The sequence below is a fragment of the Zootoca vivipara genome, chromosome 10, assembly GCF_963506605.1.
Source record: "Zootoca vivipara chromosome 10, rZooViv1.1, whole genome shotgun sequence".
Classification (NCBI taxonomy): domain Eukaryota; kingdom Metazoa; phylum Chordata; class Lepidosauria; order Squamata; family Lacertidae; genus Zootoca; species Zootoca vivipara.
The window spans coordinates 48982154-49270511 of NC_083285.1; the positions used below are offsets into that span (position 1 = coordinate 48982154).

General features: G+C 42.8%; 2 protein-coding genes and 1 long non-coding RNA gene across 5 annotated transcripts; 2 read left to right on the top strand and 1 right to left on the bottom strand.

Moving 5' to 3' along the window:
* Positions 1 to 6035: 6035 nt before the first annotated feature.
* On the top strand, positions 6036 to 49823 carry NT5DC3 (5'-nucleotidase domain containing 3). 3 transcript variants are annotated; one of them, XM_035127551.2, is made up of 15 exons: positions 6036 to 6453; positions 19006 to 19190; positions 22072 to 22146; positions 22637 to 22692; positions 24920 to 25010; positions 26106 to 26243; positions 27396 to 27456; positions 29359 to 29461; positions 29602 to 29703; positions 31072 to 31153; positions 31843 to 31929; positions 37021 to 37161; positions 37835 to 37899; positions 39798 to 40012; positions 41131 to 42767. In XM_035127551.2, the coding sequence occupies exons 1-15, from the start codon at positions 6189 to 6191 to the stop codon at positions 41163 to 41165; spliced, it is 1701 nt and encodes a 566-aa protein (XP_034983442.1). In that variant the 5' UTR covers positions 6036 to 6188; the 3' UTR covers positions 41166 to 42767. The 3 variants fall into 3 exon arrangements, with proteins under 3 accessions (XP_034983442.1, XP_060135885.1, XP_034983441.1); XM_060279902.1 differs by lacking the exons at positions 39798 to 40012; positions 41131 to 42767 and adding an exon at positions 49764 to 49823 and having other exon boundaries at positions 6037 to 6453; XM_035127550.2 differs by having other exon boundaries at positions 6037 to 6453; positions 39798 to 42767.
* On the bottom strand, positions 44759 to 132102 carry STAB2 (stabilin 2). The gene is made up of 69 exons (XM_060279901.1): positions 131804 to 132102; positions 130294 to 130427; positions 127501 to 127616; positions 125867 to 125952; positions 124969 to 125038; positions 123058 to 123153; positions 121990 to 122115; positions 121042 to 121238; positions 120027 to 120160; positions 118809 to 118942; positions 117667 to 117749; positions 116321 to 116470; positions 113633 to 113776; positions 111615 to 111677; positions 111385 to 111504; positions 109950 to 110003; positions 109118 to 109198; positions 107089 to 107241; positions 106648 to 106710; positions 106322 to 106405; positions 105261 to 105347; positions 104797 to 104908; positions 103437 to 103617; positions 102376 to 102469; positions 102085 to 102243; positions 100317 to 100412; positions 98153 to 98248; positions 97211 to 97258; positions 95979 to 96115; positions 94945 to 95059; positions 94103 to 94180; positions 93542 to 93640; positions 93319 to 93426; positions 89432 to 89563; positions 87911 to 88039; positions 86388 to 86444; positions 85512 to 85601; positions 84226 to 84421; positions 83603 to 83698; positions 83076 to 83121; positions 82294 to 82370; positions 79886 to 80011; positions 78870 to 78943; positions 76338 to 76409; positions 74799 to 74918; positions 74549 to 74596; positions 74050 to 74133; positions 72261 to 72407; positions 70864 to 71004; positions 69084 to 69143; positions 68308 to 68484; positions 68099 to 68191; positions 66400 to 66546; positions 63916 to 63972; positions 63302 to 63425; positions 61022 to 61171; positions 60437 to 60541; positions 58763 to 58870; positions 57458 to 57651; positions 56020 to 56161; positions 55160 to 55293; positions 53735 to 53900; positions 52662 to 52768; positions 51694 to 51813; positions 49695 to 49844; positions 47778 to 47888; positions 46882 to 47004; positions 45868 to 45984; positions 44759 to 45229 (listed from the first exon to the last, which is right to left on the bottom strand). The coding sequence occupies exons 1-69, from the start codon at positions 131882 to 131884 to the stop codon at positions 45179 to 45181; spliced, it is 7650 nt and encodes a 2549-aa protein (XP_060135884.1). The 5' UTR covers positions 131885 to 132102; the 3' UTR covers positions 44759 to 45178.
* A 20213-nt stretch (positions 132103 to 152315) lies between these two features.
* On the top strand, positions 152316 to 216558 carry LOC132592769 (uncharacterized). Its single transcript, XR_009558283.1, has 3 exons — positions 152316 to 152420; positions 166323 to 166546; positions 214006 to 216558. It is a non-coding gene; the product is annotated as an uncharacterized LOC132592769 (long non-coding RNA).
* Positions 216559 to 288358: the final 71800 nt, after the last annotated feature.

Consider the following 288358-nt stretch of genomic DNA (forward strand, 5'->3'; position numbering starts at 1 on the left):
TTCACTGGGTCACAGCACCCCCTAGTGGAATACACATTTGTTTTTCCCTGGGGGGAAAATGAAGTATTTTTGAGTACCTATGGCACTGTGAGTTAAACCACAGAGCCTAGGGCTTGCCGATCAGAAGCTCTGTGGTTCGAATCCCCATGACGGGGTGAGCTCCCGTTGCTTGGTCCCTGCTCCTGCCAACCTAGCTCTTTGAAAGCACGCAGTGAAAGTAGATAAATAGGTACCGCTCCGGCAGGAAGGTAAACAGTGTTTCCGTGTGCTCGCTTCGGCAGCACATATACTAAACAGTGTTTCCGTGCGCTGCTCTGGTTCACCAGAAGCGGCTTAGTCATGCTGGCCACATCACCTGGAAGCCGGCTCGCTCGTAAAGCGAGATGGGCGCCGCAACCCCAGAGTCGTCCGCGAATGGACTTAACAGTCAGGGGTCCCTTTACCTTTACTATATGACTATAAAATCATTTGGAAAATATGCAAAATAATAGTTGCTAATGTAGCTTTTACTGCATAACACTCTTACACAATTGTTAAGAAATCTTGCTTTAGGAACACACCCATGATTTTTGACATAAACAATTGGATTTTATTATTTCCATTTTTACCCCACCTTTCCCCACAAACTATACCGATGGCTGTTTAACACAAGAATGAAATAAACAATATAAAGCACATAGCATTAAGAGGAGTGATTGGAACAGTAGCCACAGCAGAATCATCAGAAAAAATGAGAAGCTGTTACGGTGGTGAAGACTGCAATCTAGAAATACACTAAGCTGGGAGGAACACTTAATAAATGCGCAGAGGATGGCACTGCCTGTTTGGTAACCAGTAGCTGAACCGCCATTATGTCACAGAAGGGTCTCTGGCTGCCATTAACAGAGTGGAGCCAATTTTAATAAGTGCCATCACAGACACTTCAGATATTACACTAAATCATAGCTTAGCATTATTAGTGAGAGATTTCACTTTCTTGGGCTGCAGATGGTGACAGCAGTCAGGAAATTAAAAGACGCCTGCTTCTTGGGAGAAAAGCAATGACAAACCTAGACAGCATCTTAAAAAGCAGAGACATCACCTTGCCGACAAAGGTACGTATAGTTAAAGCTATGGTTTTCCCAGTAGTGATGTATGGAAGTGAGAGCTGGACCATAAAGAAGGCTGATCGCCGAAGAATTGATGCTTTTGAATTATGGTGCTGGAGGAGACTCTTGAGAGTCCCATGGACTGCAAGAAGATCAAACCTATCCATTCTGAAGGAAATCAGCCCTGAGTGCTCACTGGAAGCACAGATCCTGAAGCTGAGGCTCCAATACTTTGGCCACCTCATGAGAAGAGAATAATCCTTGGAAAAGACCCTGATGTTGGGAAAGATGGAGGGCACAAGGAGAAGGGGACGACAGAGGACGAGATGGTTGGACAGTGTTCTCGAAGCTACGAACATGAGTTTGACCAAACTGCGGGAGGCAGTGGAAGACAGGAGTGCCTGGCGTGCTATGGTCCATGGGGTCACGAAGAGTCGGACACGACTAAACGACTAAACAACAACAAAAGCATTATTGGAGCAAGTCTGCATGAGCCCAAGGCTCATAGACGCCCCACATCTTTTTGCTTTTCATTTGTGCATGCAAAAAGATTGAAGGTTTCCACTTTCAAACAAACCACAGTTCCATTTGGCATGCCACATGACCACTCTCATATATATACCGGTACCCTTGGATTAGCCTTTGGGATCACTGATCACAAAGGGTGTGGTAAGGTTCATTGCTTTTCAGGGCAAGAAATGTTTTGCAGCCTAAGGACTGCATTACCTTCTGGGTAGCTTTCTCAGGTATGATTGAGAAGTCTAGAGGGTTGCTTTTGGCCCCTGGACCTGAGCCAACCCCCCACCCCCAATAAGATCATGTACTTTGATATTGTATTCAGTACAAAGTAAAGAGGAAGATCTGTATTCTGAAACTTCAAGAGCCCGACGTCACATATTTTTCCTTGAAGGAAAGCAGGAGAAATAGAGGCAGATTTATGTTGAAAAACAAACAAACACACACACACCCCTAGTGTATAGCATTTATAGAAGATTCTGATTGCTGTATTAGTTCCTTATCCAGCAGGTGGCAACTATACATTCTGTTTAGCTCTGCTATGCCTGTGTAAGCAGGGGGTTCAGAGTTTGCAAAATATGTAGACTGTGAGAAGGTCGCTGGAAATAATAAAGCCCTTCTCTGCTCTCTACTGTTTCTCTTGACCCCTAGGTGTTTTCACCCTTCAGAACTCCACTGCTATAGGCAAAGTAATGAATTGGGTTGCCAGGCGCAATAGAGGACAGGACCTCTGTGCCTTTCATTGCCCTGCTCTCTTCTGAGTCTGGAAACCTTAAAGAGAAACCAGCAGACCCTTTGCTTGGAAATTAAACAAAGGGTCTGCTGGTTTCTCTTTAAGGTTTCCAGACTCAAAAGAGAGCAGGGCAATTAAAGGCACAGAAGTCCTGTCCTCTATTGAGTCTGGCAACCCTAGTAATGAGCTAGGGAGACAGGAGCTTGCTAAATGTATTTGCCCCATTTAATTCAGGAGTTGGGGAACAGAACACAAAACGAGCCTATTGTGCAACCTACACTTTCTGGAGTATCTAGGCTGACCACTATCCTTCCTTTCCTTTCTACTTTACATTTATTTACTTATTACAATTTATATCCCAACTTTTCTCAAGCAGCTCAATCCTGTGAGATAGATGAGGTAGAGACAATAACTGGCACAAAGTTACCAAATGAACTCCGTGACCGAGTGAAGATTTGGATCCTGGTCTCCCAAGCAGCAGCGCACACACACCCCAGCTATGCCTCTACTCCCAAGTCATAGTCCAATACTCTTTAAGTATTGCACCACACGGGTTCTCACATCCCTTCTGTGCAATCCCTTCTCCTTTCTGTCCTTCTGTTGTGGGAAACTGCACCCCTCTTGACATATTGTATCCAGAACTCTGCTGTACAGTACCTCCAAGATTCCTCCAGACAGTCAGCATTTTGTAGGAGGCATTCAAGAACATACTGGGAATTTAGGTTTGCTTAGTTAAAGAGGGTAAAACTGCTCTGTCGTTTTAGCACAACAAATGTACAGTACAAATAGCACTTGTACTGTTCCTGCATTTTTTGATGCTCTGGCACAAATGGTGACTAATGTACTCTGTGAGGGTAGAAGGAGCGCTTAGGCCTTATCTTTCTTAATCTGTATCCTCCTTTCTCTGAGGAACGGATCTGAGCAGGTAGGTTTACATAGGCTTTTGTGTATCTTCCACTTTGCTGTCTGAAGCTACATTGAATAACCATGATCAGGTTGTTCGGAATGTGTACATCTATTTAGAGCTCACGCAATGTCCCAGAGCCATTTACTTTGTGCAGTGGAAAGACAATGGACAATTTACATGCTTGTTGCTAATGACGTTAAAAGAGAACTTGAGACAGCTTTAAGAAAAAGGAGAAAGAGACAAATTTGCTTCTCTTCTGAAGTTTTGAAAACTTTCACCCACTCCTGATTGCATCCTTAAAGAAAAACTGCACAGAACTATAATGTAATATGTAGTTTGGGCATCAGACCCTTAAAGATTACAGTTCTTTTGTTGGCATCTGTCTGTCTTAAGAGATAATTGAGTGCGCCTCCGGGTGTGAAGTTCCCTGGGGGTGTCTAGTTTATATTAAAATACAGAAAGAATCACAGTGCAATAGATCAGTGCATCTTGCTTTTAACCAGAAGGTTGGTGGTTTGAGCCCAGCCAGGGATGGCTATGAGCAGGATTCCTGCATTGCAGGACAGGAAGTTGGACTAGATGACCCTTGTGGTCTCTTCCAACTCTGCAATGTTTTGATTCTATAATAACGAACAATAAAACTATAATAGTATAGAAATAGCCAGCAGCAGGACAAATGCATAGTTGCCCAGCAAAAAATTATCATATTATGATCACATTATACACAAGGTAATGGTTTTGTACTTCCAGAAGCACATAGAGCATAAAAGTCCTACTGGGTAATTAATGAGTATTTGTAAAATTGATCCAAGTACATTATTTGCCTTGCAGTGGAGTTTAATCATTTAATGTGTGTAAGGTATTCTTAGAAGCTTGGAGACCTGCAAATTTGTTGGCACGGCACTTTTTGTGACTAAAATAGACTTCAGCTAGTACATGGCTCCATAGGAGGTCTTTCAGCAACGAAAGTGAGGGATTGTCTCACATTATGGCCCTCTACTTCCCACGCTCTTTTCCACTGAACTTTTATAAATGATTCTAGGCAAAGAATGAAGACTCCAACAGCTCAGTTGAAGGCAGAAATCTTGCACATATTTACCTGGAAGACCCCCTGAACACAGTGGGACATCACCTTTTAGTGAGCCTGCATCAGATAACTCTCTCCCTGCCAGTCTAATTTCATAAGGCAGGGATGGAATAAATATCTGATGTCCACCAGATATTGTTGGTCCACAGCTTCCACCATCCCTGACCTTTGGCCATGCTGGCTGGGGCTGATGGGAGGTGGGAGTTCCATAGCACCTGGAGGTTCCCCATCTCTGCCATAGGACTAGCTACCGGTAGCCTTAAAAGGAGGTGAGTTAAAGTATTATGTGGGTCACACTGTAAAGCAAAGTTGGGCAACCTTTTTTTTTTCCTGGTGAGGACTATTCTATGACATGCATGGATTGTCCCACACATTATGAAATTGCTTTGAGATGTTTTATAGGAAGCAATTCCTAAATGGAAGTAAGTAAGTAAGTAAATAACACAAGGGTTTCTGGAACTGTTTTCTTTTGCCATATATGGAGCAGCCCTCTGGGCGAGACCTTTGCCAAGCCGCCCATTCGCGTTGATGGTCAACACCTGTACCAAAAAGCTAAAAAAACTTTATACAAAATTGCTAGATATCGACCGAATGACAACCCAGCTTTTACCTTGGGTTTTAATACAGTAGGTTTAATAGGTTTTATTGGTAACCAAATTTGTAATGTATTTTTGTTGGTGTTTGATGGCCCGTCGGCTGTGCAAATAAAGTTTGATTTGATTTGAAAATTGCTAGATGGTTTTGTCCTATAGTGATGGGAATTCCCTACGCTGCAAAAAAGGGAACAGTCCATGCACAAGAGGATGGAAAAGACTCCAAGGGTTGGAGAAGAAATGAATGAATGAAAGAAGTCTCTAACAGCAAAAGGACCACAACTCAATGGCAAGTCATTTTGAAACAAAAAAACTGTGTCCCCTCCCTCCCCACCACCACCAGGGAAGAAGTGGGGAGTGGAAATCGTCAACAGGAACAGGCGGTGGCGGGGGGGGGGGGGAATCTACAAAGTGGTGGCATCAGAGGGCGACTGCATTCTTTGGAGGCTGGCTCTGCTGCCCCTGTGGATCCTGCCACCCTCACCTTGCCTCATGCAAATTGGCAGAACACATGTTTTGTATGCAGAAAGGTATTGGGTCCAATCCCCAACATGCACAGTGACTCTGGGAAAAGCCTCTTGTCCCCGGCCAGCTGCTGCTGAGCTAGGCCAGATGGAACTGACTCAATAAAAGGAGCAGCAGGGTTGCTGCAGCGTGCCCTCTTTCCTCAGTCGCCTGCCTTAACCATGAGGTAAGGTGAGGCAAGATCCACAGGGGATCCACAGATCCCAGTGCAGATATTTACCCTCCCTCCCTCCCTTGTTCCCGAGGCAGCTCTTCCTTCACCCCTTCTTCCCTGGCGGGGAGGGAGGTGCCATTGCCAAAATGCCTTGGCCCCACCCTAGCCCGACCAAGGCAAGTTCGCAATAGTGGCACGAAGGCGGTACCGGCAAGCAGGGGCCTGCAATGGGTTTGGCAGAGAGAGAGAAAGGAGCCAATGGGTTCGGCTCTGACATTTTCCTTGAGCTCTGCCTGCCACCCACCCTCACTCTGCCCCAAAGGGAGAAGGAGGCGGGCGGGTCTTCCCGCCAAGCCACGTGCCGCGGGCACCTTGCCCGCCCCTTCGCCGCCTGCCTCCGGAGCCTCCCGGAGAGGGAGCTTGAGGCGGGGCTTGAGGAAGTGACTTCAGCTGTCGGCGGCCGCCAGTGGAGCGCAGAGCCAGCGGAGGCAGGCGAGGCTGTGGCTGGCGCGTGTTTCTTTTCCTGAACGGGTTCTGGGGAGTCCGCTAGAAGCTGCTACTTCTGCTTCTGCTTCTGCGCCGGCCATGGCAGCCACGGCCGCTTCTACCGCGAGGGTCTTGCTGGGGTCAGTGGGGAAGGGCGGCGCGAAGCGGGCAAGTGCTGCTGGTGCTGCCGCCGCCTCTCCTGCCTCCTTAGCCGGGCTCTGCTGCTCCTTCGGCGGCGGCGGCTTAAAGGCAAATCCCTATTGCACGCTGGCCCCTCGGCAGCAGCAGCAGCCCTCCGCCCCGTCCCCGGACATGAAGAACTACCTGTGGAAGCGCTATAACGAAGCCAAGAAAGTGACGAAAGGTGAGAGTTTTTTTTAAATGAGGGGTGCATTGGGGAGGGGGGTTGGGTTGTGCGTGTGTCTCAGCAGTTTTGGGGCTGGAGGGAGAAGGCGCCCCACAGCCTCGCCGCGCGGGTCCTCTAGGCTTGCAGAAAGCGGTTGCTGACATTCCTCTCTCTCTCTCTCATCTCCCGCCCTTTTCATTCTCATTTTGGGTTTTTTTTGCCCCCCCTCCCGTTTCTCAAGCGGACTCCAGGTGTCTTTAAAGCGCACGAGGTGGGTGGAGAGGGGAGGGGAGGGGGACTCTCCTACTTTAAGCGTGGGGTACGAGCCCTCCTTGGCCAAGGTCACCAACGTGAGCTTCGCAGCCACGCGGAGGTTTGAACCCAGAGCCAGCGCGTGGGGACGGGTGGAAAGCGTTTTGGGTTGGCAAGCTCTGGGTTCGAATCGCCGGAGTTCTCCCAGGTGACCTTGGCTGAGACGCAGTTTCTCATCCTAACGGATCTGCATGGAGGGCCGCTCCGAGAACTAAATAGGATAGTAGCCAGGCAGGTGGGAGCTTCCTGGTGGGGCAGTAGGGTGCAGAAGTGGAAGAGGGGTGGCTTCGGCTTGCCAGCCCAGATTTTGGCTTCCAGTGTGGGGCATATGTTGGCTCCTAGTCTGTGGTGCATCTCTATCTCTGTGTGCTTGGACACTGATGAATGCGGTGGTTTGCCAAAATCTAGTTCCTGTACTGAGTGTCAACTAATCTCTCCCTGCTCCCTTGAAAAGACAATATGGAAATTTGTATACACCATTGGTGTATACACCAATTTGTATACCATTGGTGTATACAAATTTCCATATTGTTTTTTCAAGGGAGCAGGGAGAGATTAGTTGGCACTCAGTACAGGAACTAGATTTTGGCAAACCACCGCATGATTGTCTGAATAGGTTCTCTGATTGAAGGCCAAAACAGATGTGATGTGGGAGATCTGTGATGACATCGCCTCCTTGACGTTTGTAGAGCTAATACCATAGCTTTTTGTGTGATAGACAATGAAAACTGTGTTTATGAGAGTGGTGTGCTGCTGTTCTGGTAAAAGTCAGGGCTCTAGTGGCTGCTTTATAGTTTCGTTAAAAATAATAATATTGGTATATGCAAATTGTTTCTTGTTTTGGTACTCCTAACACAGGTGTGGGGAAGCTTTGGCCCTCCAGATGTTGCTGAACTACATCTCCCTCATCCATAGCTAAGTTTTCCCTTTTCTCGCGAGGAAGCCTATTCAGCATAAGGGAAAATCCCTGTAAAAAAGGGATAACTTGGCAGCTATGCCCTCATCCCCAGTTATTGGCCATGGTTACTACGGCAGATGGAAGTAGCAGTTCAGCAACATCTAGATCAGTGTTCCTCAACCTTGGGCCTCCAGCTGTTTTGGGACTACAACTCCCATCATCCCCAGCCACTGGTCCTGCTAGCTCAGGATGATGGGAGTTGTAGTCCCAAAACAGCTGGAGGCCCAAGGTTGAGGAACACTGATCTAGATGATTAAAGCTTCCCCAGTCCTGTCAGAAGATATCATAAGGTGTTTTGTTGCGGGGGGGGGCAGCATAATGGTTTCTGTTAAGCATTAGGCATGGCTGCAGTCACTTCCAGCCAAATAAAATAGGGGCTCTGTTGAAGGGTCCACTCCAGACTCAAATTTGAGGGATCATGAGTGAGTAGTGCTTGGAGTCATATAATCAACAGGAAAGAAATGACACATGGGGTGTCCTTTTTTATTTCTTCTTTTTATTTCAGAGAAAGTTGCAAGACATGAAGATTATTTTGTTTTAGTGTAATAAATGCAGTCGAGACTGGGAAATTGGGGTGGCTTCCAGCCAAGCACCTCAAGAAAACAAGGACTGAATTAAGCAAATAATATCAACCAGCTTGTCAGGGTAGTGGGATTTGTTTTTACTTCTGTTGAAAGTCCACTTGAGGGCAAACCTGGGTTTGTTGCAGTTTCATCTGTCAAATGGTGCTCATTATGCAAGTAGATAAATAGGAACCGCTACAGCGGGAAGGTAAACGGAGTTTCCATGTGCTGCTCTGGTTTGCCAGAAGCGGCTTTGTCATGCTGGCCACATGACCTGGAAGCTATACGCCGGCTCCCTCGGCCAATAATGTGAGATGAGCGTGCAACCCCAGAGTCGGTCACGACTGGACCTAATGGTCAGGGGTCCCTTTACCCTTTACCTTTATGTGTCATCTAAACTAGGTACATGAGACCACCACTTTGCTGAAACTAAGCAGGCCTGGGTTTAGACATACACTGTATACTGCCTTGGGTTCCATGATGGAAAAAGGTGGGAAATAATTGTGAGAAGTAATGAGTAATGTATTACTTTAGATTAAATGGGCAACCAATTTCCTTTTTGAATATGCAGTAACTATTTTCCCCTTCCAGGTCTGAGTTGAGGTGCTAGCAAAATGTCAGATAACAAGTTATGTGTGCTTATCTGTAGGGCACTATTTCTACACAACTAGTTTGGTAAAGGTAAAGGGACCCCTGGCCATTAGGTCCAGTTGTGACCGACTCTGGGGTTGCGGCGCTCATCTCGCATTATTGGCCGAGGGAGCCGGCGTACAGCTTCCAGGTCATGTGGCCAGCATGACAAAGCCGTTTCTGGCGAACCAGAGCAGTGCACGGAAACACCGTTTACCTTCCCGCTTGGAGCGGTACCCATTTATCTACTTGCACTTTGATGTGCTTTCGAACTGCTAGGTTGGCAGGAGCTGGGACCGAGCAACGGGAGCTCACCCCGTTGCAGGGATTCAAACAGCCAACCTTCTGATCAGCAAGCCCTAGGCTCTGTGGTTTAACCCACAGCACAAATTGTCAGCCTCTGCTGTGTGGACTGTTGAGGTCAGTATTTGCCAAGTACCATGGTCTTAAGGGGCTCTGAGTGGTTGGATCAACTGCAGGAAAGTCTTCTGTGGTAGCCCATCCATTCTATTAAATCTGCTTTCTCTGGATGTTAGAGAGAGCCCTAGACCTTGACTGGTTTTAGGCACTTGGTGAAGGCCTATTTATTTACTCAAACATTGGCTATTGTTGCTACCTAGCTTTTAGTATTTGTGTTATCTACTGTGACATTGTATATTTTCTGGTTTGATTGTACTTTTGTAAACAGCCCTTCAATTTCTAATGAATGGTGGGTTGCAAATGTTACAAAAAGTCCTCTACATACATGCTTCTAGAGCAGGGATGAGTCCCAGCCAGCATAAGCAGTGGTTAGATACAATGGGAGTTGTTGTGCAACATCATCAGAACATAACAGCCTGCAGGATTCTAGGCCAGCATGCTGTCCTCACAGTGTCCAACCAGATGTCTTGCATTGAATGACGTAGGCCCTAGACACTGAATAAAACGGGGGGGGGGACTATTCTGTTTGGGCTGGTCCTCTGAACCGTGTGATCCAAATGGCAGATTCCTTGGAGGCTTTTTAATGTTAAATGAAATTAATGGAATAGTGTGGTAATCGGTGAGCTCTCATTTGGAAATATGGAGGGGAAGCTCAATTTAAGAAACTAACAGGCTTTGAAAAACTTCATTACGAGAGATGTAAATAAGTCTAAATTGTATTGGGAAATGATGAATTTCCATCTCTTTGATAATTTGCATCTGTGCTTATTCCCGTCCTGTTGAGTAACCAACAAATGTTTACTGTAGATATAGTCTCCCATTGACCATTTCACACATCAGTGTGCAACACTTGTGCTTGACACTTGATTTTTCTTTTGAATGTGTGAATTGATTCCTTTTGAGAAGCATTGTAGTGAGTAAGGGAGACATGAGAGAGGTTTATAAAATTCATGGTGTGGAGAAAGTGGCACAAGACTGGCTGCCTCTGCCCCACCTTATAATGCAAGAACCTGGGATCATCCAATGAAATTGAATGAGGGGAGAGTCAGGGCAGGCAGAAGGAACAACAACACATACCCGGTTAAACTTTGGAATTTGCTGCAAATAGTTGGTTGCACCAACCAACTTAAAAGGTCACTAAGCAAATGCATGGAAAATAAGATTGTCAGTTGCTACTGGTCATGATGACAATACGCTGTCTCCAGTATCAGAGGCACTGTACGTCTTTATATTGGTCCCTGTGGACAGAGTGCTGCTGTGCTCATGTGCTGCTTCTGGGCTTTCCATGTGCAACTGGTTGGCCACGGTGCAAAACAGGGCACTGGGCTATATATCCCTTAGGTCTGATCCAGCAGGGCTCTGCTTATGGTTATGTAGAAATTATATAAAAAGCTAAGTGATGCAGCAGTCACATGATTTTCATGCATGGATTTCCAGGGGCAGAACATGGAGGATTGAAAGTTTTTTGTTTTTCCAGAAACAGGTGCCGGAACTTACCATGCATGCCTCCCTTGTTATCTTATTCATTTGGCAATGGCACCCACCTGAGAGGTGCTGGAACTGAGTTCCAGTGAGTTCTGGCTGAAAAAAACACAACCCTGGTTATTTTTCAGTCTTGCTGGTTCATATATAAAAATCCTAATCCAATAAACCATGGGCAATGGTTTATTTGGCTGATAAGTCATGTGCATACACATTGTCTCCTCCCCCTTCCCTTTGGGACTTAATGCAATACTTTGTTTGTAGTTGGCAAGCCAGGATTATAGTCACAGCTTCCTGGGTGTAATGGAAAACTGCAGTTTAATTGCATTAAAGTGCATAAGAGAAGGGAGGAGGAATGTACACATAGTGCTTATTCTCAGACTGGTAAACTGAGATTGTTTATGTCTGAACCAAATCTCTGTCTCCATTCTCACTGTTTCCCCTCCCCAGGCATCCTTGATTTTCCTAAACTGCTTTTAGGCTTCTTTTAAAATACCCATCTTTATACCCCTAAAATGTTTAAAGTATAGTTTAGTAGCTATTCAAAAAGATACTTAATTTTGTGCTTTCATAGCATCAGAATTTGAAGGCACCTGAAAAGTCCTCTGTTGTAGTTGCCTTCTGGTACAGGAAATCTGCTTCTAATCTACAGCATCCTTGATAGGTGGTTATCCAGCTTCTGCTTAAAAGCCTCTAGGGAGAATTCACCACCTTCCAAGATACTCTGTTTCACTGTTGGAACAGCTCCTAACACCAGAGAGTTCTTCCTAATTTTGACTTAATATTTCTTTTTATGTAATCAGAACCGGTTGGTGGTTTGAAGGTGTGAAATAGAAGAGTTGGTTGCAACTTATTTAGCGCCAGTCATTAAAACTAATGAAATGGAAAGGATAGTCCTGCAGTTGAATCGGTTTTCCTCCATGCTGCAAATTGTTCAATGGTACACATAGTACTTCCCAGCAGATCTGTAATAAATCTATTCGGAAAACGTTATGCATGAATTTATCTAGTGGCAAATATACAAGGTGAAAAGTGAAAGCATCACTTCAGCGGGGCGCCATGGCCAGAGTAATAACGAAATTGAAATGTGTCAAATACTGTACGTTGCTTCTGAGCTCAAAACCAAGGCTAACAATTTATAGGAGGAGCAGTGGTTTCTCAGTTTTGGATCAAGCTGGTTTTCACAGACATATGAAGTGTGGGTTGCTTGAAACATGCCAGCAAGACAGATCAACCCTTATTATAGAAAGTAAAATATGGTAAGCTGATACTGCATGTAGCCGTGCATATAGTGGTGGCAGCGAACTTCCATGAATTACTCGTTGCAATTTTACCTAGTTTGTTAACTAGTTTGTTAAGCAATGTTTGTTAAGATGTTGTTTCTAGCAATCTTGGCTGTTTCAGGGTTTACTATTTTCTATGAAATAGAAACCAATAAGCATGTGCCTGTAGTTCTTGTTCGTTCTTCTTGGTTGCTCTGAACCAGCTAGTCTACTATGTGCTCCAGAAAGGGTGGTAGCTCTGTGGCGAAGCAGCTGCTTGGTCGCACAAGGTCCTAGGTTCAAATACTGGCACCTCTACGTAGGGCTGGGAATGTTCCCAGTCAGAAACCCTGAAGAATTGCTGCTAGTCTGTGTAGACAGTACTGCACCGGGTCAGGTTTAAGGTGCTGGTTTTGACTTTTAAAGCTCTATGCAGCCTAGGACCCTCGTACTTACGGGACCGCCTCTGGGGTCGTGGGAGGCCTATGTAGGGAATGTGTGCCTTGGGTTAAGAACGCTTCGGGTTAAGAAAGGAACTTCGTAATGAATTAAGTTCATAACCCGAGGTACCACTGTAATTTGATGCTGTAGGGGAAAAAAATCTGTGGCATTCACTTTTACAAGATGCTGTGATCAGCAAAATGTTTCGATTTCCCACTCCCAGTGAGTTCTAACCAGAGTGCAACATTCATTTTCATTGTCTTATTTTGAAGATGTCTGAAAATTTTACTCCCCTCACAGAGATATACTTTCCAGAGTACCCTGGGGTGAATGATTCTTAAAGTGCTCTGGGTATTATAGTTCTGGGAGCAGAATAGACATCTCTAACAATTTTCAGTACCCTAAACCAACTGAAGTTCCCAGGATTCTTTGGGGGAATGTTTAAAGTGGTACAATACTGCTTTAATTGTATAGTGCAGATGAGGCCAATAGCTTCAAGCAAGCTTATCTCAAGTAGTGGTTCTTAATTTGAATAACTTTTGATATGGATTATTTCATCTTCAGACAAACATCAGCATTTTGCTTTTATTATCATTTCCTTTGATGCTGTTATCCATTTGCATGTTAAAAAACCCCCTAATAAACTCCTAAAATAGAGCAGGGCTCCTGGAAACCAATTTCCTAGGCATCAGCCCTTTAATTTGCGTTCAGGTAATTTAATCACTCTTTGGTTTAAGTAGAACACAGTTTTAATTAAAACAGCATTTGAAGGATATTATCTTAAAACAGTGCTGTTCACTCAGGAAATAAAATTATTTTATTGTTTTGGGTGTGGATCACCTTCACAGAAAATTTAAACAGTTGCTTTCTCCTGTTGCATTCCCTCCCCCAAATGCTTTGTGTGTGTGCTGTAGCTATAAATGCATCCTTAAGAGTTTGACAAATTTCTACTCTGTAACCTTGAGAATACCGTATGTCACTGGAGTTTCTTTCCTTCTTCCTAGTAAAATAGCCTTGGGGTACTTGAGTAAGAGAACGAAAGGTGCATTCAGTAACTTTTTTATTGCATAACAACTGAAACATTAAAGCAACCGAGAGTCTGAAGGTTATTCTACTGCAATTGATTTTATAGTACTGTATAGCTTGTGACTGGCAACTACTGTTTTATCTTTTCAGTGACATGATTTGTGGAAAATTATTCTGCTGTCACCAAGGCATTTCATGTAACACTTGCAGATGCCTGGCCCGAAAGGACAGTTGTGTATTAGCCCCCTTATGTCTCTTTGCCTATTTTTGTTATACAGATGACGAAGGGAGAAAGGTCCCCCTCCCACAAGTTAAATTATTCATCAGCACAGAGTTGTGATAAGACGAATACAGCTGCTCTTTCAATTTAATGCAATGAACAACATCGTGCTCTGAGATTTTTTATTTTAAGAAAACTTCCTGCAACTTGGGACCAGTCTCTCAATTACAATGGGAAGCAGAATCCCCCCCAATATAGCTTAATCCAGGGGTGGGCAAGGTTTACCTCGCCTGGGCCAGTTCACTCCAGCTGCGATCCCTTTGTGGGTCAGATTGCACACATGCATTAATAATAATAATAAATTTTTATTTATACCCCGCCCTCCCCAGTCAAAACCGGGCTCAGGGAGGCTAATACCAATAAAATTACAATAAGACATAAAAGAAAAGAAAACAATTAATTAAAATGCAGACTAAAATACAATATTAAAATTTAAAATGTAGCCTCATTTTAAGTAGTCCATAAATCCAAACCACGAGGGAGGAAAACACAGGGGTCAGACTGAATCCAACCCAAAGGCCAGGCGGAACAGCTCTGTCTTGCAGGCCCTGCGGAAAGATGACAAATCCTGCAGGGCCCTGGTCTCCTGTGAAAGAGCGTTCCACCAAGTCGGGGCCAGTACTGAAAAGGCCCTGGCCCTAGTCAAGACCAATCTAACCACCTTATGGCTTGGAATCTCCAGAATGTTGTTATTTATGGACCTTAAGGTCCTCCGTGGGCCATACCAGGAGAGGCGGTCCCATGGTACGAGGGTCCTAAGCCGCATAGGGCTTTAAAGGTCAAAACCACCACCTTAAACCTGATCCTGTACTCCACCGGGAGCCAGTGCAGCTGGTAAAGTGCTGGATGAATGTGTTCCCACGGCAAGGACCCCGTGAGGAGCCTCACTGCGGCATTCTGCACCCGCTGGAGTTTCTGGGGCAGCTTCAGGGGCAGCCCCGCGTAGAGCGAGTTACAATAATCAAGCCTGGGGGGGGGGACCATCACCTGGAATTTCTAGCATCTGCATCTGCGCAGACAAGATTTCTGGCACCTGCGTCTGTGCAGACACAATTTTCGGTATCTGCATGTGCCGGTTTAGCACAGCACGTGGGGACTCACGGAGCGGGCGGCTCTGTTCGGGGGCAGCTCCTGGGCCGGTTAAACAACCCCCGTGGGCTGCTTGTGGCTCATGGGCCTTAGGTTGCCTACCCCTGCCTTAATCTGTTACTGTTTTTTAAAGGCGCCCACAAATCACTGTTCCAATTTGGCCCATTTTGTTTGAAGTTGGCCCAGATTCAGTTAGCTTCACACATCCTTCTATGCTTCTCCTGTCTTGTTCACCACTGCTAACTTTATTTTGTACTCTAGTTGAGTCAGGGCTCTGGGGAATGTGTTGCTTTATGTTGTCATTCCAAGCCTCTATCCAAGAAATCCACACAAAGCACAAGGTTAAAAGGACCTGAAAGGGCTTCCCTTGCTCCTCAGTTCCCACTACAGTGGTACCTTGGTTCTCGAACTTAATCCATTCCGGCAGTCCATTCAACTCCCAAAACTGTTCGAAAACTAAGGCATAGCTTCCAATTGGCTGCAGGAGCTTCCTGCACTCAAGCGGAAGCTGCGTGAACATTCAGCTTCCGAAAAACGTTAGCAAACTGGAACACTTACTTCAGGGTTTGTGGCGTTTGGGAGCCAAATCATACAAGTACTGTACAAAGGTTGTTCGAGAACCAAGGTACGTCTGTACCACAGACTTGAAAAAGCAAGTCCAATGGACTGGTCCCAGAGAATAGCCTTCTGACCCACATATTTCTTGGCTCTTTTTTTCTGAAGAAGAAACCATTTTTCTTTCCTGCATTGGGTAGGTATCATTCTGCATTTTGGGTTCTCTTCTTTTTCTAATTCTTTTTTTAACAATTGCTTTCATTAAAGATCTCTCTCTCTCCCCCCTCTCTCTCAACTTTCAAGCAAGTTACCCATGCTGTCCCCTAACAAAGTGTTGTTTACCACCAAGAATCTCCTCCTAACCCAATTGAGCTTCTCCCATGCCTGTCTTTTGGAAATACATACATTCATTTACTTTATAACTAATCTTCCATACATTTAACCAAATAGTTGCTGGACTGGTCTGAATGCTGCCTTGTTGTCACCTATTCTTTCGGTCTCTGTAATAAAACATCTGTTTGATTATTCCAGTATTGGCTCTCCATCTGTTCAGTAACTCCCCATGCTAGAAAGGTCCAGAGGTTCTTGTGCCATGAGTCTTAGTGCACCACAAGACCAAGAAACGTAACTTTCCTGAACGTGTGTAATCGCTGTGAATACACGCAGTAATGTGCCTGTTCAACATACAGTCCCATATGTATTAGGATGGGTGAAAACTTTTTCACGCAGATTGTCTAAGCAGGATTTTCAGGCTGGCTGCAGTTTGGTTACAGCTTTTAAGATTAGTGGAGCCTTCTGTCGTGGCTCTGTGCTTTATTTGCAGCCAGAAGTACACAAATTGTTCTTGCTTTGTCTAAGTGAGGTAGATGCATAATGTTCCTGGGCGAAGTTATGGTTGTTTCAAAACGCTGCTTTTCTGGTATGCATTTTTTTTTATTGCCGATTGCGTCATGCAGTTCCAGGTTTGGGGTGCTACTTTAAAATATATTCTCCCATCTGCCTAATTAGGTAAGGATTTCCAAGCAATTATTTTGTTTGACCTAGATCGTTGCTAGTCTCTCTCAAACAGTTTGAAGAAAAGGATTTAAGGGCTGACATAGCGGTTAAGACTGAGCAATAAACCAGAAAGCATCCTATTAAAACTCAACATTTTCCATGGACATGCAAGGTTGTCTTAGGCAAGCCTTTCTTTCTCAACCTCATTCCCCCCCCTTTTTTTTTGCAATGGAGGAGATAACAATTCTGATTTTGCATTGTTGTAAGGATTGCATGCCAAAGCATTTGGAAGGCATTCTGCAAATATTAACTACCCTATGCACAAATAGCAAATTCTGCCTCTTGAGTGAGGATCAATGGCAAACGTTTGCAGAAGTACAAAATACGGGTTTTTTGGGGGGGGACTCAGAGAGGCGGGCACCCCAAAAACAGATCAGGGAGGACTTGGTGGACTCAGAAGCCACAGGATGCTGAGTGATTAGAGGGAGAATGGAAGAAAACCTGGGAGGGCAGAGTGGGAAATGCAGTGGAAGAGAGCAAAGGGGAAATGACTGCAACATTTTTTGCTTTCCTTTTTAAAAGTCCCACATTGCGATGATTCTAACTCAGGGATGGGGGATGAGTAGCCCTCTGGATGCATTTATTTTTAATAAAAAATATATCAACTCCCATCATGTCAGTCCATTAGCTATGTGAGTTTTATTCCAACAACATCTTAAGGGTGACACTGTTCCCTATCCCAGTTCTAGGTGATAGTAGGAGGGTCCTTTTAACTGAAATTCAGTTTCATTGAACCTCTCTGGCTTGTGTCTGAGATTGGATCAGAATATTTTCTGTTGCGTTAATTGATTCAAAGCTACCATAGATTCTTTTCTAAACAATTTTTGGTGTTTATATAACAAGCAAGCATATATAAACTTTGTATCTTACTAATAAATACCAGTTTACATTATTCTGAAAGTAGAATGGACCGCAAGCCTAAATTCATTAACTGCTGCTCTGTTCACTATCTGTATTGTATTTACAGCTTTATTGTGATGTAAACCCATCCTGGGATTTCTTTGTGAAGGGCAGAGGGCTAAGAAATAGATAAATATAGATGAGTTCAATGGATTTACTCTCAGGTAAGTGAGTGATGAAGTGCTGCCTTTGTTATCCTCAGAGTTAGTACGAGGGGATTTTTCTTTTTAAAAAGCAATTGAACAAAAATGAGGATGAGAGGTAGGAAAGGAAACATACAGGTAAGTGAAAATATCCAATGGGTTAGCATAAAGGGAATACTTTGTGAAGTTCCTCTAAGACAGCTTTGGTTATCTGTAAGAATTGCCATCTTACTGCATTCTTTTAGGGTCTGTGGGAGCCCTGATCCGCGGCTGTGTGCGGTGTAGTGTGCCTCTAATTCACATATGACTGGTTCTGTAGCAGTCCCTGGATGATGCCCCTTTTGAAATACATGGTTTATGGACTGCAAGTCCATTGCCTTATCCTTTTGAGCTGGGTGTTCATCAATATGCAGATGATACCCAGCTCTACCTCTCTTTTAAATTAGAACCAGTGAGGGCAGTGAAGGTCCTGTGTGAGTGTCTGGAGGCAATTAGAGGATGGATGGCGACTAACAGATTGAGGTTGAATCCTGACAAGACAGAAGTACTGTTCTTGGGGGACAGGGGGTGGGCTGGTGTGGAGGACGCCCTGGTCCTGAATGGGGTAACTGTGCCCCTGAAGGACCAGGTGTGCAGCCTGGGAGTCATTTTGGACTCTTAGCTGTCCAGGGCAGCTGCCTACCAGCTCTATCTGGTACGCAGGCTGAGACCCTACCTGCCCGTGGACTGTCTCACCAGAGTGGTACATGCTCTAGTTATCTCCCACTTGGACTACTGCAATGCGCTCTAGGTGGGACTACCTTTGAAGGTGACTGGGAAACTGCAATTAATCCAGAATGCAGCAGCTAAACTGGTGACTGGGAGTGGCTGCTGAGACCATATAACACCGGTCTCATTGGCTCCCAGTGCGTTTCCAAGCACAATTCAAAGTGTTGGCCCTGTATATCTGAAGGTGCGTCTCCACCCCCACCATTCCGCCCAAACACTGAGGTCCAGTGCCGAGGGCGTTCTGGCAGTTCCCTCACTGCGAGAAGTGAGGTTACAGGGAACCAGGCAGAGGGCCTTCTTGGTAGTGGTGCCTGGCCTGTGGAATGCCCTCCCACCAGATGTCAAATAGAAAAACAACTACCAGACTTTTATAAGACATCTGAAGGCAGCCCTATTTAGGGACTTTTTAATGTTTAGTGCTGTATCATGTTTATAATATTCAGATAGGAGATGCCCAGAGTGGTTGGGGAAACCAGCCAGATGGGCGGGATATAAATAAATAATAATAATAATAATTTTTATTTTATTTTATTAAGTGCATTGTTAATGAAGACTATTGCAGTAATGTGTGTATCTTGCAAGATCCCTCCCTTTTCGGATTACATTTTTGTTGTCATTTTGCTGTGACGTCTTATTTCTGAAAAATCTAGAAAATCTCTCTGTGTTTGTCTCTCTCTTACCACAGACCTGGTTCCTTCCATTATGAGTAACTTGCTGAATCCAGATGCTATCTTTTCAAACAATGAAATGAGTCTATCGGACATAGAAATCTATGGCTTTGATTATGACTACACACTTGTCTTCTATTCCAAGCATTTGCACACTTTGATCTTCAATGCTGCTCGGGATCTTTTGATAAATGAACACCGGGTAAGATATTTCGGGGGTGGGTGGAAGTACATGTTTAAATGCATGCAGTATGAATACCTGTAAAAGTAGTGTGCAGGAATGTTACCCCAGGGGCTTGATCTTCTTCTGTCTTCCTTTCCTAGTGCTTATTTGTCAGTGTGGATTGACTTAAAATAATAGAATTGTAGAGTTGGAAGGGACCACGAGGGTCATCTAGTCCAACCCCCTGCAGTACAAGAATCTTTTGGGGCTCAAACACACCACCTTGCGATTAAGGGTCTCATGCTCTACCAACTGAGCTATCCCTCACCCAGGTGTGGGCCAGGGAAGAACATGACTACAAAGGAAGATCACCAGAAGTTTAAAGTGAACTCTTGGTTGTAATTGCTTCTTTGCAAGTAGGGCTTGCTGAGAGTGAACCCTGCTGTGATTGGCTGCAAGGTGGCACTCCCCATCAGGAACCCCCGAGTGCAGGCAAGGGTGCTTGTTGTTGAAGCTGCTGTCGGCAACCCCCACTTTGTGAGTTACGTGTGTGGTTTGCTTCCAAACCTCGCCTGTTAATGGTTTGCCCGTGGGCACAAGATCCAGTTGTAAATCAGGTTGCCCATTTCTGAAATGCATATATTTCATGAACAGGCTTGGATACTAGTTGGTTGCTATTGCAATTAAAACGATATCCATCTACAGCTAAAATAGAGTCTTCATGCAAACCTCGCAACTCAGTCCGAAATGTTTGGTAATACAACTCCCTTGAATTTCAGCACTACTGAATTATGTATACATAGGTAGGAATAAGATCTCTACTTAGCTTTCTCAGTATCAGTTCATGTGTGTAATCCTCTGCTTCAGGAGTGGGGAACCTAAGTCTCCGGGGCCAAATGACTCATTGTATCTGGCCCTCAGGACTCTCCCCAGTCCGTACACCCTCTTGAACTGCACTCCTTGCTGGTTATGCCTCCTTGAGGGTTTTTGCCTGACTAGAAGATATTATTGAATGAAGATGAGACGAGGAAATTGGTTTTTAACACTATCTCAATTAACATACTTTTTGCGACAAAGCACAAAATTATCTTTGAAGGTAGAAGCCCTGCTGTTTATAACGCCCTCTGAGTCAAAGTTGCTTTATTGCGCTGGAAGAAATGCCCATGCTTAACCCTCTCTGTGCTGCTGCATCTGGAGTATTCCTTTCCACTGTCTGAATTGAGCTCCCAAATGAATACGTTAGAGTGACACTTCCAATTCTGCATTTCAGTCCAAAGGTCATTGGCTAAATATATACATCTATAAATATCCCTGCAGAAGTAACTAAGAAATTTGATCACTATATATCTATATCTATGGTATACAGTGTTGCGATTCTGCAAAATATTGGTGGCAATGTTTCGTTCAGGTGTAGAACAAAGCTAGTCCTATTCTCGAACATGAAGGGTGGTATTCAACTACGTTTTACGTGGAGTTGATCAATTGAAATGAATGAACATGACAAAGTTAGGCCCATTAATTGCAGCAGGTTGAGTAAAACCTAGTTGACTACCACCTGGAATATCTGTGTGCACTCCATTTTAGGACATAGAACCCCCCCAAGGCCTATGGTTTCTCACACCTGGAACAAAGAGTTTCCCCTATTTCATCAGGTGCAGGGCAGGGGGAGAGAAAAGAAGCTTGGACATTCCATTTGCTCTGCTAAGAGACCAGCTGCTTTTGGTTTTTCTTCTCTCTGAACTGTTTCCTGAGTATGATTCCTTCCTCTTTCCTTTCCTTTCCTTTCCTTTCTCTTCCCTTCCCTTCCCATCCCATCGCATCCCATTTTCCTTTTGTGTTGCATCCTTTGGATCATAAACCTGAGGACTAGGAGACTTTTCAGCTGCAGAGAAGGATTGAAATAAAGGTTGCTATGTTGCAGTGTAATGGGAAGTTCAAATTTCCTAAATTCTGAAGGGTGAACTCTGAGCAAAAGGGTTGGATGCCATTCTGTTTGCACCCCAGTCTTAATGACTAGAGGAAAGTTAAGTAGAACATTTCAGCGTGGGTGATAGTGGATCTGAGTGAAAAGGTGTGAGGAAGGCAAGTCTGAATTCATAATGAACTTTTCTATGAACTTAACCTGAGCTTCCACTCTTGCAATAAAGAACGTTTTACAATATTATTTAAATCAAGTGTGGGGAAACTTTGGTCCTCCAGATGTTGTTGAACTACAGCTCCTGTCAGCCTCAGCAAGCGTGCCCAGGTATGATGGAAGTTGCAGTTCAGCATACCTGGAGGGCCAAAGTTTTACTTGATGTAAATGAAGCATGTTAGACATGCTACTTCCTACATCTCTTGCTTTCAAATTTCTGAGGGCAATATCATTGCCTCCTGTTGTGGGTAGGTGTTAGTTTAAGCCAATAGTTTTCTGTAAAAATGCCATGGTTGCTTTCAGTTGGAGACTATAATTTGGCAACAGATGATCCTGACTAAGAAGTACATTCGGGTAAAATGACACGCACACACCTCTCCAAATACATGAGAAATGCTTGAATACTGTAAATTAAACTTCCCTAGCAAAATAAAAATATTAAGCAGATCAATTTCCCTGAGAGTTCTGTCACTGTTGTAGTGTTTTGAAAAAAGTGTGGAAAAGATATTTGCGGGGTTCATGTGCTGCTCAAAGAGAAAACCTTTTGTATTAAATTATGCAGAATATATAGAAGTGTTGCTTTTAATTAACATGTACGATTTTCAGTTGTAGGGAAACAAAGCTAGAAATTGAAGAGGTAGCCAGGCTGAGGACAGAAGCTGTTTTCTGAACACATAGTCACACTGTTTGCCCTTATCAGTGTTGAACCTTCCATTGGCCATGATAGATCACATTGTTTAAATAGGTTGTGGTAATATAGTTTCCCCCCCTCCCTTATCCTGCTAGTATCCTGCAGAAATCCGGAAGTATGACTACGATCCAAATTTTGCAATAAGAGGTCTTCATTATGATGTACATCGGGTAGGTATACATTATTCTTTGATATCATTGTTCTGTGAGATGTATTCCCTAGCGCTTGATCAAATGTTATCAGATATTGTATTATTGGGGAAACTTGAGTCCTGCTTCTCTCTAGCTTGTGCGACGCCCCTTTTGGACTCAGCTGGAAGTAAACGAAGTTTTGGCCACAGTGGCTATATCTTGCACAATGCACATCTATGTAGGTCCCACTTTGTTGCTCTCCTAATAAAACCTTTGTTTGGGATATTTAACTGGAGATGCTCATTCATTGGGAAATGTGCTCTGTTTCTGCTTGTGGGCTAGTCATTGTTAGAACAGAGTTCTGAACTTGATGAGCCTTCAGCCAGATCCAGCAGGATTCTTCTTAAGTTCTAATATAACTCTAAATCTTGTAGTAATCATGGACAACTGTATTTGCCTGTAACTTCATCAAAATACTGCTGTGAAGACTTGATAGGTTTCACGTAAAACCTTTCTCTTTTTTTAAAAGGCGTTATTGATGAAGATTGATGCTTTTCATTATATTCAGTTGGGAACAGTGTACAGGTAAGTCTTAACCTGCATAGTTCACAGCAAAATGTTGCTTTGAGGTTGTTGTTTTTTCCAGGGGACTCTAAACATTCAAAAGTCTAAACATTCCGATACAGCAAGCGGGACATTGCAGCAGGTGGTGCTTCTGTTTAGCCAGCCAGCCAATCGTGACAGCTTTCAGGATACTCCATCCTATTTCCCTCAATCCATTCAGAGATTCATGGCCAGGGAGCATACTGTGCTCAGTCCTCATTGCGCTGTTTTGTGGACCAAACTCCCTTCACATTCTTTTAAAAATGATTATTTCTGCAAATATTTGGGGTCCCCACAATCTGGCTGAGATCTCCCTCATATGCCTCATTAATGTTGTTTTGGCTACTTAAGAATTGTCTCGTGAAGAATGAGTTCGCTATTACAGTGGAACCTCGGTTTATGAACACCTCGGTTTACGAATTTTCGGTTTATGAACTCCGCGGACCCATCTGGAACGGATTAATTCACTTTCCATTACTTTCAATGGGAAAGTTCGCTTCAGTTTATGAACGCTTCAGTTTATGAACAGACTTTCGGAACCAATTACACCCATGCTTCGGGTTAAGTATGCTTCAGGTTGAGTACTCCGCGGACCCGTCTGGAATGGATTAATCCACTTTCCATTACTTTCAATGGGAAAGTTTGCTTCAGTTTATGAACGCTTCAGTTCATGAACAGACTTCCAGAACCAATTGTGTTCATAAACCTAGGTACCACTGTACTATACTGTATAGCAGGGATGTCCAACCAGTCGACTGCAATCAACTGGTCAATCCCCAGGAGGTTTCAGTCGATCGTGGTTGATCACGGGCTCTTTTTCCTTTGCGGGAGAAAAAAGAGCATCCAGCCCCGCCCCCTCACCCCATCCTACAGTCGTGCATGATCGCAAGAATGGAAGGCGGAGTTTTCGCTGTGAGGCTGATTGTTTCCCGAGTGACATTTTCCTTTCCCCCTTATAGACCTGAACCCCAAAAAGGTCAACAACTTTGACTTTCCTCCCTAAAAAAACTCAGCAACTTTGACCTGAAACCCCTGAGTAGATTTCAGTCTCTTGGTGGGGTTGGACGTCCCTACTATATAGGATGAAATGAGCTCCCGTGTTGTGGTGTTCTCTGCTTGAAGAAATGGTTGAGTGAAATAGTCTGTTCTTTAGCTTGTGTGGTCTGGGGAGGGTTGGCCAACCACCTGCTGCTGACTAATGTCCTTGCTTTCAGCTGCCAAATGGTGCTAGAAGACTGCAGGATTGCATGGTATTTAGGCTTCTGCTAATGACTCATCTTCTCTAGCAAGGATTTGAATATAAGGAATCATTAAAACAGAATGCAGAGGAGTGTGTGTGTGTAATCACCCTTTGCTTTGCATCCTGCAGGTTGCAATATTCTTGGGAAAGTTCATTTTGTCCATTGTGATTCTAATTGAAACCCATCCTTTCTAACTGAACTCATCTGGAAAAAGCTGCACAGATAGTACCTGCTTTGCTTGAAACATGGCAGCCTTTGATTGTAACACGCACTTCTGCTGTACTTTGAAAGTCATTGAGGCTGAGCCGCGTTAAGATTAGAAATGAATTGGCTATAATCTTTTTTTTAAATACCATCTTCTAATCTGTGCTTCATGTAATGTTTAAAAGAGGGGGGCTATGCCTTCTTTTAACTTTACCCTTAGGGCCTTAAATAATTAGAGTCTAATTAACTTTTAGGAAAGAAATGAGAGCCTAAGATCCACAATGTGTCAGTGTGGTAAAACTTGGCTTCCTTCGTTGACTTAAGAAGACTGTCGGTCTGTCTCAGTTGGCAGTGCATGGTGTTCCTTGTAGAATCTGTGACATCAAATAAGGGAAGAAGTATTCATAATAGTTAAGGCTGACCCATTGCTTACGTGAGACTAGAGAAGATGTGGGTTTTAGAATATCGATACAGTGGTACCTTGGTTTAAGAACAGCTTAGTTTATGAACAACTTGGATTAAGAACGCTGCAAACCCAGAAGTAGGTGTTTTGGTTTGTGAACTTTGCCTTGGAAGCAGAACATGTTCCACTTCCTGTTGAGTGTGTTCCATTTGTAAATTGAGTCCCCTGCTGCTATGGGAAAGCACACCTTGGTTTAAGAACGGATTTCCGGAACAGATTAAGTTCATAAACCAAGGTACCACTGTACTGCCATATGAAACCTGGTTGGCTTTGGCACTAAAGCTATTCTTGCTGTTTCCAGAGGTTTGAGTGTCGTCCCGGATGAGGAAGTCATTGCCATGTACGATGGGTCCCATGTCCCCTTGGAACAAATGAGCGACTTCTATGGGAAGGTAAAAGTACAAGCCACTACATCTCTTAACTAAAAATTCCATATGATGGCATAATAGAATTACGTGTTCTTATTACCATGGCATATATAATGATGCCTCAGTAACTTTATTATAACTAACAGATTGTTTCTTGTCAGCCAAGAGTTCATAACTTGGGTCATGAAGTTATGGAAGCCGATGGAAAGAGTGGCCTGCCTCTTTCGAACTAGCATTTTTCTTTATTGAGAGATGGCTGCTGCTTTTTATTATTGTTCACGCAGAAATCGAGAGTGGAGAAACAATATTTTTTAAAACCCGTTGCATCGCAAGGAAGTGCATGTAGTTGAATGCTCATTCTGAAATGTGTTGCTTATCAAATTGGATGGTGCTTTCGAAATACAATCTTATTACATCCTCCTTAACATATAGATGGTTCGTGGGAATGCCAATGTAAAATAGAAACATAGAAGATTACTTGAAATGTAGCCAATTTAGGATAGCTTGTTTTGTTTTGTTTTTGTTTAGGGCTCACCACTCACTATGTCGTGGGTAGGTAACCGGTGATTAGGACACCTTCCCCCCCCCTTCCATTTTTTTCTGGCTACATCTTTAGAGGGTAGTTCAGTGGAGTATCATCAAGCTAATGGGGCAATAACTAAATGGTAGTGGAGATAATATTCTGACTGGCCTAGAAATTCTAAAAATTGCCATGCATTTCAAGACTTCCAAAGTTTATTTTTGTACTAAACTTAAATGCTTGTGGATATCTAGATTCCATGTATGTATAAGGATTTTGTTTGCTAATGTACCGGTAGTGCCGGATGGTGTTCTGTCTATAAACTGATGTGAAAAAGGATATGTTATTGTATCCTCACCAGTGTTTTGTCATGAAGCTGAAATTGTATAAGAATTGTTTATTTTCTAGCACAGAACCTGTTTTCACAAGACACTTAAAACGCACATGTTGCGTGTTGCAAAACCATTCTCTGATGTTCTCATGTGACTCATTCCAAGCTAAGAGGCAGGCTTGTCATGTCTGTTTCCTGTAGACTTAATGCAAGTAGCATAAACTAAAGCTTTACCAAACTGGTTTATGACATGTTTGCTTGTTTGCAGAGTTCACAAGGTAATGCCATGAAGCAGTTCATGGATATCTTCTCCTTGCCTGAAATGACACTCCTGTGTTGTGTGAATGAGTATTTTCTGAAAAACAATATAGACTACGAGCCAGTTCATCTCTACAAAGATGTAAAGGTATTGAGTTTGTCCCCTTTTAACAGTCACCCGTGTGACTTTTGCACTTCTGTTTGAGAATATTTCCTCATGCTGCCAGATGCAAATGCCGATTTCCTTCTTTGCCAACTACCACATTCCTTCAGTTCCGAAACAGTAAATTCATTATAATAAGGACTGCACACTATGCTAAACTATACGGTCCACAGAACAATTTATAGTCTTCTATAAATGTTCTTCTGGCTATTGGATCTAATTGACAATAAGGTCATACTCAGCGTAGACTCATTGAAAAAAAAACAGGCTTATATGGGTCTAACTTTAGATATTGCCCAATATGTATGAGAAGCTACTTTTTAAAAAAGTGTGGATTGAAGTGCAAAATTCAACTTTTCTTTTTCCTGTTGGAAACACCTGAAATCTTAAAAACTGAGGAGTGGTGGAAAGGTAGCGAGTAGGATTTCTAAGTATCAATGGCCAGAGTCCCCCCAGCACCCCCACATTCCATGCCTTGACTGCTCCATGTGATTAGGAGAGTGATTCTGGAGAGAGAGCCAGCTATACAGCTATATGCTGTTGTGAAATTACTCTGAGATATTTTACGAGAAGCGATTCATAAATGGAATTAAATAAATTGCGCAATTTATACAGTTTGCTGTATACTACATAATCCAGCTTCCCTTTTATGCAAAATTTGGCTTGTCTTAGACAAAATTAGGAGTTCTACCTGATGACACCAGTGTCAAAGTGTGTAGCTTTACTATTTGAGGAAATGTTCGAGTGGGATCCTATATCAAGTGGGTTTTTTTGGGGGGGGCGCTACTGGATTGTTGTTTTTATTTTGATTATGTAGTTTGTGTATTTTGATTTTATTCTGTGAACTGTCCTGAGATATAGGGCAGTATATAGGGTATAGGGCGGTATATAAATTCAATAAAAAAAATATTTCCTTAGTCTTGTTTTTCCTTCTACCCCCATTCCTAGTGTCTGGATATATTGCACTTCCTGACACCTGCTTTTGGTAGTCTAGCAGCCAGCCAAAATACTTATTAAAGGCTGTGCTCTAAGTTGGGGGGGGAAGGTGTCCCACTCACTAATATTCCATTTTCAATTGAATAAATTTAAATTCGGAGAAAGGTCTCACTGTGCATTTACATTACATTTCCTTGACAGGACTCGATCAGAGATGTCCACATCAAAGGAATAATGTACAGTGCAATTGAAGCAGATATTGGTAAGTGTTAAGAGAGCTTTTATGAAGGAACAACTTGTTTTCCTCTTACTGTTAATGTTTTACAGTTCTTTGTTCTAACAGATGGTGTCCTTCGTGCTTTTGCACACACATGGTGCGGTGTGAATTGTTGAAGTAATGTAGGGCAGCGGTGGCAAAGCCATTGGTCCCCTCCAGGTGTTGTTGGGACGCAAGTTCCATCAGCTCTGGCCAACATGGCTTAATGTCAGGGAGGTCCAGCAACATCTGGAGGGCTACAGGTTCCACATCCATCACGTAAGGACATCTCCTCCCAAACACACATTGCTCATTCCTGTATTAGTCAGGGGTAATGGCAACTCCCTTTATCTGGGCATGAACTGCAACAGGTGTTGTGGGCACCATAACTTCAGTGAGGCAAGGTGGCTGTATGTGCAAGGATGTGGGCATCGTAATGGTGTGTGGCTTCTAAGAGCTTGCCTGGATGTTCCAGAAAGCCTCAAAAAAGTCATTTCAGTCACTTGTACAACATCTTTTCACACTTTTGCTGCAGAGCTTGCCTTTTAGTAATTTACACCTGCCTCACGAGGAAAAGTGCAAGTTTCTGAAGGACTCGTGCATCTTTCCTCGAAGGTGCTCCCCAGCAAGAGATGTGAAACTCTGGCTGCGGTTGTCTTTTATTTATTTATTTTACAGATCCTGTAAGCCACCAGAGAACAGGTTTCTTGAGAGACAAGAAAATGGGGTTAAAGTACAGATGTTGCCACTTTGAATATTGCACTGAGATTTTGAATTGGAAGTATAGAATAAGGATACACAACTTGCCCTTGCACCAGCTTTTTGCTACTTCTGTCATTTTCTGCCTCTTCCTTCTCCAAATCTAAGAGAAATAGGGTTCAGTAAAATTTTGTAGGGATTCTATGCCTACTGCTGTTCTAAGCAAGCTAGATTGTGCTGTTTCTCCAGAGCATGCTGGCCGTAAGACCTCTTGCACCCAGAGTCGTGAGTCGCACTTGATTTCTGCAAGACTCTGTATTTTCCTCATGATGTAGGCAGGAACTGGAACAAATTGCTAACTCTCGAGATGCAAATGTGGCAAACCTTGCACGGTAGCTAGATTTATTTAATGAGGAATATTCTTTTAGATGCTTTAGAGTTTTAAAGTCTTGGTGCACGAGGCGTTCCTAAAAATGTTTAGACAATTCAGAAATGTTATGTGCCTTTTAAAGGCTTCAAAATGCCAGGGTGTTTGGGAGTCTGGATTTACAGTCTGGTGTAACTATAAACCTTTGGTTTCCAGGGATAACACCTCTTCACAAATTTAGGAGCTTAGGGTTTGAGTGAAGGCTTTTTCTTAGAAGTAGTTTTTTATGCCAGGTCAAATCCTTGGAACTTTCGGCGGGTCCCCAGAAACACTTTGATGTGAACAACATTTTCCAGCAACCGTTGGCCACAGCATATACACTACTCTGGGATTGTGGGAAGTGCATTCAAATTACAGGGCATGGATTCCAGATGATTAGCTCAAGCTGCATTTTCTCTTCTTAAGAATTTTAACCTTTGCCTTTTTATTTTATTTTAAACAGAACAGAACAGGACATTCACAGGAGTAGAGACACAAATCATGTTGCCTTCTGTGTGAAATGGGGGCACCTTCCAAAGATAGGTTTCTATCCTTATGTCTGAGTTCATATGGGGCATGTGTGTATGGCCAAAGGTTCCACATCCCCAATTTACCCTGTGGATTCTTGTTGCTCTTTACATTGCGAATCTTTTTACATTGCATTTCTCAGACGGCTTGAACATGAGTAGGCTTAGAATTTACACAAGCTTGAAGGCATTCCTTTGATATATACATAATATAATCTGGGGTTCTGTAACTTGTGTCTTTCTCCCCCTTCTCTCCCCACCCCTTTCTCTCTGTAGAGAAATACATTTGTTATGCTGAGCAAACGCGTGCAGTGCTTGCAAAGCTTGCGGATCAAGGCAAGAAGATGTTCCTTGTCACAAACAGCCCTAGCAGTTTCGTGTAGGTGGATTTCTTCATAAGTACAAAACCAAAAGTGTTTATCTAAAACAATGGGTGCCGGTAGTTGCTTAAAAACAACAACAACAACAACAACAGGCTCGTAATATTTGTGTCAGTAAAAGTTGGTTTGCTCTTTTCAGGGACAGAGGCATGAAGTACATTGTTGGGAAAGACTGGAGGGAACTTTTCGATGTTGTCATTGTCCAGGCTGACAAGCCAAACTTTTTCAATGACAAGAGAAGGTGAGTGCATCCTCTCCTTTTACATTCACTTATTTAACAAATCCCTCACCCCAGTGTTCCTCAGTTATGATGATGATGATGATGATGATTAAAACCATTAACCATTTAACCTCTTTCTCACGGTTTCCTAATACCTTTGCTTGTTCTTTCCCCTCAGTGGAGGGAGCCCTTTCTTTCCCCTTCCACCCCTGCAGACACATAGCTGGCTCTTCAGTTCCTGCTGCCTGAGGCCAGATTTGTGGTTCTGAGGCAGAGCAGGTGGGCATCACTGTAGAATTAGCCAAGAGAGCCTTTCTGGCTTGACAGGAACTCTGGTGGAGTGGGGATATGAGTGTACATGCATGTGTGAAGCAAAGGCGACAGAGGATGCAAAAGTGATCTTGGACACTTCTTCTCCTTTTCCTCTCAGACCACCACTTTTGCCTCTTCCCCGCTCCCCCCTTTCTCTTTCTCACACTCAGCCAGTCCCTATGTCCACCCATCATGTTTTCCTGTCTTTATCCTCCCTCACCTTCCAACCTTGTGAGCCTCTAACCATCTCCTGCATGTTCCTACACAATATGCATGGCAAGGAGCAGTGGTTGATGACATTGGTCAAACCAAAAGGCCATGGAAGGGCCAAGGGGCAGGGTAAGCAAGTGAGAAGGCCCCTGGTGGGCTGTAGCACTGAGGCCCACCTGAAAGTGAATGGAGGTCCATGGCTGGTTACTGTCCCACCATTTGAGAAAAGTTGCACTAGAATGTGCATTAATCTCATGCTTTGGACTTCTGGTTGAAGAAGAAGTTAAAAACAAACAAACAAACAAACAAACAGAACTGTGCTGATGCAGGAGGCCAGGTAAATGTAATGGGTGGTTAATATCCAAAAAGGGTTGAGAGTTTATCTTAAAGACTCAGGTAATAAAAGCTGATGGCATCTGATTAAGAGCTGACCTCTTTGCAAATTAGGCTGCTTTATAATTTACTATGGTCACACTGTGTGACTTAAAGATCTATGGTGAGCAGCCAGGGTTTCAGTGAAGAGGCTTTCTGAAGTCCTTCACCAGGGCTACTGCTGGTTTTTACCAAAAGGGTTGGTCACCCAGTTCCCTCAGTGATGATCAATATTTACAACTGGAAGGGACTTCCAGGATCATCCAAATGTAAGTTGTTGTGCCTCAACAGGATTTACTGAATGAAGACTATTCCTACTCTTCTGAAGCTGGTTTTTTTGGGGGGGGGCAGGGCGGCGGCAGGGATACTCTGCAGGAGTATCTTCTAATTTCTTCTTCTAATATTCTGGTCGTATCTGTTTCAATTGAGTGGTGATGGCAGTAGTACTATTGGGTCATTGATCTTTGTGCACTCCCTCTCTCGTTTTTTAAATAGACCTTTCCGTAAGGTGAATGAGAGAGGTGTTTTGCTATGGGACAAAATCCATCAACTGCAGAAAGGCCAGATATACAAACAGGTATGTTTTTGTTTGTTTAAATATTTATACCCCTCACCTTTTCCCATTCAAACTGGACCTTCCTGACAATCATGGTGAACATACACAAAATCCAGAGCAACCGTAGTCAGCAGCATTGAAAAGTGTGTGTGTGTGTGTGTGTGTGTGTGTGCGCGCGCGTGCATGCTCATTGTCTGTATCAGCTGATCATCAGCCCTGTGGGGACTGACCCCTCTAGGGAGTTCCCTAGTGGGCAGCCATTTTTCCCCTGTAGATTTTGGTAATTTATTTAGAAAGAGGTGAGCAAGACGGTATTCAGCATAGGCAACGGTTGAGAGCATAAACCTCCTAGCTTGTCACGGGGCTGCTATGTGAGAGCAAAAATGCATTTTATTCTAGGGAAAGGACCATAGCCTGGTGGGAAGATGCTTGCTTTGCATATAGAGCATTCCAGGTTCCATCCCTGGCATCTTCCAAGGAAGGCTCAGAAAACTGCTGCCAGTCATTCTAAATAATACAGATTCAGACCATTGCTCTATCTAACTCAGTATCAGGCCACCTGTGTGTTTCTCCTTGACAATATTAGCATCTGCTTTTCATGTGAAAAGCAAAGATTTTACTCTTCCTCGGAGAGGGCAAGCTGCCCAGCATGACAGTCGGCAGGTTCTGTTTATGACCCATAACTTTGTCTTTCCTTCCTTCTCTCGTAGGGCAACTTATATGAGTTTCTAAAGCTGACTGGCTGGAGAGGTTCCAAAGTCTTGTATTTCGGCGATCACATTTATAGCGATTTAGCAGTAAGTAACTTGCCCCCCTACCTGTTTGTTTGATAAAAGCTGGTCATGTCTACAGAAATGACCTGCGTACTGTGAAAATAATTTGTAAAACAGGGAGACTTATGAAAAAAGTAGACCAAAGCGCCAAGTTTCTGCCACAAAAGTGAGTAAAGCACTGATGGGATTACTTGTTTCTGTTCGGGGAAACATAAGCTTCTTATTGCACCTTCTACGTAGTTCTGAGTTTTATTTAATGGTTGGAAGCAAGGCTGCAGGGTGCTTGGCTAAGTTTTTGGGCTGTATGAAAAGGCTAGATATGAACGACAGACAGCTAGGCTCTTAATAAATGGTAACCTAACAGACAGAATTACAATAAATAAAGGAACAAGGCAAGGATGCCATCTCTCGCCGTTATTATTCATTCTGGCGTTAGAACCACTTCTCCACCATATTAGAAATGAGGAGAAAGTAAAAGGAATCAAACTGGGGAAAAATACATATAAGGTCAGAGCCTACGCAGATGACCTAATTATAACCACTCAAGAGCCAGAAATTGGAGTACCAGTAGCCTTAGACATAATCAAAAAATTCGGCGGATCGATGGGGCTTAAAATAAATTTTTCCAAGACCAAATTGTTAACCAAAAATTTAACCAAAGAAGAAAAAGATAAACTTCGGAATGAAACAAAATTGGAAATAAAAAAGAAGGTAAAGTATCTAGGAATTTGGATCTTGAACAATAATCTAAATTTGATCGAGGACAACTACAATAAGGTCTGGAAAGAAATTAGAAAAAATATGGAAATCTGGAATAAGCTCCATCTATCCCTGTGGGGCCGGATCTCGGTTGTGAAAATGAACATCCTTTCAAAGATGATGTTCCTGTTCCAGACAATGCCCATATTAGGGGGCAAAAACTGCTTTAAAGACTGGAAAAAAGATATTTCTAGATTTGTCTGGAACGGAAAAAAACCGAGGATCAAACATCAGCTACTGATTGACAGGAAGGAGAGAGGAGGTTTCGCCCTCCCTGATTTAGAACTGTATCATACAGTGGCGGGGTTACTATGGATGAGAGAATGGATCACACTACAGGATAAAGAAATGTTGGATTTAGAGGGCCACAATTCAAGATTTGGATGGCACGCTTATCTGCTATATGGTAAAATAAAATCCCACAGAGGATCCTTAGACCACATTGTTAGATCACTGTACAACATCTGGAACAAACACAAAGGAATACTGGAGCCCAAAGTCCCACTTTGGACTTGCCCAACCGAGGCTTTTGCAGTTAAAAGAAGAAATATGGAAGGGAGCTGGCCCACATACAGAGCAGTCATAGATATCGAAAATGGAGAGATAAAATTAAAGAAATATGAAGACATAAAAGGATTATTAACTGACTGGCTGCAATATTTTCAGCTACGTCAAAAACTAAATATAGACATAAAAAATGGGTTATCCACAGAAACATCAAGGTTTGAAAAGGAATTATTAACAAAGAAGAAAAAATATATAGCAGGATTATATGACTATTTGTTAGAGTGGGAAACCAAAGAAGAGCTAACCAAAACTGTAATGATTAAGTGGGCACAGGATTGTGGGCATAATATCACCATGGAGCAGTGGGAACAACTCTGGATGAGGGATATAAAATTTACGGCGTGCTACACCCTAAGTGAACATAACATGAAAATGTTTTATAGGTGGCACCTCTCCCCACAAAAGTTAGCTAAAATGTACAAAGGGAGGAATCCAACATGCTGGAGATGTAAAAAAGAGTCAGGATCCTATTTCCACATGTGGTGGACTTGTGATGCAATAAAGACATACTGGAATAACATCTATAACGAAATCAAAAAACTATTTAGGAAAACATTAAAAAAAAGCCAGAATTATTCCTACTGAGTATCTTACCACCTGAATTTAAGAAGGAATCCAGAACACTTCTGATGTACTGCCTGACGGCTGCCAGAGTTCTCGTAGCTAGGAAGTGGAAAGGTGAAATAACCCCAACAGTCACCGAATGGCAGGTTTTAATGATTGAATACTTACAGCTAGCGAAAATGACGGGATGGGTGCGAGGAACAGGTATTCAAAAGATATCAAAAGAGTGGACCAGTTTCAGAGAATATTTAATAACACATAGTAATAACAACTCAATATTGACAGACATAGAACGGTATTTGTAATGTAGAGACAAACAGAGAGATAAAAAGTATAAAATAAAAAAGAGAAGATAGAAGAAGAAAACCAAATAACATCAAACCTGTGAGAAAGATCAGTTTGGAAATTAGGTATAATGGAAAGGATTGGAAGCATTGACAAATGTTGAAATAAGAATTTATTTTAGATCACATTTGGTACATTGAAATTTTAGAGAAATTTTGAGTTTATTCATTTGTACAATCGCGTGTGAATCGCAGGATATTTCTGTTGTGTTATGTAACTTATATTTTAATTTCTACACTTTATATAGATACATATAATCTTTCTTTTTGGTTCTGAAAATTGGATGTATCTCTTATTTTTTTTCTTTTCTCTCAATAAAGTTTTTCTAAAATAAAAATGAAAATGAAAAGGCTAGATATGGATGGCTGTCATTTCCTGTGGGTTCAAATACAGACCGGGGCGAAGGATTGACTGATGTTCTGAAAGACGCAGTGGCAGGGATCCCAAAGGAAGATGAACAAAACCCCAGAGTGATCAGTTCTAGTGCTTTATCATAGAGATATATCAGGAGACTTAGATACAGCAGTGCAATGCAGGATTCCTCGCCGCTACACCTCGGGACACATGCCGAAGTGGCAAGCATAATGGCTTTGTCTGTGAGGGGCTAATAGTGTATGGGTTACTTCATCAAAAAGCAAGCTACGTAAGCTGGCAGCAATAACCCAGTTATAACCACCCCTGGGATAGAAGTCCATTCCTGACTCCCATCCATCGCTTGGATAAGGGTTAGGGTTAGCCTCTCCTTTCCCAACTAGCTAAATATAAAAACTAAGGCTTCCAAGCTTCAGTGCAAGCAGATAAGCACATATGAGTTCATTCTCACAGTACATACCAATTAGTTCTGGGGTTATTATGACTACTAAGAGGGCATTTACAGGTCTTCTGGGACATTCATACCGTTTGGCTCTGCACAGTGGCCTAAAACAGGAATAATTGCAGTTCAAAACGAGTTACTGTTATATTTAAGTGGAGAATTGTACTTTGCCTTTTTGAGTATTTCAGATCTCTTACACTTTGCAGTGGACTCTTGTATGTGCTCTCTCTCACACACACACACACTCTAACTTCAAAACTTAACAGGACAACATCTTTTCCATGTCTATAAATGTAAGCTGGGTAAAATATTACTTAATGTATCTCAATAATGAGGCTGAGGAAGAGATAAGGACAGCTTTGCAGACTAATGCTCAGGCCAAAAATAGCAATAAATAAGATGATGGGTTAGGAATTACAAAGCAGTTTGTGCAATAGAAATTGGATTTAGGTTTGGGGATGTTCCCAGCTTTGAGAACTCCACATTTTAGCAGCTGACCATGTGTGGTGGGCCTCTATAAGAACCTCAGCACCAGACTGTTTGATATTTTTATGGGTGCTCATTTTAACTCAGTTATCCACTAGGTAGCCAAGGTGATATACAGAGTGGTAGCTTTGCAGCTGCAATTGGTAAAGTCCTTGAGTGTGCCTGTTATTGACACATGGATGGAGGGCTGTGCCTGTTGCAAAGAGACCTGTCATAGTTTGTGCTAAAACAGGGATTAATTGAAACACCTTGTGACTACTACATCACAGTCGTTGGGCTGACATTCAGCAGTTAAGTTATCCTTCCACCTGCCAATCACATGGAAGGTGCAGAAGGGGAAAGAAGAACCACTTTTCTTGGTAGTTGTAACATATGAAATCTGCTCTAATGCCCAGAAGGGCCTGATTGCATAGGAAATCTCCCTGCCAGCCCCAGCAGTTCCCAGGAATGTGACCAATGACTTGTCTGGAGGGCCCATGCGATGTGTTTCATCAGGCTACAGCTAAACTACGCATTGAGAAGCTTTTACATCCATTGATAGTACATCCATTGATAGTAGAAGTGGAGCCCAGTGATCTGAGTACTTCCTTCTAATGATGGAAGCTGCAGCACAGAAGCTAGTAAGGGACTTGCGGTTGCAAGTGCTGTTTTAGCACTGAGTTTTTAATTTCCGAAGCCTCCTTTTTTCTGTCTGGGAAGGATGCTTATCACATCAGGGCTAGCCCAAAATTGACTCTGTATACAGAGGGCTAGGAGAATTAAATGTATTTCAGAGTAACTTTAAAGTAAAGCAAGCTATTCTATTTTTTTTGTTAGAGATTGTTTTGTAATAGCAAAGTATAAAAATGCCAGTCTTTCGCTGGGTTTATTTTTTAAGACAGGCTTTCCCCCCTGCAGTGACAGTGAAAGGGTCTGTGTGGTCCCTTGGATATCATGTGTGTAAAAATGCAATGATGGAGTGCTGCTCATCTCACTTTTATCCTGCAAGGCAGCACTAGCAGATTCCAGGGTGTGTTGTGCATAATATATAGGATAAAACATCAACATTAGAACTGAGAATAACCCTGGAGAACCACTTCCAGTCATTTTTGGCAATACTGAGCTAGATCCTTTGCATGCTTGCTCTTTGGGGATTACTTCCAAGTTTGCAGAGGAATGCAGTGGGCCTTTTTTCTTCTTTTGGCCCCAGGCTCCTTATTACAACAGGAGGATAAATTTTCTTATCCCGTTTAAGCAGCTTAACGCAGGTTCGGTTAATATTTCACATGTTACAATACTTCCCCCCAATTAGTTTGCCTCCCTGTTCTCCTGACAGAAATGTTCTTCCTGGTCAGCTGTGTCTTGTTTACTCCCTGGGCTCTCCAGCCTGGCTACCTGGTATCAGATGGATTCCCACTTGGTTTGTTCCTCTTAATTATTTGTACAGTGGCCCAGCTGATCCACTTAGCTTGTAACTGCTGCTTATGTATAAGCAAGAATTATCTTACAAATGGCCTTTAGGGTGAAAGAGTAGAAAGTACACATTGAATTGTTTTTAACACTAACACTTTTGTGTCTTGTAATCCTGGCTGGCAAAATAGGATTTGACCTTAAAGCACGGCTGGCGAACAGGTGCAATTATTCCGGAGTTACGGACAGAGATTAAGATCATGAACACAGAGCAATACATTCAGACCATGACCTGGCTTCAGACTCTCACTGGATTACTGGAACACATGCAGGTTTGTTGTGCTCATTCTAGCTGCCTTCAGCCCTTTCTACAAATTCCTCTAGGGTTTCCGGTATTGCCAATGTAATTTAAAAATGGGCAGAAATATGGGCCATCAGAAGTTAAGCATGAAAACAGCTTTTCATCAGGAATTATATTTAAGTCTGTTTCTCCTGCCGTCTCTTGTAGACACATGGACCTCTTCATGCAAATATTCTTGCACCCAAAGCAATTGTATTCTTCCCCTACACCCATGTAAAAATTCTGTGGCATTGTTAAAAGCCACAGTAATGGGTTTTATCAGTTGGTGTCACACAGCTGACAGCAAGGCTTCTAACAGTCGGATAAGGGAAACAATTTCTGGCAATTCTTCCCCCCACCCCCAGGGATGGGGGACCTTGCAGAGCTGGTTTAGGGGGGAGGCATGGGGTGCTGTCAGGTTAGGGGGTGGTGGTTGAAAACAGCTTTCCTCCCTGTTCCACTGGCGGATACAATCCCCTGCTCCTACACAGTACATTAGCTTAGTGCTGACAAGTTAAAAAGCCACAGCTCTTATCTTGTTCACGTTTATCCGTGTCAAATTTCTTAATGGTGTGCAGACATGATTACACTACAATATACTCATGTCCTTTTCCTGTTAAGGAGTCTGTGTTAAGAACATACAAGGTTGCCTGTTATCATTTCAGGTTCACAAGGATCCAGACTCTCAGCTGATTTTACACGAGTGGAAAAAGGAAAGAAAGGAAATGAGGTAAGCATTAACATTGGGAGTGTGTTTCAAGATTTGAAAATGCAAATCCAGATACGAGCTTTTAGCAATGTACGACAGTGCCCAGTTTGCTGTGTTTTCCCATTACTTTTCTTAATAGTAGTAGATACAGTAGAGTATTCAACACCATTGGATACCAAATCTGGCTGTTGGGGAAACAATTTAATTGGCTGAAGGTTTCCTTTTTTGTACTGTCTTGCAAAATACAGTATAACCAGGAGCATCATTTTGTGATCAAGGTTATGAAGCAATAGGTGACATGGGGAGATGGGACTCCTCTAATTAGCTGAATATGTCCAGGATGTGGTTGGTAGCCATTTTGAACCAGTGGGCATACCGAATTTTGAGAGAGTGCTATAGGTACCAATCACAGAATGGCTGCCATGGGGTGTGACATAACACAAAACTAGAGAATGCACCTATTGCTGCTTCTCTCCTCCCCAAAATAATCACATGCTTGCTCTGGGAAGTCACAGGAGCCCTGACGCAATATTGTAGCGCACACTTTGAGTTCTTTGTTGTCTTTTCACAAACTATTTCCACCAAATACTTCCCTTTTCTCCTCCAACCACTTGAGGTGAAAAACTGGTCTAAACTTTTGCCTTGGATGTTCTTTATATGTGAAAGGATTATTCGTCATTCCAGGCCATCAGAACTTTAAGCATAATGGAAATGATTATTTCTCAGAACACAGACCTTGAAACTTAATACCTTTTTTTAAAAAAAACTGGCAGTACTTAAAACTGACACTAACTTAAACCCCAGCATTGACTGACACTGTCAGCAGGGGTGTAACTAGGAGTGGGATAAGCAGAAGGAATGACCAAATTAATATGGGTTACAAGAGAAGTATGTGGGTCAGAGGTACAATATCAGGACACTGCATATGTCTTCGAAGTCTTGCTGTGAATCGATGAACTTAAGCTTTTGATGTTTCTTCTTACCCCTGTGACTGTGATTCCAGGGGCCAAACTATATATGACATTGAGCCATTTGTAGTTTTCCCTGATCTTCCCACCTCCTATTTTACTTTCCTTTTCACTACGATGGGTGCTTTTAGATACTTGCACCAAATTATCTCCCTATTGGTTTCAGATAGTTTTACTAGCTATGCCTGTGTTGGTTTAGTTTTTTTTTAGCTGTTTGCATTATTTATAGTTGGCTTAATTGTTTGAATGTTCTTTTATTATTGGAAATGGGTTTGCAAACCATCTTGAGAGCTGTACTGAATGGGCAGTACATAAGTTGAACTATCAAATAAATGCAACGTATATCTACGCTGTCTGCAATCTTTGTCAGGAGCACATTTTAAAGACATTGCAAAACGCAGAGGGGAAAGAGTTGGCGAAGTTTCCACCTCTGGATTTTCTGTCTTAGAAGTCAGCTCAGTTGGTTAGAGCAGTGGTCCTCAACCTTGGGCCTCCAGATGTTTTGAGACTACAATTCCCATCATCCCTGACCACTGGTCCTGCTAGCTAGAGATCATGGGAGTTGTAGGCCAAAAACATCTGGAGGCCCAAGGTTGAGGACCACTGGGTTCGAGTATGGTGTTGATAATGCCAAGGTTGCAGGTTCGACCCCCATATGGGACAGCTGCATATTCCTCCTGCATTGCAGGGGGTTGGACAAGATTGACCCCCCAGGATCCCTTCCAACTCTGTGATTCTTTGATATCTGTGAAGCAAGATGAAACTGATGCTTTCTGAAGGTGACTTTCAATTAACAAAATAGTGTGGTACCTTGTTTAAATATATAAATAAACTGGTTTTAACTGGGGAAAGAAAGTATCTTTGGTTTAACTGTTAAGCACAATGTAAGGCTTGGTTTCCCTTAAGTGGTTGACAATTCTAAGAATGTGTATCTTTTTTTACCACTCCCAGAGAAACAACGAGGAACTTCTTCAATTCTCAGTTTGGAAGCTTATTCAGGACTGACCAGAACCCAACCTATTTTTTAAGACGCTTGTCTCGCTTTGCTGATATTTACATGGCATCATTGAGTTGCCTTTTGAACTATGACCATGACTACACATTTTATCCAAGGAGGACTCCTTTGCAGCATGAACTCCCGACATGGTCAGACCAACTGTGCACTGGTACATTCAGAATACCATTTCTGCAAGAGATGATTCAAATCAAATAAGTTTTCTTTTCTCCCCCTTGGTTTTTATAATGACAAACATTGACCACCTTCCTCCCCTCTTCCACTGACTCAGTAGAGCAAAGTATATTTATCGTGACATGAATGTATCTTTAAAAGCAATGATCTCTTCTATAATAGCTGTAGTAACTATTAGTGCAAATATTTCTATTTAGGTCTCTTTTCTCGGTTTTAGTGAGAGCTGATAGGTCATGTTGCACTAATAGAAAATAGATCCCTTCCCCCAGCTGAATATTTGCTGGAAAAGAAAATTATTTGCACATAAAACAACAATTTAAGATATTTCTAGTTGTATGACATGCAGCCCGATATATCACTCTGGTGTGGTTTAACCAGATGAGCATCACTTTGGATTCTGGACGTGTTTTGAATCTGGATTTATCTTAAATTACAGCTAGTTTTCTTCTAGTTGGAGAAAGAAATAGAACATTTCAATAAGTTTTGAAGCTATGAGGCGGTAATAAATCTTGTGTTCTCCCCACAGCTGCTTCCAAGCAGGGGGAAAGTTTAAACGTGTGCCATACTTACAAACCTAAATTTAATTTACAACTTTCAGAATGTGTTTGCAGAGATCATCTGCATGCAGAATTAGGTTTCTGTATGCAGATGTGCATCTGAATGCTCATCTGAGTCCTACTGGACTTGGCTGGGCTGATTCAGATGGAGGACAAACCCTCTCTACCTGGAGCCAGTAGTTGCTATGTAACAAATTGTGTGCAAGCTAGATTGGAGTCCAAATGTACAACTTAGGTTCCCTTCCAAAGTGCTATCGTTGGAATGCAACTCCCATCATCCTTGACCATTGGCCATGCTGGCAGCTTAAAACAGCCTTTCCCAACCTGGTACCAGACATTGTTTTACTCCCAACTCCCATTAGCAGAGCCGGTAGTTAAGTATGATAGGAGTTTGAGGTCCATCACCATCTGGATTCTAGAGCACCAGGTTGTGGAAGGGTGCCTTGAAACAATTCCCTTTTTTAAATTTTTAGAAGTCATGTATTTTGTTTGCTGAAGTTCTTCAAAATTCAGAAAGAATTGTTCTCTTTATTTTTAGGAAATAATTCGGTCCCCCCAATGCTGGTCAGGTAAAGTTTGTGTGTTACTAGTTTGTATACATTTTGTATGTACCGTACGTGAGAGGCTTTTAATTGCATTGTTCTAATTCTCTGTGTTGCTTAAGAACTGCCTGCTTGCATGACTCAATATGGTCCGGCATTTCAGTTCATTGAAATAGACTTCTAAGCAATGCCAAGCTGAAGTTTTTAATTTTCCTCTTTGCCTTGAAAGCTATGGCTTTGGGGTGGGGTGTGGAGCTCTTCTCCTCCCTTTATTGCTTTGGCATCATTTCCCCCTGTTTTCAGTTGCACTGACATGATCCCTGAATGGCTGGATCACGTGAATGCAGTGCAATGCGAATTAAACCAATTGGCTTGGATGATGTGCTGGCATCTTGAAGGGAGATTGGAAGCCCATTTTGTCTGAGAGCTATGTTCACATGGACGATCAGATATCAAACTTTGTTTTTGGTGTCCCTTTGCAGTGATCCCCTAAAGCACCAAGGAGCTCCCTTTCTGGCATTAAGTATTTCCCCTACTTTTTATAATTGCTTTTGCATTGAGAGACTTACCGTACTTAGTTTTCTGAGGAGTGGAGAGGCGGTGGCTTAGTGGCAGAGCATCTACTTTGTGTGCAGGTGTACAACCCCCAGGTTCAAGCCCTGCCAATCCCAGTTAGGGGTTCGAGAAAGGCCCCTACCTGGGACACTGAAGAGCCACCGCTAGCCACTGCCAACACCACTGATCAGACTTGGTATTGGGCAGTTTCCTATGATGTGCTGGCCATGTAGCCCAATTGCCATCTTATGCAGAGGGGGGGCTTGAGCTTGTCTTTTGGTGATGCTGGTTTGGTGATGTTTTTCTGCCTATAAATGCTATACTTGGTATGCATAACTGCCAATGCTCTGTACTAGAGTGGATGAAACACTGCTGTGTCATTGGTCAAGTTACCTCTGTTTTATTGCTTTTTAAAAAAGAGGGGAAAGCCCTTTAAACAGAAAATCCAAGGGTTTGGACTTGATTGTTAAAGCGTAACCAAGACTTGGTGTCACTTGAAATGCATCTAATATTCTAGGCTTCCAAAGCCCCTTTAAAAGACTGTATTTGGAGAAGATGTTAAAGAATAGAATTAGTTTGTATTCTAGAAAATTATGGCATAAAGTAAAGTGTTTGACAGGTTTATGAGAACACTCCTTCAACACACAGAATTTTTGTACAAAACCGCTTTGTAGAAAACTACCGGTACTTCTATTGCAGATTACTTTTATTTCTTTGTATACAAAGTATATTAACTGGTGCTTATTTGCTGCTACATAATGTCATATATTGTAAAATGTTCTTGCATGTGAAGTGATTGGGGCCTAATCAGCTACAAACTAACATTTGCTCATTTCTGTTACTGCTGTTATTTAAAAGCACTGTAATCACTTATTGTAGCACCCACAACTCCTGATATTGTAGCCATGTGGAATTTTGTCAGTATCTGAATACCAAAAAGGAAGTCAGTAGTTTACTTCTTGACAAACTGACCTCCCAAAAATAGAATCTGCCAGCTAACTTTTCCTTTTTGTATCCCAAAATGTCTCTGGTACAACACCATGCAATAAATGTCTTGTCACATTCATTAAGATTACAATTAGTCTGGAAGTTGTCATTGTTGGTTTTAGAAATTTATCTGAAATAGAAAAGCCTCCAGCAGCATGAAACTGTATTTGAAGAGAAAGGGTGGCAATTACACACAACGCTCTGAATTTTAAACTAGAAGTCTACAAGATGTGATATTACATCCACAGGGAACCTGCTTAAGATCCTTATCCACCCTGTTCAGTACAGGTGTTTGCCCACTTATGTGGGGGGTCCTGTTCCCAGGTACCACATGTATACATGAAATCACATATAGCGAGGAGCACCACCTAAACACCTTCTCGAAACCCTTGGAAAAAACCTTCAAAACACCAGCAGTACTTACCAGACTGCCATGAATGGTGGCAACGGTGGCTCTCTGTTTTTTTCACCACTGGAGGACGATGTGGAAACAAGTGGCTGTAATTCAGAGGTGGACCACTAGCCATTTACCCACTGTTTTCCAGGCTGTTTTTGCCCTTTTTTGAAGTTTAGTTTGAATTATTTCCTGGTGCCGCACATGAGTCAAATGCATGTAAGTGGGGAGACGCCTGTATTCTTTTTATAGCACTGCTTTCCACTAGCAGAAAGTTTCACCTGAATTATTCTCCGAAATCAGAGGCATCAGTCACAATAGCATACGTACATTATTTTACAATTTATTTATTGCAATTATATATCCTACACTTCTTTCAATGAGTACAAGGGTCTTCGTTCCTCTTTTTAAGCTTCCCAACAGCTCTTAAGAGATAGCAGAGTCACAAAATGCCATTCAGTACGCTACATAATTGGGTGGGATCTGAACAAAAGTGGAAGTAGCTCTTGCTAAGCTTTGGATTTACTGTGTGCAGTCTTGCAAATAGAATGCTAACGTTCACATTTACAGTAGCCTTCCTCAATCACTTGTGACTTTAAAAGAGAATCAGTTCTCAGTTCATATAAATGTCCCACTCTCTCTTAACAGCCATAGGTAAGGGCTGGATTTATTCAATCCTTTCATTCGCTTCTGAATGTATTAGGATACTTAGTATGGTTACTTCTACCCTCGTATCGCCTCTCTACAGTTAAAGAGGTTCTGCACTTGCTGTTGCTGTACATTATCCAGCAATTGCTTCAACCATAGGGAAAATCTCTTATGTACATAGGCCACCCATTCATGAAGCCTTTGCAACAATCTTAAGTTTACTCCTAGATTTAGCCTGTATTGCTGCCTCCTGAGCATGGGTTGCAAAGGGAGAAGGCACCACTGTCCTATCTCTGTTACCCCAATGTATGGTCTTAATTGCCAATTTTCTTGCATTCTCTATTTACTTTTTTAACAAAATAGTCCTTCTTAGAAGAAGGAAGCTTAATTAAAGCCCACTTCCATGGAAACAAAAACTGACAGTGGGGCAATAAGACTTAATAATTTCACTGATCCCTACCTTCCAAGTCCCGGACTGCAGAATCCGGGACCAGCAGCCGTGTGACACCGGGAGTTGCGTCGACGTAACTTCCGGTGTCTCTTTGCCCTTCTATGGGCACAAAAAATGGCCGCCACCAGCTTCAAAAGTAGCTTCTACGCATGACTGGAAGTGCGTCGACGCAACTTCTGGTGTCAGGCCACCCATCTATGGGCACCAAAAATGGCCACCGCCGACACTGGAAGTCGTGTCTACGCACTTCCAGTCATGCATAGATGCGACTTTTGAAGCTGCCGGCGGCCATTTTTTGTGCCCATAGAAGGGCAAATCAGAAAAAAAAAGGCCATCGGCAGGAGAAATTAACGGAGAAAAACGGGAGACGAAGTGATACGGGGGACCACCGGGAAAAGGTAAGTAAAAACGGGGGTTTCCCGGGGAAAACGGGGTACTTGGCAGCTATGCTGATCCATCAGGAAGTAATAAAATCACCAGAACCTGCCCCTCCCCCCCAATTATGTTAAATAAAAGGCACATAAGCTCCCAGTAACTCTTTGCCTGGACAGAATGGTACTGAAATGAGAAGCCACTTTTTGCAATGAAATGTATCTGAATAAACTTTTTTAAAAGGAGAAAATTCTTACGAAGGGCCCCCCTACAAGAGCAAATTTCAGTCAAGCAAAGTCAGCAATCCCATGTTCACTATTATGCATTATTTTTGTTTTTTAAATGTATAACTATATCTGTAGCATATAAGGAGCACTCCTTTCCCCATGAAAATTATGAGTTAAAAGCAGAACAGTAGAAAACCCCGAAAAACAACTGGATGTCAGAAAAGGAGGAACTGTACAATATAATAGTAAAACACCATTTAAAGAAACCGAACTGCTTTCAGCAACTTTGCTGAGAATTTACCATAGTCTTCAAACGTCCCTCCCTAAAAGCCAGACAATTCTTGGCATTTCCTTGTATCTTCACATTTATTCAGCTGAAAAGTTGCGTATTTTATCTCCACATTCAGGCATCAGATCTCATCCTGGGGACCACTGCTCACCAGTTGTTGTTCATCAGAAACCTGAAAAAACAACCTACAATTTATATGCTGTAGTTCTATATGAATTTAATTTTAATATACAAAGTAATTCACTATATAAAATACAAAAAAAGAATGGGTTACAATACAGTGTTCATTTTTGGCATAAATTTTGCTACTGACATCCTGTAAAATCAGTACAACAAAGCATTTGTTTATGAATGTCATTTTCATTTTGTGATTTCTCCAAAGAGCTTGTGGTGGCAAACACTGCTCTCCAGCTCACAGCAATCTTGTGAGGTAGGATTAGGCAGAGAGATAGTGTTTGGTTATCCAGTGAGTGGGAGCTGGCTGTGTAGTAGTATCTCATTGATGCAAAATTCAATTCCAGCTGGAAAAAAGCCCTGCTCCTGGAGGGTATCACAATGGTGAAGTCTGTGTCTGGTGTTCCCAGAGAGAAAGTGGAATCCCTGCTTCACATACTCCCTTCGTTCAGCTAAGACTTGCATGCGTGCATACAGAGACACTGATGTAGCAAGAGACATTAAAAATAAATCATGGTAAATTGACACAGCTCCCACCAACTGGTGCTGCAACGTATTACATGCTCTCGCTTTTTCAGAAAAAGCTCAAGCGTATAGTTCTGCTGATATCTTATCAAAATCAAAATGAAAACTTACAGAAAATGGATCATAAGAAGAGTCTGGTGCTGAAGTTGTGGAGCTTTCATAGTTAGGGTTTGAGATGTTTGAAGACGGTGCTCTGTCCAGTGTGGTTACATCAATATCATCCTTTTGCTGTTTTAAATAAGTAAGTAAACAAGTTTATGTTTCATAACTGAGCAATTCAGAAGTCATAGGATATTTTTACAAGTGCTTCTAGCAACATCGTTAATGGACGTTATTAACATCGTTAATGGACATTGGGCTCATCTGCTTTTTTCTTGCCTCCCTCTCTCCTGATACCTCTATTTTGCCATGACTTCTGAAATTTGGCTAGCCATGCTTACCACAAGGCATAGCATTCCTCCAAATTAGAACTGGAAACCTAGTTGATACCATTTCCAGTTCTGGTTTAGAGGCAAATTGCACTTTGGCATTAAGCCTGGTTTCCCCAGTTTGGACAATACAAGTGAAACTCGAAAAATTAGAATATCATCGAAAAGTTCATTTATTTCGGTAATGCAACTTAAAAGGTGAAACCAATATAGGAGATAGACTCATGGCATGCAAAGTGAGCTATGTCAAGCCTTTATTTGCTGTAATTGTGATGATTATGGCATATAGCTGAAGAAAACCTCAAATTCACAATCTCCGAAAATTAGAATATTAAATGAAATCAATAAAACAAGAATTGCAAATAAAACAATATTGGACCTCTGAAAAGTAGAAGCATGCATATGTACCCAGTATATGGTTTGGGCCCCTTTTGCAGTAATTACTGCCTCAATGCGGTGTGGCATGGATGCTATCAGCCTGTGGCACTGCTGAGGTATTATTGGAAGACCAGGATGCTTCAATAGCGGCCTTCAGCTCCCAAACCCCAAAGGCTGTTCATAATGTTCATAACAATGGCTTGCCTATAATGTCTGAACCAGGCCAAGGTGGTAACAAAATGAAGATGCTCAAATTCTGTTCATAATGGGAAAAGGTGGCAGCTATGAAGGTCAACTTACATTTGCATTGGTTTCTTACCTTGAAATATGGGAAACGAATGGTTCCCTGCTTAAATCTGAAGTATGAATATCCGATTAGAGCAATGATTCCTATGACCAGGAGGACTGCAAAGAATATTCCAATTCCAGGATGTAGAGATGCCTAAGTTAAGACAACAAAGGAAAACCAATGCTTTAGGAAGGGAGTTTCCACCTCCCCTCCCCTTGGAAGCCTGATAAGAAGCTGCGACTAAGGTGAAACTCCCTGTTATTGGATGCTACATGTTGTTTAAGTAATCTTGTTACGTCTAAAGTACTGGAATATGGATAATCCTGTTAGTTGTAAAGAACACAACAGCATGTATTACTTCAGAGTTTCCCAAATTTATCGTGGCATAAGCTTTTATGAACTAGAGCCCACTTTGTCAGATTCAATTAGTATCCTCAATTGGTGCGCCTATGCCTTTTGAGGTGGGCAACCTTCCTTACTCCCCCAAGGCCACATGAGGCAATGGGCAGGTACTTGGGGGGCTGCATCATCAGTGGGTACAGTCAACGTGCTTAAGTCTAATTAATGCATGACGGGGTCAAGACCATAGTAAGCTGTCCTGCTTCAAAAAGGAGAGGAATTGCTCTATGAATGATATGACTGCCAGCCAAAGTGCAGTGGAAATCCATATTCTGTTGCAAATTACCCAGGCGAGTTGCAGGGTGCGGGACCATTTTCTCTGAGATACGTCTTGGAGAGAAACCATTACGTGCACCAAATAAAGTGAGTGCACTTCTGCAGCAGGCTCCCTGCTAAGGCTACGGACATCTGTATGCACTCTTCTCAAAGCTCATATCTGTTTCCAAAGAAGACGTGGGACTATTTGTTCAGTTTTCCAGTTGACCAGCAAGTGAAGAAACAAAAGAGACCAGTTGCACAAGACTTACATGGGGCACAGGAGGAGCCTTCAGAGGTGCTGTGATGACATGGATGACCCCATTGGAAGCAACAATGTCCCATTCGAGGATAGCTTGCCCAGCCACATACCTTTTTTCCACCTAAAAAGAAAAAGCAAACAAAACGGCAACTTGACAAATACTTATCTGACCTTTCTAAGTTTCTCCAAAACACAGCTGGAGCTTATTTCTTAGTGCGTACAGCCTTTTCATACAATCCCGCTCATGGCTGAAGAACTCAGCCCCTTATTTTAATATGTTATTGGACATCAGCCCAAGGAAACTTCAATTCTTCTCTGGCGGGAGTTACTGGAAGCAGCTGGCTGGAGGAGGTGGAATCTAGCCTCTCTTAACAGGGAATTTGCTTCAGCTACATTTTAGTTTTAGGCAGATATAATCTGTTGCTGAACTAATGTCACATTCTTTCCATCTCACTGGGTAACTTTACTTGCTCAATCCTGATATGGTATGTTATTACAATATGACAACTATGGTACTTACAAATTACTAGATTGTAATTACCAAGTTTCCTAGGAATATGTGTTAACCTTTGGCTCCCCTTCATGTCTACCCAATACTAGATACAGTCATACCTCGGTTTAAGTATGCTTCTGTTTGAGTACTTTCAGTTTAAGTACTCCACGGACCCGTCTGGAACGGATTAATCCACTTTCCATTACTTTCAATGGGAAAGTTCGCTTCAGGTTAAGTACGCTTCAGGTCAAGTACAGACTTCCGGAACCAATTGTGTACTTAAACCGAGGTACCACTGTACTACTGAAGACTGAAGCCACCACCTTTGGATTGATTTCATATATATTTCCAGGCAAAACAATATTTCTGAAATAATATTCTGATTCTAATTAATGTCTTGCTAAAAGTATGGGTGATATCCAGTACTGTCCATCCACAATCCGCATCTGCTTCTACGCTTACGGCAGGGTCATCCCACTCTTCAAAACCGCTCTCCTAAAATCTGGCCTGGAGGCATTTCAACCCTATGACATGGATTTCATAGTAGCCAAGGACGTATTCTTTTGTTCAACCTACATGTTGTGCATCCATAACCTGGTTCACACATAACAAAGAGGGTCTGGAAATGACCCCTGACCTACAACCCACCTACTTGTGAATCATTAGCCATTCCTGGCCTTTGCAGTTCCCTGTCTATGACAATCAACATTGCTTTATTCATATCCTCCCCACTCAAATCAAAACAGGAAACAGGCTGAGTTATTCATGTAGGAATGAAAAACTCAGCCTGTTTGATTTGAGTGGGGAGGTTGATGTGAATAAAGCACTATATTCCGGGTGGAAGGAAGAGGACTGCAGCACTTCTATACCTCACTGGGGAAAATAATATTAATTGTAAGTTTGGCAGGAATCACCCCTTCCTTCTTTTAGACATTGCCTAGAAACAATGTTATTTAGACAAGGTTTTGAAACCACAACCAAGCAGAATTTATGGATCCCCCCCCCTCGATGTTTTCCTGGAACATTGTATTTTTTAACAAAGTGCAGTTTATTAATATTTTAGAAGACATCTGAAGGCAGCCCGGTTTAGGGAAGCTTTTAATGTTGAATAGGTAATTGTATTTTAATATTCTGTTGGAAGCCGCCCAGAGCGGCTAGGGAAACCCAACCAGATGGGTGGGGTATTTATTATTATTATTATTATTATTATTATTATTATTATTATTATTATATATATATTGCTTACAGTCAAAATAGGCTTCTAGGCAGGTTTACAAGGTATAAAAACCAGTTGTTTAAACATTAAAATATAAACATGCCACAGAACAATTCTATTAAAACAACACGGTAAAGGAAATGTATGAACCAGACACGCTCCTATGAAAACACACACACACACACACACACACACACACTTGTGTACAAAGCACCCACCTTGTTAGCTGCAGAAATCTGGCCTCCTGTGTGTGTAATTAACAATTTTTTCCCTATTCTGGTTTGAAGGGTACTTCCATTGGTCAAATCTTCATAATAGAATGCACCAGCGTTGGATAAATGATATTCAATGTCTCTTCCAGAAAGTGTCTGAAGGCAGCAACCCAACATACAGTAATATCAATGAACAGAAACACTCAATGGATTTTCTAGAACTTCCTCAATTCACATGCCATGACCCAGCTTTTAAACATTAATCTTAAAGCGTTGTTTGATGGCAGGACTTTCCACAGAATACAATTGTGTCAAAATGCAGAAAAATAAAATTAAAATCACATGCTACTATTCTTAAACGAGAACCATCATTGCCTAGTCCACAAATGAAGAAGCTGTCATCCTCTATGTTGTTGGACTCCCATCATCCTGGCTGGGGCTGAGGGGAGTTTGGAGTCCAACTGTGTCTGGAGGGCCACAGGTTTATCATCCCTGCCTAGGCTAAAGAAAATAAAAGCCTACCTTGGAATGCCTATTATTTAAAACTAGGAAAATGGCCACCCTGGAAAATCCTGGCCCATTCCATCATTCTCATGGGTGATGTGTGCAGCAAGGAATGGGTTTTTGTTGACAGAGACATTTTCAATTCAACTTCATTATTTTTATATAAGTACATAGCAGAGCAATTACACAAAGTCTTCAGAGTTATCCAGAGCAACATTCATGCTTTAGATAATTTGCTATTGACTCAGGATAATATATGTAGATACAGATATATCACTCTGTCAGTTTGCTATGTGTTTTAATAATGGCAGCCAAAAACGTAGTTGCTTTTTCTGTAATGTAAGACCTGGTATCTGCTAATAGAAAGCCAACATAAAAACCAAGAGACTTGCATGGGTAAAAATGCAAAAAATGCATTTTAAAAATGGATCAGATTTTCTATTTCCTCAGACCCACACAGATATTTATGTTCTGCAGCAGGAATTCCTGTCCTATGGTCCATCAATAGATCTAGTGCAGGGGTGCACAAACTTTTTTCAAAGAGGGCCAGATTTGATGAAGTGAACATGCATGAGGGCCGACCAAAGTTGCTGAGCTTTTTTTAGTTGTTGAGTTTTTTAAAGGATTTTTCACCAAAGTTGTACAGCTTTCTAAAGGAATTTTCCACAGGAAATAAACTGCCAGAGGGGCCGGACTCTGGACATGGCTAATCTAGTGGAAGGGCATTAAATCTGGTAAGTGAAAAGGCTTGCCTAAATCTTACCACCATGCAGCTTAATAAATAAGGTGCTGGGAATGAGAAATGAAGAATATGGCATTTGTAGTTTGGAGAGCAACATTTCCTAGTGGGGGCCGTGGTATGTAGACAATCTATATCTAAAAATCTTTAGCTCTAAAACAACCTAATGCAGGGGTAAGCCAGAGGTTGCTGGACTCCATCTCCCATCAGTCCCAGCCACCATGGCCAACGATCAGGGATGGTGGGAACTGTAGCCCAAGAGCAGGCTTCCTCAACTTCGGCGCTCCAGATGTTTTGAGACTACAATTCCCATCACCCCTGACCACAGGTCCTGCTAGCTAGGGATCATGGGAGTTGTAGGCCAAAAACACCTGGAGGGCCAGGTTTGAGGAAGCCTGCCCAAGAGCATGGGGAGGGTATCATGTTGGCTCCCCCTCTTCTAAAGTAATGGTTCTTTCATTAGAAATGGTCAGGTCTTGAAGAGAGAGCACACATAAGGACTTATGGGTTAGCCAGGTGAGAGTCTTTATACAGAGAGATGTATTGCACCCCTATGCAAGAGGTCTGACTACTTATGGATAGTTTTGTGTCCTCCATCCCTAAGTGCAGCACAAGTTTTCCCCATAGGAGTGAATGGCAGCCATTCACTTCTAGGTTGTAGGACTTGCTGTCAGTTGAAAGAGGCACTTTCTTGGATCAGCGTATGTTGGCATTTTAACTCCCAGAGCTGGCATATAATAACAGTAGAATTAAGTCATTTACCTCATTTTCCTTCAGCCCGTCATTGCCCGGTACAAACAGTGTTGCGTGAGTGGATAAATTTGTGATGTATTTCAGGAACTCTTGGCCTTGCTTTGATGTGTTTGAGTAAGTCAGTATTCTCTGTGAATGGACAGAATTTATTCTGGTGAGATGAAATCCTCAAATAGAATATAGTTTTATGAAGAATTTTATTGAGATGAAAGAAGAAAGAAAAAGTAATAATCTGAGTAACGTAACTCACAAAGCAAATGGAACATTTTTTTGGTAATATGAGTCTGGCAAACATATGCAAATGATCCTACAATATAACATTTCCTTTATACATACAACTGTCTAAGAGATTAGGCTGAACAATAGTGAATAGTTGACCAAAGTGAACTGCGGGAGGCAGTGGACGACAGGAGTGCCTGGCGTGCTATGGTCCATGGGGTCACGAAGAGTCGGACACGACTAAACGACTAAACAACAAAAACAACTTTGCTATGCCTTCTCAAGAGAAAGCGTTATTTCTGGTGTGATGACATCTTATAGTTGTTCTTAGACAATTTTCATACTTATGAGAACAAAGAAAAACAAACACAAGAAGCCTGGGATTGCAAACAATTGCTTCTTGACCTTAATTGCCAAAGGATCACATCTGATAGCCATAACATGTTACAATTTATTCATTGTCTGCTTATAGCCTATTTATTGTTCCACTTTAAGCTAATATGATTTACTAAAAACAGAAGTGTAACAGGAATAAAGATAGTTACAGGTAGGTAGCCGTGTTGGTCTGAGTCGAAGCAAAATAAGAAAATTCCTTCAGTAGCACCTTAAAGACCAACTAAGTTTATATTTTGGTATGAGCTTTCGTGTGCATGCACACTTCTTCAGATACACAGAAATAAAGATGTTGGTTCATTTTTGAAATTTTGAGGCATATTTTATTTAATTTCACTTTTTGGGGCGAAGTGGTCTGTACTTACTGAGACGAAGTTTGTAAATTTTGACAAAGAAATGAGGACTTGAAGCAGATTCCCACTGCATGTAAATCCATCACCCACATAACCAATTTTACAGGTGCAGTTGACATCTATAAAACACAAAACAACACAATTTTAGACAGCAAGCAGAGATGAAGCTTCCATATCTAGAGAACTATCTACAATTGCAAAAAGATATATATATATGTGTGTGTGTGTGAGAGAGAGAGAGAGAGAGAGAGATATCCTTATCCATCCCACTACACAATACAATATTTGCATGCAATTCTGCCTTATACATTCATGTTGGTAAAAATAATTACTGTATATATATTTGTACATTATTTGGATTAATACATGCACTTTTTTTGCACGTTCCCCTAATATATACATTTTAGTATGTGTTATATGGTTGGAGAGCTGCATCGCAAAATTTGGATAGGTGTGTTTTGGTTCCCGTATGGCTTCAATTAGGTAAATTTGCATTAAAATGTAAACCAAAGGAATCCCCCCCCCAAGCTACTAGTGGCTAGACAATTAGGGAGCCCTTCTTCATGATGCCCCACCCTCAGCAACTGCCTCATTGTCTGTAGACATTATTCAGACCCCAATTTGAATGTCAGAGCAGACAATATGAATGTGTCAAACTGTAGGAAACCACGAGGTCCCCCCCCCCTATTTCCAGTGTTATCAGGGGTCAGCAACCTTTTTCAGCCATGGGCCGGTCCACCATCCCTCAGACCATGTGGGGGGCCGGAGTATATTTTGGAAAAAAAATATGAATGAATTCCTACGCCCCACAAATAACCCAGAGATGCATTTTAAATAATTAAACATTCTACTCATGTAAAAAAACACCGATTCCCAGACCGTCTGCGGGCCGGATTGAGAAGGCAATTGGCCCATGGGCATTAGGTTGCCTACCCCTGGCTAAAAACTCTTCACAGTACCTCAGAAATGGCTTTGCGTCTGCTGCCAAGCTAATATACATTGACAATTCGGTCTTAGTAGTAGTTCTGGAAATGAACTATATTTCTGGCAAATGACACTAGGCAAAGGCACTTTCCCCCCCTTACCTTTGACTCTGTAACAGTAGACATCCCATGTTTCACTCATGTTGACTCTGTACCCGTAGTCAATAATCCCGACAACTCCTCCACCGCATTTGGGGGCAGAGAAGGCAGTCGGATAGGCTACTCTTCCATTTGCCAGCCAGCCAGCAGCACATAGATGATACTTTGCCTGCCGTTAGCACATAATCATGAAACAAAGGAAAATGGGAAATGATGTTAACCTAATGCTACGACTGGCTTTAGGCTGCCAAAGCCCAACGAAGCCTTACTTTGAAGGCTGTGACTTAAGCGCTGGCCTCTTCCCGGTTCTCTCTCTCTCTCATGGCCCAGTCACATGACTGGGCATTCCATTGCCAAGAAGCTTAAGACTGGGTGGGCTTTAAACATTTCCATGCTGGGACAGAACTGCAACTGGTGCCCTTGAGTTAGCATCGGGGAAAACCCTAGCAAAGTAGCCGGCATTGGTCGATGCCCCATGCTCCAGATTTGGCACTGTGATGCTGCATAAGGAAACTTGCCATCTGGGACAGAGATCTCTGGCCTTTCTAGAATCATATGCACGTTCTTTCAGCCTGAGTTGGGAGAGAGAGGTAAAGCGGAGCGCTTCGCATGCAGTCTGAGAGGCGGACTTGCTATACGTTGCCTCATTTGCCAAGCAAAAGGTCCCATGGCAATTAGGATGGCACACACTCGCTACCAGTCTCTGTGCATCAGTACAGGTGCTTGCACACATCCAGCCAAGACTTGCCACATCCCGAAAGGCTCAAGGACCTCATTCACTTACAAGTTCTATCAAAGCAGGCTCGTGCATTCGCTTGCGCAGGATACTACAGTGGTACCTCGGTTCTTGAACGTAATCCGTTCTGGAGGCCTGTTTGACTTCCGAAATGTTCAAAAACCGAGGCTTGGCTTCCCATTGGTTGCAAGAGCTTCTTGTACTCAGCGGAAGCCGCATCGCATGTTCAGGTTCCGAAAAACGTTCGAAAACAGAAGCATTTACTTTCGGTTTTTCGGTGTTTGAGAACAGAAATGTACGACAACAGAGGCGTTTGGGAAACAAGGTACCACTGTACTGACCCAGTTCTGATCTGGATTGGTAAAAGCGCACTGTGTTTATTATAGCACTGACTTGGGAATGCACAGGACTTGTGTTTGTTATTTGAACAAAGAAGCAAAAATACGAAAAGGAGTTTTTTGTGTGAACCAGTCTCTGGTGCTTTTTTTTTTAAAGCAGGTTGCAGCAACAGTCAATATTGTATTTATTTGAAAGTTTTCCTACGTACTTCTTTTTTCTTCAAAACAAAATACATGTATTCCTGATGGCACGTGTCCTTAACAACTTATTCTCCTGGCAGCTAAGTCTCACTGTTCAGTTCAAGCATATGTTAGTTATCTGCTTTGCCTGCAAGTGGAAATAAGCATTGTTACCTGTTGTGAATAGACAAGCTGAGTGTAAGTAGCCATTGTTGCTCCTTCGTTTGCACAGGTCTTATTTGCTGTGTCGTAAGTCATTTTATACTGACCCTTTGGAGAACGTACATGAAAAACTCCAACAGTAGTATCTGAAAGGAAGAATGGAGCAAACCCCAAAATCAACCCTTTCCATTATACAGTTTTATATCCCACATTTCCATTTCACAGTGTATCCTGAATATATAGGGTTTGGTTTTCTAGATGTCTTGTGGATAATTATGTCTTGGATCATGAACTGGCCCCTCATGGTCCTACCAAAAATGACTTCTAGCAGCAATAAGAAGATTCAGTGCTCCAAAGACACACCCCTCTTTTGTCAAGTCAATCTATTGCTAGTTAGGCAAGGAATATTGATTGTATGCAATAAATCAGTCAATACATAAGCAAAACAAAAACATAACATCTAGCTGTTTATATCTAAAATAGGGTGATTTAGTCCTATAACATTTGTGGAACCAAAGCTGGTCTAGAGATGTTCTCTCTTAGCTGGTACCTTCCAGCTGTTATTGGACTGAAACGCTCACTATTGGCAATTCTGCCTGACGGGAGTTGCAGACTAACAGTTGGATGAAGGACCATAGTTCCCTTCCTTTGGTCTAGAGAAAAGCACGTTCACCAAGACTACAGAAAGTGACCATCTATAATGTAGCAAATTTCCCCATTTAAGTTGCTTTGGGTAGCTATGGCAAGATTTAAAAGAATTTTAGGACTATGTAATTCTGAGAAGCCTAGGCCCATGAGAGTCATGGAACAGTCTTACTTTTTTTATATATTCACAATCACTATAATTGTGTGCCTGCTTGTGGTGTACTGACCTTGGAAATGGAGATCGGCACAGTCAGCATCAGCATGGCATTGCCCATTATCTTGCAAACATCTGTCTACCGGTAGCTGTTTCACCTCACAATCAATTCCATCGCCAATGTAGTTATCTTTGCATTGACACTTGCGCTTATCCTGGGAGAGAAATTTGCAATGAAACTGCATAAACATTGGAAGCTGCCTTACAAGAGTCAGACCACTGGGTCCTTCTAAATCAGTATTGCCTACACTGACTGGCTCTCCACGGTTTCCGGCAGAGGAACCCAGCCCTACTTGGAGATGCCACTGGAGACTGAACTTGGGACTGCATGCAAGGCAGATGCTCTACCACTGAGCTATAGCCTTTCCCCCTAGATGGTAAACACTTCAGCACATATCTTATGGCATACTGTTCATTCAAGAAGAAGGGGGAAATGTGTGTGTAAGATCCTTTGTATCTACCACTGTTTATGAGCATCTCGGAAGCTGAACGTTTCAAGATATTTCGTTGCATATTTCCCAATTTTTCTCAATGAAATTTGCAGACCACCCTTTGTGCCTCGGTTTTCGAATGTGTCGAAAGTCAAACGGTCTTCCGGAATGGATTGCGTTGAAGTTCAGGAGGGAAACTGATTAATGTTTTGCAGACTGTATTAAGTTCTCTCAGCAGCTGGAACTGAACATGATATTTTCAGACCAGCCATGCAGTTCTCTTTCAGGGTAAAAATACTTATAGTGCTGCCACCAGAAGGAAGATCTTTGGGGCAGAAGGTCTAGTGCCCCACTCCGCAGAATAGGCAGAAGGGCCCTCAAACACAGGAGGGCAGGCTCACACACATCCGCAGAGTTTTCATTTCATGCACACACTGCTTCCATCTCCCCTTGGCCCAACCTGGAGCACAGGGAAATGCTGGCTGTGGTTTATTACATGTTATGATTATTTTATGATTACATTCTGTAAGCTACTTTGCAGACCCAATGGGCTAAAATGTGGTTTACAATCTGCAGTATGTATGACTGACCGGAATAGCTAGGAGGGTGGGGGGATACATTTAGCTTTTCCTGGGACACTTCCAAAGTTTTGTTAGGGGCTAAGAGTGCACAATTGCAAATGTGGGCAAATGATGCTATCTGAACAGTTCCCTGAATACCAATGAGAGAAACAGCCTCTCGGACAGGGGTTTGGAATCTGCAGCCTTCCAGATGTTGTTTCACTCCCATCATCCCCAGACAGCATGGTCAATGGTGATGGGAGTCCAGCAACGTTTCAAAGGTCATACATTGCCTAGGACAGGCACCCCCAAACTGCGGCCCTCCAGATGTTTTGGCCTACAACTCCCATGATCCCTAGCTAAGAGGACCAGTGGTTAGGAATTGTAGTCCAAAACATCTGGAGGGCCGAAGTTTGGAGATGCCTGGCCTAGGACAAGGTGAAAGACTCTTAACACTTACAGGTCCCGTCGTGGTGCAAGTTGCATGTTCATGGCAACCTCCATTAAACCCATCGGTGCAAGGGTTGATAGCCAGGCAGGTGTGGCCGTCTCCTTTGTATCCTCTCTGACATGTGCAATTGACTTTCACACCAGTTTGTACACATTTTGCATTCTTATGACAGCCACCGTCGGTTTTCTTACAAAGGTCCTCAGCTGCAAAGCAAAAGACATATGTGTATTTATATTGCTTTTGAAAATGGAAGTTCTATGTGTTAGCTATTATTGCAAGTGACTGATAGAGCAGTCCTCCAGGCATTATTCTATTCCTTTATATTGATGAAGTGCGATTTTTTGGCCCCCCAAAGAATGAGAAAATACAGAATATTTCTGGCAGTATCTGAATGTTATGTTACCTTGTGTCTACCATTGTGACACCAAATGCCTGAATTTACCCTAGGGAGAAGCAAGTGTTCAGTCTGTCCTCTACATTGGGATAGATCTATGCCCTTGGTGTGCTCTTCCCCTGCTCTTATTGGACCAGCTTTGGAATGGGAAGAACTTTAGTGATCAGGTTCCTCTCTAAAAGTTAAAGGCTAGGAAGGAAAGGTCAGAGCTAAAACGAACCGCTGAACTTGGCTCAATTTGTTGAGTTAAATAGCACATCAACGCTTGCAGCCATTGCAACAAAGAAACAAACTTAAAAAGAGAGAAATCCCTTCAAATGCTACAAAGCTAGAGAAGTCTGCTAGTCTGAGCTTGTGCTTGAAGATTCTCTCCTTTTCCTTTCCTTTCCACTTGCAAACAGATGATCTGGGCTGCCAGATCTGACAGTCATGATCATCAGGTAGGTGTGCGAGGGAGACTAAACACTCTTCCCTAACAGGTGATAAGTGCTTCAGAGCTAATAATCACCTGACTGGAACACCCAGAAGCACAGAAGTGGGTCCCCCTCCCCTTTAATATTCCAGGAACGGGATCTATAAGTGTAACCTTACCTTTTGGCTGTGGAGACCAGCCTTGGAATATCATGGGCAATTAGGCTAAAGTAAGTAGGCTGTCATTATGAATAATTTGTTGTAAGCACAAAATATTGGCTTGCTTTGTGCAGGGTTAATCCAGGCCCCCTTAATGCCACACTAAAATGCACGTATTGGTGGAGTTTACAGATACTTTCATATTTTATCACATCACATAGGAACTGCATGAGGGCTGGAAAATAGGGGTGGGGGTGGGGTTTAAACATGCTGAAAGATTTCAATTAAAACACATTCTTTCAATTTTATTAGCGGCTGATCTTTCTAGCTGACTCTCAATGTGATTTTACCTGTACAGGTGATTCCATCTCCATTATAGTATGGTTTGCACTGGCAGATGTTTTGCTCTTGGCAAACAGCATTAATGGAACAGTTGGGTGAACACTCAGGAGCTAAGGCTGTGAAGGAAATTAGAATAATAATAGTAATACTGTAATTTATTATTTATGCCCCACCCATCTGGCTGGGTTTCCCCAGCCACTCTGGGCGGCTTCCAACAAAATATTAAAATACAGTAGTCCGTCAAACATTAAAAACTTCCCTAAACAGGGCTGCCTTCAGATGTCTTCTAAAAGTCTGGTAGTTGTTGTTCTCTTTGACATCTGGTGAGAGGGCGTTCCACAGGGCGGGTGCCACTACCAAGTAGGCCCTCTGCTTGGTTCCCTGTAACCTGGCTTCTCACAGTGAGGGAACTGCCAGAAGGCCCTCGGTGCTGGACCTCAGTGTCCGGGCAGAACGATGGGGGTAGAGATGCTCCTTCAGGTATACTGGACTGAGGCCATTTAGGGCTTTAAAGGTCAGCACCAACACTTTGAATTGTGCTCGGAAACGTACTGGGAGCCAAGACCAGTGTTATGTGGTCTTGGCAGTCACTCCCAGTCACCAGTCTAGCTGCCGCATTCTGGATTAGTTGTAGTTTCTGGGTCACCTTCAAAGGTAGTCCCACATAGAGCGCATTGCAGTAGTCCAAGTGAGAGATAACCAGAGCATACACCACTCTGGCGATAGCCCACAGGTAGATAGGGTCTCAGCCTGCGTACAAGATGGAGCTGGTAAACAGCTGCCCTGGACACAGAATTGACTGCGCCTCCATAGACAGCTGCGAGTCTAAAATGACTCCCAAAAAAGACTCTTAAAGAAAGGTAAAGGGACCCCTGACCATTAGGTCCAGTTGTGACTGACTCTGGGGTTGCAATGCTCATCTCATGTTATTGGCCAGCATGACAAAGCCGCTTCTGGCGAACCAGAGCAGCACACGGAAATGCCGTTTACCTTCCCGCTGTAGCGGTACCAATTTATCTACTTGCACTTTGACGTGCTTTCGAATTGCTAGGTTGGCAGGAGCAGGGACCGAGCAACGGGAGCTCACCCCGTCGCAGGGATTCGAACCGCTGACCTTCTGATTGGCAAGCCCTAGGCTCTGTAGTTTAACCCACAGCGCCACCCACATCCTTATCCCTCTTAAACAAATCTACAATTGTTTTGAGGGTTATGATAGAGGAGTGATGATAGCAAATATGTTGCTAACATTGTTTATATTTATATATCAGCTTTAGTTTTTCTATTTGTTTTATAACTTTCATTGTATTTCCCTTGCCTTCACAACAGGCCTATGAGGCAGGTCATTCAACTAATAACCGTTCAAAGGGTAGATGCATCCTAAATGGTTGATGAGGAGTAATTATTTTACTCCATTAAATGTTGGTCATAACATCTCAAGCACATTTACCCGAAACCAAGAGCCACTAAAATGAGGGAATTAATTCTGAGTGGGCTACCTCTCTTATAGAACCACACCATGAATGAGAGTATGCAAAGAATATTGATTTCTTTAAGTTTTATGAATTATTCTTATGGAAAATATGGTGAAGACTATTTTAATTAGCTGACGGCTCTAAAAAGTAATGGCAAGATGAAATCTACTTTGCAGGTTACAACATTCTCCTACTGTTAAAGAGTCAGACCGATTTTGGTTTCACAGAGCTGTCCGGTCCATCCAGTTTCACAGAAGCACTGTCCTGATCCATAAATTCCTTCATCGCACTGTCCATGTGAAGTGCACTCACAGGCTGTAAACAGAAAGTCGTTGGATGATTAGGAGACTGATTATAAGGAGGAGCTTGATGCAACCCCAAAACCTATATTATGAACACTAGCTGGTCCTAGCAAAAGCATTTTCCCACTGTCCCTTATAATTAGAGAAGTTGCAGCCCTTGAAGATGGGGCATGTGAAAGGGGTCCATACCACATTTTTCACTCCTGCCACAAATAAGCAGCCTAGGTTAGGCTGAGCCTAGAAAGTTTGAAGTCAGGTCTCCCAAGTTCAGCTAAGACACACTCTGCAACCACTAACATAGGATGGGAACCTCTGACCCTGCAGATGTTGTTGCACTCCATCTTCTATCAGCTCCAGGCAGCATGGCCAACAGTGAAGGATGATGGGAGTACAAGTTCTCCACCCCTGAAACTAAACCACACTACCCCTTATAGTCCGGCAAAAGGTTACACAAGTAAAGGACTTAATGGAACAACAGCCACGTGAAACCTACATTTGCAATCCAAGCCGTATCTTCCCGGCATACAGAGCTCACAAGAAGTCCCATTGAAGCCAGCATTGCATGTACATTCTCCCGTGCCAGCATATTCTTCATCACATGAGCCACGGTTATTACATGGCGTTTCTGACCCTCCAGGGCAAGCTGGGAAGCAGAAAATGGCAACGAGTCAGTCCTTGTAAGAACTATCCCCAAGGTGGCTATTTTATTACTTATTGGGTTAGGACCCCACTGGTCACAGGGAGCCATACAGAGCTAAGGTGATAATCTTCTCTGAAAGAATATTATGGCTTAGGTTCCAAATATATTAATTAATAAGGGATGCGGGTGGCGCTGTGGTCTAAACCACAGAGCCTAGGGCTTGCCAATCAGAAGGTCGGCAGTTCGAATCCCTGCGATGGTTGTTTGGTCCCAACTCCTGCCAACCTAGCAGTTTGAAAGCACGTCAAAGTGCAAATAGATAAATAGGTACCACTCCGGCGGGAAGGTAAACGGGGTTTCAGTGTGCTGCTCTGGTTCGCCAGAAGCGGCTTAGTCATGACCTGGAAACTATACGCCGGCTCCCTCGGCCAATAAAGCGAGATGAGTGCTGCAACCCTAGAGTCGTCCGCAACTGGACCTAACGGTCAGGGGTCCCTTTACCTTTATATTAATTCATCATTATTACTTGATTTCTTACTACCCTTCATCATAAGGTCCCAGTGTGGGCTGCAGCGATGTAACAATACAAAATTAAAATAAATTATAACAATTTACATTCAAAATAATAGGGTGGATGTTAAGAATACATGGACACGTCCTCTTGTAGTGCTGCTTGCATTTATTTTGGCAAGCTATGAAAGAGCATTCTCAATGCAGGTACTCAAGTTATGGAAATTGTCCTTCCTCTTTATATAAAAATAAAAAATCCTTCCATTAGCACCTTAGAGACCAACTAAGTTTGTCATAGGTATGAGCTTTCGTGTGCATACCTATGACAAACTTAGTTGGTCACTAAGGTGCTACTGGAAGGATTTTTTATTTTATTTTGACTGCGTCAGACCAACACGGCTACCTACCTGTTCCTCTTTATAGTTTATGACAGCAACTTAAAACTTATTTTTCACCCAGGCTTTTGTCTGAAGTTTTGTCTCCTATGCACCTTTGCATCAGTACTGTTTGATGGTTGTGGTGATTTTTATAGACCTGTTATTTAACTGTACAGAAGGCTTTTGGTAACAAAACCCTTTAAAATCTATTTACGAGAGGCAATAATGGGAAAAGTATACCAGCAGCAGGTATTCTAGGCTGCATCAGAAGAAGCTTAGTGCCTCGCTCAAGGTCTGCCTTGGTCAGACCACACTCGGAATATTGTGTCCAGCTCTGGGCACCACAGTTTAAGAAGAATATGGGCAAGCTGGAACATGTGCAGAGCAGGGCAACCAAAATGATCAAGGGTCTGGAAACAAAGCCTTATGAGGAGTGGTTGAGAGAGCTGGTGTATGCTTAGCTTGAATAAGAAGAGGAGACTGAATGGAGATATGACAGTCATCTTTAAATATCTTAAGGGCTTTCATACGGAAGATGGAGCAAACCAATGGGTTCAAGTTACAGGTACAAGAAAGGCCATTGCAACTAAACACCAGGCAAAACTTTTGGACAGTGAATGCTGTTCAACAGTAGAACAGACTCAGAAGGTGGTTGACTTTCCTTCATTGCAGGTGTTTAAGCAGGGTTTGGATGGCCATCTGTCATGGATGCTTTAAGTGAGATTTCTGCATTGCAGGGGGTTGGACAACATGACCCTCAAGATACCTTCCAACTCTGTAATTCTATGATTCTGTGAAAAACGTTTCCACATCACGTTAAACACTCTGGACAGCCCCTCTGCCATATGTTTTTGCCACATGCTGCCTGCTGGTTGCTAAGCCAACTCTCCTGTTCAAGAGTCAGAACAGACGATATGTAGGAAGCCTGTGATCAGGTCTCCCAGTTTTCCTTTTTAGGCAGCCATAAAGGGATCAAGGGATCCAATGTTGACTGTAAAAGTTGTGCTGGGAAAGGGGATGTTTAACCTTTCCCCCCTCATGTTGTTATCGAGATGTTGACTGTAAAAGTTGTGCTGGGAAAGGGGATGTTTAACCTTTCCCCCCTCATGTTGTTATCGAGACCTAAATTGCTCCCTTTCCCACGCTGCTAATGGCATCACTGAGAAAGATATACAGGTATAAGTACAAGCACCTCCAGCAGCCCTTCCCAGAAGCTTCTTAAGTGTTTGATCCCAGGAAATCTTACCTTGGCATTCATTCCCAAAGTAGCCCTTGCAACACTGTGGTATCCTGACCATCATAGAGCAATCCTTCTGACAGCCGTTCAAGATCCTGTGGTTGAGAGTGTAAGTACATCTCTTCACCTCTCCCTTACGGTTTCATATTTAGAAATGGGGAAAAAAAGAGGAATGGACAAAACAAAGAAATCAAGAAATTCAACAAATGCACCATAGGTCAAGGTATTCCCAGCCCCCATGTTCAGAATGGCTTAGAATCATAGTGTTGGAAGGAATCTCAAAGGTCATCTAAATCCAACTCCCTGAAAAAGGAATCCTGGGAACTGTAGTTTACCCCTTATAGAACTACAGTTACCAGCACTCATAACAAACTACAGTTCCCAGGATTCTGTGGTGTGGGGAAATGTGCTTCAAATGTATGTTGAAATCTTATGATTGAGGGAGTGAGGAAAGGAACCACCAAACTATTTTATAATTCATATGTAGGTTACAGAGCTTCCAAGTCCTTTTGATACTTCCTTTGCTGTGTAAGCTTGTTTGTTTAAAATGTAGCTATTTTCCAAAACATTTTATTGCAACTTGTCAGTTTAATTTTGACTCATAAGGGTAGAACTGTAATTACCGTCGCTTTAGTTCCAGCAGGGCACCGAGGAGCTCTGTAACAAGCAGTGCAGTCTCCCTGAAGAGAAAGAGAAATGTATCAGAAGACTAAAAATCCCCAAATCTTGCTAGCATTAAAAATCACACTTAATTATTAAAATAACTATGCAAATGCAGTGTGTGTGTGTTTGTGTGTTTGTGTGTATCACTATGAACTGACATTGTAAACACCGTTTCCTACAATTTTTAACAAGTCTCTTACCAAAGGTTACAAATATATACCTGAGTGAATGAATGAGTGAATCGGTAAGTTCCACAGCTGAAGGGTCCCCATGAATTCAGTTGAACCTCTGTGCAGAGCCTATGCTTATAGAGCTTATATGCCCAAAATTTATATGTGCACAATTGGAACCAAGCAGAAAGCAAGCCCAATAAATCAAACATTAGTGAATAGGTTAAAAAAAAGGTAAAGGACCCCTGGATGATTAAGTCCAGTCAAAGGCGACTGTGGGGTGCGGCACTCGCTTTCAGGCCAAGGGAGCCGACATTTGTCTACTGACAGCTTTCTGGGTTATGTGGCCAGCATGACTAAACTGCTTGTGGCCCACAACGAACACCGTGATGGAAACCAGAGCACAGAGAAACACTGTTTACCTTCCCACCGCAGCAGCACTTATTTATCTACTTGTACTGGCGTGCTTTCAAACTGCTAGGTTGGCAGGAGCTGGGACAGAGCAACAGGAGCTCACCCCATTGTGGGGATTCGAACCACTGACCTGATCAGAAAGCCCAAGAGGCTCAGTGGTTTAGACCACAGTGCCACCCGTGTCCCTATTTGTACAAGTGTTAATATGAAAACTGGTTTACATAACTTATGATCTGTTGGTAAAGGTAAAGGTAAAGGGACCCCGGAGGCCTAAAACACAGCTTCTCAATTCCCATTTTCTCAGTCACTTCGGTAAAAGAAAATACCTTTCTGATTCAACAACAGTCCTCTTCAGGAGCACAAAGAGTGTCTAATGAATGCATGGGGGTGGAGGGAGAGAAGATTGTCATTGCAGTGGTAAGACTTTGCCCACAAGCTGCACACATTAATTTGAATGCCACTGTTGTGGCCCACAACCTGAGGACTTTGCAGTGTGCAATGGAGTACTCGGATGAGGTTCAGGCTACTTCCTTGGTGGTAGAACTGCCAGTACCTCATACAGAGCCAGACTGCAAAAGGACACAATCCTGCCACCATTCTTAAGACTCAGAGGGGTACGTCTGTCTCCTAAGCTTCACAGAATCCAAAGACAACAAAACAAGGTGAAGACACTTTAACCAGCCAACCAGCTCCTTCAGGTTAGAGGAGCATGCTACATTCTAAGCCTGGTCAATCTACATAAAGCTGCAGGGGCTCCACCTTTGGTAGAACTCCATGGAACTGTCCAAGGTCCTGCATGTTTCCTTCCGGCCTGGCATTCATCCTCCCACTGAACTGCACAGAGCTTGTGCATGTACAGTTGAATGCATGTTTGTGTCTGTCTTCAGGCAGCTCAGTGAATAAGATGGTTCAAGACATTTTGTTGGCTGAGGTGGACCAGCAAATAAACCAGATGGACCAAATCAAGGTGCATAGTACTCAGATACCAGTCAAGGTATTTTGGCAACACAGGCAGAGAATCCCACTAGTACCCTTTGCTGTCCACTCACAGACATTCTGGCTTGCGGTGGCTGTATCATTCTGCCTAAGGGTAGGACCTGTGTATAGGTCACTGGGATGGGGGTGCCAAGCAAAAACAATCTTAAACAATCTATGGACTTTTAAACTGTGGGATGGGAGTCTTGTTTTATTTGTTACTTTTTTGTGTATTACACACACACACACTACCCTGTGATCCTCAGCTGGAGTGGTATTGAAATTTAATAAATAAGTTTCAGTGTATTGCCACTTTTCTCCCAGGCACATACATTCCTTGAACACACCTTAAATGACAGAACAGAGAAAAAAATCCCATATGCATCATATCGGGTTCCCCCCAATACTTAAACATTTATAAAATCCTGGAAATATAGAACAGGGAGTAACTGAGAAATGAAATCTAGCCCAGTAGAACTTTTTCATTTGTGCAATAAAATGGAGAAGTAGGCAGAGAAAATTCTTAAAAATCTCTCTATTATTATTCCTAGTCAAGGACAATAACTAAAACGGCAAAACAGCAAATGCATTTCACTATCTAAATTAAGCAACATTCAAAAGCAGGCAATAAGAAGTAGATTAAATCCACTGAGTTTAATTGAACTAAATCCAGTTGAACTGAATAAGACTTCTGAGTAGGCAAATACCGAGCTGCATTATTTAGGCTCTGATCTAGAGCTCCAGTGTACGGCCAAAGGTCCTGCACATGTAGGATTCCTTTGTACACGCAGGAGCTGTGTATACATATTGGAGCACTCACAGATGTAAGGGCACTGGATTAGGTCTGAAATTCAGAAGGCAACAAAAATCCATAGGAGGACTGACCGGAATCTCAGAAGAGATAAAGGTGTCACATCGACCTCCAAGGACAGGGTCTGTTAACATGCAGTCAATACCATAAGCGATGCCACCGTCAAACTCAATATGCCTTTGTACAATCTTACACCTTCTTTCATTGAGGAACAGTTCACCCTGAAGGAGAAAGTTATAATAAAGTCATCACTGCTTTAGCAGGAGGTCTGTTAGATAGTGAAAACAGGAAGAATAAATATAATTACTTGGAGTCAGATTGTCGGTTTGTTTTTTAAAGTAAGAGTATACCGAACATATTTACAAAGAATCCTAAAGCCAACATCTCTTGTGTAATATCTGCTTATCTATTTATATGACAACATGGTTCAATACCAATGCTTTCAGAGATGCTATGTATCTTATTATACCATTTTGTTTGCTGCCACTGACATTTTAATGTTGCTTTTTTATTGTTTTATGGATATTGTATTTTAATGCTTCGTCGCTTTAAGCTGCCCAGAGAACACGGATATTGAGCAGCATAGAATCCTTAAAAAGCACAATTTTTATGCAGTCGAAACAAAAAAATAAAAAAATTCCTTCCAGTAGCACCTTAGAGACCAACTAAGTTTGTCATAGGTGTGAGCTTTCGTGTGCAACTGAAGAAGTGTGCATGCACACGAAAGCTCATACCAATGACAAACTTAGTTGGTCTCTAAGGTGCTACTGGAAGGAATTTTTTTTTCCATTTTTTGTTTCAACTACATCAGACCAACACGGCTACGTACCTGTAACTATTTTTATGCAATTAGTTGTTTCATTAATGCGAAACAACTATGGGTGCTTTTGGAGAAAGTCTAAGATCTAGATCTGGGGTTGTTGTTGTTGTTGTTTAGTCGTTTAGTCGTGTCCGACTCTTCGTGACCCCATGGACCATAGCACGCCAGGCACTCCTGTCTTGCACTGCCTCCTGCAGTTTGGTCAAACTCATGTTCGTAGCTTCGAGAACACTGTCCTCCTGTCCTCTGTTGTCCCCTTCTCCTTGTGCCCTCCATCTTTCCCAACATCAGGGTCTTTTCCAAGGATTCTTCTCTTCTCATGAGGTGGCCAAAGTATTGGAAGATCTGGGGTAGGCAATGCATATGTTGCTGGACTACAGCTCATCACGGAACACTGATCATGCTGGCCAGGGCTGATGGGGGATGGAATCCAACAACATCTGGAAGGCGCCACATTGGATACCCCTGATCCATCTCAATCTGATTTCTGATGGGAGTTTGGTCACCCTCTTGGTCACCTGAGTTGGCAGTCTGTGCTGATGAAGAGATAGGGGCAATGTAGCTCTGTTGATTCTCTGGATATTGATCTTGGTTATTCTTCTGGACTGCCTTCTGGGGGCTGTACAGTGGTTCCATTCCTTTCACCATTCAGTTCCTGTGGAAAGCTTCACTTTTCCACGGTTTGAAGATGGAAGACTATCGTTCCCTCCCTATGGATGTTGCCCTACAGTATTCTGCAGGGCTCTCTCCCACCCCGGTCTACACTGTTTGGGCAAGCCGCCTTCTAAGTTTCAGAATGGAGTCTTTCCCAGCTCCACCTGGAGGGATTGAACCTAGGACTTGTATGTGAAGCCATACGTTCTGCCACAGAGCTATGTCCCTTCCCCCAAAGTATGATGATGGGGTTATAGGGCTGGAGTGGTCAAAACACCATGGATTAGCCAAACACTCACAGTATTGCTGTCATCATTGCCACATATCACACTGAGATCAGAACCTTGAAGAGTCTTCAGTGAAGTAGAACTAGGGAGGGCATAGGCTAAAATCTGTGGAAGAGATCAAGAAAAACAAGAGAAAAAGGAAGAGACTGCATTGGTGTTGTTGTTTTTAAAAAATTATAAATCATCTAAAAATGTTGCACTGAAATGTTGTGCACTCCTACCTTAGCACTTCCAATAATGTGGAATTTCAAATACTGAAGCAGTTTCTCCTTGTTTGACATTTTAAACAATGAATCCTGCTGGTCCTTTGGCAGAGCCCTGATTACTTTGTCAGAGGGCCAAAACAAGGTGACTGGTTGATGAAGAGGATCATTAATGAGACCCATCAGTCCTGAACTCTGAAATAAAGCAAAAGGGAAAATACAGTTGTTGTTTTTTAAAAAATATAAATGATATTTCACTGTGCATGTAAAGAGAGCTCCAGGCAGGTTGTGTTGCCTACTCTGCAGCTCGGAGACAAGAAATGCCCAAAACTTATACAGAAGACTTTTCGGCTCTCTTCCTGTTGAGTCTCAATCCCATTTCTTGGAACGGCTTAAGAGAAAATGGAATTCAACAGGGCAAAAAGTGATAAAATATAGACAAAATAGGAAAACCACCACAAAGAGTGGAAGAAAAAACATCCTGGAAATAAACAAAACCCACAAGGAATAAGAAAAATTGAGCATGTATTATTGTCCCATGCCCCTTGATGCAAATTTAATCATCATAGGAAGCTAGCAGGGTGGGTCTTGGAGCACTCTTTACATCCATAGTGAAATACCATTCATGGTAAGTACAGCTGTTCCTTCACCTGTAAGATGTAAGAGGTCTGCATGTAGGTGGGATTTTCTATGAAACGTGGTATAGCTGCAACACACGGGAGTGCACAAAACATGCTGCAAAACCCTGCATCCAAAGGCCTTACAAAATGGGTTACAAAATCAAGTACTCTTACCTCTAGCAAATTGTAGAACATGATGTACCCATTTTTTGCTGCAATCACTTTGAGGTTTTCCTAGGAAGATAAATTATTTGCCAATCTTATTTGCTCATTTAGTAAATGTAACAGCAGGGTGTTTTCAAGAAGCAATAACATACTGTTGGTTATTTTTACATACAATATATGAAAATGGTTGCTGCTTTCTGCAACATCTCGTAACAGAAGTTTCTGCATAACAGAAGCCTATTAAATCCTTGTAACTATGGTAAGTGTGATCACGAAGGTGCTAAAACCCAACTACTGCTGCTAATGAAGCAATAGTCAGCTCACTAGGTATTTTCAGTGCCGGCATAGCATCAATGTGACACTGGTGTGTGTGGGGGGGGGAATATGAATTTAAGTCAACTAAGTCCTACTCAGAGTAAACCCATTGAAATAAATGAACCTAAGTTAGTAATGTCCTTTATTTATTAAATGTGCATCCTGCCATTCCTCCCAAAGCAGTCCAGGGCAGCAAAACAAGAGATAAACTGTATCTCTCATATATATTCTGAGGCTTTACTCTGAGCATGGCTAGCACTGAATACCTGCCTATGGTCTTTGCAGCCATTCCATTTCACAAGTGCTTTGCTAGTTCCAATTAGCTGTAGTCTAATTCACAAATTACAACCAAAGTAGGCATGATACGAAACATGTCAAGTGCTGTGGTTGTTTTTAAAAACTGCTGTGCCCCCATTTTTGTCTGGGAAATAGTAAGAGAGGAAGGGTTAACCATGCCTCCCCACCTATGGTGGCTATTAACAATCCAAAATAGAACCCTAGGACCCAAGCGGCACATTTAGCAACATTATCTAGTTTGGTCCTAAGAGAAGAGAAGCATTGGGCTAAGCCCCATGTTGCTCTGTAGGGCAGCCTTCATCAACCTGGAACCCTCCAGGTGTTTTGGACTGTTGAGAATTCCATTCCTCCCGTGCTGCAGATGCGTGTGGGATTGTTACATGTCACATGTCTGTTTACATTCCAGCACTGATTATTGGAGTCTTGTGAGTGGAAAGGGAGATACACTGTTTCCGCTCTGTATAGCTTTTGCTTTTATTGTTCTCTCTTGGAGGAGAAGAGACATACCATGGACTACATCCAGTCAGCTGATGGGAGGTCTAGTGCAAAACATTGGGAGGGGCCCAGGTTTTCCAAGGCTGCTCTATAGTGGCAGCAGCTAGAAGAGTTACAGGCTCTCTCTTCTACTTTTCAGCCCTTTAAAAAGTCTTCTTCCACATGTTTTTGAAACATAAGAAAAGCAAGAGACAGTGACATCTAGTGGTTAGAGAGCTGGACTAGGACTTGGGAGACCAAGGTTCAAATCCTCACTCAGCTACCAAGGCCGGCCACAGCCTCTCAGCCTGACCAACCTCACAGGGTTCTGAGGATAAAAATGGGGAGGAGAACCAAATGTGCTTTCCTTGGAGGAAAGGTGGGATAGAAATGTAGCAAATAATTAAATCAATAAAATCATGCCAGAAGTACAGGTTAGCAAAGTGTGGTTACTATTGAAAGTATTGATGCAAATAATCTAATTGAATTACTTAACAAAACAATGCAGTCTTTTTTTGGCATCAATTATGATTTATCTTTGTTTTAGTAAGAACAAACAACTATGACAATTAATTATCACCTAAGTGACACACTGTAATTTTTATTTCAACTAGTTAAGCAACTAATCAGCTAGAAGCAAAGTAGTAAAATGTGACTGAACAACTTTTAATTAGTTGAAAATACCAATATAAATTTTACACACCCTTAGAGTTTTTGGTTGTCCAGGAGGGAACTCTTGAATCCTCTGTGGAAACAATACCTTGTCTATGAGGTGTATTACCCCATTTGTGCTGATTAAATCACTGGTTAAAATCTTAGCGTCTCCATTCAAAAAAACTGAATTCTGAAAACACAAAAAAACAAGGTATGGATTCTACTAGTGTGTGGTCTCACTTATTTTTTAAAATAGAATAAATGAACCAGGAAATTAGGCAATGGGATAAAGCTCCAGGGACTTAAATGCATTTCAGCAGTAGCTGGATCTGTGTGCAGCTTCCCTCTCCGTTGTGCCATCAACCCTCAGGTGGAAGTCTCTTAATGAAGTACCTTCAAACCTGGAATGACTCTGCCCACTCAGACTGGCCATAGCTCAGTGGGAGAGCAAACTACATTACATGCAGAAGGCGCCATCTTCAATCTGTGGCATTTCCAGGTGGGAATCTGAAAGATACTCCCTGCTTAAAACCCTATAGAGTAACTGTCAACACAGGCAATACTGAGTTAGATGGACCAATGATCTAACTCAGTATAATGCAAACTCCTATGAGAGGCCATTGAATCCACATGGCCATAGAGAATTAAAATTACAAAACATGCAGTAAAGTAAAGCATGGAAATATAGGCTGCTACACCTTTAAAACATTCCCTTCTAAGTCCTTTCCAAAGTTTCATCGTAGCATAGAAAGAGACCACATGTTTGGTAAATTAAAAATCATTTATCTACAAACTCTTCAAAGGTCAGGTTCATGTGTTTTTCCATATAGCAGCAACAAAACACAGCCAGTTAAACTTGGGTTATAAATTGATAAGAGTTTCTAAATTATTTGTATAGAAACACAGAGATGGCTTCCTAAAGCCACACGTTCTGAGCTGGGAACAACCAGACTAGATGTCTTTCCTGGTAGGGTTACAGGGTGGAAGAGAGAGAGAACAGAGTTTGGTATCCCTTGCTCCCAATGTGAGGGGGTGTGACCTAGCTAAGCCTGGCAGGACAGCTTACTCTATGGTCTTAACCCCTTCATGCATGAATTAGAGTTAAGCATGTTGGTTATATGCGGCTTATTTATTCCACACCAAGTGGGTTGGCAGAGGAGGAATGGGCTTTCTTTCCTCCATAGCTAGCATGGAAGCCAAGTGTAGTGGGATCTGCCCACCAGTTCACCTACTCACCTGCAAAGCATTCCCTGTCACCTGTGGTGACCCAGCGAGTTGTTAATGCAATGCTGCAGAAGAGCCCATTTGGTGGGTTGCAACCATTGACCCATTAGATTAGCATTGAGTCTCATTGCTGATGCTGATCCATCCCAACACCTGAAGAAGACTGCATCTCTGTTTTCTAAGGAGGTGACATTACACATATGCTGCCCAAGGCTTAGTTACCTGTGAGAATGTGAGCTTGAGCTGATCTCCATGGAGAGTGGTGACAGTTTTATCAGATGTCATATCACTATAGAGCAGCCCTGCGCAGCCTACTATATGATAGCGAAGCATCTGGGGCATCAAGCCTTTGAGATTCCAGTCTTGAACCTTAGATAAGAGTCAGAAAACATAATAGGTAAGGAGGGGGAAGCAAATGGCACTGCTGCAAATGCACCCAAAACACTGCTGCCGTTTTTGATGCCTCATTACTAGGTGGAGTCTGGGATCGGAGGCACATATAAATGGTGCAGCCTACTCTGGTACATGTTTACTTGGAAGCAAGTCAACTGTGTTCAATGGGGTTGACTCCACAGTGTGTCAAGGGCTGGAAATAGTAATATACTGTTATGAGTTGAGGGTGGGGAGGTCTGCATGCTGATACCCATTGAATTCATGGATCCAGCATGGATCCAATTCCTGGAACAGCCAGGCTGGTTTCCCTCCCGGTGAGGTAATGGCCCTAAATATGGGTTAAGGTAACAAAGGAAGTGGTTCTGCGCCAGGGAAAAAATGGCTGGGGAGCTGCCTTCCTCAACTTGCCAGAGCTGGGCTCAGGGTGGCTAACATCATAAAACTAACACAGTATACAAAGAACGTAAGAATATAAAAACAGGCAATCAATTAATTAAAATACATCTTAAAATTAGATCGGAGCAAATTAAAATCTGGACAGATGGCAGTCCACGGGAAAAACTGAGTGTGGTTAATATTCTCCAGGGCCAGCTGTTACCAGTGGTCTTATAAAGGACCTGTGAGCAGGCTAGGAGGCCTCTTTAATGCTTGTTCTTATACAGAAAGAAAAGAATCAGACTGAACCCCGACCAAAGGCCTGGAGGAACAGCTCCATCTTGCAGGCCCTGCGGAAAGATATTGGAGAAGCAAGACCCTTTTGGGGCATTGATGCTGTGAACATGTCCATTGTAAACTCAGGTTGTATATTTGTGTAAGTAACCCATATATGATAAAGACGGCAGTGTATATGCTGTACCACATTCCAAAGGGCAAAAGAGCCTAGGGCTTGCCAATCAGAAGGTCGGCGGTTTGAATCCCTGCGACGGGGTGAGCTCCTGTTGCTCGGCCCCAGCTCCTGCCCACCTAGCAGTTCGAAAGCACATCAAAGTGCAAGTAGATAAATAGGTACCGCTCCGGCGGGAAGGTAAACGGCATTTCTGTGCGCTGCTCTGGTTTGCCAGAAGTGGCTTTGTCATGCTGGCCACATGACCCGGAAGCTGTATGCGCCGCAACCCCAGAGTCATCCGCGACTTGACCTAGTGGCCAGGGGTCCCTTTACTCTTTAAGTGCCTGGAAACGCTGGAATCTGGCACCGTTCTGAGTTTGGGTTGGTGTAACAATGCTTTCCTACAGCACTACCTTGGGAGGGAGGAGTCGCCTCACTGTAGGGATCTATTCCAGGGTAATGGATCTGCTGCCTTGTTAGGACCGTCTGTTTGCTTCTACTGATGCTCTGAAATTAAGCTCAGGAGCCTTGTCCCTAGAACTTCTTGCCACCATGCATGTAAGTTACTAGACTGAATAAATATTTACTGGGGGCTGGGAGAGGTGGACTTCCTGCATTTCTATGCTTGGCACAGAGAAAGAACGGAACACTTTATCCCTCCATCTCCACCCGTCTCACCCATCTGTAAGGAATGTCAGATGCTACCCGGCATATAGTTCATTCTTGGCTATGTCTACCAGGATAGTGCTTAAGTATAAGGCCGATTTGCATTATTAAGTTTGATTTGCTTACTTTTGGTGTGGTTAGATATGCTTGGTTGGTTGGTGCAAAAACAGTGAATGGACCTACTCCGGCAATGTCATTGATGTTAGAGTCCTACAAGAAAGGAAGGCAAAATGTTAAACATTTCAGGCTAAAAATGTATATATTGGGGTAAAGTGTTATAAAGCGCATATATAGGTGCAAATAACATTAAAAAAACATTTTAAAAAATTTGCTTGCATACAAAGTGCATACAAAGGTGTTCGTCAGGAAAAATGTGCGCTAAAGTGCTGGTGAATTTACATGAGGACCTTAAAAAAAGAAAATCACAAACCAATGCAGAAATGTGGCAAGCTGAACTTCAGTCTGGAAAAAAACAAGTAACTTGAGGGCTCATCCAAAATATGGCTGACCATGTTTATCACGTGTGCTTTGCCTATAAATAACAACTTTGGCAAAGCTTTCAAAATGTGTGAGTGAAAGTGATCACTGAAAGAGATCAGGACTTGGGAGGGCAAGTCTATCTTACCGTTAGATATCCCTTAAACCGAGTAGTGTTGTAATCTGCTGCAAGTTCCTATATAAATAGATAAATAGATAGATAGATTACAGGAGGCAGCAATGACAAAATAGAAACTATGTAGGCCGAGTGTGGGGAACCTTTGGCCCTTCAGATGTTGATGAGCTACAACTCCCATCAGCCCCAGCATGAATGCCCAATGGCCAGGGATAATGAAAGCTGTAGCACAACATTCTACAATAAAAAAATGAAGATTTACCACAAATATACTGCTTCTGCAAGTAAATCCATCTCCAACGTAACTGGGTCGACAGGTACAGGTCCTTTCTGAGTATTCAGTATCATTGCAGATGGCATTTAGCGAACAGCCACCATTATTCTGTTAGGAAGGGAACCCAATATTAAACAAAATCTCCTGTGAAGATACATCTCAGTTCTACTTTAAGAAAAAGAATAAATCTATGGATAAATTGAATAACTTTTACACTTCACTCATTTCAATAGGATGTGGCCCTTCCATAGTCAGCAGAGATTCATAATCATAAGGATTTAAGAAGCAGCAAATTTCATATTGAGAACACAACCGAAATGGAAACTGAAAAGCAGAGCAAATGAGTCCAACAGACCACTCTTATATGTGACTCTTCCATGGTCTACATACTACAATTCTTTACATGGAGGCTGTTGTTGTCATGCCATAATTTAAAAAGACCATTTCCTTCCCTTTGCCCTGCAAATCCTAGGTGGGGCAGAGCACTGCTTTAGATGGGGCAGTGCCCCAACTGTCTATCTAGGATCATTGATATGCATTATTTGGAAAACATAACTTTTAAATTGGAAACTATACTAAGCCTCAGAGGGATCAGCTGTGTTACAGAGCTAGATTGCATGCTGAATGACAGTAATACAAGATTAGCTGTAAAAAAATAAATAAATGTTAAAATCCATTTTTAAAAGAGCTTTACAGTTAACTGAAGAAAGCAATAAACTGGGAATACAAAGCCCATTTGTCTTTCACTCGGGATTCAAATGTCAATGCTCTCAATCCTCAGATCAGGCAAAAAATGGGTCAATAAGTCTTTGATTATGTCTGCTCTGCACCACAGCTGCTCTGTAAGAGCTCCGTAAAAATGGTGAAATGCCCTGAATTTTGCTCAAAGGTTCTCTGTTGTTGACGGTGACCTCCCTTTCTCTACCTAAAGCAGTCTGCCCGCACCTTCTGCCATGGCCCTTTCTCCTTTTCTGTTGCTTCCTCCTCTCCTCCATCAACTGACACTCACTCAGTCCCTCCCCAGGGCCATCCATGCTGTGCTCTGAGGAAGGGATACTTTCTCAGAGTGAGGCACTGTGGGAGAGATGGACCCAGAGATTTTGCTGCAGTGGTAACTAAGCATCCTGAGACGGTGAAGCAAGTCTAGAATGTGAATCCTGCGGACTGACTTTTGCACTGAGTCTCAAGTCTTCCTTGAAACTTTTTCTCCCTCATCCTATCTTGCATGGGCTGCAGCAACCCAGTGGCGGAAGAAATGCACCAGGCTGATCCAGGTGAGTTCACTCCTGCCTCAGGTTTAAGTTCAGAGCAAACAAAGCAGGCTGGTTGTACTTTCATGTGTAGCTGAAATACGAGCAAATGGCAGCCGTGTGCAGGGCCAGTAGATGCCAGTTTTTCATCAATCTGCAGGAGATGTTAAAAAGTTCTTGTTTGGGATTCCCGCCTTGAATGGACCTTTGTTTGGTAAGAGACACACCTCAAAGCACAGTCTCAACGAAAAACCAGGCTGATATGAAACCTACTCACAAATGAACAGAGACTGATGTAGGTACATGATCTGCCATTGCCAGAATATCCTTTTAAACAATTACACGCTGCCTGCCAGGAGAAAGGGGGTGGGGGGGGGAGAGAGAGAGAAACCATGTCAAGTTCTGCAAGGAGAGTATAATTAGCTCTGCTTATGTGCATGGAAAATAAATAAGGCACAGAATAATAAACAGTATCCCATTCTGGGCTCACATCTCTTTTCTAACATTCCTTTTTTCATAGGCAAAGCACATAGCCTAAGTTACATTTTCTCATTATTTCTGCCAACGCATTTCATCAGTTGAAAGAGCCCAATACGATAAGCTATTTGAGGCTTAATGTTGTTGTTTTTAAGAAAAGCGGTGTGTGTGTGTGTGTGTTGCAATTAGAGTACAGTATAACAAGTTACCGTATTTTTTGCCCCATAAGACACACTTTTTCCCTCCTAAAAAGGAAGGGGGAAAGTCCATGCGTCCTATGGAGCGAATGTGTGAGCCAGAGCCCATGTAAAAGCCAGAGCCAGAGCCACGCCTAGGACAATTCAAGAAAGCAAAACATTTTTTTCTTGTTTTCCTCCTCTAAAAACCAGGTGTGTCCTATGGTCAGGTGCATCCTATGGAGCGAAAAATATGGTAGGTCTTTGTCATTCCAATTTATCTTACATAGCTCAATGGAATAAACATACAGTCGTACCTTGTTTGGTGGTCAGGATCCGTTCCGGAGCCCCAGCTGCTAGCCGAAAAGGACACAGGGCAAAGCGCTGCGTCTGCACGCGCGTGCGAAGTGGTTTGAGCTTCTGCGCAAGCGGCAAACCCGGAAGTAACCAGTTCCGGTACTTCCAGGTTTGCCACGGATGTTCTCCGGAATGGACGCTAGACAAGGCGGACATTCATGGAGGTATTACTGTAGCCAGAGACTTTGTTATCTAGGCAACTTACTTTTATTTAGTCCATAAAGTTGCTTTCTAGAATCCTCAAAATATGAGCTCTCTTTTAAAAAAACCCCAAACCTAATATTTTAGACTTCATAAGTCTGTTCCTTTTCTTTGTCTTTGGACATCACATTGTGTATAGAAAGTTTCCTCACTGTGTTTGAAGTATAATAAAACAGTGCATGGGGAAAGCACTACATAAATGCCAAGTGCTCAAAGTACTGCACACACATTGGCTGGATCTAGACACATCAAAAATACATTTCAGGAAAACGCGTTGTAAACTTCATTATGGGAAATCACATTGGTGAAAGACAGGGTTCCACAGCGCCACCTGGTGTCACAGTGTTATGACGCATATAAAAAGCTTTTTCTTTACTAATGTAGCTGAGTCCATTATTTCAGTAATCCTTGCAAGGGAGGACCACATTATTATTATTATTACCATCCCCATATTACAGATATGGAGTGAGGTTCAGACTTACTTAAGAGCACTGAGATAACTTGTTGCAGAGCCAAGGTGTGAACTGACATCTACTCCACTAAAATGTTGCAGTTGAAACAGGATATGGGAAAGGACACCCCTCTCCTCCCATTCCCATACCACAGTCAGCAACCGAACAAGAACTTTGGGTGCAAAGAGACCTCAAGTTTCAATCCCTGGCATTTTTAGTTAAAAATGATCTCAGGCAGCACATGGTGGGAAATACTGGTGGGAATCTTTTTCAGCCAGAGGACCACATTCTGCGGGCCACGAGCCAGTGGTAGTGCTGGGAGAGAGCCAAAAGGCGATGGACAGCAGCAATCTTACCATTGTTCAGTAGGCTACATTACAGTCACAACCAAAAACCTGAAGTTTCTACACACTTCAAGGGCATATTCTAGTCAGGCAAAAGCACTCGAGGAAGGCCTGTAAGGGGTGTTACCTGGGGAGAAGGGTGTGTGGCCTGAGGAAAGTCTCAGGGCTGGCCAGAGGGGCCCGGAGGGCCACTTTTGACCTCTGGGCCTGAAGTTCCTCACCCTGCCCAAGATGCCAAAGTACATGGCTAAATGGACCAATGACCTGTCTCAGTTTAAGGCACCTTCATAGGATCATATGTTGCCATTCTATAACCTATGATTCATGGGAGGTGAGCCTGACCCCATCCATAGGTAGGAGAAGAAGCCGGTGCGGGGAATTTCCTTCTTGCTTCCACGCCACAAATATCTCCAGCTGCCAGCTGGACTGCAGAGCTGAAGGGAAGTGTTCTCTGGCCTCTAACACTGGCCAGGGGACTCTGGAGGGCCACAGTCAGATAGTACCTTTTGCCTTCCAGGAAGAACATATTGGCATGGGTAGAGATCAGCTTGGCCCCATCCCCTCAGCCAACTGTTCTGGTACTTGCTTTTCTCTTTCTTCATCATTCCCTATTCATTTGTACCTTGTGTATTAGATTGCGAGCCTGTGGGCAGGAATTGGCTTATCTTCTAATACATGCGCTTAAGTGCCCAGGAAATTTTAGGTGCATTGTAAGTGCTAGTAATCAATCTGTATAACAGCAGCAGCATCAACAAATTAATGCCTGCCATATGCATCAAAATGAGATAGGAGCATTGCTTACCTGATTGGGTCCAGTGTGAGTGCACTCTGCATTTTTATCACACCCACCATTATTCTCCACACAGGGATTGATTTCTTTATGTGACAAACACAACAGAGGAAAAAAATGTGAGTACTATTCTGATTCTGAGGGGCACTGCCAAACGAAAGTTACTAGTTTCCAATAATTCTTTGCTTGCTGTTGCCCGCTAGGATCCCCCTTGGTTTGGCTACAAGTGTAAAATAAGATTATGGTATTTGTAGCAGTTTGTGATGGCAATGCTATACAGGCATACCTCAGTTTAAGTACGCTTCGGTTTGAGTACTTTCAGTTTAACTACTCCGCGGACCCGCCTGGAACGGATTAATCCACTTTCCATTACTTTCAATGGGAAAGTTCGCTTCAGGTTAAGTACGGACTTCCAGAACCAATCACACTCATACCTCGGGTTAAGTACGCTTCAGGTTGAGTACTCCACGGACCGTCTGGAACGGATTAATCCACTTTCCATTACTTTCAATGGGAAAGTTCACTTCAGGTTAAGTATGCTTCAGGTTAAGTACAGACTTCCGAAACCAATTGTGTACTTAAACCGAGGTACCACTGTACTCCTTTCCTTGAAGGAGCTAAAGGACTTGTAGCCAAATCAAAAATCTACAAGTTTTGTCAAATGTGCAAAGATTTTCTTATGCATGGAGATTTTATTTTTATTTTTACCTGGGGCCACTTTGAATCAAACCACCCTGCATGTGAATTATGAAGTGGTTCTGCCCTGTTAACACCTTCACTCTCTGAACACGTGAAACCATGTCTGCATGAATATACAAAAAATATTCCCAAGAGGTAAGGTTGTGACTCGTGACTCCTAGGCCCAGTCCAGAAAATCAGCAATCACCCTAATCTCCAAGCAGCTAACTGTCTTAAAAAACAAAAAACATTTATGGTTTACATGAGAATGTATCAATACTTACATTATGTAGTCATGCTGCCTATTTATCAGTCTCTTAAGATCTATATGTCACAAAACAAGCACTTACCAAAGCAGACTATCCCATCTCCAGTGTAACCTGCATTGCAAACACACACTCTGTTTCCTGGAGTGGTGCGTTTGCATTCTGCTTTGAGAGAACAACCTCCATTGCTGGTTTCACATGCATTGATAGCTGTAAAAGAACAAAAATATAAGGTATGCACCTATCTCTAGCCTTAATTTCTTTGCCTAACATTCCTAATAGAAATATTTCTGGTTCTTTCTTGAAAGAATATTTAACTATTTTTTTTTCAATTCTTTATAAATTTCTTCCTAAGAAATGTATGTGAAGTATGCAATGGTAGCTGGTAGACTCCTTATGGCGAAAAATTGGAAGAGCGACAAAGTACCTAGTAAAGAGGATTGGCTAATCAAATGGATAACACATCAAAATTTAGCAATAAAAGCCGGAGAAATAAAGGGGTTAAATGGGGAGAGAATGGGAAAAGATTGGGAAATGTTAAAACAATATTTAATGAAACAGGTAGAGTCAATCTCATAGCAGATGTGTGAAGGGCCCAAAAAATATCTAAAGGAAAGAAAAACTTAGTAAAGAGTATGCATTGTAACAAAGGTATATAAACAGAAATACAGGGGAGGGCTGGAAGTCACATGAGATGGAGGGGGTGGGGGTAGGGTGGAGGTGTTATTTTTGTATGTGTGTTTCCTTTTTTCTGTTGTTCGCTTTCTGGTTTTCAAACGTGATTATTTTGTATTTGGAGGAAATTCTATTTGTTCCATTTCTTTGCTTTTGATTTCTGCTTGACTTTTGTTTATGTCAGAAAATATGTTCTAAATAATAATAATAATAATAATAATAATAATAATAATAATAATAATTTATTTATACCCCACCCATCTGGCTGGGTTTCCCCAGCCACTCTGGGCGGCTTACAACAGAAAAATGAAATAAAACAATTAAACATTAAAAGCCTCCCTAAACAGGGCTGCCTTCAGATGTCTTCTAAAAATCTGGTAGCTGTTTTTCTCTTTGACATCTGATGGGAGGGCTTTCCACAGGGCAGGCGCCACCACCGAGAAGGCCCTCTGCCTGGTTCCCTGCAACTTGGCTTCTCGCAACGAGGGAACCGCCAGAAGGCCCTCGGTACTGGACCTCAGTGTCCAGGCAGAACGATGGGGGTGGAGATGCTCCTTCAGGTTCTGAGTTGTTTGATTAGTTCTATTTGATTTGTAATTTCAATAAAGTTTTAAAAAAGACTATAAGGTATGCAATCCTCAAGCCACTTTGGCTGCAATCCTCAAGCCACTTTGGGTGACTTCAAATAGCATGCAGTAACACACACGGGTTTGCCAGAAAAATACAACCATACAGTGGTTGATGTATGCTGTGTTTGCAGTTTGGGAAAGATGCTGGGAAAGAGAGCAGCACCGCTGGGTGCAGGCCCCCTCTGTGGGAACCTGATGTTGGATAGAACATTAGCTGCCTTGCTCTTTGCCTCTATTGACGTCCTACTATTTGTCAGGGCATGTGCAGAGTGCCCATTCAACACGGCAGCGGAGTGCTCCAATGGAACCAAAAAGCACCAGACAGTTTTAGGTAGGGCCAGTCTCTTTACTGACAGTTCCCACAGCTTTTAGGTTACGTACTGTTGTAGTAGTACAGACTAGGCTGGCCAAGAGCAAACTTGCTTCCAACACAAGTGGATTTATACTTTAGATTGTGCTGAGTTACTCTCACATGCTTAACTAGTTTCAGGTGCAAGACAAATTAGCCAGCACACCCAACTTAACCCTTTCCTGTCTTTCCCCCCTCTGCATGCATAGACCCTTATATAGCAACACTATTTGCATATTTGCAAATAAAGAAGTTAAACAAAGGGTCTGCTGGTTTCTCTTTAAGGTTTCCAGACTCAAAAGAGAGCAGGGCAATTAAAGGCACAGAAGTCCTGTCCTCTATTGAGTCTGGCAACCCTAGTCACACTTCTTTGAAATCTCTCAGCCCCACCCACCTCACAGGATGTCTGTTGTGGGGGAGGAGGGGAAAGGAGATTGTTAGCTGCTTTGAGACTCCTTCGGGTAGTGATAAAGCGGGATATCAAATCCAAACTCTTCTTCTTCTTCTTCTTCTTCTTCTTCTTCTTCTTCTTCTTCTTCTTCTTCTTCTTCTTCTTCTTCTTCTTCTTCTTCTTCTTAAAAAAAACCATTGTAACCTTCAGTGCTCTCCCCTCTGAAAGGAGTGCCATTCTGCTTCAGAAACTCCTCACCCCTCAAGGGAAAGGGGAGCAGACACCACACATGACCACTTGTGAGTGGAACAGTCCTATTCACTGAAACAAATGGTGGTGGGATCCAGAGGTTCCGGTATTTTCCCAGCCTCCTGCCCCACCAGTTTCTTGTGAATGGGAGGCACAGTGAATATGGTATGTCAAATGGAAAAGGACAAAGTCCACTTGCCTGTACAATATGTCCCGTTCCCTTTAAACCCTGCTGCACACTTGCAGTATGCTCTGCCATAGGAATTGAGAAGGCAGCTAAGATGGAAAAAGGAAAGTAAAACATTGAACCACTTATTTTGCAGCATCACCACTGCTTATTTCACACAATAATTTTTTCCCAAAAGGTTGACAGACCCATGAAAGCAGATGTAAAATCTCTACAACAATCTTTAGAAAGCTGTATTTTCTAAAAACGTAGCACGTGGGGCCAAAAGTCCAACCCTAACTTCATACACATTGTAGAATGTTTAACACAATTTTTGGTACAATATTCTCCAATGCATACCAAGCATATCATTTTATTTCTTTTACTTTGTTCAAAAGCATTTATATACTGCTTAATATTTCAAAAATCTCTAAGTGGCAAGTTAAATTATAAGCAGGCCAGTAGCTTGAAATTTTATGTAATCTAACCTCTTAGAGAACATTAAACTAGGACAATCAATTTCTAGTTGAGTTTTTTTTAAAAGGGTTAGGTATGTCAAATTAGAGTGCCTGAAACTTATATGTTGCAGTGGAATTATGACAATTTCTATGCCAATTGTTGGTAGTCCATATGCATTAACAGCATAAATTTGGATACTGTTCCTGTGAATGACTACTGCAAATCTCCTATGCTGGTTGGTGCCTATTTTTGCCAAGCCCCCACCCTCTGTTTCAATGTTTGTGCTATAGCTGCTGGAGAAAGGTGTTGTCTGAATGCAGCCTAAATATTATTAGATAAATTGCTGTCATACATACTTGGCACTGGTGTGGCAGGTACTGTTGCATTTATCACCTTTGATTTCTGCAGGAGGAAAGTGACTTTGTTAGTCAACAGTATACAATCCCAATTTACCCTGCTCATCAAAGAGGTTGATCTATGCTTGCAGAATGGCTGATGCACAGACCGCAGCAATGGCCTGATGCGCAGATCAATTCAGAACACATGCCATACTCTTTCTCAGAACTGCACTGAGTTCTTAAGGACAGTGTATATTTCATTAAAAAAATAAAAACAAAAATTATCTACCCAACCAGAAGACTAAAGCACTGAGAGACCTGAAACTCTAAACTTGTAGACAGTGTCTTGGAAGGAATTTTGATGAACTGCAGACAATGGGACCAGAAAGAGTGAAGGCCGAATTTCAGGGTCACATTCAGCTGGACCGAAAGAAAAGTGAACCTGAGCAGCTTCAGTGATGGTGCCTTCACTGCCTTGAGTTCTTGAGTTTTAAATTTGCAGCCGCAAATGGTAGCTCAGAGCGATGGAGAGCAATCACACTTACCTTCGTCGCATTTCACACCTCTCCAGCCAACTTCGCATTCGCAAGAGCCATCGCCTTTAATATCATCGTTGCATTTCCCATGGATGCAAGGACACTCTAAGTGCAGAGAGGTGATGTTGTAAGGACTGCCCCAGCAGTAACAACAACTGGACTATGAAGGGAGGTCGGCCTTAACGTATTATTCCGACTTCCTTTCTTGCCTTAACATACTCAAACAGGCATATTTGGCTCATATATTATATTTTGCAGATGCAAGAATCTTTCCCATAAAGCAGAAAACACTACTGTACCAATATAGCATCTCAAGTGTACCACGTTAAGATTTGTGTGATCAAGGGCTGCCTCTTTTCTTCAAAGCCACAGTAAGCTTTGAAGAACCACAGAGGTTCGCATTATGGCCACTTTTTGCATTTCAGTGGCCTCTGATGCAAAGTGACCTGATCTGAAGTCCCCAGGCTAACATGCAGGTTGGAATGTAATGATCACTCGCATTTTATACTACTCTTGAATTTTGTGACATGGTTCTTGGAACAACAACAAAACAGACCTAAATGTGTCTATTCCAAGTCAAAGAGAGCCAAGCAACTTAACTAGTTGTCTCAGTGGTCTGAAACCTGAAATACCTTGATCACAGCCGGTGCCATATTTGCCCTTGATACACTTTTCACAGGCTACTCCCTCGAATCCTGCTTCACACTCACAAGTACCATTGCCATTGAGGCCATCTAAGCAAATCCCATTTCCAAAGCAAGTGTTTCCAGCCAGTCCTGGACAAGGCTCGCACTGAGGGCCATAGAAGCCCGCACAACACTCCCTGAACTGAAAAAGAAACAAACAAGGCAAGGCAAATGCAATTGCATGTAAGAGAATAAAATAGAAGAGGTGCCATAAAGGGACTATGAATTAAGGCTGGAACTCTTGAGCTGCCTTATTTATAGTGTGCTACAGTCTAAAATCAGCCACAGAGGCCCTCCTCACAGACCCACAAGTGGGTACCATATTTTCCGTGTATTGGGCGAGGTTTATTGACTCAAAAATCACGTCAAAAAACTGGGGTTGTCCAATACACGGATAGTGCCATGGGGGCAGGGGGAGAAGCAGGGCACTGCCAGCTGGCCGTTTGGTGGGAGCGCAGCTCCCCCCGATGCCACAGTGAACGGGGAGTGATCTGGGCGGTGTTTCCTGCCTGCAGCTGCATGGGGGGAGAGATTCAACAACTTTGGGCCATCTCCCCTCATTTTCTTAAAATCGAGTCCCTAAAAATGGTGTGTGTGTGTCCTTATACATGGGGGCGTCCAGACCGATAAGTACGGTAATATGAGACAGGTGGGAATATGAGACAGGGCTTCTTCAGTGGTGGCCCCTCACATATGGAACTCTCCAAGGAGATAGGTTTGGTCCATTTTCTTTTAGGCAGGACCTAACAACTGCCCCCCCCTTTGGTTAGGGCAGCCAAACAACCTGCATTCGTATTGTTAATCTGATGACGCAGGCTAGTTTTGATTATGATACATATTTGTTTGTTTTTTGCAGCTCTGGTGGCTTTTAGATTTGGAAAATGTCTGATTTGTATGTGGTTTTAATTATTGGATTGGTGATGTTGTTGCTTTATGGCACAAGCAGCCAATATGATGCCCTGCAGATATTGTTGGATATTGTTTTTTCAACAACCCTTGGAGGGTTTCACATTGGCTACCCTATGGCACTTTGTTTTTGTTTTGTTTTTTCATACCAAGCTTCTTTGAAAGGACCATGCTCCTAAGAAATCACTTTAATAAAACAATTTCTCCCTATAAATACGATAGTCAGTTCTCAATGTTCTGTTTCTCTCCCACACCTCAACCCCCTTACATTCTATCACTGTCGTGATAGTATGACAGATATACTTTGGATGGTAAATAATACCCACAATTGTGCTTTTACTGCATTTTGGCTGGCATCCGTAGCGGAGGGACATTCTAGCGGAATGGAGATACAAGCAGCTCACTTTCTGGTATTTCTGTACAGAAGAAGTGGACAGATTTACACTTAAAACACTGCATCAAATTCAGCTAGTGAATATCCCCTGAAACATTTTTCAATGAAAAATGCTAATTGAACATGCCCAAATCCTATTAAAAACCAATGGTCAATTAGCACAAACGGGCAAAATAACCTGACTTCACAATAAGGCATTAACAAATGAATGTTGGAATTATTTCTCTTGAACTGAATACATATACAAAGTTTAGAAATTTGGGAGAAAATCCAGCTCCTCCTGTAAATTCAGAGGTCACAATGAAGTTTGTTTATTATGTCCTATGGATTCTGCAACCACAGGAGGGGGTGGATTGTGTTCTACAGGTTATATCCTATGCTAGTCATACTAAGGAGTAGACCCCGACCCCCCCCCCCACAGCAGGGGTAGAGAACCTGTACCCTCTATATGCTGCCAGATTCCTGTGAGTCCTAGCATGAACAAATCGACAAGGCCATGTGTGTTGTAGTCAGTAACAGTTCCGTGGGGTGGGGGCACTCAGCTGACGTCCTGTCACTGATTGTGGCTTACTGTGAGGGAGAGGGGTGAGGTGGCAGCAAGGTCAAGGGCCAGATTGGGTTTGCCACTGCGCTTGTGCTGTGCTAACCTCACCGTCACACATCTCTCCCTCCCGGGAAGCCGTAGTGGCAACAGTGATGGGAGGTCAGGCAAGTGCCGTCATCCACTGCTGATTGCAATCCACCAACATCTGGAGGAGCATAAGTTCCTTACTACTTATTTATAGCAATTTAATTCTAAAATATTTACCAGTGGTGTAGTTCCAATAGGACAGCTAGGTATGGCCAAGCACGACAAACACTTTCCCTTGAAAACAAAGCAAACACATTTTTTCTCAGAGGAAGAGACCATGATATATACTTGTGCAGGCCTAGGCACGTCACAAATGCCTTAAGAGTGCAGAGGGTTGGCACCGTCTATTTTTATCCAAATGAACCTTTGGGTGTACATTGACAATTTCCCCCGATTTCATTAGTGCTTCCACAATTGTTCCCTACAGTTACATGTTGCATGTTATAACAATGGTAGCCTGGCACCATTTAATTTATTCATCTCTAATCATCGACCATTTGGGTAAAAACCAGAAGAGGGAAAATGAAGGATATCGAGAGCCCAAATGTGCCATTTCAATCCTTGATCGGCCATGAAACTCACCTGGTGCACTGCCTATAAACCTAATATTCCTCACAGGGTTGTTCTAAGGATAAACTTTGGAGGCAGGAGTTATATAAGCTGCCCTGAGCACCTTGCAAAAAAGGTGGAATAAAAATGGCACAGCAAATATATTTAAACAAAGAGCTGCAAACTTGGGAGTTTACTTGCAATGAAATTGACTCATTGGTTGATTCACTTGCAAGTAGTTTGAAATGGCAAACTAGAGACCCTACTTGCAAGTAACTATACTAGCTTGACTTTTAACTTGCAAACTTGAAGGGGGCAAACGTTTCTTTTGTATGCCATCTTGAGTTTATGTTGGAAGCAGCCTTCTATGTTCAAACCCTGCTGCAGCAGCCACAACTACTAGTAAAAGCAAGTATCTATGCCTAGGCACCATCTCCTACATCCAGTAGAAATAGGGGGAAAGTAGGGAAGATCTTAGGGACTCGGGTGGCACTGTGGTCTAAACCACTGAGCCTCTTGGGCTTGCTGATCAGAAGGTCAGCGGTTTGAATCTCTGCGACAGGTTGAGCTCCTGTTGCTCGGTCCCAACCTAGCAGTTCGAAAGCACACCAAAAAGTGCAAGTAGATAAATAGGTACTGCTCCGGTAGGAAGGTAAACAGAAAAACTGTCTGTGGACCAACGCTGGCCCCCTCGGCCAATAAAGTGAGATGACCGCCGCAACCCCAGAGTCGCCTGCGACTGGACTTAACTGTCAGGGGTGCTTTACCTTTACTTTTTTTTTAGGGAAGATCTTTGTCCGAGACCCTGAACAACACTGGGATGGATTGATCAATGGCCTGATTTAGCAAAAGCCAGCTTCACATAGTACCATATAGATATTTCTACTTGTCAGATCACTAAAGATGTATAAAACCAGATCAAAGGTTGTAGGGTTAAATTAGTCAATGTATGTTAATGGACTGTATTGCATTCTAACAAACTGCCAAGTGAAGACTTATTTTCCTGGAGGACTCGTTGAATAAAGATATGTTCTAGATATTAATTATTCTTCTTTTTTAAAAAAGTGCAAACACATCTAATGTATATAAATGTATCTAATGTCTAATGTACACAAACACATAATATATACCATACACAGAAAGGCACTTACAGGTACTAGCACAGTATTGTTGGTATCACATCTGTTCTTCTGGATTTCCATTACCCTTTCCAGTCCATGAATTATTCCTTTATCAGTTGCAACATTTGGGTAACTTAAGGGCGCCTCATTTATGTAGAGCTGCACACAATAGGTTATCAGTTCAGTACACACCAGGCGGACATACTTAAAGGATAATTTGTTGCATTAACTTTTACACAGCAAATATTATCTTGCTATTCCAGTAACTGTAATAAAAGGCACTGCAGAGGAAAGAATTGAAGTGTGCAGTTGAAAAAGGTCTCACGTTGCACATTAAGGGCTGTAGCTCAGAGAGAGCATGCAGAGGGCCCCAGGACCAGTCTGCAACATCTCCAAATAGGGCTGGAAGAGACCCTTGTCTGAAATCTGGAGAGCCACTGCCAGTCACTGTAGAAAATATTGAGCTAGATGGACCAATTGTCTAACTCGTATAAGGCAGCTTCCTATGTACCCAATTCATCTTGTTTCCCAAAGACCTTCCAACTCTGTTATCTTTAAACATATGACTCTAGTTTCGTGCATATCACTGTACATCAATCTGCACTGGCTGGCTGTGGGTGTGCAACTGTTTGCCGGACTGTCCATACTACTCAGCAGCAGATTGGGGTGCTACTGGTCTCCTGACCTCCAGTTGGTTACATTGCTGCTGCTGCTCATTGGGAAATACAGTGAAGGGGCACTTACCTCCTGGAAAGTGGCAGTGATGTGACTGATTAAAGGTCAGGTGAGTGACAGCAGCTGAACACACCTGCTGCTATTGATTCTACTCTTACCTTTGCCCCTTTCCCATTATTTCTTTCTCAAAACTAAGCAGTGCAATCCTATACCTGCCTACTCAGAAGTAATCCCAATTGTGTTCCCCAGTAAGTTTATACAGAATTGCAGCCTAAGTGGCTAATTCTGATTTGTACAACTGAATAAAGCAAAGGAAAATTGTAAGTAGCTTGAATAAACTGTTCATTTCACTTTAAGAAGGCATTTATCTACCAGAGTTTCCCAAACCTGGGTCTCCTCTAACTAGCAGGATCAGCAGTCAGGCATGATGGGAACTGTAGCCCTCAAATAGCTGGAGACCCAAGTTTGGGAAACCCTGAATACTATCCAGAAAAGTCAGCATCCCAAGAAAAATGCAGCTTCATACTTGCAACAACAGAGACCTTAAAACAGTTGACTCTAGTCAACGCCAGAAGTTAATGTTGATTCATTTGCTCTTAATCCCAATTTCTGAACTTTAACTCAAGTTCTTAGTTCAGCACTTAATGCATATGATTAATGTTTACATATGGTGAAAGGCCTCATTAGCTAGGAATGTAAATACCATTATACCAATGAGTAAGCTTCACTAATGTAAATTTATGATCCAGATCATTGAAAGCAATGGAGCTTCTACATTCAGTTATCCAGATGCAAATCTTTTTCCGGATGAGGTATTCAGATAAGCAGGCAGTACCAAAAGCCATAATAATTATCAACAGGGTTTATACAAAGTACCTGGCCATCATGAATGATGAATCCCACCCTAAAGGACAATCCAAGCATGGTTTCCTTGAACATCCCATTATGCATTTCATTCTTCAGCAGCTTCTCCTCTAAAATAACATGGTATCGGATCTGGTTTTCATCCTGCAGATTAAATTGATAATTTATGTTACAAACTTGAGCAAGGTATGGACTTCCAAGCTTTCTGTGACAAAAACAGAGGCCAGCAGCAACCAGTAGACAAAGGATTTTATTATCAACTAGTATCTTGAAGCCCGTTAAAAATAACGGGTGCTAGAACATATGTGGTGAAACATATGTTGTGGAACATATGTAGGTAGGTATGACTGAACTGGGGAAGTGGGTAGCCTTGAGGCACCACAAAAAAGCCCTTTTGGCATGATGGCTTCACAGCAGGGAAGCACAGGAGCAGTGAAAGGATGACAACTTTTTTTTGCAAGGGAGGAGAGTCATGGGGGGGGGGGGCTGATGCAGCCTGCCAGCTAGCCGTCTTTGAGCTGGAGGCCCTAAACAGGAATGCCTGGGGTTAGGGACCCACAACAATCCCTTGAAGGTAGGGGTGGGGAACCTGACAAATACGTTCTCTGGGGGGAAAGGTGGGCAGGGCCAAACCATTCCCCCTTCTTACACACACACACACACACACACACACACACACACACACACACACACCTCTCTCTTAGCCCTGAGCTCCATAGGTAGAACATGATACTCTTCCTCTCAGGGTTTTGGGTTCGATCCCCACGTTGGACAAAAGATTCCTGCACTGCATGGAAGGGTACTACAGGGCTCTCCAGGTCCCTTCCAGCTCTATAATTCTGATTCTCTCTCTCTCTCTCTCTCTCTCTCTCTCTACACACACACACACAAACACACACACACACACAGCAATCTCACACAGTCTAAAACCTGAGCTAGAGTGCAAGAATATGCTGGGGGTGAAATGGGGGGAATAGAGAGGTGCTTAAGAGCTGTAGATTCTTATCCCTTGGGGCTGAGTGCAGGAAGGGTCGAGTTCATGCCCCAGAGAGTTATAGGTAAGGGCTGGTGTTAGCGCAGGGGAAATGCCATGGGTAGCATGGAGACAGGATTCAAAGAGCGCTGCAGGCAAGAGCTGGAGAGGGTGCTTGCTGGGAGAGCCACCTCAGGCACCGTATTTGCGCCTCAAACAATGCCTACCTATAGTGTGGTGGGGAGGGGGGCCTTCAGGCAAAGCAGGCAAGGCGAGAGAGGGAGAGGAAAGCACCCCTTTCTGCGCAAGGTGGTAGGGGCTTGTGGAAACGCAGGCTTTCTGGAGGAGCTTGTTTCTGCGAAGGGAAGCCGGCGCGCGCGGGAAAGCTCTCCATGGGAGGCTGCAAGGCAAAAAGCAGCGAGCGCCTAGAGCTCTCTCTCTCCCGGTCTCTCTCTCTCATTCTCCAGGGGAGGCTGGGCTGGGGGAGGGGCAGGGGTGGGTAGAAAGCGGAAAAGCCTTTCTATGAGCTGCCTGGTGCAGCCAGGCTGCTGCTGCTGCCGCCACTGCTCCTCCTAACCTCCCTCTCTGCGCTCGGCTGCTGCGTCTGGGAGGAGAAGGGGAGGGCAGCCTTCTGAAGCCCGCTTCCTCCCGAGTAGACCTGCCCGGCGGGGTGCAGAGAGGGCCGAGAGAAAGAGAGAGACTATTGAGTCTTTCCCTGACTGTCAACTGTATTTCTTACATCTGCAGCAGTTGATTTTAATGTATCTTGCTATGTTGCAAACTGTGCTGTGCTGAGCGCCTCACTCCCCCTCACTAAGGTGGGAGCGGAGGCAAGGTGCCGTCAGCGAGCTCCGTGGTGGCTGCTTATGTCCTCCCTCGTGTTCGTTGGCTGTGTGGGCTAAGGGGCTGCGGCTTCTCTAACGGCAATGCGAGAGGCGAGGGCGAGGGCAAGCGGCGGTTGGCGGGGGGGGGGAGCGTGTGTGTGTGTGCGCGCGGGTGCAGTCTCTCCGTCCAATCCCTGTGTCTCTGGGGGACATGCGCAGTGACCCAGGGACACACGGGACAGCTTGGACGCAGGGACAACTTGGACATTATTATATAGGATTAGCTGTAGGTTGGAGCCAGACGATATATGTTTTAGACAGTGGCTGCCGGGACCATATAACACTGGTCCTAAAGGGTCTTCTCTGGCTCCCAGTATGTTTCCTAGCACAATTCAAAGTGTTGGTGCTGACCTTTAAAGCCCTGAATGGCCCCAGTCCCGTATACCTGAAAGAGCATCTCCACCCCCATCATTCAAGCCCGGGCATTGAGGTCCTCCTCTGAGAGTCTTCTGCTGGTTCCCTCACTGAGGTAAGTGAAGTTACAGGGAATCAGGCAGAGAGCTGTCTTGGTAGTGGCGCCCTCCCTGTGGAACGCCCTCCCTTTAGATGTCAAGGAAATAAACAACTATCTGACTTTTAGAAGACATATGAAGTCAGCCCTTTATCTGGAGGTTTTTAATGCTTGATGTTTTTATTATGTTTTTAGATATGTTGAAAGCTGCCGAGAGTGTCTGGGGAAAGCCAGCTAGATGGGCAGGATATATATATGAAAAATTACTATTATTATTAAAATTATTAACAGTGGCATGAAACAGGTATGATTTCGAATGGTATGAACGTGTATCCCATCAGTGTACGGTAAATTTGTAGGGCAGAAAGTGAGGAGGAATTAAAGAACCTTTTAATAAGGGTGAAAGAGGAGAGCGCAAAATATGGTCTGAAGCTCAACATCAAAAAATCTAAGATCATGGCCACTGGTCCCATCGCCTCCTGGCAAATAGAAGGGGAAGAAATGGAGACAGTGAGAGATTTTACTTTCCTGGGTTACATGATCACTGCAGATGGTGACAACAGTCACGGAATTAAAAGACGCCTGCTTCTTGGGAGAAAAGCAATGACAAACCTAGACAGCACCTTAAAAAGCAGAGACATCACCTTCCCGACAAAGGTCCGTATAGTTAAAGCTATCGTTTTCCCAGTACAGTAGTGATGTATGGAAGTGAGCGCTGGACCATAAAGAAGGCTGATCGCCGAAGAATTGATGCTTTTGAATTATGGTGCTGGAGGAGACTCTTGAGAGTCCAATGGACTGCAAGAAGATCAAACCTATCCATTCTTAAGGAAATCAGCCCTGAGTGCTCACTGGAAGAACAGATCCTGAAGCTGAGGCTCCAATACTTTGGCCACCTCATGAGAAGAGAAGACTCCCTGGAAAAGACCCTGATGTTGGGAAAGACTGAGGGCACAAGGAGAAGGGGACGACAGAGGACAAGATGGTTGGACAGTGTTCTCAAAGCCACCAACATGAGTCTGACCAAACTGCGGGAGGCAGTGGAAGACAGGAGTGCCTGGCGTGCTATGGTCCATGGGGTCATGAAGAGTCGGACACGACTAAATGACTAAACAACAAAACAACAAATTCTGCTTCTTAAACCTGCAAACCCCATTTGACTATCTGCACTAGGGGAATGAGTGCGCACACAATGGATAATTAATAATAATAATAATAATAATAATAATAATAATAATAATGGCATAGGCAGGCTCTGCTCACAGCCCCTGTTATGCAGAGATAAAAGTGTAGAAGAATCAGCAAAGGTTCACATAAAATAGGCACCCCCAAACTCCAGGTGTTTGGGACTACAATTCCCATCATCCCTGACTGGTCTTGTTAGCTAGGGATGATGGGAGTTGTAGTCCCAAAACATCTGGAGGGCTGAGTTTGGGGATGCCTGACATAGAAGAATGTATATTACACCACAGCACTTCCTTTAAGTGAGCAGCCTTTTTGCATTTTCAGTTTTTTCTTAAAGCACCAACCACGCAGCAAGAGAAACTGTTGAAGATACGCCCCAATAAAAAGTTTGGAAACCAATACATACCAAGGTGGTTAACTGTTTATTCTTGAGGTAGGTTTCAATGGCACTGTTGCTTGGGGCAAAAATGGTATAAGTGGTAGCAGCTTCTATTTCACTTGCCAGATTATATTGCTGTTGTAAAGAGAGAAATGTGTTGTTACCTATTATGATCTGCATGGCAGTTCAAACAAAAGCATGGATACATACAGCAATGCATGGCACTTCTCAAAAAGGCATGAATACTTACAATAACGTAACCCCTGAAAATGGAGTAATCTGGCATCTGTTCTAAGCGGGCAAGCAGTTTGGGCAATGTGCCACTGACTCCCCGAAGGGGTGTCAGAACCTGCAAACAAAAAACACAAGGCCAATTTTAAACAGCAGGCACAGTAACGCAAAGCATTTAAAACAATATCAACAATATAAAAACAAAATAATTTAGAGAAACTGTATTTCCCCCCCAGTTACAGGTAGGTAGCCGTGTTGGTCTGATGTAGTCGAAACAAAATAAAAAAATACCTTCCAGTAGCACCTTAGAGACCAACTAAGTTTGTCATTGGTATGAGCTTTCTTCAGAGGTATCTGAAGAAGTGTGCATGCACATGAAAGCTCATGCCAATGGCAAACTTAGTTGGTCTCTAAGGTGCTACTGGAAGGAATTTCTTTATTATTGTATTCTTTCCATTTTACGTGATGTTAAGTGGCAAATCTAGAGGGAGGGAGGGAGAAAAACACCAACTCAATATTTAAAAAAATTAATATTTTTTTACCTCAGTTTTCTAACTATTAATAATAAGGAAGCAAATACCTTGTCAATTACATGTATAATCCCATTTGTTGCTGCAATATCACCTGCTACGATGTTGGCTCCATCAACAGAAAAATTCTGGAAAGCAAGGGGGGGAGGGGAAACCATTTAAACAAAACAACCAGCTTTCGAATAAGGGACACGGGTAGCGCTGTGGGTTAAACTTCAGAGCGTAGGGCTTGCCGATCAGAAGGTCGGCGGTTCGAATCCCCGCAACGGGGTGAGCTCCCATTGCTCTTGGAAAACTCCCTGGATTTTACCCCTCCTCCCGCCCACAGAGCCTTTGCCAAGCATTTTCCAAAACGATATGAGACATGAAACACAATTGAAATTCTCACGTCTCCATATTTTGTGATGTAGTTCTCCAATCAGTGTTTACAAACATTCACATATTAGGGGAAATTGTGTATTCAGATGAATACACATACAGTAGTGAAAATACTGTGCAGAAATGCATTCTACTAGGAGAAATTGCCTGCAAAAGTGTGTGACTAGTCAGAATTACATACAAAAATGCATTTATTGAGAAAAATTCACATTGAAATTCTTCAATGAAGATTCTTTTTTATTTTTTATTTTTTTAAAAAAAGCAGATCGCTGCAGAAATGTGGAGAACTGAAATTCAGATTGGAAAAATGAGAAACAGAGAACAGGAACTGACAGCCCCTTCCAAACCTACGACTAGATAAAAATTACACTCCTACTGTTTGAGGCCCATACTAATGAGTTCTTATTCCCTTGCTCATAACTGGTATATTTAAATACAAGATGATATCTGATTAGCATATTTCTCTTGGCACACACAAGAACAGCCTGTGAGTTGAGAGTACCGGTGAACTTACTCCACTTTCTTTGGACAAAGCCAGGAAGTTTCCAAGCAGAGATGTTGCCAGTCCATCGGATGATGACAAGGTTTGGAGGTCAGAGACTGTGTATGCTCCCTGTAATACGTGGTGCCTAACAGAAACGCAAAATAGGTTCAAAAGACATGAAAGTTATGGCTGCTCAGATTTCCTTACAACAGAAACACGAATCTCTTCCAAACACCATTTGAGCCAGGAGCAATTAATATGTTAATAGGTTCAGAGGTGCTTCCCTTTCCTACACAGCTGCTGGCAAGTTGTTTCCTGGAACTATTTGGGAGGGGCCAATTACATAGTTCCCAATCTTTCTCCATGCCACCTGAGAGATGGAGACTCTGCTGGTCCTCCACATGCCGTTGGGAGTTCAGTGACTCTCACCTGCCTATTGGCTACATTGGCTGGGGCTGATGGGAAATGGAGTCCAACTGAATCAGAGGGGCCCCATCTTTGGTATAAACAATGCAGGTGAGCGGCTTCCTTGCCATTGCTGTTAATATATAGATTGCTTTTCAGTCAGGAGGCTAACAAAGCTGAAAGCTGAACAATACTCCTCCAACTTTCATAGTTGTGTAGAAGATAGTTGCTATGTTTATTTCAGCATTGGAAACCAGACTCACTTCTCTGATTGTGGAGAAGATGGAGCAGCTATTGCATAACCAGTGGATATATGGCGGTTGCATTGTCATTATGGATGTAGAAGGAGTTGTGTCCTGGATTCAAATCAAGACACCAGTGAAAACTCATTTGAAGAAGGAGGCCCTTGCCTCAACCACAAAAAAATCACAGGATCCAGGACAGGTATTAGGGGCTGGAAGACTGGTACAGAAGGGGTTGTGGGTATTTTGGGTAGTTTTCTTAGGGGAATTAATATTTTTTTAGCACTAGCTCTGATCATGCCCCTTGGTACAAAAGGCTATCACACAATAATTAAGGAGACAATTCCGGTAAAGGATAAAGTACTTTATAAAAGCATTTAAATGGAATGGCAAGGATGAAAAAAATGTTTGACATACTTTATTAGAGTTTGGATGTTGTTTTTTGACATCCAGAAATTTCTCTCCTCTTGGTCCATGTTTCGAATTGCTTGCTGAGAAGGCACAAGGAGGGTTAGATTTGCTGTGTCTGCCAGTAATGTCTTCACTGCAGCTGCCTAAATCACAAGACAAAACACATTGCCATTAGTTTGTTAATACTGTACGCTCTTCTATAGACCAGCATCAGTCTTTGGCTGTTGCCAACAGTGGAAGGACTTCATCTTCTGAAAAGGAGTCTAGTTATCAGGTTCAGAAAAGGGCATGCAAAATCAACCGTGGGATGGAGTAACTTCCCTATGAGGAATGTTAGATTTTTGTTTTAATTTTGAAAAAGGTAAGAAGGGACATGATTGAGGTGTATAAAATTATGCATGGTGTGTGGAGAAAGCAGAAATACATTTTCCTCCCTCTCTTATGATACTAGGACTCATGGACATCCAGTTAAGCTGAATGTTGGAAGAATCAAGAGGACAGGCAAAAGGAAGAGCTCCTTCACACCCACAAAAAGTAGTGATGGCCACCGACTTGGACGGCTTCTAAAGAGGATTAAACAAGATTCATGGAAAATAAGGCTATCAGTCGCTACTGGGCTAGCCATTGTGGCAATGATCTACCTCCACTGTCTGAGGCAGTAGGCCTCTGAATGCCAGTTGCTAGGAACCACAAGTGGGGAGAGGGCTGTTGTGCTCAGGTCCTGATTTCGGGCTTCCCATTCGTATCTGCTTGGACACTCAGAGAACAGGATGCTGAACTACGTAGATGACCTGATCCATAAGGCTCTTCCATTGTTCATGAGCAAACAAACAGTTGCAACCCAGAGGCTGGCTGAGGGGGCCTTTGAAATGCGCATAATTGCTGTCCCATCGGTGGGACATCACTGAGGAAAGCTCTACTGATGCAGATATACTACGCGTAATGGGAGGACAACATTTGTATCTCTAAGATGCAAAATCTCCTTGTTTCCCTGACATGGCCCTATAGCTGGCATAGTAAATTTCCCCCTCACTGGTGTTAATAGGGGCCAAATGGGGAAATTAATGTTTGCCTGGGGAGGGGTGTGTGTGAAGCGACCCCCTCCTGTCCTGACTGCACCTCGTGCCAGTAGGGTATAGGAAGTGGCAGCAGCTGTGCCACAGATTCTCTCACCGCCCACCCTCCACAGGAATTGCTCTGGTCATGTCTTTCGATATATTTTTAGAAGAGGTACTCACACCAACCCACTCATTAAATCCAGCTGCTTCCGAGAGAGAAGACAATTCCTGAGCAGAGAGAGAAAGAAAGATAAATGACATGTACAGATGGCCCACAGTTTAGTGGATGAGCCCATGCTTTCCAAGCACATAGTCTTACTTTCAAGTCCCTGGCATCTCCTGTTCTGCAACAATGGAATATATTGCATCTCATTTGTATGAAGATGTAAGATGGCAGCTGGTATATTGCTAATGCTTCATCTGCAATATGTTTTTCTATACAGTGGTACCTCTACTTACGAATAACTCTACTTACGAATAACTCTACTTACGAATGGAGCTCCGTCCGCCATCTTGGATGAGGTTTAGATAGGATTTTTTCTACTTAAGAATTTTTCGATAGGGTTGCTTCGACTTATGAATTTTTCCTCCCAATGCATTCCTATGGGATTCGACTTACAATTTTTTTCGACTTACGAATGTGCGTTCGGAATGCATTAAATTCGTAAGTAGAGGTACCACTGTAGTTAATAGTTGCTGTGAATTAACCTGAGCCATACCCTCGTTTCATGTATACAAACATTTTGTGATGGTAGGTGGAACCCTATTGGTACTGTAAATTCGCTTTTGCAGTTCTTCTCCCAGATTTTATATACCGTATATGTGAGTTAACATGGTAGTTATTGAAAATAGCTATACCTGTTGTGGTGCTCGTTGTATTCATTTTTAGGATGTATTGCATGTACTTAAGATCTGATAAAGGCAATTAAATTTAATATTATCACCTTGCTCTTAATTGACATGATACTGTTTCCTGGCAAATAAAGCATAAAAACAGTGAGTATAAACTTCCTCTAAGAAGGGGTATTTGTGCCAGGTGCCTCTGTTACATGGTGGCATTTGCAATGTGGAAGCTGAGATATTGGTCACAATCATTTAGGCAAGTGTTAGGTTCCTACGCACCTCTGCAGCATTTCCATAGCATATGCTGCCGTCCCCCTCATAGCCCTTCGAACACACACATTCCCAGACTCCAGAAGATGTGAGCTGACAAACAGCCTGTTAGAACAGGAAAATAAATAATCAAACACCTAGCCACCTGTGTATTCTTTCCAATGCAATATGGTTTTGCAGCATTAAAGGTGGGGCCCTAATTGCTATAAAATAATAATAATAATAATAATAATAATAATAATAATAATAATAATAATATATTATTTTCCCCAGCCACTCTGGGTGGCTTCCAATAAAACATTAAAATACAGAAATCAAACATTAAAAGCTTCCCTAAACAGGGCTGCCTTGAGATGCCTTCTAAAGGTCTGATAATTGTTGTTCTCTTTGACCTCTGGTGGGAGGGCATTCCAAAGGGTGGGTGCCACTACCGAGAAGGCCCTCTGCCTGGTTCCCTGTAACTTGGCTTCTCGTAGCAAGGGAACCGCCAGAAGACCCTCGGCACTGGACCTCAGTGTCCGGGCAGAATGATGAGGGTGGAGATGCTCCTTCAGGTATACTGGACCGAGGCCGTTTAGGGCTTTAAAGGTCAGCACCAACACTTTGAATTGTGCTCAGAAACGTACTGGGAGCCAATGTAGGTCTTTCAGGACCGGTGTTATGTGGTCTCGGCGGCTGCTCCCAGTCACCAGTCTAGCTGCCGCATTCTGGGTTAGTTGTAGTTCTGAACAAATTTCTTCTGAACAAATACTTCAAGTACACTTTTGGGTGCTTCCAGACTGTTTTGCAGGAAGGATTCAAGTGCATACTGGAACTTTAGTTTTGCATTGTTACAGTGGGCTAAACGATTCTGTCACCCTAGTGCAACAGGCTCACTTTAAAGAAGAACCTGGCATTTTGCAGTTTGGAAAGTGACAAGGAAATGCATTGAAAAGTGTGTGGTAAACAAATTAATACCAGGAAGACCAACACCCAACAAACAAATCAGAATAAATGCAAACTAATGTTCATTGTTGTGTAACTGCCCACAAACAAGTTGGAACAAATGTTCAGTAAACATTATAACCTCTGCATAAGCTTTGTGGAAGAAAATCAAGATGAATACTTTAAAAAAAGAAGATATTTAGAGGTGACCTTTGCTTACGTCATAGCTGCCAAGTTCTCCCTTTTTTTAAGGGAAATTCCCTTATGCTGAATAGGCTTCCTCGCGAGAAAAGGGAAAACTTGGCAGCTATGGCTTACGTGCCAGTGAAATCAACTAATTAACATCTAGTGTACAGTTATCTACATGGGAAGCAAAGCCACTGTAAAGTAAATCCTTTTAATTCAAATACACTAATTAAGGTGTTAGTTGCAAGAATTATTCAGCTAATGCTTAGAGCTCTATTATAAGATTGGGAGGGGAGGAATAATCAGCCTCTGTTGTGAAAGCCACTGTTCTGTTTTGTCTCAACAGAGTCTGCACAGAAGTACTCAGTGAATTATTATTCGTTTGCCCTGCTCTTTGGATAACAGTGGTTAATTTAGGGCTACTGCAAGTGTGGCATTCATCATATATTGGTAATACCTCTGTACAAAGTGCAAGAGAGGGAGGTGACCTGTCAGATAAATTTTAAGTGAGACTTTTCTATTGCCACTTGATAAACAAGAAGGGAAGGTGGTGAGGCTGAGTTCAAGGACTTGTGTGGTTTGCAGAGTTGGCGGGAGGCAATCTAGACCACATCAGGCTCCTGAATGTTTTTGTTTAGAATATAGCTTGCTTTGACCAAGCCCAATTTGATATCAAACCATGGAGAATTTGTTAGTCCTAAATTGATCCCAAGTTCTCCAGGGGTAAAGCGACAGCCACTGGCAGCCTTTCAGGATGGGGGCCTCATTACTGTGATCCCACAGGACACAGTAAGTGTGTTCTTGAGGATACAGCACCATATTACTAATCGGCTGGAGCTGAGAGTGAATTGCTTGGCAATAATTAGCATCCCAAAATCTACTATACCGATACTAAAATAGAAAATTTAATTAAGTTGTAAGGACTAGAGAGCCTCAAAGTTAGACCCATTGAGAGTTAGATGTTAGTGATTCTCTGAAACATAATATGATGTTTATTTTAGTATATCTTTATTATAAAAAACCTTTGCAGAGCTTGGAATATTTTGTAAAGTGAATAACTCACCAGTGGATGGCACTTTCCATTTTGTTCTGAACAAGAGTTTATCAGTTCACATTCATATCCATTTCCTCGAAATCCTTCCTTACATTCACAATCATTCTGTATTGTAGGGGGAATATGAAATAAAATTATTCCCTTGAACTGTTCGCTCCTATGGGTTGCAACCTCTGTCAATAAAAGTTTAAACTGAAGCCATGCTAGGCTCCTTTGGGTGGAAGGGTGGGATATAAATTTAATAAATAACCTAACCTAACATAAAGTGCAATAGTGCCTGTTCAATGGATGATGCTTGGAGTCAACTCTGGGCATCACCTTTAAAATCCTAGACAGTTTAGAACCAGGGTACCTAAACAACCACCACATCCCCCGTGAACCTTTTGTGCACTCAGGCAATCAGGGCAGCTCCTTGTCTCTGTTTGGCCACTGTCAGATGCCAGGTTGGTGAGTATGTGATAATCAGGGCATAGTAACTCACCGATTCTGGAACACCCTTCCCCAAGAGTTCCACCTGGTCCCCTCGATTATGGTGTTTTCAAATTATTTATTGTCAATGAATCTATGGGCTTGGTTGATTTCTGGATTGTGTGTTCAAATACACTTGATGGTTTAAGATTGCTTTTAACAACGAATCTGATGTTAAGGACAGGCTCAGTAAACAATTTGACAACCGGAAGCTTGGGGAATCAATAATAGCCAGGAGTCCCCTATACAGTGGTGCCTTGCTAGACGAATTTAATTCGTTCCACGGGTCTTTTCTTATAATGAAAAATTCGTCTAGCGAATCCCATAGGAATGCATTGAATTTTTTTTGATTTTTTTTTTTTGCCCATAGGAACGCATTAATTGAATTTCAATGCATTCCTATGGGAAACCGCGATTCGCTAGACGAATTTTTCATAAAATGAATTCGTCTAGCGAGGCAACCTCCACTAGAAAAATCCTTTCGTTAAGCGGAAATTTCGTTAAGCAGGGCATTAGTTAAGCGAGGCACCACTGTACAGTCAAACCTTGGTTTTCGAACGTCTCGACTGCAGAACATTTTGGAAGCTGAATGCTGAAAACCCAGAGGTGTTTCTGTTTTTGAATACGCCTCAGAAGTCAAACGGCTTCAGAGGCGCGTTTCTCAATTTTCCCCATCAAACTTGCTGACAGCCCTTTGATCCTTGGTTTTTGAACGTTTCGGAAGTCAAACGGACTTCCAGAATGGATTACGTTTGAAAACCGAGATTCCACTGTAATAAAAATATCAGGGCCAACCCAGCCATTAGGCAGGGCGAGGCCTCTGCCTTAGGTAGCAGAAGCTCCTGAGGCAGCACCCTGCGGGTGCCCCACCTGCTCCACCACTTCCTCTAGTGCTGGAGAAGTAGCACCAACATTGGCCCTGATTTGGGGCAAGATCTGTGCAAGATCTCCCTCCAAATTGGTGCAATCTTGCCTGAAGCTGGTGCCAATAGCGTCACTGCTTCTCCGTCAGCACCAGATGCAGCAGGGGGCATGGCGGCAGCAGCAGAGTGACTAGTGGAGGCAGTGGTGGTGACGGCAGTGGCAGGTGGGGTGGTGGTGGAAGCAGTGGCAGGACGGCATTGAATATATGCGCTAAGGAATGAGCTAATAACTGCATGTCAATGGATTGCATTATTACTGCAAAACTCAAGAACCAGTTTATTAACTATTGAGATCATTGGCTGCTGCTGCTGCTGCTACCACATAGAGAAAGATTACAGAAGATTCGCATAGTGCAGAAGTTAAGGAAGAGGCAGTTTTAACTCACCTGACCAGGACCTATATATAGGCAAGTAGCATTACTATGACACCCTCCAAAATTTGGCAACAGGCAGTTGTTGATTTCTGAACAGTCTTTGCCATTTCCTGTCCATCCTGGCTGGCACACACACTCATGGGTCCCAGGCCCAGTCTTAACACATTCTGCCTGCAGGTATATGGAAAGGGCATACCAGAGTTACAGAGTTATTTAGTTATGAGAGATGTTCTTAATTTGGATAATTAAACTCAGAATTTAAATATGTGTCTATCAAGATATGCCAAGGAATTTTGTACTTACATTAGCATTGCAGCTGTGTGGAATTAAATTAGCACAAGGATCGACTTCGCTGCAAATTATTCCATCTCCTTCGTATCCCGGCTTACAAATGCAGCTAAAATTTGCATCAAAGCATGTGAAATTAATAGTCATGACAGTTGTAAAACAAAGCCAAAATTATGGTCTGTTTATATCACAACGGAAAGCAGATCTGTATGACCACAGTCAGAGATCTTTCCTAACCCTAAAAACATTGGAAGCTGCCTTATATCGAGTCAGAGCAGTGGCCCATCTAGCTCAGTATTGCCTACACTGACAGACAGTGGCTCTCATAATAATAATAATAATAATAATAATAATAATAATAATTTTATTTATACCCTGTCCATCTGACTGGGTTTCCCCAGCCACTCTGGGCGGCTCCCAAAAAAATATTAAAAACATGATAAAACATCAAACATTAAAAACTTCCTTAAACAAGGCTGACTTCAGATGTCTTCTAAAAGTCAGATAGTTGTTTATTTCCTTGACACCTGATGGGAGGGTGTTCCACAGGGAGGGTGCCACTACTGAGAAGGCCCTCTGCCTGGCTCCCTGTAACCTCACTTCTCGCAGGGAGGGAACCACCAGAAGGCCCTCGGAGCTGGACCTCAGAACGATGGGGGTGGAGACGCTCCTTCAGGTATCTCTAAAGTTGGAGATTGGATACACCAGGGATTGAACCTGGTACCTTCTGCATACAAGGCAAATGCTTTGCCACTGCTGCCTAAGATTCTTTAACTGCAGGTTCCAGTTGAATCCTGACCTGTCTGTATGTGCGAAGCACATGCTCTGTCACCAACGACGGCCCTTGCTCAATTCTCCAGGTAAAAATCTTAAGTAGCACAACTGGGAAGGGGCAGGTGGTATTCAAGTTCATTTTACTCAGAACATTGCAAACCAATTGGGACGGTCGAGGCCAGGAAGATGCAGAATGGACCACGTTCACTCACATAGAGGATGACAGGTGGGGAGATGTGTGCTGACACATACTCCTTATAGTTCCCCAAGTGGTATAAAAATGATCAGTATAATGGGCCTACCTCATAGCACCATTGGTAAACTGGCAATCGGCATGTGCATGGCAGAACTGAAGAAAAGTCCCGCATGGAAACACCTGTGTGTCACATAGTTTTCCAGCGTATCCACTTTTGCATGAACCAGCAAGGCAGATCCCATCACTGTCAATTTGGTTGTCACACTTACCATAAACACACATACATTCTGTAGAAGGAGGGGGAAAATAAATGTCAATGAGAGGAATATATATATCTATATATATAGAGAGAGAGGTCATGTACATTTTCAAAAGGTAATATATGTGTTTTTGTTGCAAATAAAATCTCTGCTGGTCTTTCATTTTTTAATTTTTTTAGCAATAAACAATGAAATACAAATTAGAAGAGACTGTTGTTGTTGTTGTTGTTTAGTCATTTAGTCGTGTCCGACTCTTCGTGACCCCATCAACCAGAATTAGAATTAGAATATTCTAATTGTCCCGACCTCAAAATCCAGGAGTGAACAGGACACCAAGTCAGAGGCTGCTGTGTTATCAGTTAAGAAGCTGGACTGGGTACCTGGACCTGGCTCTGACGCTGGTGATCGTGGGCAGCGATGGAGCCAAAATTAGATTGTTAACATTTAAAGGTGAATCTACAAATCCACACTTTCTGAAACCACATGCAAACTGAAACTCAGGTGCCCTTCAAAATCCACATTTCTTTGAACTTCGTGATGCAGTTTTCCAGCCAAGTAATGTGTACAAAAATGCACATAGTGAAGTGTGCATGGAACGCGTATATTAATGAAGATAACAGACAAAAATGTGGTTACAGGTAGGTAGCCGTGTTGGTCTGGATCGAAGTAAAATAAAAAAATTCCTTCAGTAGCACCTTAAAGACCAACTAAGTTTTTATTTTGGTATGAGCTTTCGTGTGCATGCACACTTCTTCAGATATTATATTAAGGAAAACTGTTTTGCAAAAATGTGTACATTAGGCAAAATTGCATTAAAAATTTGTTTATTAACAGAAAATCATGCTAAAATGCTGATGAAATGTCATGAGAATCTTTTTTTTAATGGGACAACTGAATCTAAGATTGGAGAGATGAGAAACTGAGAGAAATGAAAATGACAGATCCATTCATCCCTATCTGTGAACTAGAGGCTGGCAGGCAAGAGCCCACTGAACAAGATCCCACAGCACCTGGCCCATAGAAACTGATGCTTTCCCCTGGGCACAAAGAACTAAGGACCTCCCAGTTCAGCTGCACAGGGAGCACATCAGGCAGGAGTTTATGGAACTCGGGAGAAGTGCTCGTCTTCAGGTCAGAAGCTTTCTTTGCCAGGAAATTTGACTAAGGCTTAAAATATCCAGGGAAGAGAGAAACTGCGGTGCTTACTTTTGTCACAGTGTGGTCCATATTTGTTTGGGTTTGAACAGAACTGGCAATGTGATCCTTCAAATTTCTTATCACAAACACAAGTTCCATTCCCTTTCATGCCATCCATACACTGCAAAGTGGAACAAACATATTTGAAATTATACACTGAAATTCACATGTAAATGGTATTTCTGTTGGGAAAATGCGTCTTACACCTTCCTACAAGACGCCAGTTCCCTCTGTCATTTCCAGAGCCACCTTAAACACCCAGATGGAGTCCAAAGAGAAAAGCAATCTTTACTGATAAAAACAAAACGAAGCAGTGTATCATTTGAGAAGAAAGGAACAGAGATGCTTTGTATTTCTCAGTTCATGCCTTGCACATAGCAGGGAGACAGTCAACCAAACATACAGAGGAGAAACTTCAACAAAGGAAATGGACACTTTTTCAGTTGACACTGAAAATATTTTGTTTCTTTTACCTGTCCATTTCCTGAGCAAGGATTGGAAAAGCCACCAGGGCACTGACTGCAATCTGGGCCAAAGAATCCTTTGCAACACTTTGGCTCCTGCAAAATAAGCAAACCTTTCGTCATGACAAAAGAAAAAAGGAGCAGCATGCAAATTTGTTAAGAGCAGGCCCATGCAGATTGGGGGTGGGTGGCGGCGGGGAGCTGGGTACACTTGCCCCAGGCATTGGAGGGCTCAGCCAGTTGGGGGCCACCACCAGATTCCGCAAGCCAGATTCATGCTGTCATGTCAAGAACGTTCTGTGTCTCCGAGCCACCCTGGGCTCCAGACAAGCTTTGCACAGGCCTGGGCATTCCTTAGGAGTACAAGAAGGTTGTAGCACTGTTTGTAATATCTGCTATACCTTTCTTGTGCTCTGTTAGCTTTCTCTTGCTGTTGCCTACTGCAAAGGAACACAGCCAGCTGCTGTGTCAGGCCAATGGTCCATCTACCTCAGCATTGCCTACACTGGCTGGCAGCAGCTCTCCAAGGTTGAAGATGGGGACAGCCCTACCTGGAGCTGCTGGGGATTGAACCTGGGACATTCTGCATGCAAGCCAGATGTCCTACAACTGAGCAACAGTCTTTGCTATGGTCCTCCCTAATGCTTTTTGCTACTGCTCTTGCGTCTCCTTAATGGCTCCATAATGGCCCCTGGATCAGGGCTGCTGTTGTGATCACTAGATGCATTTGCGAAAATAGATACCATATATACTCATAAAGTTTTTGTATGCATGGTGTCTGGTTTATTTTATGTGCTTTATTACCTAAGTCTTCAAGAAGTAAATACAAAAGAGAAAGAGAGGGAGAAGAAGCTCTATTAGCCATAGCTGCCAAGTTCTCCCTTTTTTTAAGGGAAATTCCATTATGCTGAATAGGCTTCCTCGCGAGAAAAGGGAAAACTTGGCAGCTATGCTATTAGCTGTAGCAAAAGGTCATGTAGACCACCGTTGTAGACAGTAGCAAGTAATTGCTGGTGCTATCAGAAGTTTTATAGGAAGCTAACAACAGAAATGTCATTTGCATCTCTCACCTTTTTTGTTACATTGCAGTATTTAGCACACCCATATCTGAGAAAAGTCTGTTCATGGTAAATGCACCGATTCCTTGTGAAAGCCTAGAGTATTAAAAAAATATCCACACATTAAAACAAACCACCCATAACCAACACTGTTGGAAAGCAAACAATGATGTTAATTTTGCTGGAGAGCAGATTGCATTCATAATATGCTGCTTGTTTTTACTCTTTTTATTATAACACTAATGCTGTTAATACATTTTACCGAAATGCATGTAGAAGGAAATCTCTTGTCGTTTATAAATTGATTTGTTGATTGGACAGATAATAAGTTTACTTACAACAGGTTTTGAATTTTCTGGACAACTATTCCTGTGTAGTGCTGGGCATTTTCCACAGGTACCCTGAAACAAACAGAACAATTATAGTTTATGAAGGTACAGTTTTGCCTCACAAACATAGTGTCAAGCAGAATTAGGTTTCTTGTAAGTTCTAATGATCACAAAGGGCTCCTGTGTTTGCAGAAAGGAACGTGTAGGCCAATTAGCTCCCTCGGTTGGGCTGGCATGGACTGGGAATTAGGTGCAAAGGAATTCTAAACATCAGGGGTTGCCAACATGGTGCCCTCCATATATTGCTGGACTACAACTCCCATCATCCCTCTCCATTGGCTACGCTGGCTGGGGCGGATGGGAGATGGAGTGGAACAACATCTGTTGACTACCTCTGCTAGAGCAGTTATTGGATACTGCCGTTTACTGTTTTGTTATGAAGAGCCTTACCATCTTAATCTCAATTCTCTCTTCATCACATCTGTGTGGCAGAATTGGGATTATGGAAGGTGGTATAAGAACACCAGAAAGTGTGTAAATTCGGCCATTTTTTGCAGCAATGTCTGCTTCTTCTATAGGTTCACCATTTGCCAGGATTTGTCCCTGCATAAATAAGAGTTATTTATTTTGAAATTAGATGCCAGTACTTCAAAATGTTTTCATTGTATTATTTGACAATATCATGCATCCTTGCTTCTGTATTTGTTTGCATTCTTCATAATCAGGACCTTTTAAAATCCAACTAAACAGTTTCTTAGCAGGGGAGCGGGTGGTGCTGTGGTCTAAACCACAGAGCCTAGGGCTTGCTGATCAGAAGGTTGGCGGTTCGAAAACCCGTGACAGGGTGAGCTCCCGTTGTTCGGTCCCAGCTCCTGCCCACCTAGCAGTTCGAAAGCAAATCAAAGTTCAAGTAGATAAATAGGTACAGCTCTGGAGGGAAGGTAAACGGCGTTTCTGTGCGCTGCTCTGGTTCGCCAGAAGCGGCTTAGTCATGCTGGCCACATGACCTGGAAGCTGTCTGCGGACAAACAACGGCTCCCTCAGCTTATAGAGCGAGATGAGCACGCAACCCCAGAATCGTCCGTGACTGGACCTAACGGTCAGGGGTACCTTTACCTTTACTTTTAAACAGTTTATTGGTGTTTCAAAGCAGTTACATGAATAAGTAGAATAAAAAGGCTTAATTTGCAAATCTGTAAATATATGTAAAATTATATGTAAAAAATATGAAAAATAAATGTAAAAACAGATGAAAACTGATGTAGGATAATGACAGGCAAGAAATAGTATTGGCACCAAAAATGGTAACAAGAAAAACAAAACCAAGAGAGAAATAGGAGGAAGTCTAGTTCGAAAGAACAAGTGAACAAGAAGAAATTTAGAGAAAAGAACAGAGAGATAAATAGGATACGACACAAGTTTCGTTTTGCATATTAATTTTATTTCAGATGTGTATACATGTGTATGTTTTTCTTTATTCTTTACAGGTATCAAACATTGTTGCTGTACACATTTGTTTTGATTGCTTAAATGAAAATAAGAAAAAATTAATGATAATTTGCAAATCTGTGTGAAGGTTTAATCTGAGCCACAACTCAGCAGTGCTCCAGTTCAGAATCTTTTTGTGTGTGTGTGTGTGAATTTATCTTCCATATCGAGTATTATCAATAACACATTTTTGCAAATATATTTAATTATCCTTGCAGTATGCCTAGAGAGACATACTGCAGACAGAGTGAGTTTCCTTAGCCAAAGCCACACCAAAGAACAATGTACGTTAATGTACATTTAGCAGCAGTGTGTACCTCGAATATTGTGAGTATTGCTGCCACTGCTCCACATTAACAACAGTTAATGCTTGTACTCACAACACAATGGCTAATATCCACGAGGTATTAAGCATTACAATGGTGATATCAGCAGGGTGTGTGGAAAGTTTGCTTTGATGTTTCAGTTTTATGTAATGGCTGCAAAATCTGTTTCGGCTCATACATGTACACTCATCACTTGATTGCTGCAGTTATCAAGTGATGAGTTGCAAGTGTAAATAAACCATCTGACATCAAACATCACAGACAGAACTTTCATATCACCTCACCTCCTCTTAAACACAACCATTTTCAACAGAATCAGGCAAATGGGTTCAACTCATGAGCTGAAGAAGCAATGTGAAAGGACAGAGAACAGGTCTTGTTCAGAAAGTGACTTGAGGGGTTACTTCTGTTATTGGTTTGAGTGGCAGTAGACTCTGAACGGCTTGAGGTTTTAGTCAGCTGGGAGTTAGTTGTCAGTGAAGAGGACAGTTTAATTTGACAGTTGGAGGCCTGAAATTTGACAGTTGAAGGCTTTAGGACTTAGCTGCTGTTAACTGTGTGTTAAAAAGTCCACACCTTTCAGAATTCAGAAAACAAAATTTGTCTGGATTAAACAGGAAAACAAAATGAATAAATAAATAAGAGCTGGTCTTTCTTGTACTTACACTATTGGTGATGTTAAAATAGATGAACTGTTGAGCCATAGTCTTGATGTGCCCTATTGAGATAAGGCTGGCTACCTCCAGCTATAGGGAAGAATCAATAATTCAATTTGTTTTCAAAGCCAAATATTACAATACGAATCTTTTTTTAAAAACTGAATAGAAAATAATAAGCGAATAGTATTCAAAAAGGAGTCCATGAAAGTATAATGACACTTAAAGGGGTGCACTCACTAGTGCGAGACATTTTGGTGCCTGAGGTGAACCACAAAATGGTGCCTGCCCTCCCCAACGAGGAAGAATGGGTGAGTGAAGATCTAAATCAGGAACAAGGTGGGAAATAAAGAACTACATCGGGATCAGCTACCCCTGTGGATTCTGCCACCTGAGGCAGTCATCTCACCTTGCCTCATGAGTGGGCCGGCCCTGCTCCAAATCATTATAGAACACCCCCCCCCCACACACACACACACTTCTTTTGTGGGTACTGCGGCATAAGGATTTCAGTTAAGTTATGAGAGGCATCGAAGATTTCAGTAGTGAGAAGTAATAAGTGTACAGTGGTACCTCTACTTACGAATGTTTCTACTTACGAACGGAGCTCCATCCGCCATCTTGGATGCAGTTTAGATAGGATTTTTTCTACTTACGAATTTTTAGATAGGGTTGCTTCTACTTACGAATTTTTTCTCCCAGTGCATTCCTATGAGATTCGGCTTACAAATTTTTTCGACTTACAAATGTGCATTCAGAACGCATTAAATTCGTAAGTAGAAGTACCACTGTACTATAATAAGGTAATATCAAATCTAGCACAGACGTCAATTGCACTAACCTGGGTGTGAGGAATAATGTGATACTGAACTAGCTCGCGAAGCTTTCGTGAACCCTGTACAAATAAAGAATGAGCCACATTTATCTGAATAAGCATCCTGCGTGGGCATAGCCAGGACTTTTGTTGGAGGGGGGCATAACCAACATGCTTGGTCAGTTAAGTATTTCTATTGTTTTACTTCAGGCATCCCCAAATTGCGGCCCTCCAGATGTTTTGGCCTACAACTCCCATGATCCCTAGCTAACAGGACCAGTGGTTGGGGAAGATGGGAATTGTAGTCCAAAACATCTGGAGGGCCGAAGTTTGGGGATGCCTGTTTTACTTGATGAAGGGGAGGGGGCAGCTGTCCCCTGCCCACCCCCCCAGGTACACCCATGTCATTGTGCAAGATCTTCTTTTTCATGCCGACCAAAGAAGCAAAATCTAATTTGAGCTGTGAGAAGATGCAAAGCACAATGGCATTCTCAAGCCACTGGGCTTCTTTGCTCATTTGCTCCCCCCCCCTCTGACCCCAGTGGAGGTGCTGCAGCTTCCAGAGAAGAGAAATAGCAGCCACTGTTCACTGGCTCAGTTTGTCAGAGTGTGGTGTGACCCTTGAGGTCACACAAGGCTGCAGGGAGCGCAGAAACAATATTCAAAAACGGAGCCCAAGAGGCAGAGGAGGCCACCAAATCTTAATGCCAAATTTCAGGGTGCCACTGAAATTTGAGAGCCCAAAGCCCACCACTGGTTTGGTTGCTGGGGTAGGTACACTTGTCTGGTGACCCCACAAAGCCTGGCATGGCATCCACCACAGAAATCCAAACCAGTATGTATATTAGGCCAAGACCATTCACATAAGCAAAAGGGTAATTATGAAAAAAGGAAAAAAAATATACATTTTTTTCTGATATTTTGTGGCAAAACAAAGCAACTGACCAGAGAGTAAATTTCCCTCTAAGTAAATATGCTTAGATTCTTCTGAAAATTTGCTTTTATTAAGACAATGCTTTTAATCAAAGCATGATATTCAATAGGTGTTTCATGGCCTCTTGAGTCCTATTCACATCCTTACAGATGTAGCTATTACAACTAAATATAAGGTGTTCTATACAGCTATTGTGGCACCCCCATAAGTTGTTGAACTTCCCACCACTTCCCATCATCCCTTACTATGCAATCCGGAGCTGCTGTGAGTTGGTGTCCAACAACATCTGAAGAGTACTGCATTGGGTATCCTTTTCCTGATTAAATCAACTTGTGGCAGACAAGTTATGCTAGTGGTAAGGAGAGATCCAGAAGCTGATTGAACAATGGCATGCAAATAGCCAGTAAAGTCATTCTGGGTGGGGGATGTATACATTTTCTATATTCAAGCTGACCATTGGTTGTGTCCAAGGGGATACTGTTACTACACAAGAACGAATGCCCGTATGTGTTATTTAAAGACTTATACCTTACTTGACAACAGGTAGTCCAGTTCTCCATCTTCCAAGCTCTTCCAAGCATCGTTGGTTGGAACGAAAATTGTATTAGGTCCTGGATGTATATCTAACATTGGTCCCACAACACTGTTCTATTTTAGAAAGAATGAGCAGAAGGGAGCAGCAGTTTATATGCATTTTTTTTTGCAAAAAGAAAATCTGTAAATTTGTGGTTTTTTTGTTGTTGTTGTTTAAGCCTTACCTCTAGTATGGATCTAAATCTGCTGTATCTCACTTTGCCCTGAAGCAATGCCATTATAGATCTCTAAGAAGACAGAAAAAGATTCATCCTACTTTGAATACCAACGGTAATTGAGTGTATCAATTATTATTGTATATCAGGCATGTCCAACAGGTAGATCGTGATCTACCAGTAGATCACTGGACGTCTGTGGTAGATCACCAGAAGATTAGTGGCTCCCCCCAAAGCTTAAAAACTTTGGCTCCCCTAAAAATAACTCAACATCTTTGCCCTGCACCCCTAAAATGACCTGAACCACCAAAAACAGGGCTTTCCTTCCTTAAAAAAAGCTCAATGTCGCTTTCCTCCTCCCTAAAGAAGCTCAACAACTTTTATGTGAACCCCCAAAAGGGGGTAGATCACTGCCAGTTTCTAACTCTGTGAGTAGATTGCAGTCTCTTGGAAGTTGGCCACCCCTGTTGTATATAATACAAATTATTATTTGTATTAAAAGGAATGTAGAGACCTTTGCAAGGCCAGTGGTGGATGTTGGCACCAAAAATTCCAGTGGTGCCCTGTGCAACACCAAAACCCAGTGCCCCCCACAGCCTTTCACTTTCCATTGGATGTCATATTTCCTGTGCCCCAGCAGCTCAGTGCCCGGTGCAACTGCACTGGTAACGCTCGCCTAGATTTGTCTTTGGCATGGCTTTATATCACTGCACAACAGGGCTCAGCTGGAAGGAGTGGTAGAGGATGTACTCTGCATGCATCAAGTTCCCAATTCAATCCCTGGCTTTTCCAGAGAGGTATGAAAATGATGCATGCCTGGGTGGAGCACGAAATTAATCCCCAATTGTGGTTAATCCACAAAACAGAAGCAGGAGCTTCCAATTTTGCCATGACAACAACAGAGAACAGGGGAAGGGAGTGCAGAAGTCTAAGGACTGCTGCTGCTGAACCACATAATGCTGAACCACAGCTTAGCAAAAGAACCGCCCTGAGACCTTGGGGTATGGGGCGGTATAGGCCTAGTTTTATAGGGTTGTTTCAAAGTTTTATGCATGGAAAAAACCCTCTCAGAGCATTTAAAGTACTATATAAATATAAGTACTATAGAAATATCAACAACCTCAGATATGCAGATGACACAACCTTGATGGCAGAAAGCGAGGAGGAATTAAAGAACCTTTTAATGAGGGTGAAAGAGGAGAGCGCAAAATATGGTCTGAAGCTCAACATCAAAAAAACCAAGATCATGGCCACTGGTCCCATCACCTCCTGGCAAATAGAAGGGGAAGAAATGGAGGCAGTGAGAGATTTTACTTTCTTGGGCTCCTTGATCACTGCAGATGGTAACAGCAGTCACGAAATTAAAAGACGCCTGCTTCTTGGGAGAAAAGCAATGACAAACCTAGACAGCATCTTAAAAAGCAGAGACATCACCTTGCCGACAAAGGTCCGTATAGTTAAAGCTATGGTTTTCCCAGTAGTGATGTATGGAAGTGAGAGCTGGACCATAAAGAAGGCTGATCGTCGAAGAATTGATGCTTTTGAATTATGGTGCTGGAGGAGACTCTTGAGAGTCCCATGGACTGCAAGAAGATCAAACCTATCCATTCTTAAGGAAATCAGCCCTGAGTGCTCACTGGAAGGACAGATCCTGAAGCTGAGGCTCCAATACTTTGGCCACCTCATGAGAAGAGAAGAATCCTTGGAAAAGACCCTGATGTTGGGAAAGATGGAGGGCACTAGGAGAAGGGGACGACAGAGGACGAGATGGTTGGACAGTGTTCTCGAAGCTACGAACATGAGTTTGACCAAACTGCGGGAGGCAGTGCAAGACAGGAGTGCCTGGCGTGCTATGGTCCATGGGGTCACGAAGAGTCGGACACGACTAAACGACTAAACAACAACAACATAAATACTACTATTATTCTCCAGCTTTATTGCACAGTAGGCATCTGTCGCAAGAAATGTTTAAACTCACATGTAAAATCATGGTTCAGAACTCTTATAGTGCCTGTATTTGACCTCACCTCTTTCTCGCTTTCAAAACTCGGTTCCATATTGTCCAGGGCTCTATCAACAATGTGCACAATTCCATTGGAAGCGAAAATATCTGCTTGTAAGATTTTCACTTTCTTCTTCCCTCCCTGTAATCTTATTCTAAGTAGATTGTCCTAGAAAGGCCCAGAAAATAAATATAGGATATTTTATCTAGCAAGGCACACACTGTTTATGTAATAATAGTAGTAGTAGTAAAAAACAGGAGCTGCTATATAAATTGTATGATATTCAGCACTCAAATCTCATTCGACATCAGGCAGGCATCTGAAATAAAATCTAGAATAGGGTAGCCAATATGCTGCTGTCCAGATGCTGGTGGACTGCAAGCCCCATCAGCCCCAACCAGTATGGCCAGTGGTCAACAGTGATGGAAGCTGTAGTCTGCCAACATCTGGAGAGCACCACATTGGCTTGCCAGCATTCTAGAAGAGGTACAAGCACACAGTGTTCAAGAAGAGCTACAGTCAATATACTAGTTGTACAACCCATAGGAACTGGGTTTCAAATGACTTTGGACTAAGATAAGATATCTTTATTGTCATTGTCCCCTTGCGGGAACAACGAAATTACTTGGTTGCTACATCCACTCCGACTACAGTGGAACCTCGGTTTACGAACGCAACCCGTTCCACGGAGGGGTTCGTAAACGGAGGTGTTCGCTCCCCGAAGGCACGCTTTTGCACTTGCGCGAAGCACTTCTGTGCCAGATTGCTGCGGCGCATCCGACTCCGCAGAACCCGGATGTAAACACTTCCGGGTCCGCGGCGTTCGTAAACGGAGGCGTTCATAAACAGAGGTAGTTGTAAACCGAGGTTCCACTGTACTGCATTTCTGCAGGGCTGATGTCAGCACTAGGCATCCATGGGCAGCTGCCAATGGACTAGAAATTGTGAGAAATTAGAAGGGCAGATAGACGCAGCTCCCCAGCACTGCATGGGTCACCGTCACTGCAGCCAGGGAAGCCCACCAGAGGATACTTTGCATGGACAGGCGGAGTCCCCCAAGCCCCCAGGCGGAATAAAGACGCAGGACAACGTGCTATGGGATTCAAATTGGCCACAACTTTGTTAAGATTCAGATGTAGGGAGACCTTGGCTCAGGCATTGGGCGTTATCCTTCCCAGTCCCCAACCGGGGTTCTGGGAGGCTGCGGGGTTATCCACAGGTATGGGGGTTGCGTCTGGCTCTGGAGAACCTATGTTCAAGCAGAGAGAGCCCGCCCCCTGTTCGCCGCCGCTGGAAGGGGGAAGTGATGACGCTTATTGGCATGGTCAAGGCTTCCCCAATACCCCGATCTTGTTGCTGCAAAGGGGGTGAGGTCTCTGCCTCACGCCCCTCCCTCTAGGAAAATCGCCAAAGAATTCCGCCCAAGGCCTGACACTGCCAAAGTTGTGACGTATTGCTATGGGAAAGGCAAAACCTGCCAATGCAGGAAAATTCCTTTCCAACCCTTCAACAGCGGCCTTGACGTAGCAGTGCCTGTGAACCTGTAGAGAAAAGGTTAACCCGCAAAAGAACTTGAATGAGGGTGTGGAGGGTGGGAGGAGCTCTGGAACCGACTGGTGCTTGGAGGCAAGATTCAAATTCTATTGTGTGAGCTGGACAGTCCCTCCCTTTACCTGGCCATCCCCTGGCAACACCTCCCCAGGCAGAATTGGACGCTAGGCTTGGGTAGGCAGAGACCCCTGGCATCCTACCTGGGAAGGCGGTGCCAGCCCCGAACTACCAGGGAGTCACCTCCGGGATCAGGGGGCTGCGCGCGACCCATTGATGTGTGGAGCGGTCATTGCCCAAGGCCCCTTTATGGCAAGGACTGTGGCTCAGCAGAAGAGCATCTGCTTTGCATGTAAAACTTCTGAAACACTGGAGAGCTACTGTCGGTTGGGGTAGACAATACTGAGCTAGCTAGACCATTGGTCTGACTTGGTATAAGGCAACTTCCTATATTATACCTGAAACCTACTCTGCATTTGCCTCATACTGTACTGTGTTATAGCATCAGTTCAACATGCCATGACTTTGAATTGTTGCCATGGTTCTATGCCCACTCTTTTTGATCCTTAAAAAAATCCCCAACAACACCCAGATCTTTGAGAACATTTAATAAACTTACACAATGAGCAAAAGAACCACCTTAAGACCTTTGAGTATGGGGCAGTATAGAAGTAATAATAATAATAATAATAATAATAATAAAACCTCTTGTTGATAAGCCATGTATTGATGCAGAACAGCTAGCACCTCTGGGAGCTGAATAACTAGCTTTAGCTGTCTTATAAAACATTGCTGTATTCTAAATCTGTTGTTTCACCGTTTTAAATGGATTTTTATTTGCATTTGATATTGGTTTTGCTGTTGCTGTATTAAGGCTTGCTGCAAGCCATTGGGGGGGGGCATAGTAGCAGAAAAATGGAGCATAAAATTTATATGTATCAGTTGTATATCCTGTTTTCCACTACAATGTCCACAAAGTACCTTCCAATAACAGCACAGCGAAACTAAAATAAAAGGTTAAAGCACAACTTTAAAAAACAACAGCAATAAGCCAAAGTAGGCCACACACAAAAAAAAACCAGTTAAAACTCTGCCAAACAAACCCAATATCAATTTTGCACTTGCTTGTGAAACAGCGGTAATAAAGTGAAAACCATACCTTACCTTTTCATCATTTAATATGACCCCGGGTTTGCCAGTGAGTGTATAAACTGTACTTGTACTATTCAACCCATTCAGATCCAGCTGACCAGCAAGTATGTGGAGCTTCACAAAATATTGGGCACTCTCTTTATTAGAAAGAATGTCTTTAATCTGGAAGATTAGCAAAATGAAGAGAAATGATATTATACAGTATAGGCTTCTAATACAAAGAATTCTCAATAATGTGGGAAAGGCACCCTAAAAAATTGAAAGGGAGGTAAAAGACTGCATCTAGAGAACATGTGATTTCCAAGTGTTGGAGAGTCCAAACTATGGGTTAGTAACACATAGGCTGATTGAAATCAATGTGAAAAGTTAGTCATGGTGACAGGGTTTCCAAGTCCTACTGATTTCAACAGGACCAAAAGTAACGAATTTAGGCTGCAACCGTAGCTTGCCTGGGAGTAAACCCCATTGAATTCAGTGGGATTTACTTCTGTGACTACACATGATTAGGCTTGCAGTCTTAGTCTGGGCCCAAAGCAGTGAAAACAGATTTTTTTAAAAAAAGGTAACATTTTTTTTTCTAATGACAGAGGCCCAAGGAAGCATTCTTCTACTCCTAGGTTCTTGTACAAAACAGAAAAGCATTCTGTTCTACAGTAGTAAAAAAAATAATCTAAAAGTTTTCAAAATGAGGTTTAGGGTGGGAACAAAGCTGACAGGTTAGCAGGGGATGTCATTGGCACTAACCAATAGGTGAGTATAATACAGAGCACAATAACAAGAGCTACAGCTCAAGCTAGGTAGAAAATTGTGCTGCCCGATCACAAAATAATGTGCTTCACCCAAAAGGATATGCAAGCTGAGCAACAGATTTTGGATTGCAGCCATAATATTAATCATACTCGGAGAAGACCCATGAAAATTAATGGACATGACTAATTTAGGTACATTAATTTCAGCACGCCCATTCCGAATATAACTTAGTTGGGCACGATCCTTTGGCTTGACTACAACTATTAAGTACCACACTGAAGGCTGCATATAATTGCTACCCAATAGGGCCAAGAACAAATTGTATTTTATTGTGGATATGCACAGAACTTGAAATATTATGTCATATAATTTCTTCACCAACCTGGTGCCCTCCAGGCAATTTTGATAACGATGAAAGTTGTTATCCAAAATGCCTGGAGGGCACCAGGTTGGTGAAGAAATGATATGACATAATACTTTAAGTCCTGTGCATATCCACAATAAAATACAATTTGCTGACATGGCAACAGTGGCTGATGAAAGGTGCCATAGAACTCAACAAATATTTTTCATTTTAAAAATATGCCATTTTTGAGCATGGCACTTACGTTTACTCCTTTGAACCCCTTGTTTGTTGGAACAAGAACTGTAAACGGTCCCAAAGTATTTAGCGGCCATTCGTAGGCATTTTCTTAAGAGGAAAATAGAAAAATGGAACAAAAGAATGAATACTGTAAAATGAATGCCGTATAAGTATTTTTTATGGATTTTTTAAAATTGCATAGAATAAACGGAGAAAACTTTAAGTAATGTATCAGAAGAGTACAACCTATTATTAACATTAAAAAAATAGAGACCTATAGCCAGAGTCAGCTCATCCTGTTTTGCCATCTGAGGCAAACTTTGCTCATGGGCCTCCAAGGGGTAATTGTGTTTATTCTGAAACAGCTAAAATGTTCATTTTTGACCATCTGAATTTTGGAAGAGTTGATACTACAACTTTGGAAACTGTGTAAACACAACAGCTAATTATAGAGGATGGATCTCTTGTTATCTCCCATCAGCAGTTTCCTCTACTGTCCTTCTCCATCCTGTTTCCTCCACAAGTTTACAATCTTCTTCCTCCCATTCCGTGTGTGTGTGTGTGTGTGTGTGTGTGTGTGTGTGTGTGTGTGTGTGTGCGCGTGTGTGTCGTTAACAGTCCTTTATGCTAAGATAATGCATGTACTTTCCAGCAGTGGCATGATGCAAGCTCTAAGCATCCCATTCAGGTACTTTATGTTCTGAAACTCAGTGGTAGAATGTATGTTTTGCATTCCCTGGTATTTCCTGGTTCGGAGGGGGAACCCACAGTTCTCAGGACTCTTTGGGAGAAGTAATATGTTTCAAATGTGCACTGGGTGTGCTTTAAATAGATGGTGTGGTTGTATCTCTGGATTTCATAGGTTGAGGGGCTGATGGATAGGCTCACAGAGTAGACGGGCGTTAAAGGATCCACCCCAATTTTATGGATCTGGAGACAAATATAAGGATAAGAGCATATCCTTGTATCACATGAATACTGATCTTGATTTAGAACTGGCGTTCTTTCAAAAGACCAGGAGGGAATAGCTAGGGAGAACTCTTCAAGATCACTTGAGCCCATCTGGGTCTCAAATATTTCTCATCTGTGAGTCTTCGGACAGTTGTAACACACCCCTACTAGCTAAGTTTTGAAATCCAGCCTTCTTGGTTGAATGTATCTACATACCAAAGAGTTCTATAGCAGACAATAGTTTTCCTTGCCACTGTCCTCCAGGTTTGGTGTTCATGTCTCTAATCTGGTCCATGATGTTTCCGTGGCAAATATATCCATCACCTTCATAACCCTTTTTGCATGTACATCTGAGCAAAAAAAGCAACAGGTATTGCCGTTTAGCAGAAGAAGAAAGAAACTTGAGTAATAGTGTTTTTAACTAAACAATATCATACTGAATTATTATTAATTATTATTATTATTATTATTACGGTATTATTATTATTATTATTTACATAGGTAAATGCAAAGAGCTGTTTTGGGCCAGTGTAATAGCTTGTGCAAACACAGGTGGGTTGCTGATTTTTCTAACAGACCCATAAAACACCACAGGCTGCTTATGCACCACACATGTAAAGCATATTGAAAGCAAATGACTTCCCCCAAATAATTCTGGGAACTGTAGTTTCTTATGGATGCTGGAAGCTGTAGGTCTATGAGAGTTAAACAATAGTTCCCAGGATTCTACGGGTGAAGTAATGTGCTTTAAATGTATGGTGCGTACGGAATCACAAACTGCTTTTTCTCCTCTCTTTGGTTTCAAAGGTCTGTTGTCACGCTTTCATTGGAAGAGAAACTCTTGCCAGCAATCTACCTGCTTCAGAAATGCACAGAAAATCATTCAAAGTGGAATCTGGCAACACAAAGCAGCAGACACACAATGCGGTTCAACAGCTGGGTCTCAACAGTCTTCGAAATAAAGGGCACATCAACAACAAAAAGCAGTGAGTCAGTTTGGATGTAACATATCTAGCTCTGTTAACCAAAGTATATGGAATGAACAAGGAACTTAAAGGTGGTTTACCAGCTAGCATATCAGGATCTGATCAGTGTTTGCCCTGAGCAGGCGACAGCCCTGCTAAGAGGTAGGACATCCAAGTACATAATGTAATAATAATAATAATAATAATAATAATAATAATAATAATAATAATAATAATAATAAATGCCGAGCTTTGGCTAGATTTTGTTTGGTATGTAAATAATACAGAGGAAATGCAGACACAGAACGCTTTGCCACATGAAGCATATAAGCATCTTGCTCTCTCATCCATTCCACCTGGAATTTATTTTTGCATAAAACCTCACTTTTGCAGTTTCAACCTTGATAAACAGCCCAATGAGAGAACAGCAGACGTATCTCAGAAAGACACCGGAAGATAAACGACTTACTGAGTTTGTCCTGGTGCAGCCATTGTGCATTCAGCATATTTATGGCAGGGGTTGCGAGTTGCACAGATATCCGTTATACTGCACCCAAGCCCAGGTATGAACTTTCTGAAATGTTCTTTGCATTCGCAGTGGGACTAAATTGGGAGAAACAAAGAATGTTTTACCAGTCTTTTCTTTTTAAAAAGCATTTCTTTTTAATTATCTCTCTTGTTACCACTGCCTTTCCCATTCCTCCTCTTTTGTTCTTTGTTGTATTTCCTCTCCTACATCCATTGTGCTGCCCGTGTTGAAATGTAAACAGCAAGCTTCTCACTGTCTGGACTGCGAGGCTTTGGAGAAAAGTTCTCAGGCAGCAACTATTCCAAGGAGGATTCATTCTCACTTCTCAGTACTTCTGAAGAACAGGTCCCTGCCCTGGATTCTGCAGCCTCTCCACTGACCTGAACTGATGGAAGTTACTGTTACCACCAGATTCAGAGGAACACCAGTTCCAATTTCAGGCAATATCACAAAGATTTTGGGTGAAACGAGTTTCTTAAGATCCGCTTTTCAGGGGCAAAAAATATATACAATATATTTAGACTACGTAGGAAAAACAAGTACTTGGTTTCCATTGATTTGAGAATAAAATGTCATGTGTGCAAAACCTAGATGGCATTGCTGGAATGAACTGTGAAGGTTGTGGCCCAGTCAGAAAACCTGACCCTATGAATATTTTGTGGATGTAAAGTCTTTGCAAGAGAAAGGCTGAAAAGGGAATGTTTAAAGTCCTTTCATGGTGCTTAAAGCCTTTTCATAATGTGCTGCTATGTTTGCCATTTTTCTGGGATCTTATTGTTTTATATTTCATTGTAGTTTTTCATTTTCATCAATACATACGTACACATTGAATTATTCTGTAAACTGCCTGGAGACTGTCTTATAAGCAGTATATAAATATATGGAATACATAAAGCAGAATGATGTGGGCATGAGGTGGTAGAATACTGTGGTGGTAGAATGGAACCTCACTTACCTTTCCAGGGCCATCATATTTGCAGACAGTAGACTCGGTAGGGCAATCCCCAAAGTTTGTCTGGCAAGGATCTATTGGTATGCAAACTTCGCCATCTCCCGTGTAACCATATTGGCATGTACATTTGTGATGATTGGGTCCAAGGTATAGGCAATCGGCATGAGGATCACAAACCTGCTTTGAGCATGGGTTGATGGCTTGGGGGGGTGGGGGAAACAGTGAAGTATATTAAAACCAGAAATGAATAACAAACACGGATTGTTTTCATTTTTCCACATCAACAATGCCTAACCAAGAAGGAAGGATGCCCTCCGTTTTGGGTGGGGAGCAATTGAGGGTGGAGAGCAAAGGCTCCCCCCTTGCCACAGAACAACAGAGGTTGGCCACAGAGCCATCTCATTCAGCACTGTTGCTGACTGGCTAGAAACCCCAAGTCAGGCTTTCTCAAACTCAGCCCTCCAGAAGTTTTTGGCCTACAACTCCCATGATCCCTAGCTAGCAGGACCAGTGGTCAGGGATGATGGGAATTGAAGTTTCAAAACCTCTGGAGGGCCGAGTTTGAGGAAGCCTTCCCCAAGTGATGTAAGCAGTCAATACCCAATTACTTACTCAGGTTTGACTGCGATGCCCCGTACTCCACCACTCTCTCTTAACCATTACCAGTACTGACGGACAAACCAGACGATACACCAGAGAGCCACCTCCCCTTCAGCCACTGCAGGCTACACTCACAACACAAGGAGTTATCATTTGGTAACTGGCCATCATCCATATTCATTCTCTTTCCTCTTAAAATTACGCAGGAGTTGGCCGATTCACCAACACCATGAAACAACGTGCATTACTAAAGTGTATGAAAATGCAGCTTCATATGGGCTGAAATCAAAATGACCTCACCTGCCTGCATTTGCCATGTTTCAAATGTTTCAAACCTGCCCAGTTACTTACGTTCACACTGCTTGCCATCTCCTTCATAGTTGGGAAGGCATTTGCATTCCATTTGGCTTTCATCTGGACTGGAGACAGAGCACCTAGAGTTTTCTGGGCAGCGCAAGGCTTGACATTCAGGGATTGCTGGGACAGGAAGAGGCCCATTAATTATATGGGCTCAAACATCTTCTCAAGTTATATACAGCAGTGTTAATTACGCTGTGGCAAAAACCGGGAAGCGAGACGACGTACAACCGATACAGAGCGCTCTGCACTGTGTCACATCTCTACCTACTCCGTAACTTTCTCACCTGCCGCATGCTGCTGCTACAATTGTCATACTAGTGGCAATAGTGGCGAAAAACTGTTGGCATGTGCAGACCTTTGAGAAGCACAGCCCACCTGCCACAAAAGCTCACGATGCGCTTGCTGTAATCTGATCCTTTGAATGGTTTACCATTCGTTGCCACTATATGTCAGGGGCTAGACTGAAGAGGAATGGTGGGGGCTGCCACCTTCCTCCTACACTTCCCAGAGAACAGGGAGACAGTATGGATTTAGAACAGTTTGCAGAAAGTAACAGTTCAGAGGCTGCAGAGGATGGAAGCTGGGAAATACTGGGGGAGGAGCAGGAGGAAGAAGAAGCACCAGGGGAGAGACAGCTGACAGACTCAGTGTCTTTGGAAAGCATACCAGACCCCCCCTCCCTCCTAGGTCCCGGTGAGCATTGAGAGTAGGAGAACAGAAGGCTCAGAGGCAGAAAGGGCAGATCAGCCGGCACAGGGATGACGTATGATAGGAGAGATGGAGGGGTGGGACTTTACTCAGAGCAACGCCATTATTGAAATGGAGAGACACTTTTCAAAGCTTCTCTCTGTGAATATTGATTAAAGGACTTGGTAAGAACTCTTCTTGTTATCTACATGTAATTCTTGGTTGCCCACGGGGGAAGGGATCAGATTCCCTGAAGCCTGACACTATACAAGTCGAACAGTTCATTAACTTGGGCCACCCCAGCTGCCGTGATTAGACTCCCATCTACGTATGCTCAACTTGTATGCTCAGGAACAGAAGTGTGTCACTTACGTTGGTCACAGCTAGGACCTTTGTATCCAGACAAACATGTGCATTTTCCATCTCCAGTTATCCCACTGTTGCATATTCCGTGAATGCAGCTGCATACTAGGAGTAGGAATGAAGTCTTTAGAGCAGTCGACAATATTTCAGCTACACATTTAGGACTACAGATATTTCAATGCAAAAGGTAATAGGATCATGGGGCTCTGTGTGGAGGACCCAATTTGCATGACCACAGAATACGGCTCGCTACTTCCCACCTCAGCCTCACTGTGATTTGCTCATGGTACACAGGTTGTGTGAAGGCCCGCCATTGTCCAGATACAGTAGTGGTTAAATACGCAACTGCTTGCCCATTGTTAAAATTATTTGGCAATGTCCCTAGAAACCTTCAAGCCCAATGGCAGGAAGCAGAGGCTGCCAGAAAGGAGCATAAAGGCATATCCTGAATGTTCTACTGTTCATTATATACTTTTCAGCGGTGTCAGCAACACTCCTAGATCATTGTTATGAATAATTTTGACATCATTACTTTCCCAGAATGCTTATATAATTTATCCTCAGACGAACTCTGGGAGGTAGGTTACTTTTATACAGGTGAAGGCATGGAAGAATTAAGAGATAGTTGTTTGTCCAAGACCTCTGGGCAGAAGTGGATTTTTCCCCCCATTTCATTTTGTCCCCTGACCTTCAGTGTGTTCCATGTACTTGTTTTCTAGTTAGAAGTGCCTTGCAGAACAACTCAGCTGTGCTGCATAGGAAATATCCATAGGAAATGTCTTCAATACATTCTCAGCATGTCAGCACCTACTAACCTATATCCTGATTGCTGCAGTTTCCCTCTATACTTACAACAGAAGCTATCTACAGGAAACATTCCTGTCTGAGAAAATGCTAGTGTGCAAGACAGCAGTAGCTCAATTCCTGCAAAACCTTCTCATGTGGTTAGATGGGGCTGCATCTCAGTGGTCGAGCACATGCTTTGCATGCAGAAAGTCTCAGGTACACTCCTTGGTCTTTCCAGGTAGCTGGCAGAGAGCCAGTGTGCAATGCAATAGGGGATAAAGCACTGGGCTGGAATTGAGGAGAACCAGCTTAAAATCCCCAACTCAAAGTTCAGTAAAAACTCCCTGGATGCTAATTATTGAAGTGTTGCAATCTCTCACAGATGAAGTTTGAGCTTCCACAGAGTTGCACAAAGGCTTAGGGGGCATTGGCAGTGGAGTTAGGTGGGGTGACAGGGTGCACACACCTGCAATGTATCGTTTCTGCATAGAGTGCTTAGTGCCTGAGAATTATTTCTCATTCTTATTCTTAAGAAGGGTCCCAGGGCTGGTTACATCATTAATCAAATAACAACCTCTTCATCATCACTCTACAAGGAGGATCCTAGCTGATAACAATTTTGCTGCACAAAATAGTAATTTGAACAATCTAATTGTGCATAGAGAATCTATAATCATACACAACTGCTTTAAGCATAGCAACTGCTAAGTGACATGAATAAAAAACCTGGGAACATGGAGAATAACATGGCTACATGACTGCAATTTCACACATGTAGCTGCAGATGAACATGAATTTGGGGGATAATCTGGATGCATAGATATATTTCTCAGGTATATCTTCTGGCAAAAAACAACAACCCATGAACAGCATGGTGGCTTGCCTTACATACCAAGATAAACCCTTTGGATAGCACAGAGGATTTCCCAGATTATTGATGCTCCTCATAAGTGGCATTTAAGAAGCATACTTTGATAGGAACAAAACATTTGCTTTGAGTGAAGGATTATGTTTTCCTAATGCCAAAATAGGACATTATCTCTGCAAACTATTGTGCGGTAATGGAACTTTCATTTATGAGTTAGTACATTCTATTTTTAAAGGAGCCTAACACCTTACCCAAACTAGACATACCTGAGGTACAATTAGGTCCATAGAGATTGTCTTCTGCACATTTTTCGCAGGCAGTTCCACCAAAGCCTTTCTGCAAGAAGCAGCATTTAAAAATAAGGGTGGTTACAAAAGTATAACAGCTGATACAAGACTCAGGCTGCAAACTCATAACATAACTACATTATGACTGCGTTTGCAAGCCATGCTAAACTATGGTTTAGTGTGATGTAAACATGCAGGAACAAGGCACAGCAAGTCTCCAGCTTTGTGTGCTCCCCCCCTTTCTCCTCCTCCTCCTCCTCCTCCTCCAACCTTGTGCTTTGGCTTTTACTTAACCATAGTTTGTCATGCCATCCAGTCCAACAAAGTGTGGAGAACGTTAACTATGATTAGCACCAAACGAGCCAACTTCTATAACTAATGAAGCTGGCTTGTTTAAACAAACCACAGCTAAGATTAATCACAGGTAAACTGGTAAAGTGAACCATCTCATTTATTTGCTTCCATTCTCATATGTGTGTGTGTGTGTGTGTTTACTTAAGAGCCTTCTTTCTTTCTTTCTTTCTTTCTTTCTTTCTTTCTTTCCTTTCTTTCTTTCTTTCTTTCTTTCTTTCTTTTTCTTTCTTTCTTTCTTTCTTTCTTTCTTTCTTTCTTCTTTGCTTTTCCAAGCTGATATAGCAAGCTGTGAATAATCAAAAGCAGCTGTTTCCTAACCCACCTCCCAGCTGTGTGATTTATTGTGATGTGTAAATGTGACCATAGTGTAATTGGGCAGGTCCCCTACTAAGCATATGGCAGAAGTGAGATTTAAACAGAGACTTCAGAATTCAGAACTCAGGTTTTTCCTAAAAATTAAGAAGCCACACTGTAGTCATTAATTCTGTGCCATTTCTCAGCTGTAATAACAAAAAGCACATACCTTGCAGGTGCAGGTCCCGTTTCCGATAACACCTTGAAAACAATGCCCCTTGTTATTACAGGGCAATGTCGCTCCACCAGGACATTCTGAAAACAAGCCATCAACAAAAGTTTAATGGTGACGAGTTTTACAATAGAGCAGAGAGCTTGTTAAAATCTGTTCAGATAGGCATTTTGGGTCAGTACGGGAGTTGTGCTTGCCAGCTGACCATATAAAACACCAGACAGGTTTTTTTCCCAGTTGCCAAAAAGGGAGAGCAAGTGTTAAGGTTAATTCTCCACCCCCATCGCCACCACTGCACACCCTAGATAAGGGGTGGAGAACCTGTGTCCCTCCAGGTGTTGTTCAGCTCCAACTCCCATCCAGCATAGCAGCCAATGGTCAGGAATCATAGCAGCTGCAGTCAGGCAACATCTGGAGGACCACCAGATGTGGAAATGGAAAGGAAGTCAGAAAAAGGTGGAAAAGGACAATAGTTCATAACCTACGCTAAGAACCTGAAGATTGGACTGCTATGATGCGCTCCATGTAGTGCTGCCCTTGAGGCTGACCTGGAATATGAAGCTAATGCAAAATGCAGCGGCTTGACTGCTCACTGGGGTGGCATACTGCCATCATATTACCCCTGCTGCTGCAAGAATTGCACTGCCTGCCAATTAGCCAACGGGCAAAGTTCAAGGGGCTGGTTTTGGTACACCACTTGGGACCAGGACACCCAAAAGATGGCCTCTTGGGAGATCATCCCCTTGGGAGGTCTACTCCACACACTGTTGGAATTGGGCCTTTAGTGTGGTGGCACCTACTCACTGCCTATCTCTAAAATCTTTATTCCACTTGGTATCTCTCTCTGATTTTGAGCAGATTTTGAGTATGTGCTGCTGCTGTTTTTAAAATGTTTTTTTAAATTACTTTTATGTTTGTCACTGTTTTATATATGTCATTGTACACTGGTTTGGGGTGACACATGGGAAGCAATCCTATGCAATAGTAATAAATAACCTTTCACTGCTGGAGAGGCAATATGGAGTGCCATATTGCAGAATGGGCTACAGAAGACCATTGACATTAGTCCAAGAACTCTGTAAGGAGAATGCACCCTATTCAATTCTTGGCGTCTGTAGTTAAAAAGGATCAGATACCGGTAGCAGGCAACGATCTGCCTAAGACAGCAAAATATTTCAGGTTGGCCTGAAGCAATAGGCTACTAACCAAATGGCATCCAGACTCTGAGAGCAAGATCCAGAAAAGTGCTTAGGTTCATGCACTGGACTGCTCTCAATGAAGGAAGTGTGTGCGCACGTAAAGCAGTCACCTGAAAACTGCTGACAACTTTATTCCATTTCCTGGCTGCCTCTCTTGTTTTGAAGCTACAGCAGAGTGCTAGCCAGTCCTCTGTATCAGTTCACAGAACTACCATTATTATCATTATTTTTCTACAGCTGAACCTTGGCAAGAAAAGGGCTTCCTCTTTTTATTTACATTTCATTAAAGTGCAATATCCTCTACCACTAACAACAGGAATGTGGACCTGACCAGTAGCCAGTCTGACTGGGGCTGATGGGAACTGCAGCCGAAGAACATCTGGAGGGCTACAGGTTGGAGAAGGCAGATGTATGCCGATAAGATGTTTTTACCTAGGCATTCGGGCCCCCAATATCCTTGGCAACATTGAGACTGCTGGAATTCCCTCATGCATAAGTGCCGGCATCCAGGGAGAGAGAGAGTAAAACTCCTGATTTCAAGGTAGTACCTGGAAGAAAAGGATTTGGGGTTTTGTTAAAGTTACACAGTTAACAGCTGAATCCCTAAAAAGGCTTCCGCCTTTTAAAAGTGCCTCTCATAGGCCGCTTCTGCTGGTTTCCCACATTCCTGAGGTTTTGTTGGCCTTTACTAGAGACCGAGCCTTTAGCATGGCAGCCCTGCCCTGTGGAACTCCCTGCCTGTAGAGGTTTGGCAGGAATCACCCCTGCCTTCTTTCAAACACCTACTCTGGGTAAAAGTTAGTTGCCTACATGTGACTATTAAGCTGCCACTCAAATCCCTTCACTGGCCTCTTTACACAAACTCTCTGCCCTTATTTTCAAAGTGGTCTAATAATAATAATAATAATAATAATAATAATAATAATAATAATAATAATAATTTATTACTTATACCCCATCTGGCTTGGGTTTTGTTTTTTGTTTTTAAAACATTTAACATGTTTATTTATTAGACCAGCCTTGAAAATGGTCATTGAAATGTTTTCCTTCTTGAAAACAACAACAACAACAACAACAACAACTTATTATTTATACGCCGCCCATCTAGCTGGGTTTCCCCAGCCACTCTGGACGGCTCCCAATGGAATTAAAAGCACAATAAAACATCAAACATTAAAAACTTCCCTAAACAGGGCTGCCTTCAGACATCTTCTAAAAATCAGATAGTTGTTTATTTCCTTGACATCTGGTGGAAGGGTGTTCCACAGGGCAGGTGCCACTACCGAGAAGGCCCTCTGCCTGGTTCCTTGTAACCTTGCAGTGAGGGAAGCGCCAGAAGGCCCTCGGAGCTGGACCTCAGTGTCCAGGCTGAATGAGCCTGGAGATGCTCCTTCAGGTATACAATACTGGGCCAAGGCCATTTAGGGCTTGTCTTAAGTCTTGTCTTAACCTCCTTTCAGCTCTTCTCTCTCGCTAGATTCTTACCAAGGTTCTCACTCCTATACAAGGCGGCCATTGCTGTTGTGTAAGATGCCAGGCCTTTTGGCCATTTAAAATCTGTGACCATGACAGAGTGCAACATTTGGCAGGTGCAATTTTTCCCATCACCTTGATGGGAGAAACTGCACCCCTGGAACTTGCGGTCCTCCCCCTCAAAGCTCTAATGGCCAAGAAAAATATCCCAGGCATGAACGGGACCAGGCGGCAGGGGTGGGCGGTGGAAACACAGTGGGTGGGCAGCGGTCCTGTTCAGAGCCTGCCACCCTGAGGTGACTGCCTCACAATGCCACACAGGCAGACCCTGCTCCCAATAATTTAATAAAGGGCCTGCAGTTCTCATAGAAACATTCTGTCTTTTCCTTAAGGTAAAGGTAAAGGGGCCCCTGACCATTAGGTCCAGTCGTGACCGACTCTGGGGTTGCGCGCTCATCTCGCATTATTGGCCGTGGGAGCCGGCGTATAGCTTCCAGGTCATGTGGCCAGCATGACAAAGCCACTTCTGGCGAACCAGAGCAGCACATGGAAACGCCGTTTACCTTTTCCTTAACATCTCTTAATAGCTTAGTCATCCTTCAGACATTCCATACTTTAGCTAACTACATTTTCAGGGGCTCTTTTAATGTTTTGCATTTACAGTCATACCTCATGATACGTCTGCTTCATGTTGCATCTTTTCAGGTTACGGACACACCGAACCAGGAAGTCCCAGAACAGGTTACCTCCGGGTTCGGCGCATCTATGACCCGCGCGCATGCGCAGAAGCGCTAAATCGTGCTTTGCGCATGTGCAGAAGCGCCGCACTGCGTCATACGCGTGCGCAGATGCAGCGCTTCATGTTGCGGCCTTTTCATGTTGCGAACAGGCCACCGGAACGGATCCCGTTCGCAACATGAGGTACCACTGTATGCAACAACCAAGCAGGGGGGCAGCGTGACTGGCTCAGCTATCAACATAGGTTTTTCCATTATGATATTTAAATGCACGCACACACACACAAACATCCTGCACTCAGCTGCACCTGTGTAGTGGGGCCTCTTCTCTACACCTTCCAGAGCCTTGAAAAGCACATACTAATGTTCCCTATTGCATATTGGAGACCTGGTCTGTGCATGAAGTTGTATGCACGAGGATCTTTCAATCTGTGCAACAAACACATGCAGATCCTGCCACTGTGGTGCCCCAGTCTGTGACACATGTTTGTTGTATATGCAGAAGACACCTGAAGAGAAACAGCTTTAGGGTCTCTCCGGATTTGAAGCTGAGGAGCAGGGCAAGCAGGTGCCATCCCATATAGTAAAGGTAAAAGGTAAAGAACCCCTGGACTGCTAAGTCCAGTGAAAGGCGACTATGGGGCTGCGGCGCTCATCTCGCTTTCAAGCCAAGGGAGCCAGCGTTTGTCCACAGACAGCTTTCTGGGTCATGTGGCCAGCATGACTAAACCACTTCTGGCACAACGGAACACAGTGACGGAAACCAGAGTGCATGGAAACACTGTTTACTTTCTACTTGCACTGATGTGCTTTCAAACTGCTAGATAGGCAGAAGCTGGGACAGAGTTCACTCCGTTGTGGAGATTCGAACTGCCGACCTTCTGATTGGCAAGCCCAAGAGGCTGTGCTTTAGAATACAGTGCCTTTTACATCTCATATAGTATCCATAGATCTACTGTGCGAATGGGGCTTACACTGATTGGCAATATCAATAGGTAGTTAACAAAAGAATTACCTGCAGTCACGTATCCCAGAGTTATTGGTGATTTTGGTATAACCTTCAGGACAATTGATTTCATAGTTGAGGGAACAAGACCTGCATTTGGTTTTTGTGGTAACAAGTGCCTTCTCGTCACATTTGTTCTTTGCCTGAGAGCGAAGTGGGGGGAAACAGAATTAAGGCAATTAGAGCTGCCCACATTCGCACCTATTGTCATAATGGAGCTTTTTAGCAGCAGTTGGGTGTGTTGACCTTAACAGTGGTTCTGGCCTATTCCAGGCAATCATTTAGTAGAGGCTCAGAGTTAGTGGAGAGAGTCAAATAATATGTATGAAGTCATAGAAGTTTAGAGTCAGTGGAGGAGGTAGAATAATAACAATGCCTTAAATGCTGAGCTTAATAGAACAGCAGCATTTTACCTGCCCATTGTGCCCAAAGGCCTCTGAGAGCCAAACTAAGCGGCATGATAAATGCATGTGCCTTTTGATTTTTTCACAAAAAGAATAGCATTGGCTAAAGAATAGACCTCGGACTGGGAATGTGGTGCAGGGGAGGAGAGGTTTTTAACAATCTTTCTGTGCTGCTTTCCTGACCAAATAAAAAATAATAAAGTGTGCCCATGAAGCCACTGGCTCCAGAATTAAAACTAAGAACCTGAGAAAGAGCCCTGTGCTGGATGAGGCCACAGGTCCACTGAGTCCAGCATCTTTTCCTCACGGTGGCCAGCCAGATGCTCATGGGCAGACCGTAAAACTTGCAAAATGTATACTTTATTCAAAACTGCATGCAAAAATTTGTTCGTTAGGAGGAATCTGCTAAGGAATTTTCATGATGATTAATTCTTTTAAAAATGGCAAATTGCTGCAGAGATGTGGAGAGCTGGACTTAAGACAGGAAAAAGAAGAAGATGAGAGAACCCAAATTGACATAGAGCCTTCCACCCCAGTTCCTTGAACACGTTACTTCTCAGCAGTGTTTTTTTTTAAAATACTGCCCCTCAATGAGGCCAAACTTAGATTCACAAAATGTTTAGGGGTATGCATCCCCTGTGTCCCTCCAGAAAAAAAGCACTACTTCTCAGTAAATCCTAGCCCCATTATGTACAACAGCACTTACTTCAAAAGAAGTGTGTAGCCTTAGTTACCCAAATCTCTTTCATGGAGAGAACAACGGATACACCAACATTTCAGAGCTTGATAGCTAAGAGATTCCAAGATTAGCTCTAAAATCTATCTTAAATATCAGGCTCTGCTGTTTTACTCTGCTGTGTTCAAACTTAGTTTCTCACCTGTAGGTGTGTTTATGGGAGATAGTCAAGTAAGCAGAGAAAACCTATTGAAATTAATGGACCTAACTTCATCATGTTCATTCATTTCAGAGAGCCTACTGTGAGTAAAAGTTAGCTGAATACTGTACCAGCCAATAGGTTTATCCATAACTACTCCTCCCTTCTCTATAGGCATTCAGTATGGATCCTTATGCAAATCTCTGGTATCGTCATCTAAAACCAAAGCACACTTCTTACCTGTTCAGCTGTTTTCATTAAAGTGATGGTATTTGCAATTAAAGACAATATGAGAAATAAAAATGCCAAGTGTTTCGCCATGATGAAAAATAGTTGCTCGTAAATGCTGATGTCGTAGCAACACAATTTTACAAAATTCTGCTGTGCTCAGTTCATCCACATTATTAGACAAAAGTAAGTGCCATTCAAAATATATCCTTTTTACCTTCTCCCAAAGCAGGGAATGAATGGAGAGCATGTGAAACCTGACCTTAGATAGCAAAGGCGACCCAAATGCATGCGGTTGCAGAAAGTGCTCACAGCAAACTCGTTTAACACTTCCTAACTGGCATCCTGCCAGACTTTACGGTGCAAATTCTCCTCCCCGGGCCCCCTCCCCAATTTCTGGAGTTGTTGACAGCAGATTTCCAAGGACACTGAGCACTGGTGACAGAAGATAAAGCTCTGAGTCAATGTGTCATCCGCTAACCTGTCTTAAATGAAGTGAGACAGAACTTGGTTTTATTTTATTGCAAAGATGTGAGTGTAACAGAGCTCAATAAAAGGCTTCTCAGAGGTGGGCAAAATAGCACCTCTAAGTTTCCAGTTAACTGTAGCAACTTATCGATTGTTTTAAGAAGGCTAGGATGGGCGACACGTGTTTTTGTAAAGCAGTCCTAGTTACCTGCATGCCCCACAGTGCAAACAAACATTTGAGGCTGCCTCCAGACTGACTGTATTTTGCAGGAGGGATTCATTTGCATACCAGGCATATAAGTTTGCACAATTAAAGTGTATGGAAGTGCTCTGTTGCCTTGGCTGAACAAACCCAGAAGAAAACTTTCATTTTCTAGATAAATTGGGAAATTAAATTGGTCAATCTGTCCTAAAAGAGGAATGGGCTTGGATCCGAAGGAGTATCCTCCCCCCCATTGATGTCAGTAGTATCAAAGGAAGATTTCTATAAAAAAAAGAATTCCAATGACATCTTACAATGCCAAGTCCCAGTTTCAGAATAGTATTTTAAGATATGGCACATTGCTGTTATAACCATAATAACTTTTTTTTTAATGAATCAGAGGGAGACAAAATGCTGAATGGCTTATTTATGGGAAAGCTTAGCGGGTTTCTTCTTGAGCTTTTTGGAATGACACATTTGCACTATTTCTTTATTATGGATAGTTGCATGTAATTAATTAATTTTGTGTAAGCTGGCTTTGCAAGAGTTTTGAGAAACCCAAATGGTAGTGGTGATGAGATACAGCAAGTCCACAACTTCTGCACATTTAGCTTTACACACGTGGAAATTTCAAACAAAAAATTAGAAGCGGGTGGGAAAGGGTCGAGGTTCTGGGGGAAATGACTTTTATAATCTCACCCACCATTTAAAATCACATATAGTTTTAAAATCACATACGTATAGTCTTGACTAGATATTGGCTTTAGGCGTGATTCCCTGGAACGTAACCCCCACAATAAGTTGCAGGCCTACTGTACTGCTGACTTTTCCAGGGCAAAACCAGAGGTGCTCTAATCAGGAATACTGCCAAAGGCCAGATATGGACTGAACCAGCTGTTTCCGGTATGCCCTGAGATATTGGCCCTCTTTCAGGTTTGCTAATTTCAGTTTATACTCACGTTTCCTCGTGGAATGTAGGGAAGCATCCGCTACTGATCAGGTTCCCTCTACTGGCCACGTCTGTGTATTACATCTTATAATCTAGATTCAGAGGGAAACAAGAGGGAGGGATCAGATCTTTCCATATATATATATATATATATATATAGAAAGAAATCCTAAGAAGAGGTTCCTCCTCCTAAAAACCCAGCACAATGTATTCTGAACATGCTCAGTTTGCATGGAATACTGACGGATGGGAGGGGTACAGTAGGCTAGTTTCTACACATACTTTCATGACCCTTTCTAACCTCCATGTAGTAGACAATCAAGGACACGTTCCAGCCAGGCAAAAACGTGTGCGTGTGTGTGCGCGTGTGTGTAGCAGGGCCAGGGGATGAGGTATGACCTGGGCATACTGGATGTGGCCTGGGAAGAGTTCTGAGGACCAGGAAGAGGCCTGGAGGATATCAGTATTATTCTAGACAGAGAAATAGTCTGAACTGATGTGATGCAGCTGTGCATGTTCCTAATTAGTTACCAGGAAATGAATCTTCTTAAATTGCATGTGGTTAAACTAGAATATTTTCTTTCCCATGCATCCCATGTGCAAATTCTTCTTGTTTCCTTTGCATAGAGCCCAGAAGATTTCGTCTGTGTACAAGACTGACCAGTGCTATTCCATTTAAATCTTCCCATGCCACTACTAGATTAGTTCAATCACAGCCTCTCTGAATAGACTTTTATCTCACTGGAAAACATTAATCACAAGCACCAAACAAATAAACCTCCAACCTGTCACTGTGTCCATGTATTGTTCTTTTTGAGAATGTTCTGCTAAAAAGAGAAAGAAAAAAAGATTAAAATTCTAAAAATTATAACATAGGAAAGGACAGGGCAGAGAGATTTCCTGCACAGTCATCAGATCTATTATGTGCAGGGGAAGTCAATCGTTTCTCCAGGGTTTACAATGTATACATTACAGCTGACTGTGTATATACTGAAAGCCTATACAGCCAAGTCATCTTGTGGGCCATTGTTTTCTTTTGACCTTTATTTCAACAGGTCTATCCATGCACTTTGACTTTTGTGGACTGTATGTGATTCATGGGCAGCTGGATCCACTCAAGAAGGATTCATTACCTACTGTATGGAGGTACACATGTGTGCCAGCTGGCAGAAGTCACTGCTTGTTCTGGTGCAGCTTCTGGGATCCTGGGATACAAACTGGTGTTCATAACAATTCCAATGCAGATCCAAGATTCCAAGAGGGACCTACAACAATATGGTGCAGTATAGTCTCTCCTCCTAGCAGGAGTCCTCATCTTAAAGTAACCAGCCATCATGCCCTTCTTTAGCTGCCCATTCTATTTTTGCACCCCTTTCTGGTTCTCCATTCTCCTCCTTGATTGACACTTGACATTCTGTGGCTACTGAGCATGCTCATTCTTTAAGGGACTATGCTTTTATTTTTATTCTAGGGTTGTTCTCTTAAGTTTATTCGAAAAGGGTTTTTCGGGGGGGGGGACAACTTCCCTGAACATGCTGATTCCTCCCTCTTGTTTTTCAGTGGTCCTGTTGGGGTTCCATTCTTCTCAGCCTATACAACCTGAGCCTGCTATTAGTGGGAATGTTACCCTGGTGCAGAGGCTGGTCATTGGAACACAGAGCAGCAGGAGCAGAGACGAAGCCGGATGTTCTATCTTTTTTCGTGTCACTTAGTAGCTTTGTCAAAATGTTTGCCTTTGGACATGAACAAAAGTGGCTTCCCAGGTAAGGCAGAACTGCTATGCTGGCATCCTAGCAGGTAGGTGGCTGTTGTTTACTGGGAGGGGCGCGTGGAGGTCAGCAAGGTGCAAATGCACTGAAAGGAGCACCATGTTGCCTCTGATGATGCTTTCCCACCATGCCACAAGTGGAGAGAAAGCAGGATAGGAGGTTAGCGCGATGAGGGCCAGGGGAGCTGCATAGATCCATTAACATTTGAGAGATTGGAAAATTTGTATGACTGTGATTCCTAGTAGTTCCTGAGTTGCACTACAAAGAAGGAAAGAGAAGAACTCAAGCACGCAGAGAACGAAAACCTAGTAACTCACGTTAAGAATAATTTGTTTGTTTTTCTTGTATCTGTGTTCCTGTTTTGCAACCCACAGGGTCCTGCAGCAACCGGGGGGGTCAATGTGGCTTCTTTCCTGTTATCCTGTGTCAACCAGGGGTCCAGAACAGCTTTCAGAAAGGCTAGAAATCAGACATTTCCCTTTCCTGTGCTATGATCAAGACAAAGCCAAACATTCTTTATCCGTCACCAGGATGGGGGGGGACACACCCACCCTTTCATTCCCATGAGACTTGCTTCTTCCCCAAGACATGCTTGCTCCTGTGTGGATTTTTTTTTTTTAAGGTCTCACTAGGGATGTTTGTGGAATTAGATTTCTGCAACCCGACATGCATTTCCCAGATTATGGGTGGTATTCAATGAAGCATTAGTCATAGGAGACCCACTGAAATTAATGAACACAAGTTAGGTCCATTAATTTCAATGGGCTGACTCTGAGGAAAGCTTAGTGGAAATACGCCCCTTAATATGTGCATCAGAACATATTAGACTCTAGGGGTGAAATTCAATGTCACGCTAAGGAGATTGTGCCAGGATTTCTGCTTCCAGACAGCACAAAATCTCCCCTCTCTGTGTTGTCCTGGGCTTTTCCTGACTCACCCAAACAGATTGAGGGAGGGCACAGGGTGGGAGAGGGTAGGGAGTTGGTTGCGCTAGCAGGGCTCATTGCGCTAGCTTCTGCTAGTGCATTGCTTATTAGGGTGTTATGTACAAATAGTCCCAAACTGTTTTGTGTATATTAAGGAAATGTATACCTTACTTATATGCCTTGTGGCATCTTGCAAGAGGAGTCACAAATGCACTGTGCAATTAACCACAGTAAACTTTCACTGGGCACTTTGAGAACCCGTCTCTATTTTCTTATACCTAGTGTTTTACTTTCTCTACTGAACGCTACTAATAGACTTCAGTGAAGAAGACTGAAGCGTTCTGCATATCTCACAGACTTACGGAGAGCATTCTATGGCTCACCCACACCGCAATGGAAAATCCATTCCCCAAACCTCTGTACTCCTATGCCCATCTGATTTATTAATGATTCACATATCTCAGTGTTTATCAATTAAACGGGTTCACACTTCCTTTGTTTTATATAGTGCATTTTGTTTCACGTGCCGCATTTTGCTTAGCCCTCCCATTGTCTGCCCATAGACGGCCCCTGAATCTACCCTCCCTTGCATATTTTCCGGCGCATGTGCATTAGTGGAAGAGAGGAAGACAGAGCAAGCACCTTCAATCCTTCCTTCAACAATACTCCAGTGCTGCATTTCCAGAAAACCAGAATGCATTTTGGTTCTGCACAGGCTTTTTTCCTTTCCTTACAGGCACTGGGAGGAAGGGAGGGGTTATTGTGGCATCATCATCATCATCACTTTTAATTTGTATACCGCCTTTCTATCATACAATACTCAAGGCGGTTTACAAGCTGAAGAAACAGAATCTAATGAAATACAAAAACAACCTTATAACAATCTAATGCAGTACAAAATGTGATAATAAAACATAGCTTTAAAATAAGCAATCAAATAATGTAACATTCAACAATCATTACAATAGTATAGAATAATATCAGCATATGAAAATTAAACAGAAACCCACTCTTAACATTTACAATAAATAATATCAAACAATAATCAATAAAACAACAGCAAGCCACAGTGCATAAAACAATACAATGCAAATTGAAAAATAGAGACTGGAGGGGGCAAGGCAAGGCAGGTGGAAAGAGGCCTTGCCTGATGGAGTCTCTCCCCTCACCTCACCAGCAAGGGCTGGTAGTTATTGCATGGCATAGGTCAGGGGTCAGCAACCTTTTTCAGCCGTGGGCCGGTCCACCATCCCTCAGACCATGTGGTGGGTTGGACTATCAGACTATATTTTTTTGGGGGGGGGGGAATGAACGAATTCCTATGCCCCACAAATAACCCAGAGATGCATTTTAAATAAAAGCACACATTCTACTCATGTAAAAACACGTCGATTCCCGGACCATCCATGGACCGGATTGAGAAGGCGATTGGGCCGCATCCGACCCACGGGCCTTAGGTTGCCTGCCCCTGGCACAGGTAGTAAAAAGGTTTCTATGGCAGTAGGGGTGCCAACTTAAATAAAATACTGTGGGGGCCCAGGTAAGCCCTGTCCCGCATAATTGATCACATGATGCAGTGCAGAGACACCATTTGAATGGGAATGCCCATCAACTTTGTAGGGGCCCGGTCCCATCAAATATTTTTATTGTGGGCGCTGAAGCCCCCACAGCCCCTAAGAGTTGGCTCCTATGTCTGGCAGCCATATCAGCAGCTGGGAAAAAGAGGCTGTGGAACACCATGGTATGCTGGAACCCAGCACCTATATTTACAGTTGTTCACGTCTACGCTAAAAAATAAAATCATAATAACAGATCTGCAGAGTTACAGAGCTAGGCGAAACAAGCAGCAGAAACTAGCAACACGCCAACACATGAAGGGAAACAGTAACAGCCCGTAAAGTGCTTCAAGAGCTCTCTTCTTGGCAACGGATATGAGCAACACAGAAAAAGAAATGAGGCAGACCAAATCTAGGGTGGATGCAGGTGGGGAGTGTAGGAAGGGGCAAGGGCACGAAGGAGGAGTTCCAGGATGGGGAAAATTGGGATATGCACCCTCCCATCCTTCAGGGAAGCAGTCATCCCTTCGATTTTCAAAAGTTTTCATATTGTTGGTGGGTAGTGAGAATGTGGTTTGTTTGTTTTGTTATGTGAGAAAGTGGATTTGAGAGGAGGAAAACCTGAAATGTCAACCTTTCAATAGAAGCATGGAATGTTTCTTGTGAAATTGATATAGGTTGTTGGCCTCCATTTCATATTCGGTACCATAAACATTGCTTCTGGGAGCCTGTAACATTTCCTACAGCTCCCCTCCCTGGATTGCAGCAAAGGGAAAATACCGGTAATTTCATTTGGAATTAAGAATGAGAAAGCTAAAGTATAGTTGAGCACAGCAATTTATGGGAAACTTCAGCGTCAGGGCACTGCTTCGAAACTCCTTGCAGGAGTTGGTTTATGTCATGATGGCAGCCATCTTTGTATGGGTGTGTGAGAGGCAGAGACTGACAGAACTAATAAATTATGAGAAAGCCCATTGGAAGCCTTCGGCCGGAGCTGCAGATGGTATGCTGAGGAATGCTCTGCGTCTGCTGCAGCCTGTCGCTTTTCATCAGCGCTAATGAGGGAGAAGGCAAAGACAGCTGACTGAAATGAGAAAGCGTTCATGGGGCATACAGCTGAGCTGATGGTGGTGTACGCTGTCAGTCAAGGGGTGGTCTTAGCCACAGATTAGATCTTTCCAGCGGCCTCTGCAGCTTGCTCGCTCCCTTTGTTCCTAAAAGACTCTCTCAGCTGGTGAAATTGCAAACAAAAGGCAGCTCTATCCGAAGCAACAGTGCAGAAGCCTTCGCTGAGGAGGAACATTAAGGGAAGCCGTATCAGTGAGACAAGTGGCGCTCGGACAATGCAGGGGACCACCGACGGCATTGCATGAGACCTCGAGGGAGTCTGGTAATTACTCTTAGAGGCCCCGTTACTTTCCTTCCACCTAAAAGGCTGTAGAGAAAAAGGCCCTGTTCGCACAGTCTCAGCCGTTGCTTGAAGACTGCAACACCCAATGTTGTATATCCCCAATGACACATCATACTTTTCAGTGCCATTACTACAGTAAGCACATTGCTGTCCCACCCGTTTCTAGGAGGAGTACAGGATAGCATGCAAGTCCCCACCACCACCCATTTTTATTTACACAACAATTTTAAATGGACCAAGACCTGAACACTATCAAACTATTATAAAATGATGTGAGATTAAGTAATTCTCTCCACCACCACCACCTAGGGCAGGGGTCAGCAAACTTTTTCCGCAGGGGGCCAGTCCACTGTCCCTCAGACCTTGTGGGGGGCCGGACTATATTTTGGAAAAAAATATGAATGAATTCCTATGCCCCACAAATAACCCAGAGATGCATTTTAAATAAAAGGACACATTTTACTTATGTAAAAACACGCTGATTCCTGGACCGTCCACGGGCCGGATTGAGAAGGCGATTGGGCCACATCCGGCCCCTGGGCCTTAGTTTGGGGATCCCTGACCTAGGGCAGTGTTTTTCAACCACTGTTCCGCGGCACACTAGTGTGCCACGAGATGTTGCCTGGTGTGCCGTGGGAGAATTACTTTATATATAGTCAATATAGGCACAGAGTTAAATTTTTTAACATTTTCTAATGGTGGTGTGCCTCGTTATTTGTTTCATGAATGAAGGGTGCCTTTGCCCAAAAAAGGTTGAAAAACACTGACCTAGGGTGTCAGAGAGCAAACTGGCCAGTAAATCACACAGTTAAAAGTTGGAGTTAACTTTTTAGTAGCAAAAAGATGATCTTCACATACTTGAGTGGGTGCGGGCCTAGTGGAGCAAAGCAGCTCATCCCTGGTAGGTCTTACTCCATGAAATCAGTTGCCAAGACTAAAGGTACCCCCCAAGCCATCTATGTATCCTCCTCTTGAGGGCTTTCCCCAATCATTCAGAGACTGTACCTGTGTACCTCTCTTTGCTCCTCCTGTTTCATACCTCTTCTGGTTCTGGCAGTCAGTGGAGTGGGGAGCTTGTCATAGCAGGAGGGGGAGATGCCCAGGACTCTTCACCAGCCTGACATCTCTGCCTCTTGGCCTCCCTCTTGTTTCAGCTTCTGCCTCTGATTCTGGACTTCTTTCTGCCACACACTCTCCCAGCTCACTAAGCCCTGCTACCTCTTCAGTTTCTGACACCTCCTCTTCCCCGCCTTCTCCCTGTGACCACTCATCATTGCCCCACCACCACTCCCCAGGCTCTGCACCTTCTTCCCCTGGTGGTTCCTCAACTGGTTCCTCCCACCATTCTTCTGCATCCAACCAGCCCATCTGTTATGTACTGAGCTGAATCCTAGAACAGTAGGATCCAGAATGCAGCAGTCTGATTGGTCCGCAGGAGCCACCCAATCCAGCTCCTGGTGGAAGTGAATTAGTGACCTGATTGGCCTGCAGGAGCAGCCAACCAGGCTCCTGGATGAAGTGAATCAGCAACCTGATTGGCCTACAAGAGCAGCCTGGAATTAGCCAATCACGTGGGGCCCATTGTGTAAATAATGTATATATTAGAAGATCAAACCTATCCATTCTTAAGGAAATCAGCCCTGAGTGCTCCCTGGAAGGACAGATCGTGAAGCTGAGGCTCCAATACTTTGGCCACCTCATGAGAAGAGAAGAATCCTTGGAAAAGACCTTGATGTTGGGAAAGATGGAGGGCACTAGGAGAAGGGGACGTCAGAGGACAAGATGGCTGGACAGTGTTCTCGAAGCTACGAACATGAGTTTGACCAAACTGCGGGAGGCAGTGCAAGACAGGAGTGCCTGGTGTGCTATGGTCCATGGGGTCACGAAGAGTCAGACACGACTAAACGACTAAACAACAACAACAGACGTTTTGGGGGAAGTTTCATTCATTGCTACTACGAGCTGAATAAAGAGCATGAAATTCACACTCGACTCTGAGTATATTTCACCATTGCAGATGGATTATAGAGAAGTCATTTGCGAGGTAACCAGAAGCAAAGATGGCCAGGCCTGCTGTGGCCAATAAGAGGCCTTTTCTCAACTAAGGTGCTGCTAGGTACTTAAAAGCAGTGGCAGCTGGTGCGTATAGGGACCGGTAGGGTGGAAAGTGGGGAGCCCAACTGTAGATGGCGCCACAGACAATAGCAGGCAGAGCCCACCAATTCTAGTTTCTCCTCTCTCCTACTTGCTGTTGAGTTCTACTAGCAGTGCACTTTGCAGTGAATCCAACTACGTACCTTGTAAGCCAGTAGTGGGGAATCTGTGGCCCTCCAGATGTTGTTGAACTACAACAACACCTTCAGCCTCAGCCAGCCTGGCTAATGGTCAGGGATTTTGGGAGTCGGAGCCCAACAACATCTAGGGGGCCACTGGATCCTCATCCATATAAGCAAAGTGTTTTTGATGGGGGGGGGGGTTAAGAAAGGGTGGGGAGGAGATCAGGACCCACTATGAAAATCTAGGAGCCCTTGGGCCACCTTTAACAGCACCTTTAGGCACTAGGCGAAAACGTTCCACTCCAACCAGGCCTTTGGCTGATTGACATCTGATGCCCTTTTAAATGTATTGTGGGAGGAAGGATTTTTGTTTTGTTCTTATTTTTATTACGTATTTTATGTTTTTTATATTACAATTTTATGTTGTCAACCACGCTGAGATCTATGGATGTAGGGCGGTATACAAATTTAATAAATCATCATCATCGTGAAGTGCAATGGTTATAAACTGCTATATGGGAGAGACCAGCCTTAAGACCTAAGATCAGTTTCAGGACAACAGTTGTGACCTATGTGACCCAGAATGCCTGGATTCCAGGTATCTGTTGCATGTGCTATTGCTCAAAGCAAAACTAATGTTATTTCCACCAGGTGGCAGCAGAATAAAAGCAATTGCAGTAGATTATAGCCGGTTGAAATACGCAGCTCCCATTTCAACCACCTTTATCCCTCTCCTGACCAGCTTTTAGAAATCTGACTGCTACCGTTCTGGAATTGGTGACTCCTGAACACATTCATATCATGTTTCCTTGCAGAGGTGTAGACTTTTGCTTCCAAGATTACATGCTGACGTTGCATTAGTTAAAAATGTGCGTTAAGAAGAGGCCTGCTGGATCAGGCCAAAGACATATCTAGTGCAGCATGAGAAACCCACAACTCTTGCCTCTTTTTCCCAGCAACTAGAATTCAGAGACATGTTGCATGTGCCTGTGATACTCAAATGTTCACATCTTTATTTTATTTTAATTGCTTCGAGCAATCCTTTGTATAGGATCTCAACAAAAAAAATATGGGAAATCTTTGCAGGGTACCTTCTGCCACCATGGCCTAAAAAGCAAGGAAAGTCTGGGGCAACTTTCTCTTACAATTTCTGTACTACTGCTTAAAGGGCCTGGTATAGCTCAGTTGGTAGAGCATGAGACTCTTGATCTCAGGGTCGTGGGTTTGAGCCCTACATGGGGCAAAAGATTCCTTCATAGCAAGAGGTTGGTCTAGATGACCCTCGTGGCCCCTTTCAACTCTACAAGTCTACTAGAATTATAAGATTCTAGTATATAATGTCTGCCTCCTGCAATAGATGACAGTGGAAAGAACTAACAGGCTCTGTATCAGCACCTTGGCCAGCATGAGCCCACCAGTGCTGAGTCAAGTCACCACAGCATCCTTCCTTTCTTATTTTTTTAAAATGTTTTATAGCAGGCACCCCCAAACTTGGCCCTCCAGCTGTTTTGGGACTACGCTTCCCACCATCCCTGACCACTGGTCCTGTTAGCTAGGGATGATGGGAGTTGTAGTCCCAAAACGTTTTGGAGGGCCAGGTTTGGGGATGCCTGGTTTTATAGTCATCGTGTGGCTGACTGGGCATGAACATGGTTACTGATGCCCATTTTATTATTTGCACATTACAAATGTATTATCCATTTCCTACAGCAAAATGGTGCTTATGTGCCCAAGGAAATATATTCAGCGTCAGGATAGCAGGAGTGAACTGCCATTTTATTGCTGTAGCTAAAATGCAGTGAGTTTAAAATGCAAAACTGCACATGGTTGGCAAACCGGGTTTTGTTTGCATTTTTGCTCAAGCACATCTGTAGTGTGGAAGCAGTAATGTATGGGATGCGGGGGGGGGGGCACAACCTTGCCAGTCACCAGCTGGTTGGTTCCCTCCTCTTTAGCCTCAGTTTTGTCCATGTGGAACTCAGCAGGAAGGAGGATGGGGGGGACAAAACTGGAATTAGGCTGTGTGCACGTTACTGGCTTAAAACAAAGCTAGGTTGTTCTTTTTCTGAATTTGGATTGAAGGTGGTTTTGGAGAAAATACATCACAGAATCACAGAATTTTGGGGATACCAAGGGTCATCTAGTCCAACCCCTTGCAATACAGGGATCACAGCTAAAGAGTCCTTGACAGGTGGCCATCCAGCCTCTGTTTCAAAACCTCCAATGAAGGGGAGTCCATCACCAAATTGCAGCATTTCATAAGAAACATCAGCATAGATACAGATAGATATGCATTGTGGCTAATGCCATGAGTATAGTATACAGCTTCTTGAACCAGCAGCAGGAAGACAGTGGATGCAGGAGTGTGTACATAGCTGGTTAGCTCTGCCTGTCTTTGGCTCTGGCGCCACCTACTGTCGGTCTCCTTGCCCTCCACCCTACCCAACTGAACTGAACAACTGAACATTCCCTGCTCAGTCCAAAAACTGTATTCCAGTCCTGCATAATCCTGCAGGGTGTAATTGTTAAGATGCCACACTAGGAATGGGGAGACCTACGTTCAAAGCTCCAGTCTGCCAAAAAGCTCACTGGGTGAGGGTGACCTTGCGCAGTCACTTTCTCTCTACCTCGCAGGGTTGTTGTGAGGATAAAATGGGAGGTGGAGAATCACAAGACACAACGTTTAGCTGCTCATTGAAGCCCGTCGAAGACAATATTTCTAAGGAACTGCCTGCACTTTGCCAACGCAAATGAACTGAGAGGAGCCATTGCCTGTCAAGCTCGTTGATTGAACTGAGCTATGAACTTTTGTTTGACTGTCATTAGTTCCGGTCCTGGCAGCTGAAACACATTCCCCCTTTGTATGCATGCTACATTTTCACCTTCCCTGTGGGCTGAAATGAGGCTTTTATGTGACCTCTTTGAAGGCCAAAGTATATGTCTCTATACCCCTAGATACACACCCTGTCATAATAGGAAGCCAGAAAATGCTGGCAACTTGAATGACTGCCGCAGTTATGCTGATTGCCTCTCTATTTCTGGCTCATAGCTAGCAGGTCAGGAGATTTTGAGAGTAAGATAATTAGTGCACTGCGCAAAGCTCACCAAGACTGGGCTTAATGTGACACAGTGGTGATAAAAAAAAAGATGAACTGAAAAACCTGGTCAACATATTATGCTATTTATTTATGTTGCTGTTATTTCCATGTATATTGCACCTCACCTTTCCTCCACAAAGCTGAAGGCGGTGGCATATGGTTCTTCTCCCACACATTTTAACCTCGAAATAACTCTGTGAGGTAAGTTAGGCCAAGGGTTAGTGACTGGCCCAAGGTCACCCAGTGACCTTTGTGCCTGAGTGGGGATTTGAATCTCCGCTCGCTCTCCCAGGTCCTCATGTAACACTCTAACCACTGCACCACACTGTACGCCACCAAATGTTTTGTTTTCACAGAGAAAAGAAGGAAGGCAGGTCCTCTTGTCACACGATTAAGGATACCTCCTAGTGAGCATAACTGCTCAAAGGCTGGAGGTAAACTTATCAGCCTCTGCCTCCCATCCATCCTTTTGAACAACTGGAGTCTGGACAGCTTTCTCTCCTGATTTCCATTGACTCCTGCTTCATGTGCTTCCTCTACCATTGGACGGTGAAGGAGGTATGAAAGGTATTCAATTCCTTGGGGCGAAAGAAGAAGAAGAAGAAGAAGAAGAAGAAGAAGAAGAAGAAGAAGAAGAAGAAGAAGAAGAAGAAGAAGAAGAAGAAGAGTTTGGATTTGATATCCCGCTTTATCACTACCTGAAGGAGTCTCAAAGCGGCTAACATTCTCCTTTCCCTTCCTCCCCCACAACAAACACTCTGTGAGGTGAGTGGGGCTGAGAGACTTCAAAGAAGTGTGACTAGCCCAAGGTCACCCAGCAGTTGCATGTGGAGCAGCGGGGAAGCGAACCCGGTTCCCCAGATTACGAGTCTACCACTCTTAACCACTACACCACACTGGCTCTCCAGTGTGAGAGGAAGGACCCTAGGAGGCCCTGGGGCTGTGAGATTCGGGTCAGATGGCCCTTGTCTGCCAGTCTCCAGTTTAACATTCCGCTGATCACCTGCATCATGCTCAGGGCTGGCAGCATGGACCACCTCCCCAGCTGGTGGCAACTTAAACCTGAATCAGTGCCCTGTATCCTCCCAGGGCTTCTTGGTTCATAACAAGGCATCATAACCTCCAATATTTCTCCATTGAAAATAGGGATGTCTTAAGGAAAAGTGGGACGTTCCAGGATCAGCTCAGAAGCTGGGATGGCTTCTGTAAATCCAGGACTGGCCCTGGAAAATAGGGACACTGAAGGGTTTGCGGCATTGCCATGTTCCTGATTATATCATCAGATGCCCCATGAGACATAGAGCTCAGAATGGGCCTCAGCTGAAACCAAGCTAATTATTTTTTTTTTGGTTACAGGTAGGTAGCCGTGTTGGTCTGGGTCGAAGTAAAATAAGAAAATTCAAAAAATTCAAAAAAAAAGGTGCTACTGAAGGAATTTTTTTATTTTTTTAAAAAAAACCTTTATTTGTGAAATTTTAACAGCTTTTATACACACATCGTACAGTATCCACCACTCATCTATTTTCCTAAAACTTCCCAATCCAGCTCTCTGTGGCATTCTAGGGAAATCTTGATCTGCTGCATATCCTGATATTTCACCCATTATCATTTCAAGTCTTCCTTTTTTGATGTTATCTGCTGCTCATATGTTAGGTAAAGGTAAAGAACCCCTGGACGGTTAAGTCCAGTCAAAGGAGACTATGGAGTTGTTCATCTCGCTTTCAGGCCGAGGGAGCCGGCGTTTGTCCATAGACAGTTTTCTGGGTCATGTGGCCAGCATAACTAAACCGCTACTGGCGCACGGATGACTGTGACGAGTGCTAGAGCGCGCAGAAACGCCATTTACCTTCCCGCCACAGTGGTACCTATTTATCTACTTGCATGCTTTTGAACTGCTAGGTTGGCAGGAGCTGGGACAGAGCAACAGGAGCTCACCCCATTGTGGGGATTCGAACTGCCGATCTTCCGATCAGCAAGCCCAAGAGGCTCAGTGGTATAGACCACAGCTCATCCCGTGTCCCTCCTTTGTAGGTTAAATTGCATATTGTACCCTCTAAAATAATCTCCAAAACACCTCCACTCTCCTCTTATCTTTAACTCATGCTTTTCCTTAGTTTTGCGGTCATGTTTACTAATTCTATTCTATTAATTTGTTCTGCCAAATTTCCTTCATGTGTATCTCTTCTTTCCATTTTCCATTCAGACTGGTTCCATATCAAGCTCATTTTGGGCGAGCCCATTCCGAAACTGAACTCATTGAAGCTTGCCCATCTCTAGTTACACCTTTGGACATATGTGATCAGAGCATTCAAAGAAGCCCACAAAAATTTCTGGCCTGCACAATTTTTTGTTACCCCATATGCCTACCCCTGCAAATCTTTTGTTAAGTGCAGAGGGTCTGAAAAGGGGCAGGCATTTCTTACTCAGCAGACTTGTAAAGAGCTACTCATGATATCATGTGTCATCTCAGCTCATACACTGCAGGTCCCTGTTCTTGACAACCCCTCCTAGCCTTTTGTCCTTATGATATGCATTTTAGGTCCCGTGTAACCAATTCCCAAAGCATAGCTTTGCTGACTGCCTTTAGCTTGTTGCAAGGAACAGGCAAACTGAGTTGCTGCCGCTGCTATCAACTTTACATGGAGCAATGGCAAAACTTTAAGGTGTATTTGTGTGTGTGGGAAACTTTTTTTTAAATTTCAGATGATATTTTGGAAGCTTATGGAAGCCTAGTGACAGGAAGAGGGGAAACTCAAAATGTTCCTGGGAGGAATAGGGACACGGAACACATATGTTGTTTATGCTGACACATTTCTGTTGCCCATCTCCACAATAATTAATTAACAGATTCCCCAGCATAGCCCCCCACTTTCCCTTCCTTTCTTTGACTGCTCAGATGCCTTCATCATCTCCATTTGAATAAAAGCAAGTCTTTGCAATGCTGAAAGCAGAGAGGCGAGAGGCGGTGGTGTGTGTGTGTGTGTGTGTGTGTGTGTGTGTGTGTGTGGAAACTTGCTTTCAGATTATGTGGGATAAAAAAATGTATATTGGAAGAGCTATGGAACTTCTTATATAGAAAAGGACCAACTTATTCAGTGGCAGCAAGCTACAAAGAAAATTAGATTAAACCTGAGACTGATTCAGGGAAAAAAATTACAAAAAAATACAACGCATTTGTAGGAAGGCATTGTCTAATTTCAAATTTCAATAACCTTTATTAGGCATAACAGACCCAACAGTTTCAGAACAGACACTATAAATAAAATAGTAATAGGTAAATTGCATATTAATTAAAACAATATAGGCATTGTCTAATACAGGTGCTGAAATGTAATGCTGAAAATGCCTTATTGAGACACATGATACTGACATTTTCTTTCTCATCTGAAGTTACTGTCCGAATGCTTAGGGTTGCTCAGCACAAACATTCTTAGGTTTCCACTGTAAATTAAGGCACGCACCGTATTCTTTCCTCAAAGAATCGATAGAATTGTAGTTTACCCCTCGCAGAGCTACAATTCCCAGCACTCTTAGCAAACCACAGTTCTTAGGATGCTTTGGGAGAAGCCATGTGCTTTAAAGCCATTGCGCATGTGCAACTGAACTTTAGCTGAATCTGAGCCTGTGTATTATCTTTCCCTTTATTTCTTATTCTTATTCAGTTGCTTATGTAGCCAGAGAGGTACCATCCCTTCTCAAGAGGGAGGTGCCAGCATTCTTAGAGGAACCCTGACATTTACAGAGTGTTTAAAAAGCCTCGAGTGCATTGAAAAGAAGCTGCGGCTGCACATGGCGTTTTCCCACTCCTTGCAAGCAATGGCCGCTGGGCACGTTAACCTCTCCTGGGACTCAAGCAGCGACTGGGGTGGGGCAGAGGAGACATTTCAATGGAATAAAAGGCTTGCAGGATTCCAAACTCCTCAGCACAGACAAAACAGTGTCTTTCCTCAATGGAACGAAGGAGTCCCTCATTGAACGTTTTGATACTTTACATCTGCTTGTGGTGTGAGGACAGTTCGCGATGCCAAATCCTTGGCAGACCTGCTTTATGGGTGATCTTGCTTAGCTCAGAACAAAGTGAGAGATTCCAAGGAGTGTTCATCCACAAATATACAGAGGCCATGTCTGCACTATCCTTTTAGAGCAGACAGGGCAAAGAATCCTTGGAATTAGTTTAAGGATGTAGGGAGTTATTAGGAGGCCCCTTCACAGAGCCACAATTTCCAGAGTGGTTAAACAATCAGCCCCTCTCCCCAGGGAACTCTGGAAAGTGTAGTTTTCTAAGGAGGATCTGTGTTTTCTAACAACACTCAGCATATTTAACCAAGTACGGTTTCCAGGATCTTTTGGGTTAAGCCATCCATATTTAAAGTGATACGATACTGCTTTATATGTACAGTGCAGATGGGGCCATATTTTAAAGAGGCCTTGCTGCATGAGCTCTTGCTTCGGAAAAGCTTTTGGGCAAGACACTTCTCTCAGTGAGTCTACCTCCATTTCTGTAGCTCACTCAGTAAAGCATGAGACTCTTAATCTCAGGGTTATGGGTTTGAGTCCCATGTCGGACTAAAGATTCTTGCATTGCAGGGGGTCGGACTGGGTGACCCTTGTGGTTCCTTCCAACTCCATGATTCTACCACCAATTGCTCTTCCTCTTTCCCATCACTGCTACCACCTATTTGCTTGCCAGGCAGAAAGCCAGCAAGCAGGCTGGCATCACCTTCTCTCCACAACTCTCCACATGGGTGATCAAGCAAAAGCAGGCTACAATGGTGAAGAATAAGAGCAGGTCCAGGGGGCTCTTGTCAGTGGCCCCTCTGCCTGCTGGAATGTGGGCCCTTAGCAGTTGCGAGCCCTGAATATTCGTTCCATGCCTTAGGCTACTCATGCGAAAAGAACAGTTCCGAAGCATGCCTTTTTAATGTATAAAAGTACCACTTAAAAATGAGGTTTCTCATATTAAAATGATATCTCCTCCTGGCACTTTACATGTTCTGACAGCCTCTTGGGAAATAAGCAACCATTAACTGGAAGCCATGCTTTGTCTTTCAGTGATGCATGGCAGACGCCACATAAAGTTCGGAGCTCCAGTGTGCTGGAAAGGATAACAACATCCAGCGCTGCCACTTAATTATCCTTGAAAGTGCATTCAGAAGGCCCTTTTCTCCATCTCCAGGTTTGAGCCAGATAATTCTATTTTACCTGTGTTGACAGATTTTCCTGTCTGAAACAAATAATTCTGCAAACTCTTTGCTTGATTCATGGACATTGTTTTAGCTTACAAGACGTATCTTGCATGGAAAACAAGCCAAGCTACTGGGTTCTGAAGCAGAAATGCCTTCACAACAATAACAACAAATAAATAACAACCCATTGTTTACATCCACTTTTTGATGCAGTTTTAGCTTGTCGTTTACCATTTCCACAGCACTGTTACCATTTATTACTGTAATCATGTACATAGCACCTCTGGTATAAGAGGACAATTCTCTGCCCTTCAGGACACAAGCTAACACAAAGAAGGGAACAGGGAGATGGGCATTGATGTACCATCAGTGTACATGCTGCTTTATGGGGGATAATATAAGCAACAAAACATTACTTTCCCTAAAAGCCTACAATCCAAATGTTGACAGAACAGGAGGTAACGGATGAAAGGGTGGGAGGAAAAGAAAAGACCAGAGTAATAAAGGATGGATATATGCAATGGCAGTCACACACATGCTCAAGCTTAGATTTAGATTGGAAAGAGCTGAGCAATAATGCCCCTGTTCAAAACTCAGGGTGCCTTCAGGCAATCTGACTCTATCGATTCCCACTGGTTCTCCCTATTATCTCCAGCAAATACTACAACTCTGTTTGGCCCTACTGCCCCTGGTGGCGAGTTGCTGGGGATGCTGCCCATTGCAGGGAGTGCAGAACTGAGGCCCCCCCAAGTTGGAAGTGAAACATTCAACTTGTGGCCAGCGAGCACATTCAGTCATGTACTGTATTGTCAATATGAAAACTCTGGAATTAGAAGGAAGGAGCAAGATTGACGTGTATGCAAATTCCTGCTCTTACCTCCATAACCACACAGATCTCATTTGAAGACTCATTAAAGGCCCCTTCAAATTTGGGGTGAAATGATTTCTAGCGCTGCCCACTTTTGACATAGGTCCTTGCCTAGCCTGAGTATTCACTGCTGGGCTTAAGTGTTGTAGCTCAAATGAAAGTAATGAGGACACTGTAGTCTGTATATACCTTCAACTAGAACAGTATATGTTTTGCTTCAGAGCAAACAGGAGAGTGTGCCAAGCCATCTTGTCACACGCCTCTGGCTTAAAGAAGAAATCACTGTAACAGTCTAAGCTGATGCCTAATTACTTTTCATATTTTTTTTTACCATTTGAAATATATCTACCATGAAAATATGCATAAAATGAATGATGCCGTGACTAACTGTAGGGCTAGATTACAGCACCTGTGTTTCATTGAATGGGATGAATAGGATGCATGTGTCAGAAAGGGGTGGTTTATTGATGAGTAATAATAATAAATTTACAACGGAGCTGCACTGAGCATCACTACCATAAATTGTGCATGCTCTGGGATTGTTCATAGATGAAGAGCAGAACACACACACACACACACACATGAATAAACTAAAGTTAGTTGTTATTGAGCAGCTCAGTAATAGAGCACAAGATTTGCATCTCTAAGTCCCTAAATTCAACACCAGCATCTACAGCAATGGCTGCAATGTTTTCTTAATACAGCATAAGGCTAGTGCTGAATATGATTTATTGCTGGGATAGGATTGGGTTCTTCACAGTTTACATTACACTTTCCATGTTGATATTATCCAGAGTCTAAGACTGCAACCCTAACTCCACTTACTTGGGAGTAAGCCCAGCTGAATTCAATAGGCCTTACTTCTGAATAGATATAGTTAGGATTGCAGTGGCTCAGTTTCTTAAGGGCTGGATCCCAAAAGTTTGCTTATGTGCCTTGCTTTTTAAATAAACAAATTTACCAAACAAAAAGCAAAACAAGCATATCCTTATCCAATATCTCCCAAACTATAGTTAGCATTTCTTCCATCTTACATTTTTATGTAGAAAAAAAGAAATAAAGGGGTGGCCTTGTGAATTCCTTGGGCTCATATCCTGGCAAGCACATTTACGAGCTCAGGCACAATCCTATGCAGAGGTACTTATTTATTATAACTGGGTAACTATTGCATTTGGTAGTGAACCCCAGTGAAATCAGTGGGGCTCAATTCTGAGTGGGGGGGAGGAATCAGTGTGTCTACATTTGATGAAGCATGCTCAGAATCTGTTTTGATGCATGCTTTCCAATTGCACGGTTTACTGAGGCTGTTGTCTCCTTCCTCCACCCCCCCCCCTTAAACAAGATTTTTTTTAAAAAAAATCAGCATTTTTAAAAAGTGCCTTGTTAAAACGACACACACACACACTTTTGAAGGCAGGAGAGATGCGATCCCCTTTGTCAAACCCCTCCCTCACCACGCCACCCCTCCAAGCGAGGCCCCTGGAGGAGCAAACCCACAATTTTTTTGACTATCGGTTTATTGTGCGGTGGTGCAATATAGTGGGCCCTTTCTTCCACCGACCCCCCCCCCCCGCTCTCCTTTCAGCATTTCAGCAGAAGCAGAAGAAGGGTTTGCGGGGCTGACCCTCGGCATCTCCACCCTGAGAAATGGGCAAAAGCATCCCTGGCGGCGCCCTGCGAGCTTCGCGGCCTTTGACGGCGAGGCAGGAGCAAGGCGAGAGCGCAGCCGGCTTCTGCTTCCAGCCGAGCCCGGCCTTCTCCCCCCCCCCTCCCCGCCCTCCTCGCAGCGCGAGAGGGAAACAAAAAACAGGCCCTTCCCCGGCCGCTCCCGCTTAATCTCCCTCCACCCACCGGTTGCCCGGCCAACAAGCCAGACAAGCAGGTGATCCATTGACAGGGAGCAGATGGTCTCCCGCCGAGGTAAGCGAGGCCCAACAAAGAAACCATATTGATCATATTGCTCCTTTCCTATTCTTCGGATGCAGCGTCAGGGCTCGGGACGTTTTCTCTCACTCGAGCTCCCTCCTTCCCACCGCTGCCGGGCCTGCCTCTGGCACACAGGGCGACGCTGCTCCGCCTCCCCCTTGGGCAAGGCCTTGAAGGGCTGCCTCAAGAGGAGCTGCAAATGGCGCGCTTCCTTCCTTCCCTCCTCTTTGCCTACAGCCCAAGGCCGGCTAATAATAATAATAATAATAATAATAATAATAATAATAATAATAATAATAATAATAAATTTATTATTTATACCCCGCCCACTCTGGGCGGCTTCCAACAGAATATTAAAATACAATAATCTCTTAAACATTAAACATCTGGAGGCAACCAGATGTCTTCTAAAAGTCTTTTAGGCTCCTGAGGCATAAACGCCCCACAAAATACTTACTGTATTCCCCATCCTGACAGGGGAAAACGCCACAACGGTTCAATGGCAAGGCACTGTCCTTTCATGGCTCCCCAAAATCAACTGTCCACACACCATCAGGGCCGGATTTAGGTTTGATGAGGCCCTCAGCTACTGAAGGTAATGGGGCCCTTTATATGTCCAGCTGTCCTTTGTCAACAACAAATCGTGGCAGTTTTTTTTGTGTTGAATATATGCTATATGGTAATTGATGGACCTAATAGGTATCTAAAGCCATTTGCAACATGTTGCCATGCAACCAGTCCATGCAGAATGTAGGCACACTATATATAGAAATGAGCAAACCTGTGATATTTTAGGGAGCAGGCTAGCAGGTGAGGCCCATTACTTGCATCATAGGAGCCTACACAACACCAAACACTGTTGCTGTATGTAGGTTTTATTTTATTTGTTTTTTATCTTATATTTTGGAAATGTACATCCAGTTTTTTCCCCTTTAATTTTTTGGGGGGCGCCCAAGAGAGTGGGGCCCTAAACTATAGCTTGTTTAGCTTATACGTAAATCCGGCACTGCACACCATACATCTAAAGTAGTTTGTTAATGGGGTGCTGGGGTGGTGGCTATGAGAGGGGCAAACTACAGTTCCCAAAATTCTTGGAGAGAGGGGAGAAGGTCATGTGCTTTGGGTGTGCAGTGTGTATGCAGCCTCGGTTTCTGCCTAATGGCGGGGTTGGCTTCACAGTTTAATGCAGGCATAGGCAACCTTGGCTCTCCAGATGTTTTGGAACTACAACTCCCATGATCCCTGACCACTGGCCCTGTTAGCTAGGGATCATGGGAGTTGTAGTTCCAAAACATCTGGAGAGCCAAGGTTACCCATGCCTGGTTTAATGGATGTATTCCTCGCTTCCCACAGCCTAAGGAAATTTCGAAGCAACTGATCAGGGCAACTTCTGTTCCGTTAAGGATTTGATGCCCTTGAGGTAAGGAGAAGAAAGTCAGACACTTGGAGGCACCCTTTCATTCCATCACATAAAACCACACTTGTGAAAAAGTGGGAGGGGAGGCCGTCATACATTTTGCTGCTTGAGATAGAGTAGCAAATAGAAAACCTCACCCCTGTCATGGGTGCAGCTGCTCCCCCTAAATCAATACAAAGCAATACAAATCTGAGATTCTGCCCCCCTAACAAAAATTGTGTCTATTCTCATGACCCCTGTTGATGTCATGGTACTCAGGACTGGCCAAATTATTTCGGCAGCTCTCCTTACTTAATCAAATCCTTAAATCAAATAGCTAACCATTTGCTGCACTTTCATGACACCCCAAGTTAGCTTCCTAAGGTGTCTGTCGTATTCTGGCGTGGTTCATAAAAGCTGAGCCAAAACATGGCTAAGTGTGAAAGGTATATCTGGAGAGGAGATCATGGCCACTTTGTCCTCCCTCCTCTGCTTCTGCAAACTAAGGCATAGTTTGGCTTCACATGTCATCCAAAAACAGTCTCATACTTTATCTCCCCATGCCAAACTTTGGCTCAACCTTGTGCTTTGTTGGATGACACACTGAGGGCTCATCTTTGTCCCACCGCTTTCCCCCATGGTTTAGTGCTGAAGTGGAACAAACAGCAATCACATTTTCTGCGGATTACCGTTTGTTCCAATTTAGTGCTAAAGAGCATGTTTTCCAGGGGAAAATGGCGGAGCAAAGGCAAAACTGCTGAGACACATGCCTAGAAAGAATGGAACAAACATAAAACCATGCTTTCTAAGCACAGGACAAGCAGAAGTGTGCATAAGCCCCAAGTCCCCCAACCTTTTTTTTGCCATAGACTGCTTGGAAATTGCTGAGGGCTTTGGCTCTTAAGGATTTTTCTGCCTGTTTTACCAACTATAATGTGCTGCAAAAGGTGCTATACAATTTTAAATTTTATTTTTACAGACAGGCCATGGACCACCTGAATGAAACACTCTTAGACCACAGTTCGGGTCTTTAAGCACTAAGCTCATAGCAGCACAACAGTAAGAGGTCTAGGAGGGGAGCAAAGCAGCCACATATCTCTAGGAACCCACATGCTTGTTTCTGACGAACCATTGTTTGGCTTAACAGCACACATGATTCAGGTCTGTGTCTAATAATAAGGCTGACCCAGCTTTTTCCTCATCTGGTGTTAGCTTTTCTTTCATCCCATATTGCTTTTTAATGCTGCTGCTTTGGCAATCTATAAACCCTCTTTCTCATGACTGGCTCAAGACATTTTGCCACCATGAGTGGCATCATGGCAAAATTTGAGTGCGGTGTCTCATGATCCTTTGCAGTGTCTCAGAGAGTGGCACAGGGTTCCTAGGGACACAAGATCGGGAGCAAAACTGGCATAGCTCTGTGTATTTTATTTATTATGGGAATTCATATTCAACTGTTCAAGGCAACTTCCTGTGTAGACTTTCCTGAGTTATTCCAGGTAGTTTGATTCCAATGGAAGGTTGTGTGCCTGTGTGCCGGCAAATTGCAAGTCTTCAAATTGCTGCAAATCGCAGCCTTGGGTGGGGGCATGATGGTAGGAGGGCTATTCCTTTTCCTCTGTTGCATTTTCTTGTTATTTGCCCTGTTATACTTATTGAGTTTTCATAACACTAGATTGTGTGTATGTTTGGGATTTTCATTGGGAAAATGGCACGGGGAATGTGTTAAGACCTCTCTATGTGCACCATAATCCCAATCCAAATGGGAACCCCACATTGCTTCAGTTTGCAAAAGGCTAAAGAGCGAGATGCATTCACACACATCTGTCTCATCTATTTTGGCCCTCAGACCCAATCCATTGAACCAAATATTTCTTTGTTAAAACATGCCCTCCTTGAGATAGAAGAAAGGAAAGGAAAATGGCCCTATAGATTATCTCCCTGCCCCCAATCACTTTATTCAAGTCTGGATGCTTATGAGGGATATCTGGAGGCGCTCCGACTGTACAGTCTTTCCCTCCTTCTCAGCCATTTATCAGGACTGACTCAGTATTCACTGCTGTGTAGCAAATTGTGGTGATACCAACAAGGAAAGCTTGAAAAATGGTTAGCTCTTGTTCACAATTTTGCGTCCTACTTTCATAGCTGTCACATAAATTCACCGCAAGCCTTGCGCTAAGACAAGAGAGAAGAATTTTTTTTTAAAGAAATAGTCTGAAAACAACAGTGACAAAACCCAAGGGCACAGTTTGCTACGGTGTCTGCACTTGTTTGCAGGTGGTTCTGGAAACTGTAACTACAGTAGCTGCTTCTAGTGTTTTCACAAGTAGTTGCTGTATAGCTTTTAAGATAAATTTACTCTCCCTTCCCCCAGTCCATTTTACAGTAAATAAAAATGCCCCAAAGGCCTTTTATTCCCCCCAAAGGGTGAAATGTGTGTGTGTGTGTGCACCCCCTCCCCATACACACATGCAAGAAAGAAATGAAAAGAAACAGGTTCTGTGAATAAAGGCCAGACAATGCAGGGTCACAAAGCTGTCTCAACTAATGTCATAGTGGAGCTGCTGGGCCAGCTTACAGAGGACTGCTTGTTCCTTGATGTTTATTGTGACCGGTATAACACATGTAACACTTTGCGAGTAGTTTTAGGAGAAGTGGAAAAGAAAAGGTCTTTCACAATAACCTCTTTTCTGATGCATTTGGAGCATTATGCACTCCTAAACACCTGTGGTTGACAAAGAAGGATCTGGGCGAGACAAACATAAATAAATAAATAAATAAATAAATAAATAGAGGGTCAGTGTATGCAGCCTCTCTCTTCTGAGCACAACAGAGCTTTTAGCTTTAAAATGCTCCTTAAGTTAGTCTTTTATGAACTTCAGTAATGGACAGCAGTACAAGAAGCAGAGGGTAATTTAAAGTGATGGCAAAAGTTTTGTTCTGCAAAGGTATTTCAAAAGATAGGATGCTTTCATGCCATTTGAAAACATTTTCTCTGTGTTGTGCTTTGTTTTATTATTTACAACTAGGCCTAGCCACAAGTGCCTAGCAGTCTTTGTAGACTGAAGAATTTTGCAGCATAAACCACAAACACTACTAGACTATTGCATGGAAAAGACTGGTTTTTAAAAGAAATACATATACAGAGGCACCCTTACTAGGAAGGAAATTTCATTGATCTCAGTGGTGCTTCTGAATAAACATGCATAGCATTGCACTGTTTGGGTGTAATAAACATATTTGTCAATAAGTTCAGTGGTGCTTACTTCTGAGTAGATGTATAAGGGACTGCACTGCTAGGCATCAGTTCCGATGTATTCATATCTAGAAGTATATTCACTTGAAAAAATGAGTGAGACGCACCTCAAAGTAAGCAGGGAGAACAGAGCATATATTTCTGCAATTTTTTTTAAAAAAAGGACTTATTGCTATAATAAGTTCTTTTTGGACAGATAAAATTAGGAATACAGAAAATCCAGATTCAGATAGATTTGATGTAGTTGCATAACTAATATGCAAAGTTAGAGCAGTATCACATCTTTACTTTTGTAAAGTATCACCGACTTAATTCTTGTGTCCACCCAGTGCCGAATCTGTACAGCTACCCATTTTCCGCCGCCCAGTGCTGGTGGTGGTAGGGAATGAAGGGGAGAAACATATGGGAGAGAGATGTTTTGCTGCAGCTGGGTCAGAGGAATGTGTCTGGTTGTGCTGTTGCAGGTGCACCATGGTGTTTCTTCTCTCTGAGCTCCTCACAGCAGTCGTTCCTCCTCTGGTCACTGCCATGGATGCATGGCCTGATTATTGGTCTCCACGCACTGCTGTAATCTGCAAGGGATTCCTTTGTTCTAATGCCAGGGTGGGAAAACTATGACCCTCCACATAGTGTTGGACTCCAGCTCCCATCAGCCCCAGCCAGTATGACCAGTACTAGCAACCAAGCTTTATGGGTATGTTTAGCCTGGAAAAGAGAAGCCTGTCACATGGAAGATGGAGCAAGCTTGTTTTCTCCTGCTCTGGAGGGTAGGACTTGAACCAATGGCTGCAAGTTACAAGAAAGGAGAGTCCAAATAAACATCAGGAAGAACTTTCTGATAGTAAGAACTGTTCAACAGTGGAACAGACTCCCTTCATTGGAGGTTTTTAAGCAGAGGTTGGGTGGCCATCTGTCATGGATGCTTTGGTTGAGATTCCTGCATTGCAGGGGGTTGGACTAGATGACCCTTGGGATCCCTTTCAACTCTACAATTCTATGATTCTGTGATCCAAAAGTCAGGGGTGATGGGAGTTGCAGTCCAGCCAGCAGCATTTGGAGTGTCACAGTTTTCCCACCCCTATCTAGACCAAAAATGGGTTGAACTACTATTGTTTCAGAAGGTAGATACATAAGGATAAATATCAGGTTTCCATGTAATAATTTCAAACAAATTTCTTTCAAACATGTTATTAGATTGTGAGAAATGGTTAAATAATTGTAATAAAGAAATATGATTTGATGCTGCTTCATATATTCATGAAAGCACACATAATCTTCTTTACCATTTGCACAGCTAGAATGCTTTCTATTGAGATCAGGTTTATTTTCACTCTTCTGGGGCAGGGTAAGGTTTTATATCATGTCACTGAGGTTGGTAGCATTAGAAATAAAGGGGAAATAAAGGGAAATTTAGCATGGAAACAGATGTTGTAATTTAGCATGGTATGGGGTCCGGTTTGGACTATTATATGGATTTTAAAAGCTGTGATTCAGGGCACTGGTTCCCAGAGTAAAATCATGCTGTTTAGGATTGTCTTGAAGGAGAATCCTCAATTTATGAAGGTCATAAAGGAAGGGATTATACAGATAGGTTTTCACAAAATATCTGATCTGAAGCTCATTGAAATCAGCAGGAGTTTTTAACTCCAGCTTTAAACAAATAATGAATTGAACCCCCAATGCATTATTTATATTAAAGTATAGTGTTCTGAATCAGACTGTTAGCAAATCAAATGTTTTAACCAGGGGCCATCTCAAGCTCTTTCAAGATTGCAGGAAACGTAAAATATGTTTACTTGAGAAGCTGAAGTAGAATTCAATGATGTCCAAACAAGAGATGGAAAGATACTTATTATATACAGCATACATCTGTCACAATCCCCAACTAAATGCAATAAATAATAATAAAATAAATTGAAGCAAAGCCTAAGTGAGAGACCTTGTGGGGTAGTGGTTAGTGTGTGGGACATAAGCTAATGAGCCCTGGGTTCAAATCCCCACAAAGTATACTTGGTGATATTGGTCTAGGCATTCTCAGCCTACCATACTTCACAGGGTTAGGTAAAGGGACCCCTGACCATTAGGTCCAGTCGTGACCGACTCGGGGGTTGTGGCGCTCATCTCGCATTATTGGCCGAGGGAGCCGGCGTACAGCTTCCAGGTCATGTGGCCAGCATGACAAAGCCGCTTCTGGTGAACCAGAGCAGCACACGGAAACGCCGTTTACCTTCCCGCTGTAGCAGTACCTATTTATCTACTTGCACTTTGACGTGCTATGAGCATAAAAGGAGAGGTGTCTTGCATACCACCCTGAATTCTTAAGGAGAGTAGGATAAAGGTTGCCCAGGCTACAAATCTACAGATAGTGGAAACTTAGTACTGTAATAAGAAATTACATGCAGATTTGGGAGAGTGTGCTCTAAGTCAGAGATTGGCAATGTGGTGCCCTCCAGAAATTGAACTATAACACTCCCCTTCAGGCCCAGTAAGCATTAGCAGTGGTCAGGGGTGTTGGAAGCTTTAGTCCAAAAGCATCTTTTAGTCCAAAGGGCACATATTGACCATTCTCATCTTTATGAATGAAGGATAAAACAGTATCCCTTAGTTTTTAAATGTTGCGTTGACTGCATTAGTACAGAGTAAAATATTAGTGAGTAGGGTACCAGATTACTAGCTCTTTTGTTTAAACTATGGCTTGTGAAATCTGCACAGAAATGAGAGCTTAATCTGAGTCACAGCTCATAGGAAGCTGTCTTCTATCACACTATACATAAGGTTTGGGCTGGTTCATATGGGGAGATGTATTATAGTTTTGAGCATCATAGGGCTTCAGAGGTCAATACTAGCACTTTGAATTGAGCCGGGAAGTTAATCAGTAGCCAGTGTGGTTGTGACAAAATCAGTGTGCTGTGTTCAGACCTTCTCATCCCAGTCAACAATCTGGCTGCTGAATTCTGCACTAGTTGTAGTTTTTGAACTGTCTTCAAAAGCAGCCCTGTGTGTAATGCATTACAGTATAGTAATCTAATTTATAGGTTATGAGAGCATAGACAACTGAAGCTAGGTTATAGGGATGGGAATCAACCTTGCTTGAAACCCTGGAGAGACACTGTCAGTCAGCTAGGTGAACTGAAGCATAATGTAGCTTCCTAAAGTTCCATATTGCTTCTTTTTTCCCCCATATTTTTTATTGATTTTACAACTGTATACAATAACGGATCACATAAAAAGAAAGAAAAAGCTGTACCAATCACACAGAAAAAAAGGAAATATCCCACAGGTATCCATTTACAATTTACATATCTCATATAAAATTATCATTTTATACATATTGTCAACCTGGGTTTATATCTCAAGTTATTGCATTTTCCTTCTTGCTCTATGTTTTTCTCTTCACCCCACCTTCCCCAACTCGTCTTCCTCCTCTCTCTCTTTCGGTTTTATTTCCGTCCGATTAATTTCGTCCCATTATATGTTTTACCAGATACCCTTTTCCTTTTAGTTTCTTAACTATACGCTTACGTCCTGGTTACATGCCCTCTTGTTGCATTTTGTAATAGCCATCTACTAGTTTTCCCTTTTTCCCTTTTGTTTTTTTTCCTTGGTTTTTCCTTACTTAAATTTTACAATAATCTTTCCTATAAGTTATAATTTTTTCCCATTCTTTTTGGAACTTTTGTTGTTTTTGATCTCTGATTCTCCCCGTTAACCTCGCTAGCTCTGAATATTCTATCAACTTCTCTCTCCAGTCTTCTATCGTTGGCACTTCCGTTGTTCTCCACTTTTGCGCTAGAATAACTCTTGTGGCCGTGGTGGCGTACATGAAAAGTTTGTAGTCTCCTTTCTTTATACTTCTACTTAGTATTCCTAATAACATTTCCTCAGGTCTTTTTGGGAACGTGTATCACAACAATCTTTTTAATTCATTATAAATTTGCTCCCAATAGATTTTTACCTTTTCACAAAGCCACCACATGTGGTAATAATCTCCTTCTTTGATGTTACACTTCCAGCATTTTTTATTGTTAGACTTGTTGATTTTTGCAAGTTTGACCGGCGTAAGATGCCATCTAAACATCATTTTCATGATGTTTTCTTTTAAAAGAGTGCAGGCTGTGAATTTAATTTGGTGTTTCCATAAGTTCTGCCATTGATCAATACTAATGTTGTAACCTAGATCTGTCGCCCATTTGATCATGCACTCTTTAGTAGCTTCATCTTTCGTATTCCAGTCTAGGAGGAGGTCATACATTTTAGTTAACAATTTTTCTTTACCTTCCAATATTTCTAATTGGAATTTAGATTTTTTATTCTCAAATCCGTGATTTTTATTATCTCGTTTGAACAAATCCTGTATCTGGTAGTACTGTAACCAGCCTACACCCCTTTCTTTCAGTTGTTCATAGGATAAGATTTTCCATCCCTCTTCAGCTTCTACAAGAATGTCTTCATAACATAACCAATTTGTTTCCATGTTCGTTTTTTTAATTGTTAAGATTTCTGTTGGCGACAGCCACCTTGGAGTTCTCCTTTCTATTAAGTTTTTGATTCTACTCCAGACTTCATACAGTGGCCTCCTAAACACATGTGATAGGAAGCCTCTATGCGATTTTACAAAAGTTCCATATTGCTTCTGCTGAGGTATATTCTGAATTAAGTTTTTCCAAGTATGCCATTAACCAGCAGATCCAACATGCTCTGAAATCAGTGGAACCCAGGCTTCTGTAGAGTAAATGAATAAAACCTGCAGCCGGCAGGAAAGAGCCTTCAGCAATGTGTGATAGTGAGGTGCGTGTGCTGGTAAAAGATTTGGGGGTGTTACAAGCCTGTCCCTATCTCTCCATATGAAATGTTGGCGGGTATGCAATGACATCCTATCATGGACACAGCAGCTGACATTTTGGGCGGCTGGTTCCATGAGAGCAAACCCACTGGTGTCTTCCACCCCTAATTTGACAAGTAAGTGAACAAACATTTCATACCCCAGAAGACTGTGTTGTAGAATGTGGGATGGTTCTCCGCTCTCTGATGTTTCCCCTCAGTTACTTAGCAATGGCTAATCAAGATATGCACACACCATATTGTTTTACGTGTTTGACTAGGACCCTGACAGATTAATAGGAAGGGTAAATAGCAGGCCTCTCCGTGGTGGCTCAGTGTGGGCTGGCAGGGCTGACTGCTGCCAGACTTTGTTGTAGCTGCACAGAGGAAGCTGCAGCAAAAGCCTGCTGGGGCAAAGTGACCCAGGTCATTGGTATTTGTTTCTCATCTCTATAGAAAACAATTGTCCCCTCAATGGAAGACGGCTTTCCGAAATGATGTGGTTCCACAGGAGAGGAAGCAAGTTTGCTTCCACAGGAGTATAAAGACATGGATGTACACAAAAGCTTTAGAAAGCTTTAGAAATTCCTGAATGCCATGCAAAATTTGGGGGATGGTGGATCTGGAAAATCACTTTTACAATTTTTTTTTCCTATTTGAAGCAGCAGAAAATCTAATGATTATTGCTGTAGGACTTCCCCTGTAGGACTTCTGAAAATTGTCTTCTTCCTCACTCTGGACATCCTTGGTGGCGGCTGCTGTTTCTTTTTGTGCCTATTTTGTGTCATGGTATAAACTTTCTTCGTTCCATACACCTTTCTAAGGCAGTCTAAAAGCATGTTTCCCCACAGGAGCTTAGTGTTAGAAGTCCTAATGTAGTGACTGTCTTCCTGGTTAACGTCCTTAGCAAAATTAAGCTTTCAAACCAAATCACATTAAGTTTTAAACACATAACTTATTTTCACATATTTGTTTGTATAGCATGGATGTGTGTTTGTATAGTGGAACTGTGCCTACATTTTCTGGACGCTGTCCTCCATATGTTCATCCAAACCTATGAACAGTGCCTACCTGTGTCTTTTAAAAAAGCAGGAAAGAAAAAAGAGAAAGAAGTTTATGGTGAGAAAGAGCCAATGAGGATATGTGGGATAGGGCTTTCTCCGGGGTAACTGAGACCTAAGCACAAGAGCACTCTCCCCTCCAGCAACTAGTGTCCAGAAGCATTATGTATAGCTATCATGGCTAGTAGCCATTGATAACCTTCTCCTTCATGAATTTGTCTAATCCATCTACCGGTAATTAAGGCCATCCAGGTCGAAGACCATCTCTTTATTATTATTATTATTATTATTATTATTATTATTACCCCGCCCATCTGGCTGGGTTTCCCCCGCCACTCTAGGCGGCTTCCAACAATTACCAAAATACATTAAAATATCACAGATTTAAAACTTCCCTAAACAGGGCTGCCTTTAGGTGTTTTCTAAATGTCAGGTAGTTGTTCATCTCCCTGACCTCCAATGGAAGGGCGTTCCACAGGGCGGGCGCCACTACCGAGAAGGCCCTCTGCCTGGTTCCCTGTAGCTTTGCTTCTCGCAGTGAGGGAACCGCCAGAACGCCCTCGGCGCTGGATCTCAGTGTCTGGGCTGAACAATGGGGGTGGAGACGCTTCTTCAGGTATACTGGACGGAGGCCGTTTAGGGCTTTAAAGGTCAGCACCAACACTTTGAATTGTGCTCGGAAACGTACTGGGAGCCAATGTAGGTCTCTTAGGACCGGTGTTATGTGGTCTCGGCGGCTGCTCCCAGTCACCAGTCTAGCTGCCGCATTCTGGATTAATTGCGGTTTCCGGGTCACCTTCAAAGGTAGCCCCACATAGAGCGCATTGCAGTAGTCCAAGCAGGAGATAACCAGAGCATGCACCACTCTGGCGAGACAGTCTGCAGGCAGGTAGGGTCTCAGCCTGCGTACCAGATGGAGCTGGTAGACAGCCGCCCTCGACACAGAATTAACCTGTGCCTCCATGGACAGCTGTGAGTCCAAAATGACTCCCAGGCTGCGCACCTGGTCCTTCAAGGGCACAGTTCTCCCATTCAGGACCAGGGAGTCCCCCCCACCCGCCCTCCCCCTGTCCCCCCAAAACAGTACTTCTGTCTTGTCAGGATTCAACCTCAATCTGTTAGCCGCCATCCATCCTCCAACCGCCTCCAGACACTCACACAGGACCTTCACCGCCTTCACCGGTTCTGGTTTGAAAGAGAGGTAGAGCTGGGTATCATCCGCATACTGATGAACACCCAGCCCAAACCCCCTGATGATCTCTCCCAGCGGCTGCATATAGATGTTAAAAAGCATGGGGGAGAGGACAGAACCCTGAGGCACCCCACAAGTGAGAGCCCAGGTGTCTGAGCACTCATCCCCCACCACCACTTTCTGAACACGGCCCAGGAGGAAGGAGCGGAACCACTGTATGACAGTGCCCAGCCCCAGCTCCCAACCCCTCTAGACGGTCCAGAAGGATGTTATGGTCGATGGTGTCAAAAGCCGCTGAGAGATCCAGCAGAACTAGGAAACAGCTCTCACCTTTGTCCCTAGCCCGCCGGAGATCATCGACCAGTGCGACCAAGGCAGTTTCAGTCCCATGATGAGGCCTGAATCCCAACTGGAAGAGATCCAAATGGTCCGCTTCTTCCAGACGTGCCTGGAGTTGTTCAGCAACCACTCGCTCAATCACCTTTCCCAAGAATGGAAGATTTGAGACTGGGTGATAGTTGGCCATATTGGCCGCATCTAAAGATGGTTTTTTAAGAAGCAGTTTAATAACTGCCTCTTTCAGCAGTTGTGGGAAGGCTCCCTCACAGAGAGAAGCATTCACCACCTCGCAAAGTCCATCGCCCAGCCCTTCCCGGCTAGCTTTTATAAGCCAGGATGGGCAAGGATCAAGGAGACAGGTGGTTGCTTTCACTCGTCCAAGCAGCCTGCCCACATCCTCGGAGGTAACAGATTGAAACTGATCCCACACAACTTGACCAGACAGCACTCTAGCACTCCCCCGCCCCTGCCCTGCTCCCACGGTGGCGTCTACCTCCCTCCGAATCTGAGCGACTTTATCTGCAAAAAACCTTGCAAAAGCATTGCAGGAGATATCTCTGCCTCCTATGAGAGTGAGTTCTAGGGTTTAACTCTCCACTGTGTGAAGAAGTACTTTCTTTTATCTCTCCTGAATCTTCCAAGGCATAAAGTCATAGCTAGGAGTCCAGGACTCAAGCTGCCCAACACAGCTTGGACTACTGTCACTCTAGCAAAGTAAGCCCGGCAGGGTCCCCTGGCAGAGGAATGGGACCAGCAGAGGTCTCTGCCCTGGCCCTATCAACTTCAGCCTGGCCTAGAGGCCACTTGTCAAGCACTTTTGCAAAAACAACGAGGTTCCCCTGGATATTGTGTGCTTTGCCTAGAAAGTGGCTAGAAAGAGATTGTCTCTTTCATTGGTTGACCACTTCCTGTGATTCCTTTGCTTCTGCTAACAGATACTACAACAGGCCTAGGCAGTGCAGAACAGAAACATGAGATGATGTAGCCTTGGCTTACATTTCTTTTGCTTTGGTTCAGCTGATGTTGCCCGTAGCTCCATCCTTTCCAAGGCTTTCATATCTGAGGCACAGTGTTAGCCAACATGATGCACTCCTGCAGTTGACATCTCTGATCATTGACTATGTTAACTGGGGATGGTGGCAGTGGAAGTCTAGTAACATCTGAACAGAGGCAGGTTTAGGAGAGTGCAACTGGTTTGGCTGCACTGGGCACAGAGCCTCATGGGTGCTGCAGAGGATGCCACAAGTATTATTTAGATTGGAGTGAGAGAGATGGGAGGGGTGCTGAATTTTGGTGTCTTATAGGGTGGCACTTAAATTTTAGACCCCAAGGTCTGTCACGGATCTGAAGGGCACTTACCCGTGACCTTGTTTCTGCTCTTCCTTCACTATTGATTCTGGTTAGAACTATAACTTTGTTACAACTTCCATCATGTGTTTATGACTTTGGTGGCTGACTTTAAAATCATACCCTTCAACGTTACACAATTGAAAAAAGGGACACTCAGAACCTAGCAGCCTAATGCCATGGCCTGGGTGATGGTCGTGGACAGTCTTTTTTTCCAAGGAGTACTCAAGGGTATGTAGTACTGACACCTCTCTTTTTTGTTGTTAAAAAGTGTGGCACTTACTGTAACAACTTCATGGTGAGTACTGGCACCTTTTTTCTAGAAAAAAGGCACTGGTGGTGGGTCAAAATAGTCCAGGGTTAAAGGTGGTACTCCATTTTCTCTCTTTCTGACCCCAGCAGCAGCCCACTTTCCCTCCCCTGCCTCACTCTGGTTTCTCCATTTTCACCCACCATGTCTACCATTTCCTTCTCATTTTTTCAGTTACATCTTCAGCTGCTCAGGTTCCAATCTGAGCCTTGAAAAGCACATGGAATTTAGGAAGAATTGTGAAAGTGTGTCGCTCTTCCAACTTCCTCTTTCAGCTCTATATACATTTAAAGATGTGTGGAAAGGTAACCATCTTCATCACCATGGCATGATGAAGAGACCAGTAGCCTTCCAGAGATGCTTGCTGGGTGCCTGCACTATGGTCTTTTAGATCCCAGGTGAGTGTCTTTTTATTCTCTCAGATCTTTAAAGTATAATGGCTGCTTCTATTTTAGCACTTTTCACAAACCCTTGCTGGCTTTAGATTGTTTTTAGTTGCTGTGTTTGTGTTGATAGTTACTGTTTAGATTTATTTATGATTTGTTTCAATGCTTTTCAATTGTTTGCATTTTGTTTTCTGTTTTTAATAAGCAAACTATCCAGGGAACTCAGTTATATTGGCAGTTTACAAATGTAATAACTAAATAGACATCCATGCATGCATGCATGTAATAAATGAATAGACACCTGGTTTTCTCTTCTCCCTTCCTCCACTATTTATATTCTGGAAGCCAAATAGATGGCTTGTTGTTTTTCTAATATACACCTTGATGCTTATTAATGCATTAGCATGTGGATGTAGAAGGCTGTGGCAGTTCCCTCCCCACTTACATTGGGAGCTCTTCCTGCCTTTCTTCCCCACTCCTCTTTTTAAACTTTAGTTGCAGTTCCCAGCCATTGGGCTTGAATGAAGAGGGAAGCAGCTAATAGTAAATAGATATAATTTGCATGAAACTCTAAGGCTTTTACATGGAATGGTTTTTGGGGGGAAGATATCAGTGAGTGCATTAAGAATACTGTATTGCACCAGCTTTTTTGCTTCAGATCACAGAACTACGAGTTATGTGAGAAGTATATTTTACCCCTTTCTTTCTGCATAACCTAAGCTTGGGCTGTGTACTTACACAGCATACATTGGAAGTACCTTTTCCAACCCCAAAGAATTTTGGGAACTGTAGTTAAGAGTGTTAGGAATTATAGCTCTGTGAGGGGTAAACTAAAGTTCCCAGGATTCTTGGGGTATGTGTGTGCTTTAAATGAATGGTATGTATGCAGCCCAAGTATCCAAAGTACAGACTATTATGCGGTACATACACCAGCTTGCTAGATGTTAAATGTATAGTGCCTGTGTTCCAATTTCATTTTAGGTGCAAACAAAAAATGGAGGGAGGCAACCATATCACATGGAGGTGTGTTTGTTTTGAGGATGAGGCTCAGAAAAATGTGGCAGCCCAGCTAAAAGAGGGTAGTTGGAAGATAAGCAGCATCCTAGTTAATTTCTTAATAGAAAGGCAAATGTGGCTCTTTATCTAATAATTGTTTTCAACTTCTGTGTGGCCTTTTAGAATGAATCATAAAGTAACTAACCAGCTTCATTTCTTATGCCTGTGACTTTCAGCTAATAGAAATGTTAAGCGAATGCACACACACAAAGAGAATAAAAAGTTTTATCTAGCTTTCCAACGCTGCCTGAAAAATGCCTCATCCAGCTATGCCGAGTGGGGAGCTGGCAAAACGGCTTATTTTAAAGATTCATGATTGGAGCGCCCAATAGAATCTGCCGTCTCCATAGAGCCAGGCCCTAGATTCCCCTTTAATGTAATTAAGCCTCAAGATTTATGAATACAAGAGGCCAGAACTTGATCCATGTTCATTTTCAATTACTGCGCTGAAAGGCCTCCATCCAGATGTCTCTATTTACAGCATTCAAACAGACGGGACCAGGGGCCTTAGGGGGGAGGGATCGCAAATTGTCACACTTGTTAATTCTTCACTGAGGATACTCAGCAGAGGTCTTGGCTTTGACCCAGTTACAAAAGACGGGTCTGCTGGAGCAAGTGCATCAATGATTAGAGGACTGACCCCATGACCTGCCAGAGTCCCTCCCTCGGCTTTGTAGGTATTTGTGTAATAATGGTGAGGGGGGGGGGTTCATTCCTTTTTTTAAATTTTAAATTCTGTTACAGTTCTAGGATACAGAAAGAAAGCAGCTAGCCTAGCTCTGATGTGGAAGACAAACATACATAATGAGAAGATCAACCCTCCCTTGGCAACAGTAACTGCTATGAAATGCTACAGGGGAAATACACAGTACTTAGTGACCCAGATAATTGGGCCTATTTTAGCAACATTGTTTTATTTTTCTTTAGAAGGTCTCCCCCCATCCCATGTTCCCAGAATCTGTAAATCAGCTTGGAATATTAGAACATAGTCTCTTTTCTTTGTTACAACTCAGGGTTTTAGGTATAAAATTTTATTTCCCCAGCCACGAATTTGTGTAAGAATAAAGAGTGCAATATTTGTGCTTTTAGTTTCTGTTCCCCATCTCCCCCACACCTGCTACCGGTAAGCACAGACTAAGGATGCCTCTTGTTAAAAATATTGGCTTTAAAAAGTAGATTACATTTACAGAAAAAGAAATGCAGCTTGTTGTGTGCCTGCCTTCAATTAAAAATGCTAACAGAACATATTGTGTTCCTCAAAAACATTGCCTCTACCATCTTCTTACAGCTCAGGAGACACAAATGCTACTTGTCTGCCATATGCCCTCATTAAATAGTCTTGTCGAGTTCTGCTAAATATGATTTGATTTCTTCTGTTTATTTATTTTTTAAGTCCTTCAATAATTGCTGGTAGAGCTGTTCCCGTGTCAGTCTTTTTGTAAGGTTTCGTAAGCTGCTTTATCCGTAAAGTGGTACTCTGAGGATGTGTACTGAACAGGTCTGGGTAGAATTTAGGCAGAAGTGGAAGTGGTTGCTGTTGGATGGATCAGCCTTTGCCAGCCTGGTGTCCTCCAGGTGTTTTGGACTGCAACTTCCATCAGGCCCAACCAGCTGATGGGGATGTTGTCCAAAACACCTGAAGGGCTCCAGGTTGGCCAAGGCTGCATTATATGATTGCTCCATGATCCGCCCATTTGGCCCACAGATAGCTGCTGCAACTGAGGCCCAGTTCTCTGAAACGTCAGGTAAGGAGCCAAACCTGTTTCTGGGCTGCACCACCTCAGACTGCAGGTGATTGAATTATATATCCTCCATACATAACATAAAATTCACCACTATCATATCGGAGGGGAAGCCAGGCTAGAGGTCTTTCTCAAATCTAGCTTTTTATGTGCAAGGAATTATTTCTGTGGAGGAGTATCCATCCATGTATACATCCACCTGCTGTCTGACACTGGGGCATTCCAGAAACACACAAACCACCTGATCTGCTCTTTGTCTACATGCATGCAGGCTGAGTTCTGATCTTGGGTGCATGGCTCGTTTGTGCATGACAATTGAATACCATTTGCTGGAAACCAGGGGAAGGGAGACTGTGCTGCTGTGCTTATGTTGTGCTCCCTGGTTTCACACAGGCATCTGCTTGGCCACCGTGAGAACAGGATGCTTGACTATATGGCTCATTTGCCTGATTCAGCATGCTATTATTTTGTTCTTCTGTCGGGCAGACATTCCACAACTGCAGCTTTCCCATAGCAGTCATCCATCCCTTTCCCTGCATCTGAGAACCCTGATTAGGCCACGGTCCCCATTTGCATCTACACAGGTGCCTGAAGCTATGTGCGCATGTATGTGTGGCATTTGCACTTCATGTCTTTGCTGTGGTATGATACCATTTGTTCTCATGCATTTCACTTCTTTCCTTGACTCAAGCCTCAAAGCTGTGCATTCCTGCTGTAGTTTTATCATGACCTCATACACTTGCTGGAAATTCCTTCGGAATAACTCTTGGCTACCATAGACACTGTGAGAACAAATATTGAGACTAGAACTTCCCTTGAGTTCAGTGCTTTTGCTCCAAGATTTGCAATTCTACTATCCCATCATTTTTTTTTAAAAAAAAGGCATGTGTGATAAATGTAGCACATCCTAACTGAGATGCGGAAGAAGCAAAGGCAAAGACACTTCCCGTCCTTTCCTCCAGGAACTTGATCAGTCATCCTACTACAAAGAGGCCGTCATATGCTGTTGAAATCAAATATATTCTCCTAAAGACCAAAAAACAATAAAAAATATAGTAGGGTGGGTGACCGGGAGACTAAGCTGCTACTTGCTCAGGAAGATGTTATGATGCCAATAAAGCCAAAGAAATTAACTTTGGATAAGGGAAGTAGTATAAACTATGCTTGCCTTGAAAAGTTCATGAATTCAGAAATGAAGGTGGGTGGGGTAAAGCTTCTAGGTGCTTTAATGTCTGCTTTAGTCTTTCTGGGAAAACAATGTGGCATAGATTATAAGTAAATAAACATTATGAATATAAATAATAATAATAAATTTTATTTATACCCCGCCCTCCCCAGCCAAGACCGGGGTCAGGGTGGCTAACACCGAATATAAAACAATTAATTAAAATACAGCTTAAAAACAAGATTAAATACAACATTAAAATTAAAATGCAGTTGTTGTTGTTTAGTCGTTTAGTCGTGTCCAACTCTTCGTGACCCCATGGACCATAGCACGCCAGGCACTCCTGTCCTGCACTGCCTCCCGCAGTTTGGTCAAACTCATGTTCGTAGCTTCGAGAACACTGTCCAACCACCTTGTCCTCTGACGTCCCCTTCTCCTAGTGCCCTCAATCTTTCCCAACATCAGGGTCTTTTCCAAGGATTCTTCTCTTCTCATGAGGTGGCCAAAGTATTGGAGCCTCAGCTTCACGATCTGTCCTTCCAGGGAGCACTCAGGGCTGATTTCCTTCAGAATGGATAGGTTTGATCTTCTTGCAGTCCATGGGACTCTCAAGAGTCTCCTCCAGCACCATAATTCAAAAGCATCAATTCTTCGGCGATCAGCCTTCTTTATGGTCCAGCTCTCACTTCCATACATCACTACTGGGAAAACCATAGCTTTAACTATACGGACCTTTGTCGGCAAGGTGATGTCTCTGCTTTTTAAGATGCTGTCTAGGTTTGTCATTGCTTTTCTCCCAAGAAGCAGGCGTCTTTTAATTTCGTGACTGCTGTCACCATCTGCAGTGATCAAGGAGCCCAAGAAGGTAAAATGCAGTACAAGTAAATGCAGTACAAGTAAATATTTAGAATTTTAATCCCACATATTACACTGACTTGTTGACTGTTCTTTTTGATTCCCGACTAGCCATTAATGATTTATGCGTTCAAGATAAATTATTACTTGTGCAGTGATATATGTATAAATCATATCATCAGTTATATATACACTTCCATCCATATATCCCACTATATAATAATACCCAAATCTAAATAATTTTACTTTATTTGTCTGTGCATAGGTATTACCTTTTGAAGCTATTTACTATTTACCTCAAAAGGCAACCTTTGGTAGCACATGACTCTCTTAATCTCAGAGTCATGGGTTCAATCCCCATTTTGGGCAAAATACTCCTTCATTGCAGGGGATTGGACTAGATGACCCTTGTGGTCCCTTCCAACTTGATGATCCTACGATTTCCTATGAAATGAGGCAGTTATGCTGAATTCCCTTCAAAATAATGAAATCAGGCTGATGGACACATGAAATTAGGCAGAGTGGCCAGTTAGAGTGAGGGCCACATGTAGCTCTAACAGTCCAGGTTGCCCACCTCTGCTCTTAAGTGATGGACACAAGTGGCTTAACATTTGTGGAATGCTCTCAAGGAGGCTCATCTGGCAACATCTTCATTCATTTTTACATGCAAAAACTTTCCTTTTTACCCAGGCTTTTGCTCCTTAATTTGAAAGGATTTAAAGTATTTGTGGCCTCTTGGTACAGGATCTGTAAGATCTGTCTTTTAGTATTTCCGTTGGGTGTGTAAGTTGGTTTGATTCCTTTCCATGAGTAAAGCGGCTAAATAATTTCAAGTGGGACATACTAGGAAATCTTCAGTTGTTCAGATATGGGAATAAACAGCTCACACATGCACATTTACCATTTGATGAATGTGATGACAGGTGACAGGCTTGCATGTGTCTAACAGCCATTGTGGTTCGGTGATCTCTTGCTGTTAATTAAAATGAAGACAAATCCTTCTCAGGTGTTCCAGGTCACAGGCAAGGAGTCAATAGCATATCCCTTCAATTAAACTTTCAAACTGTACATTATGGCTCTGGAGGCTACATTGATTGCTGCTGCTGATGTTGTAAGCTGTGCAGATGCAGGATGTGTGTTCACGCACTTTCCTGAATATCGTGGAACTAGATTAGAGTAAACGCAGTCAAATGCTGCCTGTGTCCCAGCATGTTACTGGGGAGAAAATAATGTGCTCCTTCATGCCAGTTGGTTTGGCTGGAAGTGAAGCCAGAAGCATGACCTTTGGATATTTCTGCAGAGGCTATATAATTATCTTTCTTCTTAGCTGACCTAAGATTGTCCAGCTGTGGAAAGCAAGTGCTCTTTGTATTGATTTTATCTTAAGGATATTATCATAGGAGGAAAGAAGAAGCTGAAGTAGGGGATATTTTTTTGTAATTAGGTGACTCAGAAATTGAATAAAATAAAATAAAATATACAGTTGGCTACAAAGCGGACTATCATTCTCTTACATTCATTTAAAGCTTACGTTAATATACTAGGGAGTTTTTGCAACTGCACACAGGTCTTATTCCTTAATACAGCCTTCCCTAACCTTGGTACCCTTCACATGGGTGTGCTGGCTGAAGCCGATGGAAGCTGTAGTGTAGAGCAGACCAGGTTGGAGAAGGGTGCTTCAATAGTAGCTCCAGTGCTGTATGCAAATCAGCAAAAACAGTTGGCACACACAGGCGCATAGCAAGGGAGGGGCAAAGGGGGTGGGCCTCCCCTAGCTCCACTCTCGCAGGGGCAGAACATGCGCAGTCCGTCCTGACTCGTCCTGGCGTGTGCGTCGTGACATCACGACGCATGCACAATGCGGAGCAACGCGACGCCCCCAGGGGGTGCCGCCATGGGCAGCTAAGCGGCACCGTTCACCACTGGGCACACATTGATAATCCATCATGAAAAGATTGAAAGATTGAGTGGATCCCACTTTTGCCCACAAGGACCTGGCGTTTTATCACTATATTGCCTGTAGAATTGGAATGCAATGCTTTGCATGCATAAGAGTCAGAGTTCCATTGCAGCTTGTGAGGTGACGCAGTGGAGGAAAATTGCTTCTGTCATTGAGTGGGTGACTGAGGGAGAGGTGGACACTACATGGACTCAGTGGTGGCATGGGGTTGCTATGTCAGACATGGGGCTGGTGAACGGCTGGTGTCAGTTGCCTCTACTGGGTACTGTCCCAATAGTGATGTGCCTTTTACTCTGTTTTTCACAATGTGTGGGTGAGAAGGAAGGGTAAGGGAAACAAATGGATGAATAGGGTAGGGTGGGGAGTTTGTGGCTACATAATTTTAGATACCCGTGGGCTGTGGCTGCAATCCTATTTACACTTCCCTGCTAATAAGTCTTACTGAACTCAGTTGGATGACTTTCTTCTGATTAGGTCTGCATAGGATTACACTGTTGGAGTATCTAAGCAAAATTAAAGACTTCTCTTCATATTCCATGTTTGTAAAGTTAGGTAAGCTTCAGAATCTGATGATAATCCTGGATGAAACTCTTAACAAAGGGTAACCATCACAAATATGAACAACTTTCCACAGAGTTCACAGAACTGTGTTTGCACTAAAGTGATCTTCAGAAGTAAATGCATATTTGCTACCTATTGTGGGATCCCATGTAGATATTTTTATAACTTACTTTCCCCCCAGGCTTTTGATAGACTAAGATGATACTACCTGTATTATGCTGTTAGTATTCTGCCAAAGCGTCATGTTGCTGTTATGGACGGTTGTTTGCTTTGCTTTCTTTTTATGGTGTAATGTGTTTATATTTAAACAAGACACTTAGGACCTTCAGCTAGCAAGCAACTAACAAGTCTTAATAATAATAATATACCGTATTTTTCCATGTATAAGACTAGGTTTCCCCCCTAAAAATAATGTCAATAATTGGGGACGTCTTATATACTGGGCCACCCCCCTATTATCTTAAATCTGAGTTCCCCAAAATAGAGGGCGTCTTATACATGGGGGCTTCTTATAGACAGAAAAATATGGTAGTTCCAATGTGTTGCTGAAACAAATGCTATATATAAGTTAATTAGAGATGGACAGCAAATATAGACCATGGTTTAGGAACTCCTGTCACACATGGGGAGGTCTCTGTCTGAAGGTCTTTCCCCTAACATCAGCCTCCAGTTTGCACTGCAAACTGCTTTTGAATTTCTCTGGAATTTAAATCAAGGCTAAGAATGGGGTTATATTAGTAGTGATGTATAGGTGAGCATATACATAGATTATTAACATACTGTTTTATATAGCAAGGGCTGCTGTGGCATCTTAAAGATGGAGACATTTAATCTGGCACATGCTGACAGAAAACACTTTACCAAATGCCATAGCTGCCAAGTTTTCCCTTTTCTCGCGAGGAAGCCTATTCAGCATAAGGGAAAATCCCTTTAAAAAAGGGATAACTTGGCAGATATGCCAAATGCATGTAATGACTTAGGTAGTAAAGAAGCATTGAGGAAAGTGGACTCTAGTGCTCATAAACAGGTGCCACAATAAATGTGCTAGTATTAAAAGGCAGCATTGGGCTCCTTGCTGATTTTGCTGTAAGAGATCTTGCCAACCTTGATAATCATTTAGAAATAGTTTTGAATGTGGTTGCTGAGCCATCAGACTCATTCCCTACGGCACTCTTATCAACTGTCCTAAATGTGTGATTATTATTTTTTGTTGGCAACTTTTGTGCTACACATTCTTTGAGTTGAGAATGATGGCTAATGGTACTATTACAGCATACATTCCTTTTCATAAATAAATGCAAAGCTCATTAGCGGGCTGTTTAAATATTATGTTCAAAACATTATTTGTGCTACCTGGATGTAGAGATGTTTTCTTTTTTGAATTGTAAAGACCAAGTCATACACATGAGACAATCTAGAAGGTAGCTCCTAAATTTTAAATTGTGCACATCTGTCAGCTTTTGACAACAATGAATCTTAAGTAGATTTGCGAGTTATTTATGGTTATCAAAGTGATGTCCCCATTGTAGATGGAAAGTCATGGGGTGCCTCCCTTGTTTTCTGACTTCCCTCTTGCGGTGCTGTAAATCTAACTTCTGCCCATCCCATTGTTAAAAGAAAAGCAGCCATATTGTGCTGATTGCTATTAAATTAAAGCAGAAAGAGTGAGAAACAAATGGGAAAGCCCATCTTACCAGCAGGAGTGCCACTACCTTTTATTTGGCCTTTTGGAGGTCACAAAGTCATTGCAGGGATCTGACCTCCGATAACCCCCTTTGCTGGAACAGCATGCAGCTTCTCTCTGGAAGAACTTAATTAAACACAATTGAATTTCCTTGCTAACATTTGTAGCTGAAAAGCTTGCTCTTTGATTGCTTGGTGTTTGCTGGTTAGAAGAAAACCAAGATGCTGCTTTTGTTCCCCAAAGAAAAGTTAGCATATGTTAGTTCAGGATTCATGGTTTTCTTTACATTTCTCACTGGTTCTCAAACACTGCAGGCAGAGGAAAATATTGCAGGATAAGAAAAGGGGGAAAATAAAGATTTATTGTTGTATTAACTAGAAAACGAAAGACGAATTCTTATACTTGGAGATAGTGTGTGGCTTTCTTTTTTCTTTCCCCACTCATTTAAACAGTTGCCTAAATAATTGGGTCAATCTATTTGGACAGGCTGGTCTATGCTAATTGCCAAAAACATAGCTTTAAAATACCTTAAAATGTATCTGACGAATAAACTTACATGTAGTGAGGCTTTTTAAAAGGGTGATTTTCCATGTATGTTTTGAGTTAATTCCTATTTGCATGGTGGCCCCAACTCAGACATAGCACATATGCAAACACTTACTTATAGTAACACATTTCTGGCTATCTCATCAGTTGTGTGCCAAGTTGCTCCCTGGGTCAGTGTCAATTATTCCCCCGGGGCGGACCCTAGTAAAGCCCATTGGCCAGTTGGGAATCCCCAGACCCAGGCCTACCTGCTATTAGCCAATCTGCAGGCAGACTTGCACTCTTCCCCAACCAGCCGCTGGATCGCTGAGGTGGGGCTGTCGCCAGGCCACAATACCAGCTGAGCATTTAAAGTAAATGGACTTCTCAGCCTTTTAAACAGCAGACCCACAGTTTAGAAGAATGCCCCATACCAATGTGTGACAGCAATGCAACTAGTGCAACTGTCCAGAAGCAAGTCTCACTAAGTTCAAAGGGGCTTAATAGGATGGCATAGGATGGCAGGTGTGCAGTCCAAGACTCGGCACATTTACTCAGAAGAATTAGTATGTACAAAGGAAAATACCTCATACAATGCCTAATAAATTTATGGAAATCACTGCTGCAAGATGTGGTTATAGCCATTGCATTAGATGGCTTTGAAATGGGACAAATTTACGGAGGACAGGTTTATCTGTTGGTGCTAGCTAAATGGAAGCTAAAATCACAGGCCCTCTTGTCCAACCCACTAATGGAGGTAGAAAATCCAGAGGTGGAGCATCCCCAACAGATGGCTTCCTGGGTTCTGCTTGGTGCCCTTGCCAAACTGCTCTTAACATCAAAAATTTTCTCTTAATGTTCAGCAGGAATCTACCATTTTTTAACAAGCATATAGCTAGACGTTAAGTTGACTACTCTCAAAAAGCTTTTGACAAGGTCCTCACCAAAGACTCCTGAGTAAATTTAGCAGCCATGGAATAAGAGAAGGGGTCCTATTGTGGATCAGGAAATGGCTAAGTAACTGGAAGCAGAAAGTAGGAATAAATGGACAGGACAGTTCTCTGAATGTAGAAAGCCAGCATGGGAAAGAACTCCTGGAAAGCATAGTATATATAGATTGGGTGTACTGCTCACATGCACAACATGAATTTGTATGATGGTATGCAATGAACTTGTGTGACAGCCCTTCAGGTATTTGAAGAGCGCTTACTGTGTGCCCTTCACCTTCAGTCTTCTCGAGGCTAAACCTCCAGTAAGTATCTGAATATGCCACTGAAGACTACTTAGGAGAACAGCAGAAGAGGGCTGTTCTACTGTGTGTTTCCCAGAAGATTCTGGCTGGCTAGGGCTTGCAACCTGAATATTCAATTAGATGGCACTTCGACCTGTTTCAGCAGGGCTTATATTATCTTTTTTTTTTATTTTTTAAAAAATATTTTTATTAATTTTCCAATTAAAACCAATTATATCACATTTCAATATTTCAAATTATACACATATATATATCAATCAAACCGAATGTTATGCCAAATCATCTAAATAATTTATTTTTGGGTTCCCATGCTTCAAGAAATTGGGAATTCCTCGCAACTGTCCACTGCCGTCTTATTTCTAAAGTTCAAATCGTCCTCCAAGCTCATAATATTCCAAATCTTCCCCTTACAGTCACCTAGATGTTTTCCACTTTCATCCGATTGTTCCAGCTGCTGAGATAAATGTCAAACGAAGTTTCACAGATGTTCTTTCTCCTGTGTGAGTTAATCAGTCCAGCCTCCCCATAAATCTTCTTAGTGGAGCTCCCTGTTGCGACGGAGTAGCAGCGCCATCTTAAAAGGCTCAAATCACTTTCATTTTCTCTCATAGCCATGAAGATTTACGATTTATTTATCTTTATAGAATTTACAGCTTTTTCAGGCAGGAGACCCAAACATCCAACCATGAACTCTTGGTAAATTAATGGATCTCCTTGCCCTATAGCTGAACTTAGCTTCAGGTCGCTGCTCCAATTTAAAGTGCGTCACAGCTCATAAATCCTCCGAACGCGTCCAGAACTCCTTCCGTCTGACTAGGGGGGGGCTTTTCTCATCGGCAACTTCACATCTTTAAGAAATATGCTCAGTAACAACAGCTATAGAGTTCAACTCACACAGTCTTTTGCTTCTCTTTCACTCCAAACAAGCCAGGACATCGCGTCCGGGAAGATACGAGGCAACAATATGAAGAAAAAATAAAAACTTGCTTCCCTTATCGCTCCGTCCCCATCAATCCTTCTTCCAGATGCCGTACATTCTTTGACTCCTCTCGCTCAGCAGCATAAAATTCTCAGCAGTAAACAGCGCTTCTTCCCCTCCTTCTGAAGTATGTCCATAGATTTAAGCCTAATTATCTTCTTTAACCATGGAAATCCCCGCCATGCAGATTAGCGTCCGGGAGTCCTGGCCGTCGTAAGTGCTCAGCCCAAGCTCCCCCCACTCCAAAAACAGTCGGAGTGGGTCTGGTAACCCCCGGAGAGGGTAGGGGGTTGCCATTTACTCCCCTAGCAACCGCCAAATTCCTTACGAAGGTCAGAGAGATGGAAAACAGGTCCGCCATTCCTGCAGGCGGAAACCGGAACCAGGGCTTATATTATCTGACTGTTTTATTTAGGCTTATCCCTGTCCTTGTCACCCTATCTGGGACTGTGTAGATTTTGTGCATGGAAGGTAGGGAGGGCCAGAGGTATATTTAGGGGCGTGCAACCAGTTCATTTGCACTGTGTGTCACAGGGGATGCTGCAACTATTATTTAGAATGGAGCGGGAGAAGTGGGCTCAAGGGCACACACAGAATTTTGGTGTTGCAAAGGGCGCCACTGAAATTTAAGGTCACCCCAAGGTCTGCCACTGGGAGGGCACAGACGTATGTGTGATTTTATGTGGGTGGTGCTGTGGGTTAAACCACATAGCCTAGGGCTTGCCGATCAGAAGGTTAGCGGTTCAAATCCCCGTGACAGGGTGAACTCCCGTTGCTCAGTCCCTGTTCCTGCCAACCTAGCAGTTCGAAAGCATGTCAAAGTGCAAGTAGATAAATAGGTACCGCTACAGCGGGAAGGTAAACAGCATTTCCGTGTGCTGCTCTGGCTCGCCAGAAGCGGCTTTGTCATGCTGGCCACATGACCTGGAAGCTGTACGCCGGCTCCCTCGGCCAATAACGTGAGATGATCGCCGCAACCCCAGAGTCGGTCACGACTGGACCTAATGTTCAGGGGTCCCTTTACCTTTTTACTTTACAGATAAAGGTTTTTTACTTCTTCTAAGGTTACATGATTCTACACAGTGTTCCTTATCGTTCAATCAGATGTACTGGAGGAAAACCTGTGTGGCTGTATTGAGTCTTAAAAAAACACATATTCATTCTGTGCCCTGCAGGGGATTTGATGCCCATGTTTGGTGGAAGCAATTTGTAAAACACACACACACACACACACCACTAAACCAAAATAGATCATGTTACCAGCTCATTAGAGTGAATGTGTCCTGATAACTGTAAAACGAACCTCACCCATTTCATTCTGCCCCCCCCCCCATTTTGCACATTTAATTTGCTAGGTGGTTTCATTTATTACTAGATTCAAGCAGGCAGGCCCTGGTACTGGGCCTTCTTCATGAAACAAAAACATTAACCCTCTAGTACACCACCTGTTTGCAGTCCATTGTTAGCTCAAAGGTCTCTCTTTTTGTATCCAACGTTGTTTAGCTATTTTTTCATTGACTTCGTTCTTTATGAAGACGCAGGCTGGAACTGTGTTCCCTTTTAAAAAACATACACACACAAAACCAAACCAGAAATGTACTTTCTCTCTCCCTTTCGCTCTGCCATTAATACCATACTCGTGTCTGCTTTTCTCTGTATTCAAAGAGGACACAAAACTCCTTGTATTCTTTTTAGGACCGGTGTACCTTTAGTTTTCTGCCTCACTCCTCATGCTTTCCCCAAATGTGCTTGATTAGGTGACAATATATAATTACTGGCAAACTACTGTAGTTAAATTGCTTTATAAGTGTCCAAAATTCCCTCATTTCATTGCTTTCATTTATCAGTCCCTATTGTACAGCCACAGTTCTATATAAACACAAATGATTGTTAATGAATGCCTAATGCCATATTCATTAGAAAATTGGGTTAGTGGTTAGCAATGAATATCTGAAGTCCTTAGTACCTTCAAGTACGTTTTCTCCCTTTGCTGGGTACAATGCTTTATTTTCTTTCTGATGATTTACCTGTCTCTTATTCTCATGCAGCCTAACTTTAAAAAATTGGAAATGAAGCCTTTGTTCCAAACCCTACAAATGCTTCCCTGCTGCAGGTGCTTAAGAAGAAGAAAAAGAAGACATGCATCAGCAGCAGTAATTTATGATTAGCAAATACTTTGCAGAATAAGAGGGTGGTTAATGTTCAGAGCCCTGTTTTAGAAAATATTTTTACGTATGGACTCAAAAACCTGACAAAGTCTGTTAAATATGCTAGATGTGCTTTCCTACTTTTTCTGGTGTCTCCTTTTGGTGACAGATGAGAATGAAGTCCAGTTTCTGCTAAAGCACGAAGAATGCACAGGTGTAACTTCACATTAGTGTAGGCAGTAGCAGACATACACTGGTGTAAATGGTCACGTATGAAGATTGCAGGGATGTCTAAAGGGTATTTTGCACACTACACAAAGTCAAATGCAGTGTAAATGATCTTGACTTAGGTGTGAGCAGTGTGGTGGCCAAGTCTGCTGATGGCACCAAATTCTTTAAAGCAACATGAAGCAAATCAGATTGATAGAACAATCTCTCTTCAAACAGGATGAATTGGCAGCAGCATGTGGTATGGTAATTGAAAAGTGATGCACATTTGGATAAAAAAATCTCTTAACCTAACACCATGTATTCATAGATAAAGTCTGAGCCAGTAGTATCCAGGAAACCCAGAAGTGTGTTGGGGTGTGTGTGTGTTTCAAGATGGTCAGGATGTCAAATAATAACTTTATTGGCTATCATATTCAATATTGTGCTTGCTCAAAGTATAACTGTGCTAGCAGTTCTTTTTTTTTTTGCCTGATCATCCCTGGCCAATCTTGGCATGGGTCTAGCTCCCTCTGTCTCCCCCTTTCCAGGGTACATGGTGGTGACTGACCAGGAACAAGATCTCAGGGTGGTGGCTAGCTCAGTGAAAATACGGGCCTGGAGCACTTCTAGTCTGTCATTTTTGCCATAAAGAAAAGAAGTGTTCTGTTCTCACAGCAGCCAACAAGATAACCACAGGAAACCCATAAGCTGAGTGCAACAGCACTCTTCCACTTGCGCTCCTCAGTGACTGATGTTGTAGATGGGCTTGCTGCTAGGTGAGAGAACCTGGGGAGGCAGGAGGGAGTTAACTTGGCTTCCAAGTGAGAGGCGGAGTGCTGATAAGCTGTTTCTGTGGTGAGAGCATGAATGCAGCCCAGGATCACATATCCAGTGTAATTTTGCTATTTTAAATTGCTTTGATCATTTTTGTATTCATATGCTATTCACTGCTTTGAGGTCATTTGGGTCAAAAAACAGTATATAAATCATAACGTAACATGTGGTTTGAAATGCACAGGGTTCTTTCCGTGTGATCAGGGATTCAACCTTTGTGTGCAGATAGCCCTCTTATACACATTTGTCTGAGTACAAGTTACGTTGATCTCAATGGGGCTTACTTCCAGTTAGACATGTATAGGATTGTACTATGGAAAAAGTACGCCTAAACCTTGTGGTACTAAATTTTCTGCCCATTACTTACCGTAATTTCAAATAGCTCCCAGAGCTGAATCCTCTTGTTTGCTTTATAGGTGTATGAATGTGAAAACAACCATTATTCCTTTGGGTTCAGGAGACACAGTGTGACAAATTCTGAGAACTTTCGACCAAACTATAATCAAAACTGAAATACAAACAATCTGGCCACTCTTTTCTTGTCACTTTCATCCACCCACCAAGCTGTGATTTGAGAACTAGGATTATATATTATACAGTATATACACTGCAAAGGATGAAAGGCAAATTACTGGGGTGGAATGGGGAAGAAACTCTACCAACCATTTGTTCATTGTTTAGGAAATGATGTTCTCCAAGGCACAAAATACATACATACTTTTTTAAAAAAAGAGGGAAAATTATAGTATCGGGTTAAATTAGGTTACTTCATATTATATGATTCAAGCAACATTGACAACAGGGAATAGGATACAAGGCAAAATAGGGCATAATCTTCCCTCCAGGTATAAGTGGATCAAATTCATTTATGTAACAAGAAGGTAAGGAGCGGTGCTTCCTACATGGTTCATTCTCATGTAAAGCATTTTCATCTCAGCCAAGCAGCCAAGGTTCGGGAGAATGAGCAGTTTATGGCCATTTTTCAGGGCTAGACGCAATATGAACATCCAGTACTGCTCAGTCAGATTCCTTAGACTTCAGCCCCTACAACTAAGCCATTTAGACCTATGGATCCTTATGGGGTTTCTTACCCAATACAATTCAAAGAAGAAGAAAGTAGGCTTTCCCCTCCCTCCTTTCCCACTTTGTGCTAGCTGAAAAAAATGGGTTATAAGGATTCTTAACAGTGCAATGCTGTGTTCAATTAAGTTTACACCCTATTGATCACAGGCTAAAATATGTAATAGGTAAAGGTAAAGGGACCCCTGACCATTAGGTCCAGTCGTGACTGACTCTGGGGTTGCGCGCTCATCTTGCATTATTGGCCGAGGGAGCCGGCGTATAGCTTCCAGGTCATGTGGCCAGCATGACAAAGCTGCTTCTGGCAAACCAGAGCAGCACATGGAAACGCCGTTTACCTTCCCGCTATAGCGGTTCCTATTTATCTACTTGCATTTTTTTTGATGTGTTTTCGAACTGCTAGGTTGGCAGGAGCTGGGACCAAGCAATGGGAGCTCACCCCGTCACAGGGATTCGAACCACCGACCTTCTGATCAGCAAGCCCTAGGCTCAGTGGTTTAGCCCACAGCGCCACCTGGGTCCCTAAAATATGTAATATATACACTCAAAAAAGCTCAGTTGGTTGGAGCATGGTGCTGATAATGCAAGTTTGATCCCTGTATGGGACAGCTGCATATTCCTGCATTGCAGCGGACTAGATAATAATAATTTGAATAATAATAATTTATTATTTATACCCCGCCCATCTGGCTGGGTTTCCCAGCCACTCTGGGCGGCTTCCAACCGAATATTAAAAACAGTACAGCATCAAACATTAAAAACTTCCCTAAACAGGGCCGCCTTCTGTTCTCTTCTGAAAGTAGAATTGTTACTTATTGCCTTGAATAATAATAACTCAGGGTCCCTTCCAACTCTAAAATTCTATGATTCTATGAAAATACTTCTAAAAGAGATACGTAATTACAATATCCCTATATGCATCTCCCCATCACTTTCTGCATACTTCATAGGCCATCTTGTTCAACCCTCGCATAATGTAACAAATTATAGTTAAGAGTACCCCCAACGGATGGCTGTCCAGCCTTTGCAACACTCCTCTAGATAATTGATTCTATTGTCAAACTGCTCTTACTGTTCTCATGAAAATTCATCAGCATTTTAGTGTGAATTTCTGCCTCATACTTTTGCCTAATACGGTTGAGAAACAATTTCTCCCCTGCATTTTCATTAATGTATGAATTTTTTACGTACACTTTAACCTAGTATATGCATTTTTATACACATTACTGGAGAACTTCACTGCAAAATTTGAAAGCATGCACATTTGGAAGGATTGCTGCGTTTTGGTTTTCAAGTTGTTTAGGAAAGTGCAAATTAGGTAGGCTTGCCTTTAAATGCGAACTGAGCCAAACAGCCTCAATACCTCAGCAAGGCAGAGCATAAGACTCTTAATATCAGGGTCATAGGTTCCAGCTTCACTTTGGGCAAAAGATTCCTGCATTGCAGGGGGTTGGACTAGATGACCCTTGTGCACCCTTCTAACTCTACAATTCTATGAAAGATTCTATTAAATTTTTCTCCTATCCCCACCCTCCACATGAAAACTACAATGCCAGGAAGAAAAGCCTAGACTGGGTTTTTAATTCAAGCCATGTGTACTTCGTATAATGATTGGTGTGGTTGGCATCACAGGAGCACTGAATTGTACCTTTGTGGAAAAAAGACTACCACTGTTCTGTTTTATGTTACCATAGTCTCAAAAGTATCAGTTAATCCTGGTTTGGGCTTGCCACGAGGGATGGCTATATGTTTAGTGACTGGACTTAACCGTCCAGGGGTTCTGTTCCTTTACATTTACCTTAGTGAAACTACAGTTGCTTGATTCCCAAATTGCCTTGGAACTGGCCACACCTTGACATTTGATTTAATACATTCCATTCACGTTGTTTCCTAAGAACTTTAGATTATCTTTCACAGAGGTGCAGTTCTCAGCACCCTTAAATTACAGTTCCCATGATACTTTGTGGGAAGTCACACACTTTAAATGCATGGTGTAGATGTGAAAGTGAATGGCCCTAAACTAATGAACAAAGTATTTGAGTGTTAGCTGGTAAAGCTTAATATGTTCAAGACACATAAATAGAAAAGAGAAGAGCTGTATTGGACCATGCCATGGTTAAAGCATTCTGATGGAATGACACCAAGAGTATCCAGTTTGTCCAGTAATGTCAGATCACAAGAAGTTCCTGACACTAAACTAGATGGGCCATCTACTCATATACTGGCTAACAGTCAGCAGCAATCTATGGTATTAATGTTCTGATGATGGGAGATGATTGCCTGTAAATGCATTAGTCAATTACTTTTAATGGATTACTTTAAAAGCAAAACAATACACCCAGCTGTGTAATTTTACATAATTTCTTAAATTCTATCAAACACATTGTACATACATGTTTTTCCCCTCAATCAATTTTGTTTTTATTGTTCAGAAAACTACTAAAAAAATTGTCCAATAGCACCTTAAGGTAAAGGGACCCCTGACTGTTACGTCCAGTCGTGGACGACTCTGGGGTTGCGACGCTCGTCTCGCTTTACTGGCCGAGGGAGCCGGCGTACAGCTTCTAGGTCATGTGGCCAGCATGTCTAAGCCGCTTCTGGTGAACCAGAGCAGCACACAGAAACGCCAACTTAGTTTGTTCTGGGTATAAGCTTTCGTGTGCATGCACACTTCTTCAGATTCTTAAGGCTTTGTGACCTAGTGTACCCAGTTCATGATACTTAGTGGATTATTTACAGTGCATTTTTTTCTGCATCTAAATGTGCTCTGCAGCCAGCCAGCAGGTGTCACTCATTTGTAGCTCCGCAGCCTTCAGCCTCACCTGCAAAATTAGCTGATCAGTTCTGCAATATGCTGCACTATCTCAAGCAGCATTTAACCGACCAACAATTTGAACTTTTGTACAAAAATCACAGGAAGCAAAATGCACCTGTACAAACTCCAAAGCAAACTTAAATTACTTCCATTTGAGTTTATATTGATATCAAGCACCTAGTTGATCTCTACAGCTGTAAATATCATGAAGAACTGTTGCTCCCATGAGAAAGTTTTATTGTGTCAAATAGCTCAGTGTGAGAGCTTCATGGTCCCAGGTTCACTTTTGGCATCTCTATTAGGTGGGCTCACAATCTAATAGCAGTGATATAAATAAGTGATATAAAGAGTGGGGAGGGGAGAGTAGCTTCTCCTTCAGTGGCTGGGGCTGCATCTGTCTCGCCTCTGCAATGATCAGGCCAGTGGCCCATCTTATCCAGATGCCGCAAGCAGGAGCCAAGCACAAGAACACTCTGCCCTCCTGTGGTTCCCAGCAAGTACCTCGGGTTGAGAACTTTGCCCCAGGATGAAAACAGAAATCGCGCACTGGCGGCACTGGGAGGCCCCATAAGTGAAAAGCACGCCTCAGGTTAAGAACAGTTTCGGGTTAAACGGACCTCCGGAATGAATTAAGTTCGTAACCCGAGGTATCACTGTATTCAGAAGCATTACTGCTTCTGACTATGGAGGCAGTAGTAGCCATGATAACCTTCTCCTCCATGAATGTTCGAGTCCTTTTAAAAAAACCATTCTGGTTACTGGCCACCACTCCTTTCTGTGGAAGTGCGTTCCATAGTTAGATTGTATGAAGAAGCACTTTCTCTTCTTATGTTCTTACGACTCATCAAAGTCAAGTAGGCAAATTAATATTTCCAAGCCTGGTATGAGAATGTAGAGAAGGGGCCCTTGCTCATTCTAATATTGCTCCTGTTATCATCCTTTCCGTAGGCTGTAGTGGCTTTGAAGTTAGAGCCTGCCATAGTTTTACAAGCATGGCAGTGCCAAGGTATAGGCCAGGAATACCTTCTGTGTGTGTGTGTTTGAGAGAGAGAGAGAGAGAGAGAGATCTGTGCCAAAGTTCTTAGGTTGCCTGGTACTCATTCATGTCATGATATATTACTTGAAACATTTCTGTGAAATTTATATCCCCTCTCGAAAGGGAAGGCCACATCTCCTGCAGCTCACTTGTGACATTAGCACAAATACTTTCTGAGACAGATTACAGTATTTTGGATGCATTACTCATCAGTAAGCATAATTACCGATGAAAAGGAGCAGGTGTTCAAACATGCAGGGAAAGTATCCTTGACACAGCATTTAATTCCCTTTATTTGTACTTTTTAAAGACCACAGTTGAAGAAGTGCAAACAATAAACCCTACAACAATAGGAAGTGTTTGATAAAAACATATGGGGACATTAATGCATTTTTAGATCACGGTTTATTGTTGAATTACTAAGGAAGCTGGTTTTACTCAGAAAACTATTGATGATAATTGTGCCAAAAGCTTCTGTCTTCAAACATGCCAGTGCCCAGCATTGCCTCTTTCATCTAGGGTTAGATCCTTCCACTTAAAAAAAAAACCTCCTCTTTTGTTTAAAAGGGCGACTGAAATGTATAAAATCATTGAGGTGTGTGAGGGAGATTACAAAGTTTATGCTAAATGGTAGATTTGTTAGATAAGAAAACATGTTTGATCTTTCTTTGGTTCGTTGTTTCAACGATATTCTAATATTTGCTTAAAGAAGTGAACTTTGTTTCTACTGCTGCAAAGCACCCCAGAAGTATAGTACTTATGCATTTGAAGCAGACTTCTCCATGGGTTCACTAAATGCATGGAGATGCGGGAGAGTGGACTGAATGTATGCATGTTCAGCAGCATGTTCAGCACAATATCTGCAACCTGGTGCCTACTTACACAGAGCTGTGCACACACAGGGGCTCCATGCCAGTGGTATTCCAGACCTAACAGGGGCTGCACTCATGTGAAGCACCAATGTATGAACACATTATTATTATTACATTTATACCCCACTGTTCCTGTTGTAAATGGTCCTCTCCCCACTCCTCATTTTATCTTAACAAATAAAATTAAAAAACACCCCAGAATATTAGACTCCATCCCCTCTGCCACATTTTAGACAGAGGAATACAGTGATATTTTTTTGCTAGACATCTTTAAAGTTGATCTGGGGTGGGGGAAATAACATTGCCACCTTTTCCTAAACACACACGCACAAACACAGAGAAAAAAAAACATGGTGGTCAAGATACATAAAAATGGCCTAGTTCAGATAGAGCATGTATCAACTCAATAAGGTGAGGTATGCACATGCTTTGTGTTTGTTTGTTGCCCCTTCCTTCCTTCTTTCACATGCTACAGCTGGTTTAATCAAACTTACTTGCCCATTACATTTGAACCCGGTAATTATGGCTATCAGGATCTGAAACAAACTTGTGATCATTATGTCAGAACCTGATTTGTTCTGAATGTAGTAGCTAAGGTTTCCTGGTTCTGATGTAACAGGGAATTAAGATAAGAACCTGAGAATAGCCCTAATTGGTTAGGCAAAAGGCCCATCTAATCCATCATCTTGTTCTTGCAGTGGCCAACTAGATGCCTTTGGTAAGCCTGAAAGTCAGACCTAAGTGACACAGCTCTCTTTGCACTGGTAATTCCCAGGAATTGCTATTCAGAGGCATTCGGCCTATGACAGAACATAGTCATCATGGCACATAACTATTGAAGGCTTTTATCATGGCACACCAAGAAGGAACAAAGGAGGTGGTGGTGTAGATGGGCACAAGGCTCATGTTATGTCTGAACTGGGTGGGCCAATGTGTCTCATAATGTGACAGGAGTTTCTTCTAGCAGGAATGGGCGGAACTGCATCTCCATACACTCTGGAAATAGATTTACCTGATGTTTTCTGGATTCCAGAGTGGCTCTCATGGAATAGCTCAGTTGGTAGAGCAGCAATGATGCCATCACTATTCTCCAAATTCTGGAGCTAAAGAACACTCCCCTCCATATTGATTGGCTTGATGCTCACGAGAAGCTTAAAAGCAGGACAAAGAGACTAGAGTCATCTCTTTTAGCATGTCCTCCATCTTGGCATCCAGGGGTCTACTCTGAACAAGGAAGATTCATTCAGCTGTTGTGGTTAGGAGTGGTTGATAGACTTACTATTCTGTATGAACCATGGAAATGAACAAGTAGATGATTTATTATCCTTTTCTGACCTAGTACCAAAATTGCTATTAAATTCTAACCATGATGAAGTCAACAGGAGCTGAGAAGGAGTTCAGCATCATACAGAATTTTCTCTCTGAAAGGCAGTCTCTGCTCAGCTGCAGCTATCATTCTAGTCCAATAAGAGTTGTGTTGTTCCAGTCCATATGACAATATGGGATTCAGAGTGTAGCTTTTGTGCACTGACAAAAAATGCAACTTTGCATGTGAACTTGACATGTTTAACTTCTTGGCCTTTTTTGAAATTATACTCTGACATTAAGTTTTACTTTTTGTGGCTAATGAAATTACCAGGAGGGAACAACCCCATGTAAATAAGAAAATCCTATAATTCTTCTTTGGCCATTGTGTTCTTTTTTTGCTATTCATAGTGTTGAGGGCCATAGATACTAGATATACTTACGTAAGACTTAACGAACAGCAATTATCTTTTGGCGAAAGAGAAAGCCCAAACAAATGCTAAACTGCATTATCGTTTGGCTTCTGACATGAGCTGATAATCAGATTTTCTTGCTTAAATCCACGGTGCTTGAACAATGCTACCCACTGTCTGTCCTTCCCGATATTACCCTTAATTAGAAAGAACAGAAACACAAATCTGAATTATTTCAAAATCTGGTTTCCATGGTCAATGGTTTGATGGGTTTAACTTTATTACAAATAAACCTGGTTTTATAGACTAATGAAATCTGAAATGCTAGAGAAAAGATAGATGCTACAGTACCAGAATGGCATTTACCCAGTAAGCTATCTAGTATGGGTAAAGTGTTTTGCAATAAATAATTAAGTAATTGATTTATGATTGCTTACTCCAAGCCACATATAAACAGAAGGATACAAGGATGATCAGAAACTGTAAAACTAGGCTACCATACTTTAGGTTAAACTTTAAATGTAATAGGATATTATCAGCATTGTTATCATGATTACAAGGTTTTTCATTTGTCAAGTGTCTTGCATATATCCATGGTGCTTCTATGATAGCCACTTTCCCCACCGTTAAATGTTTTGATGTGTCTGATTTCAGATGTTTTTAATTTTTACTGGTTACATCAGAAGGCTGGTTCTTCTGCCTTGCAAATCACAAAAGGGCAAATTCTGAACCAGGGCAGAAGAAACCTTCTGGAAGTCCTAGCAGGCTTAAAGTCAGTAACAGCTAGTTTACATATAATTTTAAACCTTAGGTAAGTTTGAAATGTTAAAATGATTGTAACATTATTAAAATGTATAAAATCGAAAATCATTAAAAATTGAATACATTAAAAAAACCTTAGGTAAGCTTAGTGCTGTTTTTCTAGGAAAAAGAGGTGCTGGAACTCACCATGAATGCCTCCCTTGTTCTATTATAATGGTAATGGCACCCACCTGAGAGGTGTTGGAGCTGAGTTCCAGTGAGTTCCGGCTTTAAAAAAGCCCTGGACCGTAAGCTTAGCTATGGTTTATAGGTGAACATGCAGCATGCTGGTGCACAGGGCTTGCTTAAATTGTGGCTGCTTTCCTCCACACCTGTTCCTATTCTTGCCAGGTGGCATGCACCAATGAGTCCTCTCAGGGGTTCAGATCCCATCCCAGGGAGGCAGAAGCCTTCTATCCAAAACATCAACATGCATTTGTGATGCTGGCATAGCAGTGTCCAACAAGTCAAGTTAAAGCATCCTATAGGTTCACCTTCAAATTACTGTATAGTAAAGCTAAACTCTGTTTAAAGCAATGCACAAATAAGGCCCTTGTTTCCTTGCAAGACCTGAGACATCCTTACATTTGTAGGGTAGGTAGTTTCCCCCCCAAAATTTTTTGGTCTGACCATGTTGTTTAAGAAGGTAGGGCCAGTTTGGCAACAAGGAACAGAAAGTACCTATTGGTGGTGGAGAGTATATCCACCTCCCACCTTTTCCTATGGTCCAGGAAGTATGTCCCTTTCCCATCTTTTCCAGATCCAGGAGCTGCCTCTTACATCATGGGCGTAGGCAGGGGGGGCAGGAGGGGGCAATTGCCCCCCCTAGAAGCAGGGCCACTGGCCAGCCTGCCCCACTGCCCGCCCGGTGCCGTCTCCCTTCTCCCTGGCTGGCTGTGGGGCGGGCGGCGGGAAAGCACCAGAGCCGCGCAAAGCATTTGGCTGGCTTTCCCTCCCTCCGCCCCACAGCCAGCAAGGGAGAAGGGAGACGTCCCTTCTAGCCGGCTGGCTGTGGGGCGGGCGGAGGGAAAGCCAGGCAACCGCTTTGCGCGGCTCTGGGGCTTTCCCTCCACCTGCCCCAGCGATTGCAGAGGGGGAGGAGGGGATCGGAGCAGCCCGATTTCGGGCTGATCCTGGCTCCCCCTCGTCCCTTCCGATCGGGGAGGGGGAGGAGGGAGTCGGAGCAGCCCGATTTCGGGCTGATCCTGGCTCCCCCTCGTCCCTTCCTATCGCGGAGGGGGAGGAGGGAGTCGGAGCAGCCCGATTTCGGGCTGATCCTGGCTCCCCCTCGTCCCTTCCTATCGCGGAGGGGGAGGAGGGAGTCGGAGCAGCCCGATTTCGGGCTGCTCCGATGTGGCCCCGCCCCCACCCCTTGGCCCTGCCCTTGGCCCCGCCCCTTGCTCCCCGCCCCTTCCCCCCCTGATTTTCATCCTGGCTACGCCCCTGTCTTACATTTCTTCTTCTCCTCCTCCTCCTCCTCCTCCTCCTCCTCCTCCTCCTCCTCCTCCTCCTCCTTCTTCTTCTTCTTTAAAAAAAGAGTGGCTCAGAAGCACAAGTGATCTCACAGGAGTTGAACAGAATTGATGTCCATGCTGTCTGTGGGCCACGTGGTGTTACATGAAAACTAAATTGAAATTCTGTGTGCAACCATCACACAGAGTTAACATAATAACTCTTAAATGAGAGTGCAGTCGATGTTGGCTAACTGTAGCAGTTTTCAGTTCAATTGTAGGTATGCTTTTTGAGAAAGGGAGAGAGAGTAATAAAGCTATTTAATTTTTTTTTTTAGAAAAAAAATACAAGCTATAACATATATAACTGAGATTGATTTTTGTATGTAATAAGATCTCTGGGATGACAGCCACTGTTTTGCCACAGAGGGTACTCAAAGAGTGGTCATCTTAATGCAACTCCTTTTGCTTCCTGTTTTAAAACTATTTTGCATTTTCATGTTTTACTTTAATGGTTACCTTTCGTGATTACTCAGTTTTTCTTGTATCCATCTCACTTTCTTTAAATAATGATGGCTTGGGCTAGGGGAATTCAAAACAATAAAGGCAATTGATACGTATTTTTTAATGGCCCCCATCCGTTTGAATCTGGTTCTAGCTTTTTTGTTTCTTTCTTTTTCATTTAGTATTACCAGGTTGCAAGTGGAAAGTCCTGTGCTGAACTTTTAAATCTTTTAAATTCTACAAGGCAGCATGAGATGAGGTTGCCAGGGCTGGCTCCAGGTTTGTGGAGGCTCTCAGCAGCCCTTGGCATGGGGTCCTGAGGAGCCCCATTTCAGCCCCTCTCTTTCTATTATTTCCACCATAGGGACATAAGAAAAACCTTGCAGGGTCAGGCTAAAGGTCCATCTAGTCCAACATCCTGCTTTTTACAGTTACCAGTCATATGCCTATGGAAGACCTGAGTGCAGCAGTGCTCTCCCCACCTATAATTTCCAGCAACTGGTGTTCAGAGGCATAGAGCCTCTGACAAGCAGAGGTAAAACAGCCACCATGTCTAGTAACCACTGATATCCCAACCCTCTTTTTAAAGCCATCCAAGCTGATGGTCATTCATTCAGCAGTTTATGCACTGGGTATAGAAGTTATTGCTTTGTCTATCCTGAATCTTCCAATGCTCAGTTTCAGTGGATGTCCCTAAATATTAATTTCATGAGAAATGAAAAAAAAGTTTTCCTTACCCACTTTCTCCATGATGTGCATAAATTTCTGCTTATGTTATAACATTTCCTTATGGGGGAGTTGTTCTAGCCCCTTGATCGTTTGGTTGCTTTTTAAAAGTCTTTCCCAGTTGTGCAATACAATTTTTGAGATGTGTTAGAAATATGTGCACTATTCAGAGTGCGGTCGCACCACGGATTTGTATAAATGGCATTATGACATTGTCAGTTTTATTTTCAATCTCTTGCCTATTGGTCCCTGCCAGTGAATTCACCCTTTTCACAGTTGCTGCACATCTTCAGCAAGCCAACCACTACAACCTAAAGGTCTTAGTCATCACTAGTTAAGACCCAATAAGCATATATGCAAATGTAAGATTATTATTTTTTGCCCCAATGTGCACCACTAGATTTATTTATTAAATCAATTTCTATTCTGCTTAATTTCCCATTGTCTTGAAGTGGTTCACAAGTTACTCAGTAGAAGAAAGATTATCCTGCTCACATTAACTTGCTTACTTGCTTACAATAAAGGGAAAGATCACACTTCCTTACATTGAATTGCATTTGCCATTTAACTGCCCATTCATCCAGTAATGTGGTCTGGGTAACTGGACATACAGGGAAGAGGGCAGTGGTAGTAGAGGAAGTGGCACTCCTCCTATGAGTGCTGGGTGACTAGCACTGTAATTCCCCATGATCCCTTGCGGAATTGTATTTAATGCCTCCAGGGCATTATATTCAATTACATTGTCAACTGTTTGGTGCTCACTGAAGCATGAGTAAAGGAGGCCCAGAGGACTGGCATTGGCAGTAGTGGGACTTTGGCAGATTCCTAAGATACTCACCCACAACTCAGACAGCCGCTCCAGAAGGATATTGTGGTCGAAGGATAGCTCAGTTGGTAGAGCATGAGACTCTTAATCTCAGGGTTGTGGTCTTGAGTCCCATGTTGAGTGAAATATTCCTGCATTACAAGGGGTTGAACTATATAATCCTTGTGGCCATTTCCAGCTCTACAATTCTATGATTCTATGAAGCATTGCCTGCTTACGCCAGCTGTAGAGAGACGTGGCTTGCCCACAGTGTTCTGCTTGTCACATCACATAGCTGAGAGATGAAAGAACAGGAACAGGGGAAAGAGAGTGAGGGAGAAGCCATAACTGCTTCATCTCTCACTTCATTAGGACATATTTGGCTGCTGGAACCTTGCAGTCCTGGAAGCTTCCAGGAGGTGGCTACACATGTGTACATATGTGTGTAGGCTGGTGAATACCATTGCCTCCTTAAAAAAGAAAAAATGAACTCTACCTATTTAACCTACATTGAGATAGATAGATAGATAGATAGATAGATAGATAGATAGATAGATAGATAGATAGATAGATAGATAGATAGATATAGATAGAGAGAGAGAGAGAGAGAGAGAGAGAGTGTATATATATATATATATATATATATATATATATATATATATATTGTGTGTGTGTGTGTGTGTGTGTGTATACACACACACACACACACACACACACACACACACACACACACACACACACTATAATAATCCAGGAAGCCACAGTGATCTTGGCAAATGTAAAACTGAACAGTACAGGTGCCTGGAGTGTGCGTAGGCCCAAAGCAAACACTACTTCAGAAAGGAAATTTAAAGATGGCATCTTTCGTGCTGAGAAATTTATTTCTCTTCAATATTTGCTATGTGAAACTGATAGCATATAATGCCACTTGGCTTTCTTTTCTGACAAAAGGAGGTAGCTTGTGGTAACAAGCAGATGCTTGAGTTGTCCATGCAGTATGAGGTACTGTATACCGTCTGCCAAGAAGATCAATATTTACTGTTCTGGTGGTGAGGAAGTCTGCCTTGTTGAAAGAGGTTGATGAGTAGCATGTAAAGCCTTGTTTTTAGTTCATCTATAATGGAAAAAGAATAATTAAATGCATCTCTCATTACAATGATTTTTAAAAATAAAAACTCACCTTTTAAGATATAATGAGAGGAATTAAATGTCGCACTGTGTCAATTGTTCTGACAGGGCAAGCATTTCAGCTTGTCAGACAGAACAATCTTCCTTCTCCTTCCCTTGTATGCTGTTTTGGGGGATCTTTGGACACTTCTGTGCCAGTTGCAGAGGGTTCTGGGGTGCTTGGGAGGAGAGGAGGGAAAGTCCCATGGTGCAAGCAAAAGTCCTTGGATGGGCTTCCACAGCTGGGACTCATTAGTTGAATCACACCCATTTTTTATTTCTTTTTGTACATTGCTGTATCATGGCATATTGCAAAACATTATTAGCCACCCAGAAAATTCAAAGCAGAATACAGTATCAGTAATGGAGCAGATACAATGAAATTCGAAACAGAGGCGGGTGGATTGCCTGAATTTAGCCTGTACTACTATAGCACAGTTTACTCATAATACCATTCAGTTTTCCCATAGTAATCTGTGATTTTTTAAAAGTCTTATAATATGTATTTAAAAGCTACTTGCTTCCAAATACATATTGAAATACATATTTTATGATGCGTAAACTGCTGAAAACTATTTTTGCAACATTTAGAGAAGTTAGGCATTCAGTGGGCCAGGGAGGTGATTCATGCCTTCCTGCAAGAGAGGATGGTCCCTGCCTGCTTGAAGGAGGCAGTGGTAACACCACTCCTCAAGAAACCCTCCCTGGATTTGGAAAATCTAAGTAACTACCAGCCAGTTGCCAATCTCCCCTTCCTGGACAAGGTTCTTGAGCAGGTGATCGTGAATCAGACCCAGGCACTCTTGGAAGAAACTGATTTTCTAGATCCATTTCAGTTGGGGTTTAGGCCCAGTTTTGGCAGAGAAACGGCTTCGGTCACCTTGTATGATGACCTCTGTTGGGAAAGAGACAGAGGGAATGTGTCCCTATTAATTCTTGATCTTACAGTGGCTTTTGATACCATCAACCATGGTGTACGTTCTGGAGCAGCTGTCTGAGTTGGGGGTGGGTGGGACCACCTTGCGGTGGTTCCAGTCCTATTTGGATAGATGTTTGCAGAAGGTGATGCTCGGAGAGTTCTTTGGCCCCTTGGAATCTTCAATGTGGAGTTCATCAGGGCCTGGTTTTATTCCCTTGCTGTTTAACATCTACATGAAATCACTGAGTGGGGGTATCTGGAGGTTTGGAGAGTGTTGTCAGCAATATGCGGATGACACACAGCTCTACTTCTCCTTTACATTTGCAGGTGTGCTGGACCATTGTCTTGTCTCGGTAATGGACTGGATGAGAGCCAACAAACTGAAACTCAGTCCAGATAAGACTGAGGCACTTTTAGTGGGTGGTTCCCTAGACAGGATGGATGGGAGGTTGCCTGCTGTTGATGGGATTACACTCCATCTGAAAAACCTTAGGGGTACTTCTGGATCCTTTGCTGTTGCTTGAGGTTCAGGTGGCAACCATCAACTTTGGCTGGTGGCCCAGCCGCACCCTTATCTGAACAGGGATAGCCTTACCAGTTGTTACTGCTGGTGGTGGGAGGGGGCTGTTGTTTGGTTTTGTTCTTCTTGTTTTTATTATGTATTTTGTGCTTTTATCTTGTATTTTTATACTGTGAACCACTCTGAGATCTATGGATGAATGGCAGTATTCAAATTTAATAAGTTCCATTGAGTTCAATGAGAGTCACTCCTAGCCCCATGTATAGGATTGCAGTCTTAAAGAGAGTGTAAATGGTACAAATGCATCAGATAGGTCATCATAGTGCAAGAGAAAAGAATTTAAGATACATACATGTAAATACATGCTGTTTTATTTGAATGCCACCTTTCCTTAGTTCAAACCATGCTCAAGGCAGCTACCGTAACAACATGAAAAATACATAATTACAACATTACAAAAGTAGTCAAAAACAATAAATGAAACATAAAAAATACACAACCCAAATTGAACAATTTCCACATAGATCATAAGATCTAAAATAATGATAAAAATTAATATCAATAACAGCAACAACTCCACTACAAGAACCCCCCCAACCCCGAATACTCCAGCCCAAACATCTGTTCAGCAACCATAGCTTTTGTAGCAGGAGTCAGTCAGTCAGCCCCACTTTCCCAGGCTAGGTGAAAAAAGGTCTGCAAAGCAGGAAACAGATCTTCCAAGACTCAATCAAGTTAAGTTAGGTGGCATATAAAATATATTAGGGCTATGCCCCAAATAGGTTTTTCCCATATATGTTTTTAATAGCACATTTAATATAATAACACCCCCATATATATATGGAGCATTTCCCAAGGCCTCGTCACACTGTTCAAAATACTTTGCATTATTTTTGAATAATCGGTGAACATGCTGATTGGTTTAATGTGCATTATTGGGATTGTTCTTCTTTGTGTATTTGATACATAAATGTTTCATTGGCTAACAAACATGTTATGCAGAACTTCCTGAATGCTGCAGCTTGACACACAGGGCCATGACAATACCTTTGGGTTGTAAGGACTCAGCAGGAGGTGTTATAGTGAGCTGCCTTAAATGGAATCAGACTGTTGGTCCACCATGCTCAGTATTGTCTACACTGACTGGCAGTAGCTCTGCAGGGTTTCAGAAGGATTCTTTCTCCGCCCTACCTGGAGATGCCAAGGATTGAACCTGGGACCTTTCGCATGCAAAGCATTTGCTCTACCACTGAGCTATTAACTGTCTCTGAAAAGCAGAAGGTCCAGTTTGTTCATTGCTTCCAATCTGGGGTCAAATATTTACTCAGCAAGGAGTAAGACATTTTCTCTGCTGTCTTCAGCTTCAAAGGAGGATCAGTGCCAGGCCAAAAGGAAAGTACAATGGGAATTTTTCTCTATATACTAAGGGCTATAGTTTATCTCAGAGTGATTGCTGAGAAGAGGCTCTGGTTCATAGTGGGAAGCCCTTTCTGTGTAAGAGGCTTACATTTAGGAAAGCTTACACATATTGCACACTCTGACAATAATGCAACTTTACCAGTGGCTGAAAAAAATATGTGGTGTGTACCTTAAACATATTAAAACCTGCTATTGGTGACAACTGTAAAGCACCAGAAGCATATGTAGTCTGTATACCATGAGAATCAGAGAAGAGCAGGATTGTTGAATACCACACTGTTTGAGTTTGGGAATCCCCCCCCCCAAAAAAAAATATTTCAGGAACAGCTAGGGACACTAATCATGGTGTCTATGCTCTGCTCCCATGGCTGGAGGAAGTAATGCTTCTGAATACCAGTTTCTGGAAAACTCAGGAGGGGAGAGTGATTTTGTGCTTGGGTCCTGCTTGCACATTTCCCATAGGCAAACAGGATGCTGGACTAGGTGGGCCTCTGGAACTTCTTATGTTCGGTATACTTAGCACAATGTGTAAGAATGGTGGTGTTGGTGTTAATGGTGGTAGTGGTAGGGAACAGCTATCTTCCTGTGTGTGTAGTGCTGTATATTAGGAGTAGATAGATCATGTATCTAGTCGTTATGATTGGGCTAGATTTCTGAAATCAGTTATAAGAATACTACATCAAACATTAGTGGTCTTGGGTGGTCATTTACCATGTGAGTTGCACTTTGAGGAGAAGCTGTAGCACAGTTGTAGAGGGTATGCTTTGCATGCAGAAAGACCTAGGATCAGCTCCCACATCTCCTAGAAAAGGATCTTGGGTAGTAGAGCTTGGAGAGTTTTGTGACTGAGTACTTAGAGGGCTGCTAGGCTAGATGGACCAATGCCCTGACTCTGAATAAGGCAACTTCTCATATTTGTTCATGTTCAAAGCTTAGCAACATCTTTACAAGGGCTGGGTGGGGAACCTGTAGGTGTGGCTGGGCTCCAACTCTAGTCAGCATGGCCAGTGGTCAGAACGATGGAAACTGGGATCCAACAACTTCTGGAGGGATATAGGTTCTCCATCTCTGATTCCTCAGCACTCATCCTGCATTGCAAATTACATTGTATGTGCCTTGTGGGCAGTAGCTGTATTTTGATGTTGCTGTTTAAAAGGCACTTTGTGAATAAAACGTAGTACTGTAATATGTTCTCTATTCCTGCCGAAATCAAGAAGACCGACCATTCCAGTGTTATAGCTAAGTGGGTACTTTGCATTTTTCTCAATAAAAAAAAGGTAAAGGACACCTGACAGTTAAGTCCAGTCACGAACGACTCTGGGGTTGCGGTGCTCATCTCGCTTTACTGGCCGAGGGAGCGGATGTTTGTCTGCAGACAGTTTTTCCGGGTCATGTGGCCAGCATGACTAAGCCGCTTCTGGCGAAATCAGAGCAGCGCACAGAAACGCCGTTTACCTTCCCGGCGGAGCGGTACCTATTTATCTACTTGCACTTTGTGCTTTTGATCTGCTAGGTTGGCAGGAGCTGGGACCGAAAAACGGGAGCTCACCCCGTCGCGGGGATTCAAACTGCTGACCTTCCGACCGGCAAGCCCAAGGCTCAGTGGTTTACACCACAGTGCTACCAGCATCCCATTTTTTTTCTCAATAGGGATCACTTAATTGTGCTCTTAAAGTGGTATTCATCTTTAAGGGCTTTGTTGTGTGATAGACTAGTGAAAACAATGCTCTGCCTGACTCCTGACATTTTTCTGCCAAAGACGCATCTCGTGGGTACATTCATATGTATCTTTTTCTTGTCCTTACTTCCATGGTTACTTGAGCATTAATTAGTCTACTTCTCTTGCATCCTTATTCAGCAGTAAGTTTAGATGCTATTGTCCCCTTCTGATGCTCAGTTCATGCTTTGAAAACTAGTTTATGCTATAGCATTTTTATCTGAATAGGATGCTATACTTTACAGTACAGCTGCAATGCAGGGTTAAGTGAGAATCAATATTTTTTTCAACATCATTATGGGGGCTTTTTGCTACACAGAGTTGGCCAGGCAAGGAAGACCTGATTATTTCATAGCTGCCAAGTTCTCCCTTTTTAAAAGGGAAATTCCCTTATGCTGAATAGGCTTCCTCACGAGAAAAGGGAAAACTTGGCAGCTATGGATTATTTATAAATTCATTCTACAAGTTATATTCTGCTCTTGAATGGCCAATGAGTACCAACAGAGTGATTACGATAGATTAATATCCCACCAGGCCTTTTCATCTTGGGGCCTCCCCCACCTCACCTTTCTCCACTGCCTGTTCCCACCTCACCTTTCTCGAAGCTAAAACTTTTTGTTGTTGTTGCTTGGGGAAGGTGAACTGGATCGGAAAGAGCAAGTTAGGTTTATGAGCATTCAGTTAAAAAGCCCACTTGGTATTCAGGGACAGTAAGAAGTGCTCTTTAGTTTAATTTGGAGATCAAGGTTTAGTCACAGTGATGATGCCTGTGAACTGCCCTAGGAAAAAGGAACATCCTGTTTTTTTCTCACGAGAGGACAGTGGCCAAAATGGCTTCTCCAATCTCACACCATTTTGGGGCAGTGAACTTGCGTGGTGCTGCAAAACATGTGGTTTTCCATGCCATGCCACCCAAAAGCGTTTTTTGGGGGGCCTTAATCTCACACGGGTCACATAACTTGCATGGGAGTGTTGCCCTGGAATATTGCATCCTGGTTTTGGGCCACGTTGTATTGGAGGGTATGAGTGATGCAATACATTTAGGTCATATATTGAATTCAAAATGAATTAAAAGAGGTCCAGTTTTGGATTAAGTGAAGTGGACCTGCTAGCATACATGTGTGGATACTGTCCTGTTAGAACAACCCTGTTTTTCTCTCTTTAATTATTAGAATGTACTAATTCTCTGAATTTTAAAAGCAGCAACTAATTATTGTACACAATTATTGCTTGATTACTGCACAGCGTCTGATTTGTGAAGACTGCATGCTCAGAGAAGGTGCAGCCATTTCTCTTAATCCTTTTGTTTTCTTATAGTTTAGTTCTTGAGGAATGATGCAAAATTCAAACGGCAGGCTTGAACCTCTGAAATAAAATTCTGGACGCATCGTATCCATGTGGGGAGGAAAGTAGGGCGGTTATCAAAGTCCCCACGCTGCTGTATTCCTATAAATGCCCCCTCTTTTGTCCCTGCAAGTTTCTAAAGAATTAAAAAAAAAAGCCACAAAGCAGAGGAGGCACCGAGGAGTGAATGCAACAGTATTTCCTTAATCCATGTGGATCAAAAACATTAACGTTTCGATTCTGTAAAGAATCTTCCTCAGCATGCTGGATTAATCACATGGATTAATAAAACACTGTTGCATTCACTCCCTGGTGCCTCCCCTGCTTTGTATTTTCCTTTTATTGTTATGCTTTGGAGCTGTACTTGAACAAAAGAGAGGGCATTTATATGAGTATCATAGGCATAGAGACTTAGAGAAATCTCCAGAAGTTATGCTTCCTGCATTTTACGGCATTTTTGAGTCAGTTAGACTTTTATTTAGAATGTGGTAAGTGGTTTCACGTTGTTTCAAGTATTTGCAATGATTCCTTCAAAAACTGTGCAGAATTCTACAGCTACGTATATACTTGGATTCTATTAATCATTACTGATTTATTATTTATTTGTTTCATAAAATGTATATACCACTTGATTGTTAAAAGAAACCTCCAAGTGGTTTACAAAAGATAAACAAGTTAAATCAAGAAAAAATCACAACCATACTTTAAAACATACACAAGTCTAAATACTAAAACATCAACTTTCTAAGCATCTGGGTAGATTTGTCTAAACAAGAATATTTTTAATAGGCACCATAAAGAGTACAGTGAAGGTGCCTGCTTGATCTCAATAGGCAGGGAGTTCCAAAATGTAGGTCCTGCCACAGCCACACTAAATGACTGCGTTCTTACAAATGCAGAACAGGTGGTATGTGACACCTCTAGTTCTGCCAATTCCACTGATTGAAGCACACGAGGAGTAAGGTGATGTTGTAGGTAAACTGGTCCCAAGTTGGTAACGGCTTTATATACTAATAGTAAAACTTTGAACAAATTGGCAAGCAGTGCAGATCTCTGAGCACAGGTGTCATATGCTGACAAGGCCCCACTTCCTGTCAGCAATTGTGCTGCAGCATTATGTACTAACTGCAGCTTCCTGATCAAGCGCGAGGGAATCCCTACATAGAGCATAGCTGCCAAGTCTCCCGCTGAAAAATGCGGGATCAGCAGCGGCGTGGCATGTCTGGACATGCGTAGAAGCAACTTCCGGTGCCGCCGCCGCCTGATGTCCGGTGCCCATACATGGGTAGCGCAGCACCAGAAGTCACTTCTACGCATGTCTGGACATGCGTAGAAGCAACTTCCGGTGCCACTCTGCCCGATTTTTGGTGCCCAGGCATGGGTGGAGCGGCACCGGAAGTCACTTCTATGCATAGACGTGACTTCCGGTGCCGCGCTACCCATGTATGCGCACCGGAAATCGGGTGGCGCCAGCACCCAAAATGGAGCCTCCATGGCAGGTAAGAAATCCGGGGGATTTACGGGATTTTTCCCAATCTGGGCTGCCAGCGGGAAACGGTTTAAAATACGGGGGTTTCCCGTGAAAAACGGGAGACTTGGCAGCTATGACAAAGAGTGCATTGCAGTAATCTAGTACCGAAGTAACCAATGTAGGAACTATTGTGGCAAGACCTTCCCACTCCATGAATTGTTGTAGTAACAGAGCTGGATCCAGAAGCACCCCCAAACTAAAACTCTGCTCCTTAAGGGGGAGTGCAACCCATCCCCCTATCTTCAGTGCATCCATCATATCACCCGAGGCAAAGAGCACATCAAGACTGTGCCCTGCCTGGTATGTTGGGCCAATGACCATCTGAGAGAGGCCTATGGTTGTCATGAAGGCCATGAAGTCTTGAGCTGGCCTGTCAGCAGCCTCTGCGTCGATATTGAAGTCACCCAGGATTATAATTTTAGGGTCTTCTAACAATGCTTCAGAGATCACCTTGGCCAGCCTGATCAGGGATGCTGCCAGGCAATGGGGTGGTCAGTAGATCAGGAACATCTCTGATCTTTCTCTTTGACCCAACCATGTGCAGACCATCTAATTTATTTTGAGGTCAAGGAGATGGTGTCCATATAGACAATAGCAGGACTCTGGCTACCCAAGGTGGACATGTGCTTCGTTTAAAATAAAATACAATCTAGAACCTTTTGTAATCTTTGCAATGTTTTTCTTTCTTTATAGCATTTCCTTATGTCCATCCTTCTTCTCTTGTCATTTTCCTTATAGCAGTATAGTAACACAATCCATATTATAAATGACAGCAATGTGCATGTTGGCCTCCTAGTATTTTACAGGATCCTTACTGTATGCCTGTGAAACATGGACCCCTTATAAACGCCATTTCCAACTCCTCGAAAGATTCCATCAACAGTATCTCCAAAAAATTTGACACATCACTTGGGAAGATAGGCAAACTAATGTCAGTGTACTGAAAGAAGCAAAGGTCACCAGTGTTGAAGCAGTGATTCTTCAACATCAACTTTGTTGGACTGGTCATGTTGTGTGGATGCCAAGTTATCGTCTTCCAAAGCAACTACTCTAATCCGAACTTAAAAATTGAAAGTGTAATGCTGGTGGTCAACAAAAGAGGTTTAAAGACTCTCTCAAGGAAAATCTAAAATGTAGTATAAACACTGACAACTGGGAAACACTGGCCTGCGAGTGCTCTAGTTGGAGATCAGCCTTTACCAAAGGTGTCATGGACTTTGAAGGTGCTCGAATTCTGGACGATAGGGAGAAATGTGCTAAGAGGAAGGCACGCTTGGCAAGCCCTTAACGTGATCAACTCCTGCCCGAAAACCTTTGTCCCCACTGTGGAAGGACGTGTGGATCCAGAATTGGCTTCCACAGTCACTTACAGACTCACTGTTAAAACCGTGTTCATGGAAGACAATCCTACTTGGCTATTAGTGATCGCCAACGAATTTTACAGGATGTGGCAGGCTATACCAGGGCAAGACATTTTGAGGTGCCATTAAAGGGCAGTACACATTTGGCTAAAATTTATAATACGGAAGCTGTATTTATTTATTTAAAACATTTTTGCCTCACTCTTCAGGCCAAAAGGTTTCCAGAACAGCTTACATAAGATCACTAATGAAGGGAGTGTCTGCCCTTTGCAGAGTTCTTATACAAGAGCAGCTTGACAGGAAACAGTTCAGGGAGAGGAGAAGTGAAATAGACCTTGTCTCTTTCCATCTGCTATAGACATAGCATAAAGGTGTCTCTTGAAGCTGGTCTTTCAGCGGAGCTGATGGAGTCGGTCATGCAGTCCTATATGCAGTCTGCAGTATAGCCTGACTCAGGGTTTCCCAAATTGGGTTGCCAGCTGTAATTGGACTACAACGCCCATCATCCCTAGCTAGCAGGACCAGTGGTCAGGGATGATGGGAATTTTAGTTCAACAACAGCTGGAGACCCAAGTTGGGGAAACCCTGGCCTGACTTAATGGATCATCATTATCTACAGCCCCCTGCTTCCTTTCTGCCATTTTTCTCCTGGCTCTACATAAATTTGATTGGGACAAATTATTAACACCCATGAAAGAATGAATTGCAGGTGTATATAATAGACAGCTTGGGAAAGATCAACTTGCCACTGAAGTTTCTCCGATTTCTCCTTTAGGGATTGTGTGTTCATTTTGAAAACAAAAATTAAATAAAACAAGACAAACAAACTTTGCTTGTTTTGTTTTAGTTATAGAAACAGATGGGACTTCAAATTAATGACTTCTGATTCTGAATGAGAAACCTTTCTCCCCCATTTGGTCTAGTTAGAGCCCTGCTAGAACACATCAGTGAAGGGTTACAAAGAAGGAACAGATTCACAGAATCAGATGGCAATCAATAAAATGAATGTACTAGCTAGGAATCATTTATGAATATGAATGAAATGCAAACGAATAAGTAACAAAATAAATGACACTTTTAAGAATGAAAACAAATGGAGGAGGTAAATGATTCCCCTCCCCCCAGCTGATAATGGCTTGATATGAGAATCTTGGCATTGCAGAGGATTTGATGTGATTGTCTATAAAGCTTTTTTAAAACTCTCTGGTGATAGCCAGCATGAGTTGCCTCCCTGTAACTTGACTTCAGTTTTAATAAGGAAATGTGACATATCGTTTATTGAAATCTCACATGTGATGTCCTGTCTAGATTAGAGCCAACAATACCTTCATATAGAAGAGGGTGGCAGTTGCAATTTCCTCCCTTACATGCAAATTAGCATTAGCCCTAAAATCCCTGGCAGAATGCCAGGGTTGCCTTCTCTGGCAACAGTTTCACTTCAGCCCTTTTCTCCATCAAAGACCCTTTTCCATTAATCAAATGGGTCCAGCATTTTACAGGGAAACATGAGATCTTGATTTGTATTGGAGGCAGGTCTAAACTTGCATTGACTTTAACCAAGGCAGAACTTGGCCCTTTGATATATGTGTGTGTTTGTGTGTGTGTGTTTTAAAGACTTATTTTATAAACAAAATCATAGTTTGGGTACCTACAGCAAGCACTCAGCCAAGCTATAATAAACTACAAATAAAATAATGTAAGATATTCCTGTTGCTCTCAATGTATCGTTATGCCTTCACAAATGCTATTAACATGCAGGTCATGAATTATTGTATGCCTGTCTTTATGAGGCCTTTTAAAAATCACTCAACTACATAATGACTTTGAAATATATTCTTTTTGAAATGGAAAATGAAAAACCTTTTTGCATTTTTAAAAAAGATATCAATAGCTATTCAAGAAAGGCCTTAGGAATGTCTTAATATCATGCTTTGTAGAGATCTTTTTTGTTTACTACATTTACTTGATGAATATTTTTTTTTACATTTGAATGGCATTGTGTATTGACTAGATAGCACCCAGTGGGTATTTAGAAAATGTTTTTCCTGACACACGTTTTCTAAAATTAATTTCATTTCAAAACTCCCCATTTTTTATATTCTCCAGAAGCAAATGTTGAAACGTAATTTGTAGAGTGATGGGCTGAATAATACAGTGCAGCCTCATCCAGCGCTAGCCAATTCTATTTGCTGGTGGAAGGTAAGATGGCAGTTCCTCTCTGCTTCACATACAGAAGCTGAATGGAATGGCAGTTGAATCTTATTTCAGCACTAGTGGCAGGATAGCATCCTTCACTGCACCTGAAGCTGCTGACTGGTTTAGGGCCACAGGCTAGAGACTATGTGAGATATATATATATACTGTATAGAGAGAACTCTGTCCTCTAACCAGTGGTGGATTTATGGTCCATTGGGCACAACCCTTCCCCCCCCCCTAACCATTCACCTATATAGAACATGAGTATGTCTGAAAATGGCCTGTGTTTTTGGCATTTCCTTCATGCAGAATTGTTGATTAACTTGTCATAATTTATGTACATCTCGCAATGCAGAACCTTTAATCACTAAGGTTGCTGAACTCGCTAAATTCCCTTGACCATATATGGTAGAATGCAAGTAATTTTTTTATTCTTTTAAGGCTGTTGAATGAACTTTCACCAGTTGCATCGTAGCTTTATTAGGGTGGTACAAAATACGGGGTTTGTGGTACAAAACCAATACAAAACCTTGGCACCAGTTTGGAGGGGATCCCAAATTTCGTGGTTAATAAAATTATTTGATATGAGCAATGTTTAAAAATGTTCAAGAATTGCCTCTATGCTGGGAAATGTGGTGTGCAAACCACCAGTAACAAGCTCATAAAGTGGAGTCTGAGACATTGATGATGTAAAGTCCCCACTGGTCACAGAACACAGCAAGTTTCACTGTTTTTCTTCAAAGACAACAGAATCTGTGTCCTCTGAAGACATATACATTAATTTTTGGATGCTGTCATTTGTATTTAGTAAGATGATTCCACAACAGTGGTTTCAGTCTGAAATATAAACTCATTGGGTTGTGCCCTCAGTTCTGCTCTGGAGAGCCAGGAGAACCTCTGGAACTTGCTAGACTATATAACATACAATAATGATGAAGGATAATAGTATTGACAAGTGGGACCCTCAGCACAATATTGCAGTGCAGAATGTGTTCCCATTCACTCTGCCAGCCAACCAGCCATGCTGTTATCCAGGATCCTCAGTTTCACGGAACAACATTATATGATGATGTAGTGCTGCTGTGATGAGGAGAGATGAAGATTTTGGCTGAGCAGTGCCACTGATTGCCAGTTGTTGGCGAGCAACAATGAGGAAGGGCTGTACATGCTTCGCTAGCAGACTTCCCAGAGGAAGTGTGAATGAAGACTCTGGATTCATGGAGCTTTGGTCTGAACCAGCAGGACTCTCCTTATGCTTACACACTGTATCTACACAGTGCAGCTAAACAAATCTCAAACCCAGAAATAATTGGTTTCTGAACTTTATGTTGTCAGTCCTTTGGTGGATATTGGTTTCAACATTTCTAGGTTAGAGAATGATGCAGGCTCATCAACAGAGCTGTTTTTTTGTTTTTTCTAAAAAAGATAAATATAATAGGGGTGGCTTTAGTATTGCCCCCAACCCCTAAAATACAATTATTTTGGTACTCTCAGTCACTTGATTGGGCTATGAGCTGCTGCTGATTTTTTTTTTAAGCCAAACTTTTGTTAATGTACAGGCATTCGTCATCTGCTGTTCATTAATGCACATAGGCCTGGCAATGGAATGAGCGTTTTTCTAGAGTGGGGTCGAAAAACTAATTATTCACCATATGGTGGCCGGCTCAGCAACAATTGCTGAAGCCATGGAAGCAAAAGGAAGTTGGCTGGCTGTTCTTTGAGCAGTTTGCACAGCGATGACTCTCTTGACACATGCCATTCATTTGGTTTCTGAATAACAGATGGACTAAGGCTGGGAATTGTGGAAAAATCATGGCAGGGATCTGGTGGCTGCCCTTGCCTTTTTATCCTTCAGAATGACTTTGGGTCACATGGCCTGTGGAAAATAACAAGCAGGGGATTGTACTCCCAGGATTTCCCTGCTTCTTTCATAAAGCAGGGCGTAATTTTGACTGCCTTTTTCGTATTTTGTTTATTAAAGGGATCAGGGGTTTTAGATGAAAGAGATTACTTGGTTTGTGGTTGGTGTGTGTGTGTTGGATGTGTGGGGTGGGGGTGGGGTTGTGCTATACCAGTGACACTCAGCTCATTGTTAGAGGGGAAAATGCTGGCAGTTTGATAAGGGATAAGAAAACAGAGGAGGTTTTAAATTTAAATTTAAATTACTTGCTATTTGTTCTCTTCCCGTTTGTAAATCGCACATAGGCAAGTTAAGATAAGAGCTGTTTTAGATTCAGAATGTTCAAGCTGGTGGGGAGAAGTGTACCCCTCCTTCCTGTTTTCCCCTCCCACCATCCACAATAGAGTTTAAGAAGTAAGGGTAACAATCAACAGGACCAGAACATCATCTGCACCTGCAACTTGCATGCTATCTGGATTTAACATTGTTCTCAAGACTGACAAGCGTAGAAGAAGGAGAAAGCTGCAAGGAAGATCTTTTTCTGGACTTCTTGTTTCTGTAAAAGTGAATCAAATTAATTCAGGCTTTACATGGAAAGTGAATGAAATTTTAATTAAGCATGGTTGACAGTGGTAATACGGGTTAAAAGATTTTTAGTCCCACCCTTTCCAGACCACCCTGAGCAAAAATATAGATATTCATCAAAGGAAAACAAGCACCCTTTTTTCCATGTTAAGTGTAGTATGTTCCACAACGTGAACAACTCCCACCCAGAATCCAATGTCCCCACTGTGGAAGGACATGTGGATCCAGAATGGACCACCACAGTCACCTACGGACTCATTGTTAAATCCGTGTTTATGGAAGACAATCTTACTTGGCTGTGAGTGATCGCCAAAGAAGAAAAAAGAAGAAAGAAGGACAAGTAGAGATGGTGATATGAAACATGTGTCAGAATCAGAGAAGTCATGAGAAATTGAAAAAAAGCAACAACAGATGCCCCTCTTTGACTTCTTGCAAGTAGGTTTGTGTCTTCAAGCACCTTCCTCCACCACCACCATTCCCTTCACCTGCCCATTCCAGGGCCTGTAGACTTTCCATGGGGCTGTTTAGTTTGGAGAAAAGATGAGTAAGAAGGAACATGATAGAGGTATACAGAATTATGCATGGTCTGGAGAAAGAAACTATAGAAAAGTTTTTCTCCCTCGCTAAGAATACTAGAACTTTGGGAAATCCAATGAAACTGAACACTGGAAGATTCAAGACAAACAAAAGCTAGACAATGGAATTCACATCAAAAGTAGTGACTGCCCCCAATGTGGACTGCTTTAAAAGAGGATTGGACAAATTCATGAAGCTATCAGTGGCTACTAGTCACCATGACGGCTATGTTCTACCTCCGCTGTCAGAGGCAGTATTCCTCTTAATACCAGCTTAATACTCCTCACAGGTGGGGAGAGTGCTGTTGCGTTCAGGTGGTGGGATTCCTGGGTTCTTCTTGTGCTCTTGGAAGAAAGTGGAAGTGGCTATTTACACTATTCACATTCATTTCTCACCAGGGAATATGGTGTTCCCAGTCCCTTCCCCATGCAAGAATGGGTGGTGCAAGAATCCACCACCCTGCTGTTTCTGTCTTTCCTTCTCCTGCCCTGAGAAAGTCTGTAAGCTCATGTGGAGCACACACAAACACTTTCTGAGGTGAACACATGGTTGCGTGTGCATCCCTGGTCAGAATTCTGGTTGCATAAATTTTCTATAAGGGAAGGTCTGGGAGAATGGTGTGTGTGGTGCAATTTCAAATGCACCATGAGCAGATGTCCATAGTCCATTGCCCCAATTCGGGAAGGCTGTGATTGAGAGTGAAGAAAGTGAAACTGTATAGGAGCTGGAGGCTCTGCCTGTTCCTGGCTGGCAGCCAGGCCTTGATCTGAGCAGGTGTTTACTCACACTCCCTCTGTCCCAAACCTAGTATGGTCAATATCACCCTTGTTCCTTGGTGGGAGGGCCACCATTTTGTGGTTCACCTCAGGTGCCAAAAGGTTTTGGGCCATCCTTGATTCCTGTGACTCTGGAAGTAATGAAGAAGGGATCCAGAACCTAGCTGACTAGTGGTAAAACACCTGGTCCTGGGGTGGCAATGTCTGGTTCTTCTGACAGCTCCCTCTGGACCTCCAAGGAGATCCCATGTTCCAGGTATGGGTGGGGCTGAAGCCTGACAGCAGTAGGTGCTCAACTGTTCCTCCACCTGCATTTATTCTTCTGAGATTTCAACCATTGCCTGCTCCCTCAACATGGGAGTTACTTCTGATCTTGGAGCAACACTGAGAGAAAAATGTCTTTCAAGAAGTGTGATGGGGAACCATCTTGCACCTGCAACTTGATCTCTCTGCGCTCCCACCCCACTACATTCCGGGGTGTGGGGAGATCATACTGCCATGACTTCTAGTTCCCAAACTACTTTTTAAAAAATTGCCCATGCCATCTCCCTGTTATAGGAAACTGCCAATGACCTGATTCTGACCAATAGATCTGTTGCTAATGCTATCAAAATTCGCAAACCCCTTTCGTGAAGCCCACTGGCGTATCTCTGCTAGGGGCTGTTAGACTCCCTGATACCTCCTCTCTCATCATCTCTGCTGAACCTTCTTTGAATGACCCTTGAATGGTGCAAAGCAGAACCAGTGAGAGGTGTGGCCTGGGGCATGTTCCAAAGGCCAGATAAGAGTACATTTTTGTAAACTTTACACTGACTTTTCCATTCCAATAGCATTAATTGTTTCCCTTGTAATTAAATGTGACTATTGAAATGGCTTTGTATAGCCAGTTTCAGCCATATCTTTACTGTACATCCCATCTCCTATGTCCATGAATACAAACAACAACATTGATTTGCAATAACAATCAGTGTCCTTGTTATATTTCTGTATTTATTAATTTTTATCCCACCCTTTATCCGATGAACTGAGGACATGGCTCCTTACCCCATTTTGCCCTCACGACAACATTGTGTGGTCTGTTAGTTTGAGATTTAATGTCCAGACCAAGGTCACCCAATATGCTTCCTGTCTTTGTCGCTGAGTGGGGATATTTAAGTTTTATACAAATGTGTTGCAAGTGAGGGTGATTTAACTACATTATTGCTTTCTTTAAAAGCTGGGTGTATTTTGTATGTATTTTGTCCTTTCTGCACCTTTAACAGAGGCAACTGTCTTGTTCACACCAAGGAATGGCTACTCATGCTCCTACTCTGTGGGTGATAATGTAGCTAGATTCTACTCAGAGTAGACCCACTGAAATGAATGAAATGGCTAAGTTAGGTCCATTAACTGGGTGTACTCTGAATAAAACTTAGTTGAATACCCTTGTTTTGTGCTTTTCATTTACTACCGGTACTCAAACTGGCATGACATTCTCTCTGTGTGTTTGCACATAGTTGACTGCATTGCTGAGGTTAGATTTGCTGGAGTCCTTCCCTCTGGATAGGGCAAAACTGCTTGGCCTAATTATGGCATATTATTAAATTAATTTGATAATTGGACAGCGTAATTAAAAGAACTCCCCACCAGCAAAAAGCAAGGAATAGCTCCTTTGTCTTAAAGTTCACCCTCGGAACAATTCGTTGCAGTTTCAAAGGGTGTCAGGGAGGATTTTTAAAAGAGAGGAAAGAAAATCATTACTCAGAGTAGTGTATTATGCTCTCGTCAGCTGTCAGCTTTCAACACTTATTTTGACAATGGTTGTTTTTGACAGAATTTGTAAGATGCTTTTCCTCACCCTGGGCCTGAGATATGATGAATGTGCCATAAAGGTGACCTTTTACCCAAGGCCACATGTTAATATTCAGAATGGTCCTTTTGTTAGTTTCGAACAATGCCTGTCTTTTTTCTTTCCTTCTATTTTTTTTTAAAAAAGCTTGATTTGCCAATATGACCCTCTGTTAGAATGCTGGACCATTCCAGATTGGTCACCGGGAAGCATCAAGTGCCTTTGACTGAAATGACATGGAAGATGTATGGTCGAAGTGCTGTATGCAGCACCACTGCTGTGACATGAAGAAAACCACTTTGACCCAAATAGAAGTGTACTCAAACAATGTCGCACCAACCAAAGGCAACATATTGGGAAGAAAAATGCTTGCGAACAGTTTGTGCTGGAAGATGTATTGGCCAGACTGCCATAGGGCAATCTTTGAACTATTGAAATCTTTAGAAATATTGTTTAGTACTTGAACAATACTTACAACCTAATTAATCAAGCATAGATGCTCCTGCTCTCTTTTTACACAGTGTATTATTTGACTTCAAGAATAGCACTCTCAGATGTATTTTGAAAGGCTTTACTGTTTAGGCAAACTACTACTTCTAACGAGCAGTTGAGATTGCAGCTCCATCTGTGCAAAGTAATCAGATAAGTGACATAATTATTAAGAATGATATTGCATTTTACTGTTAGTTCCCTACTATAGATCTGTGTTAGCATTAAGTGCAAATAAGCTAATATTTCCAGCTTAAGCCAATCCTATCTAACAAGTATTATAGTGCTTCTAAGGTATGCTCCACAGCTTCTGGTGGTGATAATGTGAATCATATATGTGGTGGCATTAATTAATATTGTTTAAAAACTCTCTGAATATAACAGTTCAACTATGACAGCATTTTCAAAGCCCCTTGTCCTCTGTGCAGCCTAGTTGCTTCCACATAAATGTGCATAGGATCACCATTAAGTGGATTTGAGAAAATTCATAGGGAAAATGTTCTTATTTATTCCAGGAACTAGTATATTTGTTTTGTTAATGAACTGGAGCCAGATATACACCACAGTCTTTATTCCCTGAACAGTGCTGCTGGAGAGGGTTAGCATAAGGCGGAGGTGTCCCTCTGCTGGGCTCTGCCAGTGGAGGCGACTCCTCTGCAGACATCCCTGATGGTAACAGGCTCTTGGGAAGCTTCTGGGGCACAGTTTTGGTTGGCAGTAGAGAACACAGGGTGCTGAAATGGATCAGTACACAAGTGGAAGTGGATCAGAGTCAGCATAGTCCCACCAGATACAAAGCTGCTGCATTTCCCTGGGAGGAGTCCAGCTTTGACCTGGCACAACAACAACAAAAAAGAAAAATCTGCCCACTTTCTTTCCTGGTTGTCATGCGTATCAGGGATTTGGATGTACTGCACTTCTCCGCAGTCCCATTTAGGATTTCTGTGCTGCCTGTGCAACACAAAAGAGGGGGAGAGGGGAAATCTTACCACCACTTTTCACCCTGCGCAGCATGAATGGCAGGACTTTGGATATGCCAGTAGCTCTGCCATTCTACTCCATCCTGCTGCTTCAAGTTCCCCATAGGATTGCTCTGCTCGCCATGCTTAGAGTAGACCTACTGAAGTTGATCATAGTCTGGAGTTGTCATATTTCAAACAGGGAAAATCCGGACAGAAAAATTGTTGTTTTTTGGCCAAAGTCCAGATTTTCCAGGATATTTTAGCAATTTCTGCTTGGACACTGCTTCCGACTGCAGTATTCTGGATATGTCCGATAAATTCTGGACGTATGGCATCCCTCTCACAGTCCTATTTATTTCACTGGATGTACTGTAAGCATGACTAAGTCTGAATCCTAGCCAAAATTTGAGATTAAGACAGAATACATTTGGTACACATCTTTAGGAAAGTCCACAATATTTATTTATTTATATTTATTTATTTATGGTATTTTGCATTGCCTTTTAGGACATAGTCAAAACACAGTACTGTGCATTAAAGGTAAAGGGACCCCTGACCATTAGGTCCAGTCGTGACCGACTCTGGGGTTGCGCACTCATCTCGCATTATTGGCAGAGGGAGCCGGCGTATAGCTTCCAGTTCATGTGGCCAGCATGACAAAGCCGCTTCTGGCAAACCAGAGCAGCACATGGAAACACTGTTTACCTTCCTGTTTATCTACTTGCATTTTGACGTGCTTTCGAACTGCTAGGTTGGCAGGAGCTGGGACCAAGCAACGGGAGCTCACCCCGTCACAGGGATTCGAACCACCGACCTTCTGATCAGCAAGCCCTAGGCTCAGTGGTTTAGCCCACAGCGCCTCCTGGGTCCCTGTGCATTAAGGCACATTAATAACCACCAAATCATAATACAGAAAATTATAAAACAGCGGCTGAGAGTTGTAGGTAGGCCTCAATCATATTGTGCAAATTTTCATTAAAATTATGTAGTCTTCCGGATCAACAAGGCTTTCAAAGCTTTTTCTTCTTTTCTGCTTTCTTGTAGGATATGTTTTACTTGGATCTAGAGTGCAGCAAAGGACTTTTTGAATTAATAGATTAATAAAATGAGGCAGATTATTATTTTATTAAGCTTTATATTCTATTAAGTATCTACAAAATTATCATACATGTACTTATTTTGTTAGATGCTGTAAACTTGGAATATCTCAGTGAAAAATACTATGGGCAGCCTTTGCTTTAATTGCTCTAGCAACTCTATTTCTTTCTTTAGGTCTGATTTTGTATGTGCATTCAAGTTTGGAACTATATATTGGAGACTTAAAAGTCCAGATGCAACAGGTAGGACTTAGCAAAGCATCTGGTGTTCTTCTAATTTTGCTCCTGTTTATTTGTGTTCTTCAGCCAATTTTAGAAGAGGACAGGTGCAGCCAGTGAGAACCAATCTACTTGCGCATATGATGTTCCAAAAATGCCACCACCAAGTTCTGTCTCCAGTGGGGAAGAGATGGTTGGAATGGGAGCACTGGCATATCCTCACCTACCTATCAACCTGGAGACCACCTGTGTACACATTAAGGAGAAAGCAGGAGACACTGAAACTGCTATAGACTAAACACAGACAGAAATGTAGAATGTCTCGATTCAGCCAGGATACAAAGCAGTACAACTTCATTATTTTTAGAGGCTGAAGCCATTCAAAAAATTTCTGTAGGCCATCCTCAACTGTAAGTAGCCAATCACCTTTGAGAGGTAAACAGATTGTTGTAAGAATATTAAACGACTAAACAACAACAACTACAAGCCTTTTCCCCAGATTGGGGTGCAAGGCAGCTTGCAGATAGAATGGAAACAGCTAAAATACAAAACCATTGATTGATCAGGTATTTAACTAATATTGATGTATTGTGTTCTTATGCCTCATTCACAAGTCCAGTCACATAGAAGGAAGCCCCATGAACTTTGGTACAACATAGACACACAACTTACTGTCCATCCTACAGGTACACATATTGGCACACAAATCAGCACCTGCTGGTGGGGTGGCGTGGCATTACTTTCCCAGTTTCCCAATGTGGAAGTTGCTGCCAGTAACCGAGATGGGGAGTCAAGGTGGCAAGGAGATTGGCATGGTGCTGGCATAGTGGCAGAGTCAAGCTGACACTCCTAATGCTGTGCTGAAACTGTACTGACCTCCCCACAGCCTTACCCCTCTCAGTTACTGGCAGTGACCTCTGTTTTGGTATGCCAGGTAAACAGGCTCATCCCACTGTGCTCCATTGGTCACTATCAATGCAGATAAAAGTGTGCTTCTGTGTTCATCACTGACTAGGGGGCTAATATATCCCCTTTTGGCAAGGGCCAGAGCGCAGATAATCACAAAAGGTTGTACTACCAAGCATAAAGTGTGTAGGCTAAAATACCATATAAGGTGAGCTGCTTTTATATGGGTTTTTAATACATACAAAACTAGAACACTAGATAGCCATTGCCAGTCAGTGTAGGCAGTATTCAGCTAGATGGACCAATGATCTGACTGCATATGGCAGCTTACTATGTTCCTAAATTCTAGTTCTGCTTCAGACTCAGATCAGAATTTTTGTCCAAGGAATATGAGCTCCCACTTTAAGGGGTTTTCTGTGAGCCAGAAGGATGCAGCCTCTACCTAAACATTTAAGGCTGAAGGTCCACTAACAATTGCCAGCTGACGACCCCCTAACACTTTTCCCAAGCATTTCTTAATTTTGTCATACACAACTCCCTAACCACATCATTTCCTTAACTGCATTTTTAAACAGACTTATGTGCGTAAAAATCCCACATGTTCCCTCGTTTTTAGTATGTGTATGTTCTTTCAGATATAGAAGTACATGTGCAGAGTACATTATCTCTAGGTTTTTTTTTGAAGCTTCTCTAGTGCTTTCCTCAGTCACGAGCAGTGCTTTTTTTCTGGGGGTACGCAGGGGTACGCATACCCCTAAACATTTTGTGAATCTAAGTTTGGCCTCATTGAGGGGCAGTATTTCAATATGAGTAGGAAAATGAGAGTACCACTAAACATTTTTTTAGAACAAAAGCACTGGTCACGAGGAATGACTCTTTTTCTGCCTTGAGCTCGTCTCCCATGCCTGCAAGAGTTTCTTCAAGAGCCAAGCCTGAAGCAAACTTCCTACCAACCCTTCTCTAAAGACTTTCTCTGGGAAGGAAGGTGCTTCTCCAGCGGTCTTCCAAACCACAATCCGGAGAGCTTCAGTTACCATGGCACTGCAAACATTCTCCATGCTCCACCATATTCTATGAAAAAATGCTCGGGGCAAACCCCTGTCTTTCGTGGAAATTTGGCATGACCGTCTCCTTCACTCCTGGCCTGTCCTTCCGCCGATCTCGGCACAAAGAGGTTAATAAATGTTTACTTCGTCCCCCCTCCCCTTGCCCCCCCATCCCCCCAATGTTTCCATATGGCTTGTTCACAGGCTTGTGCTTGTTTGTGTCTGAATGCCCACTTGCATTGACTGGTGTGAGGGAATTGTTCCACTCATGCTGGCCATCCTCAAATCAATGCCGGCCTCTAACAAGAGAAAGTGCCTCAGATGTAGTGGTTTCCACAGGACCATTGTTGGGCTTTTGTTAAGCATTTTTGAACCTAATAAATAATGTCAAAAGTTTCTTTCCTAGCCAAAAATGTTCCTTTTGAAAACTCTTCTAGTAGTATTTTTGTTCAGTGATGGCTTCCAGTGTTGCAAAGAATTTGCACTTTACAATGGTAATTTGATGTATCGCGTGCCATGTTGCAATATGGATTGTTTTTTAAAAAAAATGCTGAAGTGTTGTCACTAGATGGAAATCCCTATTTCTTTAACATGTTCTCAAATTGAGAGGTCCTTTCAGGCTATAACGGTTTCAAATGGGATTAAATATCATAATCAAGAGCTGAAGTGAAGAAATAATTTTTTTTAAAAAAAAATGACTTTAATTAGAGTAAAATAAAAAAATTCCTTCAGTAGCACCTTAAAGACCAACTAAGTTTATATTTTGGTATGAGCTTTCGTGTGCATGCACACTTCTTTTCGTGCATGCACACGAAAGCTCATACCAAAATATAAACTTAGTTGGTCTTTAAGGTGCTACTGAAGGAATTTTTTTATTTTGCTTCGACTCAGACCAACACGGCTACCTACCTGTAACTTTAATTAGAGTGTGATGGTGGTGGTTGTAAGATTTAAACTTGGGCATTGTACATTGAGAAAATTTGATGGCAGTTTATTGTGAAACAAATCTTAACTAACTGGACAAGGATATTTCTATATTTATATCTTATCTTTATATCATCTGTATCTATCACAAGTCATTGCATATTTTATATTTCCACTGTTTTTAATAGTTACAAAGTTATTCCTAAGGAAGTCAGATTAATAATTTGGGTTTAAAACCCAGCAAGCAGGATCCCTGTTACATTGACAAATGATTGTATGTTAAAATTCCTAATACTAAGTGAACATGCAGAAGTTCCCTATTTAGTCCCTTGACATATCCTCATAGGACTGTGAAAGTATTGCGTCTGAAATGCTGGGGAGTTGTGCTAGTCAGTGTGGTCTGACTGCATAAGACAGCTTCCTATATTCCTATACGTTCTAAGGCCTTCTAGCTCCTGCGAGCTCATTTTAGCTTTCTCAGGCCTTGCAGCACATGGCATTCTATAAATAACACACCAGGCAACCAGCCTTGATTTGTTTCTCTGGGTGTATTAGCATTTTCAGATAACAAGGTAAACTGGAAAACATTGCAGGCACAATCCAGTTTAAATTAAGGACTTTTAAATTCCTGCAATTTCAATAGGAGGGATCTAAGCACCTGCTCAGTTCACCCCCTTGAAATCGGTGGGACTTAAGAGTGGTTTCTCACTGGCTGGACTGGACTCCAGATAACTTCAGCATTTTGGGTTGAGGTCACTGGATGCTTAAGTCTTGAGCTACTTTCCAAACCATCATTTCACTCTCAGAAAATTAGCATGTGCCTGTTTTGTAGTGAAGATAGGGAAATGAATGCCTCAGAAAAAAAGAGCTTTCTAATGTGCTGTGGCATCGGGCCACTCTCTATGTTATCAGCAAAAAACACACAAACTAAAGCAAACATTAAGTTCCTGAATGGAGCAGATAATTTAGCACTAGGTGAGACATTATCCATGATTTGTAAGTGTCTAGGCACTGAAATGAATTCACCTGGACATAATGTCATAAATATTTTTGGACAATTTGGCATTTTCTTATGCTCATTTCTATACCTTCTTTATGTTAAAAGGAAAAGTATAGAATGCACAGTTCCATAGCAGCATGGTGCATAGACCCACAATTGCACTTCACTAAAAGTACTACTCTTGGTGAAAAAAATGACAGATCAATCACTGGGAATTGACAAATGAAAGAGTGCAAAAATGCACATACTGTAGTATACGTGGAGGGAAGAGAAATTTCTGTTTCTGCCACAACCCCCCCTCCAAAGTTCTTGAACATCAGCCTCGGTTTTCCAGCTGCAATATGGAGGTAATATTACTAACTTGCATTATCTTGTGGGGTTTGTTGAGATTGTGTGTGGTGTAAAGTGCTTTGGGCAACCAAAAAACATTACACAAAACTGAGATTTTTTTTTTTATTAAGTTAGTGCATGGATGGTATACTTAAGAGGCTATGAGGCAACATGGGGTCAAGGCTGTGTATGTAAGATGCACTGGATATTAAAAATAGGCATTAGGGCAAAACATTTTTGAAGCAAAGTATCACAATATAGTGCACAAACGTTTGAACTGTCCAGAATTATTCTTCAGGCTAGCTAGATAATAAATAGAACAAAGAGGACAGGATACAGCCACCGACTCCACAGTTTTGATATCAGCCAAAATAATCCCTCCCCACAAAAAACAATTGCTCAATCTAGCTTTCTGAAGCTTTCTGGAGAACTTGCAAGCAATTCTGTGATATTTTGGTTCTTCTAACAAAGGCGTTGCCCTTAAATGGATTCTGGAATTTTCTCAAGGGCCAGCACAGCTACCTTTACTTTTTGGATATTTAAGTTGTCATGAACTAACCAAAGATGCATAGAAACATGTACAGTGGAACCTCGGTTTACGAATACCTTGGTTTATGAATTTTCGGTTTACGAACGCCGTGGACCCATCTGGAACGGATTAATTCACGTTCCATTACTTTCAATGGGAAAGTTCACTTCAGTTTATGAATGCTTCAGTTTATGAACAGACTTCCGGAACCAATTACACCCATGCTTCGGGTTAAGTACGCTTCAGGTTGAGTACTCTGCGGACCCGTCTGGAACGGATTAATCCACTTTCCATTACTTTCAATGGGAAAGTTCGCTTCAGTTTATGAACACTTCAGTTTAAGTACTCCGCGGACCGTCTGGAACAGATTAATCCACTTTCCATTACTTTCAGTGGGAAAGATCGCTTCAGTTTATGAATGCTTCAGTTTATGAACAGACTTCCGGAACCAATTGTGTTCATAAACCAAGGTACCACATGTCCATTCCATTCCATTTGTTTATTACAAAAGGGATTTGGGTATGTTTATTCCACCCTTTGTCCAAGGAACTGAGGAAAGCAGGCCCTTACTGAGTTATCCTCACAGCAACCCTTTTTGTTAATTTCAATTCATGGAGAGTGAAACATCCAAATGCTGCCTCAGTGTGTGAGGATTTGAATCCATACCTGTCCAGATCTAGTCCAGCATACGTTCAATCTACCTCACTATACTGACTCCCTGGATGGTGGATGCCACTTATAATGATCCACTTACATATTTGTAGATCTTATCTTGCTTTTTTTTTTAAAAAAAAAAGCAGTGAAAATGTTAATGTCATTGTGGTTAAAATATCTGTAACTGTGTTTTCTTTTCTGCTGATGATCACCTTACATTAGGGCTCAGTCCGCTGGGACATTCTCCTGTGTAACCCCTATGAAATGAATTAGAGCTGAGCAAGACTACAGCAACAGCATATTATCTACTCAGCATATCACCTTTGTTGTTCTCAGTACTGAGCAGAGATAAAATTAATGGGGTTCTCCAAAGAAGTCACCAAAATAGTTTGCCTGATTGCACAGAAATGTTTGTTTTTTTATTTTTAAAAATGCTTTGTTAACATTGAACCATTTTTAAACTTAGCATATTGATTTGAAATGAGTTCATTGCTACAAACAGGAAATCCTTTGTAATGAACTAGCATTTATAAACAGGCATGGTGCATTTTCATTGTTCGTCATAGATCTTAAAAGAACCAGACCATTGCAACACCAACATGCATTTTAAAAAAGAAAAAGGAGTGAAAAAGTTAAGGCCACCTTGGGCCAAATTCTGAAAGTGTATCTCCTCTTTTCAATGGATGATGACCCTATTTCTCCTGCAGTGCAAATGCCTACCGTTAAGTGCAATCACATCTAGACCAAAAACACCTCATCAATCTATCTACAGTGGGGGTTGTAATGGTGGTCTTAATTTATTCCTTGTGACTAAATCAGTATGGTGTGTTGATCTTCCCCTTCCCACACTGCCCTTTGCTTAAAAGATGCATCCTTTTAGAAGGATTTTGTATGTGTGACTTTAACAATGTTCTGTTCAAATTTCCTTGGATGGGGCCAACAATTGCTTGTTGACCCATTTTAACCCCTTTTGAGCATCATCTTCAAAGTGTAACTGTCCTTGACAATGAAAGAGACCTTCCTATTGTCTCGTCCTTCCAGGCACTCTTTAGCATTGAGTCAAATGGCTTTCAGATGGAAGAGTTGGCTGCAGGAAGGAGACAAAGTGGTCTGTTGTTTCTGCGTGACTTTGGTCGAGTTTCCCTTTCCACCACCCCCTCCCCTTTTGGAATGGCACATTTCTATAGAAGATGACAGACGTTTTGACAGGTGCAATATGCTTTGAACTGTTGTGTCAGATAATTCTTTTGTCTTGTTTTTTCCCAGCAGAGTGGTACAACTCCTTAGGATACTGATATGCATATTGTTTGCTTTTCATTTAGTGTGGTGAAGCCTTCCACCTCCCCCTCCCCTTGTTTCTCACTTTCTCTCTTTTTGCAAGCATGTAGCTAACCCAGATGGGAAGGCGGACAGAATTGCCAGCATCCTCCTTTCTAACCCTTCCATTGTGATTGCTACTAAAAACAATCCAAACTCTAATAAAGAAAGGGTTGTGAGTACCGTACTTGCTTGAGAGACATCTCCTTCATTGCCAGTTAATGATCTTGTTCCATGAGATAAAGTCTAATACTCTGGCTTTTGTACCCTGGCTGTAAAAAAAGCTCCCCCTATTTTTTTTTTTTTTTACAAAGTATATATGTTAGCCCAGCAGATTTGAACCATGGGGGAAAGTCTAGCATAGGTTTCTTACAGACATGTAGCACAGATGATTGTTAGACTTTAGGGTCGTAAAGCTGCCTTAAATATTCCAAGGTGGCAATTTCCTCAAAAGACGCCATATTTAAAGATTTTTCAGAATGAATATGACACATTCTTCCTTACGTAAGCTTCATGCACAACAAGCTGAGAGTAGATAATCTCATAGGTAACCTTGCAATATAAGCAATGTACGCTCAGTTCTCAAACGAACCATAAGTAAAGTGGTCATGTGTCCTTTGACTGTCCTTCAAACTAGAAGGGTGTCCTCAATTTGAGACCAGTCCAGTTTAAAGATAAGGAAACATGAGCTGGGGGAACAGGATTTCTCAGCACCTGTTCAACAGACAGAACAGTACAACAGGTTACCTGGGGTCTTCCCCGCTCTGGTAAGGACTATATTTCTATTTAAACTATGACAATCATTTCTAAATTTGTGTCCAAACATATAAATTAAAATAGGCAAATTTGTGCCCTCTTTCTTCATGATGCAGATCCTCTTTTTTGGCAATGCTGACTGGCCATCCAAACCATAAGTCAAGAGGAAAATCAGGGGTGTATATGTTACAGTGAAATTTGATAAATGCAGAAAGCGTGTAGACTGGGCCCAAAATGTGGTGGTCTTCAGGACAGACTTATAGCCCAATTCTATGTCCATTTAATCAGAAGAGTCCTATTGTGTTCAACAACAGGTGGGATTGCAGAGCACTGATAGGATTGCAGAATTAATTATTAGCCCTAAAGATCTTGAAATGGCCAATAACTTAACTAGACAGAGATTGTGTAATGTACTATAGTGACTGGAACATAAATCAGGAATTCCCAAACCATATCTTTACTTAGCCACGAACTGACTAGTTAGGTCACTCACACACACAGTTTACACCCTCCTTCTCATCTGTTTTGGAGGGACTGCAATGTCCCACCTTACAAGGATTACATAGACAAATCTCTATTATTATTTGTTAATGCCATTTTAAAATGATATGTCCTGTAGAGAAGCAGCTTAATATCTGGAGTAATAGTATTTCAGAACCCAGCTAGCAGTGCATATAAGAATATCACCAGTTTTAAGGGACATGATTTAAGCCTATGCATGCTGTTTATGATCTGGTTCTTGTTTTCCTTCTTTTCTTAAAACCTCCTAAAGAAGTTTGCACCTGGACAGAGTCATATACAATAATCCAAGGGATTGCTTGGGGCAATCAAATAGTTGCAATTCCTTGAGGGGAACCAATGCTCCTTTCACAAGTTTTGAAAGATGCATGGCAAAAATGTTATAAGTTTATCAACTGCTGGATTTGCTCCCCTGTGGGCTTTTTTATTCTATCCCCGCCCCCAAGCGTCCCCCTTTTGTTGTGCAGTTGTTGACCATATCAGCCAAGATTTTGCACAGCCTGCTGATGCATCATAAAATTTCCACTGTAACAATTCACTGGCTGCATGAACTTCATGGTTGTCAGCTATTCTCCCAAGCCAAGCCTTATAGGCTTCACGGTTGTCAGTGGAGATAGAACTCCATACCTACTCCAAAAGCTCTGAGCCTACTGTTAAGATTGGCATCATGCTAATGGCAGCATGGGCTAGCAATCTAAATGAGAGGGTGGCTAAACATAGGAGGTGGTGATGACTTTGCTCATGCCATGGTTAATTTTCTGAACATGGCCTGTAGTGTTAGGCTCCTCAGCGGCCAGGGAAGTGTAACAAGGGGAAGAGCTGCTATGTAGAAAATGATCAACCTTACTTAGGAATCTGTGTGGATTTTTTTTAACCCTCTGAAAAGATAGAAGAGCAGCAGTTAAGATTATGGTATAAAGGAAGCTGTCAGTATTGTCTACACTGAGTGGCAGCAGCTCTCCAGGAGTTTGGGACAGGGATCTCTCCAACCCTACCTGGAGATGCTGGGGATTGAATCTAGGATCTACTGCATACAAGGCAGCTGCTGAGCTACAGCTATGCCTGGTGTTTGTTAATTAGATCTGGTACCCTACCATTCTGCTTTCAAAAGCCTCCAAGGTGGTTCATGGTGACGAGAAGCAGTCTTTTGAATAGCTTTGCACAAGGGATTCTGCATATTTTGGGACACTAGCAACTACCGTACCAAACCCAAACTTGTTCACAACAGCTTTTGTGGGCCAGTAGATAACAAAAGACATAAAGATACCTTTTGCTTTTAATGAAAGATCCATGCTGAAAGATGCATGCTGATTTTCTCTTTGTGCTTTGATTTTCTCATGTATGTCAGATGATATTAGATCACAGATATATAACCCTGGTATAGCGATAGCCAGTGACTTGGCCAAAGAACTGCCTTGCAAAATTTGGAGAATTGCAAATTTTTAAGGATGGCAATTTTCGTTTGCTTAATGTTTCTGAAAATGTGAATTTGGTAGAAACTAAATTAAATTTTCACCCCTCATCAAGACTAAATTAGCTGAATTTAGTTTCATTGAAATCAATGGGACAAGTTAGTATTTAATGAAAAAATGGCTGGAGGTTATTTTCTGGAACTTGGAGATGCCTGATCGTCAATAGCATACTAGGCTTCATCAGCAAAAATTTTCAAATTAAAATCTTGCATTTTCCCAATTTGATTTATTAGCTGTGGGGTTATTGGGTGGGGTGGGGGATGGGAGAAGCATTAAAAAAATGAATGTAAAAATGTCTCTGATCACTTTATTGCCCATTTCAGAATCCTCCAAGGACCCATTATCATAATATGTTATCTTATTAGGTGAAATTCATGCAATGGCAAAAGAACCCACATACGGCCCTCTGCCCCACTTAAAAACCCCACTTAACACCCTTTCTGTGGGGATTAAGTGGGTCTTGGCCTGACACTGAATGCTTTTGACAGGCCTCCCATACTTAGATTTTTTTTAAAAAGATCACAAATACTCTTCACTAATTTTCTATATATTGTTCCTATGGGTGACATAATTGTTAGGAAATGAGAGGGAGATAAATAATTGCCCCATGATTAGTGTTCAAATAGCCATCTTCTTTTTGAGCTGGAGGTTTCAGCACGAAGGTCAAGAACAGAATGAAATTCATTGCTTGGTGCCGGGATGATCTTCAGCAGCCCCTACTTATGGAAGCAGGTCTCTCAAAGGGGGTTAACTATGAAATTAGATCTTTATTCAGGACCATTTGCAGTGTTAGCTTCCTCTGCTTGCATTCTGAATGTGGCTGCAACAAAGACACATAGGAGTTGTATAACAGTAAAAGCAAGCTATTTCTCTGTTCAGCTGCCTTCACCTATGACATGTCCAGGAGAGCAATAGTGTTCTGGATCACAGTAACCACTTACCAAATAGAGCAACCTTGCAAGTATCCTGCTTTATGAGACCTGCAGATATAGGGCTGTATTATAATGATGATGATGATGTTGATGATGATGATGATGTTTCCCCTGAACTGGGTACCTTGGTTGTGTGCTCAAACCACAGAAACCAGCAGCCTGGCTCTCCTGCCTTAGTTACCGCTTGTGTTATCTTGTTTGTGTTTTCCTACGCTCTAAAACCCTCAATATGTGCTCCAGTTTACACTCATTTAAATGGAAGAGAGAATGTTTCGTTTTCTGGTGCAAGCATTGACCTCTGTGGAAGGCAGGCAAAACAGAATGAAGTAGGAGAGCAGAGATCTGGTGTTGCTTCAGCAACCTTGGACAGAGCTATATGTAGCACTTAAGATCTGTCCCTATTGCAAGTGAAAAGTTGAAAAGTGCCTCTTCAATTAGAAGGGCACAGCCAGCTCTTGCAGTCTTTTACTGTGATGGAGTGGAAGAGACTCTGGCTGTACTGAGGCTTCTTCAATGGAGTCCTTTGAGTGAGAGGATGGCAATGCAACATCCTCGGGTAAGAGGGGAACTGGTACTACTTATACTGTGGAAGTGCTTCTGGTGCTGGACCTACATGTAGTTCCCCTTCCAAGTCCTCGACCTTATCCCCTGAAGAAAGGAAATCTAAACACCAGGGTCACAACAGTGAGCTCCTTCTGTAGTGCCATGTGAAACAAAGTACATCATTACTTCATTTTATATAGGGAAGCATCAATCCATTCTGCCTTTTAGTCACTGACTTCTTGGTTGTGCTAAAACATAGGGCTATTCCAAAGTTTAGATGAAAAGTTCTGTACTGGTGAATGCAAATCCATTGTGTAAAGAATTTTCAGAAAAGTTGGAAAGAGTCTTGCTTAAATATTCATATTCAAAGTAACATAGTTGTGTGCACACACACACAAATTTTGGAAATTTGGAATTGTCAAGTTTTGAATTTCTCCCCCCCCCCACTTTAATGCAGACAAAAAGAAATGTGTTTTTCCTGTTAATTTATGTCTGTGAGATCATCCTGATTCCTAGATGTACTGCATTCATGTTAAACATTGGTCCTCTGCATCCAAAAGCAATTCATCATCTTCATTGGCAGGCTCCCTCCTTCAACTTGCACCTGCCTTCTTGAAAGAAAGAAAGGCATCATATATTCATTCCAGTAATGGAATAGGTGATCAAGAGGGTAATCGTACAATGGTAAGCTATTCATGTTAAAAGAATAACTTTTTATGCCTTGTATGGGACACATGCATTATTTCTTTTGAGGTTTATGACAGCCACAAAACATTATCATTGTTCATAAAATCAAACACTTCGGCAACCTAGCTGTGAATCTTTGTATCAATAGATGGTGATGGAAAAATGAGGACTTGTGGAGCAACGGCCCAGCCTGCTCATGTTGGCTGCCTTTGTCTCCATGACCAGGGTGACTTCTTACTTGTGTTGAATGGCTCATCTGACTCATTTGTCATCGGCAGACACTTAAAATTTATTCACTTACTAGTTAAGGCAGCTTGTATTCTGCAAGCATACAGTGGTACCTCTACTTACGAATGTTTCTACTTACGAATGGAGCTCCGTCCTCCATCTTGGATGCGGTTTAGATAGGATTTTTCTACTTACAAATTTTTAGATAGGATTTTTTCTACTTACAATTTTTTTCTCCCAATGCATTCCTATGGGATTCGACTTACAATTTTTTTCTACTTTCAAATGTGCGTTTGGAATGCATTAAATTCCTAAGTAGAGGTACCACTGTATATATATATTCCTGGCTGCCATTGGAAAATCTGAGGAAGGAAAAGAGCAAGCCAACTTATACAAGAGCTGGAGCAACTCCCCTGCGAGGAAAGGTTACAACATCTGGGTATTTTAGCATTAAAAAGGGTGTGCAAAAGGGGACAATATGCATGCAATTATATTTAGTCTGGCGAAAATGGCTAGGGAGGTGGTTTTCTCCCCTTTTCATAATGCTAGAACCTGTGGGGTCATCTGATGAAGCTGAAAAGTGGGAAATTCAGGACAGACAAAAGGAAGTACTTCTTCACACACTCAACACATAGGCGATGGGAGTCACTTCCACAAATGCAGTGATGGCTGCCAACTTGGACAGCTTTGAAAGAGGATTAGGCAAATCCATGAAAGATAAGGCTATCGGTGGCTACATATTTGACCCCAAGTATCAGAGCGAGTATGCTTCTGAATACTAATTGCTGGAGAACAGGAAAAAGAGAGGCCTGTTGCATTCATGTCCTGCTTGTGGGTTCCCATAGGCATCTGGTTGGCCACAGAAGAACAGACTGCTGGACTTGATAGGCCTTTGGTCTGGTCTAGCAGGGCTCTTCTTGTGTTCCTAAGGGGGAAATCTTGGCCATACCAAGCTTGTCCCCCAGTCGATACATTCCTGAATGCTAATGCAAATTTCCACCCCCAGGTAGAGGTGCTTCAAGAGTAGGAAGGACGAGTTTCTATTATTAGGCTGTAAAGCCCTCAGCCAAACTCAGGATATATGTGTGTATTGGATAGATGATAGATAGATAGATAGATAGACAGATAGACAGATAGATAGATGATAGATAACCAAGCCTCTTTCCCTGCCCAACAATCCTCAGTACTTCCTATGAAAAACCAAGAGGACCAAATACAGTATATAATCTGAACTGCCTCTGGTGGCCTTCAAATGATTGAGGCAAGGGGTGACATAACTGGGCTCCTGAGCCCCACAGGGATGCTGCAGAAAGAATGTAGATGCTGCAGAAAGAATGTAGTTGGTCAAGGGAGCCGTGGACTCAAAAAGGTTGAAAACCTCTGTCCTAGGAGATGACCTCAATTAGCTGCTACTGATGGGGCAGTAAAGATCTTCCAAGCTCTAAGGAAGGTGGATGGTCTTCTGGAGCTGGTATATTGTATAACTGGCAACCTGGGCTCTCTGTTTTCTTGAGACTCCACCATTAAATTTTAATGTTTTTGTTTTTAAATAATGAACAATCAGCTACAAAACTAACACCATTTGTCTGCTTGTGATTTCTGCCTTCTTTCTGTAGCAATGAAAGCAGAAGAAATACCTAGAGCTTTGTGTATCTGGTTGCTTGGACAAATTGCGTTGCTTAGCAGATTCAAAGAGATTAAATTTCTATTCAGATTAAAAAGAGCTCCATATTTTACTGTATGACTGGAAGTCTGTGGACGGTGCATTAAATATTACTTTTTTTAAAAAAAGAACTCCCCCCTCCATTTCTTCTGCCTCCTCATTTTATTTTGCAACAGATGTTTCTTCCGGACTTGTGATCACCTGTGTCTTTCTTTGCACCTGATTCAAAAGCGTTTTTTATAATGCATATATTTGTTTTTCAAGTGTGTAGTCTGAAAAGGTTACAGACAGTGTCAAGTTACACATGTTGTGCTTTCCTTTCCTGATACTTGATTGAAATGGTGAACCCAGCCATCTCAAGGCCGTAACAATTAGCCTTCCTGCTGCTAGGATACCTTGTACGCCAACTGTACTTTGCTTTTATCCTCCTGGCTTAGGCTTCTTGGAAGATCTTATTTTAGAAAAATAAATAAATCTAAGGAGTGATTTACTGTACGGGTAACTAGCGAAAGGGCAAACTCTCCCAGCTCAAACTGGATTGGCTAAATAACTTGTGGAGCTATTACTCCCAAAATCAGGAAAATAGCTCCTTGATTTATTTCTGAGTCAATCCAAATTTGGGCTGAACTCACCCTCTACTGCCATGAGTCCCCAGAAGTCTCTCCCTCAAGTCTTCTGAACCTTCTTCACTTTCCCTCCCACCCTCCATTTGTTTGGTTGCTGCGGGTGCTCTGACAGCAGCAAGCAGAAGTGGATGGGAGGGAGGTCCCTCTCCTTTGCCCCTTCAGCATCTGATGTGCCAATGCAAGGTGCAAGTGGTCTATGGGAAATGTAGGTGTGGTTTTTTTTTGCAAGTGGGGCTTGGAAGAATGGTTGAGGGCAGGGATGCCAACTACTGGGGCCCAAGCCCTTTTGGGCCCTCCAATATTTTGGAGGAGGGGATTGGGACCCAATGCCCCCCCCCAAAAAAAAATCAGGAGGCTGAGTGTGGAGCTGAGCGTGGCACAGCTTCAGTAGCCAACTCCTTCTCCTCCTTCTGCCATGGAGGTGAAGGAGGGTCGAAGCAGCCCCCCGCCCCCCGCTGGTGGTGGAAGCAGGAGGCAAAGTTAAAAGTAGGGGAAGGAAGGATTAGCATATACTGGTGCTCTTTTCTTGAAAGGAGACATTTGGCTTTTGCATTAAAAACAAATAAAAAGTAATTACTTTATCAGACCAGCCAACTGCTTTAAACATAAATATTGATTTTAGTTAAGTCTTTTGTGAAAGACTAGAGTTCCAGAGTGGTATCTCTTTTTTAAGATTCTCAGGTTCCCAGTAACCCATTCATTTTAAAGTGTGTATGAAACATTAATCTGTCATCAGGATTACATAAAGTAGTTGACTAATTTGCATTAGCAGTTTCTGTCAACATGACATGTTTAATTTGGCTCTCTCCGATAAATGTTGCCATTTTTATATTTCTGCATGTGTTTTGTGGAGGAGAATAACTCCAGGCTGCCCTGTAGAAGAACATGTTGGGGAAACTAGCATGAAACTGTGTGCTTAAATATCTCCTGTGCTGGGAAAATTCTCCTCGCGGGTAACACTGTTGTGCTTCCTGTATCTCTACTTCTAAAGCCTAAAACATTGGTACATCCATTCAACCCCCTAATTGTTTTAATAGGAGTATAAGAGACTACTTCATATCAGGTCAGTGCATTATCCCGCACTTTCCAGTGCATTTTCCTTTTCCTTTCCTTATTGTAAAAAGTCTGGGGTTTTATTGGAGTGGGGGGAGAGCAACAGATTTCTTGTGCCAGAGGACCAGCTTTAGTTGTGGAAACTGAATTTGTCAGTATGTGATTGAATCCCACCTGAAAACAGCAACTGTCTGGAAGTGCCCCGAGAGAGGAAAGACCAGTTGGCCCAAGCAGGCTGATGGAGAGGGCTTCTACCTTCGCTCTCCCTAGTCCATGTGATACATGTACCAGTGAGTTGTAGATGGGTTAAAGCATCTACTCTGCTTGTCATCCTTGCTCGTAACTCTGTGAAGCTCTAATCTTTGATCCTGGTTCTCTGAGGCATTCAGCAAAGTCAGGCAAATGTGTCACATTAAGGAGGAAGCAGAAGTAGGCTTGCCATACGTCAGGAAAACTCCTGACATGTCTTTGTTTTTGGGTGTAAAAATGGCGTCGGGGGAATTTTTGCCGAATTTGCAAAATGTCAGGGGGAAAAACAACTTTGCAGGTGTCAGGAATTTTACTTTTTGAAATATGACAACCCTAAGCAGAAGTTGCAGTGAATGTATGACTCACCTGCTCTTAAGCCTTTGCTCTTCTTTCCACTCTAATGTACGTTGCACATGTAATAGACTGGGATGGGATTGGGACAACCTTGCAGAGAATGAGAGAGAGAGAGAGAGAGAGAGAGAGAGAGAATGTGAACAGCTGTACAATGTCATCATTTTAAACAAAAACATGATAATTTTGGATCCACACCAGCAAAAAAGTGAGAGTGGGGCATGCTTTTGCAAAACCTTTCAGCCCTCTCTCCCCTGCCAAAGCCCAAATTTCTTTGTAAAATAAAAAAGCACTTTTAAGCATTGCTGGGAAGTGAAGGTGTTAGGCACGCTTCTCTTCAGCCTAGGTTTCAATTCTGACCTTGCCTCATCGTGTAAACACTGCATGCAGCATCCTGTTGAGCACAGACTTGTCTGAAGGTCAGAGTTGACAGTACGGATTGTGTTACCAGAATCCTGGCTGTTTTTTTCCATTGCATTTTGGTGCTCTCCCCCACCTCACCCTTCCCCAAGATAGGCCTGCTGTGGGATGGCTCTAAGCTTAACTCAAAATACAGCAGACATTTCCTGGATCTCTCCTGACATTCAGCTGCTGTTGCTGAAGATGTTGAAAAGTATGAATAGTTGTCCTAATTACGAAGAATGAAGAAACTAATCCAGGCTGACCTACAATTTGTTTAGGATCATTTGGAGCAACTAGGAGATTAAAATGTGTAAAGAGGTAAATGGGAGGGGGGTCAGAGATTAGAAGTGAAAAGGGGGAGAGGCGTGCTTTGCCTCTTCTCCTCCCTGAATGTCCCCTCTGAGATCCCTCCCCTTCTCCAGCCACCTATCCTAGACCACACACTAATAGTGGATCTTCCTTCAGCAATTGTTAGGAAATGTTTCATGTTTCTTTCTCTTTCTCTCTCTCTCCCCCCCCCCGCAAAGCTTAGAGAACAGCAGGTTTGATTGGCACTTGTCATAGCTGATAGAGAGATGAAGCAGCTTCAGTAAGAAGGAAGGGGTGGGGGCGCTGCCCTGTCAAAAGCAACACTAGTCAAAGGATGGCTCCTGTTTTCTGTGGGGTTTTTGTCTCTCTCTAAATTATTCAAATCTGGGTGGCATCTGAGGATAACTGGCATTTTGACACAGCTTAAAGGATTGTCTCTAGAACACTGCTGAATAGAGGCTGCCATCCCTTAAAAAACAAGTATAAAGAGGCAGATCTTCCATAATCTGATACATATACAACCACAAGGCTGCTTTATGCTGGAGTCTTCAAATATTTGGGGTGACCATTTGCATCCATTACTAAAAAGATTCATTGTCCTATCTGCCTGTAAGAAAACCGATTTAAAGGGCTTTTCGTGTACTGTTGTTAGAACGGGTCACAGGAGCTCAAAATGCGCCTCGGAAATATGAATTCAAATCAGACCAACTTGCTCAGGACCGATTCCCACCATATGGCCACTTTGTGATGGCCTCTTGAAACTGCCTCCACATGATGGAGTTATTTGGTGTGAAACTGGGTTGCTTTGCAGAGAAGGCTGCATTCTTTTTTTATCCACATTGCCTCCAGGCCTGGCTTGCATTATGCAGCAGCATGAAGCCTTGGGGTGCTCCTGATTCTAACTTTGTCACTGGAGGCTCAAGTGGCCACACTGGCTAGGAGTGCCTTTCAGAAGGAGCCCTTCTGGGGGGACCTAATATGCCCTAACAAGTTATTTCACAATTCTGGACTCCGCCAATCACCAAGTCCTCAAGAAAACTGATAGTAGTGAACCTGGAACTGAAGCTTGGTTGCTTGACAGCACAAGGCATCCCATGTCAGAGTTTTACTTTGGAGTACTTGAGAAAGGGAGACAGCCAGACTGATTCACAGCTGGTGCTGAGAAGTTGCTGATGCAACAGTTTTCATAGACTTGCTCCTAGTCTAACAGTCTCTGGACAGCTCCTGTCCTGTCCAGCCCTGGGCCCTCTGACTGCTGACATTGCTGGACAGTTCCCTTACCTGGCTTAGAAAGCTGGGAAAGGATACCTACCGGTAATGGACCTGCTGAGTATTGCATGTGAATTGAGTGGCTATCTGAGAGGATATGCCCCCAAACCTTCTGCAATGTTTTGGAGTTCTGTGGCCAAGGTGTACAAATGGCAGATGAGTCGAGGTGGAAATAGGTGTCTCAAGTCTGAACACGACTGATGTATACATGCCTTAAGCCTCTGGGAGACATCACATATGCACAAAATCCCTTGATACACTATAGAAACAGCCTTGTTCTTGCTGCTGCAATTCTGGGTGGAAATGAGGTTAGAAAACCCACTGTGTTCACGATTTTGGTCTTTCATCTTTCACACCTCTCCACCGAACAAAATTTAGACAGTTGGATATTTTCTATTTTTGAAACAAATGCATTCAGAAAACACCACCTGCTTTTGAGAAAGAGAACAGCAATGACTAAGAAGTTATCCATATTTAGTAAAATTAATGTAAAAAGGGTGGGGAATGCTGTTGAGAGTCAGCTGTTAATTCTTAAAATTTAAGGTATGCAAAAAAAAATCCAGAAGAAGTAAAACCTGCCTGAACATAAAATATATAATTTAACTTTTCTTTTAACTTGATGTCAAGTTAGTGCTTTTTAAGATCACTCCAGATAAAATATGAGATTCCGTTTCTTGCTCAACCTGTTGTCTTCCTAGAAATATTATTTAAGAAGAGGCCCATGTTCTGTCACATGGTCATACAAGATTTATGTTGTGATGTTCACTTAGCGGCAGTCTCCCAGAAGTCCAGGAAGTGTAGGGGAAGGAAGCAAGGGCAATCAAAATAATTACCAAAGTGAAAGAAATGGGCAGGGGGTGGAGGACTTGTTGATGTGTGCAGTGCATTAAAATATTGTGGCTATCAACATTTAATTGCCTCATGTGCATTTCAAACACACAAGCAATCTAAATAATTGAAGTGCTGCTGCGAGGGTATGGAGGAAATACTGTGTTCATATGTATTTTCTATATGTAAGTAATTATCATGATTATTGTTTTATGGTACACTGCACGCGTGCGTGCGTGCGCGCGCACACACACACACACACACACACACAAGCAACCTGTGTCTTTTTAGCAATTTGGAAGGGACCAGCAGAAGGAACCCAAATTACATGTGTGCGTGTGGGGCTGTGCATATCAAGCACTAAGATGTAATCAAATGACGCTAGCTAGCTGTTTGGCATTAGTGTGTTAGCTTTGTCCAAGCCTTTGCACCTTCAATGGGGCCAAAGCGTTCTCTTCATTTGTCACCCCAGCGCACCTTTTGTTCCCATAATTTCCCTTTGGCATTGTCCAGAGCTTGGAGTCGATAGCCGACTAGCCTCTTTGCTTGTACCATTATTTTCCGGATTGCTTGATACATCTGCAATAAATCCAGCAGGATTTGAAAGTGGGCAGAGGAAGGATGAGTGACAGAACTGGCTGATAAGGCTTGGTCTCTGGAGAGACAAAGGGCTTTTCTATTTCTCTTCAGAGGAGACTGGCGTCGTCAGGGCCTTTTGCATCGATTTCATTTGATGAAGTTTTGGCCAGCTGTCGGGGGGTAGCTCAAGAAAGGGAAGCTCACAAGAAGCTCTCCTATTGTCTTACCCAAAGCCAGTATCAGAAGGATTAAACATACAGACAGACACACACACAAAGTTTGGTTAGATAAAGTAGGAACTTTGAAGAAAAGAAGGCCAGAGCTGACTTAGTGCCAGTACTCGCTAAGGTTCAGTCTACGGCCAATAGCAGAGCTTAACCATGGAATTTAGGATGAATAGATATAAATCATCCTGAGCAGACGCAGAGTGCTATATATTCCTCACTACTGGGTAACCACAGAGAGTATTTGTGTATCATGGGTTGGGGGGAGGTAGGGCTGAGCCCAAATGCTTCCCCACCCCAACTTCACAGCCTCATTTCAGTGACAGAAGTTCATTTTTATTTAATTATTTTATTTTTACATTTATACCCCACCTTTCCTCTTTGCAGCTCAAGGTGGTATACATAGTTCTCCTCCCCGCTCCCCATTTTATTCTCATAGCAACCCTGTAAGGTAGGTGTAAGGGGGAGAGAGTATAGAGAATCTCCCCCTATCATCAGGAGCAGCTCCTCCCCAAGCAGCCATGGAAGTGCAGGGTCTGAAGGAGCTAGTCAGGAAGCAGAGAGGGAGAGCCAGGGCTCCGGCAGCATGGAAGAGCCCCTGCTCCACAGGTGGGAAGAGAGAGAGAGACGGAAAGGGGGGAGAGGGAAAAGACGGAGCGTAGACCCTTTCCCCCGGCACCGGGATTAAGGAGGAGGAGAAAAGGGAGGAGATTCGCTGTCCCCAGGCTCTTATGTTGGTCTAAGGGGCGAAAAGGGGCAGTGGATTCTGACACGGAATAGCAGACATGAAACTGACAGCTCATCACACTGTAAATAATGTGCACCAATAAAGACTCTGAAAGACAAGTTTGTGGAGAGTCGTTACTCAGGAGTAGCCGTAATAACCTCTGACAGTAGGCTAAGAGACAATGACTGCCCTAGGGTCACCCAGACCCTAGTCTTAACACACGAACCATTACACACACACACACGGGAGTCATTTCAGTGTTTTGGGGGAGTCCTGGCAGAATTGGCTGCTAGATTTGAACGGGGGGTGGTGCTGGGGGCAGTGGTGCTGGGGGCACCTCTGTATCATTTACATTGCATTTATTTATTCCGTTTATCATTTCCTATTAAACATCTTGAAATAATTTAACAGAAAGAAACCCACATCAACAATAAAAACATAAAGTTGGTGGCCTACGACTCCTGCCACTCCTTCCTATTGGCCATGCTGGCTGGGACTGGTGGGAGCTGGAGTCCAACAACACCTGGAAGCTCACAGCTGTCCCACACCTGGACTAGAAAGGTTCTCCTGTAGCCAGTCTTACTGAGTCTTTCTGGGAACAAACTATTAGGATAGTTTCCTGTACAAACTCCATTTGTAATGAATGGGGACCACGCACAGTCCTGGGGGATTGTGCTCTCTAGTCAGGTGTTTTTCTTCTAAGTGTTGAGCGAGGGGGAGAAATTCTGGGAAAGGAGGCTTTTTAACTAGGCTAATTTATCCTTTTCTGTTCTCTGTCCTCTCTTGCAGTTGACTTCTTGGCAGAATACCGCATCTTCAGTCAGGATAAGTTGGCAAAATACAAAAGGGGTTTTGGAGCAGCAAGTCTAAATTCAGGCTTTTTTTAAAAAAAAATTATTCCCTTCCTTTATCCCCACCGCCTCCCTTCACTCCTCCAGTGTCTGTAGACTATTGAACAGAAATAAGCCACTGGCTGCAGTACACATCCCATGAATTAGCCCGACATCAAATGTAACCTTAGAACGGAGGCACGCTTTATTCTTTTAGGCAAACTGGCTCTCCCATCCATTCTTTTATTGGCATGGTGCGAGCCTCTGCTGCACAACTACACACACACAAACACAGAGAAGCCATTAAACAAATTAAAAGGGATGGGGGATGACTAATACCGTACTCTTGGAATCTGCAATTTGATTAGTCTGAGTTTAATATACAAAAGCAGCGCCGGAGCAGGAGGGGAGTCGAAGTGCTCTTTAATAACCTTCTACAATTAAATTATGGTGATGAATTTCACTATTCTGTAATTCTAAAAGGGGGTCTTATTATTATCTGATTGACTATGAAAGAAAGTCAGTCTTCAACCAGACATCTTGAATATAGTCACTGTGAGGCAAAGCGGTTGTATGGCTTTTATGGCCTCTTCTTATGTTTGTTTCTACAAATCTTGCTCTCCGTTGAATCGATTTTATGATTTGTGAGTGAAAGATGGCCTGGGTTTTCTACTGTATTTTGCAATGCTGCCATTTTATGGCTCTTTCAAGGAGTTGGAACTCTAATGAGTGTTGTCAGCTTCCCTCCTCCACTTTGATTCCCCCCCCCCCCAATCTGGTTTTGTTGGGAAAAGGAATGTGGTGCTCTCTTAGAGGTGAGATGAGTTTAGCCTAAACTGTTGCCGTCCCAATCAAAAAAGCCCACTGTGGTATATTCATGGGGCTCTTTAAAGAGTCAAAATATTAAACCAACTGGAACAGAGATAATTGTAGTAAATCTTACAAATTATTCTATGATAGTGGTTGCCGTGTTCACACTGTGGCAAAACATGCTGCCTGAGCAGACAAAGAGCAGTTGTGCTTCCATGCTTGGCATTGGCCTCCCCCCCCCCTTTTAAGAGCTGATTGGAGAAGAAGGGAACTGAATTTAGTCTCCCCTAAAACAGCCTATCCGTTCTGAAGGAAATCAGCCCTGAGTGCTCACTGGAAGGACAGATCCTGAAGCTGAGGCTCCAATACTTTGGCCACCTCATGAGAAGAGAAGACTCCCTGGAAAAGACCCTGATGTTGGAGAAGATGGAGGGCACAAGGAGAAGGGGACGACAGAGGACGAGATGGTTGGACAGTGTTCTCGAAGCTACGAACATGAGTTTGACCAAACTGTGGGAGGCAGTGGAAGACAGGAGTGCCTGGCGTGCTATGGTCCATGGGGTCACGAAGAGTCGGACACGACTAAATAACCACAACAACAATAGCCAAGGAGCTGGATTTCAGTTCTGTTTAGAGGGATCCTTATATATATATGAACATATATAGGTTCAAATATATAAAAGGATGTCATATAGAGGAGGGAGAAATATTGTTTTCTGCTGCTCCAGAGAAGCGGACACGGAGCAATGGATTCAAACTACAAGAAAGAAGATTCCACCTAAACATTAGGAAGAATTTCCTGGCAGTAAGAGCTGTTCGGCAGTGGAATTTGCTACCAAAGAGTGTGGTGGAGTCTCCTTCTTTGGAGGTCTTTAAGCAGAGGCTTGACAGGCATATGTCAAGAATGCTTTGATGGTGTTTCCTGCTTGGCAGGGGGTTGGACTGGATGGCCCTTGTGGTCTCTTCCAACTCAATGATTCTATGATGTGTGCACACAGCTCCTGAACTGGAATGGAGAATCCAGCCAGGGATACGCATGGCAAATGCTACAGTAGTATTAAGGCATATTTCCAAGAGTCATGCAAATAGGTTGTCCAGGTGCTGATAGGGCTGCTGTACCTTTCAACAGGTGTCTAGAGATAAACAGTTTAGCCATTATGGCTTGTCATGCAGGGAAAACTGTTTGCCACGTGATTAATTGCATGCAGCTATTTTTATTCTAAATAAAAGTCCCACCCACTAGTGCCCTTGAAGATACTTTGCCACATCTCCACTCAAACTTAATGCAATTGTACCAGTTTCAGTTGTAATTTTCATAAATGAACAACACGGTTGCTGCCTATGAAGCTCTTATAAATAAGTACCACCGTGTGAGATTAAATATTATTGCTTTAAAAAAACAAACCAAACAAACAATAGATTAATGTTGCCAATAAATATGATGCACATATGATGCACACGGGTGGCGCTGTGGGTTAAACCACAGAGCCTAGGGCTTGCCGATCAGAAGGTCGGTGGTTTGAATCCCTGTGATGGGGTGAGCTACCATTGCTCGGTCCCAGCTCCTGCCAACCTAGCAGTTCGAAAGCACGTCAAAGTGCAAGTAGATAAAAAGGAAGGTAAACGGCGTTTCCGTGTGCTGCTCTGATTCGCCAGAAGCGGCTTTGTCATGCTGGCCACATGACCTGGAAGCTGTACGCTTCCTCGACTGGACCTAATGGTCAGGGGTCCCTTTACCTTTACATATTTATGGTGAAGATGTGTGATGAAGGGCAGGATATGAGTGGGTACGTGCATGCTAAGGCAATGATCCTTTCCCTAAAGCCAGTACAAAAGGCTGTCCTTATTTCAGTCTGAGATGTTTTAGGTAGGGCATGCCATCTCTGAGCTAATCTGGACTGGAGGAATCAGTGAAATTGGCACAGCAATGATCTTGCCAAACAACAGAAGAATCTGGGGGCCCTTGAGCATACTTTGCATCTGATTGCAACACTGCTAAGGACAGTGGTTAGTATTATGGTACTGTGAGATGATATTTGCCCAGAGAACTTGCAAGCTGCAGTGGGGAGCTGGAGGTTATTAGAACATCTCCACTAGTGTCTACAGGACCATTCCAGGAACAGAGAATTTTATTTTCATTCAGAAATGTATAGCTAGCAAGGAAAAAACAGGTGTGTGCATGTCCATTGGGCCAATGTCATGTAGTGATAAGAGTGCTGAACTGGAGCCTGGCAGGTCAGGGTTCAAATCACCACTCAGTCATAAAATTCACTGGGTGAGCTTGGAGGTTTGTTGGAGGAAAGAATGGATATAAATGTAATTTAATGATTGCACAGTCAGGCATTGATGGGTCAGTATCAGGTGGCATTGCCCTCCAGATGTTGTTGGATTCCAACTCCCATCAGCCCCAGGCCAGCGTGGCCAATGATCAGGAAGAGTTGATGGGAGCCATAGTGCAACAATATCTGGAGGTCCACATGTTAGCCATCTCTAGTATAGGAAACCTCCTACATTGCTGTCTGAGCAAGATGCAGGCACATAAGAGGACCCATGGAAGCAATAGCATGGAAGATGAAAGAGAGGGCTGGTTAGGAGGCAGGAATCACAATTAATATGAAGCTATGATGTTTTGGGCCACATTTTGCTGAAAAGGTGTGTAATTTGAAGAAGGAGATGTAGGTTGATTGAGAAACAAAAGGCTGTTCATTTTATTGATTTATTATATTTCTGTGCCGCTTTTCATTCAAATGAATCCCAAAGCAGCTTACAAACAATAAACAATCATAACACGATAGAACATTGTGTTGAGCATCAGAAATACAGCTGGAAGCGGAGGCAGCGTTATCCATGCAGCAAATTTCTTACTCTACTTACCAACATAATTTTGCAAAACCAGGATGCAAATTCCCATCCAACAGTATCAAAAAGAATAATTAGCAGGACACTCAGACAAGCAGGCTTTTAATAGCTTATAATTCAAATCCCCAGTGACTTCGAGCTCACTGCACTTGTGGGAATGGCACCTCTGTGCTTGAAACTTAAGGAGTCTTTGCTAAGCCTTTCTTTGCTGTGCTCCCAAATTAATTTGTTCTGATGTGGAGTGCAGGCAATGAGAGTGTTGCAGCAAAGCAAAATGAATGCCTTCCCCTCCCTTTTTTTTGGTAGCGTGCCTGCTGGTTTGTTCAGCCGTGTTTTGTATTCTGCTTTCTTGACGGCGGCCTGGACAATGGTTCAGTAGCTACGTTGAAGCACTGTGTTTAGATCGTAGCCAAAGCAGTGACACACAAAATAAGGGCAAACACGGAATTATGAATGCAAAATTAGCCTTTAGAACAGCTAACTTGAGGCCATTCTATTCACCTTCCCATTTCATGCACTCCTTATCCTGTTCCCCCTTCTTTATTTCTATAATGTGCATTTGTGACAAAGCCACTAATTAAATTAAATGTGCATATTACAGTTGGCTAAGATAAATATGAGCGTTCTCCACATTATATGAAAATATATTTAATTATGATCTACAAGCAGATATTATTAATTGCATTTGTACCCCACCTTTTCTCCAAGGAACTCAAGGTGGTGTACATGGTTCTTCATCTCATTTAATTCCCACAACAGCCCTGTGAAGTAGGCTAGTCTGAGAGGCAGAGACTGGTCCAAGGTTTGAACCCTGGTCTCCTAGGTCCTAGTCCAGGTGCTCCTAGGAAGTCCTCCTATACAAGGTCAGTTCAAACTAGACTTGCTAGTAAATTTTGTTCAAGACTGGAACCTGAGATTGCAATAGTGCTGAGTCTATTTATTTGCTCCTGTCCTACTATTATCTAATAATGCAAAATGTCTGATCATGTTAAGAGTTCCTCTACAAGAATAGCCAATGAAGTTTGGGGGGTATTGGAGAAACTTACATATTTGACATGGGGAATTGCTGTTTTGGTGGCAGCCACATTCTCTGCAATGTCTAGTTCCTGAAGGAGACCACGTACTCAGTTGTAGAGCACTTGCCTTGTAGAATCTCCAAACGCAGATAGACCCCCTCGGAATGCCACCCTAGGACTTGAGCTCTGTGGTTTTTCCTCATGAAACAACCCCTGACAGTTGTTTGGTAGGGACTGAGCTGTGTTGTGTGGGTTTTTTTCACAGACAAAGCAGTCCTTTGGAACACCACTCCAGGACCCGGGTTCTTTCTTTTGTCCTCTGAGCTGCCTCTTGACAGTACTGTGTGCTGGGAGTTGCTCACTGCTTCACAGATGGTAGAGAATGGGAGGAGGCAGGCAGGTTTGTGGGGTGTGTTTGTGTGTCAGAGGGAGTTAGAGAATGGTAAAAGAATGAATGGATGATGAATGAATAAATGAGAGAAAGAAACACTGTTCTAAAAAGGTTGGCTTTGACCACTGTCACTTGTATGTAGCCCCTGAGGAAATGTGGCTCTCAACCCCAGAAAGGTTGCCTAGCCCTGAAATAAAAGGACTGCAGTCCACAAACATCTTGGGGAACCACTGCCAATCAAATGAGGCAGCAGCCAGGTAGATGAATCAGTGGTTGGCTTAGTGCAAGGCTGCTTCTTCCATGTTCAAGGCAGAAATGCACCCCAAGGAGGAAGGGTGAGTTGTATCCTCTCCCTCATGGAGCCATCAACTAGAGTTTGGGAATTGCTAGTGGGGAAGCTGTATCCTAGTACTCTTAAGCAGGAATCCTAAACCAGCTGTTAAGAATTTTTGCTGCCCATTTGCGCAGAGTCAGTAAACAACAACAACCTTTAATCCTCAAACCATATCAGTTATGTTTAGCTACAGGTGGCCTCCATGGTACTGCCAGTGTCAGAGAGACCTGTGTCAACCTGCTGCAATAGGGCTGTTTGCACAAGGTTAAACTTTTAACTCATGTGCACTGTTTGTTTCTTTCTTTCATTATCTTCCTTCCTCAGCTATGTGTGCTTTTCCTGTTGAGCTTTGCTTTTTCATCAGGAAGGCAGAACACCTTTCCCAGAAGTGGTAGAAGGAGAATAAGCAAGTCATGGTTCCTCCATTACCACTTCCTGACACCTACCTAATATATAAGGGGAGGGCGTTTCAAAGGATAGGTACCATTGTATAGAATGAACCTCCTGATGAGATGGTATCTACTGGAGACTCTTTCCTGCAGAGCACAGTGATTGATTAGGCATATAAAAGGCAAAATGATCTTTCAGGTGTCCTGTACTTTGCATACCAGTGCTTGCATCTTGAACTTAGCCAGTTGGGGACTTAGCTGGGAGGCTGAAAGTCGGCCGTGGCAAGCATTCTCCACTTGTGTAGGCTTCCCATACAATGTCAGGATCTGGCTATGCAGGGTTTTAAATGGCACAGGAAGTCTATTTGAGTAACAGCAGGATACTGCTATAGAAGTTAACCCTCCAATACATTGAGAGGTGGGGGGGGGCCATGGAGCAAAGTTGTGTTGGAGTGGGCAGGGTCAATAGTCTTATCTTTGCCCCTTGCACAATGGTGTGTGTGTGTGTGTGTGTGTGTGTGTGTGTGAGAGAGAGAGAGAGAGAGAGAGAGAGAGAGAGAGAGAGAGAGAGAGAGAGAGAGAGAGAGAAGCAACTCCCCATTGAGGGGGACAGATAAAAGAGAGTACTTCTTCATGTAGCATATTGTTAAACTATGGCACTTGCTCCCCCAGGAGGCAGTGGTGACCAACTTGGGTGGGTTTAAAAGACGATTTGATAAATGCACATAGGAGAAGGCTATCTATGGCTAGCTGAAGGCAGGAATGTTTCTGAATACCAGGTTCTGGAGACCACATGAGGGGAGAGTGCCCTTGTGTTCAGGTTCTGCTTGTGGGTTTTCAATGGACATCTGTGATACCAGGATGCTGTACTTGGTGGGCCATTGGCCTGATTCAGCATGTTCTTCGTATGTTACTTTGCTATGTTCTTAGAGAGAGTGCAACTGAATGTGACTTTGTACACATCCTCTATTTCACTGAGTATACATGGCTGTAAAATAAACACATGCACATTGTACATTCTAAGTTCCAAGCACAATAGGCATGTAGAACATCTGAAGTGGCTGTTGCTGCTTTGCAGAAAGAGTGCTTCCCCTGGGATGTTTTCCAAATATCTCTCCTGTGCGTGTCTGCTATAGTTACAGCACCACACAGCATTGCTAGAAAGGGCAGCCGTCTGCTGTGTCCAGGGCTGGCTGCCAGCAATGGTCTCTGGAGCAGACAGCAGGGAATGCAGTTGCTTGTGCTGAATGGTCAGCTCCCTCCCTCCCGTCTCTCTCCTCCTGACCTCCCTTCTCTCCTCTTGGAAGCAAAAAGCACAAAAGCAGATTCTGCTGTTCAAGACAGTTCCATTTGTATCGGGTCACAAAAGTGGTTTTGGCTGAACAGTTGCATTCGGCGCAGACAGTGATGGCTCATTTGGGGTGAGGGAGCCTTTTCCGGTTCCTGGTTGCATTAGGCTACATCCAATGAGACATGTCAGAGCTTTTAATTTCAAAGCTGTGTGCCATGAGTTGACACATGTCATAAATATATATTTTTAAATGCAATGCCTTCCCCCCCCCTTATTTCTAAGTTTGAGTAGACTGAGACCTGGTCTTCTACACTTGCAGCAGAATGAGATGGTGGAGTGGACTGTACCACTTTAATGGTCCTCCATGAAAAAAGCCCTGCATTATTTTTTTAACTTAGCATGTAAAAAAACCTCTAGTCCAGGTTGCTCACTTCTGCACTGTGTTATTTCCTGCAGGGGTGATCGTTCTTCTACATTCTGATGTACATAGTCTATCACTTCAGGACACCAGATGTGTTCCTTTAGCTATAAAACTAACACAGTCTGTGACCTTTTTTTTTAATAAAAAAAGAGAAGTGCCTTGACAGAACCTTCATTAAACTAGTACAAGTTCTTACGGAGAGGAAGCATGATACATCCCTGTGCTGAAGCATTCCAATCTCCGCTTCATGAATGGTGGAATAGAGTATTGTGCTAGAAAGTCACCTCACACACAAAGCCCAGTGGGAAAGGATTGTGGGTCAGTGGTTGAGCGCCTCCTTCTGGAGGTTCTAGGTTCAAAAATGAATGGGTAGATGGAAGAGTTTGAGGATAAAATTAATTTAATCTGAAATGTGTGCAAAACAAGACTCTACAGCACAAAAGAGGCAGTTAAAGTATTAGAAGAACAAAATGTTTTAAGTCTACAATCCTAGGCATACATCAGTTGGCTGTACACAACATAGGATTGCACTGTGAGTGAACTTACATCAGCGAGGCATACTACTGAGTAAATTACACACAGGATTACACTGTTACACATTTCTTCTGAAACACAGTGCAAGCAACTTGTGGATTGAATTCCGATTATTTTATTAACAGACAATGAATTACCTTTTTAAGGAAGTAATTTCAGCAGAATTTCTGCGGACATGCTGCCAGCCCAGGGAGCTTCCATTGTGCCTGCTTAATTGGTTGCAAATAGAATGTTACTGCAAACAGCGAAATATATAAATACTCCGGAAACTTGAGTGTGGTGTTATTCAGCATGCTGAGATGACAATAAATAAGAACTGATCATTTTAAAGGAGAGGGAGATAAGACAAGGAATTACAATGACCGTGTTATGAACTTGATAGAAATGAGCATTTAAGAGCTAAAATTAAGATTTTAAAATTAAAGCTGATGGACTGATGTCACGTAAGGCAGCTTCACATATTTTTAACAGTGTTTTATTGTTGCTTTCTTGTTTTTTTTAATGTATATTTAACTGATTTGTATGTTTTTGTTATTGGGGTTTTTAGTCTATATTGCCTGGGCACCAAATGTAAATACAGTACATAAGTGAGTAGTTAATCATGCACAAACCACAGTTCCCCTTAGGAAGATATTACACTTTCTACCTAAATATGTCTTTTTGGAGGATGAACCCAATGCAATTTTCTTGCCACTCTTGATTTTCTCTTCCTTTCCAACACCCAGGACAACCTTGCCTTCCACTATATCCAAGTCTCTTGCCTAATATTTCATGCTGAGAATGCAAAGCAGTGGATCAGATACAGTAGCACAAATAACACTTTATCTTTTACAGTTGCAGGCCATTCAGATTTCCTGTCTCCCCAGTCACTTCCTCTTCATTACCCTTTGAAATGTTACGTCTTCTTAAAGTATGAAAAGAGATTGAACCCTAAGTTAAATCAAGGGTGGTTTTATGCTTTCTTTCATTCCTCTGTTTCCCTACTGAATGTTTTCTGGGGCAACACAAATAGTACTTTATATATGTCAGTGGAGTTGCAACCAAGCTTGTGAAAAAAATGGGGAAAGAATCCCAAATAATACAGCTTACCGGATAAGCAGAACTCAGTTCATTATTTGACGTAAATGGGAGAAAAGGTCACACTTGGTAGTTGCAGCAGCGTTAGCACTGGTATGTGCAATGACATTGATCTGCTTCTCTGAATCGCATACAGGCCAACACAAGGCCATGTTGTCCATTTTGACTTGCAGCGGGTTCTTTTATTCTCTGTAACTCAAGAATAAGGGCCCATGTTTTATGGTGTTGTAGGCACTGCATGTTCTGTCACAGCTGTGAATGAAGGTGGTCATGTGATGGCTGGCAGCACACTGAGCTTTAGGGCACCAGTGACCCTTCCCTCTACTATTTGAGTAGCTGTGCTATGACTCAGTACACATAGGGATCTGCATGCACCATGGGGCATGGCATAAACATTGCCACTGATGGAATAGGGCATGGGTAGGCAAACTAAGGCCTGGGGGCTGGACGCGGCCCAATCGCCTGCTAAATCCAGCCCATGGGCGGTCTGGGAATCAGCGTGTTTTTACATGAGTAGAATGTCGAAACAAAATAAAAAAATTCCTTCCAGTAGCACCTTAGAGACCAACTAAATTTGTCAGCGGTATGAGCTTTCGTGTGCATGCACACTTCTTTAGATACTTCTTTAGAGTAGAATGTATCCTTTTATTTAAAATGCACCTCTGGGTTATTGGTGAGGTCTGCCTGGTGTTTTTACATGAGTAGAATGTGTGCTTTTATTTAAAATGCATCTCCGGGTTATTTGTAGGTCATAGGAATTCGTTCATTGTTCCCCCCCCTCAAATATAGTCCGGCCCTCCACAAGGTCTGAGGGACAGTGGACTGGCCCCCTGCTGAAAAAGTTTGCTGACCCCTGGAATAGGGGTTTGAAGTCGGCATGAGCGGCAGCTGCAGTGCCAGAGCTGGTTGTGAGAATCACATGTCTATTTGGGCTAGATCTAAGATGAATAATACATTATTCCCATGTTTACCCCCTGCCTCTGAAATCTCATCTGTGTCAAGTACTGTATTATACTGTAAACTTCTTGGGGCAGAGGCCTGCCCTCTTGTACTATGTAAAGTGTCATGCACAGTGATGGTGCTTTTTAAATATATAATGATTTTGGGGGGGGGGGATGTTTAGTCTTCACAAGCAAATTCTCCTAGACTTTCTAGCCATGGGTCTGAGCATTTGTTTGTTTTTTTCATTTGTCCTGCCGCTTTCCCTGGAAAAACCTGCTTTTTACTGCTGAATCGAAACAAACATCAATCTGCAGGGGTGGGGGGGAATCGATTGACGTTTGTTCCAATTCAGCAGTAAAGAGTCGTTTTTCCCAGGGGAAAGGGGTGGGGCAAGCAGAAGTGTGGACAAGCCCTCTGTAGACACATAGTCAACCTGGTCACAGTCTTTTCTGGTACGGTGAGATGTACTGTATTTCTGTTAAATTCTAGTAATCAGGTTATATCTAATGTTAGTCCTATTGAGGGCAGACCTGCTAAAGTAGTGGCCATGATTTACATAGGTCTGTTGTCCATGCGTCTACTAATCTGATCATTACCTAGTTGGAAACAATACATTATTTGTAAATTTGCATTGATGCATGCATATTAGCATGTGCAAATTTTATGCAAATGCACACAAACTTTTTAGGGGGGATTCATTTCCTCTTGGGGTGGCGGTGACTTTCCAGCTCAGATGAAATAGCTTCATTTCAGTGTTGCAAAGCAAAACACCCTAATAAACCTCATTATAGCAACTCATATTCCATGATGACAATTCACTTCATTGATGCCGGTGTGTTCACTGTTTACTTTTATTCAGTATATAAAGTTCATCTTCTCCATCTGTCAGCATGATTGTGTGCGATCAATTAATAAACCTAAAAAAGGCTGCAGTGCACTTCTTTAATGAATGTTCTTTCATAGCACAGATAATGGGAAGGAAGAGGGCAGCCTTTCATGATTTCCGTAATGCCATATTTGCTCTTTTCTGATGCTCACTGCTTTATGAAAACAACAACAAACAAAAAAATCCAACCACCTTAAACCACAAAAAAGCTCTGAGCAATTTGTGTTGACTGTGCGTGTGCCTTCAGTAAACATTCCTATTCCCTCTTTCCTCCCTGCTGCCTGTGTGATTGTTCTTTGATCAAACTAAACAGGGCTTGAAAAGACAAAAGAGGCAGAAACAGAACAAAGATTTCTTTAAAGACCTTATCGTGCAGCTACCTCCACTATGAGCAAAAGTGTTGTCCAATGAGTATGATAAAGAAGATTTGATTGTTTGGGGCTTTTTTTCTTTCTTTGCAAATGCTTTAAAAAAAGAGGGAGATTTGTGTGGACATTATCTAGCATTGTGTTTCTGAAAGACAAAGAGACCTAAGCAGAGTCCAAGTTTAATGTCATAAAAAACCCTTGAGCTCACAACCGATGGCATTTATGATCCCTGGATAGGCCCAACCAGTAATGGCATTAAAAGTTTCCATGTTGGGGTAGGAATGCAAAGGGGATTTTTGGTAAGGAAGAACACATTTTGCAGGGAGGTTTATTTCCAAAATAGAGGTATATATAAAAAATACTAATCTGCAAAAAATAAAAGAGGAGCAATTAGTGATTCTAAATACCAGCTCAAGAATAACAGCTCAAGAAGTTTTAGAGGCAATAAATTGGACAAAATGTGGTAAGTCTCCAGGGGCAGATGGACTAAAGGCAAAATATTATAAAAAGTTAAGTGAACAATTAGTGAATCCATTGAAAGATGTGATGAATGAGATTTTAAAGACAGCTGAAATCCCAGGAACATGGAAGGAAGCTTATATAACAGTGATTCCAAAACAAGATTAAGATTTAATGCAAATAACAAATTATAGGCCTATCTCATTAAATAATGATTATAAATTATTTGCAAATATTTTGGGTAATAGAATTGTCAGGGTTGTAGTGACTACTCTTGAGTAACTACCTTCCACATGCTTGTCTTTCAGACGTTTTTATTGGTGCACATTATTTACAGTGTAACGAACTGCTGATTCCATGTCTACTCACTCGAGTCAGATTCCTGCACTGCCCCCCTCCGCGTTCTGGACCAACATAAAAGCCTCAGAACTGAGAAGCGCCTCCCTTTCCTCCTCCTCCTCAATTCCAGCATCGGGGGGGGGGGGAAACGGGTCTTCTGTCTGACCAATTCCTGTCCTCTCTTTCCGCCTCCCTCTCTTCCTGCCTATGGAGCAGGGGCTCTTGGCTGTTGCCAGAGCCCTGGCACTCCCTCTCCATTTCTTGACTCCCTCCATCAGACCCTTCGTTCTCATGACTGCTGGGAGACGGGCTGCTTCGGATGAGGGGGGGGGTTCTCTATAAGCCCTTACAAGAATGATAAAAATCTATGTGAAAATATACATCAAGATCAAACAGGGTTTCTTCCAGGTAGACAAATGAAGTAGAATATAAGAAATATCCTAAATGTGATAGAATACCTGGAGGTAAAAAATGAAGGAAAAAAAAGTGGCAATGATGTTTATAGATGCTGAAAAAGCTTTTGACAATGTGTCCTGGGATTCCATGAAAACATTGCTTGAAGAAATAAATTGTGGAGATAATTTTTTAAAGGTAATACAAGCAATATATTCAGAACAGAATGTGAAATTAATTGTAAATCAGGCAATAACGAAGGAATGTAAAATACAAAAAGGAACTAGGCAAGGATGTCCGTTATCACCGCTGTTGTTCATCTTGGTCCTGGAAGTACGGTACTTGCAAGAAATATAAGAGCAGAAAAAGAGATTATAGGGATAAAAACTGGGAAGAATGAATTTAAATTGAAAGCCTTTGCTGATGATTTAGTACAGGCATCCCCAAACTTCGGCCCTCCAGATGTTTTGGACTACAATTCCCATCTTCCCCGACCACTGGTTCTGTTAGCTAGGGATCATGGGAGTTGTAGGCCAAAACATCTGGAGGGCCGCAGTTTGGGGATGCCTGATTTAGTAATTACAGTAGAAGATCCAAAAAATTCTCTCCCTAAGGTGATAGAGAAAATTCAGGAATTTGGGGGAGTGGCATGATTTAAATTAAATAGAAAGAAAACTAAATTATGAGTTAAAAATATAAAAGAAGAAAAGAAAAAAGATTTGGTGCAAGGTATTGAGATAGAAATTCATAAAAAGTAAAATATTTAGGGATATGGTTAATAACAAGAAATATAAAAGTGTATAAAGACAATTATGAAAAAGTATATACTGTATATGCCGGCGTATAAGGCGACTGGGCATATAAGTTGTTGTTGTTTAGTCGTTTAGTCGTGACCCCGTGGACCATAGCACGCCAGGCACTCCATGGACAAAGACAACGGGCATATAAGACGACCCCCTAATTTTCAAGTTAAAATATAGAGTTTGGGATATTCTCTATATTTTATGTACTTGTGATTTCTGGTGCAGCGGGGACTTGCCGAGCGGCGCCAGAATCACATCTTCGCAGCCGCAGAAGCAATTTCTGGCACTGTGGACATTTTGGATATGGGCAGCACTGGGTACTGCCCGCTCGGCAAGTCCCCCGCAAGTCCTCCGCAGTGCCAGAAATCACTTCTGAGCATGTGCGGACATGCTCAGAAGCAATTTCTGGCGCTGCAGATATTTTTGATATGGGAGATTTCTGGCGCTGCTCGGTGAGTCCCCTTGCTGCTCAGTGAGTCCCCTCGCTGCTCAGTGAGTCCCCGGTTTAGAGCAGCATGCGGGGGACTTGCCGAGCGGGCAGTTCCCGCCGTATAAGACAACCCCCAAATTTTGAGACGATTTTTCGGGGTTAAAAAGCCATTTTATATGCCGGAATATACGGTACTCTGTTTTAGTGTATCTGAAGAAGTGTGCATGCACACGAAAGCTCATACCAATGACAAACTTAGTTGGTCTCTAAGGTGCTACTGGAATGAATTTTTTTATTTTGTTTCAACTACGTCAGACCAACACAGCTACCTACCTGTAATGAAAAATTATTATGTGAGATAAAAAGGAATCTAGAAATATGGAGTAGAATGAACCTCTCCCTATTAGGAAGAATTGTGGCGATAAGAATGAATGTGCTGCTGAAAATACTCTTTCTTTTTCAGACAGTCCCAGTAATGGTTAAGGATGATTGTCTCAAAAGTTGGCAAAAGGATATTTCCAAATTTGTTTTGGGGGGTGGGGCAAAGGCCAAGGATTAAACATAAGATACTTACAGATACAAAAGAAAGAGGAGGCTTCGCCTTCCCAGACCTTAAATTATATTACGGGGCTGCATGTTTGGTTTGGATTAGGGACTGGATAAAACTGGAAAAGAAAGAAGCATTAGATTTGGAGGGACATGGCATGCATACCTATGGTTTGGGAAAGGAAAAGTACATATTTTTTTATAATTATATAATAAGGAAATCATTAATGAGAATGTGGGTAAAGTATAAGGATTTAATAGAACAAAAAACACCTTGGCGGTTATCACCAATAAAAGCTTCATTACTCAAACTGCTTGGCAAAAAGGGAAAGTGGCCTACATATAGAGATTTATTGAAAGATCAAGAAGGAAAATGGAAATTAAAAGATTATGAAGAAATTAAACATCATTTTCAGAGTTGGTTGCAATACAGACAATTAAATGAGATGTTTAAGGAGGATAAAAAAGGGTTTAGCTATACAATTTCTAGCTTTGAAAAGGTGGTTATAGAAGAAGACGTGAAACTACTGAAGAAAGCATACAGCATTCTGCTAGAATGGGAAACAAAAGGCGAGGAGATCAAATTGGTTATGATCAAATGGGCGTAAGATATAGGAGATAATACACAATTTGAGGATTGGGGAAAATTGTGGAAGGTAGATTTGAAATTTACATACTGTTCTCTTTTGAAGGAAAATTACATGAAAATGATGTACAGATGGTATATTACACCAGTAAAAATGGCAAAAATGTACAAAACCGGGTCAAACATATATTGGAAATGTAAAGAAAAAGAAGGTGCTTTATATCATATGTGGTGGGAATGTAGAGAAGTAAAAAAAAAAAATCGGAGATGATATATAATGAATTGAAAAAGATGTTCAAAATGAAATTTGTAAAAAAAAACCAGAAGCATTTTTGTTAGGGATTCTAGGACAAGACCTGCCAAGGAAAACAAATAACTTATTTATGTATGCTACAACAGCAGAGTCTCGTTAGCACAAAGGTGGAAGAATGAGGAAATACCAACGAAAGAACAATGGCAAGAAAAACTGATGAGCTATGCAGAGTTGGCAAAGTTGACATATAAACTACATGAGAAGGACAACCGTGACTTCGAAGAATGGGAACTTTTTACAAACTATTTAAAAAGACAACAAAAGGATCTGGACTCCTTGGCAGGTTTTGAATAAACATCCACAATTTATTAGTAGAACACATGATAGATATGTACAATGATATGTACAATTTTATAACATGCAGAGAATAATATGTATAAACAAACCAGAAATGGAAGCTGAGGGAAGCTCTTAGAGGGTGGGAGAGGGTGGGAGAGGGAGGAATGGAAGGGGGAAAGGGGGGTGTAATTGGTTATGTTATTGGTAATTTGTATTGTTTAAAAGTTTCTTTTCAATAAGAATATTTTTTTTAAAAAAGATCAAGGCTTTGTGATTAACAAAAAATATTCTCTGCATAATACCAGTAGCAATGAGATAGACCATTGGTCCATTTAGCTCTCTTTTGTCACTGGCAAAGGCTCTCTGGGGTTTCAAACAGAAGTCCTTCCCACAGCCCTACCTGGAGATGCTGGGGAATAAACTTGGAAAGTATGCATTTTACACCAAGCTATGTTTGAGAAGGAGACTTGTCTGTTGCCTGGGGCTCCACATTTGCAACACAAGCTCCTAGACTGGACTTTTTCAGCTTTGGGAAAAGTAGTTATTCACGTAGCATGCACACTTTTTACTTAGATTTCTAAACTGGAATTGTTTATTAAGCTGATGATGCAACCAGAGGCTGGATCTCTGATTGCAACAGTTAAGGATCAACTAGTGTAGGGATGCATTGGGACTGTGTAGCCTTGGGGCTCTTCATTCATTTCCCTGACTTTTTCATCAGTCAGATCACATTAGATTCCAGGACACTGCTTGGTGTCAGTTACTTAGGTCAAAAGGCTGGCAAATACCTATGGGTAGATGGGTAATTGGATGGAGGACATGCAGTCAGTCTGTCAGGCCACCAGGAATTTAGGTGGCAGGTGGTTGTTCAAATAGTCTGGCCATGCAAAGGGGATGCCTGGTGACCAGTTCCCCAGACTGGGGGAGAGCTGCGGATTCAGGAGAGATGGCTAGAGGAAGAGTCTATCTATCTATCTGTCTGTCTGTCTATCTAATCTCTATTCAAAGTGTGGCAATTTCAATCCCTAGCGTCCAGATGTGGCTAGGAAAGAATCTTTACTGAAACCCTGCAAAGATACTGCTAGTTAGTGCAGACAACACATTGCAAAATGCTAAGTTCTCTGCTATTTCTAGAATGACTTCAGAGATGGTCCTAACATTAAATCATGCAAAAGTAGTAGTAGTAGTAGTAGTAGTAGTTGTTGTTGTTGTTACCCATTGGGGATGCTATTGTGTTAGTATGCATGCATTATACCTGAAGTCTTGAACTGCCTTGGGCTGGCGTTCGCCTGAGTGAATATTGCTGAAACCTCATTGCAATGCTGTTGTTTGCTATCAATCCTGTTTTGTTTTCTGCTGTTTTCTTTTTTGAAAGTTTGTTTTGCTGTCTAATAAAAGTCAGTCCCTGCTTTGACTTGAGCTTATTATTTATTAGTACCCCCCGCCTTTCCTTTTCAAGGGAGGTGGCAATCTGTTCTCTCCCCCCTTTAAAAAAACCTTTCATAATCTTTGCTCTCTCCATCCCCAGATTTCAGAAATCGGTGACTATTATGTAACAGATGGTCTGACAGACCTCCGACTCTTTGACGTGATGGCTAGCTTGGCGCAGAACATAGCGGTAGTGGAGTAAGTATTCAGAAAGATAGACGCTCATGAATTTTAACTCTCTCATGACAAAGGAATTCAAGGGGGCAAGGGCTGATCTATCAGTTGCCGAAGTAATTAAAAGACTTAGATGGCTCTCTAGGACAGAGTATCCCTTCACTGTTACAGGCTGTTTATACTGGATTAGCCTTGTCCATGCCCCATTCATCTATATATGAATAACTAGAACAAAACAATGGGCCAGCCTTAATCCAGAAATTGATACATTCCAACAAGCACCATTCAGGGCTGTTCTTTTAGCTTTTAATGAAATGTACAGTGTGACATCAAGATGGGGCATGCCACACCAAAATGAGTAGCCATTTTGATTTCTGCTTTTGACTCTCTCGCTGAATTGCCATAGTTCCAGTGGTATAAGATCCACTTTTTCTAATACTAATTGGGATACTGAGGTTTTGCCTTATTAGCTTTAGCAGTTGAGAGACACAACAGCGGCAAAAGTTCGACCACTTTCTGGTGGTGAAAATGTAAAGAATGAAAACTTTGCAAATGCATGAGTCACACCAGGCTCTTTCCTCTGCTTACCCTGGATAGTCATTCTGTCACTTGTAAGGGGTAGTAATATGCTTGTCTCTAGGGTTGTGGGCAAGGCAAATGCACCTTGTCAAGGGTGAGGAACCTCAGGTCTGCAGGGTCAAAAGTTGCTCTCCAAATGTCTTTGTGTGACACTCGAGACTCTTCCCAGGCCACAGCCTCTCCTGAGACCACACCCCTCACCAACACTGCTATGCACTGTCTTTGAGTGTGGCTGAAATGTTCCTGTAAACTGTGGCAATGCATGTTGCTTGCCTGGGTGGAGGATGAAGATATATGGTTGGGTGAAGGTATAAATACAGCTGAACGGTTGTGTGTCTTGAATGCACCTGGCTGTACAAAGGTAAGAATCACATGCATTTCACTTCTGCCTCTGGCCTTGCATGTGGCCTCTGGAGGCTTGACCACAAGGGAATTTGACTCTCTGCCTGACAAAGGTTCCCAGCCCCTGGTATAGGTGGCTTCCTACACACCACAGCTTAAAGGATCTCAAGTACCAGGGTTTGGAAGGACCTGTGTTTGAGAATGTGAAGGGCTAATGCCAGTCAGGATAGACTGGACAGGTCACTTTTTTGACTAAACAACTTGGTATAAAGTGAAGTGATCCCACTCCACTTCTTGTCTAAGGAAGGGTATTAGTTGCCCAAGGTCCTTTGATGCCTACCTGAAACATCAGAGAAGGCACATGGAGACTCCATAATGGTGTAGAAGTGCAAGGCTTTAATGGGTATCCATCTCCAAGACAATGGGTACCCATCAGGGCTGCACCAGAACAGAAGTACTGAGTTGTCCACCTTTCTTATTGGAGCAATGCCAGTGTCACGCTGAATCTGTCCTTGAGCCTGCAAAACCTTACTCTGATTCTTCTACCAATTACCCTGCCATGTGCTTCCTGTTCAGGGCTCACACTCTGAACCCCACCTAGGCTCAAGAAAACTATTTTACAGGGACATTCTGATATCTAGGACAAATGGTGCACAACACTGTATAAATTAAAAGTAAAAGTAGACTAAGCAGGCTTCATTGGATTCTTCTTAATCATGCGTAGGCAAACTAAGGCCTGTAGGCCGGATGCGACCTAATCCCCTTCTAAATCTAGCCCATGGACGGTCTGGAAATAAGTATGTTTTTACATGAGTAGAATGTGTCCTTTTATTTAAAATGTATCTCTGGGTTATTTGTGGGGCCTGCCTGGTGTTTTTACATGAGTAGAATGTGTGCTTTTATTTAAAATGCATCTCTGAGTTATTTGTGGGGCATAGGAATTTGTTCACCCCCCCCAAATAGTCTGGCCCCCCACAAGGTCTGAGGGACAGTGGACCGGCCCCCTGCTGAAAAAGTTTGCTGACCCCTGTGCTTAATGATGCTCTCTAAGGTGGATAGGAAGTTCTTTGTAAATTGGCACGTTTTGTTTCATCAGAGCTGGTTCTCAAATGTTCTCTTTTCATATTCTCTTATTTGGATATCTGTGATTTGTGGAAAAGAAAACTATACTTTTCTCCTTTTTGTGTCTGGTACTAGTACCTTTGTAGCTGAATAACAGAGAGCTCATTGAGTTTCAGCTCAAACAGAGTATGTGCAGTCATACCCTTTAACAAAACAGTGATGCTGTGATGGTGTTTTGGTTCAGCTGTTGGTTTTTATTCCTTTGGAGTAAGAGAAAGGAAAATAAAAGAATAATGATTTTAGACTAAATTTTCAATGATTTGAAAGACACACAAGTTCCAAAGTTATTTGCCCTCTGCACAGTAAGTTTGGAATTGTGGGTTGTATTCCCCTATTCTCCCAGTGCTTCCCAAATCAGCTCTGGATTCTACCCCGCAAGGTCTGGAGCAGTTCTGGGGGAGTGTAAGGGGGTACATTGTGTGCAGGGCCGGCTCTAGGTAGACCCCCGGTGGTGCAGGGCACCACGGCGCCGGCCTGCCAGGAGGGCGCCGCGAGCTGCGCCCGCCTGCCCGCTGGCCGGCTGGTCCGCCAGTTCGACGCACAGCTGTGCCTGTGGCAGCCGCGCAGCGCCCGCCTGCCCACCGCGCTGGGAAACGGGGCGGGGGGGGCGCCGGAGGGATCCGTTGCTCCACGGCGCCAGGGGCGCTTAAGACGGCCCTGATTGTGTGGGCACTAGAAGTTCCGTGGTGCAAGCAGCTGTCATTCCATCAGTGTGATTCATTTGTTGGCCAGAATGTTAAACAGAGGGGGCACCACATAAATTTGCTTAACAGCGCTTAATAACAACAGGGTAAGAAGCAATTAAGAGTCAGGATTCCATACATTGCCAGAATTAACAGCATTTCAGTCAGGATGCCAAAAGAAACAGGACAGATAATGTGCCTGTTTCTTTCCAGAAGGCATATGGAAAGAACCAATATGGTTCCTGCCATTCTTAAGATACCCAATTCTCATAGAAATATAGGCAGCTGCCTTATACTGAGTCAGACCACTGGTCCATCTAGCTTAATAATGCCTACACTGTTTGGCAGCAGCTCTCTGGGGTTTCAGACAGGCAACAATTCTCAGTCCCACCTGGAAATGCCAAGGATTGAACTTGGAACCTTCAGCATGCAAAGCAGATGTTCTGCCACTGAGCTATGACCCAGTCCAAGGGACAGCCTTACCACTTGCCAGAATGAGGTGGATGCCACAGGCAGCCAATGCTGAAGTGGGGTCATGAGAGTAGTGGCAAGATGTTGGGGACAGAGCTGTGCATGCTCCTCGGCCAGCCCTGCATTCCCCAAACTATCTGTAAGTGCGGTAGAGGATACTGTCCCTGTATTGAAGTAAGACTCAAAACTGCCAGTCGCGTCAGTTTCTGTCCACAGGGGTAGAGGAACAGCATCTTGTCCTTCTCAGGCAGCGGAATGTCTTGGGCCGGCCCTGTCAGGTTCTAGACTGGATCAAGCTACTCTTGCCAAGCGCTTGTTATTTTGTTTTTAACTTTAGGACCAACAAAGAAAGGAATAACCCAAGTAGGGGTTTTTTAATCATCATTATCATCATCATCAAGGTAAACAGAGGTTGTTCATGGGCTGATTCAGATGTTCCAGCCTGTGGATAAACAAAGCTGCAGAATAAAGGTCATTTTAATCAGGCATCACATGTGAAAAATTACCTGAGGGCAAATAAAAGCAAGTATCAGATTCTTATCAGATCCCTGGGATAATAATAGCCGGGTCACTGGGGAGAGTCTGTTAGTGTTGGCCCACTGGGTCATATAACAATGCAAACGCTCCCTTTGGCTTCCCACTGCTGTGACCCGTCCATCTGCTTCTCTCTGGCCATATGTCAGAGAACTATCAAAGACTACAAACATCTGAGTTTTATGCATCTGAATGTTCTTCAGTTTTCATTGAAGCTTCATAGAAATGCTGCTGCTCTGAAATTCTTCTTTCATAAAAGGGCTTTTTGTACTTTTAAGTTGAGTGTTAACATTCTAGTATTGATATTATTAGGGGTTGTGTTTGCATAGTGCTGCTGTAACGGCTCATAGCTGAGCCCAGAAAAGTTCGCCCAATGCACCACTATCACTTTATTGTGATACTTTTTAAGTCACATCTTGGGGAGAGAAAACAGATGGGAGTGTGTGTGTGTGTGTGTGTGTGTGTGTGTGTGTGTGTGTGTGTTTAGTAGCAGCACTAATATGAAGCTCATAGTAGAAGACTAAATGGTTTCAGTATGAAAAATGTCATAAAAGATTAAAATGTTTTCCAAGGAAACAGAAAATGTGTGACTCAAAAATTAAAAAAAAAACAAAAACCTCAGGACTCTCTATTCTAGAGCTAAAATTTAAAGCAAGCCATTCTCTGGAGCATATTGTAAACAGGCAGTTTTACAAGATGTAACGGAGCCACACGAAAGTAGTAGATGGAAAGACATATTTCAGCTAAACATATTTCAACTTCGTTGGGTTATAATGCAGTGTGTAGTTACATTGTATTTAAGATAACTCTGTTAAAGTTCAAATTCAGGTTTGCACGCATTCACACAAGTACCCCGAATAAGTTTCTTTAAAAGCAAATCTAAAGCTTCATGTAGGAGGAGTCATTTTGCTCATTGGGTTCATTGTGCGCTAGATGTTATAAGTCCCATGTACTTTTATGCAAGCATCTAGAGCAGGGGGGGAGGTGAGGAAACTACCACCCTCCTGATATTATTGGACTACAAATCCCATCGGGAGCTGGAGTCCAACAATATCAGGAGGTACACAGGCTTAAATGGACTTGCGACCCAAAAAAATGCAGCTTCCCAAACCTTTGAAACTCACCTGTGCTGTTCCTTCCAGTAAAAGGATTCTGCTGGCTTACTTTCCAGCTTCTTTATCTGGCTGAGTGCTCTCTGGGTACCCAGTCGACCAAGATACATTAGAAGAGCTCTAGAATCTTTCCTCATGAATCCACTCTCTTTTTAACTAGTACAAGCATCCTTTCATATTTAAATCTCAAAGCCTATTACAGTCTCCAATAGTCTTAATGTGAGTTCAGCCCACCAAGGGAAAATCTGGACAGCAGTAAATACATGAGGGTTCAGCTAAATTACCTTTCAGAGGGAAAAGGCCATTATTATGGTACACTGCCATCTAATTTATCCAAATGCACTAAATTGGAGCAGAGGAAGTGAGGGGATGCGTTAGAAAAATCAGATACTCCTATGTGTGTTACAGTGAAACAGGCTTATATGGCGGTGGGAGATGCAAAACAGATTCAGGTACTCTAGAAACAAAATGTTGCACACCTTTGAGATTCAGCAAAACTTCATAATTCAATTTCAGTTTTCAAGCACAATCTCATTTCAAATCCGGCAGTTCCAATTTCATTCTGGGGCCCTTAGAAGCAAATGTTCCTGGTGTCTGTGTTCTTCAGGTCCCCTTCCCTTCTGCACCCCAGTGCCACTGTTCTCATGATTTCTGTCCCCCACCATGCTGAAGGGTAAATGCTGAAAAGTGCAAATCCTGGCTCTACTGTAGGCACCACTTCACTCTCTTAATACATTCATTGGAACCCACAGTATTATTAGGGTCAGGGGAGGGTGAAGGGGTGAAGCATATGCTGCCCAGATGACAAGACCCCACTCTTGGCCTCACTGATGGTCCAAAGGAAACCAGAGCAATGCATTTGGCACCAGCTTGGCAGCAGGAGTTGCTGGAAGGAGGTGTACAAGGCACCATCCAACTACCTTAAGGACTTCACTCCACATTTGTGTAGGGTTTACTTCTTAGTCTCTTCTTCTCCCAAAGACACCCCACAAGGCAGTGGAGGTCTAGGACCAGATTTTTCATTCTCCTAGATAGGCTACTTTCCCAGATTGACAAGTCCCACCTGCCCCTCACTTCCCTATACAGTACGTGGAGAAACCTCCTTCTTGACCGTTGGACCCACAATCTGCTGGACCCTGTCTTTGCATGCAGGGGAAGTCCCTAACTCACTGTGTGTGTTTGTGTCCTGAAGATGGTTCAATTTGTATGAAATACAGCTGGGTCCTGTGGATTTTATTCAGGCACTGTAATATTTACTCTTGGCTCCCTGAATGGCTTAGGACTATTGGTTTACCCAGGACACTTTGCCCTGGGATTGCCACAGGTCCTCACTGGTGGCAGTTCTCCAAGTTCTCTGGCAAGTATCTCCCTCAACCTGGTTATCTGAGGTTATCTTGAACTAGGCAGGGCAAGAATTGATCATGAGATGTAAAGCAGGAATGGGGAGCTGGTGATGCTGCAGATATTGTTGGACTACAGCTCCTTTCATTCATGAATGTTGGCCATGCTGGCTGGGGCTGATGGGAGATGGAATCCAACAACACACGGAGAGTCACAGGTTCCTCATCCCTGATGTAAAGCATATGATTTAGCACTGATTGTTATTGAAGGTCTCTTCTTGGTTGTGATTAACCCAGTCAGATAATAATAATAATAATAATAATAATAATAATAATAATAATAATAATAATAATAATTATTTATTATTTATACCCCGCCCATCTGGCCGGGTTCCCCCAGCCACTCTGGGCGGCTTCCAAAAAACAGAAATTCTAAAATACAGAAATCCATCAAACATTAAAAGCTTCCCTAAACAGGGCTGCCTTGAGATGCCTTCTAAAGGTCTGGTAATTGTTCTCTTTGACCTCTAGTGGGAGGGCATTCCACAGGGTGGGTGCCACTACCGAGAAGGCCCTCTGCCTGGTTCCCTGTAACTTGGCTTCTCGTAATGAGGGAACCGCCAGAAGGCCCTCGGAGCTGGACCTCAGTGTCCGGGCAGAACGATGGGGGTGGAGACGCTCCTTCAGGTATACCGGACCGAGGCCGTTTAGGGCTTTAAAGGTCAGCACCAACACTTTGAATTGTGCTCGGAAACGTACTGGGAGCCAATGTAGGTCTTTTAGGACCGGTGTTATGTGATCTCGGCGGCCGCTCCCAGTCACCAGTCTAGCTGCCGCATTCTGGATTAGTTGTAGTTTCCGGGTCACCTTCAAAGGTAGCCCCACGTAGAGCGCATTGCAGTAGTCCAAGCGAGAGATAACTAGAGCATGCACCACTCTGGAGAGACAGTCACTGGGCAGGTAGGGACTCAGCCTGCGTACCAGATGGAGCTGATAAACAGCTGCCCTGGACACGGAGTTGACCTGTGCCTCCATGGACAGCTGTGAGTCTAAAATGACTCCCAGGCTGTGCACCTGGTCTTTCAGGGGCACAGTTACCCCATTCAGGACCAGGGAGTCCTCCACACCCGCCCGCCTCCTGTCCCCCACAAACAGTACTTCTGTCTTGTCAGGATTCAATCTCAATCTGTTAGCCGCCATCCATCCTCCAACCGCCTCCAAGCACTCACACAGGACCTTCACCGCCTTCACTGGTTCTGATTTAAAAGAGAGGTAGAGCTGGGTATCATCAGCATACTGATGGACACCCAGCCCAAACCCCCTGATGATCTCTCCCAGCGGCTGCATATAGATGTTAAAAAGCATGGGGGAGAGGACAGAACCCTGAGGCACCCCACAAGTGAGCGCCCAGGGGTCTGAACACTCATCCCCCACCACCACTTTCTGAACACGGCCCAGGAGGAAGGAGCGGAACCACTGCATGACAGTGCCCCCAGCTCCCAAGCCCTCTAGACGGTCCAGAAGGATGTTATGGTCGATGGTGTCAAAAGCCGCTGAGAGATCCAGCAGAACAAGGAAACAGCTCTTACCTTTGTCCCTAGCCCGCCGGAGATCATCGACCAGTGCGACCAAGGCAGTTTCAGTCCCATGAGGAGGCCTGAATCCTGACTGGAAGGGATCCAAATGGTCCGCTTCTTCCAGGCGTGCCTGGAGTTGTTCCGCAACCACTCGCTCAATCACCTTGCCCAAGAATGGAAGATTTGAGACTGGGCGATAGTTGGCCATATTGGCCGGATCTAAAGATGGTTTTTTAAGAAGCGGTTTAATAACCGCCTCTTTCAGCGGGTCTGGGAAGGCTCCCTCATGGAGAGAAGCATTTACCAACCCGCGAAGCCCATCGCCCAGCCCTTCCTGGGTGGGGTATTATTATTATTATTATTATTATTATTATTATTATTATTATTATTATTTACTACACAAAGCATGGGAAATGGAGTCCATGGTAAAAAAAATCAGAGATATTTGTTGTTGCTGGCATAAATAGATTCCATTTTCAAGATCAGCAATTTTGGGATGTTTGCCTTCTACATCAGTGGTTCCCAACAGGTGGTCCGCGGACCCCCAGGGGTCCGTGAGCTATGCCAGAGGGGTCCGCAAGATGCTAAAAAATATATTAAATATATTTCGTATGATAACAGATTTTTTGTTTTGGCCGCTTCCTGCATGAGCAGACGCAAAACTAGAATTAGATAGAGGCAGTAGTTAGGTGGCGCTTTACAAACACTACTGTTTTGCAAAGAGACAGCGCGTGCATTCTACTAACGCTCACCTCCCCAAGATGCTTTGCGCGCATCGGCTTCATTTGTGCACTACTGCATAGGTACCCTGTCTTCTCCATTCCCCTCCCTCCTCCCTGGCGCGCGCTGCCTCTTTGCAAAACAGTAGTGTTTGTAAACAAAGCGTTGTTTTTCGCGGAAGCTACAGTTCGCGTAGTTAAAAATGGACCGTTGGTTAAAAAGTGGTTCATCTCATTAAGAACTGAAAATTAAAACTAACTGTATACTGATGGAGTACTCTATTGTAACTGTAAAAAACGTATAAATATAAAATATAAAAAGACTCTTAATTTGGCTCTCACTTTTTAATTTTAGGATTAGGAATTAATGGGGGTCCTTGTCACAATAGCGGCTCGATGAGGGGTCCTCGAGAAAAATTTGTTGGGAACCCCTGTTCTACATCCTTATGTTCACACATCTCTGCAGATTTTCTGCAGATGGGTGGCAACAGCTATTCTTTGGGACTGATTAGTTTATATAGTTCTCTCTCTCCCTATACTAGCTCATTAAAAAAATTAGGATCAGTATTGTGTTCTTTCTGATACAGTCACTCACTGATACAGAACGGCTGTGAAATCTGTAAGGCCTGGGGAGACTAAATCACTGTTGCTGCTCTTCAGTGATCTCTGTACTATCACCATTCCAGTCTCAATGTATGTGAATGTATCTGCCTGCCTGTCTTTGTGTGCACATGTGCAAACTGATCTCTCCCACTGAAGGTTTTGACCTTACAGCACTCGGAGGGTTGGCCAACAGCAAATGTGGCCCTCAGGCCCCAAAAAGTTAACCATCCCTTTTGTATATGGTTTGGTTTGGCTTGTTTATCATTCATCTTACCAAATTTCAGTGCAATGTTATACATATCTTTTCATAAGTCCAATTGAGCTCAGTAGGACATACTCCCTGGTAAAAAAAAAAGGAGTATAGGATTTCAGCCTTTTCCATTGTTCAGTCAGCCACATTTCTGGCTCCAAGAACGTACCACTGACAGCTGTATAATTCAGATTAATTCTTCCTATGAAGTTGTTTAATCTCATTTTACAACCAAGAGGTTGCACTTCCCCTATTTCCTATGACTAATGTATTCTACTTTAGAATGTTGGTTTTACTTATTGGATCCAACCTTTCTTTGAAGGAACTCAGGGTTATCTTGTTTTTTCCTCACTCTACAAGGAGCCTATGAGGTAGGTTCAGCTGACAGATAGTGGCTGGTTGTAGTTCAGTAAGTGAATTTCATAGCTAAGGAACAGAGTTGGCAGCTTCAAATTTGAACAGTCTCCTGCTTATACAGTGCTTGAACAATTCATTTTTTAAAAGAATTTGTTCTAATTCAAGTTCACCTTGTTCAAAAAGGAACTAGCTCAGTTCGTGTTCATCCTAATGAAGCTTGTAGTTCATAGAAAGTTCATCCTTGGCAAAATAAAATAAAGTAAAGTAAAGTAAAATAAACCAGCATGTTCTTCATTCTTTCATTCCTTCAATTTATATTCCACCCTTTATTTCAAAGGAGTCATGGATGGCAAACACTCACTAAAACAATATAATTAAAAACAGTTTTTCAAAAATCGTAATAAACTGCTGTGCTGAAGTATAGGGTACAAAAGTAAATCAGGAGCCACCACCAAGTGGTAATATGTCTGCCAGACAGAATGTGAACAGATGAAGCTTTCCCCTGATGGCAAGAAGAAACAGATACAGGACATTATTTTAAGTTTCCCATGCCCCCCCTGCTGTTGTGTCATTGTGGGGATTTTAAATAGCAGTTCCTCAACACACCTGTGTAAGGCCAGGGGACCTCAGAAGCTGACCAAAGCACAGGGTGCTGCTCTCAGAACTGGTTTGAACCCGGGCCAAGCAACATTCTATCCACTGAAGGTGTGGGTGCCAGGTTAAATTGTGGCTGCACAGTTACAAAATGGAGGAAGAATGACAGGCTTAAACCAATGAAGCTCACTTCCCTGGGTTTCATATGTAACTTCATGTTACAAAATCAGCAGGAACATTATGCATCCACTTGGTGCATACTATTGTGCTTTCTGAAATGCATGTACCTAGAGATAAGGCCAATCATTAACAGTGGGTGCATGGGTGGGGTCACATGGTCCAAAAATGTGAATCCTTCTCACCCATGAAACCACCTACATGTTGTACACATGACAAACCTGCTTCTTTTGTAACATTGAAATGGCTGATAATGTATTTTCCCCAGACTAAGGGGTCATAGTGGATAGAGTGTTAATCTAGGACAGGGGTGGCCAACTCCCAAGAGACTGCGATCCACTCACAGAGTTAAAAACTGGCAGTGATCTACCTCCTTTTTGGGGTTCAGGTCAAAGTTGTTGAGTTTTTTTCAGGGAGGAGGTAAAATGTTGAGCTTTATTTAGGGGAGCCACAGTTGTTCAGCTTCTTTGCGGGGAGCCAATGATCTACCAGTGATCTACCGCAGATGTCCAGTGATCTACCAATAGATCACGATCTACCTGTTGGACATGCCTGATCTAGGACATGGGCAACCAGGGTTCAAATCTCCACTTGGCCATGAAGCTCACTGGGTGACTTTGGGCCAGTCACTGCCTCTCAGCCTATCCTACCTCAGAGGGTTGTTGTAGGGGTAAAATGAAAACTATGCATGCCACCTTGAGCTCCTTGGAAAAAATGGTGAGACTAATAAAATGTAATGTCATGTAATTCAAGATTTATTCTCTGACCTTGTACTATTTATGTTGCAGAAAGGTTGCAGGAAGCAGTAATAAAGTATGTGGGTATGCACACACGCTTGTGTATTTTAATCTGCAAGCTTGATTCCAGGAATAGACATATTTAACACAGCACAGGCTCTGTTCAAATGCAGTATTTCTGAATACACAAAAGAAACTCTATTGGCTCAAGCCAAGAGAAGATGCAAGCTTGAGCTCCCTCAGAGCTGAGTAATGCTATCTTGTCGATAGGAATTGCCTTCAGTCTCTATCTGTTTGGCCACGCTAACTAATGATCATTTAACTGTACTGTCAGTTCTGTTTAAATTTGAGTGTTGCCAGTTGCTTCCTTCGCCCGGCCAGCCAATGAGAGCTGGGCGAGTCATTCATGCATGCTGCTGCCCCAGTGGCTCTGAGCCTATAGCAGCCCAGTTTAATAGGGCATTCAGAGCTCATTAGCAAGGAAACACATCAGGAGTGACCGCTCCAGTACCACACGTTGCAACTAATAGCCTCGCTGAACAGAATCGTTTCTGTTTCTGCTCACTTGTTGTTGAGTCCTTTCAGTGTCAACAAGTGGTCATGTCGGCAGGAGCCCGGCCATTCTGCCCAACAGTTTTATCCGTTGCTCTCCCGAGCCAGACTTGTGTCCTCCTTCATTGTTTGGCCTACAATGGAGCATGAGCAATCACAAAGGCTTCACAGCCATTCATCATCAGCTCACGGATTCGCCCGAGGAATATTGCCTGCCAAACGCTCAGGCCATCGTGTTGGCACAGGGAGCGAGTGAGTGAATGAATACCCATGAAATACAAATAGTTTCACAACTTGCACTTTTTTGTATGTGTGGCTCTGATGGCATGACAAGGAGGGACAGGAGCACAGAGAAGCTCTGGCTGGAAAAGAGAAGATTCAGGAGGAGAGGGGGGAGTGACTTGGAAAAGAAAAAAGGAGAGGCAAAGCTATTGGAGGTGGAACACACATCCTGGGCCAAAATAAACTTGAATTGATTTCTTTTTATGACAGGTGCCATTGAGCCAGAGCTTAGCACTGTGAAATATCACTGATTTAAACAGGCATTGAACCCTGCCACAGAAACCAACTGGATCTCAAACTGTTGGCTTGCGTTCTATTAGGGCTGAGATCCAATTAACAGGAATCTTAAGAGGGCACTCCTAAACATGTTTACTTGGACATCAGTACTAATACTCTCAAGTACGTATGCATAGGATCCCAACAGTAGTCTATTACTCATATGATTTTTAGTCAATTGGTAGCACAATCCTATTTGTGTTTGCTCAGAAGTCCCCACTATGATCAGTGGGGCTAACTTCCTGGTAGGATTGTAGGATTTAGGATTGTAGCCTAAATCTGCACACAGTCACATATAAATTGCAGTATTGCTGAAAGAAGAAAGCCTACTTTGTTTTTCAATTGAGCACATGTTCTTTGAAGCACTACACACACACACACACACACTGGGGAGACGAGACTTTTCCATGGTTAATAAACAGTTTTGTAATGAATTAATTTAGGCTGCAATCCTACCCAATGCCCTGATGGGCTCTCTCTGTGTGGAGAAGCAATATTGAGCCCTTCCATCCTATTCTGTATTTCCTTCACTCTTGGCATGTTCCTTGGCATGTTCCTTGGCAGCTCTAGGCACTGTCAAAAAGGGAAATGCAATGGCATAGGCTGGAGGGTCTATTGACTAAAAGCTGCAACCCTACAATTTATTGGGTTGGACCCAGATTTCCTGTCAGTAGAGTGATACTCATGGGACACTTCTTCTAGAGAAAAGAGGGAAGGAATTTCATTTTAATTCAAATTGGGTCAGTGGAATTTCCTCTCTGGTTGAATTCTGCACACACATCTGAAGATTCCCATACAGTCTTCAAAGTCAGTGCTTGTAGAATGCATGGCAGTATTTGGGCTTATTCTCATTGTAGGTGCTGTGCTGAGGGTATTAGCAAAGTCTGTCCTATCTCATCAGTATATTGAAAGTTCAAATAGAAATCTCTGGCTGCTGGTCAATGGCCAGCTCTGTCCATGTGATGTCTAAAAAGGGGGTTTCTGCCTAACTCCTCTCATTCAAACCGTTACCCTTGAGATCAGTTATAGGTAGGTAGCCGTGTTGGTCTGAGATCAGGTTAGTCTGTATGCAGGTGGGAGCTTCTTTCAATCCTGGAGAAAAGTAGATGTCTTATTCCAAGGGATTCCAGGAATACCCATTTCTCAGAACAGGAAGGGCTGCTCTCCATGACTTGTAGACAATAGGATTTGAACCTTATCCTCAGAATTATAGCTGTCTACATGTAGTTTTGAATTATGGTGCTGGGGGAGACTCTTCAGAGTCCAATGGACTGCAAGAAGATCAAACCTAACCATTCTGAAGGTAATCAGCCCTGAGTGCTCACTGGAAGGACAGATCATGAAGCTGAGGCTCCAATACTTTGGCCACCTCATGAGAAGAGAAGACTCCCTGGAAAAGACCCTGATGTTGGGGAAGATGGAGGGCACAAGGAGAAGGGGATGACAGAGGACGAGATGGTTGGACAGTGTTCTCGAAGCTACCAACACGAGTTTGACCAAACTGCAGGAGGCAGTGGAAGACACGGGTGCTTGGCGTGCTCTGGTCCATGGGGTCACGAAGAGTTGGACACGACTAAACAACAACTAGATGGCTGCACATGATAACTTCTATGCTTGAATCAGAAAGGAAGCGTTGTATGCCCAATTCCTGATGTGTTAATGTAAAGAAAATTTGCCACAGTCTCAAATTTCAAGTTCAGAAATTTCTTCTAGAAAGGAATGCAGTTGGGCTGGTGGGTGGGGACATGCACTGTATCCTCAAGTGGAAGGAGATGGGAGACAACAACAACAACAATCATATATCCTCTCAGTTGCTTTACGTGGGCTAGCTTACCAGAAATGGGCTGAAATTGATTTTATTTTATTGAGGAATTAAATCTTACCAAGTATAGTAAAGGTAAAGGGACCCCTGACCATTAGGTCCAGTCGTGACCGACTCTGGGGTTGCGCGCTCATCTCGCATTATTGGCCGAGGGAGCCGGCGTATAGCTTCCAGGTCATGTGGCCAGCATGACAAAGCCGCTTCTGGCAAACCAGAGCAGCACATGGAAACGCCGTTTACCTTCCCGCTGTAGCGGTTCCTATTTATCTACTTGCATTTTGACGTGCTTTCAAACTACTAGGTTGGCAGGAGCTGGGACCAAGCAACGGGAGCTCACCCCGTCACAGGGATTCGAACCGCCGACCTTCTGATCAGCAAGCCCTAGGCTCAGTGGTTTAACCACAGCGCCACCTGGGTCCCCTACCAAGTATAGCAGTAGCTTTTAAAACTGAAACACAGTTTTGCTAACCGGAGGAGAAGTAAGGTGATGATCCTATATATACTTGCTTAGAAGTAAGCCTCATTGAATTCATGTGGGACTTACTTCTGAGTTAGACATGCATAATGTTGCATTATATATCTCAAAGAAATTAAGTGCTTGACTTAACAACTACTCATTTATCCCTACTGGTTGGGGTGACATCTGGGAACTTGATTCCATCATGCCCACATTGACAGCCATTTCAGCTGAACCAGTGAGACTTGCTACACTACTGAAGAATATGTGTCAACAAAAGAAAAACCTACAAGGAAATAAAGTCATGCTCAGAGCACTGGCCATTGTTGACTAGCCCACATTTCATAGGCGAGTTAGCTAAAGAATAGCTGTCTCTTGTTCGTCAATCTGCCATTTAACCACAGCATATGGTTTTTGTCTTGGGATCATGCAACATGTCACAAAGGAACAGACAGTGGACAGTTACTAGGGAGTCTTTGTATGCTTTGGAGGGCAAAGGAAGATGGTATTTTAATAGATTTCCCTAGAGACCTCTTAGAGCAGTAATCTAATTACTGAAATCAAATTTGGGACCCTGATCACAAATCATTACCTTGTCTTTTAGCCATCTATCTTTCTGTTGTTCAAACAAATAACATGCATATAGACATCCATTAGTGTTGTTCCTTTCAGCATATGTGTGTGTGTGCTTAACCAGCGACTCCTGCTAATGATGGGTGAGTGACCAATTGTTTAAAAATGGAGGGGGGAACAGCAAGTTTGTTTGCACTTCCTAAAACACCAACACCAATGCTGTTTGATTGTTCCGCTTACTGAGGGTAAAAAGTGTGTGCATTCGCATGGCATTTGCATCCTGATACTTTCTGCCACTTTAGGTGCCATGACATGAGCAAAGGCTTGCAATGTGATAGCTAAGGTTTCTCCCATTCCAGAAATTCTGCCATGCTGGCCATTTGAAAACTTTCATTGGTTGTGATGATCAGAATGCCTCCAGAGAATGGTGGGATCAGGCATTTCCTCAGGACCCAAGACTGGCAAAGGGCCAATTGCCCCAGCAGTGGCACCAATTCTACTTACATGAAGCATGACTCCATCCTACATGAGACTGCATGAAATAAATCTCATGCATGCTCCTCTTCTAGGTTAATACCCCCACTGAGGCACCAGGAGGGTTGCATTTGGTCCCTGGATTTATAAAAAGACAATACAAAAAATTAGAAACTAGCAGCTTTTATGCAGATCTGTGTCCTCTTTTGTGGTCAATCCTTTCCTCTTTTTGAGAGAGGTGTAAGAGTAAACCTCCAGGGAGGTTAGCATCTAGAGAGTTTTCTATTTTGCCTACTTCCATATTGCACCTAGCTTCTTCTGCGATTGGGCCAAACATTTATTTTAAAAGATGGCCATGAAGTATTTGGTATGTGTTAATCTGAAAGGGGCTTTTGTAATTAAAAGAAGACAAGGTCGTAACCACTGGCATGTCTTTCACCTATTAAACCAAAGAAAATACATATTTGTATTAGAAGTGTAAAGATAGCGGTGCTGACTTTGTGCATGCTTGGGGAGGTTGATTTCAGGGTATTGGAAACAAGTTGTAAAGGAGATTTATAAGATTACAAATTATTGCTTGCCTGCAGGTTCACTGACTTTACAGCTTTGTCTGTTTAGAGATCTGAAACCTAATGGGTAATGTATTGATTGCAGCTGGAATGTTTCTAATGAGGAACTGGGAAAAGAAAGAAAGAAAAAGTGCTGTTGTAGCTTGACTGTCTAGTGAAATGTGTGTGCAGGTGTTGCCTGGAGGAAGCAGATTGTCTAGATCCATTTCAGCCTGATTTCAGACCAGGTTTTAGCACCCAAGCAGCCTTGGTCACTCTGATTTACATAGCTGCCAAGTTTTCCCTTTTCTCGTGAGGAAGCCTATTCAGCATAAGGGAAAATCCCTTTAAAAAAGGGATAACTTGGCAGCTATGCTGATTTATGATCTTTATCAGGAAAGAGACAGGAGGAGTGTGACCCTGTTTATTTTTCTTGATCTCTCACTGGCACACAGTCTGCTGATGGCTCTCCTCTCTCTCCATTCAGGAGAGGCTGTTAAGATGTTGGACTAGTGCCTGGAATCTGTATTGGGCTGGATAGGGGCTAATAAAATGAGGCTGAATCCTAATAAAACAGAGGTTCTGTGGCTGGTCAGTTCCCATGATTAGATGGGAAACCTGTTCTGGGAAGGGTTGCGCTCCCCTTGAAGGAACAGGTTCCTAGTCTGAGAGTAGTCCTGGATTCCAAAATGTCACTGGAGTCCCAAATGGCTTTTGTGGCAAGGAATGCTTATGTCCAGCATAGGCTGGTTCACCAACTATAGCTGTTCCTTGGACTGGGATAAGCTGGCCTCATCTGTCCATGCAGTAGCCTCTTGAGCTACTGCAATGGGCTCTTGTGGGTCTGTGCTTGAAGATGTCCTAGCCACAGCTGGTGCAGAATGCAGCTGCCATACTAGTTTGGTGAGTGCGTCAGCAATGGGACCATGTGTCACAGGTTCTGAGAGCACTGTACTAGTTGTCAGTGAGCTACGAAACCCACTTCAAGGTGTTAGTATTCACATACAAAGCCCTAAATGGAATAGGACCTAAATACTTAAAACAGCACCTCAACCAATGCCCCAGGCCCTACAATTGGTAGGGGAGGTCCTGTTGATGTCCCTGACCTGCGGCAGGGCCTTCACAGTAGTGGTTCCCCAATTACAGAACGCCCTCCCTGGTGAGGTGTGTCTGTCTCCCTCATTAGCAACATTTAGGAGGATTTTTAAAACATTCCTGTTTACCCAGGCATTCTGTCATCTGAGAGAATATGTGTTCTTAATTTTTAAAAATGTTTCAAATGCTTTGTGTTTTGGGGAGGAAGGGTGCGGAAGGTACTTAATAAATAGTATTAATACACCTCGGCATACACCTCATCTACAATATACTGACAGTTTTAAAGGAAGATGCTCATATACCCCCCTCCCCTCCCCTCAAAATGGTTGTATGAAGTTTTTCCATTGAGCTTTGCTACCGTAACCCAGGAAGCTAAATTTAATACAGAAACTGAAGCGGCCCTGCAATAATCTGAAAGGGAGACTTCTGGAAGTCTGTGCCCTCAAAATAGTGGAGTGAAAGGTATTTTCAGGCCATCAGAAATTTTAAATTCGGCATGCACATGTTTCAAGATGCACTCATTAGTAGGAACATCTGAAAATGAGGGCTTTGTTTTTTAAAAAATCTAAAGGCTTAAAAGGTTTACTTTATAATGGGCGCCCAGCATTCCAGCACAGGGCAAGTATGGTAATAATTTCCTGCTTAGAATCTCCTGTCACCTCTGCTTTATACAATCCTTGCCTTCAGAAGCACTGGAAAAGTCAAATGAACAAACAGATAATATTTTTTGTCTTTCAAAAGTTGTAGTTTCCTAAATGGAGGAATGCTAAAGCAGAGATATTGCCTTATTATTGATCTTTGTAACTCACTAACGGAGTTGTTTTAGGCTGAAGGGCAGGGTAAAAAAAAATATTCAAAAATATCTAATAAGCAGAGGTAAATATGGCATTACAAGTTTTCTTAATGAATCAGGCTCAATTTTTCTCCAATTTGGTAAACTGTTGTTGAAGTCATGAGGGGTGTCTGTGTGTGTTATATAATTAAAATGTCTCTTTGTGACACGTAGCTTCTATGCCTTCATACTGAGCTACGGCATTTGGTTTCCAATATTGCCTTTCCCTTAACATTGAAGTGTTGTAGGGTGGGAGGCAGGGGGAATGAAAGCTGAAACTCTCCCAGTTTTATTGTGAGCCTGATTTTAGAGCTAATAAAAGCCTACATCTTCGGTTGGTGAAGAAGGTTTGTAGGTTATAGGAGCAGTAGTTGTGGGATTTTTTGATCTTCAAATTAGAGCGCCGCTGTTTAAGCAATCTTTTTTTAAAAAAGTTTTTCATTTGCCTTTCTAATTTTTCTTCTTCATTGCAGTTAAATTCAGTGAAATTGTATATCCTTTTATTACCATGCCAGATACGCTAACATGAAATGGGCAATGGGTGCAGTAAATCAGAGAGGATTTACTGTCATCTCTGCGGAAGTGTTTGTTCTTGTATCTTTTCTTTCATATTTTTTTTTAAATAAAAGAAGTGGTGTTGAGCACAGGGCCAGGAAGGGGTTGGGGGGTGGGGAGACGACTTCACAGTGGAGTAAACCTGAGACATAAATTCAAGAGCCAGACAGTTGAATGAACAGGATAATCGGGGTATTTTTGACAGGTGCGGGCAGCCTGCCTATAGCTGGCATATAATCATTACCATTTTAATAAGGCTCTAATAGGGGGGCTGATAATTCAATGGGGTGTGAAGATCCTAATTCAACTCCCAATCCCACATGAATGTGCTAGAATTTGTGGCCTTTGTTTTCTTCCTTTGTACCCCTGAATGCCAATAATTACTGGCTATAGATTTTTTTTAAAAAAAAATATTCTTAGAACTGGAAGCTAAATTAGCTCTCCTAATGCTGCACAAGAATGTCAATACTCATATTTTTTTAAAAGAAGCAAGTGGGGGTTTTGTGTGTGTGTGTGTGTGTGTGTTTAGTACACTTGTTGGTGCTGCAAAGGTTCTACAGCTGAAGAGGGTTAGCTTAGCGCATGAATAATACAACCACTGTTTCTAAAAACCATCAGGGGCTCCCTTTTCTTCCACCGGCAAATGTTATACATGCATCAAAGTGGTTGAATTGTATAATAGTCTATGTCTTGTAAAAAAATGCAACTTCAGATGTCCCCAAATGCTGCATTGTTTGGCCAGTATTGATTCAGCAGTCATTCATAGGGAGTTGCTGGTCCTCTGAACTTCACAGCTAAGAAATATGTGTCAAAAAGTAGTGACACAAACTTTACTTGGGCAGTAGTCAGCCATGTGTATGAAGCGATTTTTAAAAAAATAAATGTTTGCAAAAGATACTCTTACCGTCAAAATATTATGTTAAATCATTGGAAGGCAACTATATTTCACTGCCAAAATGCCTGCCATTGTGGCAGAAGGTGTGCATGCAAAGAAGCTTGTATATTATGAGGTGCTCTAAAGGGGTACAATGCATTTTTAAAAATTTCTTTATTGTGTTTTTCAAGCACTAAAATCCTGCTTTTTAACCTCAGGGGCCCCGTGAATAACATAAAATAACCATCGTAAAATGCAATGCAACTAAGAAAGCACTGTAATACCCAGTGCTTTACCCAGATTTTGATCGTTTTGTGTACTGATTCATTCCAAGGGGTCCAATAGCTTTTCTCATTTATCCATGGCTGTGCCTTTTGAAAATCCAATCTTGCCCACTGAATTGAAGCTCAGTTAAGCAAAATCTCACTTCGGATGGCTGTCAAGCCTCCGCTTAAAGACCTCCAAAGAAGGAGACTCGAAAGAAGGAGATCAGATTTTTGCAAAGCATAACCACAGAACAACAAGAAAAGTTTAACGACCTGGGGAAATTAATTGGCTAATAGGCTTATACAAAAGAGATGGTGCCAGGCAAATCTCCCTAGGAAGATAATATTCCACAAATGGGGCACCCCCAGAGAGGAGGCCCTATCCCCAGTTAGTGCCTAACTTTGGTTGGTGGAGGCAATCAGATGAAGATCTTAACCAGTGAGCGAGACTTCCTATGGGAAGTCAGATCCGCCCCCCCTTCAGATCCGCCCCCCACATTTGCCTCTCTTCTGTGGGAGCCCTGTCTCGGGGGAGGGGAGCTTTGCCTTGACTTCAATAATCTCCCCAAATGCAACACTTTACTTTTTCCCATGGGAGAAAGTGAAGGGTTGCATGTGTGGACAGTTGTGGAACAGGGGCTAAAACCTTCCTTTCTGCCTTTTGACCCCAGCAGCAATCCCAGTTATGGAGAATTAAAGCTTTTCCATATAGCATAGAGGGCTGTTCATTGGTCATGCTAGACCGAGTGTGACTGAAGATTCAAAACAAGGGACTCAGCTGCAAATAAAATGTTTTAAATGTGTTGTAAAGTGCAATATGCACATGTGACACTAAATGGCGATAGTGAGCTATGCAAAATTCAATGTATTTTTCAAAACATTTTTTTAAAAAGCATTTTCACAGCCTTTTTTATATGTGTGAAGACACCTGGGAGGAGGGGGAGGATACCACTGGGGACTCTGAAGCAAAAAGGAATTACTGACAAGGCAACGAAGTTCACCAATTGCTGTGACTATGGAAGAAAAGAGAAAGAGTTCTGTCCCTCCAAGGTTTGGTTGTGTCCTCAAAAGGGGAAGTATCATTTTGCAAAATGATTGTGTTCCTTCACATGCTGTCATTGCAGTGCTGGAAGGTATCCATTTGGCTTTATTTATTTATAGGTTTTCCCCTGTTCAAAGGAAAAGGACATTGAATTGCAATGTAATACTTTCCATCATTATTAAAAAAAAAGAACATGCTTCTGGACTTGGCATAACTGGGGAAGCTTGGATGGCAGCAAGGGCTGGGGCTCCTTTTACCAGCTTTGGCTGATACAGCATATGTGACCATATTTAGAGATAATGGAAGTTGCCATGGTTAACCACCAAGCCCTGACTTCCAAGTTAGACTACTGTAAATCACTGTACATGGGTCTGCCTTTGAAAGCTGCTTGAAAACTTTGAATAGTTATCTCACACATTTAGTCTATGCTATCAGAAGTGAATCGTGCTGAGTTCAATGGAGTTTACAGCCAAATAAATGTGTATAGGATTTCAGCTTTAAAGCTTTGTCAGAACTAGCACCATCCCACCCCCCCAAATGTGGTTTACCAGAATCATGCTGTTTTGTTTTTCCTCCACTCACATCTATGATCCTCCAACCCATGTTTCAGCTGAACCGAGAGCTACCCTGTTTCTCATATTTTAAGACATACCCATACAATAAGCAATAGCAGGATTTTTAAGCATTCAAGGAATATAAGCCATACCCCGAAAATAAGACATAGTGATAGGCGCAGCAGCAATGCCGGCCGCAGCAGCAGGAGGAGGGAAAAAATAAGACATCCCTTGAAAATAAGCCATAGTGTGTTTTTTTGACTTGTCTTATAATATGAGGAACGCGTGAAATAACCTTTAAAGAAGCTATTCTTAACATTTTCAGCCCTGCCAGCTGGCCATAAGTCAGACCATAATAGCTCCTCTTACTATAAGCGAGGTTTTACCCTACAGAGGTTCTGAGAAGATGCCAAACTTTTAAATAATTATCCTAACTGTGCAAGATCTTTGAAGGTTTGCCCATCCATTGCAATAAGCCCTTCCGTTTCCCAAAGAAAGATGCATGGAGATATTGTGAAATTTCCCTTTGGCCCTGTATATGCCATTGTATGTGCCATTTTGTGTTGAGAGAGAGAGAGAAATGTTCAAGTGATGTGATCACACCAAACATGAAGCTATGCTGAGATAGACCATTGGTCGGTCTGTACTGTGTTTGGTTACCTGGGTTTCATTCATTGTGAAGATGCTAGTATTGAACCTGAGATCTTATGCAGACCAGGCATGTGCTCTACTGGACAGGTTGTCTTTTTGTGGTGTATGCAACAGACTCTGCTGAACTTGCATTTGCCCCACTGCAACTTAGTTGACTTCCCACACTGAGTCAGCACCCTCCACTTTTTCAATACCATTTGGGTTGTGCTTCCCATTCACTGCTCCTTTCACTTTGTGCTCTTTGGTTATGTGAATGCCTGTGTTAGAGTGGGATCCCATGCACATCATGCCAGCATATAGCAAATACTATTGCTTATTTGTTGTTGTTGTTTAGCCGTTTAGTCGTGTCCGACTCTTCATGACCCCATGGACCAGAGCACGCCAGGCACTCCTGTCTTTGGTCAGACTCATGTTGGTAGCTTCGATAACACTATCCAACCATCCCGTCCTCTGTCATCCCCTTCTCCTAGTGCCCTCAATCTTTCCCAACATCAGGGTCTTTTCCAGGGAGTCTTCTCTTCTCATGAGGTAGCCAAAGTATTGGAGCCTCAGCTTCAGCATCTGTCCTTCCAGTGAGCACTCAGGGCTGATTTTCTTTAGAATGGATAGGTTTGATCTTCTTGCAGTCCATGGGACTCTGAAGAATCTCCTCCAGCACCATAATTCAAAAGCATCAATTTTTCAGCGATCAGCCTTCTTCATGGTCCAGCTCTCACTTCCATACATCACTACTGGGAAAACCATAGCTTTAACTATACAGACCTTTGTCGGCAAGGTGATGTCTCTGCTTTTTAAGATGCTGTCTAGGTTTGTCATTGCTTTTCTCCCAAGAAGCAGGCGTCTTTTCATTTTGTGACTGCTGTCACCATCTGCAGTGATCATGGAACCCAAGAAAGTAAAATCTCTCACTGCCTCCATTTCTTCCCCTTCTATTTGCTGGGAGGTGATGAGACCAATGGCCATGATCTTAGGGTTTTTTTTATGTTGAACTTCCTGGAGCAGGAACTGGGAAGCCACTCCTGTATCCCTGCCAAGAAAACTCCATTGCTTGTTTGTAGCTCATAGAAATAAAGCCCAGTGGTGGAGCTACATTTGGGGGGCCCTGAAGCTTGAACTATTATGGGGGCCCCCTTCGCAAGCAGCAAAAAGGTCTGGGTAACCAATGTTACCTTCTTCAGTGGGATTGTTCCATGAGAGAGCAGCACGTTTTAAAAAAAATCAACTACTACACCTCAGTTTTTGATTAAAATTGCTGCACTGGATTATCTAACATGTCGAAGTCACTGGTGTGAATAAACATTTCCTAAGCCTTATAGTTTTCAAGTTATTGGGGGGTATCAATTAGGGAAATGTTATATACATGCATGAATAAAGTTGCTTCTGGGGTCCATCTGGGATTAGGGGCCCTGAAGCTTAAGCTTCATTTGTTTTATTGTAGATCCACCCCTGAGAAAGGCTATGAGCCTTGGTGCTTGGAATGCATGGCTGTAGCTAAAGTGGTTATGGCTAACACCTATAGTCCATGTTCTTGGTTGCCATAGTTGTATTCTATAGGTTATGAACTTTGACACACAGTTATCAGTTAATATTCAGCAAATGCTCGTGTTTTGTGGTCACAGTGTTGCAGTGAGGTCCTTGATCCCTAGCTAACTGGACCAGTGGTCAGGGAAGATGGGAATTGTAATCCAAAACATCTGGAGGGCCGAAGTTTGGGGATGCCTGCTTTAAAGCCCTAAATGGCCTTGGCCCAGTATACCTGAAGGAGCATCTCCACCCCCCATTGTTCAGCCTCGACACTGCGGTCCACCTCCGAGGGCCTTCTGGCGTTTGCCTCCCTGAGAGAAGTGAGGTTACAGGGAACCAGGTAGAGGGCCTTCTCGGTAGTGGTGCCCGCCCTGTGGAATGCCGTCCCTTCAGATGTCAATGATATAAACAACTGTCTGACATCTGTAGGCAGCCCTGTTTAGGGAAGTTTTTAATGTCTGATGTTTTATTGTGCTTTTAATTCTGTTGGGAGCTGTCCAGAGTGGCTGGGGGAACCCAGCCAGATGGGTAGGGTATGTATGTATAAATAAATATTATTCACAAACGCCTATGCCCAGGATTGGCAATATGGAGCCTTCCAGATGTTGTGAACTATGACACCCATCATGGCTTACCTTGAGGGAGTTGGAAGATACAACCCAGTTATGCCGAGATAAACTTGTTACATCTTTTAGTTTTGAAGTAAGCCCTATTGAATGAAGTTGGGCTGACTTCTACAGAAGAATGCATAGGACTGATCTGTTAGTCTTTCAGCAATGCTCTGGTCAAATTTCAGCATGGAAGATGCAACAGGTGTGTTTTCCCCACTGCTGCTTCACTATGTGGTAAAAGCTTCACCTGCTGAATATTTACATGAACAGGAGCCTGGCCAGTTGCTTCGATCTTATCTGCTTTTTGCTGCGCACTTTGCTATTTATGAATCATAGAATCATAGAACTGTAGAGTTGGAAGGGACCATGAGGGTGATCTAGACCAAACCCCTGCTATGCAGGAATCTTTTGCTCAACATGGCACTCAAACTCACTACCCTGAGTTTAAGAGTCACACTCTCTACCGACTGAGCTATCCCAAAGTATAATAGCTTCAGTAAGGACTGAAGCTTTCACCAACTTGTGGAAGAATAACAAAATGACATATTGGGACAAAAGGAGATGGGCTCGATCCTAACGCCATTTGTTTATGTGCTTTTGAATTCTGTAGAATTTACTTATGCAAACACAGGTATTTAGACCAAATAATTATGCCAAAAGTTTGGTGGCCACTGCAAATGCAAAGTGCATCGAAGCTAATAATTCTTCATTTTTGCAATACTACTAGACGTGCCCTCCGTTTGAAGAGTTTAGCTTAAATATAGAACCAATTCACCTTGAAGACTGGCAAAACCGTCATATCAGCCGCGGAAAGTAGAACTGAAAGATGTGCTTTATCTGTGTTGTCCTTTGTAATTATGCTGCTGAATAAGAGAAGTATTATCACACCAGGGTCAGTGCCAGAGGATTACCCAAAGTTTTTTAAATGGGATGCTAAAGTGGTACAAACAGGTGCACAGACAAAGAGCAAAAGGGAGAAGGGGGGCGAATGAGCGAAAGAAAGCCCTTCCACTTTCAACCACACAGTAAAATTAATGGTTTCTGTAAATGAATGGCATGGTTAGATTACCATTGAACTTGTAAAATTAGAGGAAGGAGTCAGATTCTTCATTACACTCCTATTTTAATTTAAGCAAAAGCGGCCAACCTTAATTGTGCTTTACCTCAAAAAAAATCTTTTCACTGGCATAATTTTGCAGCAGGCAAAGTGACTCCTTCAAATAATGGCGCTTTCTTAAATCTGTTTGTTCCCTTTTCAAACTGTATCCTGCTTGCTGGGAGTACTCTTTGAATTAACCACGTGCACAGAGAGAAAAGAGAACCAGGACGGTGGGGATTTCTAATACGTGATTTGAGTGGGCTGGGGCGGGAGAGAAAACTTTTTTTAAAAAAAAATTAAGAGTGTAGTAGTATATTCTCAAGCATGGTCTTAATTTTCTTAATTTATTTCATCCTTTTGGGGAGAGGCCGACAAGTTTCTAAAACATTGCTCCCTTCCATTAACAACTTGAGAATACTAAATGCATACATCTACACATGATAGAGATTTAAACTATGGAACTGATGGTACAGAATAGACTTTTAGACGTCTAGCAAGCATTATAGAGTCCAGTCAGAGAGAGTTGAGTTTTTTAAGGGGCTGGAGGGGGAGGACATGCTTTTATACTTGTTGGCTCAGAATCAGTTCAATTGCACTTTCTAACAGTGGTGCAGTTCAGTAGTTTCTAGACTCCAGACTTCAATTCTGGCCTTATGGGCCCCCTCTTTAGATAATAATGCACATTGCCACATTGCTTCACTTGAAAATATGGTAAGCCAAGCCTTTGTTGTGTTTGAAGGCCTGTGGTGGCTAAGTGCAAAGGGTTACAGCTGGTGCCCACCTGAGAAATAGGTGAGTGGCCATTTCTAGCTCATCCCTCTCAGTTTGAATTCCTGTATCCCCAGCACAACCTCATCTCTCATCAGAGAGGGAGCAAGCTCCATGTCTATTGAAGATCAGTGACAAAACCATGTCTCACTTTGTTTTCTTGAATGAAAAATGGATCTTTCAGAAGTCTCATTTCTACTTGGTGTAGTTAGGGTTGCCAGACTCAATAGAGGACAGGACTTCTGTGCCTTTAATTGCCCTGCTCTCTTTTGAGTCTGGAAATCTTAAAGAGAAACCAGCAGACCCTTTGTTTAATTTCCAAGCAAAGGGTCTGCTGGTTTCTCTTTAAGGTTTCCAGACTCAAAAGAGAGCAGGGCAATTAAAGGCACAGAAGTCCTGTCCTCTATTGAGTCTGGCAACCCTAGGTGTAGTGTTCCTCAAAACCTGTCAAGCACCAGGGCCGTCTCTAGGCCCAGGTCCGGTGGCTCAGGGCACCAGGCCACCAGGGGCGCCGCTGCGCCTGCTGAGAGGCGCGGCAGAGGCTGCCCCAGGTGCGCCTCTCAGCTGTTCAGGGGCTTCAGGCCGCTTTCCGGAGGCGCGTGGGCCTGGGGCCACCTCTGCTGTGCGCAGAGGCGTCACAACAGGGGGAGGGCAGCGCCCCCTGGCCCAGGGCCGGCCCTATGGCCAGGCGGAGTTGCGCAGGGCTCCGGCCCTCCAGGCGGCAGCCGCTCTGTGTGCTGCACCCGCCCGCCCGCCGCGCCGGGAAATGGGGCGGGGTGGGGGCGCCAGAAGGATCCGTCGCACCACGGCGCCAGGGTGCCAGGCATGCTTAAGACGACCCTGTCAAGCACAATAACACATTTGGATCCCACCCCCCACCCCCCAGTTAGTGAAAAGACATTAAACAAATCACCAGCTCAGAGCCCTGCAAGATTCAATAAAAGGTCTACCTTCCAGTTATCAATCTTCTTCACAGCTCCACTAGCTTCCATGACCACCAGGTCAAACTGCTGCTTAAATCTCCAATTGTCTGCAGCATGGCTGGTAAGATCTCACATCTGGGACTCTAAGCTGTTCCATCTTTCTTCTTCCCAGTCTTTCAGGCTTCACAATAACCCTGTGGATCACTATGTATTGGCGAAGAAAGCTGAAAACTTGTATGCTAACAACAAATGTTTTATCTTGTTTTAACATAGAAGGCCTTCATCATAATCGACCTTCCAGCTTCTGCTATTTCTCCCTCTACTCTGGCCACGACACTTTGCTCCTTGTTCTTTCTTGGCTAGCTCTTAAAGGAGCTTTACTCTCAAACACCCAGCTGCCATATAACACTGTTTCACTCCACATTTTAACTATGTCATTCATTCTGAGTGTTTATATTTTAATGCTTGTGCAATTGACATTTATACTTGCAAACCACTTGTAAATGAATTAATAATAATAATAATAATAATAATAATAATAATAATAATAATAATCCAAGGGTGCAAGTAAGGGTGCTCTGGGATTGCCTGACCCAACCCTATGATACAACTGACAGTCATGGGGAAGTTCCAGGAGCATCACCATTGCCCAGAAGGCACCCTTGCATCCTTCTACCTAGCTGAACAGAAGGGAGAGTAGGTCACTAGGAAGCAATATTATTAGATGGGCTGTCCCACAGTTGCAAGAAGGATGCTTTCTCGCTGCAAATAGGAACTGATCAAGAAAAAGAAATCCTGCGATCCGGGGTGGGGTGGGGGTGGGGACATGTGATCCAGATACCAGAGCTTTGGAAAACACAGGTTTGGAAAAGGCTTGCATACTTACACACACTAAATGAATATACACACAATTTGAAAAATAAACAATTTGCTGTGGATCTCTGTTTTAAAATATAGTTCCAGAGTTGAGCTGTACCCGGTCCTGATTAGAGACAGTGCCAGAGTTATCAATAAGATATATTTTAATCCATATCAGCGACAAGCTTGTACCCCTGCCGTGCCGGTTTCCTCACCAAGGGAGAACGGGTGACCTCAGCCTTAACCTGGAATGACCAGCTTTTTCATGGGTGAAAGGTCAGATGAAACTCTAGCTATGCTTGACCCTACTTAGCCATGAGATCTTGCACTCTCTTCAGCGTAACAGCCTCATCTATTTCAGTTCCCTGCCGACATACAAAACTGGATCTTGGTAGGGGAGCTGAGAGATGGGGTAATGTGCAACCAGGCATGAGCTCCATTTGCCTGTTGCTGTGGTCTTCACACAGCCAGAACTGAGAGTTGGTTTTCAGAATGGTACACCTCTCATTCTGAAAGGATTAGGTTTTGTGTGTGGCCCATTTTAGCACATTGAGGGTGGATTTGCATGATTTATCTTGATCATATTTTCATCCTAGCCCTGTTTTCTTTTTTGAGAATCCAGGCAATATATATATATATATGAGGGTTACTCCTATTTTGCCCTTACAACGATGCTGTAAGTTTATTTATTTGGAGGATCTGTGTCTCATTTTGATTGTAAGATACCCTGAACATTAGGTTTCATAGTCTTGGCTCTAATAATTGAAGAATGTGGGTCTACTTTTATTATTTATAATTATTAGTCACCTACTAACTGAATCCTCTAGGTGATGTACAACAATTTAATCACAAAATTGAAACACAAATGAAAGAGTACAATACAATAGCAAATCTGATAAAATACATCAACATCAAAAACTTCAAATACATGAAAAGGGTTACAATAAACTCATGGGGATAAAATTTTATATATTTATTCATATCCCATCCTTCAGTAAATAAAGTCCCTTAGAAGGCAGCAGAAATGTATAACCTAAACAACCTACAACAGAAGTATATAAATACTTTATATACTTTAATTTTAAATATACTTTAATTTTAAAATATCATAGCCAGCACATTTAAACACTGTAAGACCATAAAATACAGTGTTATCTGAAATACTTTGCATCACAAATTTACATACTCCAATTAAAATTCTTCCACAAAAGTGTCAGAAAACAGGAAAAGCTTGCTGCAATTTATGCACAGATGATACACAGATGAAACTTTTTTGTACTGGATCAGATTGTTGTTACATGTGTGATCTTGGCTGTCTATTTTGTTGTTTCTTAAGCTTGTAAACCACCTTGTGTATAGTAATATAGAAATTAAAAGTGAAATGAAATGTTTTCAAAGCAAAGCCCACTTAGAATCTCGTAGGGATTGGATCTCTGAAACCACATCCAGACACAGTGGTACCTCGGTTTACGAACTTAATCTGTTCTGGAAGTCCGTTCTTAAACCAAAACCGTTCTTAAACCGAGGCGCACTTTCCTTAATGAGGCCCCGTGCCGCCAGTGCCCTTCCACCATCTGGATTCTGTTCTTAGACCAAGGTAAAGTTCGCAAACCGGGACACTACTTCTGGTTTTAAGGAGATTGTAAACCAAAAAGTTCTTAAACAGGACTGTTCTTAAACTGAGGTATCACTGTATGTCTGTTGCTGGTTTACCAGCTAAACATGGCAAAAAGCACTGCATGTCACAGACGCTACCTGTGTCTGATGACAGTGACGGATTCAATAGTACTCCCAAAACAGAACCCTCCCCAGACAGAGAAGCTGCCTGCTGATTGTGCCTTTGTCTTGTCTGGGCTAAGCCTTCAGCTGACTACAAATATAGGGCTGATATTTTGACTTTGTCCAAATATTTACAATGTTGTAATTTCCTTGTCATGTCAATAAAAAAATAAAGTAGAAGAATGTGGAAACCAGGCTTCAGTCAGGTGGCATGTTCAGGAAAGTATAGATCAGCTTTCATTTAGGAATTTCTAAGACTGGCGAATTTGTCTCTTTCCCAAAATTCTTGATTATTTTTACACTAGTGTCATTCAGCCCGTTCAGTAAACTTTTATCTTTGCAACAACCCTGTGAAGTAAATGAGGCTGGCTAGCCCAAAGTCACCCAGTGAGCTTCATGGCCAACTGTGTCCCATCTGCCCCAGGACCAAGTCCAACACTCTTACCTGCTACATCTCATTTGACGTAGATAGGTTCGCCTATAAATGTGGACTTCCCCATCCTTACACACTCCCAAGGGTCCCAGGAATAATCATGTTTACATTCCTTCACACTCTTCCCCTCTTTTCTCCACTGCTTTACAACTTAGCCAGAGCGGGGAGGAGGTAAGGAGGATGTAGAGAGAACATTTAGGTGATGGAAGTCCCATGCACTAGGAAAGCCTATGAATGGGGCCTAGCAATGGCTCTTGAGATTATGGGCTTGGCCTAACCTTCCCTCCACAGCAGATCTCCACAGCACCAATGGCTCTTAGGAGCCTGGCATCCCAGCTTTAGGACTGGAGGTCTCCATGCCAATTGCCTGCATTCCTGGTCAGCTCTTGGATCCCCCTTGTCAACTCCAGAGCCAAAGGCGATAGCAAACCAGGGGGCAGCAGGTTTAGGGACACCAGTGGAGAGCCGGGCTAGCAGCATGGAAGGCTAGTCAGGTGGAGGGAGAAGCATGTGGAAGCAATTGCTCAGATCAGAGCCCAGCTGAAGAGCCAGGAAAGGGTGGAATCTCCAGGTCTTCTGTAAACTCTCGGTCTGAGCTGAAGCAAGAGTGGGAACTTCAAGTCTACCTGAACTAGGGAAATAGACTGAATTCTCCAGTTCTCCACCACCCTACCCAAGGTTAGATTAAGGTGGTTGGGGGCCCTGATGCAATTCCCCAAATAGGGACCCCCTTCCTCCAAAAAGGAACACAATAAATAAGGTCCCACAAAGAGACTAACTGGTTTATTATGGCATAAGCTTATGTGGGCTACAAAAAAAATACTTTGATCCTGTGGAGTTTCACAACTCAGAACACAAACTAGCAGAACACAAACAAAAAGCATTTTTTCAACATATATATTTTACTCTAAGCATGTGTGCTTAAGTCATCATTCTTTTTGCTTACTTCCTGCCTTGGGCTAGTCACCAACTCACAGCATATGGCTGTTGCGAATATATAAAAATGAGGTCTAAAATTATTACAAAAGGGGACTTAGGGTGCTATTAAACTGGGTTTTATTCAGAGTAGCCCCAGTGAAGTCAATGAACATGACTGAGGCCCATTAATTTCAATGGGTCTACTTGAGTAAAACTTACTTGAATACCACCCTTTGAGCTTGTATCCTAGGCATCAAATTCTGGTTCCTTAGCCAGAGTGGTGCATCTTTATACAGTAAATGGACATGTTTTCCTGCCCTCCTCCTGACCATATTAGCACAGCTCCAAGCCTCAACCAAACTTAATCTAGTAGTCCAATTATGGCATGTTTTAGATTTATAAATTCCTCTTGTGTTACATTGATCTTACTCCCAGATAAGTGTGCCCTGGGGATTGATTCTTAAGGAGCTAGTCTCAGCCTGTAGTCACTGGGGGATTGTGGAAAGCTGTGTGATCAGCTTTCATTTTTTTAAATGGATCAATTATTTACAGTTTTACTTTTACAAGTAAAAGCGTTTTTCCTAAGTGCTGAATAAAACAAATAAAAGCTGCTCCCATTTTCCAGTGTTCTTCTACAACAGAAAAAAATCACTGAGATAATCAATTGGATTTTTAAATAAAATTTGCATTTTATTAATAAAAATTGAATCGTTTAAAATTACTTGATTTTATATTCTTCTTTTGTAAAATATGCCTCTGAATGCCAGTTGTCTGGAATGAGTCCAGGCATAAGTAGAAAAAATTGTGGCATTTGGGATTTTGCTCCCATCTTGGCTCCCCACCCCCCAACAACAGTCAGTTCTGCCACAATGGCCTGAATCAAAAACCAAAAGGTTAACTCTAGTGGGCATCTACCGGTATATCAGCTGCAATTGAGATCCAGTACATATGCAGGACTTCTCAATTTTTAAAAATAAATAAATTGCAGTCTCCTTAGCTGACAGTAAGATAATATGCTTGTACAAAGAGAGATGTTGGAGCCACTTAATTGTGTTGTGTTGATCATTCTAGAGTGAAAGCAGTTAAATCAATATTTTTATTGCATTACTGGAAGCTCTAGTTGTGAGATATTAGATTACCGATAGCTGACACGGAAATTCAGAGGCATGTAACTGAATCAAACAAATGTTATTTGCACAATATAGGGGCAGTTAATAGCTGCCAATTGAGGTGATTTGTTTCTAATTATTATGACAGGTGTTATATATCAATCAGAGCCACATAATATTAAAATGATACAGACTCACCAGGGTGCTCAGTCAAGAGCACTTTGCAAACAGCTATGTCATGGTGTACTCTAGTGAACTCATTATATCTATTTAACCACGCATTCTTGCGATGCGGAGCTTCTCTGGCTTCCTCCCTTCTCCTACAGAACTGCAAAAGAGGTGTCTTGTTGTTTCAAGTCAATATGGGCTTCCTCACTGGTGTGACTTTTATCTCTCCTTTTCTTTCCCAGTTACCTGAACTAGTCCTCCAACATAAGAAAAGCTCTCCTAGATCAGGAGAAGGGTCCATTTGGTCTAACATCCTGGCTCCAGTAGTAGTCAACAGATGCAAGACCAGCATCTTATGTCCTCAGACAATCAGCTGCTAGGCCCAAGTGACCCAGCTGATGTTGTCCTTTGACCCAATGCAGTGGATATTATATATAATTTATAATTGCCTTATTTTTTTCAATTACTACTATTATATAATCTATATATATATAAATGTAAAAATCTTGAAAGTGTCGGCTGCACTTTTCTCCGTAACCGCTTGACCAATCGTCCTGAAATTCTGACACAACAATCCAGGCCACTTCCCGAGGGTTGTTGGGGACAAAAAACCCTCAAATTTCGCATCTGGGCAGGTAGAAACCTGGTTTTCCACCAAGTCAAACAGCGCCCTCAAGTGGCGTTATACCCTCCTCCACCCCCTCCCTTCCTGTGAAACCACCAAAGCGGCCATTATCAGATCCCTAGGCCTTTGTTTTATGTAGGCCCCTGCAAGGCCCCCACTAGGCCCGGGGGGGGAGATAACCCACAGCAACGCACTTGGGGGCACGGCAAGGGGTTTTTACTTTACAATTTAGCGCCACTACCCCCCACCAAATCCCCCACCAAATAACCACAAGACAAAAATAAATACCATCCTTCAAAACGTCATGAGATACGTCGGTCACAGAGAGGAGGGGGGAACAAACAGAATAGATCATGGATTGGGACACGTGGGGGCAGTCACAGGGATTAGCCACAACAATGTGCCACACCCACAAACCCTGCCTCCGCCACGAGATCCTGTAAAACAGGGGGACTCTGAGGCTCAGGGGGATCTGAAGGGGGCCTATTACCAGACAACCCACAGAGTCAGGCCAGGGTCACATTTAAATATTAGCCCAAGCCAAGGCCTCGCCTCTACTTTACAGCCTAAAGACTAGGCCTTGGCTCCATTTTACAGACTAGGCCTCAGCTCTACAGCCCTTTAAACACTATCCCGAATGCAGCCCTGGGTGGGAGGTGGGGGGAGGAGGAGCCCAAATAGGTCATGGGCTGACGTAGGGTGGGGGGAGCAACTGTCCAACAACCATCAAAACAGCCATTCCACCCACAAGGCCCAAGCCCAAAGCCTCTCCCGGCGGCTGCATTAATAAACACCAAGCAGCATTAGGCAGTCGTTCATCATTTCTCCTAACTCGCACTTGGGGGCACAGCGAGGGGTTTTCGCTTTATAATTTAGTGGGCGTTGTGTCACATGCGAGGCTCCGGCGGCCATTTTAAGTAAGGGCAGTCGTGCCCCTTTTAACCTAGGCTTTACCGTATATACTACAACTGATTGTAAGCCTCTGTGTCTTTTTTTAAAAACAACCACCATGCACTTTCTCTCTCCAGTTTAAGTCCTCAGATATTTGTAGTGGCCACCCCCCACCCCATTTACAATCCCCTACCTTCCCCATGCCACTTCCTGGGTTTTATATGGAACTGAACAACTCGGGTGCTTCAGAACGCGCCTTCTGTTGACAGGCCCTTGCAGGGCCAGACAGAGGCCCGGGCCAGGTAGATACAAAAATAACCCTTTTGTTACTTTTTTCATTTTATTGTGAATATGCTGACCAAGGCCCCCTTTAGATTCGGAGGCCCGCGCCAAGTGGCCCATATGACCCCCCTCCTTCTGTCTGGGCCTGTCTGTTGCTACGGGGCTGTGGGGCTTCGCTATTTGAGCCCCCCCCCAGTCGGGATTTTTTAAGTAGTTCTCTGCGTCCCAGGGTGCATAATCACCCCCGATCCTTAATCTAAATATATAGAAATGTTCACGATGCGTGTGCAGGGGCCAATGTATGGAGATACAGGGGGGAGGGGACAACAGAGGGCTCAGACAAAAGTAAATACTGGGAAATGGAACCCAGAAACTGACATTTCCTTCTCCAAGGGTGGGGGCCAATGTAGGAAGATACCGGGGGTAGGGGCCAACACTCCCCAGGGACAACAGAGGGCTCAGACAAAAGTGCATGCTGGGAAATAGAACCCAGAACCTAACAGTTCCTTTTCGAAGGGTGGGGGCCAAGGTATGGAGATACAGGGGGGGGCAACACTCCCCAGGGACAACAGAGGGAAGGGTATCCTACCGAAACACAGGGATGAGCCTGGGTGGAGGGAAGAGGGGCAGGATAAGTCATGGATCGGGACGGGGGGGATCACAGGAAAGAACCACAGCAACACGTGGCCGGGTCAGCTAGTAATATATAAGAAGGTAATTCTTTTAGCAAAATATTGGAATGATTTGCACTTTGAAGGGAAACATGGGTTTTGCTTTTTGTTAAAAAAAACATTTAACATGCTTATTCATCAGACCAGCCTTGAAAATGGTCATTGAAATGTTTTCCTTCTTGAAAACAACAACAACAACAACAACAACAACAACAATTTATTATTTATACACTGCCCATCTGGCTGGGTTTCCCCAGCCACTCTGGATGGCTCCCAACAGAATTAAAAGCACAATAAAACATCAAACATTAAAAACTTCCCTAAACAGGACTACCTTCAGGTGTCTACTAAAAGTCAGATCATTGTTTATTTCCATGATATCTGATGGGAGGGCGTTCCACAGGGCGGGCGCCACTACTGAGAAGGCGCTCTGCCTGGTTCCCTGTAACTTCGCTTCTCACAGTGAGGGAACTGCCAGAAGGCCCTCAGAGCTGGACTTCATTGTCACGGCTGAATTATAGGGGTGGAGACGCTCCTTCAGGTATACTGGGCTGAGGCCATTTAGGGCTTTCAAGGTCAGCACCAAATACTTTTTTTGTGTGTTTTACGTCCATGCTTCAATTTAAAAACCTATTGAACTTAAGATGATGCACAGTGAGAAAATTTCCCCTCAAGTCTTCTAACAATGGACAAGGAGAAATTAAGACACATTTTTGAAAGAAAGAAAAAATCCATCCACTATCCACCTCAACCCTATGTATCTTTTAAATTTCACTGAGCAAAAATCTCAGCTGTGCCTTTCAAAATGATATGTGTGACCTTGTGGAAAGCCCAGTGAAACCCATGGAAATGTTCCTATTGATGTGAATAGGAGCTAGGCTCCTCCCTGAGTCCCCAAATTACAGGTGTATAAGACCTGCTGAGGACACTTAAAGTTCAGACTTAAAGTTCAACAACCATATACTAAGGAGAATCCAAAGACGGCCGCCTTGGGAGATCAAATATTGATCTATTGACACAACCCCCAGTCGTGTTGTACTGTGGCTCGTTTATCAGTCTTTACTCAGGAGACACCTAAAGCTGAACTCACTTGGAACCTGAATTATCTCTCTTCCTGAAGGCAGGTGGCTTGTCTGTGGTAAGGCAGGGATTACAGCTTCTGCAGAGAGTGTCGGAAATTTTGTAGTGCACCTGCTTTGTCCTATCAAGCGTGTAGATTAATAAAAAAAAAGTTTAGTGCCCTTCCTGGCACTGCCACCGTTCTTTCAAAAACAAACACTCAGGCTGAGCTGTTAAATAAAATATAAAATAAGAGTTGCCACCACCCTTTATGGAGCCTGATTGAACTCCACACGGTCCTGTAAGTGAATAGGAAAGATTAGAGATCAATTTCCATACAGGTGTTGTAAGCTCGCTTTAAAAAAACAAACAAAAAACTTACTACAACGTTGAGTTGAATGCTGAATGCCTGTGTGGAGGTTCATTTTTCCTAAAGTGCTTAAGGTGGCATTACCTTACACTACACATTCAAAGGTGGTTTTCACTCACCTGCCTAGTATTTCTAAGATGAAAGGTTTTGTTAACCCTTATCAGAACAGTCAGAGGGTAAGGGGGTTTGAGAGAAGCAGAATATCAGACTCTTGGTGCAAAATTATGTCTGAATACTTTGAAACGTGGGAAGAATAGACAGAATTAACATTTCCAGGAAGT

What these genes read in the sequence shown, in the direction of transcription:
- NT5DC3 (XM_035127550.2), top strand. Translation starts at nt 6,189, where the DNA reads ATGGCAGCCACGGCCGCTTCTACCGCGAGGGTCTTGCTGGGGTCAGTG. An exon ending in AACAGCCCTAGCAGTTTCGT is followed by an intron (nt 29,462 to 29,601) that starts GTAGGTGGATTT and finishes TGCTCTTTTCAG; the next exon opens with GGACAGAGGCATGAAGTACA. An exon ending in ACATTTATAGCGATTTAGCA is followed by an intron (nt 31,930 to 37,020) that starts GTAAGTAACTTG and finishes CTGGCAAAATAG; the next exon opens with GATTTGACCTTAAAGCACGG.
- STAB2 (XM_060279901.1), bottom strand. Translation starts at nt 131,884, where the DNA reads ATGGCGAAACACTTGGCATTTTTATTTCTCATATTGTCTTTAATTGCA. An exon ending in TTGGGGGCCCGAATGCCTAG is followed by an intron (nt 125,953 to 127,500) that starts GTAAAAACATCT and finishes GCTTGTTTTCAG; the next exon opens with AATGTCCTGGTGGAGCGACA. An exon ending in TGTTCTACAATTTGCTAGAG is followed by an intron (nt 68,485 to 69,083) that starts GTAAGAGTACTT and finishes GCTTTATTTCAG; the next exon opens with AGTTCAGGACTGATGGGTCT.